The sequence below is a fragment of the Mus caroli genome, unplaced genomic scaffold (genome assembly GCF_978045245.1).
Source record: "Mus caroli unplaced genomic scaffold, Mus_caroli_1 scaffold_3, whole genome shotgun sequence".
NCBI lineage: Eukaryota > Metazoa > Chordata > Mammalia > Rodentia > Muridae > Mus > Mus caroli.
This window is the reverse complement of record NW_028227258.1, coordinates 42462432-42750789: the sequence shown is the minus strand read 5'-3', so window position 1 is coordinate 42750789 and position 288358 is coordinate 42462432. Positions and strand designations below refer to the sequence as shown.

At 38.7% G+C, this 288358-nt stretch overlaps 1 protein-coding gene and 1 pseudogene across 2 annotated transcripts; one reads left to right on the top strand and one right to left on the bottom strand.

Moving 5' to 3' along the window:
- Nucleotides 1-108366: 108366 nt before the first annotated feature.
- On the bottom strand, nucleotides 108367-109476 carry LOC110290914 (glyceraldehyde-3-phosphate dehydrogenase pseudogene; annotated as a pseudogene).
- Nucleotides 109477-142711: 33235 nt separating this feature from the next.
- Nucleotides 142712-253887, top strand: Plppr5 (phospholipid phosphatase related 5). Of its 2 annotated transcripts, none has more exons than XM_021158396.3 (6): nucleotides 142712-144044; nucleotides 186689-186821; nucleotides 190183-190433; nucleotides 226631-226807; nucleotides 235892-236011; nucleotides 250981-253887. In XM_021158396.3, the coding sequence occupies exons 1-6, from the start codon at nucleotides 143808-143810 to the stop codon at nucleotides 251011-251013; spliced, it is 951 nt and encodes a 316-aa protein (XP_021014055.1). In that variant the 5' UTR covers nucleotides 142712-143807; the 3' UTR covers nucleotides 251014-253887. The 2 variants fall into 2 exon arrangements, with proteins under 2 accessions (XP_021014055.1, XP_021014054.1); XM_021158395.3 differs by having other exon boundaries at nucleotides 235892-236026.
- The last annotated feature ends 34471 nt before the right edge of the window (nucleotides 253888-288358 follow it).

The window sequence follows — 288358 nt, the reverse complement described above, 5'->3', positions numbered from 1 at the left end:
TGAGCTTTCATGTGGTCTCTGAATTTTATCTTGGGTATTCTGAGCTTTTGGGCTAATATCTGTTAATCAGTGAGTGCATACCATATGTGGGTTTTTTTTTTTTGATTAGGTTACCTCACTCAGGATAATATTTTCTAGTTCCATCCATTGGCCTAAGAATTTCATGAATTAATTGTTCTTAATAGCTGAGTAGTACTCCATTGTGTAAATATACCGCATTTTCTGTATCCATTCCTCTGTTGAAAGACATCTGGGTTCATCTTATGGCTATTAAAATAAGGCTGCTATGAACATAGTGGAGCATGTGTCCTTGTTATATGTTGTAGCATCTTTTGGGTATATGCCTAAGAGTGGTATAGCTGGGTCCTCACGTAGTACTATGTCCAACTTTCTGATGAACTGCCAGACTGATTTTCAGAGTAGTTGTACCAGCTTATAATCCCACCAATAGTGGAGGAGTGTTCCTCTTTCTCCACACCCTCACCAGCGTTTGCTATCTCCTGAGGTTTTGATCTTAGCCATTCTGACTGGTGTGAGGTGGAATCTCAGGGTTGTTTTGATTTACATTTCAGTGATGACTGAGGATGTTGAACATTTCTTTAGGTGCTTCTCAGCCATTAGATATTCCTCAGTTGAGAATGCTTTGTTTAGCTCTGTACCACTTTTTTAATAGGGTTATTTGGTTCTCTGGAGTCTAACTTCTTGAGTTCTTTGCATATATAGGACATTAGCCCTCTATCATATGTAGGGTTTGTAAAGATCTTTTTCCAATCTGTTGGTTGCCATTTTGTCCTATTAATAGTGTCCTTTGCCTCACAGAAGCTTTGCAATGTTATGAGGTCCCATTTCTCGATTGTTGATCTTAGAGTATAAGCTATTGGTGTTCTACCCTGGAAATTTTCCCCTGCACCCATGTGCTTGAGGCTCTTCCCCAGTTTCTCTTCTATTAATTGCAGTGTATCTGGTTTCATTTTTGACTTCAAGATGCATCATAGAACAGTAGTGATAAAAACTGCATGGTATTGGTACAGAGACACACAGGTAGATTAATGGAACAGAATTGAATATCCAGAAATGAACCCACACAGCTATGGTCCCTTGATCTTTGACAAAGGAGCTAAAACCATCCAGTGGGAAAAAGACAGCATTTTCAACAAGAGTTGCTGGTTCAACTAGTGGTCAGCATGTAGAAGAATGCAAATCAATCCATTCTTATTGCCTTGTACAAAGCTCAAGTCCAAGTGGATCAAGGATCTGAGTCTTATCCTAGGCCCTTTTACTTCTTTAGGTCTGATAGAACTAAAATGAAGTTAGAGTCATGTTCCAGAGAAGAAGAAGAAAAATAAAACCTGAATATTCAACCACTCAATACAAAGAAAATGGAGGTCCAGTAAAGATTAAATAACTTGCTCAGAGTTCTGTATGGGACCACTTGTGTTGCTGAGAAAATCCCCATGATTCCCCACATCCTTCTCCAGTACTCTAGTTCACAAAATATGACTTCCTGGCAGGGCTTGCTCATGCACGTAGCCCCATAGAGACATAATTCAGTATCATCTTAAATGCAATAACTCTGAGATTTGCTTCTAAATTTTATTTCATTTCTCTGTATTGGCAGGAACTTTTGCTCCAGCCTGTCATTTTCTTCTAAGAATTTCATTTCTCGTACTGCTTTAAGTAGGATTTCGTTTAAAGAAGCCTTGTACGTGATAGTGTTATTGCTTGGGAGTGCCATTTGTTCCAGGGATATAGCTCTGGGTAAAATAAATGCCATGTTTTCTGAAGAACATCACAGCTATAGTTTTTCTTTCTGTTGATATCAAAGGGCATGAAACCAAAGAAGTAAGCCAGAAGATGACCTAGTTAGGAGAGTTTGGGAAACAACATTTAGTGCCACTGACTGCTAGCAAGAGAACCAGAAAGGGCTCCAAAATGATGGTAAGGTGAATGAAGAGAACTGAAAAGGGAGAGGATAGGAACAGGGAGAATAAGGAATGAATGGAAGAGGAAAGGGAAGAAGCATTCATTCAGTTTTATCTCTGTATATAGATATATAGAAAGGGAAAGCTGTCTGCTCAAGATTCCTATATCCATGGGATAATGAAAGAAAACTAATTTCATTACAAGTCTCATTTTTTAGTCTATTATTCTGGTCGACACAACAACCTTGTGTGTTAGCATAGTTTCCAATTCGGAGAGCAGTTCTGAGCCTTGAATGGAGCAACTAGTATTCTCCAGAGGTGCAGTAATGACCAGTGTGCACAGGAGATGAGAATCATTTCTCTTAGTCATTTCATTCTGGAGCACACAGTGGTTGTTTGTCTATTTGGTTGGTTGGGTTTGTTTTGTTTGCTTATTTGTTTTTAACTCTACAGCCTCAAGAACCTGGCACGTATGTGATTATAGCTTCTAAAATTGGTGAACTGTATGTCCTTCTATTCTGGGTGATGTTTTTCAGGTGATTTTTGTTCTTTCTTCTGTAGTCTCTCTCTTCATCTTTTGGGAATATCCATTATTAGTGCTAACCCTGGCAAGTAGAACATGGAGGCTCCAGTTTAAGTGTCCTTTTAAATTCCTTGTCAGGAAAATACTTTCTTAGGTGTCCTTACCAAGAAGTGCAACAAACTCCCAAATTGCCCAAGAATTCAGGTAACCTGGTAGGAGGTGGTGGGATGGACACCAGCTGCCAACTTTCCTATCCAAGGGTTCCCTTGGTTAAGAAAGAGACATTCTCCCCCCCCCCCCCCCACACACACACACTAAGCCATTCGTTTGCTGTCTGGACAACATCCATTGAAACATACATATATTGGAAATGTTCCCTTGGCAAAATATTTCTGCCTTGTTGCCATGGTCATAATTTCATTTTGAACCCTTTTTATTGCTCGTGTGTATTTTCTTGACCAATTCTGGAGCATATTTTGGAAATGGAAAAAAAATCAGGTTGATGTGATAACAGCCCTGAGTTTTACAGTAAATAGATTATCTCTTAGCTCTGGACTTTCCTCTTTCCCTCTTTAATTACTTCTACCAGGACCTTTTCAGTGTGCGCTTGGACTTGGGAAATTAGGTTAATATATTTTAAATCACATTTCTACAACCAAATTACTAACCACAAACCCAGTTATATACTAGGTTTGCTAAGGGTACATCTATTCCTGATATGGAAAGAAAAATTATGTAATATGTTTAAATATTTTAATTAGTCTCATTTTTTCCAGCAGTGCTTCATATTGAATGCAATCTATGAAAAGATTTAGTGCAAAGTATTTGTGAATCCTGCCTTTAGTTGTTTTAGAGTTTGTATCAAAAAAGTTTTAAAGCATTGAGTTTATTATTTTTGCAGATAATAATAGTATGTGAAAATGTGATTGAGATATATTCTTTAGAATTTGCTTGAATCTATCTCATAATTGATTAACCTATGAGAAAAATACAGTCTTTCTTGAAGGATGAGATAAAAGGCAATTGTAACTCTTCATGTTTTAAGGAGTCCTCTGTAAATGATATGAGAAAAATGAATCTTGGTATGAGCACACATACATACATACACATGTATATTTATGCAATATGCATATTTTCCTATATATACATATTTCTAATTATTAAAATTAAGAAGGTAACCTCAACTGCCTTTTAAATATGGTCTTAAAAACTAAAATTTTCAGTAATTAAGAGTAATAAGAGGCCAGCAGAGATAGCTTAGTCAGCCCATGCCTTCCTGAAAAGCACAAGGACTTAAATTAGGATGCCTGAAACCCATGTGAGAAAGCCAGGGTTGTCAGCATGCTGCTGTAACCCCATTCCTGGGTAGGGGTTAGGCATAAATAGGTAGATCTCTGAAGCTCATTGTCCAGTGAGCCTAGCCTCATTGCTGAGTCTCAGGCTCAGTGGTGGATCCTATTTCAAAAAATAAAAGGTGGAGACTTCTCTGATTTACACCTTGGGCCTCCAGACCCGTGTGCTCAGATTTACACTACCAACTACACATACCCCCTCCACACACCTGGGAAACGATAGGAAAACAACCAAAGATATTAAATGATTAAAAAATATAGTATATTCATTACAATATCTGGTTTGAGAGAGAGAGAGAGTGAGAGAGAGAGAGAGAGAGAGAGAGAGAGAGAGAGAGAGAGAGAGAGAGAGAGAGAGAATGCACTTAGGTATAAACTTTGTAACATAAAGAATGCCAAGGTTTCATGGCATCCAGAGAAAGATTTTAATACAGCCCATGTGTGTATTAGGTGCCATACCTTTAAGAAAGCATAAATCTTCAAGTGAGCCATAAAATAATGAGACTTGAATCAGTTCTTTAAATGACTTCATTTGATAAGTTTCATTGACATTAGTAAGAATTTATCAGCAGAAAAATTTAGCAATGCTTTTTTTTGGTCACAGGTTATGAGTAAGCAGTTATAAACTCAGTTACAATTCTTGTTATACTTTTATTGGGATGAGGTAAAACTCTAGGATCTTAAAATTTTGTCTTGTTTAATAATACTCTGAGAAATCCCCAAAGGTTATCATTTCTATTTCAGAAATAAGGCTAAGACTGCTCTCAATTCTGTATCTTTGCCTCTGAATTCTTTTCCCTGTGAGCAAACTGCTTATTTCGAACCAGTGCTGACTATTTGAGTGTTGATTTTAAATCACATTACTGAGTTTGTTATCTTGCCTCTCCTTAGATTGGACCAGATACACCTGGACTTATGTTTTTGTTTGCTTGTTTTTTGTTTTATGGGTTTTTTTGTTTTTTGTTTTTTTGGTTTTTTTTTGAGACATGGTTTCTCTGTGTTGCCCTGGCTGTCCCGGAACTCACTCTGTAGACCAGGTTGGCCTCGAACTCAGAAATCTGCCTGCCTTTGCCTCCTAAAATCTGGTATTAAAGGCGTGTGCCACCATTGCCCAGTGGGATTTTGTTAAAAACCTAACTTTGGGGCTGAGCATGGTGGTACTCATCTCTTTTTTTTTTAATTTTTAATATTTTATTACATATTTTCCTCAGTTACATTTCCAATGCTATCCCAAAAGTCCCCCATAGTGCCCCCCACTTCCCTACCCACCCATTCCCATTCTTTTGGCCCTGGCATTCCCCTATATTGGGGCATATAAAGTTTGCAAGTCCAATGGGCCTCTCTTTCCATTGATGGTCGACTAGGCCATCTTTCGATACATATGCAGCTAGAGACAAGAGCTCCGGGGTTCTGGTTAGTACATCATGTTGTTCCAACAATAGGGTTGCAGATCCCTTTAGCTCCTTGGGTACTTTCTCTAGCTTCTCCATTGGGAGCCCTGTGATACATCCAATAGCTGACTGTGAACATCCACTCCTGTGTTTGCTAGGCCCCGGCATCGTCTCACAAGAGACAGCTATATTTGGGTCCTTTCAGCAAAATCTTGCTAGTGTATGCAATGGTGTCAGCGTTTAGAAGCTGATTATGCAATGGATCCCTGGATCCGGCAGTCTCTAAATGGTCCATCCTTTCATCACAGCTACGAACTTTGTCTCTGTAACTCCTTCCCTGGGTGTTTTGTTCCCAATTCTAAGAAGGGGCACAGTGTCCACACTTTGGTCTTCATTCTTCTTGAGTTTCATGCGTTTATCAAATTGTATCTTATATCTTGGGTATCCTAAGTTTTGGGCTAATATCCACTTATCAGTGAATACATATTGTGTGAGTTCTTTTGTGATTGTGTTACTTCACTCAAGATGATGCCCTCCAGGTCCATCCATTTGGCTAGGAATTTCATAAATTCATTCTTTTTAATAGCTGAGTAGTACTCCATTGTGTAAATGTACCATAATTTCTGTATCCATTCCTCTGTTGAGGGACATCTGGGTTCTTTCCAGCTTCTGGCTATTATAAATAGGGCTGCTATGATCATAGTGGAGCATGTGTCCTTTTTACCGGTTGGGACATCTTCTGGATATATGCCCAGGAGAGGTATTGCTGGATCCTCCGGTAGTACTATGTCCAATTTTCTGAGGAACCGCCAGACTGATTTCCAGAGTGGTTGTACAAGCTTGCAATCCCACCAACAATGGAGGAGTGTTCCTCTTTCTCCACATCCTCGCCAGCATCTGCTGTCACCTGAATTTTTGATCTTAGCCATTCTGACTGGTGTGAGGTGGAATCTCAGGGTTGTTTTGATTTGCATTTCCCTGATGATTAAGGATGTTGAACATTTTTTCAGGTGTTTCTCTGCCATTCGGTATTCCTCAGGTGAGAATTCTTTGTTCAGTTCTGAGCCCCATTTTTTAATGGGGTTATTTGACTTTCTGGAGTCCACCTTCTTGAGTTCTTTATATATATTGGATATTAGTCCCTTATCTGATTTAGGATAGGTGAAGATCCTTTCCCAATCTGTTGGTGGTTTTTTTGTCTTATTGATGGTGTCTTTAGCCTTGCAGATGCTTTGTAGTTTCATGAGGTCCCACTTGTCAATTCTCGATCTTACAGCACAAGCCATTACTGTTCTATTCAGGAATTTTTCCCCTGTGCCCATATCTTCAAGGCTTTTCCCCACTTTCTCCTCTATAAGTTTCAGTGTCTCTGGTTTTATGTGAAGTTCCTTGATCCACTTAGACTTGACCTTAGTACAAGGAGATAGGAATGGATCAATTTGCATTCTTCTACATGTTAACAACCAGTTGTGCCAGCACCATTTGTTGAAAATGCTGTCTTTCTTCCACTGGATGATTTTAGCTCCCTTGTCGAAGATCAAGTGACCATAGGTGTGTGGGTTCATTTCTGGGTCTTCAATTCTATTCCATTGGTCTATTTGTCTGTCACTATACCAGTACCATACAGTTTTTATCACAATTGCTCTGTAGTAGAGCTTTAGGTCCGGCATGGTGATTCCACCAGAGGTTCTTTTATCCTTGAGAAGAGTTTTTGCTATCCTAGGTTTTTTGTTATTCCAGATGAATTTGCAGATTGCACTTTCTAATTCGTTGAAGAATTGAGTTGGAATTTTGATGGGGATTGCATTGAATCTGTAGATTGCTTTTGGCAAGATAGCCATTTTTACAATGTTGATCCTGCCAATCCATGATCATGGGAGATCTTTCCATCTTCTGAGATCTTCTAGAATTTCTTTCTTCAGAGACTTGAAGTTTTTATTATACAGATCTTTCACTTCCTTAGTTAGAGTCACGCCAAGATATTTTATATTATTTGTGACTATTGAGAAGGGTGTTGTTTCCCTAATTTCTTTCTCAGCCTGTTTATTCTTTGTGTAGAGAAAGGCCATTGATTTGTTTGAGTTAATTTTATATCCAGCTACTTCACCGAAGCTGTTTATCAGGCGTAGGAGTTCTCTGGTGGAATTTTTAGGGTCACTTATATATACTATCATATCATCTGCAAAGAGTGATATTTTGACTTCATCTTTTCCAATTTGTATCCCTTTGATCTCCTTTTGTTGTCGAATTGCTCTGGCTAGGACTTCAAGTACAATGTTGAATAGGTATGGAGAATGTGGACAGCCTTTTCTAGTCCCTGATTTTAGAGGGATTGCTTCAAGCTTCTCACCATTTACTTTGATGTTGGCTACTGGTTTGCTGTAGATTGCTTTTATCATGTTTAGGTATGGGCCTTGAATTCCTGATCTTTCCAAGACTTTTATCATGAATGGGTGTTGGATTTGTCAAATGCTTTTTCCGCATCTAACAAGATGACCATGTGGTTTTTGTCTTTGAGTTTGTTTATATACTGGATTACGTTGATGGATTTCCGTATATTGAACCATCCCTGCATCCCTGGGATGAAACCTACTTGGTCAGGATGGATGATTGTTTTGATGTGTTCTTGGATTCGGTTAGCAAGAACTTTATTGAGGATTTTTGCATCAATATTCATAAGGGATATTGGTCTGAAGTTTTCTATCTTTGTTGGGTCTTTTTGTGGTTTAGGTATCAGAGTAATTGTGGCTTCATAGAATGAGTTGGGTAGAGTACCTTCTGTTTCTATTTTGTGGAATAGTTTGTGAAGAACTGGGATTAGATCTTCTTTGTTGGTCTGATAGAACTCTGCACTAAACCCATCTGGTCCTGGGCTTTTTTTGGTTGGGAAACTATTAATGACTGCTTCTATTTCTTTGGGGGATATAGGGCTGTTTAGATCATTAACCTGATCTTGATTCAACTTTGGTAACTGGTATCTGTCTAGGAACTTCTCCATTTCATCCAGGTTCTCCAGGTTTGTTGAGTATAACCTTTGGTAGAAGAATCTGATGGTGTTTTGGATGTCTTCAGGATCTGTTGTTATGTCTCCTTTTTCATTTCTGATTTTGTTAATTAGGATGCTTTCCCTGTGCCCTCTAGTGAGTCTGGCTAAGGGTTTATCTATCTTGTTGATTTTCTCAAAGAACCAGCTCCTTGATTGGTTGATTCTTTGAATAGTTTTTCTTGTTTCCACTTGGTTGATTTCACCCCTGAGTTTGATTATTTCCTGCCATCTACTCCTCTTGGGTGAATTTGATTCCTTTTGTTCTAGTGCTTTTAGGTATGTTGTCAAGCTGCTAATGTGTGCTCTCTCTAGTTTCCTTTTGGAGGCACTCAGAGCTATGAGTTTTCCTCTTAGAAATGCTTTCATTGCGTCCCATAAGTTTGGGTATGTTGTGGCTTCATTTTCATTGAACTCTAAAAAGTCCTTAATTTCTTTCTTTATTCCTTCCTTGACCAAGGTATCATTGAGAAGAGTGTTGTTCAGTTTCCACGTGAAGGTTGGCTTTCTATTATTTATTTTGTTATTGAAGATTAGCTTTAGTCCATGGTGATCTGATAGGATGCATGGGACAATTTCAATATTTTTGTATCTGTTGAGGCCTGTTTTGTGACCAATTATGTGGTCAATTTTGGAGAAGGTACCATGAGGTGCTGAGAAGAAGGTATATCCTTTTGTTTTAGGATAGAATGTTCTGTAGATATCTGCCAGATCCATTTGATTCATAATTTCTCTTAGTTTCTCTGTGTCCCTGTTTAGTTTCTGTTTCCATGATCTGTCCATTGGTGAAAGTGGTGTGTTGAAGTCTCCCACTATTATTGTATGAGGTGCAATGTGTGCTTTGAGCTTTACTAAAGTTTCTTTAATGAATGTGGCTGCCTTTGTATTTGGAGCATAGATATTCAGGATTGATAGTTCCTCTTGGAGGATTTTACCTTTGATGAGTATGAAGTGTCCCTCCCTGTCTTTTTTAATGACTTTGGGTTGGAAGTCAATCTTATCAGATATTAGAATGGCTACTCCAGCTTGTTTCTTCATACCATTTGCTTGGAAAATTGTTTTCCAGCCTTTCATTCTGAGGTAGTGTCTATCTTTTTCTCTGAGATGAGTTTCCTGTAAGCAGCAAAATGTTGGGTCTTGTTTGTGTAGCCAGTTTGTTAGTCTATGCCTTTTTATCGGGGAGTTGAGTCCATTGATATTAAGAGATATTAAGGAAAAGTAATTGTTGTTTCCTGTTATTTTTGTTGTTAAAGTTGGCATTCTGTTCTTGTGGCTGTCTTCTTTTAGGTTTGTTGAGGGATTACCTTCTTGTTGTTTCTAGGGCGTTGTTCCTGTCCTTGTATTGTTTTTTTTTTCTGTTATTCTCCTTTGAAGGGCTGGATTCATGGAGAGATAATGTGTGAATTTGGTTTTGTCGTGGAATACTTTGGTTTCTCCATCTATGTTAATTGAGAGTTTGGCTGGGTATAGTAGCCTGGGCTGGAATTTGTGTTCTTTTAGTGTCTGTATAACATCCGTCCAGGATCTTCTGGTTTTCATAGTCTCTGGTGAAAAATCTGGTGTAATTCTGATAGGCTTGCGTTCATATGTTACTTGGCCTTTTTCTCTTACTGCTTTTAGTATTCTATCTTTATTTAGAGCTTTTGTTGTTCTGATTATTATGTGTCGGGAGGTATTTCTTTTCTGGTCCAGTCTATTTGGAGTTCTGTAGGCTTCTTGTATGTTCATGGGCATCTCTTTCTTTAGGTTTGGGAAGTTTTCTTCTATAATTTTGTTGAAGATGTTTGCTGGTCCTTTGAGTTGAAAATCTTCATTCTCATCCACTCCTATTATCCGTAGGTTTGGTCTTCTCATTGTGTCCTGTATTTCTTGGATGTTTTGAGTTAGGATCTGTTTGCATTTTACATTTTCCTTGATTGTTGTGCCAATGTTCTCTATGGAATCTTCTGCAACTGAGATTCTCTCTTCCATCTCTTGTATTCTGTTGCTGATGCTGGTATCTATGGTTCCAGATTTCTTTCCTAGGGTTTCTATCTCCAGTGTTGCCTCATTTTGGGTTTTCTTTATTGTGTCTACTTCCCTTTTTAGGTCTAGTATGGTTTTGTTCATTTCCATCATCTGTTTGGATGTGTTTTCCTGTTTTTCATTAAGGACTTCTACCTGTTTGATTAGGTTATCCTGTTTTTCTTTAAGGATTTGTAACTCTTTAGCAGTGTTCTCCTGCAATTCTTTAAGGGATTTTTGTGCTTCCTCTTTAATGCCTTCTACCTGTTTACCAGTGTTCCTTTGTATTTCTTTAAGTGTGTTTTTAAAGTCCTTCTTGAAGTCCTCTACCATCATCAGGAGATATGCTTTTAGATCCGTGTCTAGCTTTTCCGGTGTGCTGGGGTGCCCTGGAGTGGGCGAAGTGGGAGTGCTGGGTTCTGATGATGGTGAGTGGTCTTGGTTTTTGTTAGTAAGATTATTACGTTTACCTTTCGCCATCTGGTAATCTCTGGGGTTAGTTGTTGTCGTTGTCACTGTTTAAAGATTGGAGCAGAAGCTGTGTTCCACTCACCAGCCTTCTCAAAATCCTGTGGCGGGGGTCGTGGGTAGCTGGCGGTACCCCGGTGCTGGTCCAGCCGGAAGAGGCTTGTGGTCCTACTCAGGCTGGTTTTCTGCTTCCCTAACTAATGCAGTCTCCGGTCCCGCGCGCAATTGGATTGGAGCAGAAGCTGTGTTCCACTCTCCAGAAGTCTTAAGATCCTGTGGCGGGTGTTGTGGGTAGCTGGCGAGTGTCCGCCGACCCTGCGCCCTATATACCCCGGTGCTTTTCTGACCGGAAGAGGCTTGTGGCCCTATGTAGGCCGGATTTCTGCCTCCCCAACCAAAGCAGTCTCAGGTCCTGCGTGATTGGACTGGAGCAGAAACTGTGTTCCACTCACCAGCAGTCTAAAAATCCTGTGGCGGGGGTCGTGGGTAGCTGGCGGGTGTCAGGCGACCCTGCGCTCTAGCTACCCCTGTGCTGATCTGGCCGGATGAGGCCTGTGGCCCTACTCAGGCCGGTTTCTGCTTCCCTTACTAATGCAGTCTCAGGTCCCGCGCAATTGGATTGGAGCAGAAGCTGTGTTCCACTCACCAGAAGTCTTAAGATTCTGTGGCGGGTGTTGTGGGTAGCTGGCGAGTGTCAGCAGACCCTGCGCCCTAGCTACCCCGGTGCTTTTCTGACTGGAAGAGGCTTGTGGCCCTATGTAGGCCGGATTTCTCCCTCCCCAACCAAAGCAGTCTCAGTTCCCGCATGATTGGACTGGAGCAGAAGCTGTGTTCCACTCACCAGCAGTCTCAAAATCCTGTGCGGGGGTCGTGGGTAGCTGGCGGGTGTCAGGCGACCCTGCGCTCTAGCTACCCTGGTGCTGATCTGGCCGGATGAGGCCTGTGGCCCTACTCAGGCTGGTTTCTGCTTCCCTAACTAATGCAGTCTCAGGTCTCGCGCGCAATTGGATTGGAGCAGAAGCTGTGTTCCACTCACCAGAAGTCTTAAGATCCTGTGGCGGGTGTTGTGGGTAGCTGGCGAGTGTCAGCCGACCCTGCGCCCTAGCTACCCTGGTGCTTTTCTGACTGGAAGAGGCTTGTGGCCCTATGTAGGCCGGATTTCTCCCTCCCCAACCAAAGCAGTCTCAGTTCCCGCGTGATTGGACTGGAGCAGAAGCTGTGTTCCACTCACCAGCAGTCTCAAAATCCTGTGGCGGGGGTCGTGGGTAGCTGGCGGGTGTCAGGCGACCCTGTGCTCTAGCTACCCTGGTGCTTTTCTGACTGGAAGAGGCTTGTGGCCCTATGTAGGGCCGATTTCTCCCTCCCCAACCAAAGCAGTCTCAGTTCCCGCGTGATTGGACTGGAGCAGAAGCTGTGTTCCACTCACCAGCAGTCTCAAAATCCTGTGGCGGGGGTCGTGGGTAGCTGGCGGGTGTCAGCTGACCCTGCGCTCTAGCTACCCTGGTGCTGGTCCGGCCGGAAGAGGCCTGTGGTCCTACTCGGGCCGGTTTTCTGCTTCCCTAACTAATGCAGTCTCGGGTCCCGCACGCAATTGGATTGGAGCAGCATGTCTCCTTTTTCATTTCTGATTTTGTTAATTAGGATGCTTTCCCTGTGCCCTCTAGTGAGTCTGGCTAAGGGTTTATCTATCTTGTTGATTTTCTCAAAGAACCAGCTCCTTGATTGGTTGATTCTTTGAATAGTTCTTCTTGTTTCCACTTGGTTGATTTTGCCCCTGAGTTTGATTATTTCCTGCCGTCTACTCCTCTTGGGTGAATTTGATTCCTTTTGTTCTAGTGCTTTTAGGTATGTTGTCAAGCTGCTAATGTGTGCTCTCTCTAGTTTCCTTTTGGAGGCACTCAGAGCTATGAGTTTTCCTCTTAGAAATGCTTTCATTGCGTCCCATAAGTTTGGGTATGTTGTGGCTTCATTTTCATTGAACTCTAAAAAGTCCTTAATTTCTTTCTTTATTCCTTCCTTGACCAAGGTATCATTGAGAAGAGTGTTGTTCAGTTTCCACGTGAAGGTTGGCTTTCTATTATTTATTTTGTTATTGAAGATCAGCCTTAGTCCATGGTGATCTGATAGGATGCATGGGACAATTTCAATATTTTTGTATCTGTTGAGGCCTGTTTTGTGACCAATTTATGTGGTCAATTTTGGAGAAAGTAATGACGTGCTGAAAAGAAGGTATACCCTTTTATTTTAGGATAGAATGTTCTGTAGATATCTGCCAGATCCATTTGATTCATAATTTCTGTTAGTTTCACTGTGTCCCTGTTTAGTTTCTGTTTCCATGATCTGTCCATTGGTGAAAGTGGTGTGTTGAAGTCTCCCACTATTATTGTATGAGGTGCAATGTGTGCTTTGAGATTTACTAAAGTTTCTTTAATGAATGTGGCTGCCTTTGTATTTGGAGCATAGATATTCAGGATTGATAGTTCCTCTTGGAGGATTTTACCTTTGATGAGTATGAAGTGTCCCTCCCTGTCTTTTTTAATGACTTTGGGTTGGAAGTCAATCTTATCAGATATTAGAATGGCTACTCCAGCTTGTTTCTTCATACCATTTGCTTGGAAAATTGTTTTCCAGCCTTTCATTCTGAGGTAGTGTCTATCTTTTTCTCTGAGATGAGTTTCCTGTAAGCAGCAAAACGTTGGGTCTTGTTTGTGTAGCCAGTTTGTTAGTCTATGCCTTTTTATCGGGGAGTTGAGTCCATTGATATTAAGAGATATTAAGGAAAAGTAATTGTTGTTTCCTGTTATTTTTGTTGTTAAAGTTGGCATTCTGTTCTTGTGGCTGTCTTCTTTTAGGTTTGTTGAGGGATTACCTTCTTGTTGTTTCTAGGGCGTTGTTCCTGTCCTTGTATTGGTTTTTTTCTGTTATTATCCTTTGAAGGGCTGGATTCGTGGAGAGATAATGTGTGAATTTGGTTTTGTTGTGGAATACTTTGGTTTCTCCATCTATGTTAATTGAGAGTTTGGCTGGGTATAGTAGCCTGGGCTGGAGTTTGTGTTCTTTTAGTGTCTATATAACATCCGTCCAGGATCTTCTGGCTTTCATAGTCTCTGGTGAGAAATCTGGTGTAATTCTGATAGGCTTGCCTTTATATGTTACTTGGCCTTTTTCTCTTACTGCTTTTAGTATTCTGTCTTTATTTAGAGCATTTGTTGTTCTGATTATTATGTGTCGGGAGGTATTTCTTTTCTGGTCCAGTCTATTTGGAGTTCTGTAGGCTTCTTGTATGTTCATGGGCATCTCTTTCTTTAGATTTGGGAAGTTTTCTTCTATAATTTTGTTGAAGATGTTTGCTGGTCCTTTGAGTTGAAAATCTTCATTCTCATCCACTCCTATTATCCGTAGGTTTGGTCTTCTCATTGTGTCCTGTATTTCTTGGATGTTTTGAGTTAGGATCTTTTTGCATTTTACATTTTCCTTGATTGTTGTGCCGATGTTCTCTATGGAATCTTCTGCACCTGAGATTCTCTCTTCCATCTTTTGTATTCTGTTGCTGATGCTGGTATCTATGGTTCCAGATTTCTTTCCTAGGGTTTCTATCTCCAGTGTTGCCTCATTTTGGGTTTTCTTTATTGTGTCTACTTCCCTTTTTAGGTCTAGTATGGTTTTGTTCATTTCCATCATCTGTTTGGATGTGTTTTCCTGTTTTTCATTAAGGACTTCTACCTGTTTGATTAGGTTATCCTGTTTTTCTTTAAGGATCTGTAACTCTTTAGCAGTGTTCTCCTGCAATTCTTTAAGGGATTTTTGTGCTTCCTCTTTAATGCCTTCTACCTGTTTACCAGTGTTCCTTTGTATTTCTTTAAGTGTGTTATTAAAGTCCTTTTTGAAGTCCTCTACCATCATCAGGAGATATGCTTTTAGATCCGTGTCTAGCTTTTCCGGTGTGTTTGGGTGCCCTGGAGTGGGCGAAGTGGGATTGCTGGGTTCTGATGATGGTGAGTGGTCTTGGTTTCTGTTAGTAAGATTATTACGTTTACCTTTCGCCATCTGGTAATCTCTGGGGTTAGTTGTTGTAGTTGTCACTGTTTAAAGATTGGAGCAGAAGCTGTGTTCCACTCACCAGCAGTCTCAAAATCCTGTGGCGGGGGTCGTGGGTAGCTGGCGGGTGTCAGCTGACCCTGCGCTCTAGCTACCCCGGTGCTGGTCCGGCCGGAAGAGGCCTGTGGTCCTACTCGGGCTGGTTTTCTGCTTCCCTAACTAATGCAGTCTCAGGTCCTGCGCGCAATTGGATTGGAGCAGAAGCTGTGTTCCACTCACCAGAAGTCTTAAGATCCTGTGGTGGGTGTTGTGGGTAGCTGGCGAGTGTCAGCCGACCCTGCGCCCTAGCTACCCCGGCGCTTTTCTGACCGGAGAGGCTTGTGGCACTACTGAGGCCGGATTTCTGCCTCCCCAACCAAAGCAGTCTCAGGTCCCGCGTGATTGGACTGGAGCAGAAGCTGTGTTCCACTCACCAGCAGTCTCAAAATCCTGTGGCGGGGGTCCTGGGTAGCTGGCGGGTGTCAGCTGACCCTGCGCTCTAGCTACTCCGGTGCTGGTCCGGCCGGAAGAGGCCTGTGGTCCGACTCAGGCCGGTTTTCTGCTTCCCTAACTAATGCAGTCTCAGGTCCCGTGCTGGTACTCATCTTTGATTAGGCATACTGGAGGCAGAGGCAGGGAGATCTCTGCTAGTTCAAGGTTAGCTTGGTCTAAAGAGTGAATAACCTTGCAGACCAGCTAGGGGTACACAGTGAGACCTTGCCTCAAACAAAACAAAACAAAACAAAACAAAACAAAACAAAACAAAACAAAACAAAAGCAAAACAAAAACAAAACCAAAACCAAAAACAAAATAACCCTATAAACTGTCCTGATGTTCGTAGATACTCAGGGCATTGGCTCTGAAGGTATTAGGGTGACTGGGCCTCTGCATTCCAGGACACTGCAGGAGCTGTGTGTGTGCATGTCAGTCATGTCTATTTACATTTTATTTGTCCTAGAAGCCCATAGCCCTAAACTATCTTAGAGACATACACGTGTCCCTATACAAAGCATATAGAAAATTTGCCGCTTGCTGAACACTAGCAGTATCTCACAGAGTCCTCATGTCACATGTTAATTTGAGTCAGCCTGGAGAAATCTTTTATGAATTCATTTATATGATTCTAAAATCACATTCTGTCTAAATTATTTAAGAAAAAGCACAGGGCTATAGCAAAACCCACAGACTATCAAAGGAACAAAGCAAACACAGTCACAGGTTCAAGACACTGAATGGACCAGGGGAAAAAAAACACACACAACTAAACACATGCTGCTTAGAAAATAATGTGAAACTAACATCAAATGGAAAAAAATATGATTCCAGCTCCATTAAAAATCAAAACCCAACCACAATGCCTGTTGTGGGGATGAGTCATCTACACCTAGTTAACCCATGTGTGATTTTGTGGGAGTCAAATGCAGACTGAAAAGTCTGAAGAAGAGCAAGCCAGAGATGCACATTGAGAAGTCTGGGTTGCCCTAAATAGCTTCACTGAAATCTATGAAAGAATTATAACCAGCTAATCAAATATCCAAGTCAAGTAACAAGGGAAGATCCCAAAAGATGCACGGGCAGGCGACAGGGATGATTTAATAAAGGTATTAATGGGTTCTGTGGTTAGAGGGGAAGAAGTGAGGCTAATCAGGAGTACTCCAGGTGCAATTCTTGGAAAGCAGCAACCATGACAGCTGCTGGAGCAACAACAAGAGCAGCAATGAAGTTAATGACCAGAGGGGGGACAAAGCTTATTCCTCACATTAATAGCAGAAAATCCAGTGACGAAAGATATCAGAGAAGAAGCAGCGAGAACCCCTTCTTCCCTCGACAACAAATATCGTGTGAAATCCGAGATGCAGTGGCATTGTGGATGAAGCATAAATTATGCAACTTGACTTAAGCAAAGGATCATATCTAGGGTCCAACAATTGGAAATATCAAGGAAATTAGAGGTCTTCATGGGAAACTGAAAATCTGGGTCATCTTAAGCACTAAATATTAATGCAGTTTCAATAATACCTAATTTTTAAAACCAAAATAAAAAATTCTTGGGATTGTGTATAGTCAGAATTATACACACATTAGAATATGTAATGATTGCATAAAAGTAATTAAATGGACATTAGAAAAAATAGTATGCCTCCAAAATTGTTAATGTAATATAATACTGTAACTTAAATGTTTATACTATACTGCAGTGGTTTGAAAGAAAATGGTCCCCATAGGGTCATAAAGAATGGTACAATTAGGGCTTATTTTCTTGTTGGACTTGGTCTAGCCTTATTGGAGAAAGTAAGCCAGTGGGGGGCAAGGGGAGCTTTGAGAACTTAGAAGCTTAAGCCAGGCCTAGTGACTCTCAGTTCTCTTCCTGCTACCCTGTAGATCCAGATGTCAAACTCTCAGCTACCCCTCCAGCACTATGTCTGCCTACATGCTGCCATGCTTCCTGCCATAAAGACAGTGGACTTAACCTTTGAACTGTAAACCAGTTAAATGTTTTCATTTAAAAGAGTTGCTGTGGTCATGAGTTCTCTTCACAGCAATGCAAAGATTAACTAAGGTACTCCACTCATCTAAATATTCAAAAAATGTCATTCAAAACCATACCAGGTTGTCTGGGACTCTAATAGCCAATTCATATTCTCCTGGAAGATCAAACTTAGGGATTTAGTAATAAAATGATTCGTGGTGATAAAACATCAGTAGTACTGGCAAACCAATAAAAAGGATAAGATGGCAAAGTCAAATATAGATGGGATAATCTTATATAATGTGTATAATAAAGCTAGGATTTTACATGTGTGGCTAACAGACTGATTATTCACTAAGCTGTACTGCAAAGACAGCCTGTAAGAAAGCCAATAGCCTGTTATAGTATCTGCATAGAGCCTATTGATTCCGCTTCTAATGTTCCTAGCAGCTGTGTATCTCCTTCCTGACTTCCACACCCAGGAGAAGCCACCATGACTGTCTAGCTACTGTTCTCATGCTGTAAAGACTTTTCTCAACCCCAGCCTCTTGGAAATTTATATGTCAATGGAAATTAAAATGATTGAGAGGGTTTTTTAATTGAAAATATTTTTTTCTTCCAATATATTCTTATCATGGTTTCCTTCCCCCATCACTTCTCAGATTTTTCCACCCACCCAACTCCACACCTTCTTTCTGTTTCTTTAGAAAACAAACAGGCGAACAATAAATAAATAAATATGTACATACATACATTAATTAAAAGGTGGAAATGAAGAGCAAGCAATTTATATTAGTAATAATGCCGCATCAATATCAAAATTACAACTATACATTGAAAGCTGGGTGTGTCTTAGTTACTGTTCTGTTTCTTTAAAGTGACACCATGAGCAAGGTAACTGCAATCTTACACAAGAAAATCTTACATAAGAAAATTCAACTTGGAGGCTTACTTATAATTATAAATTATTCCATTACCATCATGGTGGGAGCATGGTGGCCAGCAATAGCTAAGATAGGGTGACCTTTGGGAGGTTTCTATGTTCAAATGCAATTGTTTCCGGATTCTTCACCTATTTCCCAATCAGCAGTGCATCTTGTGAAGTAGATCCAGCAGTAGATAATAGAGAAGCATTAGTCTTGGCGTGAGAAAACCTAGAACTTATTTTTGGAAGTCTTTTTTCCTCTGTAATTGTCGTAATTGTTTAGGTAGGTTCATGATGAAATTTACTGCATTTCCAATGATGAAACTCACATAGAACAATGTTTCTTCTAGAAGCCTCACCTTGTCCTTGAGTACAAAATGAAGATTCTCCACAATTTCCCCAGATCTGGTGACTACACTCAGGCTCTCACATATTTTCATATTCTAATATTTTAGAAGTAGTTAGCTGTTGTCTTCTGGAGTAAGTAACCCCATATCTATCGGTGCTCTGATCTTTTTGTCTTATGCTCATGAAATGGCAGAAGGTGACTGAGTCCATCTTACATTTACTACCCATTCACTTCTTTTTTTCTCTCTACTTCATTACCAAATGTAAAAATTAATAATCATAAGGAATGAGACTAGATTTGGAAGCTTTGTCTATTTTCCAGCATTTCCAGGCAACTTTAATAATCAGTTATCACAAAATTTAAGTGTTAATATCACAATGATTAGTATATTTTATCTTTCATGTATCTTGCTTTCAATCAATTCAATTTACATTATATTGTTAACTTTGGCCTATTTTCTTGTATTGCCAGTGACAATTTAAAAAAAGAGTCAACATCTCTAAACTATTGGCTATGATAGAGTCTGGAAGAAAAGAAGTCTCTGTCTTTGTTTGCGTACTTTCTTCTGAGTCCACCACGCTCGAGTGGGTAACTCAAGCCCATATCACACAGATGGCCCTGATTGATCTTGGTGGGTCATAAAACAAAATGAATGGACACAAAATGTAAGAAGAGATTTGTGGAGAGAGAGGAGGGTGGATGGGGTGGTAGAGAAGTAGGAGGTAAGCGTGGTCAGTATGAATGGTGAACATATGTGAAATTGTAAAAAAAAAATAAATCTTACAACTTGAAGTAATGTTTAAAGATGACACATCATGGCAACTTATTTCAATCAATATAAGAATGTTACATTCTGTAATATTCTGACTCTGTAATCTCTGCTAGAAACCATAGTTTCACAGTCATGAATAACCTTGAAAGAAAATAATTAACACATATTTCAATTGTGTGCTAAGTTCTAAGAAAATGCCTCTAAATCTGTCTATTTTGTATATTTCCTCCCTCCAGGAGGAGAGAGAATTTTTCTCTCTCCTGTCATGTTACTCTTTCAGTCAAAGGAAACTTGAGTAGTAATTACAGGTGTGCTTTTGGGGGATAAGCATTTTATAATCTTTCTTTTTTTGCCACAGCAGGGAATTGCTTATTGGTATTGTGTATTTCATTTATAAGCACATGACATGCTCAATAAGATAAATCTTGGCCATAGGTTGCAGCCTGAAAAAAACTCATAAGCAGAGATTATGTTAAAGAAAATAATGTTCTTGTCTTAGCTAGGGTTTTATTGCTGTGAAGAAACACCACGACCAAGGCATCTCTTATTTAACATTTAATTGGGGATTACAATTTAAGAGGTTCAGGCCATTATCCATGGAGGGAAGTATGGCAATGTGCAGGCAGAGATGGTGCTGGAGGAGCTGAGAGTTCTACATCTTAATCCAAAGGCAACCAGTAGGAGACTTTTCTGCAGACAGACAAAGTAGGTGACTTTCTTCTGCACTGAGTTCAGCCTGAGCACAGAAGATCGTAAAGCCCACCCCCACAGTAGCACATTTTCACCAACAAGGACACACCTGAGAGTGCCACTCCTTATGGGCCAGTCATTCAAACATATGTCACCATAGTTCCAATTAAAACAATCCTTTGTTTACTTCCACCTCACCAGTCTATCCTCATCCTGAACCACAGATTGTACATTGACATCTCTAAATTGGGTTTTCCATGAAGGACCGCTCCATATATTTGACTCTATAGCTAAAATTCAAGCGACAAAGATAGACTCAGGCATATACAAAGTAGAGGAATGTTTCCCAGGGAAACGAGAATTGATGCAAAATTACTAGAGTGGAAAGTGGAGTGACAACTTTGGCTTGGAATGATATCTATAAAATTAGAAAAAGGAGAAACAAGATGTTAGATGATGTCAGAATGGCAAATGAGGGTTAGATCATGTAAGAACTCTTGGTTTAAAGTGATTATGGGTGGGGGAATGGACTGGGGTCAGCAAATGACTTTACCCTTTAGAACAGAGAAGAAAGAACACAAACTGACCGTGCTGCAAGCGGCAGGAGGCTGGGCAGTAAGTGGAGAACGGCACGTAGCATGGGGCCATAAGCCCTGGGAATCTCCACAATCCAAATGGGTTGAGATCTAGGTATGTGTTATCCTTCATCTGGCAGGAAGATATTTGAGGATTTTAATCTGAGTACTATTTAAGCAGATACAGTCTCTAATGGCCCATGCTAATTCAAAATGCCAAAATCATGGGAGGGCCTCTTCTGTTATTGTTTGACATATGTAGACATCACATAGGCGGTGCTATGGGAAAATGTCACAGTTACAGTGTTGTCTTAGCATTATGACAAAATGAGAGCTATCAATTGACTAAGATGTATTAGTCAGTAAAAGTTATGTTGTTCTCTGTGCACAAAATCAGAGGCATAGGGAGGCTATATTAGACATAGTTTCTCTCTAGGGAGCTTCAAAACTAAATAAAGATATTAGTTTCTGAGGTATTTTTGCTGCTGCTGTGTTAAAATAACTTAGAAAAGTCAATTTAAGGTTTTTTTTTAAATAATTTTTATTAGGTATTTTCCTCATTTACATTTCCAATGCTATCCCAAAAGTCCCCCATACCCTCCCCCCCCACTCCCCTACCCACCCACTCCCACTTTTTGGCCCTGGCGTTCCCCTGTACTGAGGCATATAAAGTTTGCAAGTCCAATGGGCCTCTCTTTCCAGTGATGGCCGACTAGGCCATCTTTTGATACATATGCAGCTATAGTCAAGAGCTCCGGGGTACTGTTTAGTTCACACTGTTGTTCCACCTATAGGGTTGCAGATCCCTTTAGCTCCTTGGGTAATTTCTCTAGCTCCTCCATTGGGGGCCCTGTGATCCATCCAATAGCTGACTGTGAGAGGGAAAGGATTTTATTTTGTTTTTATTTGATGGGTATGAGTGTTTTGTCTCAATACCACCTATGTGCAGTGCCTATGGAGGGCAGAAGAAGTGAATAGATTTTTTTTTTCTCCCTAGACTTTATTTACAGTCACCCAACAAATGCCATCTTGTATTTGTGTACTGTATATGCACAGTGGTTCATGACTTTTGCCTCTACCAAGCTCCAAAATATTTATCTCCCAAAAGAACACTCAATACACGTGAAGTAACTATTTTCCTGCTCTCAAATCCTAAATATTCAATAATTTGCTTTTTATTTAAAGCAGGGTTTTATTCTTAAAATTAACATTTTTAAACTGGAAGTTGCAATACACTTAACAATATGAAAAATCATTTGCTGTATAAAATTTGAAAATTTCACCAGTTTGAAATGGATTTCATATCAAATTAATGTATTCTAGTTATCCACAATAATAAATTTCTAATCTTCAAATGTAAATACTGAAATTACTCAAAAATATGAATTGCATATTTTCTATGTGTTAGGGGATTCAAGAATAGAAGGAAAGGAAACTGTGATAGATAGCTCTTATGCTCGTATATTTTGATAAAATTGTTTTGAGTAGTCAATTTAAATCCAGTCAGAGAACTTTAAACTCAGAGTCCATCATATTTCAGAATAATTAGTTCATGGGTATTGGGCGACTTGTTGGAGGAAATAAAAAATATTTTGGAACTGATAAAAGCAAAAGTTGTGGAAAATTATGCATATACAAATGGGTATCTGTCGGGTGACAGTAATTAAGACTTGAGGAGAAAAATAAAATGATGAAACCGAGATTTCCGTGGTTGGGAAATGTTCCCACAGCGATGCTGGCTCCCTAAAGGAAGTTACTTCTTCACTGGGTTGACTGACACTCCAGTCTATACCATGGAAGTGCTTCAGTGAGGCGACTGGCTTGGAATTGTGAACATGACTTGTTTCCCTTTATATAGAAAGAAGAAGAGAAAGGTGGTTGTGAGAAGTCAGAGTTTGGGTGGAAAATGTGTATTTTATGTAATCATTGAGTACTGATATTAAGAAGAGTGTATTTCAAAATATCCATTGCACTGATGGGTACATCTAGCTCTAGACATTTCTCTGAGTTGAAAGCAACCACTCTGCTACTGTCACGCAAAAAAAAAAAAAAAAAAAAATTAAAAGTAATTTTTGATAGAGTACTTCCAGCAACTTAGCAAAAGTTTAACAATCATGTCACTTGTATTTAGGTTGTATATTTCTTTTTAAAAGACTTTAAGACTTTACATTTCTGAAGAACTTTTGATGTTCCTGGCTTAGACAGGAATTGATCATCTGTGGCAAGAGTTTGAAAGACAAAGGAAGGTGTGACGATGCACGTGGTTGCTTCACTGGTGTAGAAGTCTCTCTCAGCATAAGTGGGTTAAGTGGCTCTAGAGCCTATATTTTCTGAGGACATTAGAGTTTGTTTCATATAGAGGTAGAAAATGCTGCCATTGCCTCTGTGGGTTCGCATGCTCATTGGCTGAGACCTGGTTTCCTTGGTGACCTTCATCCTCTCTGGCTTTACACTCTTTCCACCTCCTCTTCAGCAAGAGTTCCCTGAGTGATGGAGGCATTTCACTTTCGACTGAGTGTTTCAAGGTCTCTTACTCTCTGTACATGTCCAGGGTGTCTTTCCCTTAATTTTTATGCAAACATAAATTTACATTCTATTTGTTTGTCTGTCTGTTTATGCTTCCCTTTCCTTCCTTCTTTCCTTCCTTCCTTCCTTCCTTCCTTCCTTCCTTCCTTCCTTCCTTCCTTCCTTCCTTCCTTCATCTATCTATCTATCTATCTATCTATCTATCTATCTATCTATCTATCTATCTATCTATCGATCTACCTTTCTACCTACCTAACAATCATGCAGGACCAATCTCCAGTTAATAACTTCTCAGGGAACCCTATCAAAGAGGGGGAGGAAAGATAGTAAGAGTCAGTGGGGAAGGAAAACACCAAAGAAAACAGTGGCTTCTAGACACAACTGGATGGACACACATATAAACTCACAGAGATTATGGTAGTATGCATAAAGCCTAAGGCAGATGGGTTTCTAGTACTAAGAAAGGAAGTGGACACAAGCTCCCATCCCTAACCCAGATGCTATCTCCAAATGATAACTGGTTACAAAGAAAAGTTAATTTTCTTCTACAAAGTCTCACTTAGTGTGTACATGAATAAAGAGATGCTTTAAATAGATAGATAAATAGAAATTACGACAGGATTAATCTATGCCAGACAGAGCTAAGGCCAGTGCACTGCCACTTTGGAAGGGAAGACATCTCCCTGGATGGGACTAATTATGATGTTATAGAATTCTCATCTCTTAGCTTCTGTTTTGCTTTCCAGCACTGAGGTTCCAGGACTCTCATGATGAATCTGAGGCAAGAGCATCCTCACAGTTTTCTGAGCAGGCTTCAGATGTCCTTTACTCTCTTGCTTGTTGCTACTGCCTTTTGGAGAGATTTTTTTCTTTTCTATGGCATCCTCCTTTGAAGGTTTTCTTCCTATCCCTTAATTGTTCTCCTATGGAAGAAACTACTTTTCTCAGCCTAAAATCGCACCTCCAGTGGATGGTTCTGAAGCTGTATCCCCAGGGCCTATGAAAGGCCAGTGCCCCTCCCGCATGCTTATTGCACAATAATCACATTGGAATCAGGAAGCTATAGCCAAGGTCAGATCTGGTGTAATTAACTGAGTCAGATCAATTAGAGGCCACTTGGCAGGGCATTCCTCTGGAGTCCTTGGACCAGGCACACAAATCCAAGATTTATCCCATTATGGGATTATCAATGCAAAATGAAAATTTACATCCAGGGTGCTGCACAACATTAAACAAGTATAATGTCACTGGACTCTATCTTTAGAGCCAACACTGACTACTTACACCCACAAAATTACTAGTTCATACAGATGCCGGCTGCCTTACAATGAAATGTACTAACTATTTTGCTGTCAACCAAGGCTGAAAGAGACAAATTGAGTCTCATGTTGCACTCCTATGCCAGGCTAGGTTAAGCTGTCCCAGGGTGGACAAGGCGACACACGGCAGAAGCCATTTGTTCGTGGCTAGAAACCAACTCTGTATAAAAGCATTCACTTGCCTCTGGTAAACACTAGAATTCTGGAATTCACTATGATTCACTGAATTCAAAATTCTGCCTAGTTGGCCTGCTTGATCCATAAGGTTTAAAGCTGTGAGTTTAGGCTGTTAGCATTAAAAGCTGTGAATGGAAATTATAAAACCAAATCATGATCTGCAACCACCTGTACCATCTATGGCAGTAAAATACTCCTGTGCTCTGTACTCCATCAAACACTAGCAAAATCCGAGGATGCTTGGACTGAATTAAAAGTTCTCACTTCTTTTTAAAGCTATTAGGCAGAATTTGTTTACCTTCTAAAGATTTTGATCAGAGCTAGAGCATTTGATTTCTGAGGCCATAGTTAACATCTGAAAAGAAAGTTGACATACAATGTCAATGCCTTGGTATTTTCCAGACACTTGGTGGTTCCCTGTGTGTCTCAGTATACAGACCCCAATAGCTAAGTTAATATCAAGTAGACAGGAGAGTGAAATAGTCTTTCTTATAAAGTTGTCTACCAATTGACAGGGAGCAGGCAGAGGTGCCCAGGAAATTTCTAAAGAATAGGAAGAAGTTAAATTGATTAATCACAGATAGGGTTGGGATCTAAACATCTTCTGTGTAAAAAGCCTCAACTGAAAACAAACCAACAAATCTCTTCTGCCCACTGACTTGAAATGACACTTCTGTTACTGCTTCTAAGCTTGCCCATTCACCCACTAATGTCAAGCGGCTTACATCCCAGCAGCTCTGAAGATTACATTTGAAAATATTCAGCTAGGTCCTTTGCCTTTCTGCTTCTTTGCCTCACTTACATTTGACAATAGTTCATGAGCTAACTTCTCTAATTAAAAAAAAAAAAAACTTTAGCTGGTGTTGTGAAATGACACCATAGATTTGGTATAGAATTCAAATATAGTCATGGAGCATAGTGTCTACTTCTCGGCAATTTGTTCCTTAACTCCAAGGTTTTGGCTCCTGTAGGGTCAGGAAATGCTTATGTTCGGATTTCATATACAATAGCTATTAGCTATGTTAAATGATAAGAGATAAACAAATATATGTTTATCTCAGTGTCTTAAAAATTATATCCTTTGTTTAGATTCTATTTTCCCTCCTTTCTGCCATATTATGTCTATTCTTTTACACTCACATAAAATGTAAAGTTCTCTGAGAAGTCTTAACTGGGAGTTCTCAGGATGTCTTAGTATCTGGACATTTTTGCCTATGTGCCATCTCTTTTCATAGATGTCTCCAGGTCAGGCTCATGACAGAGGAACTGTCCTGACAGTTGCCATTGGATATCTGATATGTGAACACATGCATTAGACACCATTGTTTTTGTTTCACCATATTTATTGCAACTGAAAATAAATCTCTTTATGGAATTATTCTATTCTTATCAGCATAAAATAATGATCATTTCAAAAGCAGATACAAAATGGTAAGTTATTCTGAGGCAAGCAATCTAGAACTGCAAGCATAGATTAAAACTATGCTGAAAATATGTTCTTAAGAAAAAGGTGTAACAACTTTTCGAGACAACAAAGGCAAACACCAGTGGTGTATCTGGTGACTACACTGCTGAGGACATTACGTCATCCCAAGCCAGATAGAGTCAGACAAATCTAATTGTACACTGAGACAGTTCCTACTGCATTCTTAGAGAGAATATGAATCAGATGAGTGGTCCATTCTTTGTCATTCCCCAGATAGATAACCATGTAAACATCCATTCCCGGAAGTTTACCTAGCGATCATGAGATCATTAGATCAGATTCACAAGCTCAGAAGCAATAGCTGCTTTTACTTCGTCAGTTATTTTTAGAATATCTTTTACTTATTCTTTGGCAATTTCATACAGGTATGAAATGTACCTTGATCAAATCCACTCCATCCAGATCCCTTGTCTTATTCCCTTAATACACTCTCTAACACTCCCCCTCACAACTTCATGTCCTCCTTTTCCTTTCTGTTCAGTTCCTTTCCATTCATTTTCCTTCTCTCCCCTCTTCTGCATTCCTTCCTCCCATCTCTCTCTCTCTCTCTCTCTCTCTCTCTCTCTCTCTACATACATATATATATATATATATATATATATATATATATATATATGTGTGTGTGTGTGTGTGTGTGTGTGTGTGTGTTTTCCTGGTCTTGTGGTCTTGATTTTGTGCAGTTAGCCTATGTGTTTGTGACTCCACATGTGCAATGTCCATGTCACGACCAGAAATTATTGCATAGCACTCCTTCCTCTGGCTCTTTCATTCTTTCTGACTCCTCCTTGTGGCAATCCCTGGGCCTTGAGGATGGATGTGATAGTAGGATATAGATGTTCCATACAGAGCTGAGCTTTCAACAGTCACGTATTCTCAGCACTTGGACCAACTATGAATATAGAAATCTAAAGTAGCCCTTATCTGATAAGTCTCCCAGTACTTATCTCTCACTTGTTTTCTGGTTTTGAATTATTAACAGGGTCTCTGCTGTAATATAACTTCTTTGGAAATGCCAATTTCACAGAATGTTGTTTATAAACACCAACCAAGAAGATAAGCATCAATCAAGATTTAACTATTTTAAATGTTTTCATAAGTTAAATATATATAGATGCAATAAAACATCCACCCTGTATATATCTGTGTACTGGCTGGTTTTGTGTGTCAACTTGACACAAGCTGGAGTTATCACAGGGAAAGGAACTTCAGGTGAGGAAGTACCTACATGAGATCCAGCTGTAAGGCATTTTCTCAATTAGTGATCAAGGGGGGAGAGCCCATTGTGGGTGGGACCATCTCTGGGCTGGTAGTCTTGGGTTCTATAAGAGAGCAGGCTGAGCAAGCCAAGGAAAGCAAGCCAGTAAATAACATCCCTCCATGGCCTCTGCATCAGCTCCTGCTTCCTGACCTGCTTGAGTTCCAGTCCTGGCTTCCTATGGTGATCAAAAGCAATGTGGAAGTGTAAGCTGAATAAACCCTTTCCTTTCCTTCCCAACTTGCTTCTTAGCCATGAGGTTTGTGCAGGAATAGAAACCCTAAGACAATCTATATATGGGAATTTCATTAAAAAAACAAAACAAAACAAAACAAAACTCTCCTTATTGCTCTTCCCAGTGGAACACAAAACTACTTGAAGTCTGGAGCTGCCCAACTCATGAATTACTGGATGCTCAAATTAAACTATTAGATTTTTTTTTTCGAGACAGGGTTTTTCTGTATAGTCCTGGCTGTCCTGGAACTCACTTTGTAGACCAGGTTGGCCTCGGACTCAGAAATCTGCCTGCCTCTGCCTCCTGAGTGCTGGGATTAAAAGCATGTGCCACCATGCCTGGCAAACTCTTAGATTTTTAAAGTGCCCAGCCAGGGGTGTAGCTCAATGGTAGGGCATGTGCTCATAATGTCTGGACCATGCTCAATATTCAGCATTTAGATAGTAAGTCAGCAAGAGAGCGAGAGCAAGAGCGAGAGAGAGAGAGAGAGAGAGAGAGAGAGAGAGAGAGAGAGAGAGAGAGAGAGAGAGAGAGAGAGAGAGAGAGAAATGGAGGCTTCATTTTCAACAATGTCTTCCTCATTATTTATCAACTCTCTTGAAGAACTATGGCAATATTGTTTGCCACAGCCTTCTTAGGATCTGAAATGGAATCATTTTCCAAAAATATTTGTTGAATAACTTATTACTGTTCCTCATATCCATGAGTCAATAGGAAACTACAATATACTGGTGACCTTGTCACCAGGCCTTCAACATGTTCATCTTAAAGGCTTTCAAGAAAAATAAAGCATTTTGTTTAAGTAATAAATAGATACTTCACGAAAAGAAGGAACACTGTTTTCTGATGCCTTGTGGATTTAAATTAATTATTTGAATTCATCAAAAGACTATGATTACATACAGACATGTCCTTCAACAAAGTATTTTTTTTACTATTACTCTAAATCAAAATATGATAGAAAATTTATCCATAAAATATTTATATGGTACATATAAATAGGCTTGTGGAAATAGAAACAGCAGCCAGTATGTTTACTCTGCCAGTGGCAATTTATTAACATGACAAATGGATAAATAACGGAATAAGTCATAAGCCTATTTCATATTCCTCTCATTGGTCATTTCCAGAAGAAATCTTGTCATTATCACCTTTAAATGTTTCTAATATAATATTTATAGTTGTTTTGAGAAAGAGGATTCTGAAAAATGATCACGAAATTTGAAACTGGTACTCTATGGAGAATTCAGAAAAGTATAGTTTTTTTAGAAAAGTAATTCTGAAAGTACTGAAATTTCCATCTCTTGTGAATAAGAAGTGACATTATTGGATAATGGACTGGTCATGCATTTCCAGCAGATTTAACAGTCCATCTCAGGCAGGGCCTGGGGTGCTGACACAGTGAGTAAGGAGCTTGCTGTGCTAGCATGAGGAGCTGAGTTTGAATCCCCAGATCTCACTCAAAAACCAGACACTGCCATCCGGTCTGAAACTCGAGTGCTGTGGGAGGGAGCAGAGACAGGTGGGCGCCCAGAGCTCCCTGGCTAGATAGTTACTCAACAGGTGAGCTCAAGGCTCTGCATGCAACCTTCTCTTTAAAATGAGATGGAGAGGGCCAAGGAGATGGCTCAGAGGTTACTAGCACTGGCTGCCCCTGCAGAGGACTTGAGGTCAGTCGCCAGCACATACACAACAGTGTGAGGCTACCTGAAATGACAGTTCTACAGGGCCCGACACCTTCTTTTGGTCTCCATGGGCACCAGGCAAACGCATGATGTTCATACATATATCCATGTAAAACACTCAGAGACATAAAAAATGAGTAAATAGTTTAAAAGTAAGATGAAGGACAGTGTAGCAAAAATCTGATGTCAATCTTTGGTCTTTTCATATACACTTGCTCACCCTCCAACACACACACACACACACACACACACACGTGCTTTATATATGAGTCTAAATTAGGAAAATAACCATATATGTGTGTATATATATTTTTTCAAATATATATTACATATATCATATATTAGAAATATTATATATTATACATATATCATTATATAATATAGCCATTCAGAGGTCTTACAATGCAGTTTTTAAATGTATTATGTATTATATATCATATATATCATAATATATTATTTATTATATATCAAATGTATCTAATATATACATAAATGTCTAAGTTGGTAGCTGGCTTATCTTATAAAAATCATATATACATGCACATATAATTGATATATATACATATTTACATATATATTGTACACATATATATCAGTTATATGTGCACAATATATATGTAAATCCCAAAGATGTAGTTGAGAATTGGGCTTTAATACCACTGTTTTCTCTGGGAGCAGGAAGAGTGGTCCCTAGAAGTCTCGTTCTGGGACGTAACGAGGAAAGGTCCTATGAAAGCAGATAGAGGTAAATGTTGATTCTGTTTCCTCTGGTGTATTTCCTGTGACCTGCTTTTTCCACTGAGGCCAGACAGGACAGCCAAGTTAGGGGAACAGATTTCCCAGATAGGTAACAGCTTTAGAAATAGCCTCGGCTCCAGTTGTTCTGGACTCTCATGAAGATCAAGTTGCACACCAGCTACATATGTGAGGAGGGAACTACGTCCAGCCATTGTATGCTATTTGGTTGGTGGTTCAGTCTCTGAGTCCTCAATGGTCCACATTAGTTGACTCTGTTAGCCTTCCTGTGGAGTTCATATCTCTTTTAAGGTACTCACTTTTAAGTGGATATTAGCTGTAAATTTATTTTATACAGGATACCCACATTTCACGCCACAGTCCCAAAGAAGCTAAACAGGAAGGAAGGCCCAAGTGATGATGCTTGAATCTCATTTAGAAGTGAGGAATAAAATAGACAGAGGGAGGGCTGAAAAGGGATGGGAGAGAGGATGGTCAGGAGAATGGGGGATCAGGTGTGGGGAGAGAAAGGGGAGATGGCCAAATGGTGATGAGAATGAATGGAAATCTGCAGCTGGTGGGGTGGGAATGGGAACATCTTGAGGATATGCCAGAGACCTGTGGATAGGAGAGGATCCCAAGAATCAATGGGGGTGACCTTAACCGAGACTCACAGCAGTAGTGATATGGAACCTAAAGAGGCCACCTTCTGTACTCAAGCAGGAACCCAAGTGGAATAATACGGACATCAACATGAAATTTATCCTGCCTATGGGAAGTGGAGCAAAGACTGAAGTAATAGCCAAACAATCAGCAGCCTAATTAAAGACCCATCCTGTGGGCAAGCATCAGTCTCTGCCACTATTAATGAAACACTGATGTGCTTGCAGACAGGAGCCTAGCATAGCTGTCCTCTGAGAGCGTCCACCCAGGATCTTACTCAGAGCCGAACACTGGATGGAGCTTGGAGACGCTTATGGAAGAGTTGGGGGGAAGGATTGGAGGCTTTTTCTAAACCTATGAGTATAATCAGTTAAAAGTGATTCTTATAGTTCATTAATAACTGACAATAAGTAATGTTTATTTTTTTAATTTTTAATATTTTTTATTACATATTTTCCTCAATTACATTTCCAATGCTATCCCAAAAGTCCCCCATAGCGCCCCCCACTTCCCTACCCACCCATTCCCATTCTTTTGGCCCTGGCATTCCCCTATATTGGGGCATATAAAGTTTGCAAGTCCAATGGGCCTCTCTTTCCAGTGATGGCCAAATAGGCCATCTTTCGATACATATGCAGCTAGAGACAAGAGCTCCGGGGTTCTGGTTAGTTCATAATGTTGTTCTAACTATAGGGTTGCAGATCCCTTTAGCTCCTTGGGTACTTTCTCTAGCTTCTCGATTGGGAGCCCTGTGATACATCCAATAGCTGACTGTGAGCATCCACTCCTGTGTTTGCTAGGCCCCTGCATAGTCTCACAAGAGACAGCTATCTTTGAGTCCTTTCAGCAAAATCTTGCTAGTGTATGCAATGGTGTCAGCGTTTAGAAGCTGATTATGGGATGGATCCCTGGATACGGCAGTCTCTAGATGGTCCATCCTTTCATCACAGCTCCAAGCTTTGTCTCTGTAACTCCTTCCATGGGTGTTTTGTTCCCAATTCTAAGAAGTGGCACAGTGTCCACACTTTGGTCTTCATTCTTCTTGAGTTTCATGCGTTTAGCAAATTGTATCTTATATCTTGGATATCCTAAGTTTTGGGCTAATATCCACTTATCAGTGAATACATATTGTGTGAGTTCCTTTGTGATTGTGTTACCTCACTCAAGATGATGCCCTCCAGGTACATCCATTTGGCTAGGAATTTCATAAATTCATTCTTTTTAATAGCTGAGTAGTACTCCATTGTGTAGATGTACCATAATTTCTGTATCCATTCCTCTGTTGAGGGACATCTGGGTTCTTTCCAGCTTCTGGCTATTATAAATAGGGCTGCTATGAACATAGTGGAGCATGTGTCCTTCTTACCGGTTGGGACATCTTCTGGATATATGCCCAGGAGAGGTATTGCTGGATCCTCCGGTAGTACTATGTCCAATTTTCTGAGGAACCGCCAGACTGATTTCCAGAGTGGTTGTACAAGCTTGCAATCCCACCAACAATGGAGGAGTGTTCCTCTTTCTCCACATCCTCGCCAGCATCTGCTGTCACCTGAATTTTTGATCTTAGCCATTCTGACTGGTGTGAGGTGGAATCTTAGGGTTGTTTTGATTTGCATTTCCCTGCTGATTAAGGATGTTGAACATTTTTTCAGGTGCTTCTCTGCCATTTGGTATTCTTCAGGTGAGAATTCTTTGTTCAGTTCTGAGCCCCATTTTTTAATGGGGTTATTTGACTTTCTGGAGTCCACCTTCTTGAGTTCTTTATATATAATGGATATTAGTCCCTTATCTGATTTAGGATAGGTAAAGATCCTTTCCCAATCTGTTGGTGGTTTTTTTGTCTTATTGATGGTGTCTTTAGCCTTGCAGAAGCTTTGCAGTTTCATGAGGTCCCACTTGTCAATTCTCGATCTTACAGCACAAGCCATTGCTGTTCTATTCAAGAATTTTTCCCCTGTGCCCATATCTTCAAGGCTTTTCCCCACTTTCTCCTCTATAAGTTTCAGTGTCTTTGGTTTTATGTGAAGTTCCTTGATCCACTTAGACTTGACCTTAGTACAAGGAGATAGGAATGGATCGATTCGCATTCTTCTACATGAAAACAACCAGTTGTGCCAGCACCATTTGTTGAAAATGCTGTCTTTCTTCCACTGGATGGTTTTAGCTCCCTTGTCGAAGATCAAGTGACCGTAGGTGTGTGGGTTCATATCTGGGTCTTCAATTCTATTCCATTGGTCTATTTGTCTGTCACTATACCAGTACCATGCCGTTTTTATCACAATTGCTCTGTAGTAAAGCTTTAGGTCCGGCATGGTGATTCCACCAGAGGTTCATTTATCCTTGAGAAGAGTTTTTGCTATCCTAGGTTTTTTGTTATTCCAGATGAATTTGCAGATTGCACTTTCTAATTCGTTGAAGAATTGAGTTGGAATTTTGATGGGGATTGCATTGAATCTGTAGATTGCTTTTGGCAAGATAGCCATTTTTACAATGTTGATCCTGCCAATCCATGAGCATGGGAGATCTTTCCATCTTCTGAGGTCTTCTAGAATTTCTTTCTTCAGAGACTTGAAGTTTTTATTATACAGATCTTTCACTTCCTTAGTTAGAGTCACGCCAAGATATTTTATATTATTTGTGACTATTGAGAAGGGTGTTGTTTCCCTAATTTCTTTCTCAGCCTGTTTATTCTTTGTGTAGAGAAAGGCCATTGATTTGTTTGAGTTAATTTTATATCCAGCTACTTCACCGAAGCTGTTTATCAGGCTTAGGAGTTCTCTGGTGGAATTTTTAGGGTCACTTATATATACTCTAAGTAATTTTTATTTATAATTCACTGTTTATTAGAAAGTTATCAAAGTAATCTCTACTCAACCCTTAATTATTTAAGCCTAGGCAGGAGGTCCTGGTGCTATTGCTCTTTGATTTAAATGGCTATAAGACTGCGGTTCATGAGTTCTGCCACCAAAGACTGCATTTGCTTTACATTTCTTTTGTTCTGTAGAACTAACTGGCCAGTCATTTTGAGCATGTTCTGTGTTCTTCCCCCAGGCTGTTGTACCTCACTGATCATGTTCTTGAACCTGGCATTCTAAAGTGTGGCACCACCTAAGATTTTAACAGTTAAATATCTTTTGGAATTTTCAGAATACAGAATATCCAGAAACTTCTATACTTCCCCTTTTTAACCTTCTCTTGTTGTGGTGGTTTGAATAGAAATGGCCCCCATAGATCTGTGTGTTGGAACGCTTGTCCATAGGGAATGGGACTGTTAGGAGATGTAGCCTTGCTGGAACAGGTGTGGCCTTGTTGGAGGAAGCCTGTCTCTGCAGAGGTGGGCTTTGAGGTCTTACATGCTTAAACTGAACACAGTGTGGCATTCTCAGCTCCTCCAGTAATTGATCTGTCTGTACACTGTCATGCTTCTGGCCATGATAATAATGGACTAAATTTCTGTAACTGTAAGCCAGCCTCAATGAAATGTTTTCTTTTATGAGAGGTGCCATAGTCACGGTGTCTCTTAACAGCCATCGAAACCCTAAGTTACTTGAACAGACAAAGTAACCCCAGCATTAAGTCAGCATTAATGTGTAGAAAATGATGGCATCTGGCCATTAAATTACCCTTCTTCCTTCCCTTCAACTGTTGTCTCCTGAGTATTGACCATTGAGTGGCAGACAGCCCAGGCTTATCTAGAAACAGCATAAAGAGCACATTTTGCTGAAATATTGGACAGATGATTGTCAAAAATACACTTGAATTTGATCATATTTTGGCATGTCTTCACTACAGATTTCTACATATTCCATTTTTTTACCCTATTTTATTATGTTCTGATTCAGGCCATGTTCTTTGATATAGTTAATTTCTAGCCACAGAACACACTTGATTTGTAATATTTCTATTACACCAAAGGAAACTGGAAAGTAGTAAACATTGAGTCTGTGAGAGAAAAATGAAAAAAAAATCTAAGATAGATAAGACTAAAATTCAGCCATGTATATTCTTCAGACTCCCAACAACACATATGGTCTCTGTCTCTGAATCTGTACACATTTAAGGATGAGTTGACTTTTAGAATAATTTTCACTTAATTTTGACATCAGATTTTTAGTGATTTTTTTCCATGCGTGTACCTCCAGTGAGGGGTCAAACAAAAAGAAATGACTTAGAGAACAATATCCTTGCCCACTAGCATTTATGATCTAGATTAGGAACCTTCTAGTAGGAAGTAACTGAGTGGAAGCTTTCTGGTGAAAATGAGGAGAAACAAAACACTAAACCTCTCCACCTCTCCTCAGTTCCTCTCTTGAAATTCTCCCATCTCAAGTCAATAGTCTATTTTTTGATTATTATTGTTTTATACACATGCACAGTGACACACACTTATATATCACAAATATGTAAGACTTCCAACCTGTTTAGTTCATTTTGTTGTTTGTATATGTATGGTTTCAAAGCTGACCACTCTACACTGGATGAACAACAAGGATTCTCATCTGGGAGAGGCTAACTCTTCTCTTAGCAGCCATTAGTTGCCGGTAGTTCACTGTCTAATTGTAGGATTCAATGAGATTTCAGCCTGTCTTGCTTATGCAGTCAGTTTTTGGAAAGACTAATTTACACCAGGCTTCCTGGTATTCTGATTCTTGTATTCTTTCTCCATCTTCTACAATGTTTTGTGAACCATAGATGCAGATTCTGGGGTATAGATGTGCCTGTGGGGCCTAGACTCCTCAGGGACTATTGATCTTACCATTGTGTCCACTTGTGTTTGTATGTGATAGTCTCTATGTAAAGAAAAAAACCCAGTCTTCTCTCTGGGTGTAAGAATAAGGTTTAGAATGTAGGAAGGAACTATACTTAAAGTGGTGGTCGTAGTTCATGACCTCACTAGCCCTGGGAAGACACCACCAGCTTATAAATGTCACTTATTGAACCTTTATATATATCTTGCCATGCTGGTAATTTTCTGATCTGTGTTTATTTCTATTCAGCAATGATAAATTTGGGAAAATTCTTTACCATTTTGTATTACATTTTGCCCATATAAAGATAGGAATCCTTACATTCTAGAAAGAATGTATGAGCCCTTATGAATTTTAATTCAGTTCACTTAGTTTTTTAATATTTATTTTGGGGAAAGTTTTTTTTTTTTTAACTCTGGGTTCTATGGTTCACTTGTGGTTTTTCTTGAATTACTGTTTCTGTTGGAAAAGATGTGGAAATTTTTAAATAATTCAGTATTATACTTTTCATTCTAAATTGTTATTTTTATTTTTATTGTCATTCTCACTAAAATCAATTTATGATTGCTGTTCACATTTACTAGTAATGTAATTATTTTTGCCTGTTTACATGTCTTATCATCTGCACTCTAAACATTGGTATAAAGATTAGTAGAAAATGAAACAAATGATATTTAATCCCATTCAGGGGCATGTTTCATCCTGCCATAAATAATTAAACCAGGTCTCGGAAGGGTTATAGCTTAAACACATTTCAGGACTTGCTGTTTCCAGATAATATGAAAGTTTGATTAGGACTTTTCTTCAAGCAAAATTTGATTGATGTAGGCACCAGAAAAATTGCAAAACATCTTAATTCGTGTCCTGGTTTTGTTTTGGGTTGCTGTGACCAAAGCAGCTTAGAAAAAGAGTTTATTTTAGTTTACAATTCCAGGTGACCTTCCATCACTCTGATGATCGTGTCAATAGGAACTTGAAACATTTAGTATCATTATTTCAACAGTTGAGGGCAGAAACCAGTGAAGTAATGCATGCATACTTGTGCTCCTTGGCTTGCTTTTGCTACTTTTATGCAGTCTAGGATCCCCTTTCAGGGAACGACACTACCCATTATAGACAGTCCTTCCCACCTCAATTAATTTTCAAGGTAATATCCTACAAAACATTCCAACAGTTCCAATTATTTGAACTTGACAATCCTTCATTGAGATGCTATTCCTAAATGATTCCTAAATGATTGTGTCTCCTCTATAGCAGGGAGAGACCGATGAAAACCAATGTAAAGTCTTGAATTCCTCTGGAGCCCTATCTTTTGGATGATCTATAGAATGAAGACTAACTTAGCATGCACCAACCATTTCATAGTTCATTTTTTTCTACAGAAAAAAAAAGCATAACACACTCTGATAATGTAAACGACATTGCACACGTCTGTAATCATCAGATCAAATTATAGATGTTTTGATTTGAGAAAGTTAGTCTAAGACATACCTCCTACACTGGTAAAATGACTCTAACACTAATAACAACCTCATCTAATTAATTGGCCCTTAGAGGAATGTGTCCATGTCAAACAGAAGCAGATGGTAACAATACATCATTTTCCTTCTTTCACAGAGTTCAGCTTCTTTCCCTTACCAATTTCTATGCTGTAACTTTGTGACAAAGTGTTGCAGATGTATAGGGATCTCAAGATTTGTATGATTTATTCTTGGTCTATTGTCTGTCACTCATCCTCCTTATGTTCTCAAATTGAACATCTGAGAAATTTCGGCTCTGTGAAATCTAATAAAGCAGAAGAGGCAAACTTGTCCCACGCAGGAGTAAGATGAAGGCTACTGAGAAGACCCACTACTGTGTTCTCCTACTGAAGGTCTTGGGAAGATTTCAAATAACTCTAGATGCTGGGTGTGCATGGGAGATATCTAAGGTGAGGAAATAGCAGAACTAATCAATATCCCAATGGATAGCTAGAGAAGAATTACTGCAGAAAGTGTGGGATTTCTTCCTTGAAAAATACAGGTGAGATGAATAAAAATATATGTTCCTTCAACTTTTCATGACAATAAATAAAGTTCAGGCTTCTGTGATGAAGAGGACTTGCTGGTTTTGCAGAAGATCTGGATTTAATCCCATTACATACACTGAACAGCTCCCAACTGCATGTAATTCCTGCTTCAGGTGACCCAGTGCTTTCTTCTGGCCTTTGTACCACACACACACACACACACACACACACACACACACACACACACACCTCTGTCATAGACATAGACACACAAACAAGAGCAAAATATAACTTAGGAAAGAATTCAGGCTTCCATTTTAGTGAGAGATAGCTGTAGTGCTTTGAATAGGATCAACCCTTATAGCCTCATAGGGAGTGCTGCAAAGAAGATGGGGCCTTGTTGAAGTAGATCAAGCCTTGGAGGAAGTATGTCACTGTTGGGGTGGGCTTTGAAGGCTCAGGAGTTCAAACTACACCAAGTGTGGCTGACAGTCTCCGGCTGCCTGTTAATCAAGATGTAGAACTCAGCTTCTTCTCCAGCTCCAGGTCTGCCTGCATGCTGCCATGGTTCCCACCATGACAATAATGGACTGAAGCTCTGAAACTGAAAGCCAGCCCAATGAAATGCTTTCCTTTATAAGAGCTGCTGTGGTCATAGTGTCTTCTCATAGCAATAGAAATTCTAAGACAATAACTGAAAACTCTCCTCGTCTCCAGCACATTTACAAGTCTGTCTAGTGAAATTTCCAAGCCTGTCTACTGATCAAATGTAACACCACTTTAGTTTGCTCTATTAACTATGTGTTTAGGTAGCCTTAATAGGAAAACTATGGCTCTTCTCTCTCTGTTCTCCTAGACCCAATCTCTCAGTCTCTTCCCTAGTACTAAAACAGATCACCAGTTGCAGCCTCCCTTACCACTGTGCAGCACATCTCCTATGGATCCCATAGACCATGCCCTCCTAGCAAAAGTTAAATCAGTCATTAAAATTCTCCCAACCAAATAGAGCCCAGGGCCAGATGGTTTTACCATTTTTCTACCAGAATTTCAAAAATGATTAGTCAAATTATTCAACTTCTATATGAACGTTTTTGCTTCATCTTATACTTACCTCATTTTGCCATGTTGTGTTGTTATGTCTGAGAAACCTGTTCTTTTCTATTGAGGGACAGAAACTGAACAGATCCCGAGCAGAGGGTAGATAAGGAGAAACTGGAAGCATGGGACGGGGGGGGGGGGGGGGAGGGTATAATGAGAATAAAGCATGTGAGAAAAGAACCTATTTTAAATACAAAATGTTTGCACATTTTACAGCATTACGTTTCACACATGCAAAACAAACCTTCATTCTCTTACAGTGCCAAGATACAAACTTGACTTCAGATTAATGATTTAGTTTAGACTTTCATTAATCATTAATCTAGTATCATGTTAAATATTTTTGTAAGTAGTAATCAAGGGTATTATACATAGTTATATTTACCACAGAACTTCCAATGTTATCTCAATCACTCACAGCCACAAGTTTATTAGAAAAATCCCAGTTTCATTGATTAAAACACTGAATTTGTGAATTCCGTTAATTTGATTCTCATTATTAAAGTTTAAGGTCAAAGTTTCTCAACCTTAGGAGGGGTATACATGGTAACTAAAGCCTATATACATGAGCTAATAAATGCTTCTACAAAGATATATTCTATCTACTATTTTCTGTATAAATGTACTCTTTATAAAAGTAATAGTTTTACTCCAAAAATATACATACATATAGTACATTATAGTCATTATAATTTATTAAAGTAATGATTGGAAAGAAAATGCTAGATTTGATATATATTTTTAATGACAGAGCTAAGTAAAAAGCCATATTTTTATGGGTATGTGTGTAATTAACAAATTACAACAGGCATAATATAAAGCAATTTGAAAAAAATATTTAGTAGACTCATCTCTTAGAATTGAGGTAATTGGTATTCTTGATGGTTTATACTAATGTCTTTTTTTAAGTTTTAAAATGTTTTCTCATTGGGATAACAAGATGGCTCAGCAGCTAGAAGTACTTGCCACTAACTAACAACCTAAATTCAATCCTTTGGGACTTATAGAAGAGTGGAGAACTGACTCTTGCAAGTTGTCCTCTGAGTTCAACACCCATGCAGTAGCATGTGTGTGCACATACAGGAGCACACACATATAAATGATAACACAAACGCCAATAAATATAAACTACTATTATATTCTCTTAACATTTGGAATCTGTAGTTTTAAATAAGCAAGGAACATCACCTAGAAAAAAATAAATCTTTCTGCCTCTAAAAGTACAACCCCCTGGCAAGTCATAGCTTGGATTGCTCTCCTATCCCTTCCATCTTACTACTCAAGTAGCAAGAAGGATAGATGTAGTGTACACACATCAGTGTAAAAAGAGAGCGTCATCCTCATTGTCTTGGGGACCCCCTGTGAATGACTCTCCCAGGCCTGCCAATGCAATTATCCAATGGCCTCCCTTATCTCAGATCCACATTTGGAAAAAATAACAGAACTCTAAAAAAGACAATGGAAGTGAAATCAGTAATGGCCGTGTTTCACTCCAGGGAGCAATAGTGCTGGTTTTATTTCTGTGTCAGCTTTTAGGAAAAATTACATCTAAAATGGGAGATATGGGTCTTAAGGTTTAATACATTTCCCCTTTGGGGAGAAAAATAAACCTTCAATAAATGTTCCACTGCTCAGATTTCAGCTGCATGTATCTATTTTATCTCCAATCTTTTGTTATTTCTGTTAGCTTAGAAGAGCCTGTCAATTCCCCCCATCCCCCAGCATGGGAGTTTTCTTTCTTTCTTTCTTTCTTTCTTTCTTTCTTTCTTTCTTTCTTTCTTTCTTTCTTTCTTTCTTTCTTTCTTTCTTTCTTTCTTTCTTCCTTCCTTCCTTCCTTCCTTCCTTCCTTCCTTCCTTCCTTCCTTCCTTCCTTCCTTCCTTTCTTTCTTTCTTTCTTTCTTTCTTTCTTTCTTTCTTTCTTTCTTTTTTGTAGCTTCAGTTCTGCTATTTATGACCTTAAATGTGATTTTTAAACTGTTGATATTTCACCTTAAGTATTCTGGCATTTTCAAGTTATTTCAGCCTGCTAATAGTCACTTGGTAATAATTTATTAAATTCAATGTATCTCACTGCAGTGAAGGTTGTGTCTTAGTCCTCACTGTGATAGTTCCCTTGGGTGTGATACATAATCACTAAAGATTTGGTGGGGACAAATTAGTATTTCTCTGGAAAGCTAGCTATCTATATAGATAAGAAGGGGCATTGTAACTTATATGCTATGCTTTTCAATGTGATGTGTCTACAATACAAAAATTCTGAATGGAATAAAAACACAGATTAAAGAATATACAGCCTAAAGACAAAGCACAAATAACAAAGAGTTGTGAGGCATGAGAAATCAATATGGGTCAACCACATAATTAAAAAAGAAGCTTCAATAGAAGACAAGCGATGACACAGGAGAGATATTGGACACAGAAATAATATCAAAGCAGTTATTAAAGATAAGGAAAAGTACAAGTCTCCCCGTATTTTTATCCCTAACCAATCTATTTTTTAAAAAATCCACAGGCCCCTTCTCATTCTTTGAGACTAAAATACAGAGCATATCTTAAAATCTTATGAACACACTTTGGAATAGAATAAAATTGACTACAAAAACCCGAGCTTCAGAATGACAATATGTCTCTTTCAATAATAATGATGATCAAAAACAATGAGACACGCCTACTTAGAGAAAGGCTTCTGATATTAGAAAAAATATTATTTATATATGCATGGTTTTCTGGTTGTATTTTTTTTTTTTTTTTTTACAAATTATAGTTATCTGGGTAGAGGATCCTGAATTGAAGAAATGCTTCCATAAGATTGGCCTGTATGTGGGGTATTTTCTTAATCTGTGATTCATGTGGAAAGATTGAGCCCATGTGAGTGGTGCCAACCCTGTGCAGGTGGTACTGGGATGTATAAGGAAACAGTCTAAGCAGGCCATTAAGAGTAAGCCACCAATCCATGTTCCTATGTGACTTTTGCTTCAGTTCCTGCCTCTAGGTTCTTGCCTTGAGTTTCTGCTCCAACTTCTGTGATGGACAAAGAATGCTGTAGAACTATATGCTAAAATAAACCTCTCCCCCACAGGTTGCATTTGTTTTCTCATAGCAAGGAAAGCCAGTTAAAGAAAGCAGGCACCACAGTTGTTTCTCTTTTTTTTCCCCAAATGTTCTTTAAAATTTATTTTTTTAATTAGGTATTTTCTTCGTTTACATTTCAAATGCTATTCCAAGAGTCCCGCAGACCCTCCCCCTCCACTCCCCGACCCACCCACTCCCACTTCTGCCCTGGCGTTCCTCCATACTGAGGCATATAAAGTTTGCAAGACCAAGGGGCCTCTCTTCACAATGATGGCCGACTAGGCCATCTTCTGATACATATGCAGCTAGAGACACGAGCTCTGGGGGTACTGATTAGTTCATAATGTTGTTCCACCTATAGGGTTGCAGACCCCTTCAGCTCCTTGGGTACTTTCTCTAGCTCCTCCATTGAGGGCCCTGTTGTTTCTAGCATCTTTCCCAGCGAAGTTCACTTCGGCCACATGGTGATGTTTGCAGTGAGGTCCCTAGTAAATAAGCAGCTTCCATGTTGAAAGGTAGGGAGTCATAGTCTTTGCTCTTCTTGAGTCTGGTGCTGTAGAGATAAAATACAGATTACATCTTAGTCAACAGGTGAGCAGGTCAGCAGAAAGTCCTCAGAATCTCAGGGAGAAAGAAACGTCTCATCACAGAGTCCTCTATCAGTCAGTACAAGAAAAAAATGCTGAGAGAGAGAAAAGCATGGCATGGAGTTAAACTTATCTAGTGCACCTATCAGCAATACATAAGCAAGATTATAACATCCCAAACCAAGGTGGCAGGTAACCACAAAGTAGGGAGAGTCTATGATAGGAGAGACAACCAAGGAAGCCTATGTCCCCATGATTAGAAGAACCTATGTCATTGGACACAGAATTTCTGTTAGACCTCTAAGAGTCCTAAAAACGTGAGCTAAAGATACTGCATGATTAGCATTTTGGATAAGTTAGGCAGTATTTTTTTTAAACTTTCTTCTTTATACTTACTTATAAACATACTTGAGTAATTTCAGATTTAGAAAACAGAAGCCACTTATTTGAATGATAGAAATTAGAACTAGATTTGTTACCCTACATTTGGCAAGATATAAGGAAACATTGTTATAAAAATTGGGGCTAGTTCAGCTTACACCACAGAAAGCCAAAGTGATCAGTGACACCATAGTGCCTTCTTCTCAGTCAATCGATGTAACTGAAACTTACATTACAATTTATGTTGCTATTGATAAAAAACATGCTGTGAGCCTTTGTGTGGTCACTGGTCTGAAAGTGCAAATGTTAGGATTCACTGAGAAGTACCCTACTTGTGTGCACCTCTGATCAACGCTGGACCACTGTTAGAGTGGACTGCTGAAATCACAGGGAGCCAGAGATGACACATGATCACTGTCTGTGATCTGAGTTAAAGTTTGTGGAAGAAAAACCAATCCGTCTATTCCTTCCAGTAGCAGAGATGACTCATCCTATCTATAAACAGGAGCTCCAGTGTGGTGCATTTCCCAGCTTCCCACATACTAGCTCTGGCCTCTTGATTATGTTCTAGCAAATCTTGGATGATGCGTACATTTCCTAAACGGGGAGGATATATTCTTTTACCAACTGTTTTTCTCTTGCCTTACCAGTTTTACTTCGTAATTATGTTTTCCTGAAACTAATAGTAACATTAATTAGCATTCCATTTGCATTCATAATAAAAATGACTCTAGATTTTAAATTTGTCACAGTAAAGCCATAGGCAAATTAAGTAGTTTTTCTATGTATGCAAAAAAATTAAATTTCCCCTGAGTAGAGGGAGGAAAAATCCAATTATAACATGGGAAAATGTCACCAAAATTATGTAGCCATTAATGGTTTGCAAGACCTCCCTTCAATAATCTTTTCTTGTGAATAGTTTTACCAATTTCCAGCTGTTTCGAAACCTTCAAAATAAAATAATGAACAAATGCAATATATCATTTGATGTTATCATACTTGGATGGGTATTATCTAGTGGGTTTGTTTGTGAAGGCTGCTGTAACCGTGTACCAAAGACTGGATGTCTTAGAGAACAGAAGATTCCCCCTCACCTCCACTCTACTCACATTCTAGAGCTAGATGTCAGAAAAAAATGTGTACACATAATTATTTCTTTCAAAAACTATGTTGTTGGTATGGATGGTCAGCTTCTATGGTCTTCTTTTTTTTATTGGATTATTTTCTTTATTTACATTTCAAATGTTTTCCCCTTTCCAGGTCTCCCTTTTGGAAACCCCCTATCCCATCCCCCCTCACCCTGCCTCTATGAGAGTGCCCTTCGACCCACCTCCTCCTTTCTTCCTGCCCTGGCATTCCCCTACACTGAGGCATCGAGTCTTCACAGTACACCCTCAGACCCAAGGGTCTCTCCCCACACTGATGTCCAACAAGGCCATCCTCTGCCAAATATGTGGCCAGCTCCATGGATCACTCCATGTGTATCCTTTGTTGGTGGTCCAGTCCCCAGGAGCTCCGGGGGTTTTGGCCTCTTGACACTGTTGCTCTCTCCATGGGGCTGCAAATGCCCTCAGCTTCTTCAGTCCCTTCTCCAACTCCTCCATCAGGGGTCCCTGTGCTCAGTCCAATGGTTGGATACAAGCATCTGCCTCTATTTGTCAAGCTCTGACAGAGCCTCTCTTCTTAATGTATGGGATCTAATTTCTTCACACAGGACACTAGGTGGATCAGATTGGAGCCTACAAGACTGGCTTTATTTTACCTTAACTGCAGTTGTAAGGCTTTCTTTTCAAGTACTGGAAATCAAATGCATTGGGGATTAAAATTTCCACATATGAAGTTTGGGGGATGCACTAACTATAGCATAACATCTAGGAACTATAATGTCCATTTTCTAACATGAGAAGATCTCAAGCATAGCTTCAGTTGACAAAAGGGTACAATGCATCTGTTTCACTGGGGTTTGAATTCTGGATGATGAAACAGAACACTCACAGGCTGCTTGTAGTCAGTACTTTTAAAGCTCAGACATAATAGTTGATTTGAACCCCCAAATTTGCTTATTTGGTAGATAATTATTAGTCATTTTTTCTCATTGCTGTGACCAAATACTTGCCAAAAAGAACTTTTTAAAAGAGGATTTATTTTGGTTCACTGTTTGAGAGTACAATTTACCATGGCAATGATGTTCTAGCAATAGAAGTCATAGTCCTTGGTTATACTGCATAGCAATGAAGGCGTGCATCAGGAGTATGAGGTGGCTGTGCGCACTGCATCTCAAGTCAAAAAGCAGAGTGATAAGTGCTGGTATCCAGCTTGCCTTCTCATTGTGGTTTCAATCCAGGATGCCAGCCGATGCAAAGGCTCTGCTGTATTCAGAGTGAGTCTTCTACTCTGGAAGTCAAAACTGTGAAAATGCACTCAGAGATTCGCCTCCTAGGTGATTCTACATCTCATTGGACTGATAATCAAGAGTAACCATTGAAGTATTGCTACTATATAGATTAAAATAGAAAAAATGTTAACTATGAAGCTAAGTCACTAACATAAAGTCCCAGAATGATTGTCAAAGCCAAGATTCAAGCAGTCATAAGAAACCTCACTACTATGGGCAAAGAACTTAACTAAATTCCTGACTTCTTATAAAGTTTATGAGTTACATGATTGCTCATTTATTGTAGCTAGCATCACATTAATTGTGACATTTTAAAGTTTCAATTATCACAGCAGCATCGTGAATTAGCAGTAATTACATCATAAACCTAATCACTAACAAAATTTAAAACAAAATATGCGGTGGGAAAAATGATGTTTGGTAAGATACTATCTCATGTAAACATGTTTGTAAGTTGTGAAGCAATCTTTGCACTAGTTAAGCTTTTCTATTCATGATAACTTTCTTTCAAATCACGGGAACCTTAATGTTATTTCTTGCACATTTTCTTATTCTTAGAACTAAACTGCATGTTATACAGCCCACTTACTATGGAGGGTGTAAGTGAGTCAGACACTAGGGAGCAGAGCAGGATGCAGGGAGTCTGCTATGTGGAGAACAGTCTGCAGCATTTCAGAACCTACACCACCATCTTCAAATGCCAACAACAGGTCCAAGTCACCAGGGCAAGAGAATTGTCTGATATAATTTCCAGATAGACCTAAAAGAGGGAGGCATTCTGCTTTGCCTCCTCTTGAGGGAGAGTGACCACCAGTGCATACAGAAACAGGACTTAGAACATGGGAGTTTAGATTTTCATCCTGTTTTGATGAATTACAGGTGTGCATTTATTCTTACACACTGTAGTAGTTACTACCTTGTTTCCACAGCAAAATGTCTGGCAAAAAGCAACCAATGGGAGACTTTGTTTTGGCTCACAGTCTTGAGATACTGTCCGTCTGTCACAGCGGAAAAGATAAGGTCACAGGAGTGGAGTACTAGGTCATGTCACATAGGCAGTTAAGAAACACAGCAGCATAGCTGGTGCTCAGTTCACCATTTCCTTTTTATTCAGCTCAGGACAGATGCAGGCTGGCTCCTCCCACCTCAGTTCATTCTCTGGAAATATCCACCCAGGTATGCTTAGGACATTTATCCTAGGGTCATTCTAAGTCTTGTCAAGCTGACAATATAAATTTACCTTTACTTCAATCACTTTCATAATTCCACACAACATCTAATATAGACATTTCAAAAAGATGCTATGAATTTTTACCCATTTTTTTTTATCGTGTTGAGTTGTGTTGTCCATCATGAAGAATGTAAACATTTTGAATAAATAGTTCACGGTCTTGACCCATGTATGCCCCATTAGGTGGTTTTCATATCAAGCTCATTTTACTTTGAAATTTCCAAACAGTATAACAGCAATGATGGAGGAGGTCCTTAGACCATAAGCTGGTGTTGAGCATTGAAACAGGGGCACATGTGGTGAGTGTTGACAGGTTTCCTCTTGAGACACCTTCTAAGAGCACACTTGATTCTGTGAACATTTGTTTGGACAGCACAGGGATAGGTAGAGGTGCTCAGTAGACTCCTGTCCATGTCACTTGCAGATGCTGTCCAATGTCATTTACCTGGCTGTACATAGATAGATGTGAAAATAGTGGATGATCTCACAGGCCAGTGGCCCTGTTTAGAAAGGAAGCATCCTTTTGGAGGCTGAGAACAAAGCAAGTGGACAATAAGACAAAGTTAGCCTTACAACAGTGATTTATTAATCTTCCACCGAGCATGTTGCTGTATATAAACTGGATTTCACAGTGTTTTTGTTCTTTCTTCTATGCTAACAGGAAAATATGTTTCCCAACCACCAAGACCCAGAGTTTAGAAGCAACACAATTTTGCCCTGCTTCATCTTTGTAGAGGTAAGTACACTAAACATTCATTTCTAGAGTGTGCATTTTTCAAGTGAGGGATATGCCATTCGAAGCAACAGGCAACAACCATTCCTCCCATACTGGCTCCAAGTACCTTCCTCCTGATATGCCGATGACGTCACTGTGGAGCCCTGAAGTAGCTCAGGTCATTTGCAGTTGAACTCTAAGGCTGGGGAAGTTGTGAGCTCTGATTCCATACTCAGACTTCACACAAATGTCTTCTTAGCTCTATAGTTAACATTTTTATCTTTATTGGCACATCTCTTCCTTTCTGTCTCTTTCTATTCACTATTTCTACTTGTATTGGCTGTCTGTAACCCAATACTTCCCAGTCTCCTTCTATTCCTAGAATGTTACAATGTGACCTGTCTTGATTGGTTAGTATAACTGCACTTGAAACCAGATTAGTCAGTAGCCCAGAGGTTGAGGTTGCAGCCACCATTGCTCACAGCTCAGCGTTCATTCGCTCAGCTTCATTTCCCTTCTCTTACTTTCATCCCCTGCACCATGACATTTTATACAAGCATCAGCTTGCTCTTCGGTTAGCTTTGCTATGTTCATCATAAATTGAAGTTGGGGTGAACCATTACTAACATTGGTCTTTCTAGATCATGCCCATACAGCCCACATGGTAGTAACAGGTTATCGATGACAAGGGTACCTATAGCCAGCTCAAACTGCTACTCTATGTGCACTTTTTCTTATGAATCTACATGTGTGTATATGTATAAAGTTAAAGTTGAACACATTATAATATATCTTACAGTGACGTGCGTGTAATTCCCATGTTGTAATGAATTATATTAAATTTTTGATTAAGCCAGAAGTGCTAGACTGATAATAGCATCTTCCCATGATGTCTTTAACAGGATTACAGCTTAGGCTCAGACATCACAATTACTTCCTTGGAGTCTTCCCTCTCTTTGATTACTGTGTCATTAAAAAGATGACCTAAGGCAATCTAATGAAATGAGATGAAGGAATAACTGGGGGTTAGATGGGAGTATGAGCTCACCTGGGTTTTAAAGTTTTAGATGTTTTAAAATACACAAGACTGCTTGAAGATGACAATGTTCAAGATTCTTATGAGAGACTGTTTTAAAACTCAAAAAAATTTGGAATTTTTAGTCAAACTAACAAAGGACTATAGCTTTAACATAGGCAACATATTCTAAAGATAGCAGCAAAGAACAGAATTGAGGACAGTTCTTTGTAAACACATCTCTGATGCTAAATCCACCAATATTTATTTTATGCTGTAAAAAAACCAGAGAGAGCAGGAGTAAGACTCTGAAAACACAATCAGACCATCAGTAAAGCATGTGGGTGGGTGCTCCTAGATAGAGGAGTAAGTAGGGCTGACAGCAAGCACAATAGATGCTCTGTAGAAGAACTCCAACTATGGAAGAAAGCCTAGGGTGAGCTGGGGACACTTGGCTCAGCATCTGCAGAAGAAATCCAGGTGCCTAAATGAGTAAGTGAATGAACAAAAGAGGTTGGGCCTGAGAGGCAGCAGACAGGAAGGCAATGAAGTTGGGGAAAGTGATGGTGTTGCCATGTGAAGTTGGGAGGAAAAGTTTTGGGGAGAGTAGCACGGGATTTGAACAAGAAGTGGGGGACAAGTTTGATCAAAACACATTAATATGTGTATGACATTCTTAAAAGATGAGAAGAGGAAGGATTAGCTTAGATGGTGTTTTAACAGATGTTGATGTATGAACAGAGGTTGTTAGACAATCAACTTCCTTGAGTGGTAGTAACTGATGCGTGAGAGTTCAGTAAGCCGAGAATACATTAAAAACCATTTCCATAGCAGCCATAAGTCCACAAAGCTATCTATACTCAGCTAAAGAAGGATAAAAATAAACATGTGAGATTGTATTTAAGAATATCTATGTATGTACATGTAACAACCATCTATGGAAAAGAGGCCACGAATTTGAAATAGACCAAGGTGCGGTATGTATGGGAGGATTTGCAGGGAGGAAAGAGGAAAGGGGAAATGATGTAATTGTATTATAACCTCAAAATAAAGGAAGTAATAAAAATTTAAAAATATACAGGCATTTGCTTTTTCTATCATTTCACCTACCATATCCACTGTATATGTTAGATACTGAGCAACGTGTACAGTAGCCAGTTCTATGGCACTGCTTTCTGTGTAAAAACTAAAAGCTGTGTTTCATGCTGTATCAGCCCGGAGGCCAGGGGTTACAAGCTCAGCTCTTCTTCCCTGATGGGTCTCTGGCAAGAAGACTTATTGCAAGGGATGCTGGGATCTATGTACTCACTGGATATGGAGGAGGGTTGTTGTAGTGTGCAGGATCACATGCCTTTTCCCAGGTCACGATTTCGTTCATAGAGGAAATTCCTGCTGCACAGGGGAGTTTGAGATTGCAATGATCAAAGGACAAGAGGATCTGACTGCTCCTGGAGTTGTCTATTATTGCAACAAGGTCTCCAAGCCTGCCGTGAGTGCACTCTTGGAAGGGTTTCCTGCAAAACACCTTAAATGCCTTGCTGGCTGAAGGATTTATGCACGTGTACGTCCAAGCCTAAATCGATTTCATTTAATTAGCTAGGCAAAGGAGAAGGCAATGGTTTGGCTCTTGCCTGCACCTTTTCCTTCTTGCTTGCCTGGTAGACTCCACAGGCCTCAGGGCGATTTTCTTAGCATGCGCACTTTGCCTTGGATGCCCTAACGGCTCAAGGCACAGCACAACCAGTTCTCCAAGGCAGACTGTTATTGATTTCCTCTGCTCTCTTCTTAGGAAGCATCTTTGCCTTCTCTTCATGATGAAAATAACTGTACGTGGGTTCCGTGTTCAGAATTTAAAGCAATCATGATTACTAAGTTTAAGAAAAACATTAAGGAAGATTTCCATGTTTTCATGTATTTATTTCAATTCACCGAAAGCCGTCTATGTAGGAGATATTATATTAGTTTATAGGGACATGGTGGTAAAAGTACATTATAATTCTGTCTTCATAGATGAGACATTTTCATAAGCAAGGGAAACAAAGGATAGACATGTGAACAGAACATTTGGAGCCTCAGCTGTGATAGAAGAGGAAGACAAAGTGTGGACGGTGAATGGGAGGCATGCTAACAGAAGTGCCATCCCATAATTTTTCCTGATAATGCTGCTACTGCTGTTAATTCTGTGAATATTTTAGCATATAAATCACCATAATTTTATCTCTCAAACTTCATTTTGGTTTTTTGACTTAATGAGACGTGGACAGAGTTTGAAAGGTCAAAAAGTGTCCAAAATAAGGAGCAGCTGCAGGAAACCAACTGTTTGTTTCCTTCCTGTAAAGAACCATTTTATCTTCCTCTCTGAAGTCAGTGTGTGCGTGTGTGTGTGTGTTTTGTTGTGTGTGTGTGTGATGCTGTGTATTGATTAACAACCTGTTTGATTTCTTCCTGTAAAGAACCGTTTTATCTACCTCTCTGAAGTCAGTGTGTGTGTGTGTTTTGTGTGTGTGTGTGTGTGTGTGTGTGTGTGTGTGATGCTATGTATTGATTAATAAACTTAGCTATTATTTATGGCTGTTTCAAAAGTGATGAGGACATTTGCTTCTATAGTCCCTACTCACACATCTCCTAAGTGTTATGGAAAATTCCATAATAGACCACAACTTTTAGCAAAATTGATATACTGTTTGATCGTTATTATAGTCTTGTAGACTCTACTCAACTATAGTACTGTGTGTGGGGATACATTTAATTTTTATATTCAAATCTTCTTACTTTTCTTGCAGTTAATAGTAGTATTAATTTTATTAGCTTTTTATAGTGAATCTAATTCTTGGCATGATTTGGTGGACTGTTCATTGGTTTTTTTTTTTTTTTTTTCTTCTGAATCCTTTGAGACTGCTCATTCTTCTGACTTTAGGTGTGGTCCACAGCAGCTATCTGGGGTTGCCTTTGTGGTCGCCTTGAGAGCACCTTGCCCCCTTAGCTCTTTCTTCTGTTGTGATACACCTCCTTCTATTCTAAGTCGGTTTCTGGGTATATTGTCTACTCACTAGAAAGGCTCTCAAAAAGGATTGATTCCTTTTTTAGTATAACAAATTACTGTAAGTTTATCACCTTGTAGTTTTCAAGGCTAGAATTCTGGTTTAGGTATCATTGGTCTAAAATAAATGTGGGCAGGGCTGTCTTCATTTCTAGAAGTCAGAGAGATAAACTCTTTCTTAGCTTCACTTTCAAAAGCCTGTGACCATACCTTGGTCATACCTGGTTGGTTGCACAGCCTCAGATCTGCGAAAGCTAAGAAAGTCAGCAGTTATGGGTGAAGAACTCATGATATATCACTGTGGCATCCTATCTTGTCTCCTTATTATACCTAAACAGTGTTTATTCATTTATTTTTGTGTGTCTATGTATGTATCTGTGTCCACAAATGCCACAGTATATGTATGTGGGTCAGAAGGTAGTTTGGGAGGTGGTAATGGGAGTTAGTTTTCTCTTTCTTTCATGTAGGTCCCAGGAATCAAACTCTGGTCTTTTAATTTTTTTTATTTTTATCATTCAATCTTTCTTTCTTTCTTCCTTCCTTCCTTCCTTCCTTCCTTCCTTCCTTCCTTCCTTCCTTCCTTCTCTTTCTTTCTTTCTTTCTTTCTTTCTTTCTTTCTTTCTTTCTTTCTTTCTTTTTTTTTAATATTTTTTATTACATATTTTCCTCAATTACATTTCCAATGCTATCCCAAAAGTCCCCCATGCCCCCCCACTTCCCTCCCCACCCATTCCCATTCTTTTGGCCCTGGCATTCCCCTGTATTGGGGCATATAAAGTTTGCAAGTCCAATGGGCCTCTCTTTCCAGTGATGGCCAGTCGGCCATCTTTCGATACATATGCAGCTAGAGACAAGAGCTCCAGGGTACTGGTTAGTTCATCATGTTGTTCCCCCTATAGGGTTGCAGATCCCTTTAACTCCTTGGGTACTTTCTCTATATCTTGGTCCTTTCAGCAAATCTTGCTAGTGTATGCAATGGTGTGAGTGTTTGGAAGCTGATTATGGGATGGATCCCTGGATATGGCAGTGTCTAGATGGTCCATCCTTTCATCACAGCTCCAAACTTTGTCTCTGTAACTCCTTCCATGGGTGTTTTGTTCCCAATTCTAAGAAGGGGCATAGTGTCCACACTTTGGTCTTCATTCTTCTTGAGTTTCATGCGTTTAGCAAATTGTATCTTATATCTTGGGTATCCGAAGTTTTGGGCTAATATCCACTTATCAGTGAATACATATTGTGTGAGTTCCTTTGTGATTGTGTTACCTCACTCAAGATGATGCACTCCAGGTCCATCCATTTGGCTAGGAATTTCATAAATTCATTCTTTTTAATAGCTGAGTAGTACTCCATTGTGTAAATGTACCATAATTTCTGTATCCATTCCTCTGTTGAGGGGCATCTGGGTTCTTTCCAGCTTCTGGCTATTATAAATAAGGCTGCTATGAACATAGTGGAGCATGTGTCCTTCTTACCGGTTGGGACATCTTCTGGATATATGCCCAGGAGAGGTATTGCTGGATCCTCTGGTAGTACTATGTCCAATTTTCTGAGGAAGGCCAGACTGATTTCCAGAGTGGTTGTACAAGCTTGCAATCCCACCAACAATGGAGGAGTGTTCCTCTTTCTCCACATCCCCGCCAGCATCTGCTGTCACCTGAATTTTTGATCTTAGCCATTCTGACTGGTGTGAGGTGGAATCTCAGGGTTGTTTTGATTTGCATTTCCCTGATGATTAAGGATGTTGAACATTTTTTCAGGTGCTTCTCTGCCATTCGGTATTCCTCAGGTGAGAATTCTTTGTTCAGTTCTGAGCCCCATTTTTTAATGGGGTTATTTGATTTTCTGGAGTCCACTTTCTTGAGTTCTTTATATATATATAGGATATTAGTCCCTTATCTGATTTAGGATAGGTAAAGATCCTTTCCCACTCTGTTGGTGTTTTTTTTTTTTTTTTTTTTTTTTTTTTGTCTTATTGATGGTGTCTTTTGCCTTGCAGAAGCTTTGCAGTTTCATGAGGTCCCACTTGTCAATTCTTGATCTTACAGCACAAGCCATTGCTGTTCTATTCAAGAATTTTTCCCCTGTGCCCATATCTTCAAGGTTTTCCCCACTTTCTCCTCTATAAGTTTCAGTGTCTCCAGTTTTATGTGAAGTTCCTTGATCCACTTAGACTTGACCTTAGTACAAGGAGATAGGAATGGATCGATTCGCATTCTTCTACATGTTAACAACCAGTTGTGCCAGCACCATTTGTTGAAAATGCTGTCTTTCTTCCACTGGATGGTTTTAGCTCCCTTGTCGAAGATCAAGTGACCATAGGTGTGTGGGTTCATTTCTGGGTCTTCAATTCTATTCCATTGGTCTACTTGTCTGTCACTATACCAGTACCATGCAGTTTTTATCACAATTGCTCTGTAGTAAAGCTTTAGGTTCAGCATGGTGATTCCACCAGAGGTTCTTTTATCCTTGAGAAGAGTTTTTGCTATCCTAGGTTTTTTGTTATTCCAGATGAATTTGCAGATTGCACTTTCTAATTCGTTGAAGAATTGAGTTGGAATTTTGATGGGGATTGCATTGAATCTGTAGATTGCTTTTGGCAAGATATCCTGATCTTTCTTTCTATCTCTCTTTTTCTTTCTATCTTTCTTTCTCTCTCTTTCTCTCTCTCTCTCTCTCTCTCTCTCTCTCTCTCTCTCTCTCTCTCTCTCTCTCTTTCCATTTTAGATTTTATTTCCCTCCTGGTCCACCCTCTGACTGTCCCACATTCCATACTTTCTCCCCATCCCCTGTTTCCATGAGAATGTCCTCAGCTCCCACTCCCACCACACCAGACCTCTAAACTCCCTGGGGCCTCCAGTCTCTTGAGGGTTAGGTGCATCTTCTCTGACTGAACCCATAACCTGCAGTCCTCTGTTGTATATGTGTTGTGGGTCTCATATCAGCTGGTGTAGACTACCAGGTTGGTGGTCCAGTGTTTAAGAGATCTCTGGGGTCCAGGTTAATTGAGATTGCTGGTCCTTCTACAGGATTGACCTCCTCCTCAACTTCTTCTAGCCTTTTCCCTAATTCAACCACAAGGGTCAGCAGCTTCTGTTAATTGGTTGGGTGCAAATATCTGCATCTGACTCTTTCATCTGCTTGTTGGGTCTTTCAGAGGGTTACCTTTTTGTGAGCGCTCCATAATCCCCTTGAGCTGGATTCCATTTTGGGCTAATCTGTGGACTTTCTTTTCCTCTGGTTCCTCTCCATATCCATCCCTGAAGTTCTTTCAGACAGGAACAATTATGGTCAGAGTTTTTACTGTGGGATGGCAACCCTATCCTTCACTTGATGACCTGTCTTTCTGCTGGAGGTGGGTTCCCACTCCCTACTCTAGGGCATTTCATCTAGAGTCCCTCCCTTTGAGTCCTTAGAGTCTCTCAACTCCCAGGTCTCTGGTACATTCTAGAGGGTCTCCCCAACCTCCTACCTCCTGAGGTTGCCCATTTCCATTCTTTGCTGGCTTTTAGGGATTCAGTCCTTTCCCCCCACTCAATACCAGATCAGGTTCCCCTCTATCCCATTTCATCCATTTTGCCTCCCAGGTGCCTCCCTCTCTCCCCACTTGAGATTGTTTTCTTCTCCCTCCCAAGTGGGACTAGGGCATCCTCACTTGGGCCCTTCAGCTTGTTGACCTTTTTGAGTTCTATGGCTTGTATCTTGGATATTCTGTTCTCTCTCTCTCAATCTCTCTCTCTCTCTCTCTCTCTCTCTCTCTCTCTCTCTCTCTCTCTCTCTCTCTCTCTCTCTCTCTCGGCTAATATCCACTTATAAGTGAGTACATACCATGCATGTCCTTTTGGGTCTGAGTCACCTCACTCAGGATGACATTTTCTAGTTCATTCCATTTGTCTGCAAAACTCAGAATGTCCTCATTCTTAATAGCTGAGTAGTCTTCCATTATGTAAATGAACCACATTTTCTATATCCTTCTTCTGTCATGGGACATCTGGGTTGTTTCTAGCTTCTCACTATCACAAACAAGGCCACTTGAACATAGTAAAACATGTGCCCCTGTGGCATGGTGGGGCATCTTTTGGGTATATTTCCAAGAGTGGTATTGCTGGGTCTTCAGGTAGATCTATTTTCAATTTTCTGAGGAAACTCAAGGTTGATTTTCAGAGTGGTTGTAACAGTTTGTAATCCCACCAGCAATGGAGGAGTGTTCCTCTTTCTTCACATCCTCTCCAACATGTGTTGTCACCTGAGGTTTTGATCTTAGCCATTCTGATTGGTAGAAGGTGGAATCACTAAGGACTTTCAACATTTCTTTAGGTGCTTCTCAGCCATTCGAGATTCCTCTGTTGTGAATTCTCTGTTTAGTTCTATACCTCATTATTTGATTGGATTGTTTCAGTTTCTGGTAGTTAGCTGCTTGAGTTCTTTATATATTTTGGATATTAGCCCTCTATCAGATGTGGGGTTAGTGAAGATTTTTTCCCAATCTGCAGGTTGCCGATTTGTATTATTGACTATATCCTCTGTCTTACAGAAGCTTTCCAGTTTAATGAGATCCCATTTATTAATTCTTGATCTTATAGCATGAGCCATTAGAGTTCTATTTAAGAAATTTTCCTCTGTGCCAATGAGTTCAAGGTTCTTTCCCACTTTCTCTTCTATTAATTTAGTGTATCTGGTTTTATGTTGAGGTCCTTGATCCACTTGGACTTACTCTTCGTGCAAGGTGACAAATATGGTCTATTTTCATTTTTTTCCCACATACTGACAGCTGGTTAGACCAGCACCATTTATTGAAGACACTTTCTTTTATCCCATTGTATATTTTTGGCTTCTTTGTCAAAGGTTAAGTGTCCATAAGTGTGTGGTTGTATTTCTGGGTCTTCAATTCTATTCCATTGATCAATGTATCTGTCTCTGGACCAATACCATGCAGTTTTTTTTTTGTTTGTTTTTTTTTTTTTTTACCACTATTGCTCTGTAGTAAAGCTTGAGGTCAGGGATGGTGATCCCTCCCCCCAGCTGTTCTTTTATTAAGAATTGTCTTCACTATTCTGGTGTTTTTTTCCTTTTCAGATGAATTTGAGAATTGCTCTTTTCATGTCTTTGAAGAATTGTGTTGGGATTTTGATGGGAATTGCATTGAATCTGGAGATTGCCTTTGATAGGATGTCCATTTTTACTATGTTAATTCTGCCAATCCATGAGCATGGGAGATCTCTCCATTTTCTGAGATTTTCTTTGATTTCTTTCTGCAGAGACTTGAAGTTATTGTCATACAGATCTTTCACTTGTTTGGTTAGAGTTACCCCAAGGTATTTTATATTATTTGTGGCTATTGTGGCTATTGTTTCCATAATTTCTTTCTCAGCCTGTTTATCATTTGTATAACGGGAGGCTACTGATTTATTTGAGTTAGTTTTATATCTGGCCACTTTGCTGAAGTTGTTTATCAGTCAGAGAAGTTCTCTGGTAGAATTTTGGGGGTTGCTTATGTATACTATCATATCATCTGTAAATAGTGATACCATTATTTCTTCTTTGCCAATCTGTATCCCCTTGATCTCTTTTTGTTGTCTTATTGTTCTAGCTAGCACTTCGAGTACTATAATGAATAGATATGGGGAGAGTGGGCACCCTTGTCTTGTCCCCTACTTTAGTAGGATTGCTTCAAGCAATCCACTTACTTTTTTCCATTTAATTTGACATTGGCTGTTGGTTTGCAGTAAATTGCTTTTTATTAGGTTTAGGTGTAGGCCTGGAATTCCTGATCTCTCCAATACTTTTTACATGAAGGAGTGTTGTATTTTGTCAAATGCTTTAGGCTTGGGTGCAGCTACCTTACCCTGCAGTTGGAACTGCCTTAACCTGTCTCATTTTACACTTTTAAGGAAACTTACGATCACATTGGTCTCATCTCAGCCATTTAGGGCAATCTGTCTGCTGTAAGGTCAGTTTGATGGTAAACTTTACTTCTTCTCCAGTCTTCGTGTTTCTTGCCACTTAAAGCACCACATTCACAGATTCAAGGCCTTAGGACACGAGCAGTATGTGTGAAAAGTTCATTGTTTTGCTCACCATGGAATGCCTAGAGTATATGTCTTGAATCTCTTATTGCACAGGAGTATCTAATTGATGGGTTTGCTGAATATGGAATTCTAGGTTGATAATTCCACTCACAACCTGTAATATATAACTTTATTCTCTTATAGCCAGCACACTATTCTTTAATTCAGATTATATTCTGAGTCTCAAGAAAATTTAAAGAATTTCTTAGAAATGATGACATAAAATTTTACAACCATATACCTCTCTATTTAGATATATTTTATTCACTGTCTGGGGCTCTGAAACAGGGCATTCAGTTCTGGAGCCTATTCAATTCTGGAGCTATTCAAATTATTTTAAAGATTTTTTCTGTTTTCTCTATCTGGAATTTAAAGTTTGATGGTTAGAGACCTTCCACATGACAACATAGATGTGGAGAAATGCTCTCCCTTTTTATTTATAAGCACACAGAAAAATGTATTCAACATTATACATATATTAATGTATTTATACTTTGTTTATTATGATTGACATATTCTGGAAGAGCCCCTCTGTTGTGCTAACTCCCTGACTGAATTTTTAAAAATAGCTATAGCTAGGCATGGTGGTGAATGCTTTTAAGTAGATCACTTGGGAAACAAGGTTAGGATGATTTATGTGGTTCAAGGCCACCCTGGTCTACATATTGAGCTGCAGGCCAGCCAGGGTGATATAGTGAGACACTGTGTACAGGAAAAAAATATGTATAACTAAATATATTACTATATCCATATAATATGTATTATTATATCAGACTGAGCTCTTATACTTTGGTCATCACTTTTTGTCCATTTTTTTCTCAATTTAGAGATATAGTACTTTTTTATTTTAGAAAAAGGTTTACACAAATGTTTTGCCTACTACTGTATTCTTGTCGCCTTGTAAGATTTATTTTTATATCTTGGTATTCTCTCATTCTCTTTCAATTTCTCTCCAGTATTTATCAACATTCAAATATGCATCACATTAAAAACAGGAGACAGGAGCTGGGGAGAAGACTCAGCAGTGAAGAGTTCTAGTTGTTTTTCTAGAGGGCAAGAACTCAATTCCCAGGACCATGGGGCTGCAGTCTTCTGTAACTCCAGATCTAGGGCACCCCCTTTTGGCCACTTCTGGTTACTGCACATGGGTGGCGACTAGACATACATTAAGGAAAAATACAGATAATTTTTGTAAGAACTAAAAAAATATTTTAAAAAATTGAATGGAGGTTTTAAGGGTGGGGTTAGAACTATAGCTGATTGATTGCATTACTGTTAGGAAAGTAATATTTGGGTATTGCTTACAATTAACTCTGGCTGAACTTCAGGAATCATTACCAGTGGCTTATTCTATTTTAGTTCTGTACTGTAGAACTTCCTGCTATTATTCTAAGTACCTACTACATGCGATTAAAATATTTTTTGTATCTTTGAGTCCAGAAAGAAAATAATGTTTGAAAAGATACTAGTGGTATGAATCCCCTTGGTTTCTACTCCAGTCTCTTTCATTACACTGCATGACTTAACAGCTCTCTGCCTTCACAAGTTTAGAAGGGGGGATTATCTTAAGGAAAAATGTGCCAATAGGTACAAGATAAAAATATAATTTTTATTTCTTTATTCTGAGATTAAAATCAAAACATTTTGCTGTTTGTTCTCGCATGAAAATCTTACTACATTTCAAAAATTATTCTGATTTTGATTTTATATTTTATCTTATATTTGGCTATTTTACTCAAATATTTTCTCTCAGGTACTATTATGGTCATTAGAATTAATTATTGTAAAATATATTTATATTTAACTCTAAATTTTATTAAGAACAAAGCAGAAAAATAAATCATTTCTCTGATTCTTCATGGTCTCTATAAAAATATTATTGACATATTACCCAGCACAGTTACATAATAAACTCTGCGGTCCTCAAACAAGTAGGAGTCCTGTCCTAACACCGAGAATTATGCCACAAACCAGTTGTTTATAGCTCTTTTATCATGCTTTCTGTGTATTTATGTAAAGAGGAATTGTGAGCTCCTGCAGCTTTATGAAGAGTCTCCTTAAGGCTTTGTAGAATGCTTTGGAAGAGAGGCCATTCTAGCCTGTTTCAGCAACTCAGAGAACAGGGAGAGGAATGCTTAATAGTTAAGGAAAGAAAATAAAAAAGCATTCTATGTCATTTATTGGCCATTCCTTCTGCAGAGGGGTGAGTCTTAATATTGGCAAAGTATGCATCTCAAGAATGAATGCACTTAATTTATAATCTAAAAGATGACAGGAACCATTATAGATACTCTTTTTAATGAAATAATTGCATCAGTGAAGTAGTGGTTAGTGATGGAAGTTTTCAAGGCGTATATATTTTATTTCGCACATTATAACAATATGTTACATATATTGTGCTCAGTGGATGGCCTTACACTCAAGTACATGGATCCAGTGGGTTATTAGAAAGAAAAATCACAGATGTGAAGGTGGGAGGGGAAATGTGGGAGGGTATTGGAGGAGATGTAGAGAAGTAGAAATAGATAAAACCAAAATACATTGTATATGCAGACACACATATCATAGACACACTACACATACCCACACATACACACACATATACACACATACCCACACATACACACATACACTCACACACACATACACCCAAACACACATACACATACTTGTACACACATATGTACATGCACACACACAACACACACACACACACAGATTAAACTCTCAAAGACTAAACAATATAATTTAAAAATATCACACCATAAAAACCACATGCCCACAATATCAGGGATGTCTTAATTCTCCAATATTTTAGAATAGAGGAACATAGGAAGAAGTAAATAAGTTACTGTGCTGGAAGGAGGGAAGGCCTGCTTCAGCTACTTTGAAATTGTCTCATATTTTCTTCATTTCTTTGTGACTGGAGCATACATTGTCTCCATGTCTGTCACAGATTTTCTGTTTTTCTGCAAACCAGTAGCATACCACCTCATTCATATCCCATCCAGTACATTGTAGACTTAGTTAGATCTTAAACACTACTTGTGATCGCTGATAATCCCGGACTTCTCTCTCTCATGTTTCTTTTTCCTATTACTGGATAAACACATTTTGGTGAATTACTCCCAAAAGAACAGTCAGCCTGTTACCACCTGCACACTTTTTTCCACCTGCCAGTTTCAGTGCTTTGGAAACCTGGCAATTACACTCTCTCCTTTAAGGTAGCATCCAGACAACACAAAGGCCACTTCCAGGGCAGGCCTGTCACTTTCTCATCCATACAGTCTTGTGCTGAGATGACTTTAGAGAAAACACAAGACAGGCCTTACATCCAGTTGTAACTCTTGGACGCTGGAACACCCTGCTGAGATTTTTTTTTTTTTAATCTACGAAAAAAGGACTTGGTTGTTGTACTGCTAACTTTCTACAGTAATATGAACAGAAACATTGAGAAGACTCAGTGATTAAGACTCTACCAGAATGTACTAACAATTGTAAAAAAAAGTCCAGCAAAACCCACCATATTTTAAAAAAAAAATCTACTGAGGTAGAAAATAGCAATCAGTTAAATTTTTTTCAGTAGCTGTATGTATTCTAATGAATGTTTACCCTTTTCCTACTTGGTTCACTTTTTTTTTTTTTTTTTCGAGACAGGGTTTTTCTGTATAGCCCTGGCTGTCCTGGAACTCACTTTGTAGACCAGGCTGGCCTCGAACTCAGAAATCCGCCTGCCTCTGCCTCCCGAGTGCTGGGATTAAAGGCGTGCGCCACCACGCCCGGCCTTGGTTCACTTTTAAGAAAAACAATAAAACAAAGACGCACGCCTTTAATCCCAGCACTCGGGAGGCAGAGGCAGGCGGATTTCTGAGTTCGAGGCCAGCCTGGTCTACAAAGTGAGTTCCAGGACAGCCAGGGCTATACGGAGAAACCCTGTCTTGAAAAACCAAAAAAAAAAAAAAAAAAAAAAAAAAAAAAAAAAAAAAAAAAAACAAAGACGAAGAACCAATTGCTGTATGTTCAAGGCTTCTTGATTCAAATGCCATAGATCAGTCACTCAAGTCATTAAAGTTAGCAGAGCGGGCTCTGCTTCCTGGATGTCATGACTTGTGCAGCCTTTTTCCATGCTTCTCTCCCTGCTGTGATGTTCTGTTTCAGCACGGGCCCACGAATGGTAACCGTTCCCACTATGTTCCACTCCTTAGTGTTTCTATAGTCTCCCAACAGTGCTACCAAGTGAGGACCAAATCTGTAGCACATGAGGTCTTGGGAGATGCTGACCCAGACCACAGCAGCGGCTTTGATTTTGAGAATGTTTCTAATTATGAGACCACTTCTAACATTTAATTTTTAAACTGTACTTTATGTCTGTGGGTCATATGCAAATCCCCCACATCTCATCAGTCAGTTATTTTTTCTTTTGTTAAGTTCCCAGGTTTTCTTTCTCTATAAGTCAAAGAGCTAAGCCAGAAATAGTGTCTCATGCCACACTTGGAAGGCTGGGGCAGAAGGTTTGCTGTGAACTCCAAGCCTGCCAGGCTATAGTAATACATACTATATAACATAATAATAATAGTTACATTTCATTTTTATAATAAAAATGCCGCACATTGACTAAGAGAGGTGATTTGATAGGAAGAAGCTTTCAGACATGGAAACAAGGTCAGATATTACAGGAAATTTATTGTTAGTCATAGAAACGAGGAGTTCAGTTAGGGAACGAACGGTGAATGTTTTGTCGAATCAGCGTGGGAGCAGTAGTTCCTACCAAGGGTCTGCTCAGACAGCGAGGCACGTGCAGAATACCACCCTCCTTCTGGAAACAGGAACTCAGGTGACCTTTGGGCGATATGGGGCTTCTCAGAGTACTTATTATCAAAGCTCATCAACACTGTAATTTGGAAATAAGATTTATTAGCAAAATGAAACAAGCCCCGCCCCCCCACCAATCCTTTGTCCTCACAATGCCTTGAGTAGTCCTTTCTGTCCTCTTTGCATGAGATATAGAATTAAATACGCATTAATTACTTAAATTTTATACTTACAAAATTAATGCACACTAGCTTTCCAAAAAAAAAAAAAATGTTTGAGGTGGTACTTCACACTAATTATTTGTACTAATTAACTATATAAAATATGCAAATTATCTTTGGGTAAGTCTGTGATTATTAATGTTTGGTGTTCTAATTTTAGTTAATTATAAAATTAGAACTCTAAAACCATCTGTCGATCATTTTAAGTGTTAGGGAGGAGCTTTGGTAAAAAGTAAAACCAATTCTATCTAAATGCAGGCTTCTGTGTGTTACTGAGTTCCCAAAGTGTGCAGTTTTCATGTGGATTTAATTTCGGAAAAACATAAACATTGGCAGCAAAGGAAAAATGAGCAAATGCCTTCCCACTGGGGATGAGCCCATGGAAGACAGTGGGAGGAGCTCACTGAGAGCACAGCGCCCCCTGTAGCAGAGGTCGGAAGTGCTTTACCCCAGTAGGCTCTTTTCCAGGAGAAAAAAAGAAAATCTCCTTTCAGAGATATTTGACAATCTGTTCACTCCTGTAGAAAGTGCTATTATTTCGTTTAAAAGGGTTATATAAGTTGTTGTGTATTGCATTGCCCTGGTGCTGTTTGTATTTCGATGCTAATTCTGCTTCCTCCAAAGGAGTGGATCATGTATTTGGGTGGTTTCATGTGAACCTTCTCCCCATTTGAATTGCTCAAAGAAAGGCTAGAGTCTGCGGTTGGGCAGTGGAAGGGAAAGGTGGGGCTAGAAATTTTAGAGAGGGAGAAGAGAGGAAGGAAGAGAGAGATGAGGAGACTGGGGAGAAAGAGGAAGATGGAACAGGACGTGGAAGGAAGAAGAGCCAAGCCACATGGCCACAAGCCACAAGTAGCAAGGGATCTCATAGTTGGAGAATAAAGTAGTGTAGTGGTAAATCTGCCCAATCTAGGCGTGCAGATTATAAATATTGTAACTGAATTGGATGTTTTTTGCACAGGCTTATTGGGATTGGAGATGTACCACAACATGAAGTTCCATGGCAGACATGAATAGAGGAACAAAAACTGTGTTTATTCTCCCACCTGAAAAATTAAAAAAAATCATATGTAACGAGTTTTCAGGCCTTAGATCTCAGCCAGGATGTCATGAAAAAGGAGACACACCAAGGTTAGAAAGTGATTGGCCCTGCCATCTCAGAAAGTTTACTCCATGGGAACTGAGGGTCCATGGAGAGCACAGGGCTCTTCCCTGAGCTGAGATACTAAATGGTTCTGTATGGTGGGGCAGATCCAGAGAGCCAGAGAGGGTCTTCCCTCAGCATTCACCTGAGCTCTGTTCAGCGCAAGTATGTGAAGGAACTAGTCAGAGCAGGGATAATTGTAGGAACAGCTAGTGGGAAGGAACGGGATAAACAGTTCCTGGAAATTATGTAAGGCCGAGAATAATGCACGCTCACTGAAAAACTCAATTAAAGATAATATGCAGAATGCTCAACAGCAAATTGCCTTACAGTTGGTAAGACTAACCTTACCTTTCATGCTGTGTGGTTGTGACTCACAAGCTTGTAGCAAGCCTTCCAAACATCAGTCTATTACCCAGGGGCTTTGCCATAAAACAATGATTAAGAATTTTTGGGAAGCTATGTTACTGACTGTTAGTTACTGGCTAGAATTGCTACTTCTACCTGTCAATTATACTAAGTTTTTTGTTCTCACATTCACATGATCAGCTCCTGGCTTTAGCATGGCAGAGAGAGAGAGAGAGAGAGAGAGAGAGAGAGAGAGAGAGAGAGAGAGAGAGAGAGAGAGAGAGAGAGAGAGACAGAGAGAGACAGAGACAGAGACAGAGACAGAGAGACAGAGAGAGACAAAGACAGTGAGAGAGACAGAGAGAGAGACAGAGACAGACAGAGAGATAGAAGGAGGGAGAAGAGGAGGGAAGGGGAGAGAGAGACAGATATAGAGGGAAGGAGAGAGGAAGGGAAGGGGAGAGAGGAGAGCTGAGAGAGAGAGAGAGAGAGAGAGAGAGAGAGAGAGAGAGAGAGAGAGAGAGAGAACTATTATAGACATTAGGAAACAGCTGTAATCCTGGGTTACCTCGTACTTAGCTTCTTGTATGTGGGTGGTCTCTTAGGTGAATGCTTCTTGTTAGAGGCTATTTTACAGTCTGGTCTGTTGTAATTATCCGCATTAAAAGTGAGGAAATGAGAAAGGATAATACAGGAGGGACTTAGGTATACCACTCCATGGCTATAAGAGGCTAATACCTTTAAATCACCACACTGACCAAGGGAACTCTTCCCAAAGATCTGAATCAATTCATACAATCAACCTGAAAGAAAAATCAAATGTCAATCAAGAAATAGAAGGTAAGTGGTTCTATATCAACATAGTGAAATGTATTTTAGCAGTAAAGAGAGAAATCAATTTATGAATTTATCAATACAGATGAATTTCAAAATAAGTATAAGAATGGGAAACTGAATGTCTCCATTTTATATATTTTTTCATATGTTAGAAGATGAAAATAATGGGTAGTGAAATTGGCGGAAGAGTCTGTTGGAGTGGGAGGAGAGAGAGGATTGCTGTATTAGCTACTTTGTTATTGTTTCTGATATTCTGTTGTTACTGTGATGAAATACCAAGACCAAGGCAACTTATTATTTTTTTATTACGTATTTTCCTCAATTACATTTCCAATGCTATCCCAAAAGTCCCCCATACCCCCTCCCCACTTCCCTACCCACCCATTCCCATTCTTTTGGCCCAGGCATTCCCCTGTATTGGGGCATATAAAGTTTGCAAGTCCAATGGGCCTCTCTTTCCAGTGATGGCCAACTAGGCCATCTTTCGATACATATGCTGCTAGAGACAAGAGCTCCGGGGTACTGGTTAGTTCATCATGTTGTTCCAACTATAGGGTTGCAGATCCCTTTAGCTCCATGAGTACTTTCTCTAGCTTCTCCATTGGGAGCCCTGTAATCCATCCAATAGCTGACTGTGAGCATCCACTTCTGTGTTTGCTAGGCCCGAGCATAGTCTCACAAGAGACAGCTATATCAGGGTCCTTTCAGCAAAATCTTGCTAGTGTATGCAATGGTGTCAGCGTTTGGAAGCTGATTATGGGATGGATCCCTGGATATGGCAGTCTCTAGATGGTCTATCCTTTCATCACAGCTCCAAACTTTGTCTCTGTAACTCCTTCCATGGGTGTTTTGTTCCCAATTCTAAGAAGGGGCACAGTGTCCACACATTGGTCTTCATTCTTCTTGAGTTTCATGCGTTTAGCAAATTGTATCTTATATCTTGGGTATCCTAAGTTTTGGGCTAATATCCACTTATCAGTGAGTACATATTGTGTGAGTTCCTTTGTGATTGGGTTACCTCACTCAAGATGATGCCCTCCAGGTCCATCCATTTGGCTAGGAATTTCATAAATTCATTCTTTTTAATAACTGAGTAGTACTCCATTGTGTAAATGTACCATAATTTCTGTATCCGTTCCTCTGTTGAGGGACATCTGGGTTCTTTCCAGCTTCTGGCTATTATAAATAGGGCTGCTATGAACATAGTGGAGCATGTGTCCTTCTTACCGGTTGGGACATCTTCTGGATATATGCCCAGGAGAGGTATTGCTGGATCCTCTGGTAGTACTATGTCCAATTTTCTGAGGAACCGCCAGACTGATTTCCAGAGTGGTTGTACAAGCTTGCAATCCCACCAACAATGGAGGAGTGTTCCTCTTTCTTTGGGGGATATAGGGCTGTTTAGATCATTAACCTGATCTTGATTCAACTTTGGTACCTGGTATCTTCTGCACCTGAGATTCTCTCTTCCATCTCTTGTATTCTGTTGCTGATGCTCGTATCTATGGTTCCAGATTTCTTTCCTAGGGTTTCTATCTCCAGTGTTGCCTCATTTTGGGTTTTCTTTATTGTGTCTACTTCCCTTTTTAGGTCTAGTATGGTTTTGTTCATTTCCATCACCTGTTTGGATGTGTTTTCCTGTTTTTCTTTAAGGACTTCTACCTGTTTGGTTGTGTTATCCTATTTTTCTTTAAGGAATTGTAACTCTTTAGCAATGTTCTCCTGTAATTCTTTAAGTGAGTTATTAAAGTCCTTCTTGATGTCCTCTACCATCATCATGAGATATGCTTTTAAATCCAGGTCTAGCTTTTCGGGTGTGTTGGGGTGCCCTGGACTGGGCGAAGTGGGAGTGCTGGATTCTGATGATGGTGAGTGGTCTTGGTTTCTGTTAGTAAGATTCTTACGTTTACCTTTCGCCATCTGATAATCTCTGGAGTTAGTTGTTATAGTTGTCTCTGTTTAGAGATTGTTCTTCTGGTGATTCTGATTACTGTCTATCAGCAGACCTGGGAGACAGGCTCTCTCCTCTGAGTTTCAGTGGTTAGAGCACTCTCTGCTGGCAAGCTCTCCTCTTACAGGGAAGGTGCACAGATATCTGGTGTTTGAACCTCCTCCTGGCCGAAGAAGAAGGCCCAAAACATGACCTTTCCCAGATGCTGTGTTGCTTTGGCAGGTCACAGAAGCTGTCAGCTTCTGTGGTGCACACTCTCACCTGTGCAGACTAAGTTCCTAAGTTCGGCAGAGTCCCGGAACCAAGATGGTGCTCCCTGCTCCTGAGGCAGAGGGCTCATGTGCCGGGTGGACTACTGTCCTCTGGCTGGGAGGGTGGCTGGATGTCTGCGGCCCGAAAAGGGTGCTGTGTCAGAGGCTCTGTGGCTCCCGCCTGTCCCAGAAGCTGTCTCCCAAGGCAACTTATACAGGGCATAGTTGATTTAAGCTCATAGTTCCAGAGGGATAAAAGTCTGTCATGAAGGGAAATCCTGGCAGCAGGTGGCAGACAAGAAGGCCGACAGGAAGTTGAGAGCTCACATCTTCAAAATGAAGCACAAGTAAGAAGCAGGAAGAAGAAATTGGAAGTGCTTTTTATTTCAAAGGCTATCCTTGTAGGGTACCTCCCCAGCAAGGCTCTAGGATCTAATCCTTTCCAAAAATTACAACCAGCAGGGTCCACATAGTCAAATAACTGACCCTGTGGCTGGCACTTTTTATTCCAACCCCTCAACTGGCTATAAACAGTGTAAACAGTATGGAGAAATTTGGGAGTTGATAGATTTGTTCATTGTTTTGATCATGGGGACTTTTATAGATGAACATATCTGTACTGTGCTAAAATTGTCCAAAAACTTAAGAAACAAGGAAAAAAAGTTGTTTTTTTATATTTAAGTTACTTAGATATTTTGAAATTTTCAAGTAGACCCACACATATCAATTTACACTGGAGTACTATTGGACAATTTTGTGTGTGTTTGGCAAAATAGAATTAAGAATAATGTCATTGACAATGTACTAATTATTGGGGGGTGGGTGGGTAATGACTGCCCATCTTCAGGTTTGTTACTTAAAATTATCGCTACTTAAATCTATGTTTCTTGTTTATCTAGAAAGCATGTCTTCATTAAATTAAAATTGATTCAAATAGTAAGTTGAATGAATAAAGGAGGAATTTAATCATTTTTCACTCATTAATAAAATTTTATGCTTAGATGTAGTAGCTCCCTTTGTCCTTTGTCAGCTCGACAGTTTTAAATGACGGATCTTTGAATATTCCTGAATAAAGATAGAGCACCAGCTCCTCCTTCTTGTCTGTCATTAAGAAATGGTTGGAATGCAAAGCCCTTGTCTTGGTGCAGTGAACCAGATCATGGCCACTGAGGAGAGCTTTATCTTAGATCCTTGGCTGATAATCTGTCACTAGAAGGAATGCTACTCAGCCATAAAAACAACTGATCCATGTAACAACATGATGAGGTGTGGGTGAACAATCTCCACAGGTTAAACACGGAGTGACTACGTTTGTATTTCATTCTGAAAAATTGAAATGCTGGGGTAGGAAACACAAGTTTGCCAGAGGTTGGAGTAAGGGCAATGGACTCTGGCTACACAAGGCCAACAGGAAGAAAATCTTCGGGCTGCTGGAAGTGTTCTATGTTCTGTGTGTTGTGACATAAAATTCCTTTAAAGTCTCCATATTCTCCATATATCAAAGCTTTAGATTTGACAAAAAGCATTCAACAAAAATGTTGAATTCTTTGTATTACTCAAGTAGTGATTCCAGAGACCTGTGCTTTTTCATGTTAATAAAAGTATATTTAGTTTAAGGATAATTCTTGTCTTTATATAGGATACATGAGCACTTCAGTGATTGATCAAAGAAATAATTTCTTTTATGACTTGTCAGTGTGATCATTAAATCTCTAGTGACAGTTTGCCAACATGTCTAGACCCTGCTATTTGCAACCATAGCATTTCATCAACCTGCTACTTTATTTACATTCTAGAACAATGGCTACTCAGAGATCATTCCCTTTTATCTGCTGCTCCTAGCAGCTTGAAAAAGATAACTCTGGGGAAGATCATTTTCCCTTAAGCCCTAGGATCTTGCTACAGTGGCTATCAAAAGAACGGAGTGAAATAAAAGCTGGTAGTTCATAAACTAGAACATGAAAGACAGGGTTTTCAGATGCTAAACACCCATGCAAATGTAATGTTTAAAACCTACTTAATGGATAGCATGTTGGTAGAAATACAGACGAGTCAAGAAGACTATAGTATTTGTGTTAACATCTTATAGTTAGTGAGAAATTTAAGCTATTCTAATTTTTTTAGGGTTGGAAATCAAACCCAGGGCTTTTCCACATTCCATTCAAGTGCTCTATGACTTGGCTACAAACTCATCCCAGATGTTTCGATATTTTATTTTTATTTAGGATTTACTTAACTTTTTAATGTGTCATGTGGGTACCAGCAGAACAGGGGAGCATCAAATCCTCTGGGACTAGAATTACAATATGGGTACAGGGAACTCAGTTTTGGTTGTCTATATGAGCAATGTATGTTCTCAACTGATGAGTCATCTCTTCAGCCCCAAGATGTTCCAATCTTGTTGTTGGAAAAAAAAACAAAACAAAACCAAAAAACACTATGATTTGGAATACCTAGTAAAAATAACAAAATGTCTGCTAATGTGAAATAAATGTAATCTTTCTTAACAGAGAGAATTTTTAAATAAAATTGTTTAAAGACTACTACTTAGCTGTTGTGGCCCTCTTTGGAAAGCAGTTTGATTCTTGATTGCAATAATCAGCTGGGGTCACTACAGAATCCATGTCTGACATAAGGAAGTGCCTCAGTCTAAGATCTAATCACTGTAACAGAAGACTTGGAAATAATTAAACTGCTTTTGGGATCGTGTCAGGGTAGATTTCTTTATCAAATAGCACCCTGATATATAGAAACAGGTGAATTTTTAACCAACAATGCATTAACTAGAGCTGCATTGTTTATGTGGTGAGAAAAATCTGAAGTCGAGATATGGTTCCACATGAAGAATACCATGTTTAATTATCACGGTGTCCATTTGCTCATACTGTGAAGCAAAGTTTCACACATGGCGTGTTTGCATCAGAGGAGTCCTAATTTCTATTCTTATTGCTTCGTGGAATAAAATATCTGATAAAAAATGACTTAATGGATAAAGGGTTTAATTTTGGCTCATGGATCAAGGGCATAGTCCACCACAGTGAAGTTGAGGCAGCAATGTCTTAAAACATATTGTGCCTGGGAAGCAGAGATGGATTAATGTTGCTGTTCAATTCCTTTTCTGTACTTATATCATCCAGGATCTAAGCCAGGGAAACGTGCCAACCATAGTGGGTGAGTCTTCCTACCTCAAGACAATTAAGATAGTTTCCTAAAGATATCTCCCAGGTTATTCTAGAGTCAGTTAAATGATAACTAACACTATCCATAACATAAGGCAAACTTCTGATTCTTCCTTTTATTAATTTGCTAGGGCTACTATAACAAAGTAGAGGTACTCGTTCTCCCAGACAATCTTGAATCTTGGGTACAGGCCATGGGCTAGGTGTCCTAATTATAGTCATGTGAAGTTTGTAAGAGGTTGCCTTGACTGATGATTTATATGGCATGGCCCACTGTGGGCAGCACTATCCCTATGCAAGTTATCCTGGGCTGTGTAGCTATCTGAACATGAGCCAGTGAAAAGTCAAGAGCTAGCAAGAAAGCATTATTCCTTCATGATTTCTGCTTCAGCTTTACTTTTCAGTTCCTGTCCTGACTTCTCTCAAGAGTAGATTGTGACCTCAAAATGTAGCCAAATAAACACTTCCTTCATCAGCATCAGCTGCATCTCTAAGAGCCTCATCTGGGTAGTGATTGCCTAGGCTTCTTGTTGATGACCAACTTCTTTTCTTTTCTTTTTTTTTTTTTAATTCTTTTTTTTAAATTTTTAATATTTTTATTACATATTTTCCTCAGTTACATTTCCAATGCTATCCCAAAAGTCCCCCATAGCGCCCCCCACTTCCCTACCCACCCATTCCCATTCTTTTGGCCCTGGCATTCCCCTATATTAGGGCATATAAAGTTTGCAAGTCCAATGGGCCTCTCTTTCCAGTGATGGCCGACTAGGCCATCTTTTGATACATATGCAGCTAGAGACAAGAGCTCCGGGGTTCTGGTTAGTACATCATGTTGTTCCGACAATAGGGTTGCAGATCCCTTTAGCTCCTTGGGTACTTTCTCTAGCTTCTCCATTGGGAGCCCTGTGATACATCCAATAGCTGACTGTGAACATCCACTCCTGTGTTTGCTAGGCCCCGGCATCGTCTCACAAGAGACAGCTATATTTGGGTCCTTTCAGCAAAATCTTGCTAGTGTATGCAATGGTGTCAGCGTTTAGAAGCTGCTTATGGGATGGATCCCTGGATACGGCAGTCTCTAAATGGTCCATCCTTTCATCACAGCTATGAACTTTGTCTCTGTAACTTCTTCCCTGGGTGTTTTGTTCCCAATTCTAAGAAGGGGCACAGTGTCCACACTTTGGTCTTCATTCTTCTTGAGTTTCATGCGTTTAGTAAATTGTATCTTATATCTTGGGTATCCTAAGTTTTGGGCTAATATCCACTTATCAGTGAATATATATTGTGTGAGTTCTTTTGTGATTGTGTTACTTCACTCAAGATGATGCCCTCCAGGTCCATCCATTTGGCTAGGAATTTCATAAATTCATTCTTTTTAATAGCTGAGTAGTACTCCATTGTGTAAATGTACCATAATTTCTGTATCCATTCCTCTGTTGAGGGACATCTGGGTTCTTTCCAGCTTCTGGCTATTATAAATAGGGCTGCTATGAACATAGTGGAGCATGTGTCCTTTTTACCGGTTGGGACATCTTCTGGATATATGCCCAGGAGAGGTATTGCTGGATCCTCCAGTAGTACTATGTCCAATTTTCTGAGGAACTGCCAGACTGATTTCCAGAGTGGTTGTACAAGCTTGCAATCCCACCAACAATGGAGGAGTGTTCCTCTTTCTCCACATCCTCGCCAGCATCTGCTGTCACCTGAATTTTTGATCTTAGCCATTCTGACTGGTGTGAGGAGGAATCTCAGGGTTGTTTTGATTTGCATTTCCCTGATGATTAAGGATGTTGAACATTTTTTCAGGTTCTTCTCTGCCATTCGGTATTTCTCAGGTGAGAATTCTTTGTTCAGTTCTGAGCCCCATTTTTTAATGGGGTTATTTGACTTTCTGGAGTCCACCTTCTTGAGTTCTTTATATATAATGGATATTAGTCCCTTATCTGATTTAGGATAGGTGAAGATCCTTTCCCAATCTGTTGGTGGTGTTTTTGTCTTATTGATGGTGTCTTTAGCCTTGCAGAAGCTTTGCAGTTTCATGAGGTCCCACTTGTCAATTCTCGATCTTACAGCACAAGCCATTACTGTTCTATTCAAGAATTTTTCCCCTGTACCCATATCTTCAAGGCTTTTCCCCACTTTCTCCACTATAAGTTTCAGTGTCTCTGGTTTTATGTGAAGTTCCTTGATCCACTTAGACTTGACCTTAGTACAAGGAGATAGGAATGGATCGATTCGCATTCTTCTACATGTTAACAACCAGTTGTGCCAGCACCATTTGTTGAAAATGCTGTCTTTCTTCCACTGGATGGTTTTAGCTCCCTTGTCGAAGATCAAGTGACCGTAGGTGTGTGGGTTCATTTCTGGGTCTTCAATTCTATTCCATTGGTCTATTTGTCTGTCACTATACCAGTACCATGCAGTTTTTATCACAATTGCTCTGTAGTAAAGCTTTAGGTCCGGCAAGGTGATTCCACCAGAGGTTCTTTTATCCTTGAGAAGAGTTTTTGCTATCCTAGGTTTTTTGTTATTCCAGATGAATTTGCAGATTGCACTTTCTAATCCGTTGAAGAATTGAGTTGGAATTTTGATAGGGATTGCATTGAATCTGTAGATTGCTTTTGGCAAGATAGCCATTTTTACAATGTTGATCCTGCCAATCCATGAGCATGGGAGATCTTTCCATCTTCTGAGATCTTCTATAATTTCTTTCTTCAGAGACTTGAAGTTTTTATTATACAGATCTTTCACTTCCTTAGTTAGAGTCACGCCAAGATATTTTATATTATTTGTGACTATTGAGAAGGGTGTTGTTTCCCTAATTTCTTTCTCAGCCTGTTTATTCTTTGTGTAGAGAAAGGCCATTGATTTGTTTGAGTTAATTTTATATCCAGCTACTTCACCGAAGCTGTTTATCAGGCTTAGGAGTTCTCTGGTGGAATTTTTAGGGTCACTTATATATACTATCATATCATCTGCAAAACGTGATATTTTGACTTCATCTTTTCCAATTTGTATCCCTTTGATCTCCTTTTGTTGTCGAATTGCTCTGGCTAGGACTTCAAGTACAATGTTGAATAGGTATGGAGAATGTGGTCAGCCTTGTCTAGTCCCTGATTTTAGAGGGATTGCTTCAAGCTTCTCACCATTTACTTTGATGCTGGCTACTGGTTTGCTGTAGATTGCTTTTATCATGTTTAGGTATGGGCCTTGAATTCCTGATCTTTCCAAGACTTTTATCATGAATGGGTGTTGGATCTTGTCAAATGCTTTTTCTGCATCTAACGAGATGACCATGTGGTTTATGTCTTTGAGTTTGTTTATATACTGGATTACGTTGATGGATTTCCGTATATTGAACCATCCCTGCATCCCTGGGATGAAACCTACTTGGTCAGGATGGATGATTGTTTTGATGTGTTCTTGGATTCGGTTAGCAAGAACTTTATTGAGGATTTTTGCATCAATATTCATAAGGGATATTGGTCTGAAGTTTTCTATCTTTGTTGGGTCTTTTTGTGGTTTAGGTATCAGAGTAATTGTGGCTTCATAGAATGAGTTGGGTAGAGTACCTTCTGTTTCTATTTTGTGGAATAGTTTGTGAAGAACTGGGATTAGATCTTCTTTGAAGGTCTGATAGAACTCTGCACTAAACCCATCTGGTCCTGGGCTTTTTTTAGTTGGGAGACTATTAATGACTGCTTCTATTTCTTTGGGGGATATAGTGCTGTTTAGATCATTAACCTGATCTTGATTCAACTTTGGTACCTGGTATCTGTCTAGGAACTTCTCCATTTCATTCAGGTTCTCCAGTTTTGTTGAGTATAGCCTTTGGTAGAAGGATCTGATGGTGTTTTGGATGTCTTCAGGATCTGTTGTTATGTCTTCTTTTTCATTTCTGATTTTGTTAATTAGGATGCTTTCCCTGTGCCCTCTAGTGAGTCTGGCTAAGGGTTTATCTATCTTGTTGATTTTCTCAAAGAACCAGCTCCTTGATTGGTTGATTCTTTGAATAGTTCTTCTTGTTTCCACTTGGTTGATCCAACTTCTTTTCTTACATACTTTTTATGAATCTAGGTTTCAAGTCATATAGAGGGTTCTATAGCAAATAGATTGTGTTAAATAAGTACCCATTTTACTGAATGATTCTATATCAGTTTCTTTCATTGCTAGCTAAGTTATTTTGTTAACAAATGTATGTTGTTAGTGACAGAGAGTTAATGATTCTTTCCACTTGTCCTGCAGAGGATGCCTAGATTTGCTACTTGATTATATTAGAAAGAATTTCTGATTTCCCTTTTGAAATATGTGCATCTATATGTTATCAGTCAATATATATTAATCAATGTGGATCTCCTGTAGCTGAAATAATGGAGGAGATACATTTTATGCCTTTTGACAGTGTGGCTTATTTAGAAGTATGAGCTAAAAGTAGAAAACTCATCTTCAGAAGCATAAGTAGCGTGAATCATTTTTGTCATAATTGGAATTGGTAAGCCCAGCCACTTATCACATCTATATTTGAGACTCATTCCCATTTCCTATCACTTCCATCCTCACTCTGATGTCATCACCATCACTCCCATCCTCACTCTGATGTCATCACTATCATCCCAATCTTCCCTCTGACATCATCACCATTATTTTTCATCTTCATTCCAACATCAACACCATAATGTTCCTGATAGTTCTTCAACAGCTGAATAACTGTTCCTGCTTCCCCAGTGTGCATAACACATGCAGCACCTTTTCCTCTGAATAAAACCTTCAAACGTGTCTCTTTAGGACTAGTGATTTTTGCAGTCTGTATTATTTTGCCCTTGACCACCACAGAATCAACACCTACAAACTTCCCCTGTTGCCTACCTGGCCTTTCTGCTCTTCAGTATCACGACTTAGAAGACCCTGCCTAATGGCTTTTGTCCTTGCTCTGTGCTCTGGCTTCTAGTGATATTTCCAGATTTTTATAGAACTCATCTAGCCACTCAGTTGAAATCAGCTGGGATGGGATTGTCCTTTTCATCTTTTCCAATTCACTTTTAAATCTACCTAATGCCTTTCGTATTCTGTTTTTAATTTGCATCTTCATTTTCAACATCTGAAGCCACTTAGTTGTTTTGGTTTATCCATTTTACTCTTCTCCCCCATGAGAACATGAGCCTCACGGGAGGTAGAAACTCAAACATTTTGCAATGTTGAAATTACAGCAGTGTTTTCAGTGCCCAGGAATATTTCTTGGTCATAGTAAGAAAGAAATGAAGCAGAGAACTTCAAAGATGCTGGGGTGATGAAGAAAAAATACAGAGCATCATAATTTCTTGCTGTTGTAGTTTGGTACTCAAATTTGAACTCAAATCTCAAGTCTCTTTGAGGTATTCACTTGGCCTCACTTTGTGCCTAACAACCTGAAATGTCTATTCACTAAGTGACTGCATAAAATTAATCATGGCTAAACCCAATTTAGCCAACAATAAAACAATGCCATGAGAACTGTACATGAAGTTAGAGCTCTCACAAACATCAGGAATACCTTTGGAGGCTTGACTCTGTAAGTTTGCTAGACCTATAGGTAGCATTTTGTGAAACTGACTTGACAAATTTTCTCTGTATTAAATCAGAACAGCATGAACACTTTAAACTGCTTTAAGCCATAGTTATTGTTTTCCCGGTATTTATGACTCTCGGCGAGATCCAGTTCAGCAACCCATTTATCACCATTTATCATGAATGTCCAGGTCAGTATTATTTGCTCCCTTCCCAGAATGTGTGTTATCTGTCGGTTGCTTCAAGTCAATTAAATTGGGAGCACTGTGCTATAAAACATGAAGATTTAAAGAAAGAAATGATATAGTTCCTGCAGTCAAAGAGTCTGTCAGTTCCAACATTAGTGGAAGTTGGGTCTTTTGCTGAATGTGACACTTGGTCTTTTTCCTGCTGAGTCAGTCTTCATCTTAAATTCCTCAGCCAATAAAATAAAGCTAATAATATCACTGCTGGAGAAAAAAGTGAAGAACAGTATGGCAATGTTTAGAGATAGAACTTGCTAGTGTGCTAAATGGTAGATCAGTACATTTTGGAATACTTGGTTGTATGAAACAAAAAACAATTAAATCAAAATCTATTGTCTTTTCTGTTGGAGCTGAAATATAATATATGGTAGTACTTATTCAAGTTTCTTAAAATGGGAATTATGTAAAATTATATATTTAAGTTAAGGAAAATAATCAAATCAGTGGGGTAAGTAGAATAATTCACAAGTATACATTTGAATAAAGTTTGGCATCTCTTCACTCTGCCACTTGGGGATCCCTCACATAGATGTAAAGTCTTTTCAAGCAGCACCTGACAGTGTCATGGTCACTTAAACTAATTTAGATACTATTCTGTCTTTGATAGCATGGGCCAACATGATTAATTTTTAAGACCACAGTCTAAGTTGCTCCTAGAAATACTAATAACCATAGTGCTTAGTGTGCTGGGTATAAAAGAACCCTGCTCTTCATCTTAGCAACCTGAGTACTCTGAACTGTAGCTGTCCCTTCTTAGTTCATGCTATCCCATCCTGGTATGTGATGTTTCCTGAAAGTTTAGGAACCGCTCTGAGCCCCACACTGGCCTATAAAGTTACTACAAATACACATACTCATTTACATATGAGTACATAAACAATCTGATTCTTGAAAGCTGTTGGTCCCAGAAAAAGAATGGACCTGTTCATATCTGCACTTAGAAGAGACTTTATAGATTTTGTTTTCAGTTGAATTCCAAGATACAATCACACTGCCTTGTGTTTATGTGCACACACAGTATGGATACATGTTTTTATTTAGTCATCACTCAATCAGACATATTCATGATTTCTCTGGATCTAAGTAATAATGATGGGAAATAAATTGGCTCTTGCCTTCATGGAATTTACGGACCTAAGAATGAATACTGTTTCAATATTTGGGGGGAAATTTTAGTTTTAGAGGAGGTGTAATTTACATCAAACTATTAACAGAAAGTGGAAAACATACCATGTAGTCCCTGGTAGCAAAATTGTATCTCTTCTTCACCAGAGCATCTTCATATGCTGGAATATTGCTATAATTGATGGACCTACATTGATGTTCTATTACCATGGCTTCTATTATGCTTTCTCTTGGTGTTATACATTCTTTGAGTTTTGAACAGTTCAAAATGATGTATATTGTCCATTAATATATTTTGCATGGGTATAGAGATGGCTCAACCAATAAAGTTCCTGTCACACAAGCATAAAGACCTGATTTCCGGTTGTCCAGAATCCACATGATTGTGTATATCTCCGATTCCAGTACTAACTATGAAAGGTAGAGGCTGTCAGATTATTGGCTCTTGCTGACCAGGCAGTCTAGACAATGTTAGGTTCAGTGAGGACCTTGTATCAAAAGATATTATGGAGCTTTATGGGGAAAACAAATAGTTCACATCACTCTCCGGTCACACACACACACACACACACACACACACACACACACACACACACACAATCTCGCTTCATTTAACACTTGGATCTCTTAAGGTTTATAGAAACTATATAAAGTATCATTTCCTTTCATATTTTCTATACAAACATTTCTAGTTTGCATCATATTTGGATTTCTGAACTAGACCACCCTGTGTGTAATGCACTTTCAGAGCAGATGACCTCACACTTGTGTAAAGAATCTGGTTCCTCATTACCTTACAGGAGAGTGGTTTGGGGGAAAGACTGTGAGCTGAAGCTACTTTTGGGTGGGAAAGTAATTCTCTCCCTTTAGTATCACTGTACACTTGCATCATTTGACAGTCACTTTGATGCTTCTGGACCAATTCTGGTGGCTGATTTCAGTTTCAAACACCCACCGAGTTTCAAGTGATTTGTTTGTAATTTAGACATGATTCAGTCTCAACATCCCATGAGGTGTTTGATTCTACCAGACTTCCTTTGTACAGTCTGAACACCATGCCAGTGCACACAGAACCGCTTTCTTGATTCAGTGACTCCTGAGGCAACAGATATTTGTGGAGGCTAAAGCCTTGTTTCAGGACAAAATAGCTAAGTGACAGAGTAGATTCCTCTAGGAACTCAGGAGCTGGAAGATTTTTGACACTATTTGGTATTTATAATCTGAAATATGATGTGCTGAATTCCATGTGTTGAAGCCAAAAATAATAAACAAGAAGTATAATGGATTTTGCACAGGAATAGCACTCTTGTTTAGCAAATATCAGGCAAAGAGGAAGAAACATGTCACTCTGAGAGATAGTACTGTGGAAATTAAAGCCCAGCCCTTGTTATCTACCATCCTTTCTGTGTCTGAGGAACACACCAGGAGTCTGTAGATAACACTTCCCTTTCTGTTATCAATTCCACATTCAGGGAACCAAAAAGCCTTTTCCAGAGCCCAGAATTCTTTCAAGTTCTATTTTGTTTGATGTAAGAGTGTGACTAGAAGAAAGATTATTCAGTTTTGTATACATTTTGGTAAGTATATATACTTTTTGTTTGTTTGTTTACATACACATCTGAACACTATTTCCTCCATTCAAATTTAAGCACAAATGTGACCAATATAGCTTGGATTGAAGACCAGAATTAAAGAATAATTTAATCCTTTTTTTTGTCTCTGAAATTTACAGGGAGCTTAGGCAAACCAACTAAAATTATTCCTTTGGAACTTAGCCCTGGCACGAGCCAAGACACCATCACCCCAGGGAGAATGGCATGGGCGTTTTTCTAAGAAGATGTAGTAAAACATTGGTTTCTCCCTTTGGAAAAAATTATCACATTTGAATTATTTGAGAATAGTGCAAGAGTTCATAGCTATTATATCTGGTCTTAAAATTTGAGAATTTCAGAAATAGACAGAAACTGACAACTTCATTGAGTCAAAGGGTATAGCATCCCTCAGGGTTTTCCTCCAGCACGCATGGCAGATGGATGTCTAGACTGTTGCAGAACACCTCAGAGACACAGTTCCACAGAGTTTTGATTATGGTGAGCATTTCTAGAACATGTCACCATGCTTATACATGTTTTCCCTGCTTCTTATGGAAATAGTGAGGATAAGATAGCACAAGCAGGATGCTGAGCGTGAAGATTAATTCATCTTATTTCTACTTTCTTTGCTCATGAAATTAAGAGAAAAAAATTCCAGGAAGAGCTAATTGCATGTGTATTATTATTTTCTTTCTTTTTTCCCCCACATTTTTTATTAAATATTTTTCTTAATTTACATTTCAAATGCTATCCCCAAAGTCCTCTATACCCTCCCCCTGCCCTGCTCCCCTACCCACTAACTCCCACTTCTTGGCCCTGGCGTTCCCTGGTACTGGGGCATATAAAGTTTGCTAGACCAAGGGGCCTCTGTTTCCAATGATGGCCAACAAGGCCATCTTCTGCTACAAATGCAGCTAGGGACATGAGATCTGGGGGTACTGGTTAGTTCATATTGATTTCCACTTATAGGGTTGCAGACCCCTTCAGCTCTTGGGAACTTTCTCTAGCTCCTATATTGGGGGCCCTGTGTTCCATCCTATAGATGACTGTGAACATCCACTTCTGTATTTTCCAGGCACTGGCAAAGCCTCACTGGACACAGCTATATCAGGGTCCCTTCAGCAAAATCTTGCTGGCCTATGCAATAGTGTCTGCAATGGTGGCTGATTATGGGATGGATCCCCAGGTGGGGCAGTCTCTGGATGGTCTATCCTTTAGTGTTAGCTCCAAACTTTGTCTCTGCAACTCCTTCCATGGATATTTTATTCCCTATTCTAGGGAGGAATGAAGTATCCACGTGTTGATCTTCCTACTTGACTTTCTTGTGTTTTGGAAGTTGTATCTTGGGTATTCTAGGTTTCTAGACTAATATCCACTTATCAGTGAGTGTATATCAAGTGACTTCTTTTGTGATTGGGTTACCTCACTAAGGATGATATCCTCCAGATACATCCATTTGCCCAAGAATTTCATAAATCCATTGTTTTTAAGAGCTGAGTAGTACTCCATTGTGTAAATGTACCACATTTTCTGTATACATTCGTCTGTTTCTGCATCCAGGGACATCTGAGTTATTTCCAGCTTCTGGCTATTATAAATAGGGCTGCTATGAACATAGTAGAGCATGTGTCCTTATTACCAGTTGGAACATCTTCTGGGTATATGCCCAGCAGAGGTATTGCTGGATCTAGAGGTAGTACTATGTGCAGTTTTCTGAGGAACCACCAGACTGATTTCCAGAGTGGTTGTACCAGCTTGCAATCCCACCAGCAATGGAGGAGTGTTCCTATTTCTCCACATCCTCACCAGCATCTGCTGTCTCCTGAATTTTTGATTCTAGCCATTCTGACTGGTATGAGGTAGAATCTCAGGGTTGTTTCGATTTGCATTTCCCTGATGATTAAGGATGTTGAACATTTTTTCAAGTGCTTCTTAACCATTTGGTATTCCACAGTTGATAATTCTTTGTTTAGCTCTGTACACCATTTGTTAAAGGGGTTATTTGAATTTCTTGAGTCCAGCTTCTTGAGCTCTTTGTATATATTGGATATTATTCCCCTATCAGATTTAGGATTGGTAAAAATTCTTTCCCAATCTGTTGGTGGCCTTTTTGTCTTATTGACAGTATCTTTTACCCTACAAAAGCTTTGCAATTTTATGAGGTCCCATGTGTTGACTCTTGATCTTTCAGCACAGGCCATTGCTCTTCTGTTTAGGAATTTTTCCCCTGTGCCTATGTCTTTGAGGGTTTTCCTCACTTTCTCCTCTATAAATTTCAGTGTCTCTGGTTTTATGTGGAGATCTTTGATCCACTTAGACTTGAGCTTTGTACAAGGAGATAAAATGGATCAATTCTCATTCTTCTACATGATAACAGCCAGTTGTGCCAGCACCATTTGTTGAAAATGCTGTCTTTTTTCCACTGGATGGTTTTAGCTCCCTTGTCAAAGATCAAGTGACCATAGGTGTGTGGGTTCATTTCTGGGTCTTTAATTCTATTCCATTGATCTACCTGTCTGTCACTGTACCAGTACCGTGTATTTTTTGTTACAATTGCTTTGTAGTACAGCTTTAGGTCAGGCATGGTGATTCCCCCAGAGGTTCTTCTATTGTTGATAATAGTTTTTGCTATCCTAGGGTTTTTGTTATTCCAAATGAATTTGCAAATTGCCTTTTCTAACTCAGTAAAGAATTGAGTTGGAATTTTGATGGGGATTGCATTGAATCTGTAGATTGCTTTTGGCAGGATAGCCATTTTTACTATATTAATCCTGCTAATCCATGAGCATGGGAGATCTTTCCATCTTCTGAGATCTTCTTCAATTTCCTTCTTCAGAGACTTGAAGTTCTTGTCATACAGATCTTTCATTTCCTTGGTTAGAGTCATGCCAAGGTATTTTATATTATTTGTGACTATTGTGAAGGGTGTTGTTTCCCTAATTTCTTTCTCATCCAGTTTATGCTTTGTGTAGAGAAAGGCCACTGATTTGTTTGAGTTAATTTTGTATCCAGCTACTTCATTGAAGCTGTTTATCAGTTTTAGGAGTTCTCTGGTGGAATTTTTAGGGTCACTTATATATACTATCATATCATCTGCCAACAGTGATATTTTGAGTTCTTCCTTTCCAATTTGTATCCCCTTGATCTCCTTTTGTTGTCAAATTGCTCTGGGTAGGATTTCAAGTACTATATTTAATAGGTAGGGAGAAAGTGGACAGCCTTGTCTAGTCCCTGATTTTAGTGGGATTGCTTCCAACTTCTCTCCATTTACTTTGATGATGGCTACTGGTTTTCTGTATATTGCTTTTATTATGTTTAGGTATGGGCCTTGAATTCCTGATCTTTCCATGGCTTTTATCATGAATAGGTGTTGGATTTTTGTCAAATGCTTTCTAAGCATCTAATGAGATGATCATGTGATTTTTGTCTGTGAGTTTGTTTATATAGTGGATTACATTGATGGTGTCCATATATTAAACCATCTCTGCATCCCTGGGATGAAGCTTACTTGGTCATGATGGATGATCATTTTGATGTGTTCTTCGATTCGGTTTGCAAGGATTTTATTGAGTAGTTTTGCATCGATATTCAAAAGGGAAATTGGTCTGAAGTTCTCTATCTTTGTTGGGTCTTTGCATGGTTTAGGTATCAGAGTAATTGTGGCTTCATAGAATGAATTGGGTAGAGTACGTTCTGTTTCTATTTTGTGGAATAGTTTGAGTGGAGTGGGAATTAGGTCTTCTTTGAAGGTTTGATAGAACTCTGCACTAAACCCATCTGGTTCTGGGCTGGTTTTGGTTGGGAGACTATTAATGACTGCTTCTATTTCTTTAGGGGAGTTGGGACTGTCTATATCATTAATCTGATACTGATTTAACTTTGGTACCTGGTATCTGTCTAGGAAGTTGTCCATTTCATCCAGGTTTTCCAGGGTATTTTTCTATAGCCTTTTGTAGTAGGATCTGATGATGTTTTGGATTTTCTCAGAATCTGTTGTTATGTCTCCTTTTTCATTTCTGATTTTGTTAATTAAGATACTGTCCCTGTGCCCTCTAGTTAGTCTGGCTAAGGGTTTATCTATCTTGTTGATTTTCTCAAAGAAAAAGTTCCTGGTTTGGTTAATTCTTTGAGTAGTTCTATTTGATTTTGCCCTGAGTTTGATTATTTCCTGCCATTTACTCCTCTTGGGTGAATTTGCTTCCTTTAGTTCTAGAGCTTCTAGGTGTGCTTTCAGACTGCTAGTGTATGCTCTCTCTAGTTTCTTTTTAGAGGCACTCAGGGCTATGAGTTTTCCTCTTAGTACTACTTTCATTGTGTCCCATAAGTTTGGGTATGTTGTGTCTTTATTTTCATTAAACTCTAAAAAGTCTTTTTCTCTATTTCTTCCTTGACCAAGGTATCATTGAGTAGAGTGTTGTTCAATTTCCACATGAATGTTGGCTTTCTATTATTTATGCTGTTATTGAAGATCAGCCTTATTCCATGGTGATCTGATAGGATGAATGGGATAATTTCAATATTTTTGTGTCTGTTGAGGCCTGGTTTGTAACTAATTTATATGGTCAATTTTGGAGGAGGTACCATGAGTTGCTGAGAAGAAGGTATATCCTTTTGTTTTAGGATAAAATGTTCTGTAGATATCTGTTAAATCCATTTGTTTCAGGTTATATCCATTTGTGAAAGTGGTGTGTTGAAATCTCCCACTATTATTGTGTGAGGTGCAATGTGTGCTTTGAGCTTTACTAAAGTTTCTTTAATGAATGTGGCTGCCCTTGATTTGGAGCATAGATATTTAGAATTGAGAGTTCATCTTGGTAGATTTTACCTTTCATGAGTATGAAGTGCCCCTTCTTGTCTTTTTTGATAACTTTGAGTTGGAAGTCAATTTTATTCGATATTAGAATGGCTACTCCAGCTTGTTCCTTCAGACCATTTGCTTGGAAAATTGTTTTCCAGCTTTTTACTCTGAGGTAGTGTCTGTCTTTATCCCTGAGGTGGGTTTCCTGTAAGCAGCAAAATGTTGGATCCTGATTTTGTAGCCAGTTTGTTAGTCTATGTCTTTTTATTGGGGAATTGAATCATTGATGTTAAGAGAAATCAAAGAAAAGTAATTTGTGTTTCCTGTCATTTTTGTTGTCAAAGTTGGGAATCTGCTCTTGTGACTGTCTTCTTTTAGTTTTGTTAAAGGATTACATTATTACTTTTTCTAGTGTGTAATTTCCATCTTTGTGTTGGTGTTTTCCCTTTATTATCGTTTGAAGGACTGGATTTGTGGAAAGATATTGTGTGAATTTGGTTTTATCATGGAATACTTTGGTTTCCCCATTTATGGTAATTGAGAGTTTTTCTGGGTATAGTAACCTGGGCTGGCATTTGTGTTCTCTTAGTGTCTGTATAACATCTGTCCAGGATCTTCTGGCTTTCATAGTCTCTGGTGAGAAGTCTGGAGTAATTCTAATAGGCCTGCCTTAATATGTTACTTGACCTTTTTCCCTTAATGCTTTTAATATTCTGTCTTTATTTAGTGCATTTGTTGTTCTGATAATTATGTTTAGGGAGGAATTTCTTTTCTGGTCCAGTCTATTTGGAGTTCTGTAGGCTTCTTGTATGTTCACGGGCATGTCATTCTTTAGGTATGGGAAGTTTTCTTCTATAATTTTGTTGAAGATATTTACTGGCCCTTTAAGTTGAAAATCTTCATTCTCATCTTCTCCTATTATCTGTAGGTTTGGTCTTCTCATTGTGTCGTAGATTTTCTCAATGTTTTAATTTAGGATGTTTTTGCATTTTGCATTTTCTTTGATTGCTGTGTTCATGTTTCCTATGGAATCGTCTGCACCTGAGATTCTCTCTTCCATCTCTTGTATTCCGTTGCTGATGCTCACATCTATGGTTCCTGATTTCTTTCTTAGGGTTTCTATCTTAAGTGTTGTCTCTTGGGTTTTCTTCATTGTTTCTACTTCCATTTTTAGTTCTTGGGTGGTTTTGTTCAATTCCATTGCCTGTTTGGTTGTGTTTTCCTGTAATTCTTTAAGGGATTTTTGTGTTTCTTCTACCTGTTTAGCAGTGTTTGCCTGTAGTTCTTTAAGGACTTCTACCTTTTTAGCAGTGCTCTCCTATAATTCCTTGAGGAATTTTTCTGCTTCCTCTTTAAGGGCTTCTACCTGTTTAGCAGTGTTCTCCTTTATTTCTTTAAGTGAATTATTAATGCCCTTCTTAAGATCTACCACCATCATGAGATATGATTTTTAAATCTGCGTCTTGCTTTTAGGTGTGTTGGGGTATCCAGGACTCATTGTGGTGAGCATACTGGGTTCTGGTGATGCCCAGTGTTCTTGGTTTCTGTTAGTAAGATTCTTACGTTTGCCTTTCGCCATCTGGAAATCTCTGGTGTTAATGTTCAAACTGTCTCTGGCTGGAGCTTGATCCTCCTGTGATTCTGTTAGCCTCTGTCAGCACTCCTGGAGTCTAACTCTCACCTGAAGTTCAGTGGTCAGAGCACTCTCTGTAGGCAAGCTCTCCTCTTTCAGGGCAGGTTTCCAGCGGTCTGGAGCTCTGATCCACCTCCTGAGTTTTAGGGTCAGAACTCTCCCTGTAGGCTGACTCTCCTCTGGCAAGGAATGAGCCCAGGGGTCTGGGTCTCAGCTCTGCCTCCTGGCCAAGGATGAAGGCCCAAAGGGACCCTGACCAAGAAGCTCTGCTGCTTCTATAGCTCATATGCTGTGAGGTGATCTGGAGGTCCTGGGTGTGCCAGGGATCCTGCGGTGTAGAGACCCCTCCAGTGTCCCAGATGCCCTCGGCCGGGCTCATGCAGAAGATGGTGGGGCTGGCCCCAACCTGAATGGATCCCAGCCTCTGGTCAGGCGGGGTTCCTTTGTCCTTTTTCCTGAGGGCACAAGACCCTCTGCAATTCTTTGGAGCTGATGCTGCATTCCACTCACCCGAGGTGATCCCGAGGTGATCTCGAGGTCCTGAGGTGTGGAGAGCACCCTGGAGCCCTCAGCGGCCTCTGCTGGTCTCAGAAGGAAAATGGTGGGGGTTGTGTATTATTTTCTAATGGACTCTAAGGAAGTGGAGGAGATGAGATTTCATTTCTTTCAGCACTCTTGAAACCATGCCAGGGTATGGGTGAATAATCAGTCTTACATAGCAGCATACCAAAAGTTGAAATATTTCATGTAACAGAGAATCTATTAAGGCTCAGAAGATTAAGTAAGGAAAACTCCCAAGTCTCAGGAAGTTCTTCAAAACAATGTTCTTACAAAAACTTCCATGTCATTTTCCCTGGGGTGATGGTGCCTCTGTTCGTGCCAGGGCTAAGTTCCAAAAGAATCATTTTAGTTGGTTGGCCTAAGTTCCCTGCAGATTTCAGAGAGTTAATGTATTCTTTAATCTGCTCTTCAGTTCACAGCTGTATTGTTCACATTTATGCTTAAATTTGAATGGAGGAAAAACTAGTAAGAATCATACGGCCCATCCCCAAGGCTTTACAAACATTAAACAGTAGGAGGAAAAGAAGACTATGATGTAGAGCCACTTGTAATCGACACGGGGCAGTTCTAGAGATGCAATTGTCAGGCTTTTCAATGGTGCATTTGAATTACCATGCATGCTCCTATATGCAACTCCTCGCTCACACTGCTATAAGTGACACCAATAAGCTCGTAGGTTCCCTGAGCTAGACTTGGTAGGAATTGTGTCTTGGATTTGTTACTGGTATTCTGTCTGGAGTAAGAAGACATTTTGTTCATGTCTTTGCAGAAAAAGTCACACAACTGAGAAAAAGTATGAAATAAATAGATAAAATAGAGGGATGGTGGGAAAAAAGAGGAAGAAGGAAAGGAGGAAATAGAGGAGAAAAGGAGGGAGAGGAGGATGAGGACAAGGATGAGAAGGACGAGGATGAGTTTGAAAGGAGAAAGGAATGCCAGACAGGACATCAATGACACACCAAAAAATAAGTTCCATCTGAGTTGTTTCTTAGTAATGTGATTTTCCTGGCATTTGACACAATAGATGTATGTGCTTTTAGTTATTATAGGCTCTATCTGTTTTTGAAGAAGGAAGCTCTACCATTTAGTAAACTAAAGAGTACAAACAGGACTCCCTGTCTTTCTGTGGTCTCTCTGTGTCTGTTCATGACACTTTCTCTCTCTCTCTCTCTCTCTCTCTCTCTTTGTGTGTGTGTATGTGTGTATGATGTGTGTGTGTGTATGATGTATGTGTGTTTGATGTGTGTGTGTTCAATTTCCCCAGGTGTTCATTGTTGATACTAGTTAATTTTATAAGAAAGAGAATATCAGTTATCTCTTCCCTAATAGGAAGTCTATTCTCCTTTGTGTTATGTGTGTGGTGGGACTCAGCTCTGCTGACTAAGTGCTCACAATTGGCAGAATGAGGTGGCAAGAAAGTCAGCAGCAAGGTGCAAGCTGTTCTATTTCCCCAGCAGGGAACTGAAGCACTGTCTAAAGGTGGTGGGACTTTAGTTTTCCACTTGATGTCCCATCATTGATTGCCCTGGAGGGAGGGAACAGAAACTTGCTGCCTGCTTCTCTCTCTCTCTCTCTCTCTCTCTCTCTCTCTCTCTCTCTCTCTCTCTCTCTCTCTCTGTGTGTGTGTGTGTGTATGTGTTGGGGGGTTGTTTCTCTTGTTGGGGCACATTTTCTACATCTAATATCTGGTTCAGGGCAGCTTTCTTCAGAGCTGCATTTGGTTTATATCTAAGGGTGGCTCCTTAGTCTCCCATGGAGGCTCCTCTAACTTTTTGGATAGATAAAAGGCAGCAACGAAAGCCTGTGAGTCTGTCTTTTTATTTTTAAGATGGCTCCTCCACCAGGAGCAGACATTCTATAAACTGCCCCATCCTGTGAAATTCCTCTCGACAGGTCTGATTGCCCAGTCCCTAGATGACAGATATATCTGACTCTTGGGTCGATCATACCTTCTTTTGTGGCTATTAGAACTTAGTTGATCTTGTCAGAATTTGAGCTTGTGCTCCTACCAATAAGATGATAAGCAGCCACCATCTATGTTAGCATTAAAGCTAACTTCCCAGACAGTGTGTTTGGTAACCTTCATGTGATCTCTTCATGTGACACTGTGAACATTCTTTCCCAACAGTATCCAAAGTTCTACTGAGAAAGGGATCTGGGAGAAAGAATGCTACTCCGTCTTGATGTAATTCAAAGTTCTCAAATGCTCTTTAATATATTATATTTACATAATGACATATAACAGTTTTACATATGAGAACATGTATTGTGCATTGTAAAATGTATGAATTATGATGAAATGAAACATATGCCATGTATTAAAAACCTGCATAGTTCACCCTTTTAGGACTTTACATAAATCTTGTAATTAATAACTATACATTTACTATGCTAATTAACAGGGATTCAGGAAATAACTTTCTCAAGACCACACACATGGTTAAACTGCAGATATATTCCATAATACAGTCTAATGTCAAAGTCCACATTGGTAGCCTCCAAAGAACACTAAACATTTTGGTTCGTTACTAATTACAAATACAGAAAGCTCATCAAATTAGAGAGTAGTAAAAATTTTATGTAAAACTTTACATATAAGCACATGGTTTTTTATCTATATTAACTATTTGTGTAAATAAACATTGATGGTGTACGTGTTCAATTTTGGCTTTAGAGGATTAGAAATTAACATATAAACCAGAGTTGAAGTATGCAGGAACCAACCATATTAAAATTCAGGAAGAAAGAACATTCCATAAAGAAGAATTAACTATCAAAAATGAGAAGGGGTCACAGATCAGTCAGTGGAGAAAGACCCTTGCTACTCATCTAATAACCCTTTGGCCAACACCCAGACCTCACATATAAGTAGGAAAGGACTGAGTCCACAACATTGGCTATGGGATGTTAAACCAGGAGGTTTGGTGAGGGAGAGCAGGTTGAGACCCAGGGTCTCAGTGGGCTCACACCCTGTAAGATTCCTGACTTGGAACAAGTGCTGTGTTCCTCACATAAAAGAGATGTGTCCTAAGGTCAGGTAGGCCCAAAACAGAGTTTCTATGCTAATGATCTACCTAGAGGCACAGAAGGCTTAGCCAATAAGCTTCCCTTCCCAGACAAAAAGTATTTAATCTCAAGCATACCCTGAGTACCCTATGGTACTGGTATGTCATGCTTCCATTTTTCACCATGAACAACCAATAAACTGCTTAGAACCATGGATTGTTTCTTTCATTGAGTTCTGCGATTGGGAGCCATGGAGAAGGCATTCGGATACAGAGGCACTGCTTAATTCTCCCATAGAAGGCTTTTCTGTTCTCCCAGCTACAACCACCACCAAGCCTAATCACTTCTGGGACAAGCTGGAGCTTCCCACTCCCTGGATAGAAGCTGTCCATGCCCCCTTCCACCAGCTCTCCCACCACCACAACCCCACCACCACCACCACCACCACCACCACCACCACCACCATGTTCTCTGCTCTTCTGCGACTCCCAATGGTGCCTGAATGTCCAAGAGTTTGAGAACCCACAGCCCAGGCCCCATTGCAGTCCTAGAGACCCTGAACCAGCTTTCCCACATCTCAGGCTGCACTTTCTCACTGAGAGTCTTAGTGCTTCCCTATAGCTGGGCACTTGCCCCAGTGACTGTGTGATTGATAAGCGCAGTCAACCTCCCCAAGAGGCTGTGCTGGGTGGTGGAACAGACTTGGACCCACAATTGTCCTCTGTCTTTCACATACATGTTTGACATGTACACATTTTTGCATTTCTTGCGTATGTGTGCATGTGATTATACACACACACACACACACACACACACACACACACACACTACTACTACTACTACTACTACTACTTATACAAGTATTGCTACTCCTACTAAATTTTTTTTTAATTTGGAGAAAACAATGTGAAGCAATAAGAACCCCTCAAGAGAGCTCCTGTCCAAGATGAAAAGAGATAAATTCTTTCTTTTCTAGGTTCATAGTCACACTGGTTTTCTCAGATTTCTCTTTACCCTCCAATGACCCTTTTCCCTCAAACAGTGGAAGATGATAACCAAATCTTTTGTTTTTAGTATATTTTATTACATATTTTCCTCAATTACATTTCCAATGCTATCCCAAAAGTCCCCCATACCCTCCCTCCTCTCCCCCATTTCCCTACCCACCCATTCCCATTTTTTTTTTTTTTTGGCTGTGGCGTTCCCCTGTACTGGGGAATATAAAGTTTGTGTGTCCAATGGGCCTCTCTTTCCAGTGATGGCCGACTAGGCCATCTTTTGATACATATGCAGCTAGAGTCAAGAGCTCCGGGTTACTGGTTAGTTCATAATGTTGTATCACCTATAGGGTTGCAGGTCCCTTTAGCTCCTTGGGTACTTTTTCCAGCTCCTCCATTGGGAGCCCTGTGATCTATCCACTAGCTGACTATGAGCATCCACTTCTGTGTTTGCTAGGCCCCGGCATAGTCTCACAAGAGACAGCTATATCAGGGTCCTTTCAGCAAAATCTTGCTAGTGTATGCAATGGTTTCAGCATTTGGAAGCTGATTATGGGATGGATCCCTGGGTATGGCCGTCTCTAGATGGTCCATCCTTTCATCACAGCTCCAATCTTTGTTTCTGTAACTTCTTCCATGGATGTTTTGTTCCCAATTCTAAGAAGGGGTACAGTGACCCCACTTTGGTCTTCATTCTTCTTGAGTTTCATGTGCTTAGCAGATTGTATTATATATCTTGGGTATCCTAAGTTTTGGGTTAATATCCACTTATCAGTAAGTACATATTGTGTGAGTTCCTTTGTGATTGTGTTGCCTCACTCAGGATGATGCCCTCCAGGTCCATCCATTTGGCTAGGAATTTCATAAATTCATTCTTTTTAATAGCTGAGTAGTACTCCATTGTGTAAATGTACCACATTTTCTGTATCCATTCCTCTGTTGAGGGGCAACTGGGTTCTTTCCAGCTTCTGGCTATTATAAATAAGGCTGCTATGAACATAGTGGAGCATGTGTCCTTCTTACCGGTTGGGACATCTTCTGGATATATGCCCAGGAGAGGTATTGCTGGATCCTCCAGTAGTACTATGTCCAATTTTCTGAGGAACTGCCAGACTGATTTCCAGAGTGGTTGTACAAGCTTGCAATCCCACCAACAATGGAGGAGTGTTCCTCTTTCTCCACATCCTCGCCAGCATCTGCTGTCACCTGAATTTTTGATCTTAGCCATTCTGACTGGTGTGAGGTGGAATCTCAGGGTTGTTTTGATTTGCATTTCCCTGATGATTAAGGATGTTGAACATTTTTTCAGGTGCTTCTCAGCCATTTGGTATTCCTCAGGTGAGAATTCTTTGTTCAGTTCTGAGCCCCATTTTTTAATGGGTTTTTTTGATTTTCTGGAGTCCACCTTCTTGAGTTCTTTATATATATTGGATATTAGTCCCCTATCTGATTTAGGATAGGTAAAGATCCTTTACCAGTCTGTTGGTGGTCTTTTTGTCTTATTGACGGTGTCTTTTGCCTTGCAGAAGCTTTGCAGTTTCATGAGGTCCCATTTGTCAATTCTTGATCTTACCTTGCAAGCCATTGCTTTTCTGTTCAGGAATTTTTCCCCTGTGCCCATATCTTCGAGAATTTTCCCCACTTTCTCCTCTATAAGTTTCAGTGTCTCTGGTTTTATGTGAAGTTCCTTGGTCCACTTAGATTTGACCTTAGTACAAGGAGATAGGAATGGATCGATTCGCATTCTTCTACATGATAACAACCAGTTGTGCCAGCACCATTTGTTGAAAATGCTGTCTTTCTTCCACTGGATGGTTTTGATGCTAACCAAATCTTACTCAAAAAGTTTCCCCACATTAAACTTTTCATCCATTTAATGCAAATTGCATTTCTCATTCATTTGAACAATTTTTGAAGTATTTTTCTTGTATTTGTGCGTGTGTGCACACATATGCATGCAGGTATGCACATGTGTGTACATGTAAATTCAGATTCCATGGATGTGGTAAGAAGGCATTGGGTCCCCTGGTAATGGAGGTATAGGTTATTTTAAGTCACTCAGACATGGGTGCTGGGAATTAAAAAGATCCTTTGGAAGAGCAGGTGGCAGTCAGACTCTAAGGATGTGAAAACTGAAATCAACCTTTTACTTCAGTATTCCACCATATTCCTGAAGATGATCCATACATACCCTCACCAGTGCAGCTGGGAACATAGTCATCAAGCCTGCTTCCTGTCTCCATGAACTCTGTCTCCACATCCCACTCATTCTTGATTTTTAAGTATGTTCCCTCCACAAGGGTTTCTAAATCCATCTATTTTCTCCACATGCACTGCCAGCCTCTAACCCAAGCTGTCACGATGTTTGGTTAATGCCCACCTTTCAAGTGGGCTCCACAAGCTTCCTGTCAGGCAGCTGTCACTTAACCTTTCAAATGAAATAAGTACATGCCACTGTTGTCCTATGAGGTCCTTAGTGGTCTCACTTAAGATAAAGAAGGAACTTTTAGAGTTTGTTTAAAAATATTCTGAACAGCCTAGTCTCTGTCTTGAAGGTGCAAACTCTTTCTACTGTTTAAGCTTCAACCTCACTTCTGCTCTGCATTCCTTCCTTACTTATGCACTTTTTTCCAAGACTGTCCTGTCATTTCCAGACCCTTATCCAAGGAGGTTCCTTTTCAGAAATTGGAGATCTTCTTGAACCCAATATATGAAATGCTGCTTTTATTTCTTTAAAATTTGCATTTATTTATATTTCATATATGAATATTTTGCCTATACACCATGTGTATACAATGCTTACAGAGGCCAGCAAAAGGCATTGGGCCTCTGGATCTGAAGTTACAGATGGTTGTTAGCTGCTGTGTGGATGCTGGATTCTATTAGAGAAACACAAACTAGATTTGACACAGATGCACAAGGGAACAGAGCAGGCATATCAGACCTTTACCACTGCTGATTTTCTGGGTCAGTGTTGGTCCCTCAAGCATAGCTAGCTGCAAGTCCAATCTTAAGCTATTGTAATCATAGCTCTCAGTTGAACTAATTGGCCTTTTGATACAGTGCCATGATTAGCAAAGTCCCAGAAACATCCATCATGTTGATTATGCAAAGTATCTGAAGGCTCTAGTGGTTTTAATGAGAAATGTCCCCCATAGGCTTAGGTATTTGAATACTTGGTTTCAGTAGATTTCTAAAGTCTTCCACATTCTCCCCAAAATCAATATATTCAGGTTCTTTGCAGCACCCCACTGTCCGGTACCTACTTTTGTGTTAGTGATTTTTCTGTTGCAGTGATAAAATACCCAGATGAAAGGCAACTTAAGAAATAACAAGTTTATTTTAGCTCATTGTTCCAGAGGGAGAGTTTGTGGGGGTGGAGGAGGCAGGAGAGCAGGCAGCAGGAGCAAGAAACTGAGCTATCACATCTTCAACTAGAACCAGGAATTAGAGAATTGATGATAAGTGGGACTGGGCTACAAACCCTGAGAGCACAGTCCTTATGATCTTTTCCTCCAGCAAGGCTCTACTTTCTCAAGGTTCCACAACATCCCAACCTCCCCAAAGAGTGCCAACAATTAGGGACCAAGTGTTGAAATGTATGACTTCCTGAGGAACATTTCTAATTTGAATCATCACAAGGGCCATTGATTTAGGAGCAGATCAGTATTCATTCTATGATGTCTGTGAGGATATGCTGGATTCCTCTGATGACTAATGACATTTCTGTGTACTATTTATTTATATGTGTGGATATGTGTGAGTGCATGTTCAGGTATGTGTGAGTGCATATGTGTGTGTGGTTTGTGGTACGTGTGTGGGTGAGGTGCATAAGCACAAAGGGTCAAGAAAACAACCACAGGTGTCACTCCTCAGGCACTGTTCTGTCTACAGTTTTCCTTGTTGTTCTTTTGTTTGTTTAAGGCAGGTCCTTTCACTGGCTCAGAACTTAAAGGAGTAGGTTAGGCTAGCTGGCAGGAAGAACTAGAAACCCACTTGTCTTTGCATTTGCAACAATGGAATTACTCATGCATACAGCTACAATCTTTTTTTTTTTTTTCAAACATAGGACCTGAATATCAAACTTACGTCCTTGCAAATATATGGCATGAGCATTGCAAACTGAGATATCATATCCCTCAAAATTCAAATGGCCTTTCTGTGTGTCTGGTGGTGCAAAATGAAACCAAGACCTCATGCATGGAAGACAAGTACTTATCCATTAAGCTATATCTCCAGCTCTGTATTTCAAAGACACTGAAAACCACATAATTGCCTCATGCCTTCATCAATGTTTAAAATAATGATTTTAATTCTTGAAAAATTGAGTTTATTAATATAACTTCTTACCAATGTGGGATGGTGACTTCCTAGTTGCTCAGAGGTTTTAGACTGTATGGGAATGGATGGTAAATACGGAGCATAAGGCAAGCAAGGAGAGCCTGATCCTATGAGAAACGAGGACCCACAGAGAAGGGAGAATGTGAGTATGATGTCAGGAACTCTGGAGAACTGGATCTCACAGAAGAACCAAGACAAACAGCCTTCACCCCCCCCCCCCACTACACACACACACACACACACACACACACACAAAACTTTCATCATTGGAAAAGGAAGTTCTGATGGCTACATGATTCTATTCTAGGCTCATCTTCATAGCTCTAAACATAAAATGGGAATTTTTTCATTTACTAAACACTGTAATACCATGTGCCAAAGTAACCAGGGTAACAAACATCTATTTAAGCAACACCGAAAGAGGAATCAGAGTGTGACTTAGTGGTATTTGCTTAACATGCACGAGGCTCTAGACTTAATTTGTAGCACAATGTAAATGATTTTATAACAATAATAATTATTATCATAAATAATATTTGAAAATTCATAAGGAAAAAGACTACTCTCAAGTAGACACAACGGACAACTTTGTCCTGAGACTGTGTTCTCAGTACTTGGACAGAGCAAGTGTTCAGATAAGCTGCAAAGCAGACACTCACAACTGATGCAGCTTGGTGGTGGTCTATGGCCTCTGGCTGCCCAGCAATAGTGGTTACTAGTCCAGAAGCTGCTGTCTTCAGGAGCTTGTGCAAAGCACACAAGTCTACAGGGCAGTGCTGCACTGTGGATACCCAGTGCAGGCTTCTGACTGGCAACTGGGAGGAGCTCCCTGAGGAATCTCAGAATCAACTGTGGCCAGGTGTGTGGAGCTAATGAGACATGTGTATAGGAGAGGCGGATAGAGCCATTTGAGATGGGATGTTTCAATGGTTGTTTTTCTCATCTTGAACAATTCCCATTATGACAGAATACAATGTTTCAAATTATGCTTAAATTGTGCCTCCTCTGGATATGTAGAGGCACCTAGCTGTACCTATGAACAATTACATATTTCATGTACTTAGTGATAACCATCAAATTTCCTTCTAAAAGTAGAAGCAAAATAATTTCCCATGATATATTATTGAGCATATATCATTCAAGCCATTCTCATGTTTCCATCTGGTTTCAATAGTCTGTGTTTGTTTATTGTCTTTAAGCCTCAATGTGTCTTTGATTTTATTGAGGAAATTGTTCCTTGAGCATCAAAACAGACACATATCTGTCACAATGACCATATCCTTTGTAAAAATTGTTACTTACTAACCACTGACCAGTGTCTCTTCTGGTTCTAACCAACTGGGAAATAGGATCATGGGACTAAATCCTGAACACATTTTAGCACTAGTTTTATCATGCTCGACTCTGAGATTAGACTGTACACCACCCTTTCTGAATAGAGGCTTCCCCAATGCTAAAGAGAAGTACTCTACAATCATAGTCAACAATGGCAATCAAAGCAAGCAGAGAAAACTGGGATTTGCCATGGCTTTCTTGAGTTTGATGCCTGACATTGTGGTGGGATTAGAAGTCAGGTCCTCTAAGTTTGATAACATTTACCAATAATAATTTATGAATTTATTATATCTAATACAAAATGAGGTGTGCCTCCTTTTCTGAAAAGCTTGGAATCTGTAAATAAATGATCTGATGAAATAGATGCCATTTAGGGAAGGTGTCAAAGAGTCAATGTTCTGCTGTCCTCCTCTTAATGAGATGCAAAATTGCTCTTTGAAGTTCTTTTCAATGTGTTACATTGTATCCTTTCTCCTTTGAGCATCTTCCCTTTACATGTTTTTGCTCAGGCAACCATGGGCATAGAGTATTGAAAAACATGCAGTGCTTTTGTATAGGCCATCTGTACATAAAAGTATAATTATTTATTTAATTTTCTCGTTTGTACCATATTAAAGCTTTGTACAGTGTTTTAAGTTCTGTTTTAAAATTATTTTGTATTTTATTTTTATAATCTAGTAATAAAATATTCAGTCCGTATGCAAAAAAAAAAAAAAAAAAGCAAGTGGATTCAAGGCATGCATGAGATAATGCAGGGTTATTTGGCAATAGAGCATTTCAATACCTTGGCCCTGTCTCTCTTAGACACAGTATATAGACACTAAATTCTCCAAGACTTTCCCAGGCATGCACACTTTATTTACACTACAATCATATGTGTGTTGAAGCTGCTTACTCTGCCAGAACTAAGGGAAAAGGAAATTGGAGAATGAGTTTTCTTCCTCAGAACCACCGGACTTTGCATTCACATGTCTTCACTGCTAAACCTAGGGCAGCCATGGCTAAAGCCTGGGCTCTCCAGAGGAAGGGGGAAAGAGCATAAGGAGTCTCCCTATCTGTTATCTCCACCTCTTCTGGACATCTGGAAAGTTCTGATAGAGCTTAAGACAAGCCATCATGGCATAACCCAACATCCACAAAGCCAAAGTTCATTCCTTATTCAGTTCTCAACTTTTTGTTTTTGTTTTTTTGTTTTTTTGTTTTTTTGTTTTTTTGTTTTTTTTTTTTTTTGGTTTTTCCAGACAGGGTTTCTCTGTGTAGCCCTGGCTGTCCTGGAACTCATTTTGTAGACCAGGCTGGCCTCGAACTCAGAAATCCGCCTGTCTCTGACTCCCAAGTGCTGGGATTAAAGGCGTGTGCCACCACCGCCCGGCCAGTTCCCAACTTTAAACTCTGTCCATCTACTCTGCCAAACACTTATTTGAGAGTCCACCGAAATCCAGCACGAAGTGAGAGTATGCCAATAACACAGTAAAACTCCCCAATATGCCTCACCATGATGAACTTGGGTCCTCTTATCATTACATTCACAGCCAGAGACCAGAAGCAAATCCTTGTCCCCACTCATTACATTATAATGAAATTAAAATAAAAAATCTTTCTTCTCTGTTCTTAATTTTGGCAACAATTTCACTCATGTGGGATCTGCATTCTTCTAGGAGCACCCCTGTCTAACAAACTTAATAGTCAACTTCTGGTTTTAATTACTCCAATTTGAATTTAGTCCATTTCCAGCCTCTTCCCTGGTGAAATGTCATCAAAGAATCCAAAGGGCCAATGCAATTTCCAAGATGTGCTCTGCTGCTCTCTATCTAGAACAGACTCTGTATAGAACAGACAAAATAATTTCAGTTTCCCAGAGCAAGGATTCCTGTCCGTCTTTACCAGTGCTGAAACAGAGCAGAACAGGAAAACGTGTGAATGTCTGATAATCTGTGTCAGGTCAAACCCAGTTTTTTAACCTGGAACATCAATTCATTGTGAGAAAGTCTCTGGTCAGCGGTCACTTGTGACATTGCTTCGAAACATTTTTCTGTTTTGCAAAAAAACTAGAAACTTGTTTTGATGGTTTTTCTCAGCCTCCAAGACTTCTCTGAAACCGTCTCCATTCATTTCGTGGCGTTTCATCTCCACATCTCTTTGGAGCTGATGATTTCTGATGATTCTGGCACGTGGATGGGCACCAGTGAGCACGCTGCCTGGGGATACATTCCTGCCTCCCCTTCAGAGCCAGGCGCTCTCATTTTCAAAGAGCTCACACTCCAGAGTGATTGCTTTGCCCTCCCTACTCTGTTGCTCTCCTGCTCTTTTCCTGGATTTCTTTTAGTTCAAAACACCCAAATGCATCTCAGGACACGTGCCACTTGCGGGCTATTCTTACATCTTCCTCCAGAATTACCAAGGTATGTGAAGCTTGTGTCCTATAAAAAATCTGCCTTTTCTCCAGATGTGCCACAGCTGGATGTTTAATTAACTCAGCGCTACTGATTTTCCCAAGGTTTCTATTTTTGCCGGATCAAAGGGGGAGAACTCTTTTCTTCCCATGAGCATTTTATCCAATGTTGCCTTTCTTAGAGATAGCAGAACTGAAATCTGGTTTCCTTCCATGACATTTTAAACACTGCTTTTTGCTTCTTTCCCTGAATTTCTCCATTTGTTCCTGGTGTAGCCCTCGCGTTACTCTTCTTTCCTGCTACCAAGGCCCAACTCAACTTACATGTTTTCAAAATTTCAAAAAAGATCTTTTCTACTTTCCTCTAAACTCTTGTTGGACACTGGATCTTTAGCTAGGGGACTTGAATGATTAGTTCTTGCTTTTTGTTTTTCGGGACAGGCTTTCTCTGTATAGCCCTGGCTGTCCTGGAACTCACTCTGTAGACCAGGCTGACCTTGAACTCAGAAATCCGCTTGCCTCTGCCTCCTGAGTGCTGGGATTAAAGGTGTGTGCCACCACGCCCGACTAGTTCTTATTTATAGATGAGGATATGAGGATTAACCAAGCTAAAGAGCTAACAGACTTTAAGAGAAATATAAAAAGAAAAGATAGAGGAAAATGGTGCGGACCTTCTGCCCAATTTAAGAGTGTCTTTATCTTGGATAAGTACTTGCCAAGTTCCTGTTTCAGCCAGCACTCCCCTGAAATTGAGGAGAACAAAGAGTGATGTAGATATTTTCATAAGACATTCATTGTACTGGAGAAGGGTCATATGTCCTTGTGGTCAGCATTATAAATTCTGAGTTTCCAAAATGGTATAGTATGCTAGTTCTCATTACTAAAACCAACCATTTCTGCTTGAAAATGTTGCAAAACTTATTCTACTTCTACAGATATGACAGGGAAAAGGGGATAACTGTGTTGTACAATAACATCCACTCTCATGACATTAAGCCTAGGATGTGAGAAACCATAGTGTTAGGAGAATCTGTTGATCAATTCATTTCATGTACTCAATCCAACTACATGAAGACCTTGATACACTGATCCTATTCAACTTGGGAATATTTCTTTGCTCTGCCCTATGATACTGGTACTTTATTCTAATGTTGTTTATAAATATTAAGGATTTTTTTTATTCCACTTAAACTTCTAAAAGAGGGACGGAATAAAGTTAATATTCAGAGAGGCATGGAGGTTGCCATGAAATTTTGTCTTTTAGTAATGTAGTAGCTACACCTAGAAAGTCTCACCAACATGGCTGCCTACACATGGACTGAACAAGGACGACATCAATAGACATGCCAAATTGAACTGGGGAAAGACTTCAAGGTCGTGACCCTACACCGGCAGCTAAGGAATGCTGAGAATGGGAGAGCTCCTTCTCCAGAGAAGAACACATCAATTGGTTATCCAACAAATGGTCACCCCTGAAAATATACATATGAATACAGGCTGAGTATATTTAGAAATATACATGTCATATATGTACATGTACATCATATACATATAAATATACGTGTGTGTGTTTTGTGTGTGTGTGTGTGTGTGTGTGTGTGTGATAACAATTACTGAGAAAAAGAAGCCATGAAATTAAACAAGAGGCAGATATTTGGGAGGGTTTGGAGGAAGAACAGAGGAAGGAGAAATGTAGTTGTAGTATAACCTTAAACATCATTTCTAAATATAAATCAGCTCATAACAAAAAGATTCAGATAATATTTAAAAAGGAAAAAGAAAGTGAAAATGTTTACTGGTGGTTCGTTTCTTTGAAAGAAAAAAACATGGTTAATAGTTTGGAGATAACATTATTTTCTATTCCTATGAAAAATAAAATACCTGACAAAACATAAAATGTTGTGTCCATTCTAGAAAGTCTTCTAATTAGTGAGGGTGTCTTTTACTGTCATGTAAATACATCTGCATTTTTAATTCTTTGAAAGAGTCCAGTGAATATTGGTATCCTAGCTTTTTAAATCCAGTTCCCCACAAACAGGTTACTCAACTTAGTTCTGATGTTTAATTATTAAAATCTGTGCTAAGGTAAGTGTCATAGGTGTATGCATTTTGCATTTTTCCCATTATAGCTGAAAAGATCAACAAGTGTATCATATCCTTAATATTTTGCAAATTTATTAAAAACTTCAGATATTATCATAGACCTACAAACTAAAATGTATGAGTGGAAGGGACACCTACTAGTCAATTTTTTTTTTTGTTAACACAAAGCAAGTCTAGCTCATAAACTACCCCTTATTTCAGTTTTATTACCTTGCGATTGGTCAAACTCCCAAAAGGAGGATCTGCAGAGATGGCTCAGAAACAAAACCACCTACATCTGTTTCAGAAGGTGCAGGTTGGCTTCCCAGTATCCACATGACAGCCCTTACAATCCATGACTTCAGTTCTAGAGGATCCCTTGTCCCCTACTGTCTTTCATGGGACTGCCTGTATGTGGTATGCGTACATGCTGGCAAAACACCTAGACAAATTAAAAAAGAAAAAAGAAAAATTCTGAAAACAGTTTAGAATAAGTTTGACTATGATATTTCCCAGTGTGACCTGTTACTCAGTGTCACTGTGATTTTTTTTCTGTCATTCAATGCTACATTGAAAACTCTAGTAACACTGCTAATAATTTTTTCCTCAATTTATTTATTCACTTTACATCCCAATTGCAGCTCCTTCTCCATCCTCTCCTCAACGTGCCACCCTTACAAATATCTCCCCCTGTTATCCTCTTCCCTTCTTCTCAAAGAAGGAGAAGCCCTCCTTGGGTATCACCCCACTCTAGGACATCCTGTTCTTGGAAGACTAAGCCAATTCTCTTCCACTGAGGCCCAACCGGATGTTTTGTTGTTGTTGTTGGTTTTTTGTTTGTTTGTTTGTTTTGTTTTGTTTGTTTGTGTTTTGTTTTTGGTTTTTGAAGACAGGGTTTCTCTGTATAGCCCTGGCTGTCCTGGAACTCACTTTGTAGACCAGGCTGGTCTCGAACTCAGAAATCTGCCTGCCTCTGCCTCCCGAGTGCTGGGATTAAAGGCGTGTGCCACCACTGCCCAGCTCCAACCAGATGGTCTAGTCAGGGGAAGGACATTCAATGGCAGGCAACAGAGTCAGAGACCCCCCTTCAATTCTTAGGGGACATATGAAGATTAAGCTGCACATTTACTCCAAATGTGAAGGGGTTCCAGGTCCATCCTCTGCATGCTCTTTGGTTGGTAGTTCAGTCTCTGTGAGCCTCCATAGGCCCAGGTAAGGTGACTCTACAGGTTTTCTAGCGGTGTCCCTGACCCCTGCAGCTTACTCAGTGCTATCCCCCACTCTTTCATAAGATTCCTCAAGGTCTGCCTAGTGTTCGGCTGTGGGTCCCTGCATCTGTTTCCATCTGTTGCTGAATGAAGTGTCTCAGGAAACAGTTATACTAGCTTCCTGTCTACAAGCACAGTAGAGTATCTATAGTGCCAGGGGTTGGCTCTCTCACATGGCATGGGTCTCAGGTCGAGGCACTCATTGGTTGGCCATTATCTCAGTCTCTATTCTATCTTTTATCTTTGGGCATCTTGCAGGCAGGACAACTTTTGAGTAGAAGGTTTTGTGGGTGGGTTGATGTACCCCTCCCTCCTGTGGAAGTCCCACCTGGCAACAAAAGGTGACCACTTCAGCCTCTATATTCCGGGTTGGTAGGAATCTCAGCTAGGGAGAAAAGTATGTATTCAGTAATATAAAGAATTGAAAGTGAGATAGCACTAGAATAACTTTTGAAGCACTGTCTACTTTCACGATAACATAATTTGGGTTTATTGTTTGATTTTATCTTTGGTTTGGCTCACAACGTTGTCTCTCTATTATTATACAGTTCCTTGCTAAAACACCAGCAGTCAAAGAAAGAAATTATATCATAAATGGCATCACAAACAAGAAAATTTATATGCTTTTAAGGAGATAATTTATTTTAGGCTTACTTGAAAGACAAGACAGGTGTATTTTTGGAGCCTTAACTCAACTCTTGTTCAATATTGCTCGCATTTTTGTCCTTAAAACTTTTAAAGCCCCAAACTCGGAGCCAAAAGAAAAACAATAAACAAAACACAGGAGTTGGTCACCCAAGAATAAAAAGTATTTATAAATAAGTAGACTTATGATGATCTACTGATGATCAATCTAGTAGCATGTATCAAGGCTAGCATATGAATCTGACTTGCAGTGTTCATTTATTTTTTAATTTGACCTCTTAGTTTCCTGACTGTAACATGCATGTTTCATTCTCAATTCATCCATATATCAATTCATTCAATCAGTGATCATTTATTGAGATTTTATTATATTCTAGGTTGTGTTGTAAGATCTAGAGATACATTAGTGAACAACAGCAAAAAAATCACTGGTGCCTTCATAACTAATGGAAAAATAGCTTACTGAAGTACCTCAGTTATCCATTGATATTTAATATAAAATTCAGAGCTTTTAAAGTTTTATAGAGCTTTCTTGAAACCATCTCAGACCACGTGAAAGCTATTTTATAATGATTAAGATATAAATTAACCAGGGCAGGGTCATATAATTCCTAAAGGTTCATGTGCCTAAGTCCATGTCTCCCATAAATATGAAGCAACAATGGCTACTACTATACAAAAGAATAGATATATAAGACATGATCTCTCCTAGTCCAGGAAAGCCTCTAACATGACGTGCTGAGAAGCTGACTTTGAACTACTGATCTCCCTTCCTCAGTCTCCCAAACACTAGGATTACAGAGGTACACTACCTGCCTTGCTGATAGTTTGATTTTTATTCATGACTATTATGACACCAGCAAACTCTACCTTGGCAACTAAAGCCAAAAATCCAACTTCTCAGTTTTGTGCCAAATCAGTGTTTGTGTGTGCAAATGAGTTCCAAGGTCAACACATGGAAGGTATGTCTTACTTTTTGTTTCTGAAAGGAGATTTTTATTTCTGTATTCGTTTCTAGTTCTGTAGAAAATTCTAATATAGGGACCAACAAATGATGACTTATGGTACAGAGTGTATCAAACTTTAAAACCTTTCCTGCAGAAGCATTCTGAAAAACTGCAAAGATGAAATTCAGCCAATTCTCATCTACCCCAGGAAATATCCAAACCAGCCTTTTAGGAGAAAATACATTAAATTTAAAATTTTAATAACAGATGCAACATTCTTTTCTATTCCTTCTGACTTTCTCTTACCAATGATGCTGGAGGAAGGGAAAGAACAATTGATATTGATCCAGAAATTTAAAGTTTTCTTCAGATAACAGTCATAGATAAAATTTCCATCCTTCAGATGATCTCTCCTTTTCTATGTCCAAAGGAGTTTCATACAAGTAAAATGGAGAACTATGTCATACCAACAGATGGAGGAAGAATCAGCTCAATGAATGTGTTATTGAGTCTGATGAAATGTGTAGCTGGGAATTCATTCCATCTTTGGTCTTGTCATAGTCTAGATATCTTCTCTTCTTGACTCAATTTACCCATCACCTATTTTTTCCAAGAAGTCTTGGGAGTATTCTGATTGTCTACGTTTGACTATAAGTCATCCAGTCCCTGTCACACCTCAGTGGAATCTTCATCATTTATAAGAGTTGGGATCTTAAGCCATCTGCATTTTTATATACATCACACCCTAAAGGCATATCATATCTTCCAAGATACTTCTATGACATCTAAGAGTTATAAACACCTTGAAAGTTTCCTCTAAGGAAACATTTAAAACCATACTGTACTACATATTAATAAATGTCTTTTGCATTAACTCTTGAATGAGTTCCTTCTGGCTTGTTCTGAATGACATCAGGAAGAACAGTTTGTGAGTTGTGAAATTCTTCAAGGTAGCATATTTTATATAGCATCTGATAGATCTGTCTACCTCACTATTAGTGAGTGCTGTAGAGGATATTTGCATATCTGCTTTAGTGTGAAACAAACTCTGTTTTCCAGGTGGTGCTAGAGAATATCTGACTTTTCTTGGGACTTTGCAATTTATCAAGTGCCCTGGCTTAGTTGGGCACTTGGGATCAGACTAGTGAAGTTGAAATCCATAAAGTATCAATGCCATCAGGTAGATCTTGGATGCTGATTTAGCTGTTGACATGAACAAGTGTAAGAGAGAGGGCCATCTTTTCTCTGGGGAAAAGGTACCGGAATGGGTATTATAATATAAAAGTTGTTGCTAGCAATTTATTTTTCCAAGTCATTTGCAATTTTAGAGACATCTAGTTTGCACTAAGGCATAATGAACCCCAGGAGATTTAAACATTGTTGGCCCAGTTTTAAAAGTGTTTAACTGGCCTGTTAATGTCCTGTGAGTTCCTAGCATCGCCATTAGGTCTATCAGTCTAATTAGGTTGCATGCTCACTGGGCACAGCCTGTGAGGGCTTTACTAAGGTTTCCTGGAAGATACTGTGCACTATATCTTAATAAATGTCTCTTGCACTAACCCTCATAGAACAGCATTGAAAATACTGTTTAAATACTGTAAAACATAACACATGATTTATGAAGCTAATATCCATTCATTTTACAAATTGGTACTGATTTTTATAAAACCTACTTGGAAGTTTTTATTCTTTCTTCCTTCTTTTTTTTTAAACAGTGAAGAAAAAACTCAATGATGCTTGCACGTGGTAGGTAGATGTTAGGCTGTTATAGAGTCTTTAGGATTTTATGATCCTGTGTCTACATAAATTCATCTTTAAAGCATAGTATACTGTTTACCCCTAAAATAACGGGGAAGTAATTTATTGATTAACTATTTAAATCCTTAGCTCAAAATGGCCTGAGGACACCCCACTTCTTTATTAAGCTGAACTGATTAGTACTAGTTTATGAAAGTCTACTTTTGTGCTCTCCAGATGGTTAAATTTTTAAAAAGTCATCATAAAGACCCAGAGAGATGGCTCAGTGAGTAAGAAAACTTGGTCTGTAAGCATGAGGATCTGAATTCAAATCCCCAGCACCTATGTCAAAAAGCCAGCCCCAACTGTGAAGCAGGAACTAGATGGTTCCCAAGAGCTCACAGGCCATCCTAACAAGCTGAAAAGGCAAATATCCAGTTCACTGAAAGATCTTTTCTCAAAACAGTAAGGCAGAGAGTTAGAGAAGAAAATATTCCACCTTCTGCTCTAGCTGCTACACATATATGGACAGGTATTTACACTTTCACACTCATTTACATGAATCATACACACCCATCATTCATACTCATGCACATGTGCACATATGCATGGCCCCTCCTCATATATAAATTATGCCCAGGAGTGATATATATGGGTCTTCAAGTAGAACTATTTCCAGTTTTCTGAGGAACTATCAGATTGATTTTCAGTGTGGTTGTTCCAGCTTGCAATCCCACCAGCAATGGAGGAGTGTTCTTTTTTCTCCACATCTTCATCAGCATCTGCTGTTCCTTGAGTTTTGATCTTAGCATTCTAATTGGTGTAAGGTGGATTCTCAGGGTCATTTTGATTGGCATTTTCCTGATGACTAAGGGTGTTGAACATTTCTTTAGGTGCTTCTCGGCCATTGGAGATTCCTCAGTGGAGTATTCTCTGTTTAGCGCTGTACATCATTTTAAAATTGAGTTATTGGGTCCTATGTAGTCTAACTTCTTGAATTCTTTGTATATTTTGGATATTAGCCCACTATCAGATGTAGAGTTAGTAAAGATCTTTTCCCAATCTGAAGGTTGCCATTTTATCCTTTTGACAGTGTCCTTTGCCTTACAGAAAGTTTTCAGTTCCATGAGGTCCAATTTGTCAATTGTTGATTTTAGAGCATAAGCCACTGGTGATCTGCTTAGGAAATTTTCCCTTGTACCAATGTGGTCAAGGCTATTTTCCACTTTCTCTTCTATTGTATTTAGTGTATCTTGTTTTATGTGAAGGTCCTTGATTCACTTGGACTTGAGCATTGTACAAGGAGATAAAAATGGATCAATTTGCTTTCTTCTACATGCAGATTAGCAGTTAGATCAGCACCATTTGTTGAAGATGCTTCCTTTTTTCCACTGGGTGGTTTTGGCTTCTTTGTCAAAGATCAGGTGATCATAGGTGGGTGGGTTTATTTCTGGGTCTTCAATTCTATTCCATTGATTCACCTGTCTATCTCTGTACCATAACCATGCAGTTGTTGTTTTGTTTTTGTTTTGTTTTGTTTTGATCACTTCTACTCTGTAGTACAGCTTGAGGTCAGGGATGGTGATTCCCCCAGAAGTTCTCTTATTGTTGAAAATAGTTTATGCTACCCTGAGTTTTATGTTATTCCAGAAGAATTTGAGAATTGCTCTTTCTATCTCTGTGAAGAATAGTGTTGGTATTTTGAAGGGGATTGCATTGAATCTGTATATTACTTTTGGTAAGAAGGCCATTTTTATTATGCTAATCCTGGTTAATACTTGCTTGGTTAGAGTTACACCAACTCTATAATATAAATATAATATTTTATATTATTTGTGACACATATTTTCTATCAGAATGAACCTTGAATGAGTGGGTATTCACTGGGCAAGAAAGGAAAATTTGAGCACTTACAAAAATGTGTGTGTGTATGTGTGTTTGTGTGTGTGTGTGTTTAAGATAAAAAAAAAAAAAACTCAAGAAATAGTGGAACAAGGGGAACACATTTCCATTGCTGGTTGGAGTGCAAACTTGTACAACCAGTTTGGAAATCATTTTGACAGTCTCTCAGAAAACTTGGAATAGTTCTACCTCAAGATCCAGCTATACCACTCCTGAGCATATACCCAAATGATGCTTTATCATTCTTCAAAAAACACTTGCTCAACTATGTAAATAGTAGCTCTATTTGTAATAGCCAGAAACTGCAAACAACCTAGATGCCCGTCAACTGAAGAATGGATGAAGAAAATGTGGTATATATAAACAATTGAATACCATTCAGCTATTAAAAACCAGACATCATGAATTTTGCAGGCAAATGGATGGAACTTGAGAATATCATCCTGAGTGAGGTAACCTAGATCTGAAAGGACATCCATGATATGTATTCATTTGTAAGTGGATATTAGTCATAAAGTACAGGATACTCATGCTACACTCCACAGATCTAAAGAAGTAGTATTCCCTTTTATTATTTGTATCTATATGATTATGATGCAAACAGGTCCAGATCTTAGGAAAATGGATGGGAGGGAAGAAACAAACTGCATGGGTGGGACAGAAGATATTAGTCTAGATAAAATAGAATGGAAAATGATCAATTAGAATAAGTCATATAGCTAAGAGAGTCAAGGATCATGAGAAGATAAAGAGCAGGCATACTTTTTGGGCTTAACTCAAGCCTATTAACCATTAATAGCTTGGAATGTGTTTTTGGTAAAAGCAAGCAAGCAAATAAACAAACAAAACAACACCATGCAAAACTTAATAATTCAAAAACCTCATTTGACTACTTGTAAAGATTTAAAAATAAATCTCTTGGGCCAAACAAGTAATTAAAATGATAATCACATACTACTTAGAATATAATAAGAGCTAGGTTTCTATTAGAACTTGTGAGATACAAGCCCAGTATTTCAACCATGTTCTTTTGATGTTATGTCGCATGTCTATATAACCAAGTCTAGAGAAGAAAGCTGATTTCAAGTCTATTTTTATTAGGAAATGCCTGTGAAGTAGGGACATCTGTCATGGAGAAAACAGGGAAGCACTAACAGAACACAGGTTTCTTATCAGAATGACCCTCTAATGAATGGGTTTTCACTGGACAAGAAAGGGAATTTTGAGCTCTTATAAAAATGTGTGTGTGTGTGTGTGTATGTTATATAAGAATGCTTATCTTTCTCTAGCTCCTCCATTGGAGGCCCTGTGTTCCATCCAATAGATGACTGTAAGCATCCACTTCTGTATTTTCCAGGCACTGGCATAGCCTCATAAGAGACAGCTATATCAGGGTCCTGTCAGCAAAATCTTGCTGGCATATGCAATAGGGCTTGGTGGTTGTTTATGGGATGGATCCCTGGGTGGGGCAGTCTCTGGATGGTCCTACCTTCTGTTTCAGCTTCAAACTTTGTCTCTGTAACTCCTTCCATGGGTATAGAGAAAGTACTCAAGGAGCTGAAGGGGTCTGCAACCCTATAGGAGGAACAACAATATGAACTAACCAGTACTCCCAGAGCTCATGTCTCTAGCTGCATATGTAGCAGAAGATGGCCTAGTCGGCCATCACTGGGAGGAGAGGCCCTTGGTCTTGAGAAGATTATATGCCCCAGTACAGGAGAATGCCAGGGCCAAAAGGCAGGAGTGTGTGGGTTGGGGAGGGGGGAAGCAAATAGGGGACTTTTGGGGTAACATTTGAAATGTAAATGAAGAGAATATCTAATAAAAAATCATGTAATAAAACAAAGTACAAAGACATCAGAAAAAAAAAGGGATGCTTATCTTTTAAGTGTATGAGAAAATGCAGTGCCTGAGATTGACCTTTAAATTACTCAATGGTAAGAAAAATATCCACAGAGTGATTGATGGCTTTTATTTATTTTTTGATACAGGTGCAGCTGTTTTATTTTCTGTATGTATCAAAATTTCTAAAATGGAAAAGTTGTTTAAGGATCATGGAATAATCACATAACATTCCTTAGAGAAAATATCTTAGTCAGATAATTTCATTATTAAACATACTGTAAGGAAATTATTCAGGTCAAGAGCTTGGACTTAGTGTGTTGTTTTAAAAGAAAATGATGAAATTGGTGACAAACATGTTAGGGAAGATATGGGAGTAGTTGGAGTGAAAAATTAGGGTGAATATGATCATATTTTATTTATTTATTTATTTATTTATTTATTTATTTATTTATTTATTTATTTATTTATTTATTTTGGTGCAGCGAACTTTATTGATGGTATTCAAGAGAGTAGGGAGGGCTCCCTAGGCCCCTCCTGTTATTATGGGGGTCTGGGCTGGAAATTGTGAGGGAGATGCTCAGTATTGGGGGCCGTGTTGGGATAGGGACTCCTCAGCAACCGAGAGCCTCTCTCTTGCTCTCAGTGTCCTTGCTGGGGTGGGTGGTCCAGGGTTTCTTACTCCTTGGAGGCCATGTAAGCCATGAGGTCCACCAACCTGTTGCTGTAGCCGTATTCATTGTCATACCAGGAAATGAGCTTGACAAAGTTGTCATTGAGAGCAATGCCAGCCCCGGCATCAAAGGTGGAAGAGTGGGAGTTGCTGTTGAAGTCGCAGGAGACAACCTGGTCCTCAGTGTAGCCCAGGATGCCCTTCAGTGGGCCCTCGGATGCCTGCTTCACCACCTTCTTGATGTCATCATACTTGGCAGGTTTCTCCAGGCGGCACGTCAGGTCCACAACAGACACATTGGGGGTAGAAACACGGAAGGCCATGCCAGTGAGCTTCCCATTCAGCTCTGGGATGACCTTGCCCACAGCCTTGGCAGCACCAGTGGATGCAGGGATGATGTTCTGGGCAGCCCCACGGCCATCACGCCACAGCTTTCCAGAGGGGCTATCCACAGTCTTCTGGGTGGCAGTGATGGCATGGACCGTGGTCATGAGCCCTTCCACAATGCCAAAGTTGTCATGGATGACCTTGGCCAGGGGGGCTAAGCAGTTTGTGGTGCAGGATGCATTGCTGACAATCTTGAGTGAGTTATCATATTTCTCGTGGTTCACACCCATCACAAACATGGGGGCATCAGCAGAAGGGGCAGAGATGATGACCCTTTTGGCTCCACCCTTCAATTGGGCCCCGGCCTTCTCCATGGTGGTGAAGACACCAGTAGACTCCACGACATACTCAGCATCGGCCTGACCCCATTTGATGTTAGCGGGGTCTCGCTTCTGGAAGACGGTGATGGGCTTCCCGTTGATGACAAGCTTCCCATTCTTGGCCTTGACTGTGCCGTTGAATTTGCCATGGGTGGAGTCATACTGGAACATGTAGACCATGTAGTTGAGATCAATGAAGGGGTCGTTGATGGCAACAATCTCCATTTTGCCATGTGGAGAGGAGATGGCAGCCCTGGTGGCCAGGCACCCAATATGGCCAAATCCGTTCACACCGACCTTCACCATTTTGTCTACAGGACGAGGCTGGCACTGCACAAGAAGATGCGGCTGTCTCTGGAACAGGGAGGAGCAGAGAGCCCATATTTTATTATATAAATGTATAAAAGTCTCAAAGAATAAATTAAAAATTCACAAAATTAAGTAGAAAATTAAATTATACATTATTTAAAAATATGCTGACCTCTGTGTTATAAGTAATTTTCAATATAATAACTGATTCCTAATTTCTTCAGTGACCTGGGCAAGGCAACGAAATTATAACCAATCCTAAAATCTAGCTTTGTTGCAGAAAAAGTCCTTAGCCTGGAATTCCACTAGAATACCTTCCTCTGTCTTCATTTACACTCCATGATTTTAATATGTAGTACTCTCTATGAATTCTGGGACCAAAGAGTCAATGGAGCTCATGAGAATTCCCTTTACGACAGTTCAAGGCCATCTTGGTACCCTGATTTGTCCTGGCATTTCATATTTCATATTTCAATACTGTTCTCATGTGAATACTTTGCCATGCTCTGAATGCCAACTCTCTGCAGGGCGACCTCCAATCACTGTCAAGGTCTGAGTTCTTCATTGAATTTCCCAGTCATCCCATTCTAGCTGCCTTCTACCTTCCCTGTTAGATTCCTACTTGTGCTCCCTCTGTTTGTCCCCAGTCTTCTTCCCTGGTTCTTCCTTTTCTAACTTCTGTGCTTGTGATGAATACCAGGGTACAGGGATTTTCACAATATGCTGTATTCTACTCAATCAAAGTGAAATTCCAAAGTCAAAATTGTTACATAAGCAGTGGCAGATGGGCAACTCCCCTGCTTATAAAGGATGCTGATGTTCAGCTAGCTAGATTTTTATGCATGAAGTCAGTTTGTAGCATATCTGTTAGTAAGAAGTAAAGGTTGAGCTGTAGTTTACAAAACATTTCATCATATAGAATCATTCACTTTTATTAAAAGTATTTTCCCTAAGTTTTGAATTGACAGTGATTCAAGTAGGCTTTGTTGTTGGCATTTATATAGATAGTCATCTAATTATTTTCTGTATTCCCTGAACATTTGGAGGTGTTTTGTGTCATTTAAGCTGAATTTTTTTTATAGATAGTGTAGAGATAATAGCAATGTCTTATGTATTAAAGACCAAAATAAAATGTCAACTTATCCCTGACTTAGTGTAACAGTTATTATTGTGAACTGAGAAGAAGTTAGAATCATTTCAGAAATGGATCTCTGTGTCTGAGGAGTTATCTTGATTGTGGTAGTTGAGATGTGAAGGCCTGCCTATTATAGGTGGAGTCATTCCTTAGGCATTGGATCCTGGGCTGCCTAAAGTGGAAAGTGTGAACTTAGCACAGTCATGCACACATTTGTGGTGTTCTTCTGACTGTCTGTGGATGTCATGTGACAAGATGCTTCAAACTCTTGCTGCCTTGACTTTTTAGCCAGGATGGGCTCTGCCTTGAACTGTGATCTAAAATAAATGTTTCCCTCCTAAAATTTCATTTATAAGAGTATTTTATTGCAGCAGAAGGAAAAATAAACTAAGACATACATGATATACACCCTGTATAAATTAGGTTTCTTTTAACATTTGGACAATATTTAATATTATTCACATAATCTTCCTCTATTATTATGGTAGTAATACTGACATATTTGGGTAAGAATTTTGTGTGCTTATTCAGAATATTATATCTCCTAATTATTTAAAAAAATTTTAGGAAAAAATAATTTCTAAAGAAATACAGTTTATATTATTTCATCTTAATGAGAATATAATTAATATTTTGTTTATTATAGAGATAAGCTAATATTTTATGTTTTGGATAGTATCAGATATAGTTCAAACAGCACTTATTTTCAAAACACTAGAAACAGCTTACTACAAAGTATTTACTTGTAGGCCAACCAATCTTATTTTCTACAGAATCACATTGCTATCTTTTAGTAGTATAAAAATTAAAATTTTGCCTAAATTAATATTGTTTTGTATTTTTTCTTTTCAATCTTGATTAAAGTCCTTAATTTCAATGCAGATTTTCAAGTCCAAACACAATCTTTGAGCTGTCCACAAGAGATGCAACTAGGCCCAGCACACTAACCACTGACAGCAGCTTGGAACCATAGGTAGGGCATGGTTGCAGCAGGGGATTTTATTCAATTGAAAATTCATGATTATTTTATGTGTTATATAAGACAGCAGTCAAAAGTTATCCAAATAGAATTCAGTAGGGCTCAGATCTATGTTATTAAAATTCAGATCTTTTATGAGGTAATCTTTCTTCCCTTTTCTTTTATTTCATCATAACTCATTTATTCCCACCTGGTTAAAATATCCCTATGTAACATATTGACTAATAACACCGTTGTATTTATGACTGTCAAATTCCTTAATCCATTACAACTTTTATTTTATTTTGATTATTCAAAGTCTTTCCAAATGTGAGATCCACCACAAATATGCTTCTGATCAAGAAATTTCCTTTTATTCTTCCTATTAGACTTGCAGTCTTTCCATTAACACCAATGTCAAAACCTCAGTCTTAGGTTAATTAAATGCTTCATTTTATTTTCTTCACTAGCAAGCAGCTACACAAGCCTAAGGGAGACAAGAGAACCACGGTCATTCCAAATTGACCAATACCCATCCAAACCTACCACATTCCTTTCATTAATTCACTTTCTTACTCACTTGAATAACAGTCCATATTTTCTCTAAACTCACAAAACTCTAATATCTGTTTCTGTTTTCTCTGATCTCCTTTATTCCTTTTCTCTCATGGAGAAAAAAAAAAAACACAAGAGCACACTTCTTCATGCATGCACTGCCAAATTTTTGAATTCATGTGAACTGGTATTGCTTGGCCTTAGTGTACCTAGCTGTCTCTCCTATTGTGATGAAAAATTGATAGCGTGGAGCTCTGTGGAACAGCAAACCATACTTTCCTGAACAAAGCTTTGTTGATTTTTTTCCTGGTACCACCTTTGCAGTTGTTCACATTTGTTGTTCACATCACTAATTGTCTTTCTTGCTTATTGGATATTTTTATCAGTATGCAAATACACTATGCTATTTCCCCCTATGAATTCTCTGCTTTCACATCCTGTCTGGTGATAAGCACCATTTCATTGCTTCCTGGCCATCTTCATAGCAAAGTCTTAAGCTGGGCTTCCATATTTATAATCACCACCCAACTCCTTCTATTGTCTTTAATCCAAGAGATTCAACAGAAAGTTGGTTGTTTTAGCTTTGTCCATGATCTAATTGTTACACTCTGTTCATTGTGTATGAGGACAAAGGAGAGAGAATACCACCGTGGATTAATGTAATAGCAAAATCTTTTATCATCCCCCCACCCCCCACATAAGCACAGTTGCTGATCAGTCAAGGCCACCAGATAAGAACTCAGAAGCCAGTTTCTTCTGGCAGTCCCAAGGAGGTGATGAAGCCAGACTTATTGGCATTAAAATTAAAAAGAATGAATTTATGAAATTCCTAACCAAATGGATGGACCTGGAGGGCATCATCCTGAGTGAGGTAACCCAATCACAAAAGAACTCTCATGATATGTACTCACTGACAAGTGGATATTAGCCCAGAAACTTAGAATACCCAAGATACAAGATACAATTTGCAAAACACATGAAACTCAAGAAGAACGAAGACCAAAGTGTGGACACTTTGCCCCTTCTTAGAATTGGGAACAAAACACCCATGGAAGGAGTTACAGAGATAAAGTTTAAAGCTGAGGTGAAAGGATGGACCATTTAGAGACTGCCATAGCCAGGTGTCCATCCCATAATCAGCCTCCAAACACTGACACCATTGCATACACTAGCAAGATTTTGCTGAAAGGACCCTGATATAGCTGTCCCTTGTGAGGCTATGCCGGGGCCTAGCAAACACAGAAGTGGATGCTCACAGTCAGCTATTGGATGGATCACAGGGCCCCCAATGGAGGAGCTAGAGAAAGTACCCAAGGAGCTAAAGGGATCTGCAACCCTATAGGTGGAACAACAATATGAACTAACCAGTACCCCCAGAGCTCATGCCTCTAGCTGCATATGGATCAGAAGATGGCCTAGTCAGCCATCAGTGGAAAGAGAGGCCCATCGGTCTTGCAAACTTTATATGCCTCAGTACAGGGGAAAGCCAGGGTCAAGAAGTGTGAGTGGGTGGGTAGCGGAGTTGGGGAGGGTATGGGGAACTTTGGGATAGCATTGGAAATGTAAATGAAGAAAATACCTAAAAAAAAAAAACCAAAAAACAAAAAAACAAAAACCAAGAACAAAAAAAAGCAAAAACACAAACGCTAGTATCTTGGCTAAGTTAAAGCTACAACTTTCACCAAGCAGAATGTGGGTATTAGTGGCCTTCCCAAGTGTTTCGCAGTTGTCTGCTGACATCAAATTTAAGTGTTTTTGTCCAAAAATTGGAATTCATTGGTTCATTTTGTTTTCAGGAACAGGAATTAAGCTTTGGGTGCTATTGATGCTTATTGGTCAGCTTCTGGAAAGTCCCCAGTTCTTCCAGGGCCTAAGACCTTGAAATAGTTTCATCTTGTTATAGGTAATATGAAGTCTGAAGTCAAAATGGCCGTACTTAAGGCACGTTCTTTTCTTTAGTCCCAGTACTAAAAACTCCTTGTCACTCGTTTGCCATTGTTCTGTTCTGAACAAGTGTCATATTTTATTGGAGCTAGTTAGTACCTGAACTTTACGGCTGCCCTCCCCGTTTCCTTCAGGAGCCTCACCCATAAAAATCTCAGTGAAATTTCTATAACATAAATTAGCTTATGCTATTCATTTGTCCTCAAATATATCAATTCCATGCTGTACAAAATAGCATCAGCATCTATAAAACAGTCTATGAACATACCATTGGACAGCCCTGGGCTGTCTCTGTGGTTTTTATCTACTATCTACTTCTTATTTTGATTTTATCTTACTTACACTCTCCTGGGCTACCTATAGTTCCCTGTTGAACATCATGGAACACAGAGAGCGAATTGCTGCCTCGTGGCTAACATGTCCTCCAGTAGCTTCTCCCACTTGCCTGTATTTTGCTTTATTTTTACTTTTTTATTAGATATTTTCTTTATTTACATTTCAAATGTTATACCCTTTCCTAGTTTCCCCTCTGAAAATCCTCTATCCCCTCCCCACTTCCCCTGCTCCGCATCCCATCGACTCCTGCTTACTGGCCATGGCATTCCCCACCTGGGGCATAGAACCTTCACAGGACCAAGGACCTCTCCTCCCATTGATGACTGACTAGGCCATCCTCTGCTACATATGCAGCTACAATCATAAGTCCTACCATGTGTTTTCTTTGGTTGGTGGTTTAGTCCCTGGGAGCTCTTGGGGTACTGGTTATTTCATATTGTTGTTCTTCCTATGGGGCTTCAAACCCCTTCAGCTCCTTGGGTACTTTCTCTATCTCTGCCCTATTCTCTGCTCAAGTGTTACCTTCCAATCAAAGGCCTTCCTCAAGGGAGTCTCACTGGGCTTACACATAATACTTAAGGCCAGACTCCATACCCAGCCATAAATGGCCAACACAAAATGAACTCAAAGGCATTTTTGAAGAACTTTTCCTTATTTTGCTATACTTGAGCATTTTTCTTCTTTTTTTAAATCTTCTTGGTCTTTTGATTGTTTACCATGCTTTCAGATTTTGATTTTTTTTAATGTTATATGTATGTACTTGTGTCTCTGTGTATTCATTTCCGCATGCTATTTCTTAACTTTTTATTTTTATTGCTTATTAGTTTGTTTTATCTTTTTATGCTTGCATTTTTATTCTTTGTTTGTTTGTTTGTTTTCTTAAAAGAGAGAAAAAGAAGGCATGGAGTTGGAAGGGTGGGGAGGATCTTAGAGGAGATGAGGGAGAAGAAATCACAATGGCACAGGAAAATAATGAAAAATCTCAATAATTATTTTCAATAATTAAATAAAAACCCTTCCCCAACTCCTATGTCTCTACTTTTCTCTATATCAGTTCTCAGCATTTAAGTTTTACATGTCTTTTTAAATCTTCTGCTAGATAATATAAAAATAAATGAGAATTGACATTATGTATTTTTCTATTTCTAGCATCTAGAGTTTTACTTTCAATGTAACTTATCTCAAAAATATTTTGGATAAATAATAATATCATATGAACAATAGTCTACCATATAATTTCCTGTAACTTATTTACAGCTTATATAAAGTAAATATCCTTGATTTTATTTTATTTATTCACATGATGTATTTTTTCTGGTGCCCAATCCTAAATCTGTATATATTAGTTGTTTGTCTCTTGTGACAACTCTGAGATGATAGTTATAGATTTATAGATTTATAGATTATAGATTCTGTAATAAGACAATAAAAGTGACAGGCGCAGCTCTCCAATCCCACTCGACTCAGTTCCGTCTCCTTTTATTTTATATAACTTAATTCAGCCTGTGCTGTTTGTTGTAAATTTCATTAAATTAAGTACCAGATCAATGAAATGTAAGTATCAGATATGTCCTTTGGAAACTTGGGTCTATAATAGAGATTGCTGTTGAGTTAACTACTTGGCAAGAACTATTTTCACATTTGCCTTTGTTTTCTTCAACATTCACTAATGAAAGCACACATTCATTAACAAAAGCACACTTAAAGTTTCACAGGATATTAGATTTGCCTAAACTACTGGGTGAGAGAGACTAGAAAACTACACAGCTGAAATAGTTAAGGGAGACACTGAAGTTTCCAATTTTAGAAGTATTTTTGGAAAAAGTAAGATTGCCTGTGGTACACAAAAATTTAAATTTTTGTTCTTTAATCTATGTTTTTTCAGTAACTCAATCTTTAATCATTTTTACACTAGTTATTTTTCTATTACATTCCATAACACAGTGCCATAGGCTCTCGATAAGGCCTTATTTTTCAATTTTTACAGATATGATACAGGCTGGAAAATCACAATAATGTATATAAATTTGCATTAGCAAGTTTCTATGACTTTTTTTTTATGTCCTTACTTCATTCAGAGGGAAACAATCATGCAGGAAGTATTGCCTCAAAAGCCAGAGTAAACAAAGTCTCCACATTGGAAGGGCAGTCTCTCTCTCTCTCTCTCTCTCTCTCTCTCTCTCTCTCTCTCTCTCTCTCTCTCTCTCTCTCTCATATTAATTCAACCTTTTTTGGTGCCAGGGGCTGAAGATCACTCTGAACTCCATCCTGAGTCCTTACCTGTTCTTATCTTGGTGATTGTGGGTCATGGTTACACCACCCACCATAGACAAAGAACCTGTTTCTATCATTCTTAGAAATCATCTTGACTTTTCCTATTCTTTCTGAACCCTGTAAAAAAGTTCATTACTGAATCCTATTACCTTGTGAATATACTTCCAAGATCTAGGAATTTTCCCCTCTGTCTATTGTAACAACTTTGGTCCAACTTCCCCATTCCTGCATCAGGTTTTAGTGCTGATTATGAAACTTTTATGAGACTGTTTATGAAACTTTTCAGATAAACAGCTAGTGTAAGTTACTATGAACACCAGCCAGATCAGATGTAGGGAAAACCAGTAACTGTCTGTTATATTTAGAACAATATCAAATTCCTTATTGTCTGGTTTAGGCTGGCCCGTCCCTCTCTCACTGCTGACCACAGCACTCCTTGTCACTTCATTTGAACTTTGCCTAGAATGTTCTTTCTCTGACCCTGAAGCACTGGATTTCAAATATGCTTAAATGGCTCTTCCTTAGAGGGCTTTCTCTTACCACCCATATTAAAGTCATGATTCTCTTTGCATCTTCTGCTAAGCAATTGTGTTCACTTTCTTTTAGTACTTTTTGTATTCACAATTGTAAATTTACTTATCTTATGTGTCTCTCATGAGACTCTAAGCTTCCCATGGATAGAGACAGTTTCTATGTGCTTTAATTGACAATGAGCCTTTCTCCCAACGAGTTAATAGTGAAGGACTGGGAAGATGGTTTGTAGGTTAAGTGTTGGGATCCATAGAACAAAACGTAGGTACAAAACCTAAAGTAGCTTCATATATATGCATGTGACTATAGTGGTAGAGCAGGAAACAGATGTATCACAAGGGCTTGCTGTCTAGCTGAATAACACACTAGGGATTCATTGAGAGATCATGTTTCTGAAGGAAAAAAAAAGGTAGAGACGTGATTGAGTAAGACAGCATCCTGATATTAGCCTCTATGTTCCTCATGTGCTTACATTGGCAAGTATACTCACACATAACACACACATGCACACATGTGTATGCATACATATACACACATACACACATGCACGCACCTATGTGCTCAAGTGCAATTGAAAAATAAATGAGCAATTCAATAAAATGTTTTATAAAACTGATAAAAGTTGTACATTCCATTTAGTTAAAACACTGTATAATTTTCTAAATTATTTGCTTGAAACTGTTATCAGATATTTAAGTTCAATTTAATTATAATTAAATTATGTGTATGGTGTATTACAATAAGATTTTACACTAAATGAATACGATGTTCCCTATCAACATCAATTCTACCAACAAACCATCATTTTATAGATAAGAATATTGATTCTCCTCAATTAAAAGTGAAGACACATCAGACTCGGTATTGAGGTGCACTCATTTTTACAAAAACAACTCCTTTGCTTCAGGTGTCTTGTCCCCATCTTCAGGCCTGAAGCTTGTTCATGTTGGAACTGCTCTAGGGAAAGAATTGAAGCTTTCCCACTTCTGTGGTCCTCTGTCTCTGTTCCAGCCAAAGCCACTCAGGCAAAGAGTCATCTAAGAGCAAGAAGAGAGTGCGACAATGTCTGAAAGCACTGTTGTGAATGTGTGCTGACTAACCATGAAAACAGCGGGCCAGGCCAACTGCTTTATACTGTTTACCTAGTGCACACACAAGGGAACTGTCCGTTAGTTGTCATTATGTCATTATGACAGTTATCCTAACCAAATGTGCAAAATTTTATAAAGAAAGTATTTTTAGTTGGAGAGTTATGAAGAATCATTATGGAAAAATTCTACTGAAATGGTACCAAGGGGCAGACATGATTTATGTGTGAAAAGATGAAGCAAAGGATTCCTGTGTGTATGCAGAAAAGGGCAGAGAACATTCAAAGAGGAAATAGTATAGTTTGGCTAGAACAGGAAAATTGATTTACTGGGTAAATTGAAAATTTGAAAATTGATTTACCTTTCCTTTGGCGTGGTGAAACATCACCACTAGTGCAATTTTTAGAAGAAAGGGATTAGGTTTATTTTGGGCTCATAGTTCTATAGGGCCTTTGATGAAGGAGATGAAGTGTGGTGTTAGAAACAGCTGAGAACTCACACCTGGAACAAAAAACAGGAAGCACACAGAGCACACTCAGTATCATCTGAAAAAAAAAAAGTCTTCTGAAACCTCAAAGTCCTCCTCAGACAGCCATCTAGTTCCGATTGCGTATTCAAATGCCCAAGAGTTACAGGGGATATCTCATTGTATAAGTTCATCCTTTCTTAGTAAAAAAAAAAAATAATAATAACTTTAATCTGATGAAAAAATCTGATACTCTAATGCTGTTTCCACTGTTTTAGGATTTCATGAGTTTTCTCCCACTTAGTGAAAAGTAGCTTTAGCAGATCTAATTCACATTCCACACAATTGCACATTGGCCTTCCCATGCCTCTCTTACTGTGAACTTAATGTCCTCTTCTCTAGCTGTATCCTGGATGTCTCATATGGCACAACATAGTTCTTCTGAAATTATGCTTTTAATAACAGGCTTTAACTTCGGTTCTGGATGGCCCTTCTCCCCTGTATTCAATACAAACTTTACTCAAAGGATTCTATAGAAATGCCTCAAAATACTGTCCTTACTTTGCACAGTTACTGGTGATTAACTATGACTATATACCTGAAATAATAGCCACAAGTGCCTTCATTATAGAAACATTAAATAAAAATCAAGTTAGCAATCATTAACTTATTCATTCATTCATCTGATATTTACTTCTCAGGGGCTTGTTGTTCCTGGTAAGATGCTAGATGATTATTTATGATTCTGTTGAGGTCAGCCTCATTTTTTCTTATAACTTCATGGAAAGCTGGTTCACTTAAGGTCAGACTAACTGCCATAAGCAGGACTGGTAGCTGGAGGGCCCCTTTGTCTTCACATGCTCTGGTCTGTTGAGTCCAGAAAGCAGAGAGGGTGGAAGTTGGGTTGACATTATCTTTCTTGACAACCAAAAACCAACTGGCAAAACTCTTAACTGCACAGCTTTGTAAGAAATAAGAGCCATGGGTAAGAAACTGTCATTGCAAGCTTATTTTATGAATATTATATAGATTAAATATATATATATATATATATATATATATATATATATATATATATATATTAAATAATATAGATTAAAGGCGCACGCCTTTAATCCCAGCACTCGGGAGGCAGAGTCAGGCGGATTTCTGAGTTCGAGGCCAGCCTGGTCTACAAAGTGAGTTCCAGGACAGCCAGGGCTACACAGAGAAACCCTGTCTCGAAAAACCAAAGAAAAAAAAAAAAAAAAAGAATATATTGAACAGATTCAAGATTTGGCTATGAATAACAATGTATTTTAATAACCTAGATACAACTCTATAGTATAGCATGCTCTCTCAGGTTTAAAGGAAATTTGAATAGTCAATGAAAGACAATAATTGAGATATATTATCTGAGGTACAACTTTGTGCTATTCCATGTAAAGTCCTGATGTAGACCTGAAAAAGTATTTAGCGATAAACAATTGGTATTCCAGAGACCAAATGGCTTCTTTTGAATAGGAAGAGTAACAATCCAGAGCCTGGGAAAGAAAGTACTTCCCATGTATCTGCTTTAAAAGGAATTTATGTAAAAGACAAACATGCAAACAAAATCATCTACAATCAATAGTATTTCTTTCAAAGAGCCTCTATTGTGGAATATGAGGGCTGCTTAAGAGACCATTCCATAACTTTGTGCCTACGTTTAGGATACAGTTACAACCCCGTGAATATCCCTGCATGCCACTGAAGGAGGTTTGTACACTACCATGCAATAATTAGAGAGATGCACTGTGTTAGGCTAACACAGTGAACTAAATTGCTGGTTTTTGGAGTTCACATAGAAGTTTGGAGAAAAAGACTGCAGATACTATGTTAGAAACAAAGTGTCCAGGAGAAAAGTGAGCCTTGACTTGATGTAACTACAGGATTTCAGATAGATGAGGACGAGAGGTCAGGGAGACTTTGTCACTTAAGGAGCTAAGGATGGACTGAGTCCCGAGCTAACCCCACACAGTGCTGCTCTTCATCTGTTCGGCACTTTCCACCTTGCCTCATTCTTTACTGACTGTTTACATCTGTGGTATATAAACTCTTTTGGTCTCTGCATGTTTGGAATTGTTGAATTGCGAGTCTAGATCAATAACAGGTTCATGACATCTTTTATACTAGTTACTTTCTTGTTCCAGTGACAAAATATATGGCAAAAACACATATGCACAATAGAAGATTATTCAACCACAAAGAACACTCCTATATACAACACACATAAGAAAATATTATCCAAATTTAATGAGGTCATTCACAGCAAAATCATGGAACCAGAACTATTACTTTAAGTAAAACAGTAAAGTAAGTGAAGTGGAAATTTCTGGTTTCTTTGGAGACTCAGTTGTCACATGTAATGTTTTTCTGGAAACTGTCTTACAAGAGGATGTTTTTGCTAAAGGAGACACATGGGAGGATGTTTTGTTGAGAACAAACACGTGTTGTTATTTGGGAAGCAGCCTGGGAAAAATGGCATATGATGTTTTACTAGAGTGGACACTTGAGACAACATGTGGTATTTGGAAAGTGTTTATAAGCCAACAAACAGTGGATGAGGCTGTGTGGTATTGGTCCACCTTGCCACTCTCAGCTGGTCATTGTCATGACTTTATAGAGAGAAAGACACCAAAGAACTTCTGGTTGGTGTTCCAGTGGCTACTTGCCACTTCCACAGACTTGGGCCAATGGGTAGAGCCTCTCTGCTTCTTCTGGATCAAGCTGCCATTGCTGATTCAAGAGTGGAGTCTGTGAGTGGATTGAGCTACTGTAGCTGATTCATGTGAACTGAACTGCTGATATCCTGACAACACAGACTGGATTTGCTCCAAAGAACCATTTCTAAACAGGTCCACATCCTCCTTTGCCCTATTAACCTTTCATTTCCACTCCCTCTGGTGGGTGGTGGGCTACCAGGGAGGTTAAAGCATTTAAGTGCCCTTTTAAATGTAGGTTTTGAAAAATAAAAGCCTACAAAAGGTCAAGAGCCAAAGGTTCCTCTCATGTGTGGAAGCCTGCAAAGTTGAGATGCATGTAGAATAGCAAATTCTGAAGAGTAAGGGGGCAAAGCAAAAGACTGGGTAAAGGGAGGCTGCATTATATGCACATGTTAAAGATCACATGCACACATTAGCATATAGAATGCATGCTAGTCAATAAAAATTTAAATTTTCATTCATTTTCATTTTCTCTTTGCTGTTAGACACTATCATCCAGACAGAAAAAGCAGGATAGAGTTGGGGTGAACTGATAACAGCAGAAGTGCTTTCAGGAGCTAGAGAGATACACAGGGTTTCCTAGATTCACACGATTATTTTTGTGTAAAAACAAACAAACAAACAAGCTATTTTCAATTGTCCAGAAATTCTTTTAGAAAATTTATTAACATTTTGAGAAGTATGCAACCAAGAGGCAGAGTCTGAAAGTGCCATTCATTGTAATTAATTTGATGGATATAAGCTTCTTAATCATTAGGTAAACTTCTAAACAGTTATATTTAAATAAAATACAAGAAAATCTAATTACATTGACTTACATTAGAAGAGTTATTTTTTTCTGTGCTTCTGTTTGATTTAGACAACCCTCACAATACTGTCACTAATTCTCTGCCTTTCAACATTCTCTAGCAATAAGTTGAACTGTCAGCATTTAAATGCATTAGGAGCTTGCTATGTAATGCATATCTAATATACATGGTCCTAGTCAAATGAGAGAATGCCATTTGTATAGACTGAATTCTCTAAGGAGCCAGAACCTCTTAGCATTAACTCTTGTAAGAGTTTAGTATCATGTTTAGAAACAAAACATAGAATGTGAGACAATTTAAAACAGAGTAAATACTGGAGTATTGTTTTACTGTGCATAAAAAAAGTAGATAAGGTTTTTTAACCAATGTGAGAATTTATGTAGCCACTAAGATTTCTAAATTCAGATAATTTGAGAGCAAGTTTTGAATTCCAAGCTGGATGTTGTAAATAGTTTCTGAAGTAGGCATCGGAGTTGTCTTTTAATATGTGTCTCTATTTTTCATTTTAAGTGAAAATCAAATGGAAGTCAATAAAGTAGGTAGCAATATCTACTTCAAGCCACCCATTCAATTTTTATCGTTATTGTTTATTTATCAAATTATGAGGCAAACTAACTTTAATCATGTGATTCAGGAAAACCAACTAATGACATAACTCTGTATTTATTTCACATGTAAATGAACTGTCTGTTTATTAGCTATGATCAGTGTAAACAAAGATGTTCTTGATGAATTTGGGGGAAGTAAACCGAATTCAAAATGGTGTGAGAAGGCAGGTGTGCTCTGAAGGCTCTATAGAATATTTTAGGAAGGAAGAACACTGATTGCAGAGTTAAGACATCATTTTGTTTATTTCTTGATACAGTATAACAGACAAAAGTTCTTGAGTATGTTTACTCTACCATACAGACTGTGCACTGAGTCAGGTAGTGTGAGCGCTGCCCTTTCCTACTTCTGTGATCCCAGGATGGTGTCTTGACCTCATTAAAGCACAGCGTTAGTGCACAATCCATATGATATTCAGTATTGAATAAGGAAGTCTAGAATTACTTATTGTGAGAATAGAATAATCTTGAGAGTCCCAGATTTGGGACTGTTCATCAAAGGACAGATTTGAGTCAGGCAGAAGAATCAGCTCAGGAGAGCAACTGTAGAACATGGTGATTATAGTAAATAGCATTATGTTCTTTAAAAATTGTTAACAGTAGCTCTGAAAATTTTCACCAGCGAAAATGATAAATGTAAATATGAAAGGTCTGAAAATTGTGTTGATTTAGTCATTCTAACATGCATACATAAGTAAAAAAGCAGTACACATCATAAATGCATAAAATTGCATCAGATAAAGATTGACATTGAGGAGTGGAGAGACTAAGTGATTAAGCAAACTTGCTGATCTCACAGAATACCCGAGTTCAGATCCTAGTTTGTCTATCAGTCGACATGTGAGCAGAGTCAGGTTTTCTTGGGTCATCCAGTGGAGACGCCTATACTTCATTCAACCTCTCCAACAGATGTAATCCTTGGCTTTCCTTTGCTAATGCTATAATCACTACAGCCACATGCCTGCCTTCTCCTTGTTTGCCTTTACATCTTGTTCATGTGTGCACCTCTATCCCTCTGTCCAAAATTACCTGGTTTATGAGAACAGCCATTATATCAGATTTCAATCCACCATGATGTCCTCATCTTAAGTTGGAGTGAGATCCTATATCTAGATAGTCTCATTCCGAGTCAGGAAAGAACTTCGGACTTTCAGACTTTAATGCCACACTTCACACTTACCCAAGTGACCTCTTCCGTGTCACATACACCAAGGTGTATATTTACACATTGATACATTTCTGAGAACTGCCCTTTTGTGAGCCTTCCTTTCCTATATCTAGCCTCACTGCCTGCACTGACAACCTCAACTGAGAACTCTCTCCTGGGACTAGTGGACGCACAGCTCTTGGTCTAAGTTGGGAAGCCACTTGGAGAACTATTTATTCTGCCGCCAATTAGGCTTGTCTTTTATCAGCATCTCGATTGACAAGTCTGTTTTGCCTGGAGTCTGACCATGTCCTCATTTGACCCTCATTAACTCTCTGTGGGTATAAATGCCAGCAGTAACAGCTGTGTTTCTTAAAGTCTGGTTTGTATTAGGAGATCTGAGAAATACTGTAGGCATTGGCTCATTGGATTTTCACAAGTTGTTTTGGTAAATTGGTCATTTAACAGGTGAGGAACACTGAGGTCCAGAGAGATTAAGTCATGTTAAATTGTGTTATTGCACAGCAAGGGATAGACAGAGCCAAAATGTAAACCTCTTCAAATACTTGACTGGATATCTTTGCTTGCCAGCTTCAAAAAGTGAATTGAGTTCTTAGACTCCTTCAAAGATGAGTGATGAGATAACATATGACTCAGTTGACTTATGTATTACTATATTAATTATACTAGTAACTATGTTACATTCTCAGAAGCTAGCTTATTCCTGTTGTGTCTTCATATCTTTAGCTTTGGAATACAAAAGAAAATAAGTGGACAATTAATACATTATCTTTATTTATTTTCTTGATTTTATTATTTTTATTAAATAAATTAATAAATATTCATTAAATATTTATTTTGCATTTTATACTAAAATTATTAGTTTTTAAAATAAAATATTAAATAAAAATAAAGTAATTAAAATTTATATAATTTTTATTTATATGTAAATATACTGTACTATATTATGCATAAGTATGTAATATGTATATTATATGCATAGTGTGTAATATATATAAATAAATATATATAATAAAAATAAAATATATTAAAATAAATTTAAATAAATTTAAATTTTGTATGAAAAACAAATATTAACTAATTAAGTAAATATATTTAATTTGTTTATTTATTCAGTTAATTTACCTAATTAATAGTTTTTCTCTTTCTCAAGTTCCATACAGAAAATCATTATTGAAAAGTGTGATTTAAGATTGTAAGAGCCAGGGGAACTGAGTGATGACAATAGAACTGTTTTCCAGACACAGTAGGAAAGTTGTACACTCAAATTCACAACAGCTGTGACAGCTTGTTGAGACCTACATAAATTAAAATCAGATAAATTAAAGCATGAAATCAGGGGGTACTGATGACTGCTAGACCAGGGAGAGTCAGATTTCCTAAGAGATGGAGATGTGAGAGGATGCCCATGCCCCAAGTGGACAGTCTTAAAGCCACATACAGATAGGGCTAAATTCAAAGGGTTTAAGAAACTACAGCACAAGAAATTGGGGGAGAGGGGTGGAAAAGGAGAGGGGAGAAATTATAGAAAAGGGAGTGGAGGGATAGATTTGATTAAAACACATTATATTATGTATGAAATTATCAAATAATATAAAATAATTTTATTAAATGAATTGTGATTTGGGATTATTTTTCCCATAACCATTCCAATAATTTATTAAATAGCCCCAGATGTACTTCTGCTATTTTATGCTACATATTTATGTGTAGCAGCATTCTCAGATTTAATTATTATGCAATACAATATTGATCTACTCTGAAGAATATTTAAGGTGCTCTGTGTCCATCCTACAGTATGAAATATTCAACCAAGATTAAATTCTTTATGTAAAAACAGACAAGGATTTTCACCTAATTAGTATGTAGATTTGCTATTGTTGGTAATAAATGTTAAAATTCTATATATATACTAAGGAACCATTTAAAATAAATTTCATGATTTATTATCAGTAAAACCAATATTTTTCCCATAACCATTCTTGTAAATACGTCTCTCTTGCCTTCTGTTTAAACACGGAGCTTTTTTGCCTACATTTGCAGAGTTTTCATCTCTTTCATCAAAAGAAATGGGCAGAGGCACCATACAGTACTTATTTTCAAGGCAAGTTCTATCTCTGGAGTTTCACATGGGAACCCCTGTGAGAATCTCTTCTTGCTCTGTTGTTTCAAAACATGGCACTGGATCAATCGTCGGATTTGGCAGAACTTGAGTTATTCTGATATAGGATTCTCCACAAAGAAGGCATATTCAAGAGGAAAGAAAGGACGGGGGAGTGTGTAAAAAGATGTTATCAGGAGAGTGGGGGACAAATTATCTGAATCTCTGGGCCTGCCTTTGAACTTCTGGATGGAGGTTTGTTCTTATGGATACTTTTTTAGGGTTTAAGCCTGAACACTTCGGTCCCCTCCCACCCCCACAAATACTTGAAAAACTCTGCTTTTGAATTGGGTTAGTTTGTTTTATTTTAGGCAACTTCTCACTCTAAAATCTGGAAGAGAGGCTTTAATGTCAGAGCTAAATTAAAGAGGAAGCAGTTCTTGTTTTCAGATAAACCAAGAGTTATCTGCCTGCTCGAGAACACTCTGTTGGGAATGTTTCACTTTCTCCCTAGCCCTTATAAGCATAAGCATCTCTTGGTAGTGTCCTGCCTACACTCACGTTCCTATCTATCACCATGAGTTGCCAGATCTCTCCTTTCCTAATCTCAGTGAGGGAAACTGATATCACAGCTCATCTTCTTATTCTTGCTGATCACTTTTAAAATTGATAGCCCGCCCCATAAGAGGTGACTTTTAACCATTTTCTAATTGGCTTTAAGCCATACTCCACAAGGTAAAAGCTATACCTGGCACCATTATCAAACCAAGAACCTGTGGCTAAACAGATCATAGGAACTTGAGAGAACCTACACTACTATTCTGCTAAATAGACACAGTACTAAACTAACTCCTAATGATGTATTGTTAAACCTGGAGGCGAACACATCTTTTAACCCTCACCAGAGAAGCCACTATTTTCAGGAGATGACAATTTTCAGGTAATAGAGACCCACAACTAGTTAGGGTACAGAGAATAATAGGAAGCAGAATTCTCAGCCCTAAACAAAACCTCGGCATCATACCCCTCCTCCCAAGGCTCATGGATCACTGCAGAAGAGGAAGCAGGCAGACAGATTGTAAGAGCAAATGGATAATTACAAGGAAGCAGTGTTTTTCTGGACTCAGCAGGGTAGACGACATACATATGAGCTCACAAAGAGTTGTTTGTGCTAGCATGCACAGGATCTGTGCAAACTCAAGTCAGACAAAATCCCAGCATGGAAGGGGTCCATGAAATTGCACCCTTATCTGAGGAAGTATTGGTTAATAATAGGTGCTGGAAAAAAAAGAGGAAGAATGTGTTTTAAGAGTTTAACCTCTAGTAGATCGACTATTCTCTAATGGAAGGCCATATACCTCAAAAATCAAAAGCCACCACAGATAGATTTGATTGTGGAATAACTTGATTGGGGGAAAAACACCAAATAGTAGACCTGGGATGAGTCGATGGAAGGGCTAAATATAAAAATACTATTAAAGTACATTGTATATTGTATAAAATTCTCAAAAAATAATTTTAAGAAATGAGAAATAAGGAAACTGTCTCCACCCCCAGGAATGACTTGTTTTCCTTCAGTATCTTCATTTGTGTTATGAGTACTTCTCTTGATTTTTTTAATGGTCAAGAATATACACAGTTCTTCCCTTGAAAAACATAAAAGGGGCACAAAAGGTCTTCACTCCATTATATCTTCCAGCCACTGTTCTACTCCTTAGACTATTGATCCCCAAAGTCATGTATCAAACACGTCGACACAGTGATTCTGTTTTCTCACAGTTTTCTAAAATGCCACGTTCTTTTTGACTCGTCCATGAAGGTTTTCTAATTGTCTACATGCATGATTGCATGATTGCCATGTCTAGGAACTCAGTCTCTGTCGTACTGTTCTTGCTTGATTGATTACAGCCCTGTCTCCAGGCTGTACCTCTGGATGTCATTGTGAACATCCCTCTTAGTGTTATTGATCAGGAAAGACCTGGTATCTGTAAGCGAACGAAACAACTCTTCTGTCACTGTCTGTTTTGTCCTCCTTCATCTTATACTTTTCTCTGAAAAACTTTGTAAAACAACATGCAGTAAGAAAAAAACATCTATATTATCATTTAATGCCACTGTATCATTTGGAAGTAAGTGGAAAAAAATATGAGTGGAACAGCGACGAGTAGAAATATTAATTGCAAAGATCCATGACCAAAGAGGGAAGCTGTAGTTTTCTGTTTCTTTGATAACCACAGACTTGGGCTGAAAGAACCTATTCCAGGAAACAGAATGCCTGTCCCACTCCCTATGTCATAAGAGGAATAAGATCTGCAGATCCTTCAGTGGTTAGAAGAATAAAACTTTCCTCATGAAAACTGTGAGCCAATGAATGTCACTGTTAAACCATTGGGTGAATCACTCCCTCCACTGGAGCAGAAAGGAGAAACACAATAGGCACTCACTATTACCCTACACTCTTGTTTCTATGGTTACTCAGGTGACCTATAACATCATTGTTTACTCAATCATTTTTTTTTTCTTCCTTCCTATCAGGTACTTATTTACTGATTGATTAAATACATGCCAGATGCCATGGAGTTTTAGTCAATGGAAATATAAAAGCAAAACACCTACTTATCTTTTAGCGGGCAGGGTAGGGTGGTACAAAAATAAAAGAGTTATACACAAATATATAATCTCAATAGAGGCAACTATAGTAACTGTACTTCACTTTGTTTTATGTGAGCCTGAGTAGAGGGTTAGGGAAGTTGGAGATGAGTTTCTCAGCAAGTGATGCTGGAATTGAAATGTAAGGGGTGAAGAATTATGAGTTAGGTGGGAATCAGGGATATCCCAGGTAGTACAGGACAAGTACAGATGTTTTATGATTGGAGGTAGCATGGCTATAAACTACACAAAGCTAGGTGTAGAGTTAGGGGAGGGACTATGGATGTCAGAGAGGTTGGCAGGTGAGTAGTGGGACTTTTTGTTATTATTGTTATTGTTTCTACTATCTGGACCCAATGTACTTTCTAAACTAGGTTCCCTCATCTCACCAAAGCTAACCCCACTCTTTGACTAAAATACTCTTCTACCAGCTTTCCAGTCATGCCTGTCACTCTCATTTTTTTGTTTCTAAACAGAGACTTTTGGAATCCATGGTGTGCCATTTTATTTTACTAAAGTTTAAACATATTTGAGGTCCCACTCAAATCCTATTAGTTCCATAGACTGTGCACTAATCACTATAGACCACTAAGTAGTCTCATATTTATTATGTTCTACCAGCACAAATGTAATTATGGTTAAAGCAAGTCTTGAAGGTGTAGATTATTTGCAGGTATATGATTCACCTCCCACTTTTAGGCACCATCATTCTGCCTTACTATAACTACTTAGATTATTAACCTCCTTAAGCAATGACAATTTTGTTTGCTTTTGTCATGGTGACTTATTTTAGTGAAAATTTAGAATATAAAGCCAAGGAAAGAAAGCACAGCATTACAAAAGAACTTTAATCCATCAACATAGCTACTCTGGCAAGGTATCACAACCAAAACCATTCCAGGTCTGTGTGGTCCGACTAGAATGACACATCTTTAGTGCCCCTTGGCTGGAATACAGATACACCCTTAGTATACACTTTAATCCCAAACAATGCAGGTAAAGTTACTTTATTGTGAAGGAAGCAGTCACATATGAAAGTGACATCTAATTGAAGGGCAGACAAACTGATGAACCAAAGAAAGTTTTGACAGAATGAGTCAGAGATAGGATACTCCCACCTCTCAAAAGAAGAACACAAGAAGGAGAGGCAACTTAAGAGAGCACTGGGGGGGGGGAGCAGTTTTACATCAACAGTTTTACAGAGGTAGGTTATAGGCAAAGACAGAATGATCCAGAGAAGATGAAGGAGCCAGAAGATTAGCACAGATGCCAGAGTTAGTTTGACGTCAAGCAGAGCAATTCAGCCAGAAGCTGAGAGAAACCAATTTGAATCAGTCAGCTTGGAGAGGACATTGGACCAGAAAAACTTAGTTGATACAGTCAGCCAGTGTTCAGAAATGACTAGAAGGGGTGAGTTTATTCAGCAGTAAGTCTCTGAGATGACAACTAAATATGGCAAATGAAAGTTACTTTTATACACCAGGATTTGAATGTAAATACAATCATGAGGTTTTAAAATTTTTCTTTAGAAATACTTTTACTTGCTACTTGGTAGACTGCTGTGAAGTAATCCCATAATGTCTTTCATTGTACATTGTTGCTGGGCATTTTTTTGTTAAGCCTCAATTATTTCCTTAGGAGAGACTGAGAAATATACATCTACTGGTTCATGTGTCCAATTATTGTTACTTATCACCTAATAATGTTCCCACAAACTTTAAGTTCAGATATGATAGAAAAATATTCATTTCAGCACAATCTCATTAGCACCAAATTTTATTGTGGCATGTATTTTCTGGTTTTTTTTTTTAATGTATGCTGGCTCTGTTTTGCTTTGAATGTGAATAAGTAATATTATCACTTCTTCTTTTGTGGGGTAGGGGTCAAGACAGGGTTTTTCTGTATAGCCCTGGCTGTCCTGGGACCAGGCTGGCCTCGAACTCAAAAATCCACCTGCCTCTGCCTCCTGAGTGCTGGGATTAAAGGCGTGAGCCACCACGCCGCTCACATTATCATTTCTTGAGTATTGGGAAAATGCTTCAGAAGATTGGATTTTCTTTCTTTTTTCTTTCCTTCCTTTCTTCCTTTTCATTACTTGCCTGCCTTCCTTCCTTCCTTCCTTCCTTCCTTCCTTCCTTCCTTCCTTCCTTCCTTCCTATTCCCTTCCTTTGTTCCTTCTTTTTTTCTCTATTTGTGTCAAGGTCTCATTATTCAGTTCAACCTTGCTAGAAACTGCCTGTGTAGCCCACGCTGGTCTCAGACTTAACATGATCTTCCTGCCTCAGCTTTCTAATTAGTGGGAACATAGGCATACATGGTTGACCTCAGATCACATTCTTTCATGTGCATTATAAACACATGGTGTCCTAAGTATGTGTTAGAGTAAAAGGAAATGGAGTTGCAGAAAACAATGAGGAACACTAGCTTCGTAAATAGTCTAAAAAGGTCACAACACAGCATTCAAGTCTGATAGAAATTTCTTCTATAATTACTCTTTACACTGACTTTGGACACTGTTTTGGTTTGGATGATTTTACAAGCAGAAGACCAAGAATCTATCAGAATGAGACACTGGTGATAAACCAACAGATATTGCTACCACAGTCTAAATCTGAGTTTTCATTTAAGAAGCCTGGAAGCCACAGATGCAGGGATGTAATGTTCTGGAAATCATAGGTGTATAAGGTAGAAGAGTAATCATTTTGCCTAAAAAAAACTATTGTTAAGACCCAACTCAAGCCTTACCCAGCAGGCCTAGGAAAGATGTTACTATAATGTTGTCAAAGTATTTAATATTTGATCTGTATGAATTATGCCATATACTTTCTTATTTCCTCTGTGAATTGCTTATTACAGAGCTATCTTTCTAGCAACATGCAAATATGTGTGCAAAGAATTTTATCCATCTCATTTTGGTTTAGTTATCAGAGCACATAGCACCTGCTGAAGCTGTAGCCGATAGCCTCAAAAAGGCTTCTTTCATTCCATTCCCAGTTTGCACATCATCAGCACAATTCAGATGGAAATTCCACAGAGATGCGCTATTGCTAGTGGATTGGATGTCTCTAAAAAATTTGACCTCCCAAATTTGATTTATTTAGCATATTTGCATTTTAATAGTTTTCTCCCTGAAAGGATAATCGTCTCATCAAGATGGACTGCTACGGTTTTACTGAGTCATTCATATTCCTCAGCTCATTTATCTGTGTTTATTACTGTTCTGTATGACTATACTGCACAATATGCAAGCACATGTGGATGGGTCCTATGCACCTGAAATGAATACTTCAGCATTTTAAAAGATGGAGGGTTTGGAATTTTGGTGACCTGAGAGATGTTCATTCTGTAGTTTTGACAGTCTGCTGAGTCAGGTTCTCAGTTTCAAAGTTAATAACAGCAAACATTTCTGTAGAGTCTTCTCATGACTCTTTTCATGTATATGCACTCATTTCATGACATGGCTGAATCCTTGAAATGGTACAATAACCTTTTAAAAGCTACAAGTAAACCATTTAAAGAGACAATTCCTCCCCTCCTGGTATCTGCCATCAGGTTACTAAGCTGTAAATACCAGATTGAGGTTTGGTGAGTGGGCATGGCTGGTATCTATAGTTTGGTAGTAAATGACTGTAGACTATTACCAGATTAAACTCTGTCATGCCATTTTTACTATCCTCTACTCCATACCAAACTCCATTTACACTATTTTATTTATTTTCCTAAGTTGTAACAAATAAGTTTATTCCTTCCATGTCATATCTTCTAGAACACACTATATCTCCACAGGAATTGCTACACCTCCTTTACCACTAAAATAGTGTATGAACCCCTGTTGCCAGTTAACATGGAGAGGGGTAGAGAGAATAAAACCTCAACACCCTGCCTAATTCTTGAATAGGGTTACTATATTCAATATAGTTCTTCTTAATATGCTGTTGTGTAGCCTGAGAATCCGGCAGTATTCCTTATAATAAAACAGTGTCAAATAAAATAGAGAAGACTGTTATATATCAGTCCCCATTATTCTTTAGCACCATCTTCTAAGCATCTATACATCAGAATGTGGATGGACCTGTAGACAAAAAGATACCCGATCTACAGAATGCGTTACCCTCTGTGTAAGATTAAAACCATAAAACATCATAACTCTAATTAGGATGCTGATATAATCTATAATATTTTTATGATGAAAGTTTTCATGGGGTTTCTTTTTGAAACACTTTTACAGTTTTTTGAGCATTTTTTACAATGTATATTGAAATGCATTGACTCCCCGGGCCCTCCCCTTACCCACCCTCATACTTCTTCCCATTCATATTTTAGATTGATGCACGTTTTCATCTTCTTTCTACCCATTGAATCCAGTGTATGCTGACCAACTAGTCTTGGGAGCATAATTGCCCTGTTATGTGTTCAGCCTATCAGACATCATATTAGTAAGGAAAACTGACTCTCCCTTTCCCAAAAGCTAATAGATGCCAGTAATTATTCGGCTAATAGGGAGATTTTCTGCCCACCTTCATCCTCCTACCCTAGGATTTTGTCTGGCTGGATTTGCAGAGGTTCTGTGCATACTTTTACAATTACTGCAAATTCACATGTGTCTCAGCCATGTTGTAGCTGTAAAACCCTATTTATTGATGTCATTAACTATTTTAGACTGTTAAATTTTTATGTGCCATCTTCTACAAAGATCCCTAAGCCTTGGGGGTGGAGATATCTTCCATAGTGTTTTCTATGTCTTGCTTCCTCTCCATGTGTATATGTGTGGATGGTAAAACAAGCATGGCTCAGATTATTATTACAATATTCAGGTCACAAATTTTTATCCTCTCAATCAGCATTCCTTGTGATAATTCTTTATATTCATACCACATGCCTATGCAAGCCTTAACAAGCCCTGATCTATTTGTCAATGCCATGGCTCTGTCTTTTCAATAATGGCACAATTAAGTCCTACTATTAAAATGGGTTTCCTTTACCAAACAAAAAAGCCTTTGAAAGATGATGTATTGGGTTTACTTGTTTTCAATATTGTATATATGTTTTCTAATATGTCAATGCAACAGTTTGTGTAGTCAAAAAATTCACTTAATCCACATATCATTTGTAGAACTGGTATATTATATCACAATGTGTAGTGACTGTATTAGAAATAGCTAGTTCAGGGGTCAAACATCTATTCTGTTTGTCATTAATTGTGGGCAAGTTGGCAAGGTTCTGAAAAAAATGGAAGATGGTGATCTTTATTTCATAGAAACTTATGAAGAATCACATAGCATTAAAACATTAAGTGTCTGAATATGGAAAATAGTCAAATGTGACTCTGACTTTCCTTATGTCAGTAAATAAATAGCATAGTACACAGTTTTAGAAAGAAATTATCCTACTGAATATTCTTCTTTGAGTGTGAAAATGCATAGTACTTATTTTTGTTAGCAGATGGAAGATAATCTGTTGTACTGTACCTGATATGGATATTTGCATAATATTTTAAATTCTTGAAGGATATGATTTTTTTTTAAAAAAAATGCAAACCACTAGTTTGTGCATTTCCTAACACAAGATTATGTTAGTCAGTGGGTCAGTAGGGCAAAGAGTGTAATAAGAATTTTAAACACTGTCTGAGCAAAGCTGGGGTCTCCATGCCGTATGATGATGGTGTGAGGGGCTCATGATTTCTCTGGTGGTCCTCATCATGCAGTCATCTCCAGCTGGAGAGAAGGAGGCATAACTTAAATTCAAAGGAGGCTTTGGCTGGTTCAGACAGCATTAGGAAAGCCCTGAGATACTACCTACTTCTAAGCACCCTTATCTCCTCTCACACTAGACTCCATTACCTGCCAGTAACGATTTGTTGCAATTTCTGAGTGTAGCCAGTGATTTCCTTATCAGGATTAATAAGAATAGGCAATTACATTTCTGACTCCAAGATAAAAAAAATACATAGGTTTGCTTATTCCCAATACTCCATATTTTATTCATGTTGTATTCCTAGCTACATGAGGAGAGAGACTGTACTTCAGATGCCAGTGTTTATGGTATGAAAATCTTTTTGAGGTGGCTGTAGTGAGGTGATGCTGTCGAGGAGATGTTAAAATATGCACCAGTGATTCAGCTTTAACTTAGACTTTCTGACATTTACAATGAGGTCATAAAAATTAACTTGTGCCCTAACTTAACTTTAAAGAGCTCAGCCATATATTCATTGGATTGGGATGCTTAGACATCATTTAAAATGAGTATTTGTAATTTATCATTCCCAAGTGTTATAACTGATGTGATCATCAAGTAGATCTCTCAGCAAAAACGGAAACTCAGTGGTGATCTTGAAGAGGTTGAGCCATTTTTAAGTTTCCAGCAAGCAGTTGCTTTCACCACTAAACATGGAGCTTCTCTATGGCTCACATCGATAATTTCTATCTATCTATATCATCTATAACTATCTATATATATTTACATATATAAATATTTATAAATATCTATATCTCTATAGAGATAGATAGATAGATAGATAGATAGATAGATAGATAGATAGATAGATAGATAGATAGATAGATAGATTTGGAAGGTCAATAGGAGCTGTGATGGACTGAACTGTATCCCCTTGCCCCTTAAATCCATGTCAAAATACTGACCCTACACAGTTATATTTAGAGACTGGACCATTTGGGGACCACTGAGGATGAGTGAAGAAGTAGATGTGAGGCTCTAATCAGATAAAGATAGTGTTCAGTAAGAAACAGGAGTTTCTTTATGTATATAGGCTCAGAAGAAAGGTCATCTGAGGACACACAGAGACTTGTACATGACTTGTCATATATGTACATATATTTACAGGCCACTGTGAGGGGCTTCCACTGACGCCACTTCCTATGGCACCTTGGTCTTGAACTTCCCATGTTGTTTACTGTGAGGAAATAGATTTCAATCCTTAAGCTACACAGTCTGTGGTTTTTTGCTTTGTTTTGTGTTTGGAAGTCTGAACAGGCTCTCTTGGCTTTATACCTATGGTCTTATCCCCAGGGCCACCAAACACCAAGTAAAAGTTCAGTGTTGTTCAGAGAGTCTGGCCTTGTTACTTTTACTGCATCAGGCTGCAGGTAGATAGTGTTTAAAAGTCTGAAGATTCAAGCTATAAAATAAGGTCTTGGCGAGTGACAGCCTAATGGGTGCTCCTCATTCTGTCCCAGATGTACTGCAGCAGTGCTCAAAATCGGATATTTGCTTCTTTGAGGTTAACAAGCCAAAGGTGAATCTCCTACAACGCGTCCGAGGATGGTTTGACCAGGCTACTCACCTGTCTCTTTGGACCAAAACCATATGATCAACAGGCTCATTCTGCAAACAAAACCTTGCCACAAGGGTCATTGTTTTTAACATTTATATTGATATGAATTTGATGAACATCAGAGCACTGCAGAACAACATATGGTCCGAGAGTCACATAGCCTAGATTTGCAACCTGCCTGGAATCTGGTTTCATCCAGTCATTTAGAGAGATTTCAGGATAAGAAATATACACACTCTGCTAAAATAAGAATTACACACATGCTGTTAAAATAATTAAGCTGATTGATTGTGACAAACCATAATGTCTTAGTGGGAAAAAAAAAGTAACTGAGGTAAAATGGATTGGGGGACCAGGAAGAGTGAGTTTCTCTTCTTTGCCTCATAAACAGGTGACCGCAACAGGGAAACACTTGGGACTGGGCTTCTTTGTGTAAGTTTAATTGGATTCAAATAGAAGATCAGTCTCAAGTAGATGGATTCAGCTAGGAGATCTCTGTTGTTTACTGTCTTCGAGAATGATTCTGGACTTAGGGAAAATAGGCTCCCTTCATGGTCTCTCTACTTTGCTCAGCATCAACATCACGGGAGGAATGCAAAGATAAGAAAGTTATCATTAGTTTTGAAGAGCCTTTCCATGGAAGGTAAGCAGTTTTCTAGAGTTACATTTCAGTGAGTTTATCTCTCTGCTTGTTTGAGATACCCATTAAACTTGAGCGGGTTATTAAATTACTCAGAAAACTGAGGAATGGTTCGGGGGTGGGAGTGGGGCAGAGGAGATTGTCTAGTGAGTAAGAATGCTTGGTACACAGCCTGAGGACTTGAGTTCAAATCCCCAGATTCAAAATTATAAAAAGTCAGTCTTGGCTACACATGCCTATAAGCCCTGTATTAGGAGACAGGGACCAGTAGATTCCAGGAGCTCACTGGTCAGCAAATCTGCAGGCTCAGTGAGAGAGAGACTCTACCTCAAGGGAATAAAGTGGAGGCACATAGAACAAAGTACTTAACCTCTTCCCTCACATGCATACATACGCATACCACACACACACACACACACACAAATAATGAAGTATTTCATCTTCCTCTTACTTTCTCCAAGAATTTGCAATGATGCACAAAATAAATTTTAGTTAAGGAAATCAAATATAAATACTTTAATTGGTAAATCAGAAGATATAAAACAGTTGAAAAGTTTATCCTTTAGGATGCACATATTTATATTACTGCATCACTGTAAACAAAGTAGTTTTAAGAGAAAGTTGGATGAAGAACTTGTGAGAGAAATATACCACTGCAAATTCTTCTGTTTACTTTTCTGGTTTCCATTTTATGATTAAATCAGTCGTGCCAATTATATTTCACTGCCCTGCCCCACCAGTACTACAGTCAGTGTTTTAGTGTGTAATGGCATCTTTAGTATAATGCAGTGGATGAGAATAAAATATTTTAGTTTGTTCTCATTGATAATTTCTTTACTGGTATCCAATAAAAATAGAACACTGAATCATAAAACCTTAATTAACTTCATAAACTAAGGCATCCTGAGGGAACTTTGGCTTTGATTGGTAGAAAACTTGCACAGATTTTGTTAGAACTCTAAATACTCACCAGACCCTGTGTTTTTGCTTTGATGATATGGAAAAGCAAGACAGATTGAACCTTAGGTCTCACCGTTGGCTACTATAGTAATTTGAGGAATAACAGTCTTTTTTTTTAAAATGTGTGTGCATGTATGGTGTGTGGGTTGTGTATGTGCAAGAGAGTGTGCATGGTATGTGTGTATGTGTGGTATGTGGTATGTATGTGTTTTGAGTCTTTATGCATGTATGTATGTGGAGTGTGTGTATTGTGTGTTTTTGGGAGAGTGGGAGACTCTATGCATGTGACAGTAAGCATATTTCAAGCTTAGTTTTCTCTTTTCTTTTTTTTTAAATATTTTTATTAGGTATTTTCCTCATTTAAATTTCCAATGCTATCAAAGATTTATTTATTTATTTATTTATTTATTTATTTATTTATTATGTAAAGTACACTGTAGCTGTAGTTTTCTCTTTTCATTGCTTTTTTTTTTGTGGCAGGGTCTCTTGCTTCTGCCACACTGCATTCCAGGCTGGCTGACTAGGCTGGCTTCCTGGGGGTTCTCCAGACTGCCTCCTGCCTATATGCAGAATTTCGTGGCACTGAAGTTAGCACTTTTTAAAAGATAGGTTCCAGGAATTGAACTCATATTGCCATATTTGTGAGCAAGTGATTTCATCCACTGAGTCATCGTGCCAGCTCAGGACACAGATTTTGTTAGAGCTTATACTAAAAAATAAAAATCAATCAATCAATCAATCAATGAATAAATGAATTTTTTAAAATGCTGGATAATTTGTTTAAAAACTAACAAACAAACAAAAACCAACAACAACTGGAGGGGGGTTTCTTCAAATACCTTGGGTCTTCTTTTTCTCTTTTTCTTTTTCTTTTTCTTTTTCTTTTTCTTTTTCTTTTTCTTTTTCTTTTTCTTTTTCTTTTTCTTTTTCTTTTTCTCTTTCTCTCTCTCTCTCTCTCTCTCTCTCTCTCTCTCTCTCTCTCTCTTCCTTTTCCTTTTCCTTTTCCTTTTCCTTTTCCTTTTCCTTTTCCTTTTCCTTTTCCTTTTCCTTTTCCTTTTCCTTTTCCTCTGTGATAATACCTACTGATGACTACTTGCTAGAGAGCCAAAAAATAGTTCTGCTCAAGGACCATTAATTCTGACAACTCCCTCCAGTTTCCTGAAGTGATAAGATAGAGCCACTCTTAGTTGGCCTGTCTTCTGAAATATGCTGTGCAAAATATTAGCATTCAAACTACTCTCCTTATGTGAGGCTAGGGAGAGTGCAGAGTCTAGTTATAAACAAGTCAGAGCTTTAACTCGTCAGGATTATAAACCTTGATAATGCCAAATTTCAAAATTGCTAGTAGTTGCTATGGTCCAGATATGGAAGAAGGAATCATTCTGAATGTCTACCATCTGCTATGTTCCCATGTCAATCATTTTCCCAGCACATACAATGACAAGCAGAGGAGTGCCAATTAGCATTCACATCTTTATTTTTGAGCATAGACATGCAAATATCACCAGCTCAATCTGACCCACATCCTTGGCTTCACTGCTAAAGAAACCTCTGTTTCTCCAAGTATTTGAAGGATTTGTGATTTAGCTTGGGATGGTCCTCATTAATCACAGTACACATAATGACTTTCAGGTATTCTCTAGGAGCATGAAGCAAAGACAGCTCAACAGGGCTTTAGGCTGGCATTTACCCAAATGGATCAATGAAGATTTTGCTGGTGTTACCACGGCTGGATTATATTGGTGTGATAAAGAATAAAAGTTGTAGTGCTAGCCTCTCATTGTCATGAATGGCCTTAGCGCTGTATTATATTTAGGTGAAGAATGCAAGATTATCAACAATTTTGGAAGCTATAGAAACTGTGACACTGAAATGACATGGCCAGGATCCTGTTCTCATGGATTCATAGAGAAAAGATACTAACGCAGAATGGCAGCATCCCTGATCCTTGGGCTAAAGTGTTGACACTTCAAGTTGTCACATCCTTATGTCCATTTTCTTCAAGCTGTTTTAAGCTATTCTCAGGGAATCTGAATACCTTGACATGTTCCCTGGGATCTTAGATCTATGGATTTATGCCTAACATAACAATGTGTATCTTAATGCTTAAAACATACAGCAAATAATCTCACACTTAAGGCCTGGGAAATGGAGCACCCAGAATAAAAGTTGCAATCAGAGATGGAAAAACACCTAGAACTGACTTAGATGAGGCCGTCTGAACAACTGATTGTGTGTATTTTCTAATTCAGACTTTCCCAAGGCATTAATATTTATGAAGCATTTTGTAAATATAAGCCTTTCAACATCTGTGCAGTTACGATTTGTAAGCTGAATTTTACAGAAGAGCAAATGGACCCAGAGAAGCTCAGTCATTTTCAGGGATACACAGTGAATATGACCAGCATGTCTCAGTTAACGCTTGCCAACTTAATAATTTGAGTTTCCTTAACACAGAAGGATTCAGTTTAGGGCATATTAACTATTTCTACTCTTTCCCAGCAGTCACATTTTCTAAACTATTTTACCTCTTTTGGACAAGTCTATTAATTTCATACATGCACTGTCAGGGGAAAAGGTAGTTTCAGCAAAGGAGCATATGGTTTGTTTATGGTAACCATGTTGAAAGTAAAGATTTGAGATACGGGGAATGCAGAGAAATCGAACAATTATAATACAGTCACAGTATAAGGTAGCTTAAAGACATCTTGGCAGCCTCAGTTGGAAACAACCAACTATTGGTCAAGTCAGAAGCATCTGCCCTTTGAGTAAAGATTGTGTTGCAGTTAGAACATCAAAGAAGACACATACATCACCATTCTAGCATCTTCTCTTGAGAAAGCAGCTATCTCCCTGACAAGTACTGGACCTCCTTCTCTGAGGATGCAGTCTTCTGTGATGTTGGTCATGAGAAGTCAAGGATATAATTGTGAATACTCAGACTTTTTTGATGTGTCTTTCATGATGTCATGATTTGGGTTTATAGTGCACTTTTTAAAAAAATAATATTTATTTATTTATTTGTTCATTTGTTTATTTACATCCCAAATGCTGTCCCCTTCCAGTTCCCCTCCACAAGGGACCCCTAGATATTCCCCTACCCTGGTGCATCAAGTGTCTGCAGGATTAGGCACATCTGCTCCCACTGAGGCAGCTCTGTTGGAAAGTGGGTTCCACAGTCAGGCTACAGTTTGAGGGGCAACTCTTGCTCCAGTTGTTGGGGGAGGGGTGCTCGTGGAGCTGCATATCTACATGTGTGCCATGGGTATTGGTCCAGCCTGTGAATTCTATAGAGCATTTTTGAGGACCAAATTTCATGAACAGTTCCTTATTCCATTCCTCCTCCCCTGGCTCCAAGAGGATGTTGTCACCCCGTACCCCCAACACCACCAGGCCACCCCACTCCCAGGGACCTCAAGTCTCTGGAGGGTTAGGTGCATGTTCTCTCACTGAGGCCAGACCAGGCAGTCCTCTGCTGTATATGTGTCAGGAGCCTCATATCAGCTGCTGTATGCTGCCAGGTTGGTGGCTCAATGTCTGAGAGATCTCGGGGGTCCAGGTTAGTTGGGACTGCTGGTCTTCCCATGGGGTCGCCCTCTTCCTCAGCTTCTTCCAGCCTTTCCCTAATTTAACCACAGGGGTCCCAGTCTTCTGTCCATTGGTTATGTGTAAGTATCTGAGTCTGACTAATCTTTGGTCCGGGCACTTGGAGAGCAGCCATGCTAGACTCCTTTTCTTATTCTATTTTTGCTCTAGTCTCAGGAGTGTTTCCATCAATATATATGCTAATATTTAAGATTCTTCTTAGAGTGAAGTCATCTCACTTTTCAGTCCTGAATCTCCTCAAACATCACTCCCTCAAGTCTGGCAATATAAACCTGGGCTTTGTTGTTTAAAGGAGAAACACTTTATTTTCAAGAGTGGTCCCTACTTAGCCTCATGTGAAACCTCTGTGTTCTTCACAGTTCACAAACCCTGCTATGTATGGAAGGTAAAGTTCTTTCTGGGGTTTTCTGTTTATTTGTGGTTTTCTTTCTACATACGATTCTAAAATCTCAGGAAAATATCTGGATTTTGTATGTTAGTTGCTGAAAAAACATGGAAATAAGGATTTACTATTTTATATTTTCATATCATCTTTGGAAGACAGGCAATCCTCAATCTCACCTTCTCCCCCCATCGTGGCCCCGCTACTTCAGTAAATTGAATTATAACTACACAGGATCCTCAAAATAAAATCTCACGATCAATTCAGCTCTAGCCCTTGTCCCTTAGAAGGCTGTTTCAGTAACAGAGAAGCTAGTTGCTAACAATCTTAAAGGAGCCAGTATTGGATATTCTGTATCTTTCCAGAAAGTACCTTGGGTTCTCAAAGTTGAACTGGGAGAATCCATTCACTCACTTTTCATTTGCCACTTAACTCACAAATACCCAGTCTTTGCCTGCCCATGGCTATGCTTTTTGTTCCTGTACTTAGTTCCTGAAGTCTTACATCCTGAACCTTTCGAGTGGCCACATTTTCATACAATGGTAGCCCACTCACATACATTCCACCGGCCAAAGTTGCCTGCCACACACATCACTAAGAGCGCTCTGAAATAATTAGTTGTTAAATGATATTTGTGATTACATGGTGGTCCATCTCACACCTATTTAATATTCAAGAAATTCAGTGCTGTTACCATCCCATCCTCAAAATCAGTGATTTGCCTAATTAAAACTGTCATTTTGGGCTTATGTTGTATTTTCTTGTTGATAAAGGCCCACCTCCAAAAGCCACCATGTTACAGCCTATTAGATGTGTGAACATCCCAGAAATCTGGTAAGTAATTCCAGATTCTAAGGAAAAGAGCAGAACTCTGAAGGTTATTTTTCTCTCCTTATCTTCTGCATATGCTTTTTTCTCTGCCGGTGTGAGCGGGGTCAGGGTAACTTGAAGATACTGCTTGGTTGCAGAGCTTACGAGTCATTGCAGGATGGGCTCTGCATACATATAGCTCCTAAGCTACTTAAATATCCACGCACACGCGTAGATACCTACGTAAGACTGCATTGTGTATGCTTGTGCTATGACTCTGTGTGGGTCTTCTGACCTCAGAGGAATCCCTGCAATTCCCTGAACTCTGGAAATAGCAAGATGAGGCACATAGTTCTTTCCCTGTCCTTGGTGACTGGTACCCCTGGGTCCCAAGAATCTGCAATGCCTCATCTCCCAAGCAGCTAATCAGAGGAGACTGAGAAGATGAGAAAGGCTATACGTGGAACCAACCAGGAAAGAGCCGGTTTGCCCAAGATGATGCCTCTGAAGCTAGGAACCTTGAGTCTGTTGATTTACTTACAAAGCCTTGGGAAACTGGAAGGGAGGCAAAGCCACCCAGAGTCTAAAATCCTCTGAGATAATTTCTGTCATCGCCTTGGAAGCCACACTGCTCTGGCTGCTCTCCAGCGCTGGGGGGGGTCACAGAGTCCAGGCAGTGCTGTGAGCAGAGACAGAGGCTGCAATTCGGCGGCGCCACCCGGACACTTTGCGCTCCAGTGGGCTTTGCGCTCTGAAGATGTGTCCCCGCACCATCTTCCCAGGCGCTGTGCGGGAGGTCTGAAACAGCCCAGCTGGTGACTCGAAAGGGAGTTTCTAGAAGCTCCATCTCTGCTGCCTCCCCTCCCCTTCAGATTTGGAATTTTACCCTCTCCAGGCAGCTGCTCCAGCTATACAGCATCTGCCCGCCCTCCGAGGGGACGAGGTGCCACCGACGACGCTTGCCTCTGGTCGGTCCGAGGGCTTGACCACAGTGCCGCGGTATCGCGGATGCTCTCGAGCCGGGGCTGGGGACTCCCCGCCCTTGCGCGCGACCCCGCGGCCGGGCAGGCGGCGCTTGCGGCGGGCAGGGGGCGGGCAGGGCAGATGGGACTCGTCCGGGGGTAGCCTCCTCCTCTGCATCCTGCCCGCGCATCCCGGAGCCCAGTCGCATCCTCCGCCTCTGCCTCGGCGGCTGCCAGCCTCCGCCTCGCGCCACCTCGGCCTGCCGCCGCCCCCGCCGCCGCGCCCCCGGTGGCTGTGCCTCGGCGGAGCCCGGAGGGGGCCTGTGGCGCGTTGGCCGCCCGCTCGGCTCGGCTTGGCCAGGAGGCGTGCATGCCCCTGCTGCCCGCGGCGCTCATCAGCAGCATGCTCTATTTCCAGATGGTGATCATGGCAGGGACGGTGATGCTGGCTTACTACTTCGAATACACAGACACGTTCACTGTGAACGTGCAGGGATTCTTCTGCCACGACAGCGCCTACCGTAAGCCCTACCCGGGCCCAGAGGACAGCAGCGCGGTGCCCCCGGTGCTCCTCTACTCGCTGGCCGCTGGCGTCCCGGTGCTTGTGGTAAGCTCCGGGCTGCTAGCCCTCTCTTGCCTTCTGCAGGTTGAGACTCAGCCGGGAGGACCAGGGAACACCAGCCTTCACCATCTAAGTTCCTCTAACTTGGTGGCAGCCCTCTTACCCCAGAGGACATTCTTCTGGGGAGCATGGGAGTGGGTGAGAAGAAAGCACCCCTGTCTCTCCAAACCACCCCTGCACCCTCTGCTTGAGCCTGCAGGCTGGGTGGCTCAAAGACGGGGAATAGACCTGCAGAAGGTGTTGGGTGGGTGGCAGAGATAGGAAGGGGGTGAGCCTCTGAAACAAATAGACTCGGTCCCTTCTGTGGTCCTGTCTAACGGGTCTTGGTCCTGAATTTTGGTAGGAAGGGAAGCAGCAGCTTAGGGTGGGGTAAAGGAATCAGATGCTGGGATGGGGAAGTGACCTCAGTTAGCTGAGGCTGGGGTACACGCTCCTGTTTTATCTGCCTCCTTTCCTTCCTGATGAAAAGAGTCTGATGCATTAGGCCGAAGATAGGCTCACAAGTAGCTAAAAATGTCTTTGGGCATCTGTAAAAGAAGAGGCCTCAGCAACAGGACTTTGCTGAAAAGCAGGAACAGAGGAACCTGCAGCACAAGAGCACTTTAGATTTATTTAAAGGCTATCCTCTCCTTGGACTACACTAGTACTAACACGTCCTCTCTTCCTGGCTGGATTTAAAGTTTCTCTCCTCCCTCTTCTCTGTCTATAGGTCTTTCTGCCTCTCTCTCTCACTCTCTCCTTTCCTAGTGTATGTATGTATGTGTGTGTGTGTGTGTGTGTGTGTGTGTGTGTGTGGTGAGAGAGACAGGGAGAGACAGAGACAAAGAGAGAGACAGAGAGACAGAGAGAGGCAGAGGCAGAGAAAGAGACAGAGACATGACAAGACTATGTAAGACTATATAGAATGCTCTCACACACAGGGGATGTAACCCTTGAGTTAATAATTACATCACAATATACATATATGAACACAATCCAAAGATTTATTTATTTATTTTTTTGGTGGCAGATGAGTGATGTTTCTTTGGAGACCAACCTCATTATGGTTCCTTTACATTGACAAAATATCTGAGGTTCCCTTCCCATGATGCTCCATCTTCTTTCTTTCTTCCTTCTCTCCCACTCACCACAGAAGGAATAGGAAGTGAAGTTAGAGAATGAAAGGGAAGGCAAGGGAACTTGGGCTTTTATTTTCCATAGCTGAACTGGGGAATCCTGATAAGTGTATCCCCTTCATTCATTCTTAAAAGTCTTTTCTCCCCTCTTCAGGGAAGTAATTTAAGAAATTTCAAAATGAAAAGTTCTTACCACAAAACTGGAATAATATAAACAAAGCAAGCAAGTTCTTGCTAGCTTCTAAGTAACTCTGTTTATCATACACAGAATGATTTCAACCTCAGCTTGAGGGCCATGGTTGGGGAGGGGGGTGTTAAGGCTTCCTTGTTCTCAAAAGCCTTTACTTTGTTATTGTTTTTGACACTGGATTTGCTAAAATGTGTCAGAAATCCTCAATGCAGTTTCAAGCTCCAGTTCTCTCCCTCCCAGTTTGAAAAGTTGCCAGAGCAAAAGCTGGCCTAGTTTCTGAGGACTTTCGCCTCTGCAGCTTCTGTGTTTTCAGGCACATGCTTTCTAGGAGACTAAATAGCTCAGAATTTTTTTTTCATTTTTTTAAAGGGAACTGCCTACTGCTTTGGGGTCATTGATTTATTTGCAACCACAATCAGTAATGTCTGTGACTTTTATCTCGGTAATGGCCATTCAGTGTCTTCAATGAGATAGTGCTATGAGTCTCGAACCAAATATCCTTGATGGCAGGTGACAGTTTAGAGTTGAGGGCACATTGGTCCAAGATTTTGGTGACTCCTTGCTTAGAGGAGACCTAGGGAGAACCTAAGAAGGAGAAGGGAGCTAACCACTGAGTGGAACTGAGCTATTTCAGTCACGTGCATTGAAGGAACAGCCTTCCAGGAGATCTTACCTCACCTTACAGTAGAGGAAACTTGTCATGACTGGAAACATCATGAAATGACAGCAAAAGGTAGATCTGTCTGGTGTTCATATATCCGGAGGACTAGTGCCAAGTGCCAAGCTCCTGCTACTACTAAAGAACATCCCTGAAAGATGGGAGCTGCCTGCTGGGCCTGAAGTGCAGTGACAGAAAACGCAGAAATTTGTGAAAGGGAGGCTCCAACTTGGCTTTCTTCTTTTGACTATTAGTTCTCAGATATGAATGAATAGATTTAAGACTCACTGTGAAGAGAAGGAAGTGTTGAGTTTTGGTTGACTGGACTCTGTTTCATTTTCTGCTCACAGGAACAGTGCATTCTGTTAGTACGTGATAAGCCAAAACAGCAGTGGCAGCTCCTTTTTCTCCATTCTTGTCAAGAACGTGGCCTTAAGCATAGCATACCCTTTTCTCTGGAGAATAGCGACAACAGCAGCAATACCCAAACAAAGGGGAATTAGTACTTTATTTTTGGATACTTGAATATATCCTCCACACACCAATGTGGGAACCCACTAATGTTTGTATCATCTTTGAGATCTACTCATATTATTTTCATAAAATATTTTGTTATTTCTTTTCTATGAGTATTCAGCTTGCATGTATGCCTGTGTACCACATACATGCCTGGTGTCCAAAGAGGCAAGAAAAATGTATTGGACCCCTGGGTCTGGAGTTACAAACAATTATGAGATGCCACAAGGGTGCTGAGAATTGAATCTAGGTCCTCTTGAAGAGCAGACAGTGCTCTTAACCACAGAGTCATCTCTACAGCCCTTTTATGAAAACATTTTGGGAAGCAGGTGCTGAGCTCAATGACCAAAGTTAAAAGGTATCCCTAATGCCCTAATGATTTTAACCCTAGTCTATCAAACTTATAAGTCTCTACTCTTTCTGTTATAATACATACATTCAATCTGCTCATAATTACTTTCATTAAGTGTTTCAAACCTTTCCCTTTATTTATATATAAATAAATATATATTCATATACATAAAGATATATTTAATATATTTTGACTGGTAAGGTTCATCTTTATTTACTCGTTGACTTAATTTTTTTATGTATGTTCCTAACCTGAAAAGTAATCTTGAGAAGTTGGTCTCCTCAATATTTCAACCTGTGGATTACTTTTTATTTGTCCAAAATTTAAAGGTTTGTGTCTTTTTGGATTGCATTGCATTTATTTATTTGCCCATTTATTTACAAGCAGTAAGGTATACTCTTTCTGTATACAGCAAGTGGCCCGAGACTTGTGATACTTATTCTTGAGGTTCCAGGCACATGACTTTACCTGGATGGACTTTAGGATTGAAAATTCCATTTGCTGTGAAACCATGAACAACTTGTTTACATTTATTCATTCTCAATTTTTCCAGTCACAGAATTTTGCATATTAAATCATTTATAACATACAAATATCCTTCATGGCTCGTGGTCCACACTTTCTCACACCTCAGTGACATGTTTGTTGTATTTCTCACACCTCAGTGACATGTATGTTGTATTTCTCACACCTCATGACCTGTATGTTGTATTTTTATGGTACTGGGGATTGAACTCAGGGACTGATGTTCTTAGCCCATCATTACTATAGTAAAATACTGATCAGGAAATGTATCCTGAATTCCCTGTATCCTAAATATTTGTCTCTTAGAGTAGCTGCTGCAAAGGCAGAGTAGCTACTCCAAGGGTAATTTCAGACATAAACTACAGTTGCTCATTTAAGTAGTTTACAGTTTAGTTTGAGAAATTTAAAACAAACTAATAATCACCGTAACTGTGAAAAGGTAAATGCTTGGCTGGGTGTGGTGGTACATACCCATAGTAGCAGCACTCAGCGACTGAGGCAGAAGGATTATCAATGTCAGGTTAATCTGAACCACATAGTGAGTTGAGAATTAGTCCGAGGCACACCATATGACCCTGTATCCACAAAACAAACACTAACAAAACACAGTTAAGTTCCTGTCAATGAAAAAAAAAGGAAAGGAAATAGATTAATATATAGACAATAAACAGATGTTCCACCTGACCTCTGGTGAAGCAGAGAGGGACAGGATCACTTTCTTTTGGAGGGCTGAAGGAAGACTTCATGAAGACTGCCCTTGAGACATGCTTTATTTATTTAATTAATTGTTGACAGTGCAGACACCAGGAGCTTCCTGTGAATACTAGGAAAGTGTTGTGTTATTGAGCTACATCCCCAGCCCTTAGGAGGTGTCCTGAAGGAGGGGTTGAAATTAATAGAGGAGTTAAAAATTCTCAGGAGCAGTTGTGTGGGCAAACGCATGCAGAAGATCCTTTTCAAACAACTACTGACCTGCCTGATTTGTGGGAGTGGCGTTTGTTGGGGCAAATGGGGTACAGGGTTGGAGACAAAGACGGAAGTCATATGAGTTTCACCTAATAAATAGAACAGTGGTGGATTAGGGACATAGTCTGATAGGTTGTATTTCAGAACATGTCAGGGCAGAGAGGATTTTTCTATTACCAAAATAGGAACCAAAGATCATTTTAGCCTCCATGGCTGAATCATGTGATATTATTTCAATAGTCCTTCCTTCCTTCCTTCCTTCCTTCCTTCCTTCCTTCCTTCCTTCCTTCCTTCCTTCCTTCCTTCCTTCCTTCCCTCCCTCCCTCCCTCCCTCCCTCCCTCCCTCCATTCTCTCTCTCTCTTTCTTTCTTTCTCTTCCTTCCTTCCTTCCTTCCTTCCTTCCTTCCTTCCTTCCTTCCTTCCTTCCTTTCTTTCTTTCTCCTCTCTCTCTCTCTCTCTCTCTCTCTCTCTCTCTCTCTCTCTCTCTCTTTCCTTTTTCTTTTTAGTTAACGCTTTAAAAATTAGATATTTTCTTTATATACATTTCAAATGTTATCTCCTTTCCTGGTTTCCCCCTGAAAACCCCGTATCTCATCCCCCCTCCCCCTGCTCACCAATCCACCCCGACTGAATTCGGAATCACTCCCGATTCCCTGTCCTGGCATTCCCATACAATGGGGCATCGAGTCTTCACAAGACCAAGGGCCTCTCCTCCCATTGATATCCAACAAGGCCATCCTCTGCTACATATGTGGCTGGAGCCATGGGTCCCCTCCGTGTGTACTCTTTGGTTCATGGTTTAGTCCCTGGGAGCTCTGTGGTTACTGGTTCGTTCATATTGTTGTTCCTCCTATGGGACTTCAAACCCCTTCAGCTCCTTGGGTCCTTTCTCTAGCTCCTTCATTGGGGACCCCATGATCAGTACAGTGGTTTTCTTTGAGCATCCACCTCTGTATTTGTCAGGCACTGGCAGAGACTCAATAGTACCTTGAAGAAAAACAACACAACTTTGTTTTTTTTTTCCACAAAAATGATATGGCTTATAGATGCTTTGAAAATGGTGCTGAATAGATTGACCCATATAGCATTTATTAAATCAGATTTTCACCTAATATGAATATAAGCTTAATAAGTGACCTTGGTTTTCACTAATTAAAAGAACTAGTGGTTATAATGGCCCTTGCTCTCCAAATTTGGACTTACTGACTACCAAGATGTATCCTTGATTTTTATGAAACATATTTGCCATATCCGGTGTGGCCACAGGGGCAGGGCTGGTTTGAAGGTTGGGATATGCACAGATAATGTTTTAGAATTCTATTTCTAGGAAGGTACCGCTAGCATCTGAGACTTGGATTTGAGGAATGTGCCCACAGCTTCATTCCAAGTGCAGTGGAGGCAGATGATGACAGACAATAATTTTCTACTCAGGGTTCTTTCTTTTAGAAAGCCTTGCCTTGGAAATCCACACCTGTGCTGTGCCACAGAAAGCCGTTAGATGAGTCTGTACTCTTAGTCTGGCTTCTCTTACTAATTAGCCAGCTGCTTAGACCAAATTTTCTTATTTCATAAACCATATATTTTAAAAAATAACCTCATAATTTCCAGTGGGACAGGGTGACTTATGCTGTTATTCATCCCCCAAAGCAGGCAGATCTCTGTGAGTTCTAGGGCAGCCTGTTCTACATAGGAAGTGGGAGGCCAGTCCAGAATACCTATCAGATCTTATCTGAACTAAAATGGAAAACAACAACAACAACAACAAAGAAAGAAACAAAACCCAAATAACCCAAATAGCCCCAAATCACATTTAACTCCTGGAGAGCTAATACATGCAGAAGTTCAGATTCTGAATTCTCTTGATTGGGTTGAAGTCTAGTTGGCCATTTTGCAGTGGTAGGAACTTAGGTCTGTGTGTCCCTATGTCTGTGTTTCTTCCATGATAAAATGGAGGTGATGGGAGAATTGGCCTTGTGGGGTTATTGTGGATGTAAAATCAAACATGCATAAGTATCAGAGGAGGGTCCCTCTATACTTCATGTGTTGCTTTATTCAGTGCCCTCGCCAGTCACCTGTCTTGTTCTTACAGTCATTTTGTCAATAGCTACAAGAGATTCAGTGGGGAATCATTGTCAGAATTGGTTTATTTAAATTCATTAATACAATTCATTCCCACAGTATAGTTATGAAAGTGACGGATGTGTAGGGAGCATAAATGGACTCTTCCAGGGTCTTACATAGACAGTGCCATCCTCAAGCCTGTGGATTTACCTCTCCTGGTAAAATACTTTACCCCTGACATGCTAACTAGCCTGTTAAGACTTTTTAGTCATAGTGATTCAATCCAAGAAAGTCAACATTTTCTCAAACCTTTTGTCCTGGATTTCAGTTTTCTTGTTTTGATGGTAAACTGCACGCCCCACTGCAGAGATTGGTATCCATGTGTTATGTAGGAAATTGCTTTGTTTCCTCTTCAGCTTGGAAGTGTTGCAGATAGGTGGGTGGCAGCAGAGGGGAGTTAGAGTTCTGTTGTTCCGCTTTGAAGCCTAGCTGTTATCTCAGTGTCACACACCGAGCAGGGGCTGCGGGCACTCACATTTGTGGAGATCCACAGTCTTCCTCTAGATTTGCAATCTGTGGTGAGACTCTTTCTCTAGGGCCTGTTTCTTAAAATAAGGAAGACTCAGTGCTAGAGTTTCGCAACGCCATAAATGCATGGAAATTGGATGTATGTGTATACACACAGAAGCAAAGTTTAAGGTATATTGTTAAGATTCCCTAACTGAACTACTCTTGGGGGGAGGGGGTCTGTGGACCTGTTTGAAGCCCTGCTAATACCTTTTGTTGTTCCTTAGAAATAAGCACTCATATCCATCTATTCATCCAGATGCCCCTTTCTCCTTTTGTCTTCCATTTTCTTTCCCTTTCCATTTTTAAAAATTTCTCTTTGTCCTTCTTTATTTCATCCACCACTTTTTTTCACACTGATAAGGCGATGGTGGCAGGAAGCATAGCTTCATTTCTCCTGCTTCCTTCTCTTTTCTACCTTCCCTTCCCTCTCTTGCTTGCTTCCCTCCCATCCTGCTACCTGTCACCCCCAAGTCAGCCTTGTCGTTTCTTTGAGACAGTTGCCTTAACTGAAATACGTGGGCTTCCTCCTCTCTGTCTTTCAAAGCTTTGATGAATAGCAGACAATAGAGAAAGTCAACAATGTCACTTCATAAATGCAGTAAGAGACAATGAGAACATTCCATGCCAGTTGTGTAGCCACCCAGGCCTTGGCTGGAGGTCTGTGTCTATAACTGTATTTTGACAGCAAGTGTTCTTCGTCCAGAAAAAACACGTATGAGTTTTACCTTCTTTTCACTGACTTTCCTACACACACACTGGCACAGGTAAAGAGATAGCAGTCTAAATGGGTCTAACTAATAGTTTGAACTATTACTCTAGTGTGTCATGCTGCATTCTAAAGTACTTCTGTAACTTTAAATATTGTTAAGACTCTTATTAAGAATCATCTTGGTCATGTCTGTAATTTAAAGTAGATATAGTTTGGGGGGGAAGTACAGGAATGCCCTTGTTAAGTATGTACCAGAACACAGGAAGTCTTGTTTTTTTTTACCCCATCAAGCAGAAATCTGTAGACTTTTTCAATGATAACAAGGCATCTACCATGCAGTAGGCACAGTGCTTTTAACCAGACTTCTAAAAGGAATAAGGAATAACTCCTACTCTTTAACAATTCAGACCCTATTAGTAAAAATTACCTCTCAGCTTCAGTTCTCTTGTGTATAAAACAGACCTAAGAATACTTAATCTGATCACTTACACCAATTAAAAGCCATATCTGTGCTATGTGTTCAGGTGGTGGCAGCTGCTCTTCCACTACAAACAGCAGCTAGTCTTATTGATAGCCCTGAGTAAAAATGACATCACACACGCTTAATCATTTTTGAATGAATGAGGTAAGCAATTTACTGTTCACATTAATTCTTTCGGATAGTGTGCACACCTCCAGAGAGCTTTTGCAATTTGCTTCAATTGGTACATGACACGTTGAAAATTGGAACCTATTACTTCAAGTCCAGGACTCTGGTCTCTCCATAGAGTGGGCCACTCATTTGTAGTATGAACCATTGCCTTCCTAGCAGCAGAAGAGTTAACACATATTGAGTTAATATCAATGTGCTCTTTGCCATATGCCCGTTAATCTAGAGTCTCAGTGAATAAAAGTTGAAAAAAAACCCAACCCTTGGAAAGGGAAGTTTAAAATCTATGTTCAAAGATATAACCTTTCTTTATTTCTAAAATTATCACAATGGCCAGTCGGACTTGATTTTCTGAGATCTACATTCTCACTCATATGATGCCACACCAAGGATCATTGCCTGTAGTTAGGAGGACCCTGCTAACAGTCATGGAAACTCATAGAACATTACTTGGATGAATGATATTTTAAAATATGTAAAATGGAATTATATCAGCACTCTTTGAACTATTTCTGAGAATGTCAGTTTTCACTCAGCAGGCTGCTTACTTTTTTAGTCTTATTATGACAGATGTAGTTTGAGAATCACTGTCAGCAAAATTACCATTTTTTGAAGGGATAAAAACAGAATTTTAGATATTTTTCAAAACAGGTACATTAAAAACTAATGACAAATTTTGTATACATATTCTACGCAGAGAGTACATGTGGGCATCAGTGTGTGTGAAAATGTGTTTGACATTTAATACATTTATAAATTCAGTTTTATCTCCATGTGTCTCACTTGTCTGATGGTTTTTTTTCTGCTCCAAATCAGCTTCTTAGAACACTCTTTGCAGTCCAAGCAGTTATCCCCTGGCTTAGATCTCTTGGATTCTACAAGTTGGATATGAATTATGATATTAAAATAATTTTGTGCTGTGGATTTTAATGCATTATTATTCATATTCCCATTACTAGATTTGAGATTATTCTGAGTCAATCTTATAAATTTACTTCACTCAGTTTGTTTTGCTGGATATCTAGATTGTTGTTTTTGATAAATAAGCTATCAGGGCACTCATTGAGGTTGTGTGATGAAGTTATAATGAATATTAATTCAAATATTGGGCCAGATTCTGCTGAGACTTCAGTTATTTAATAGCTTTCCATTACTGCAGGCAGAAGTGTCCAAATAACTCTTAAGTTCCCTGAAGCCTCAGCTCTTTGTCTACACAGATGTTTTAGATTAATGAAATGCTGTTTGAAGGGTCAGCACAGTCAAGGTAGAATTTGTGTCATTGAATTGACATAGGGAAAACCAACAATACTTGGGTTCTTCTGTCTTCATCAAGATTCAACCATTATGAAATAGGGTATAGACCACACCAGCATCATAATCCTTTCTCATTCAGGTATGGGAATATAATCCCATTCACATCGCTTGAAATTTTTCCTTTCATGTATAGACATTTTAGTAACTCATCATGATAATTACAAGTCGCTCTTTTTATCAATATAGAAAATCCTTTTATTTCTGTTCTCATTGCTAATTAAGTCCGTTGTTAATTAACATACAGATAACAAAGAGGCTTTGGCAGATTCTTTGAAATAATAAGACCTGTTTTAGTTTTCTGTCACTGTGACAACCTACCTGGGATGATTAGCATAAAAGAAAGAAGGGTTCAGTGTGATTCATGGTTTCAGTCCAGAATCACTTCACTTCTGGGCCTTGGATGAGGGAGACAGTTTGTCAAAGTCAAAGTACATGAAGGGACAAAGCAATTTACCTCACATTGGCCAGGCAGCAAAGAAACAGTGTTTGCGTTTATAACAAAGCCCTTCTCCAAGAAGCCATTTAGTTATTACTTTGTCAATGGATTAATCTTCCAGTGAACTCGGAGCACTTGTGATCCAATCCTTCCCTAAAGTCCCAACTCTGCACACTGCAGCACCATGGACCAAGGTCTTCAACACACCATCTTCATCCCTGGAAGTAGAGCATCAGTAAGCTTGTATGTACTCATGCATATCACACACATCATCCTAAGGTCATTTGCAGACATAATGACTAAGGGACTGAATTTTCTTTGACCCACCATTTCTTGAAAATATATACTCCAGATATCTCATCTAAATGGTGTAATGCATAACTATTTTTACCATATAGCCACTTTCCCATTTTGCTAGCCTATGAAATGCTCATTTATTTCCTGAGATTTTACATTGTGTTTGGCACAGTAAGGAAAGTTCTAAAACAAGTGCAAATGGAGTCATAGAAAGCAGGGCTAGGAAAAGTTCCTTTGCTTCAACCAATCTCGGCTTCCCCTCTCTCCTGTCAGATTTTCTTGCTCTGAATAAATATGTGGTGAACAGCTTTCATGGGCAGCTTACTCTGAGGTGAAGACTTGAAGGGGTTAAATTGGTTGTTGCAACTATCAAAAATAGGGACGAAAGTCTCCCCTATATTCCAAAGCAATTTTGGCTATAGTTGAAACATCATAGAGTACTGAAGTCAATGCATTGCAGACATATCTGCATATTATTGAACTAATAGAAGTCAGACTTGTGTAGCTACAACCCAAACCTCTGTGTGTTTCTCAGGCATTCAATAGTGACAGCAGAAATTGTCCTTTGTTGAAATCTCCATTTTGGACTCAGCACCCTCTCAGCTGGGGTACATAGAAGCATCTTGTATTTCCAGAGACCTCATCAAAGCCGAATGCCAGGGTCTCACAGACAGTGAACCCGAGCAGCCTCTGAGAGACGCTGCACCTGGGGATTCATCTTGGAATTTCAAATGAACCCTTGACATTTTCCATTGAAAGGACAAAACAGGATCTTTGGGTTGGTGACAATGACCTCTTCCTTCCCATGTGCCTGGGCAGTATTTGCTCAGTTACTTAAATGAAGCGTCTTAGTCATAACTACGTGACGCTCCTCTTAGTCTTCCACAAAGGGACGTCTGTTTCCTCCTTTTTCTAGTTTCTCATCACATGGTTACTTGGGATCCCCTTGTTTTTCTGGGTGAAGTCTGGAATACAGATATCAGCCTCTAGAAGATGCTTTTATTCAAACCACACAATCAGTCCCTTTCTGGCATTCCATTTTTTTGAGAAGGTTTGTAAATTCAGTGTGAAATAGAACATGCATCCTCAGAGCTAGACCTCTTCAGTTATGAAAGGGGAACTTAGGGATCCTCGGTTTTTTTGGTTTTTTGTTTTTTGTCCCTTAATTTTCTAATGAGTTGCCAGAGAGATAAAGTGACATGCTCAAGAGCATTCAGCTAATGAGCAGATTACACAGGCAGCTAATGTGTTTAGAATGCTCTATGCCTGTCAAGCATTTTTGCACGGGCTACATATATAGTAAGTTAGCCTTCTTCTTAATATTGGGGTTATAAGTGAGAGCATCGAGGCTCAGAAAGAGTCAGCACCTAACCTGTGACACACAGCACAGACGTGATATGCCTTGGCTGGATCCTGGTTCTAACTTCTCTTGAAAGGGTGAAGCTTACCTGTAGCAGATCTCTCTGTTGGGCAGTGTTATTTAGGAAAGGAAAAAGGACAGTGTGTGTTTACTATGATATTTTTTTCTTATGAAATATATTGTTGACCCAAAAATTCTACTTAACAGTGTGTTTATAGTTGACATTTACTTAGGATCTTGAAGATGCAACAAAAGCTGAGGGAAAAAAAAAAACAAAAACAAAAAACCTTTTAACGGGCTAGAGAGATTGTTCTGTGAACATAGTGCTGCCTAAAGAACACACAAGGACCCAAGCTCAGATCCCAGGCAGCCATGTAAAAATATTGGGCATGGTGGTATGTGTGTGCCTACAACCGTAGTACTTTGGGACTGGATATAGGTAAATCCCAGGGGTTCCTAACTTAGTTTAGGTAGCATAGTTAATATAGTAAGCTCCAGTTTTCTGAGAAGTCCTGGCTCAAACACCAAGGTAGACAGGAATAGAATAGTAGCAATCACAGATAAACCTCTGACCTCCATATATGGTTGAGTACCTCAAACACAACACACACACACACACTAATACATACTGAATGAATAACATTTGAACCCCAAATCAGTGTTGGCTCTATGACATTTTTTCTCTTCTTTTTTTTTTTTTTACCTATTTTCAGCCAAAATGGAAAGCCACATTTGGAGTTTGACAGGTAGCTGAGAAAGAATCTATCCATCCAGTTTTGAAGCACACATTTTAAACTCTTACACTGTGATTTTAACACAAATAACTGCATCACTATCACATAGGATATCAGATACAACCAGGGCATTGACTTTACCATCACATTTGGAACAAGAGGATTGGCAATATTATTCAATTGTATAAATATAGTTAGTGAAAGGCATAGACATCATACATGTGCATTTTAAACTATTTTTTAAAGTACACAGTGTTCTTAATGCTAGTCTGAGAATAATAGACACAACTCTTTGCTAGTCTTTTGCCCTTCCCTGGGTTCCATCTGAGGCTTGAAGGCATTTCTCTGTGATGCTGAGCTCATGACATGCTTCCCTTTCTTCATTTCCATATATTTGCATATCCCATCCTTAATTTGAACAGCTTAAATTCGAGCCATTTCTTTGGTACCTCTTTCCTTGATACTTGAAGTCAACTACTGTCTGTTGTCCCTATTGTTTCCTTTTTACGTATGACCATTCTTTTCTTCTTGTCGTTACACTCTTTTATTAAAGATAAAGTGCCTTGTGAGTATAGAATGGGTTGCTTGGGAGAAAACAAGATGTAATAAAAAGAGCAATTCATTGGCCTGCCATGCAGGAGACTTGCTCTCCTCCTTCCTCTGCTTGACCGTCTTCTGTACCTTGAAATCAGGCCACGCTTTTCTAGCCTATGCATCACCAGCTATCATGTTTGGAAAGGCTTGAGCTCCAACTGGTCACAAGACTGATTTCTTGCCACCTTGGGCAGCCCTTTCTGTGTATAAAACAAGTCTGACAATGAGGATATTTCATTTTAAGATGAAGTCGTGTGTCCCTCCGAAGCCTCTGCTCCCTGACCTCCATCAGCCCTTTGAAGAAAAATAGACTTGCTTCCATGGCTTCCCAATAGATGAAGTCATTTCTCAGTTTGCCTGCCTTCCAGGAATCTGAGAATAGTCCTCACGTGGCCATGGATTTAAATATGCTGTACGGTTCCCGTGGCTGCCCACAATTGACTGTGCTTGAGAAGTAGTAGGTTCTTATATTTACCGCTGACAGTGTACCTCAGGAGTACTTTCTCCCCAAGACAGGAGTGGGAATCTTCCTTCTTAATGGACTACCTTGTTCATAAATCTATTAGCCTTTGGCTCATATGTATCGGCATAGCAGCTTCTTGTGGTCAGCTACTTCATTTATAAATGGAATAGAAACATAAGCTCCCCAAAACACTGACTTCTTGGCTTCCCACACTTTAAGCTTGAGCCTCAGGCAAATCATTCTAATTGAATTTACCATCTTGGAATCAGATGGCTAATAAAACACTTAATTGAGTATACAACATACAATATATTACATGACTTCATTCTTGGTTACACATTGTGTTAATCGCATAAATGCTTGTTGGCTGTCAAAAGATCATAAATTCCTATAGAGTAACAAATACGTGTTATAGATATGTTTGATTCTTGCTCATCACCTAACCACCTTTCAAATGATAGCCATAAATAATTTGTGTATTTTGAAATAATAGAATTAATAGAAATTAGAAATATTTTTCTCCCGTTTTTGCATTAAAATATTTAAGAATTTCAGACAAATACAATATATTTTAATTATCCCCACATGCTCATTTCCTCCCAGACCCTCTCAATAAGTCCCTCTCCCAACTCTGCCAACTTCATGCCTTCCCCTTTTGTGTCCAGTTGAGTCCAGTTATTGCTGCTTGGATACACATAGATGTTGGGGTATGCTGCTGGAGCATGTATAGCATCCTAGGGGCCATATCTCTGAAGAAAACTAACTAGTAGCTCTCAACTGCCAATTGCTCATCATTTCTAGATGGGATCTTGGGTGTCCCTCCATATTCATTTTGGAATGTTAACTGTTTGATCTTTTTCGGATCTTGTGAACATAACAACCGCTGCTGTGGCTCTGTCATGTCCAGGTGACAGTGATTCCCAGAAGTCCTTCTCAGCTTTAGGGATGTGGTCATGGAGATATCCCACCTAGGGCTGAGTATGCCACAAGTACTTACTCTCTGCATCTTGATCGACTGTAAGTTCCTTTATTAATCATAAGACATTCTTGTTTAATTTCATTAATATACTCGAGTGCATGCCATATGATGATAAAATGTACTTCAGGGTATTATCCACTCATAGAAACTTAGCTAGTCAAGCCCAAATTATTTTTCTAAGCTCTAGATAGTTAATGATTTACTGTATTTTACAGACATTAATTTTAAATATTTTCCTATGTGTATTCATTTATCTTTTCATTTAATCAAAGTTCTGCAAAATGTACTTCAAAAGTCAACCTCATTTACTTTAACTGAAGAATATTTCTAATACCTCTAACCTTTCATTTACACACCCCTGACATCCTTATTATTTTGCTCTATAGTCACTATTTATGTTCTAAACTATATCTAGCACAAACTTTTAGAAGTTCAAATTGTTACTACAAGAGATTTTTTGTTGTAGGTGCCTCTTTAAAAAAATAAAGCATGATATTTTATGCATTTTAACATACCTAAGTTTTTTCTTAACTAAACCAGAGGTGCTGGAAATATTGCTCACTAGTATGGTTATTGTTTGGTTAACATACATGTGTTAGAGTCCTAGATTTGGGCACACACACGCGCACGCGCGCACACACACACACACACACACACACACACACACACAAACACACACACACATACAGGGTTACCTATGATCACATTATTAGCATTCTTCCAGTTCATCATTTTACATCTGAAGCTTTTATGTGTGAACAAATTAGAAAATCTTGTGTGTCTGTGCACACATGTATGGGATTCCTATGAATGTGGAGGGTAGAGATGGATAGCAGGTGTCTTTCTCAATCAGTTTCCACCTTAACTTTTGAGAAACGGTCTCTCACTGAACCGAGGGCTCATCCTCTCAGCTGTCCTAACTGGCCAGCCCGCCCAAAGAGTCTTTGTTTCTTTTCCTCTCTATCTGATATTGCAGGCGTGCTTCACTGCAACCACGGTTTTTATGTGGGTGCTACATATTTGGACTCAGATCTTTATCCTTGTGCTGCAAGTACTTTACTCACTGAGTCACCTCTGCAGCCCCTAGAAAACTTTTTGATGGTGTTCTGATGTTGCCTTCGGATGGCTGGCAGAGTTTCTACATGAGATGAGTCAGTAGCTTAGAGTCACCCAGGGTCTCTGAAACATGCTTTGTACATTTTTATTAGCGATCATATATTAAGATGAAACACTAGACTCAGTACGTAGAACTATTTTTGAGGAGTGTTTCTTTCCTTAGAGAGTGATAAAAAAAAAATTAGTGGCACTTTAGAGAATGACATTAACGAGGAGAGGACGACTCAGTGTTGCATGGGCAAGCAAATCACTCACAATGTCAATTAACTCAGCCAAAGCCTGGAACATGAAATTACCATTTTATTGTTTATGGATTCTCTCACAGAAACTCAGGACTTTTCAATTAGACTGAAATACTAAATGTGAGGAAATTGCTCTCCACCTTCTCAAATCGGTGCCCATGAAACGGTGGGCTGACATCCTGTTGTAGACCATGATGTGATACTCAGATATATCCCCTCCCCCTTGTAAAACAACTGAAAGAACAACTATTGGGTCCTTCTTGGGATTAAGTGTTTTCTGTGTGGTAAATGGGTTTTAGATGTTCAAACACAGAAGGCAGGATCCTCAGGCTAGAATATGTTAACTGATCATGACAGAGGAATACTCAATAGTGTAGGAGGGTGAAGGAGTGAGGGAGTGGAAAGGGGGACCATTGAAGCAGAGGCTATAATAGCTGGTCAAGGGAATGAAAGAAAGAAGATTCAAAGAAGACAGTGTGTGTGGCCATTCAGTCCAGGGAGTTATACAAGACTGGAGTGGGAAATTATCTACAACACTAAACGACTGAGAATAGAACAGGCTTAAAAGATGCTACATCCCAATAATATGTGAAGTCCACATTCCATTACTAGCTTGAATAGATAAGTCTATATTGCATATTCTTACTTCCCAACCTAATTTAATCTTCTTGGCCTACATGCCATCCAAAAGTAATTCTATGTCTGTGAATCATTTAATTTAGTAAACTGTCAAGAAAAATAAAAATAGTGGTTTAGAGTCTTAAGAGATCTTGGACAATATTTAGCACATGGGTCTTAGCTGACAAAGTTGTTTCAGAAATAATAAGTTTTTATCATTATCAGTTATAATTGCAGCTGCAAATTAAAATTAGCTAGTAAGAAGTTAATATATATATATATATATATTTTAAATTTTCAATTAATTCTTTTCAACATGTCAATGCTAAAGCTACAAAGTAAATATTGTACAATCTTAAAGGTTATGCTGAGAATCAACAATTAAAGTTTAAATTGTTGCAGTTATGTTATTGCTGCTTTGCTTCTGTAAATTATTAATTCATCTTAACTCAAAATTTCCCAAATTGCACAAGTGTGCTCATCAGTATTAACTGCCTTCAATCATCTCATTATGAATTGAAAATTAAGGTAAACTGTACACATTTCCACACTGGGGTAGCAATTTGAAGTATAATGCTAAAATCCTTTCTTGAAGACATTGGCATTTCTATGAAATACAACTGCAGTATCCTGGCTAGGTGAAATGCAGATTTTCCAGTTTAGAGTATCAAGGATTAAGCATGTTTGGCTTTCTTGCAAGATTCACTAAATTTGGTCACCTAATTAAGATTTCTATTCATGGGAAATGGCTTCAAAGAGCTCATCAAAACCAGCTTTTCATGAACATACTTTGATTGGATTCATTAGATTTGCATAGCCTTTATGGCGGAAATGTACTGATGTCTTGGCTCCTTCCACTTAGAAGGGAGAGCTGAAAGGAGTCGGAAAGGGGAGATGCGTAAAGGGTTGCAAAGGATGCTTGTAAAAGCAGTTAGGTCCATAGCATGCTGATGAGAACAGACCATAAGGAGCTGAAGCAGCAAAATGGTTTGGCAGTATCAGCAGTCCAAGTCCAAAAACCCAAACATGGGCGAGGAAAGACAGAAGATTCAGGCAGAGTACATTATTTAGGTGTGTTTTGTAACAAAAGAGGCACTATAAGGTAAGTTTGATCAAAGAAGCAGAGGGAACCTCTGGTGAGCTGGAAAATAGGTGGACCAAGACAAGTTTGACTTCTCAGAAGTAACTCTAACATGGAGTCACCTGGATATCAGATACCAGTGCTGACCCAGGGCTAAAGAAGGGATGGAAGCTGAAAATGGAACTCTGAGATGGAGAGCAGAGCAAGTTCATGTGGAGGCTGGAAAGAGCCAGGGAATGAATGGAAGGAGCACCTGGAATAAGAAAAGGTTGATCATCTGCTGACACCTGAGTTTTTGATCTTAGCTATTCTGACTGGTGTGAGATGGAATCTCAGGGTTGTTTTGATTTGCATTTCCCTGATGATTAAGGATGCTGAACATTTTTTTTCAGGGGCTTCTCAGCCACTCGGTAATCCTCAGGCGAGAATTCTTTGTTTAGCTCTGAGCCCCATTTTTAATGGGGTTATTTGATTTTCTGGAGTCCACCTTCTTGAGTTCTTTTTATATATTGGATATTAGTCCCCTATCTGCGTTAGGATACGTAAAGATCCTTTCCCAAACTGTTTGTGGCCTTTTTGTCTTATTGACAGTGTCTTTTGCCTTACAGAAGCTTTGCAATTTTATGAGATCCCATTTGTCGATTCTTGATCTTACAGCACAAGCCATTGTTGTTCTATTCAGGAATTTTTCCCTTGTGCCCATATTTTCGAGGCTTCTCTCCACTTTCTCCTTTATAAGTTTCACTGTCTCTGGTTTTATGTGGAGTTCCTTGATCCACTTAGATTTGACCTTAGTACAAGGAGATAGGAATGGATCAATTTGCATTCTTCTACATGATAACTGCCAGTTGTGCCAGCACCATTTGTTGAAAATGCTGTCTCTTTTCCACTGGATGGTTTTAGCTCCCTTGTCAAAGAACAAGTGACCATAGGTGTGTGGGTTCATTTCTGGGTCTTCAATTCTATTCCATTGGTCTACTTGTCTGTCACTATACCAGTACCATGCAGCTTTTATCACAATTGCTCTGTAGTACAGCTTTAGGTCAGGCATGGTGATTCCACCAGAGGTTCTTTTATCCTTGAGAAGAGTTTTTGCTATCCTAGGTTTTTTGTTATTCCAGATGAATTTGCAGATTGCCCTTTTTAATTCATTGAAGAATTGAGTTGGAATTTTGATGGGGATTGCATTGAATCTGTACATTGCTTTTGGCAAGATAGACATTTTTACTATATTGATCCTGCCAATCCATGAGCATGGGAGATCTTTCCATCTCTGAGATCTTCTATAATTTCTTTCTTCAGAGACTTGAAGTTCTTATCATACAGATCTTTCATTTCCTTAGTTAGAGTCACTCCAAGGTATTTTTATATTATTTGTGACTATTGTGAAGGGTGTTGTTTCCCTAATTTCTTTCTCAGCCTGTTTATCCTTTGTGTAGAAAAAGGCCATTGACTTGTTTGAGTTAATTTTATATCCAGCTACTTCATTGAAGCTGTTTATCAGGTTTAGGAGTTCTTTGGTGGAATTTTTCGGGTCACTTATATATACTATCATATCATCTGAGGCCTAGTTGGCCATAATTGGAAAGAGAGGCCCATCGGTCTTGCAAACGTTATATGCCTCAGTACACTGGAACGCCAGGGCCAAGAAGTGGGAGTGGGTGGGTAGGAGAGTAGGGAGGGAGGGTATGGGGGGACATTTGGGATAGCATTGGAAATGTAAATGAAGAAAATACCTAATTAAAAAAAGACAGAGAAATATCTCTAGCCAAGTAAATCATGTCTAGCTATGAGGAAAAAATAAGGACTGGAAACTTAGCTCCACTGGCAAAATGCTTGCTTAAAATGTGTAAAGTCCTGGGTTCAATCCTAAATAAATATAGCTACCAAAAAAAAAAAAAAAAGGTTGATCAGAATGGGAGTCAAAGTGACTGATTGTAAGATGAGGTTCTAGGCACACCCTCTGGGATATAGGATCTGATAGCCCATATCAGGATTATCAGCCATCATAGACCACACACTATCCTGGGAGGCAGTATTCTGCAACCACTGAGTTGAGGTGGGATCCAGGTAGAGTTTAAATAGCAGAGAGGATATAATTTAATTAAGGAGGCCTTTGTGCAGACATAACCTTCTAGACTTGCAGGTCTTAGTCCAGAAGCTTGATGCCATTCATCCTGGCATTCATGTAGACTATGGCAATGCGATAAAGAGAATAGCGATAATAAAGCCTCTCCCGTTTTCAAAAATGGCACTTTAAAAATGTGTGTGTGTGTGTGTGTGTGTGTGTGTGTGTGTGTGTCTACATGTATCTGGGTATCTATGGAGACCAGAAGAATACATTGGATCTCCTAGAACTGGTAGTTGGTTGTGAGCCTGTGAGCTGCCTGATGGGGATTTGGGACCTGAACTCTGGTCCTCTGCAAGAGCACTCTTAACAAACGAGCTGTGGTGGCAGCCCCAGGTTACCATCCACTTTTATGACATTCCAGTACTCAGAGAATAGCTCAGTGATTCTGTGACACAGATATCAAAGTAATTTACAGATGATAAAATCACAGCTGAGAAAATTTTGAGTTGACCAGTCACACAGACAGTTAAGTTTAGATGAGAACTTTTTCCTGGCATTTTAAACCTTTGTTAGGTATTTATCAGTAAATAAAGGGGAAGAAATTTTTTACACCCCAAGAAGGCTCACAGTTCATGAAGTGTCCAGATGGATTTACAAATAACCTCACAAAGAGATTGCATTTCCATACCTTATTTCAGTACCAAGGAGAACACTCAAGGTGCACCCCCCCCCCACAATAAACAGAAATTAAAGGATGTACTGTGGAATCCCAGGAAGATGTTAAGAAGATCCTTAAGAAGAGGATATTTGGGTTACCTTGTTGGGTATATTTTGGTTCAGTTGAAAGAAAATGAGAAGTGATATGTGTCAAGGCAGAATTAGAAATCAGACATGGCTGGGTTTGATATTATATTTTCTGTTAATTAGTGCAACGGTGGATGGCAGTGACCAGTCACTGAACTCTTTGTTTCCAAGTTTCCTAATTGTGGGTGCTCATTTTATACGGGATTATATTTTGGAGGATGCTAATGGAGGAGGAGACTAGATTTCTACCATAGCTATGTCATTTTTTGTTTCTGGTTTTTCCTCTTACCCAACCCCTAAGTAATTTGTGCAGTGTTAAGTAATTTGAACTGGAAAGTATTGGTTCTTTAACTCACCATTTCCCATGACTCTCTAGCACACATTCTGGGCTCCACGGGGGATTTGAAAGGAAAGAGTGTCTGTGTCCCACTTAGTCCATTTGACTTTAATATGTTGTGAAATTTGTATGAGAATAGAGTTTCAAATACGTGAAGAGAGCAGTGATTAACGTGTATTTGAGGTTTCCATTGAAACCTCAAACCAACCACAGTGGAGATTGTAGAGTTAGGAGTCAAAATTCAACATGAAAATCAAATAGTTAAGATACCGATGAATGGCATGGCACTTATAAAGCAAGTGGTACTGGTTCTGCAGATAGAAACATATTCAACTAACAAGCCTTTGTAACATTGAGCTGAAATAAACAACCATATTAGTTTATGTACTATGAGAACTCAGAATTAGAAAATTAAGTATGCTAGAAAAATTCAATCTTAACCCCTCTTAAGAGTGTTGCCTTAAATGTGTCCATAATTAGATACTATTTTGAATGTGGTTTTTGTTAATTTTGATTATCTAAATTACACTTAATTTATGATGGGTACCAAATGAGTAGAAATAATAAATATGATAAATTTTAGGACTGTGGATGCTTACAATGTTATGAAAGAAGAGGCTCCCCTGTGCCTGGATATCTGGGAGAAAAATTCATCTCAAAGCACTGCTTAGGGTGTGCTTTGATAAATTTTCCTCCGAGATGTACAGTCGTGATATGATTGTATGGAACAGAGAAAAGAGTCTGCTACTGGTGTTGTACCATATATTGCATAGCAATGATATCAATATACATCTTCCTCGTTGGATCTTCCTTGCAGAAAATCAAATGACACAATTTGTGAAGTGTTTTTAATTTGTCACACATCCCTCCCGATCCTCCTTACCTTTTTATTTCTTTTTTACCTTCTTTTCCCCCTACCCATCCTTCTCTCTCTCCTTCCTACAATTCCATCTTTCTCTTCTATTTCTCCCTTCCTCTTTTCTTCTGTCTTTACTTTTTTATTTTTCTTCGGGAATTAAGTTGATGAATGCCATCCCCATGACAGGAAATGGCTCAGATTAAAAGATGTGATGCAATGATTAAAAATCAAGCGTCAGAAAGGTCATCACTGTGATATAGTAAGTGTGGACGTTGCTATAGGAATCAAAACTATTGACAGGCTAAAGTTGGAGAAATCTACAGATTTGATAAGGCTTATGTAAAGTCACATTAATGATCTATTTTATAGCTATACCATCAGTGGTCAGTAATTTTGAAAAGGTGTTCTTGATTCTACATGCCTTCATGGTTTCTTTTCTTTGGTAGCTGATTTACATGACTGCTTTATAAAACCTTCCTTAAATCTCTACACTCGTGTGTGTGTGTGTATGTATATTTGTCTGTGCATCTGTGCAAGTCAGTGCATGTGTATGTGTGTATGTATGTATGTATATATGTTTGTGTATAACAATGTCAATATTTTGTAAGAACCTTCATTAACAGGTCCACTATAAATAAAAGGACAAATCTTCCTCTCGAGCAAATATCAGAGATCAATAAAAACCTTAAAGTGAAAATAAACGCTTTAAAAATATACAAAAAGAAAGTCTATTTAAATAATGCAAGGATAAAGAGGTATACAAATGGAAATAACTCATAAATTAGAAATTATTGAACTTTCTGTATTCTAATAGTTTGTGAGCATAACACTGGCTTTAGGTAGGAAGGTAATAATATCCAGTTCAATATACAATTTGTTTGAGCTAATTTCAAACTACGTGAGAGTAATGGATGATAAACTGATTGTTACAGATTAGACATCAGATCTGATTGACACGCGAAAGTAGGATCTAATTCAGGAACATGAGTGATGTCAAGACAGTTCATTAGAAACCCCACTTGGTACATCTATCTTATTGGGCTTATATTTAATCCATCTATAGATATATACCCAGTAGCTTCATGAACTCTCTACCATGGGGGCATTTTACCTTTTAAAGATCAAGACATTATAATGAGGACTGCTAATGGATACTTTTATCAAAGCTTTCTCTATATTTAATTTTGTATTTGTACATTCTTAGGAAATCGATCAGATATGCATGCTAAATATAGCTTCAAAAGGTCTATCCATGACATTAATGCAGCACTCTCCTGAGATCTGGATTGTTCTAAAATCTTAGATGCTTTTAATAATCATGGTTTCTATGCCATTATTCAAAGCTTCAGACAGGCCAGAAGGTATGATCATCCAGACTCCGAGACCCAATTGGAGTTCAGTGAAAATTGTTTTTAAATTTCTCTACAATCAAAAATAAAAAGTAATAGAAGAAATGTTCATAAATATTTATTACTAGCCCTATATGTCCCAAACATAAATCAAACATGTAACCAATATAAAATATATTGATTGGGTCCTCTCCATTCTTTTTGATTGGGTCCTCTCCATTATTTTGTATGTGTATGGGACAGGAGCTTTGAGACTTCAAAATCCACTCAGTTTTATTATCATTTGGAACTTTTCAGTTTGTTCCAGCCTTTGTTGTAACACAATGCTTGGTAACTGGGTATTCAAGGCTATTGGCAGTTGCATTGCTAGGATAGTCTACATTCCTCTCTTCATTATTTTAAAGAATCTTGTTAGTTCACTGATTTAGTTTTAATGTAAGTTCAGGGGAGATGATTTTATAATACTATGTATCTACAACATATGATTTTCATCTGTATTTCAGAAGACACCAGAATAGATTTTTTAATGGTACAATACTATTATCCATTTTAAGCACACACACACACACACACACACACACACACACACACACACACACACACACACTATACTAGATCATCTTGTAATTTAAACTTGTATAAAGGGACGTTGCATACTTCCCTTCCATGTGTCGTTCTATGAGAGGAAAAGATTCACCTATGTGTTCAGATTCTTCCACCCTCTTGTTTTTGCCTGTTCCGTGCATTACAGAAGTAAATAAATGCTCCTCATTCTTGCTCTTAAAGGGGCTCATCTTGTCTCTAGCATACATCATGCCATGCTCTTAAAGGGGCTTATCTCATCTCTAGCATGCATCATGCCAGTGAGTACCTTGAAGACTGTAGGTGTCTAAATTTTATGGACTCACATTGCTCTAGCTATGCAAAAGTCATTTAATATATAGCTCCATCTGCACATGGCATGCTTGACAATTCACAAACTATTAGAGAATGAGAATCTTCACAGTGTGGTGGGAGAACTGATTAAGAAAGTTACAAATCTTCATGTTTTGTTGTTCATCACTGCTTTTAGTTGTCCAAACTATTTGTTATGTGTTGGTATGGTAGAGCATGGATCCAGGTTGTGTTATATGCTTGAAACAGCACCTGCCTCTCTCTTCCTCAATTTTACTAGAGGTTCCTGATCATGGTAACATCTAGAGGTTCTGCTTTCTCCATTTCCTACACAATTAACTCTTTCAGGAGTTTGTGTCTTTATTTGTGTCTAAATAACTGAAAGACAGGCTCCCATTAGAGGGATTGTAAGGGAACTCAGTGTTTTACCCTCTCCATGTTCATGCAGATATCTTCTTGTTGTAATTAAGGTACTATCACCAATGTGTCTTTGTGGAAACCTTTATTCAGAATGCAGACATTGGTAACAAATGCACTGCTGCAACCTTAAATGGCTTCAGCTCATTTATATGCATGAGTTCACACTTCTCACGGCTTCCTGTTCTATCCAAGTGCATGAATCACATGCTGCAATTTTTGTCAATGGAAGGGACAATGTAAAAATCTGTCTTCCTTTAGAACCAATTTGCAAGTATTTTTCACTTGCCTGGGTGCTTTTCTGCAGAGATCGAATTGGATCAAAATTCATGATGCATCTGAACTAGATAAGATGGAGACCTACTCATTAACTTGGTGTAACGGATTAAGTAATAAGAAGCCTAGGTATGACATGTTTGGAGAGTAGACACAGTGAAAACATAGTATGTACTTCCCTGATGGACTCTTTAGATATCTGGTCTTTGAACAAAATATGCACTTTGGAAAGAACTGTGGCAGAAGAAAAGTATTCTAGGGGGGAAATCTGCTACATAGAAGCTTTCTAGACAATAATGAAACAAGCTGAAAGACAATGAAATGTAGCTCACAGAAATCCAAGACTGGGAATATTAAGAAAAATCTTTTGCTAAATTAAAGACAATTGACATAGCCATCATACAGCCATCAGCAGCCAGACATTGGAAATGGGGTACCAGATAGGAAAAGACAATGGTGGCCTTAAAAGATGAGGACCAAAGGGGGTGATCACAGTAGAAACCCATAAATGAGGACCAAGTAACAGAAGTCAAGTACAGAACAGACACTGTAATTTCAGAAACAACACATACATTTGGTTATCAAATATTAGCCAGAGTATTCACCCTGAACTCAGAGACTGGAAACTGAATGTCACAACTGGTAGAGAATATGCAAATCTCCCTTTCCTGAGGAAAGAGTCATGGGAGATTCAGGAAAGAGCACAGTTTGACAATGGAGAAATGAATGCATTTTTTTTTTCTTCATCTTTGTAAAGAGCCTATGAGGCAGGGGGCAAAGCTAAGACTGACGTAGGAAGAAACCCCTGCAATCCATTTCAGGTTCTTTTCCTCCTACTCCTTACCTAATTGCTTCCATCAGTCAAGTGAAATCCATTACCAGGTCCTTTAAGGTCATTCTGTTTGGTTCAGAGAATTACTTCATTGGTTCACAGAACAAGGGTTCCTTGAGTTGCAGAGGCAGTGTGAAAAGCTTTCTGCTCTTACCACATCAGTCAGGTTAACATATAACAACCTGGAATGCTTGAGTGCTTGAATGCTTGGATGCTTACTTCTGCCATTTTCTTGAAATACTGAATGGGGCTGGCCATGGCCCCTCCTCTTGAAAGTCTGCCCACTGCTTCCATTGTTTCCCACTGCACTGATATTCCTGCCTCGGGTCTTTGTTCCTATATTATTTAGCACTCCTCAAATATAAGTTACATCTCAAAACTCACTCATACCCCTCTTGTCTTTTCCCATAATCATCTGTCACATTCCCTTGTTTTTCTGCAGCTGGCTTATTACAGGGAGAGAATTACTGCAGGAGCAGAACTGAGATTTTTGCATTTCACTCCCCTCCTTTCCTCCATGTGCATGTGTCTGAAGTAGGAATCTGAGTCCTGTATGCCCCTTCACAGGCACTCATGGCCTTTCACTGTGATGAGAATTAAGTTCCAGTGTCTCAGGAGAATTCTAATTTGCTCATTTCATACTAGGCCCCATAGCTAGTCTATATGGCAATCAAAATGAACTAGCTATCTTTTTAAGGACACTTTTCATGTCTTCTTCACAGAGACTATATTCTACTTTTGCCTTGTGGTAGCCACAGTCCTAAGATCTTGGTTTCAGTATTACTAAGCTTTATATCTCACATTCAACAATATAGTAATTTGCATGGTAGATTATATTTCCACCCTACCTAGTAGGCTGTTCCTTCTCATTTCTTGTTTCTCCTCTTAATCATTTTCCTGGTGTTATGAGAACTCCTTCCCAAGTGGATATAAACAATGTTTATTCCCTTCTTACAAAGTCCAAGCAACATAACAATGTTTGTTCCACTCTAGTTCACCACAATAACCAATATGTTTATTGGACTTACAGAGCATGCGTGATGCTAAAATGGTTACATTTGCATGATTCATAGCCAACATGGATGATGGACTATACACATAATATTCCTCATTCTGGCTTCCTTTAATAAAACAGTTCCTCATATTGTGGTGACCAACATTTATGAAGTTATTTTCGTTGATTCTTTATAACTGTAATTTTGCTACAGTTATGAATTGTAATATAAAAATTCTGTTTTCCAATGGTCTTAGGCAACTCCTGTGACCCCAAGGGGTTGCAACCCACTGGTTGAGAATCACTGATATGAATATTTCCCCATCTATGTCCTCTAATCTTCTCCCAGACCCCAAGGCCCTATGTAGTTTGGTCAAAGTAACAGAAATGGCAGTTAAGTGTCCAGAATATCAGGTGCAACATAAATAACTCTCCTCATGTGATTCTTTTTTTGAGTGGCTGTCAACAGCCCACAGGTCTTCTCCTGACTAACTCTTGTGAGCAGGCACAGTTCATCTGGTGAAGATGGCAGCAGGATTGCTCAGAGGACACTGCTGTACAGGACCCAGTCTCCACTGCACTTCAGCTACTCTTGTAAACATAGCTTGATTCTTTCAAGTCAGGCCATGAGAAAATATTGACCTTCATAATAATTCCCCCCCTTTCCTCACACTCCTATCACTAATTTAATGCAGTCTTTTCTTGCTTTTAATCTCCACATCTACCAAAACAGTAATGGAGTTATCTGTATTTATGAACAAATATTTATATATAAATCTATATTAAAACTTATCTTTATGGTATTTTATGAATTTAGATCTATATTCTGTGTATCAATTAAATTGGCTTATTTCAACATTAGAAAATGCTATGTTCACCAAGTACAGAGCAAAGAAGCTGTATCAAGTCACATAGAGTTGAGTCAGTGTGTCTCCATGATGACATTAAATGTGGTTGACTATTAGAGCAGTGGCCCAGGTGCCCTATCCCTTAATCCTGTCCTATAATATGTGTCTTCTCAATGGTGAATGGTTTTCTTCATGATCAAACAATTGATTACTCTAGAAACCAAACCTAAATATGATAATATCCAGTGAAATTAACAGTTCCTAGACTCAGGGCTTTTTAAAAGCAAGAAGACTTGATTTAGAAGCATCCACCTCTAGTAGACACCTTTTGCCTCATTGACCCAGATTTTTTTCATAGATCAAGTCTTAGACACTGTTAGTTGAGTACACAAGGCCATTGGGATTGACAATTTATTTATACTTTGGGGCTGAAAGTAGTCCTAATTTCTTCCTGAGAGGGATAGAAGAAGAGGGAGAAACAACATTCCTTATGAAAATAATAATATCAGCTAGAAGTAACTTTGCATTGTATGCATGATTATTAAGCAGAGCTTTAGTTTCACTAACCAAGATTTTTTTTAAAAAATTAATTTACCTCAGTATGCTAATGGTATCATGAATTATTAAAATGTATGCTAAATAAACTTTTCTAATGAATGTTCAATATTGCAAATAGGTTCATTGTAGCAGCACTTTAAGATAATTTTAAGCTAATAAAGAGAAATTAAAATTAAGATTTTTGAAAGAAAACTTGCTTGAGATTTTAATATCCATCTAAAATTGCTGGCCAACAATCTACACTCACAATTGCTCATTACATGGAATCTTTCCCAGTGATTTTTGAGAGACAACTTTGCCAAGTATTTTAGTCCTAGGACTCAAGTGTTTGCATGATTTCAAGTTTCTGTAATAACTATCTTTTGGTATTGAACCACAGATTTTCCATGTCTGTCAACTGTAAAATGGGATAAGCATGGGGTCAGAAAACTGTAATTTTTGAAATGTTCTGTAGCTCTCAGGAAATCTTACCAAGTGGGAGTGTTCTCAAGTGTAGGAGGAACACTCTAATATGTAGGTTCAGGCTCAACACTATGCAAGACCCCTCAAGTTCAGCTCAAAGGTGAAAGCAGAGAAATGAGGACAGTTGTTGGCTCTGGCACAAGAGTGAGTGTCATGGTCTGCAGATAGGGGCCAGGGGAGCCTTCTGTTGTACTGTCACAGGAAGCAGGATTGAGTGTTAGAGACTTAGCACTCTGTGTCATCATGAGAAGAGACTAGAATTAGTCACACTCGGAATAAAATATTCTAAAGTAAGCAGAAAGTAGAGTCAAAGGAATTTGCTTCTACAGCCATCTTTGGGCATTGATGAACAGTTATGGACAATGGAGCCAGAGGGCCTGGATATGCAATTTTATGTTCTCAGCAACATTCTGGCTAAGAGTTAAGATATCAGGACTATAAATATTTTGACAGCTGGCAATAGGACTTGCCAGCCAAGCAGACTCTAACATTATTTATGTTCAAGTGTTCTGAAGACTTGGAAGGATTGAGCTGGATAGATTGATTTCTTACCGAAAAAGCAGTAATTCTGATTCCTTAGTATCTTTTTCCCATGAATGTTCAAATACTGGATATGTGAATCAGAACCCTGAAGAATGAAGAAGTGGAGAAATAGTTTACAAATTTCATAAAAAATTTTAAGAGGCAGTTTACTTCAAATTCATGCATTTTTCATCAAGAGTTAAATAAAAGCTCTTCATATCTGTTCTATAGGCTGCTCCTATGCTGTAGAACATGTATAAGAAAACATTTAATCAGTATAATTTTGAGAAATAGTGTTAATTTACACACTCTCTCTCTCTCCTTTTCCATTTAGTTTTTGAGGTTTTTATATACATCTATTATATTTACACCATCTTCTTCCTGCTCAACTACTCATGTTTCCTACTGATATCTTCTCAGTTTAATAATCTCTTCTTAATTATTATTGTCACATATGTAAACACACACACACACATACACACACATATATATAATATCACCTACTAAGTCAATTTAATGTTGATCCTATTATGTATATGCATTTCAAGCTAACCATTTAGGGTTGGATAAACTATTTGTGGACTCATACATGGAGAAGATTGATTCTTTCTCATCACTCATTGATTTCCTATAGCTCTTCATCTAAGGGTGGGGCCTTATTAGATTTCCCCCTCTCTCCTAAAATGTTACTTCATTCCCCTTCCTCAAACTGCTTTCTGAAGGAAAGCAAAGGACATGAACGTTCCAGATATTGTGAAAGAGAAAGTTTATTGTAGAGATGTGGGAGAGCATAGACAGACACATTTATGGGAGTCTAGAGTGACAATGATCAGCCTAAGCTGGGCCATGTGAGGAGGGAAATAAAGTGTTACCAAAATGTCTAGATTATATAGAGAATACCTCTAGGTAGGGTAGCTCAGTCTCTGGGCTGGAAAGTTCATGTTCAGGGTAGGGGTTGGGGTATGACAAACAAATCCTGCAGCAGGTAGGCACTGAGGGATGCTCAGAGAATCTGGAAGACAGGTCCACCTTGATATGTTTAGTAGTTTGTCCCAGGTTTGAAACTTAACACATTTCAAAAGGTGTTTCAGAATAGCAGGTTGATTCTCAAAGGATGATGCAGTAGTCTAAAAATAGATTGTAGAAACTGCTATTACTAGCTCTTATGCATTTTGCCAGGCAATAGAAGTTCTGTCTTCTTTTTGTTTGAATAAATGTAATTATCAGAACATATTTGACTGCATTTATTCAGATTTTTAAAATGAGCATGTCCCCATGCTTGTGATTTATGCAAAAATACAAAACTGGAGGAAAATGTATCTACAAGTTCAGATGTTTAAATATTTAACTTTTCTAGATAAAACAAAACATTGAAATATCATAATGACAAGTTTGGCAGTGAGCAATAAATAAGGTCAACTTGTATATTAACAAATGCTTTGAAGCCATTTCTATCATAATCCACATGAAAAGTATAGTTAAAACCAGAGCCAAACTACATGCATTTGATTCTCAGGCCTGCCATTTTTCCTTCCTCTGAGGCCTTGGAACTCTTCATACTTCAGTTCCTGTAAAATGAAGTAAGGTCTCATAGGATTTTGGGGATGACCAACTCATGTTGACAGTTAGATGTTAGAATAGCATATATATGTTTGTTCAGAGTAATTGCTATATTACTTTTGAAAATGATAATGAAAAATTATATATGTGTGTGTGTATTACCATGAATTTATGGAATAAATGTGTATATATAATTTATATAATTGTATATATAATTTATATAATTATATAATATATATGCAATCTTATAGATGAATGTATATATCATAAGCTGAAATGAAAAGTATTTTGACCAAAATTTTTTAATATATTTACCATTATATAATGAAAGCCTTTAAACTGGCTTGCCTGAGCATTTGATTGTTTGAGGGCTGTTAGGGTTTCACATTTGAATTGTAATTATACCACTTCCTAATACACCATGAGCACTATTCGGGAATGTTTTCCTTATACCAATTGCAAATGAGACCAGGCTGCAAAATGAGTTCATGTTCCAAGATTTGTCTCATTCATTTATTTTTGGGTTTCAATCATGCCTTTCTCTGTGCATCCTCACTTAAGATCAATAGCTCAATGCAGTATAAAGATTTCCTATGCAATCATCATTTAGTACCCCATAAGAGCATGTTACAAATAAAAATGTTTCAAATGTCTAGTCTTTATTTTATTTTTCAGCAAAAGTTGGTGGCCTCAAGGACATTTTTCTGGCAGTCAGTTTAAAGATGGAAAGAGATGAAAGCCAAAAAAAGAAAGAAAATGGCCATGAGGGAGCCAATTGCAAGGAATATCACTTCTAGTTTCTCAGTCAAACCTACAAGCTCAAAAGCTACTGTACTTTAAAAGGGCAGTTCTTCTGTTCAGAGGATTATAGTTGAGGCTATGGAATACATAGTTTTTTAATTTAGCTGTGGACACAAGAAGACAAACTTCCAATCCCAGCATACAATAGAAATTGATGCTTTATTACAGAAAAAGAGAAAAGAAAGGAAACTAAATTGCACAGTAACAGCACATAAAGGAAGGACTGCTTGGCTGCTACCAGAGAGTGAGGAAGGACCTCCATGTTAGGTCTGCGGCAATTCTTCTCCAACACAGCTGTCAGCAGACAGCTCATACTCCAATGGGGGAGAAGTGTATCTTTTTTGTAATATATATATATATATATATATATATATATATATATATATATATATATATATTTATATATATATATATATAATCAGTGGCTCTTTGTAAGTTGTTGATCTGAAAACAAAGGAAAATTCAAGTGTTCCCCACTGGTTACTTTCTATTGCATTCAAATTTTAAAGTTTGTTGGCTTTTATACCATATCTCAACTTTAAGAGAAATATTTATTTGCTTCTCTGTTAACCCTTCATCCTTTTCTAAAACATTGTTTCCCAGTATGCTGATGGTAGATGTGTTGAGAACTCTTTTTAAGAGATTGTTTCCAGGCTTAGAAATGTAGCCTGGGTGTAGAGTGCTTGACTCTTACACAAGAAGACTTGGAGGTGATCCCTAGCACAGCATAAACAAGACTTGGTGGCACATGATTGTAATTCTCGCACTTAGGATCAGATTCAGGAGGATCCAAATTTCAAGCTGATCCTTGAGTACATAGCAAGTTTGAAGTCATAGCTTTATAAGACACTGGCTGGTCTACCAGCTTCAAGGATCCACCTGTCTCCATTCATCTGTGCTGGGGTTACAGATGCTCAGAGACACTCTAGCCTTTTATGTGGATTGGGGGGATCTGGTCAGGGCTTCTTGTGTGAGTAGAAAATACTTGACTCTTGTAGCTATCTCCCTAGCCCCTGAATGTGCTGAACTTCATTACCCATGGTGTATTGTTATGCATATATATATATTATATATATTATGAACTTTGTCCCTCATAGAGACTGAAAGAAGATTAGTGCAAACATTTCTATATTATCCCACATAATCAGAGTACGCAATTATCCTGTCAAGTGTTTCAGGATCTCTTACTCCATTACTCCCTTACTTTAAGCACTGTTATCACAGATGTGAGTTGGACAGACCTTTCCCACTAACCTTTAATGACAACTGGGGCACTTCTGTTATCCCAGCACCAGAAGGCTCCCTGAGCTTACCATCTACCCAGCCTAGACAAGAACCAAACCAGTGAGAGTAACTAAAGAATGGCACATAGGGCTAGTTTCTGGCTTACACACACACACACACACACACACACACACACACACACACAAACACACACACACACATGCACAAATCCAAGAAGTGTGAGTGTTGAATTTCTTTTCATTTTAGCACTCACTTAAATTCTTTGTATAAATCCATCTTCAATTACAATATTTGGAAATATTTGGTGCAACACAAAGACATAATCATTATTTGTTTAATCTAAATACCTAAAATTCCCTTTAAAATATCTGTCACAAGTTTTAAAAACTATGACTGGAGTTTCAAAGAACTTGAACTCTCTAGGGTGCCTGTGAGAATACTGATGGCTAGACGCAAACCCCATAGTTTCCCTGTCAGAAAAGTACCCGGGCACTATGCCTGCTGCTGCTGCTAACCCAGGCATCCTCTTGAATACTACTGCCCACTGAGCTGTCAAAATGAGCCGGAGCCTTTCCTTTTACAAGTAAGGAATGAGCTGACAAACTTATGGTACCCAGTGGATTGGTGACAGCTTCCAGTGTTTTTAGACCTTGCTAAAACTTGGGTCACCTAAAGGCTGCAAAGCATGACCCAAGGGAATGAGTACAATTCTTGGCCTCATATCTTCTCCACTGGCTTTTGTTCCAACAGTTACTAAAATGTGCCCTTTCCCCAGGCTCTAGGGAGCTTGTTACTTTATGTCCATCCACAATCCTGACTACTGTTGGTATTACAGAAATTGCTTTATCTGTGTGGCCTTTCTCTACATCGTCTGTATTGAGTGCAAATAACAGCATCCACTTGGCAGTGGAGGGGGGCAGTGCTGCTTTGTGGATTAACTATTTATAGAGCAGTTAGGCCCAGATAAATGGCACAGAGATGAGCTTTCAGTGTGTACTCAGCTGCTCTCAGAACACCCATCAAGACAGCAAGTCACCCAGTGGTACTTATGGTTGTTACTGTGAGGAGACACTGTGACCACCACAGCTCTTATAAAGGAAAGTGTCTAGGAAGGACTGGTGTACAGTTCTGAGGTTTAGACCATTGTAATCTCTCATCATGGTGGCAAGTATTAGAGCATGCAGGCCAACATAGTGCTGGAGAGCAGTTGAGAGTTCTTCATAAGGATTGGCAGGCAGCAGGAAGAAAGCATGGCACTGGGCCTGACTTGAGCTTTTGAAACCCTCAAAGATCAAACTCTGGACCTTATACATGCTAAGATACAACGCAGCCCCACAAACAAATTTTATAAAAGGACATTTTATATCATTGTTGTAATCTTTTTTTAAAAAATTACAGAAATAGAAGGAAGCCATGCATACATGGGAAACCAATATTATTTTTTTAATTTTAAAATTTTAGACAGTTACTGTTAGCTGCTAGAGACTCTGTGCCTGCAACTTGCTCAGACCCTAGTATAGTCCTGTGACTGAAGGATTTTTGATTCCATAACCACTGGTCCCCAAGATCTGTTTCAGCACCTCAGAAAAGAGAACATGTTGAATCACTCCTAGATTTTTATATTTTTTGATCCATATGGATACATATTCCAACTTTGATCCTGTGAAAATCTACTTAATGCAAGTGTGCAGGGAATATTGCTCAGATTAGTAGACACTCCCGCAACAACTTCATAGGATGAATGAAGATATGTAGCATGTGAGGGAGTATGTGGGTTATTCAGTGTTATCCAACAAAGTGCATGTATTTTGAAGTATCATCTTGTATATAACAAATGAATATAATTTTTGCCAATTAAAATAATTGAATGAACTAATGTACAAAGAAAGTGTAAACATAAGTTTTTAGAGCTCAACTTGTGAAGATATTACAGTATTTTGTCAATGCTGGGAGAGGTTGTATTCCTATTGTAGCACCAATTATATTTCATTTCCTCAGTTCAGTGCGTTCACCTACATATCAGTCTTGTAGCTTATCCTAGGAAATTATGTTCAGAGATGGCAGCCACTACATCGTCATCAGTAATGGAGAAATGCAAAATGTGGTTGGTCTACATCAGGACACATAGCTCATGAAACACTATCTCTGGCAACACATTGCCTCAGTTGAGCTTATAACTTCCTTGACTAGACTGAGTATGATGATCTAAAGAGAAACATTTAAATTTTTTAAGTGTTTGCCATGACTATACTTCCCCAGATTACTGATGCTTTTCAGATATTTTTTTATTCATGTCTGAAATAAGTCAGACTTGACAAATACTATCACACAGACTCCATCACTTCTACTACTGTAATACACCAGGAATGGTTTCTAGTGTCAAATCAGCAATGAATGATTATCTATGAGGATACTTTATGATTGGATGCTTTACGAATGAAAACATGAAGTTATTTGAACTCTGACACTGGGGAAAATCTATCATAATTGCATCTATTTTGAAAGGATTACTTCATTATTTTGCCATGAAGGAGTAATGATAACCAAGAGTAGGCTTATTGGTGTTAAGGCATAAGAGCTAAGCATTGTGCTCACATTGAAGACATTTCTATAACATTGTATGGAGATGTACGATTCATAAATGTATTGCTAAAGTTACCATTTGCCAGCCAGGCATGGCTTTTTACTCACTGACAAATGAGTAATTGATAAGAAAGGATAAGATAGCATATTGGTTCTCAGAGAATGCATGGAGATGTAGATGCATCATTAGAAAGGTACAATATATATTGTAGATCCAGCTTGATAGACATGGGGTCATTTGAGTTCTCCATAATGCTCAATAATGCAAAAGATGGTGAGCTGGTAGGAAGCTGTGTGCAATGTGGAGTAATTGTAGTTTGGGAAGATCTGTACATAAAATGCAGGGCTGCTGTCCACCAGGCAGGGCTAAGGAGAATACTCTTGACCCTTAGAGCACCATCAGTTTCAATGGAGAGAGGACCCTCTCTCAAAGAACAATATGTTTGCCTGGAACTATCTATGGGTAGATAAATACAATACTTAGCCCTTCATAATATACCTCCTAAGCCATCGATGAGCCTCCCACCACATCCCCCACTGGAGTAACAAGGACAGTGAAGTGTCATATGTCTTCCAAAGAGGTTGTGTGAGAATATCCTCCAGAGGAGTGTACCGGGGAGGAGTTGTCTCTGTTGATAGAAGAGAGATGAGAAACAGCCCAGAGGAAGAGAATTGAAAAACAAGATGTGGGATGGGCCTGTGCTTGCTGTGCCAGCAAACTTGAGTCCTCAGCTAGACCTTACTTTTCTCTCCTTCCTTTCTAGACCCAGTGAATGGATAGCTTGTGCTGAGGTTCATTGAAAGTGCCCATGAGAGGCTGACCTGTGGCAAACTGGCTGATGCTTTGCATAAGAGTCATAACTGTCCCTCTAGCACTTTTGTTCCTTTTTCACTCTTGTGAATAGCTGCTGCCTATGGCAAGCAGGAGGGGACATGCTCTTGAGTTGATCTTTGAGATCCTTCTTCACTATCTCAACTGGCTTTGGAACCAGCTTTTATTTGTTAATTCATAACAGAAAACACAGGTTACAAGGAAGGGTCTGGTAATGATGTTTCTACCATGCATACATCTGGCTCTTGTACCTATATATTGTTGTGTTTCCATCTCTCCAAATGCCTGGAAAATCAATCCAGTTATGCCCTTTGCCCAAGGGTTTTTGTTTTGTACATCTAATGAGAAATGCAGCCAATAATACCAGAATCAAGGACCCCTTAATAAAGGTAAGATGATGCTCAAAACCATAGGTTCTCATGTTCTCATAAGAGCCATATGGAAGAAATGAAGTGATTTCCTTGAAAAGAGAATCTACAGAAGCAATAATGGAGTTGGGAAGGGTGGTTGAATGCTCCTTGAGTTTGTATTAGAGAACTGGAATATATCTGAATGAGATCAGGAAAGTCTTTCTGTATTCATAACTTGAAGCTATCTACAGAGTTATGAGTCCTAAGGAGATGCTATGTGCCCAACATCTCTTTAAGACTGTATGTGTGCTAAAAATGTGGTGAAACTCCAAGAAACAACCTATTTTCCAAGGCAAGGGTTCACCCTGAAATGTTCAGAGCTTGAAGGTTTGTTCCTAGTCAGAAGCTGAAATAAAATGCCTTTGAACTTGGACTCAGATCTGGGTTAGACCAGTAACCCTGTGACTCAGGCCTATTTGATTCCTCTATTTCTCTCTGAATAGTTTCCTTGTCTATTAGTGAGTAGAATGAGCTGGATTTCATTCATCCATATGGTATGCACATTTGCTGTCAGTCACTGAGCTGTAAAACTGGAAGCATAAACACTGTACAATCCCTGCCTCTGAGAAGCTGTCAACTGAGTGCAGGAGACAGATGTCACTGACAGTTATAAAAGCCATACAGAATCACCATAATAAATGCACAAAGTACCACTAAAACACAGAAAGGATAGACTACAGTAGGCAGAGAATTAATTTGCAACATAGCAAGTGATATTTAAATCATGTCTCTAAGCCCCGCACAGCAGGCCATATAAAGCTGTGCATAAAAGCATAGAAGCATGGAAATAGCTGGTTTCTTGTGGAATAAAATTGTTTGGTCATGACTATAGCATAGCATGTCCCAAGGCTTTGTAAGAACTACAGAAGCTGAGATTGTTTGGTTTGAGTTCAGCAGTAAAAGACTTCCTATAACCTGCTATAACCTGCTGTTACTCTATAGGCTGTGAGTTCACACTGAAATTGTAAGCAGGGCATTTGGATTGCATGAAATTTGCCTTTAATAGAGCAATCTGGTAGTAGACAGTTTGAAAAGCAGAAGTGAGGCTCAAATATACTATAATGCAGGAAAGAAATGATAGGGTAATAGATTTTAAAGTAGGAATAGAGAATAGATAGATTTGAAATAGAATTAAGGTATAATTTAATCAGGATTTGAAACTGATAGCTGTTTGGTTAGGAAGAAGAATATCTTCCTTAAAAAATATTATCTCTTAGACAATATGATAACTTTAGTAAATAAAGATGATGATGATAATAATATTATAAATATACCTCCAAATTTGCTAAGGAAGTAGATCTTAATGTTCTTACCACAAAGAAGTACAAAGATGTACTAATACATCAATTTTCTGTCAGTCCACAATGTGTGTATATTTGACATCATTAATATGCATATTTTTGTTAATTAAAATAATATAATGAAAAGCCACTGGTGGAGAGAAACAGAGAAGCTGCTGTGATAGGGAAGACCTTTAGCTTGAGTTTACCAGTGGATGTTAGTGGGCCCACAGAGATCACATGGAAGATCAGAAGGCTCAGAGGGAGACCCATGGATCCACTGTGAATGTGAGAGTACAGCAAGCAGACCTCAGCTTTGTAAGCTATTACACTTTGATGGAAGTCCTGCATCCAGAGTTCAGAGGAGACATAAGTGCTTAGGATTTCTTAAGGGAACAGAGGTTATGAACCCCTTAGGGTAAAGAAATTTAAATGAAGAAGGCTCCTGAGAGGAAAGGCAGGAGAACCAAACTAAAATACTGGGATATATAGACTTTGGGTCTGTAATTTACTAACCAGAGCTTTGAATTCAAGCTCAAGATAAAAACAAAATGGGAGCATTAGAATCAATATATCCTGACCTTAAATCAGTCAGAGAAGAGAACAAAATTGGAGGAAAGTCTCAATTGAAATGGTCCTACTTTCACCAAGTTGTAATTTGAACTAGTTTCAACAGTCTTATCTGTTGTAGATAAGACTATAGGTTATTATTAACATCATCTGACTGAAGCCAATGCTATCGACATGAAGACCTTTATTTTTGTTTGTTTGTTTGTTTGTTTTTTGAGACATGGTTTCTCTGTATAGCCCTGGCTGTCCTGGAACTCACTTTGTAGACAAGGCTGGCCTTGAACTCAGAAATCAGCCTGCCTCTGCCTCCTGAGTGCTGGGATTAAAGGCATGCGCCACCACACCCGGCATCTTTATTATTATTATTACTACTGACTATTATTGGTACTACTGACTATGATAGTAGCTATCATTTACCACTGATGTCTGTGTCTCTGCCTCCATGACCAGCTCTCTTCCATAGCCTTTGATGAAGTCAAGTTGAAAGCTCCCATGAGAAAGACATCCTCCTCATTCCTAACACTTTCTTTTCTGCTCAAACAACTGCTCAAAAGTAAACTGCATTGAATTGAATTGCATTGAATTCTTTCTCCCTTATTGCTTTGGAAGTAGCCTCTCTTTCTTGTCTGCCTCACGAGAATTGGGACTATCCTATCCCTGACTTATTTTCTCAAATCTTTCTCTGATTTATCACTTTGTCTGCCACTCAATTAGACAGCATTGTTTGGGATTAAAGGTATATACTAAAGGCAAGACTGTATTCCAGCCAGAGAGATTAAAGGTATGTATTCCAACCAGAAGAATTAAAGGTGTGTGGCATGGCTACATTCAAGCTGGATCATATCTACAGATGTAATCCCTTGCCGAAGCAGTCATGTTCCTGGATTAGAATTCCTCTATAATTGGCTATGAGGTATACAGAAAGAGTGGAATCAGTAGAGAGGTGAGCCCAGAACAGCTGGGTCATTTATCCACAAGTCATCACAGATGAAGTCAGAGACTCATGACACCATTCCCAGAATGTCCTACTAGCACATATTTTCTAAATCATGCAAAAAAAAAAAAAAAAAAAAAAGCTCAGTATATGACGTCCTTTACAACTCTCAATTATTTTGCTTGAGACCATCAAATGATATCCTAATCTCTTTTTTGATCATCAATGTATCACTATAACAGAGAAGATTGCTTATCTAACTACAGCCTAAATGTAGTCATATCTGATTACAGTTCTGGGTAGGTATGCTTGAGAACATGAGTGCAGAGGACACAGAAGTCAGAAAAGGATGTCAGAGCCTTCAGATCGAGATTGTTGTGAGCTACCTAACATGAATGATGGGAACTGAATTTGAATCTACTGAAAGAGCAATGTATGTCCTTAACTATTCAGTCATTTCTCTGGTCCCTTAATTTGTTATTTGGGCTGCTTCTTGTAACTTATCTCTCAAGTTCAAGATAAGGTTCTTATAAATTGTAAGAGCAACCAAGGAATCCAGGTCTGGGTTTCAGAAAGATGATAACAAGGTAGGTATTCATAGAGCAGCCAGGATATAAGATGATGTACCTCCATGGAAAGAAGAAAAATGACATTGCGTGCTTTTACCTAATCTCTACCCATTCCCCAATTAGGTTTTGAGATATCCCTCCATACTGAGAACTATTTCTGGATGCTTAATCTGCTTTGACTTTGAATTTCTTATCTCAGCAGACAAATGACATTGAGCAATTTCTCCAATGCACGAATAGGGAACTCAATGTGAAACAGGCTGAAGTGCCAACAAGCCAGAGGACCATGTTAGGAAGTGACTTGAAAAAGTAACCCTAGGGCTAGAGAGATGGCTTAGTAGTTAAGAGCCCTGACTGCTCTTCCAGAGGTCCCAAATTCTAATCCCAGCAACCACATGGTGGCTCACAACCATCTGTAATAAGTTCTGATGCCCTCTTCTGGTGTGTCTGAAGACAGCTATATATAGAATAAGAATATGTATATGTATATGTATATGTATATATTCTTAAAAAAGAAAGAAAGAAAAAGTACCCTAGAACCAGTGGCACAAAGAAAGCAGCTCTTAGTCTGGAAGAATGTTAGTAACTAAGATTTACCTAAATCTGGTTATAGGAAGCAGAATATTAGAGCTTCCCCACAGCAACAAGGAAGAAGTTGGTATTTGTAAGTGAAAGGCAAAACATAGGCCATGACATTCTGATTTACTGAAGTACTGGTTTAAATCTGAATTTGCGATGTACTGGTCATGAGGTTCAGTCACGTATTCAGTAAGCATTGTAGGCTATCCACAGTATTAGAAGGAGTCTGTGTGTTCACAGCCTAAGAGAGCGGTACAAGGTCAAATGAGGCAAGATCAGCCTGGAAGTGTGGGCTCAGTGGCAACTGCTCTGGCAAAGAGAAAGGATACAGCAATCGTGGGGATGACCTGAGACATGACAAGGTGAAGTAGATGGTACGTTATTAGGGTATAGGATATGTTTGTGGCAAAACAGTGCAAATTAATATTGTTCCCAGAAAGTGTCACAGTAGTTCTTTCTTTTGAGAGGCATCCAATAAGACAGACTATGAGAGACTGATTCAGAGAGAGAGACTAGGAAATATCAAGCACACAGTTTGTATGTTTAACTTCTCCTAAGGCCCTTTTGACAGCAGATATACCTGTGAAAATAGTTCCGTGTCTCCTTTGGCCAGATGAACTATTGTATCACACAGCGATTCTACTTCACCAAAGCAAAGTTAAAATACAGAAAGAAGTTGGAAGTTGTAATCCTTTGAAATTCAACCCAGCCTCACCAGACAGAGAAGACTAGACTTAAAACACATCTCATCTCAGTTTGTTCTGGATTAACCTTGAACTTTTACTGTCTTGTATAAGAAAAAGAATACAACAAAAGGAAACTGGAATATAAAAAAGGTACACAAGGTGTTTTTGATACTGATGTGAGGTAGATCAAACATCTAACCTTCTGTCATCCCCCTTTCCTGCCTTTCATTTTCTATTTTAAATATCTTATTATCATAGACATTAATTTTTATAGGGTCTTCAAAACATCTTTTGGTGTTTTAGCTTTCCATTACTGTAGTAGAATTCCTGAGACAAAGGTATTCCTGGAGTTTTTAGGATCAAAGCCCTAACCTGGACTTGGCCACCCATTCTCAATAGACCAATTATACAGAGAAATAGTTGTCCAAAACAGAAAAAGACTTACTCAATGTGGCCATATTTGGAAGAGACAGGAAGAAAGAGATCCACTGACATTCATTATCCATCTTTGGGAACCCAAAGTCATGAACTCAAGATTTCTTATTTTTTTTTAATTTTTTAAGATTTATTTGTGTGTGTGTTGGAGAGAGAGAGAGAGAGAGAGAGAGAGAGAGAGAGAGAGAGAGAGAGAGAGAGAGAGAGAGAGAGAGAGAGAGAGAGAGAGAGAACTTCATGTATGTACTACCCATGGGGACCAATAGATTCCCTAAGCTGGTGTTACATTACAGGCAGTTGTTATCCACCCAATGTGGGTGCTAAGAACCAAAATCAGGTTCTCTGGAAGAGTAGTAAATGTTCTTATCTACTGAGCCATCCCTCTAGCCCAGAAGTTTGTGTTTAAATAGAGAACAGCAGATACATACAACTCAGCAGTCATCTATCATCATGGTGTGGTCTTACACATCATCAATTTCTGAGCCCCAGTCTTTACTGCCTAGTGGTCTGACAAGTTGTCAGAACTGTGTGCAATCTTTTCCTTAGAGCCAAGTGTCCTCACAGACTAGAGAAAGTCATTTGGAAATGTTTATTTGGAAACTTTTGTGGGTTTTATTGTTGTTGCTGCTGTTGTTAGGATTCTTTTTTTTGCTTTGGCTTTGTTTTCATTTTTTATTAAATATTTTCTTCATTTACATTTCAAATGCTATTCTGAAAGTTGCCTATACCCTTCTCCCACTCTGCTCCCCAATCCACTCACTCCCACTTACTGGCCCTGGCATTCCCCTGTACTGGGGGATATAATCTTCCCAAGACCAAGGGCCTCTCCTCTCAATGATGGCCGACTAGGTCATCTTCTGATACATATGCAGCTAGAGACATGAGCTCTGGGGGGTACTGGTTAGTTCATATTGTTGTTCCACCTATAGGGTTGCAGACCCCTTTAGCTCCTTGGATACTTTATCTAGCTCCTCCATTGGGAGCCCTGTGTTCCATCCAATAGATGACTGTGAGAATTCAGTTCTGTATTTGCCAGGCATTGGCATAGCCTCACAAGAGACAGCTATATCAGGGTCCTTTCAGCAAAATCTTGTTGGCATATGCAGTAGTGTCTGGGTTTGGTGGATGTTTATGGAATGGTTCCCCGGGTGGGGCAGTCTCTGGATAGTCCTTCCTTTCGTCTCAGCTCTAGATTTTTTTTAATACTTCCTAAATTTGAGAGAAATATAATTTATGTATGCTGAAAAATTAAGCTTGAAGGGTCTTTTTAGCAAACATGCATCGTGTTTATATAGAGATAGTTACCACCTTTTAAATAAAATTAATGTTCATACTAGTGAAACTCTAACATTCTTTAATCTCTTATTTCTTTGCAAGATAATAGTTGGAGAAACTGCAGTGTTTTGCCTGCAATTAGCCACAAGAGATTTTGAAAACCAGGAAAAAACTATTTTAACCGGAGATTGTTGCTATATAAACCCACTGGTACGCCGAACCGTCCGATTTCTTGGTATGTATCCATTGACTTCATTTTGTTCTTCACCATAACAATAATCATATATGAGACAACTTTCAAGATGAGCCTAGATGTAATTTCCACATTCAGAAATTAAAAATTAAGAAAGAATAAAACTCACGAATATTATTTTTTAAGAAACTGAAGTATATGTAATGAAAACTAAAAACACATACATTAATGGAGTTTCAGAATGAATGCATGAGGAGGAAGAGTTACCTGAGCAGCTCATTCAAGATTAACAATTTGGAAAAAGCATGAATATGATGCTCAATACACCATACTCCTTTGACTGGTTCTGAGTTGGTTTCCACAAAAAATGAGGTTCATTGAGAGTTTTGTTATAGAACAAGAGACACCTATACTTTCTTTCATGCTTTAAAAGTTTAGCACCTAACAGAATGACAAATTACTAAGCATCTTTGCAATTCAACAGAAATCTAGATAATCCAATTTTATGGGACAACAAAGTTTATCATGAATTAGATGAACTTTGATAAACATTGGGAGATGCCTTCAGGAGACTGCAGCTTTTCAGTCTGTGTCTCCTGTTCTGTGGCTCAAGAGAGAAACTTTGGAGACAACAAACAGTGGATACTATTCTACAGCTACTACAACTAGATACTAGCTTCTATTACATTAGAAGATTTGGGACTGTAGGTCTCTCTGAAGACTGACGGTCTTTACATGGATGGAAGGCTGAACTTTTCAAGTGAAGTATCTCCAAAGCCTCCAGGTATCTTTTGAAGGACACACACACATATATGTATATATATATATATATATATATATATATATATATATATATATATGCCTTAAAATTATTTACTTTTGTATATTAATGTAATACTGACTCTCTTTGCATGTGAACCATTTAATAACAAAAGAAGTAGCAAGCAGTAACATTTGCAAAACTAAAACTACTTGAAATGAGTATGTTCCTAAGTATTATTAAGTAAATTTGGTTGGGTTGTTGAAGTAAAACAGCCTCTGCATTTGCATGCCTATTTGTAAAGGACATAAGAACATGTGTGCTAATGGGAAGTGTGCCTCTCACTTGCCATGTTTCTTCTTAATAATATAAATTTCTTTTCGTCTTTGCTCCTTCATGGTGACCTGAGAGTTCTCATCTGCTATTAATACAATGAAAGTTGTAATTGAAGCAACACTGCATCAAACATTGCACTTTGCATAGGGACTTTGTTTTTTGGGTCAAAAGAGTGGCCATGCTGACAGGATCCCATTCTGAAAAGTATCTGAGCCAGCAACAGTAATACTGGCTTGGACCTGAGACACCGACATTTCAGTTCTAAGACACATTTGGAAACTTTTCAAGTATCAAGAGACATTTCTATATTCTTCTCAAGTATTTCTATTTTAAACAAGGAGACCTATTACACTAGATAAAAAGAACAGTTTACTTAAGAAAATGAGTACATCTTAGCCTACATTTCAAGGAGTATCGGTGTTTCAGATCCAGTGCTTTCTTCAATATTCCCAAAGGACAAAAATATGTGCACTTATGTGCATTAACATCTCACTGGCATCAGGTTACTCCCAATTCTCTGCCTCTCCTAATTTTCTGCTTCTATGAACTATCTTTGGTATGATTTTTAGCCGCTGCTAAGAAGTTAAAAAAGAGATGCTTGCTGTTTTCTTCCAAAACATAAAGGAGAAAAAAAAAATCAATGTTTCTATCACCTTGACATTTGGATAGTCAGAGTTTTGTTATGTGTAGGTTTCTGTGAACAAAGGAAGCTTACATAATAGTTTGAAAATTAAAAAAAATATTTAATACTGGATCACTAGGTGATCCTTTGCAACTTTCTTGATGATTTCCCAGTACAACAGCCAGTCACGGAAGGCTTAGAAAAATAAACAGTTCTGAAATACATAACTAGAAAGAAGAACATCTCACTTTTATAATAAAATTAATATGACTTTTCAATAGGCAAACTCTTTGGGAAAATTTATATTGCCCTATGCTTAAAAGTCCTTGGAGATGGAGAAATGGCTCAGCAGTAAAAAGTGCATTCTCCTTTTGCAGTGGCCTTGGGTTTTAATCCTAAAACCCACATCAAGTGGCTCTTAACCACCAGTTACTCCACCTCCAGGGCACCTGAAATGCTGTCTTCTGACCTTTGTGGGATCCTGCACAGATGTATTACACAAATATACACCCAGGGGCACACACATACCTGTAATATAAAATAAATAAACAAATCTTGAAAAAATAAAGATAAAATAAAAATCCACTTGGATTTTTCTACCTCAAATTAGAAACCAGTAGTTAGCTACACATCCAAAACATACCTTTAAATGCTGTATTTGATGCACATCATTGATATTAATGACAAGAATTATTTTACTGAGGTAGAAAAATAATTTTTGATCATAAAAATTCTTCCATAATATTTTAAAAATGAAAAGGATGTCCACCCATCTAATACTAGAAATTCATTTGCCCTTTGCAGCTTTCATGGGGTGAATGGCCAGTGACCTTCAAGCTAAAAAATGCTTTTGGTATCCAAGCAAATCTAAGTTTATTTAAAAAGGAGAATAAAGTCTGCATATTGAAATTTGTACTTTGAGGTAACCACAGTAAAGAAATATGAATGCTATTAAGACCGTTGAGAATTAGAGCCTTGATTACCTGCTTGGTCCCTAACTCATTCCAAAGCAGATAACTAGAAAGCAAATCTATACAAGATAAAGTGGGGCCCTTGGTAGCTGTTCTGTGCCTTTGACAAATGTGTTTCTGAAGGCAATGTAGAGATTAATTCCAAGAACATTCCGCTTAAGATTTCTCCATGATATTTAGATGGAAACTGATGGTATTAGATTTTCCTGCTAGCTGGCACCTCCAGCAGAGGTGTTACCCACGTGAATGGGCTTAGGATGCATCATCAAAGAGACACAACTGTTCTTACTTTATGTTGGTGTGATTTAAAATAAATGTCAGAAATGGGGAAAGAAAAAGAGATTGCTAACATTAGTAAAACATGTTCAAATACCTTCTCTCAGGGGATCTGTCTCTTCGTTTAACAACCATCATCACCCAAACATAGTCTCAGAATATATTTTCTTCCTTTATTTTATGTCTTACAAACCTGCCATGCATGAAAATGTAGCCAGTGGTAGACAGCTCAATATGTTAAATAATTTAACACCCTTAATGATGCCAGAAAGCCAAGGAAGAGACTGAGGAGAGGTAAAATGTGAACAACTGAGAATATGCATGTATGGAATGCGGTACAGTTTCTAAAATATTTTCCTATTGGCAAATTATAGAATAAAGTTATTTTTTAAGAAAAAAGAAAGCTAATACTGTTTGTTGTCTTTCTTTCGTTCTCAGGAATTTATGCATTTGGACTGTTTGCTACAGATATCTTTGTAAATGCTGGGCAAGTGGTTACAGGAAACCTAGCTCCACACTTTCTGGCTTTGTGTAAGCCAAACTACACAGCGCTTGGATGTCAGCAGTACACACAGTTTATCAGTGGGGAGGAAGCATGCACAGGCAACCCAGACCTCATCATGCGAGCAAGGAAAACATTCCCATCCAAAGAAGCTGCCCTGAGTGTCTATGCTGCCATGTATCTCACGGTAAGCAGTGACCAACAGCGCATACTCTTAGGGATGTGTTTGCCTTCTTTAAGTGTGAATTTTTTTTGGTTTTCTGTTGGCCATTCAATCTCTTTCTTTTCTTTTTTTTCTTCCTTCCTTCCTTCCTTCCTTCCTTCCTTCCTTCCTTCCTTCCTTCCTTCCTTCCTTCCTTCCTTCCTTCCTTCCTTCCTTCCTTTTTTTCGGAGACAGGGTTTCTCCATATAACCCTGGCTGTCCTGGAACTCACTTTGTAGACCAGGCTGGCTTTGAACTCAGAAATCTGCTTGCTCTGCCTCCCAAGTGCTGGGATTAAAGGCGTGTGCCACCACTGCCTGGCTCAATCTATTTCTAATCATTGCTGGTTGTTCTGTGATAATATTAACTCAGCTGGCTCTCTTAAGGTCATGTGTGGGTAGCTGATTTCATAAAATAAAATATTGCCATAGGAATTTCTGTTAGTAAATATGCTTATCTTTTTATTAAATAAAACTCAATGGAAACAAATTTGTTCCTTAGCAATCCCTACGATGTTGTAATAGTGTAATTTAGAGAACTGCCTGGGTTCCTGGCTGTCTACTCAAGCTCTTAGATTCTCTGGTGCTAGTGGAGAAGGGATTCTTATTTCAGAGGCTCTTTTGTTACTAGTAATTACATCATTATAATATCTGCATTGGTATTTTAATATTTCCTCATAAAACTAACAAAAATAACTTTGGATATTATGTTTTCCTTTTATTGGTGAGTATTTGCCATCATTTTGGTGGTTGGATCCAGGCTCTGAATGTTGGCATCCTAAGACCTTGAAGGAGGGATGCTTGATCACAGTTGCTTGTTACTGACAGCAGGGATGGGGGAAGGGCAGCCTTGGCAGAGAGTTCTTGACCCCAGCATGTGTCCTCAGCTTTTCCACCATCAACAGCGGTTGGTTGTGCAGCTGTAGGGCTGAACTACAAACTTACAAACTTGTTCTCCATGGCTTTCTCCATAAACTGTGGTGGGAAGTTCAGAGAGCTCAGAAGTCTGTGGGGCTCCTTCTCCTCAGTTATTCCAAGATCTACTCCTTTCGGATTTCAACAGAACAAGAAAAAAATTGTTAAAAGAAATAAAAATAAAAACTCTGGCCCAGCTTGAAAGCAAATTTGATTATTTCTAATGGCTTGGAAAAGCTCAGAATTATTTTTATACTCCAGGAGCTCATCGACGATGGGAGTGTTTCTAATATAATCATGTCAGACGGCCATTAAAAGCATAGAGAGTCTAGCACTACCCAGTGATATTTCTCTCGAAGGCTGGAAATAAAGATTGTTAGGTAGAAAAAAACCTTAAAAGGGAAAAATGTACCAATGTGCATAACATTTCCAGTGCAAGATAAATTTTGAGGTCACAGCGTACACATTTTAGATTGCTGTGGTTCATTTTTTTTTCAACATAGCATTTTGTCCAGATTGGTTTAGAATCCACCATGCAGTTTAGGGTAGCCTCAGGTTTGTGGCAATCGGTCCATTTTAGCGTCTCAAGTCTTGGACTGAGACCTAATTTTAAGCCTATGAACCATGATAATGGTGCCCCTCACTGCCTGCTCTTTAAAAGTGATGCTATCAAGGGAATTTGTATAGCACTTGGGATTCATTCTTACCCCATCATTTTGTATGCTACTTCCTGCTGACTGATGTAAAATATTTGTTACAGTTCCTTTCGTGCCTGTTCACTCTGCTCCCCAAATATGTTTTTGAATTCCCTAGTTTCTTCAACCTATCAGCTTTGCATTCTCCTGTACATTGTGAGGTGCCTTTCTTCCTTGAATGAAATGTGCTTACAGGCACATTCTTTCCTATTCACCAAGTTTCTTGACTGCAGGCTTCTCCTCTGCTGGAATATGCAGCACCCAGTTTTACAAGGAAGATTTTAAAGGAGTGAATCACGAGGCATGAGGCAGTTTTTCATCTATTGCCTCCATCTAAATCTGATGTTGACTTTTTGTATCCATATAGGGACTCTAAATATATCTGCACATGAATATGTGATCAAACAATGATGGAAGGGAAATTGCAGAGTGCTTTCAGAATCCAGAGACTGCACCCTCTTTGAGTACTAATAGATGATAGATTTCTCTATGAATCCAGGCTTTGTCAGTGGTGATGAATATGCAACTAGAATAAAATTCTTAGATGTTTTAATATCCTAAATTGTCCTTGAATGACATTCCTACAGGACAATGCATTGGCTCTTATGTAGCAGAATCTTTATATTTTAGACCTCGATTCTGCTGACCACCTGCAGGTATTTCTTTTAGAAAATCATGCTTTGTAAACCTTAGCACATTAGCACAATGAAAACTTACATACTTCATAAATAATAATTAATTATAATGACTTTAGCAGACATTTACTGAGCACTTATTCTGCTTCAGGCCTTGCTTTTACTCACTCATGACAACTTTTTTTTTTTTACATGTTACTAAATGTTAGCATCTATTCATGATTATTTGTGTTTAATAATTCATCATGTATAATGGATTTTTGAAAGTGTGCAACTCTTGCTACTCATTTCACCCATTTATAGCTGGAAATACTGAAAGAGTAAAGTACTCTGTTCGTATCTATTGAACCATAGCTTTTCCTGGTGGTGAAGATCTTCAAGGTGTCTCAAATAGGGGAACACTAAATGTTGCCAGCTCTTGTTTGGTCATGGTTATCCAACATACCCCTTCCCCATCCACTACAGTTTAAAGCAGAGGGTACAGGATAAGGAGATTAGAGAGCAGTCCTGTGCTAAGACATCTTCTATCATTAAATACTGTTCAGACAGAGTTAGGATCCCTGCTTGTAATTACGATGATAGGCACCTCTGTCTTTGCAACAATAGATTCTGTTCTCTGCTAACTGCTTTCTCCTCTTTCCTCACCGCCCCTTTGTGTGTGTGAGAGAGAATGTGGGTGGCTGCTATGGCAACTCTGAATATAACTCCTGCTGCAAACACAGGATTTCCAGTCAGGGTTTGCCATTATATTTGAACTTATATACGAATGTATTTTGCCCCAGATTCACTAGTGACACCTTGGGAAAATTTCATAATAAAAAAGCTGGGTGTTTCAAAATAATTTGGATCCATAGAACGATTGCCAGAAGTTTAACAAGTAGGTATTTAGGAAAGAATGGCCTTCTGAGCAGTATTCTTTATGAAAATTATCTCATAATCAGGAGTAGAGTTTTGTTTTCTTAATGTTAGGCCATATGTGAACTCATATAAATAAAGTGATGCCAGTATTTGAAAATGAACTAAGGAATATTTGTTTGATGCTTCACTGTGTGGCTTAGCATAAACCCAAGGGATTTGAATTCTCTCTTAGGATCTGACTTAAATTAAGGCTTTCGGGGATAATTTGACTGTAGATATTTCTTTTGCTTTACTAAGAAGTTATAGAGGGAAAAATCCCTAATCCTATTTTTTACAAATGCTATTAGTTTCCCTGGTTGAGGGAATAATCCAAAAGTTATTTAACCCTCAGTTCTTAAATTTCTAATTGAGTGCTAAATTCTACTAAAATAATATTTAAATTTAGCTTTCTGGTCATGAGTTTTCAAATTAAAAGCAAGCAAGAAAAAAAAAAAAGAAGCTTCAAAGTTAAGATTGAAAGACCATGTTTGATGAATTTCTGGTACACCCATACAATTTGAAACAGAAAAGCATGCTCTAAGATCTTTTGGTAACCTTCAAATATGACCTTAATTTTTTTCTTGTCATAAAAATAATTATAATAAGGGGGTTGGATTGGAAAGATGGCTCAGTGGTTAGGAGCACTGGCTGCTCTCACAGAATGTAAGAATCTGAATGTAATTCTCAATACCCACATGGTGATTCATAACCATTCCATAGCTCCAGCTCCAGGGAATTCTGATGCCCTCTTCTGGCCTCTTCAGGCACGAGGCATGCACAGGGTACATAGACATTTATGCAGGTAAAACACCCGAACACCTAAAATAAAAATTCAAGAACTTTAAAAGGAAGTAATAAACCAGAGTGGCTAAATCATTGGCCCTTAATTTCCATTGTGTGGCTCACTCTAAAGCTAGGAGGCAGTAACAGCTTCTTTCCTGTCTGAGCCAGCTCAGCAGTCAGCTAGAGTTTGCCTCAGTTGGTTCAACTGGAAGAAGTGGGCCTCTCATTCCTGTGAGGTCTTTCTTGGTTAACTTGCCAGATTGTGTCTCAGCACAACCTTCCAAAACGTTGGAGCCCCAAACTTTAATGTACCTGGAGACTTATATTCCTGGTTCCCTCGGCATTTCATCACGATGCTCTATCTATCCAGGCAAATCACAGAGCACCTGCAGATGGAGGAGTTGTCCAAATAGATTGTTAAATGTGGATATATTGCCATAGGAGGAATTTGTGGCCGTTACATGATTTACCAAGTTTTCTCTGAATAGTGGACAGCTTGCCTCTGTCCTTGGTGCTAGTGGCCAATTATTGGCAGTTCCCTTTCCTCCCTTGGTACAATCTTCTGTTGTAGTGATCTCACAGCACCTCCTGTATACTAACCACAAATCACATGATGCTGAGACAAGCCTTAGAAGAACACACCCTATTAGCTTCATAAGAGAGATCTGAAATCAAGTTTAAGCGGAAAAATAGGGTAGAACACACACACACTCTGGGCTCCCATTCTTTATTCATCTTCATTGTCTGGTGAGAACCAGGTGCCATCACTAAGCTGTCCTCTAAACTTACATGTATAAGAGTAATTTAATCTTAGAGTGTATCAGGTCTGTGTGTGCTTCATATTTCACTGGAGCAAATTTGATCAAGTGTCTGCTCAGGCATATCAAAATTATTTCTTGACATATGGTCAGTTCGATGCTGTATGACTTTCATGACTGGTGTCACAACTGTCATTATTAGTCGACTGACATTTTTCTTGTCAGCTTTCAGCTCAGTATTACTGTGTAAGGTGAGAGAAAAGACAAAAGCCATGTAGGAAATGCCCTCTGTGTTCCAATGTATTTGCTGTTATGGGACCTTTTAGTCATTTTATATCCCTTTCTCCATTCTCTTTCTTGAACTTGGCATTTTAAAATTTTCTATGTAATGCACAATCTCTTACACTATCTTGGGGAGAGACATTAAACAGGTATTCTTAACAATAAAGCAATAACGATGCTGTTCTGAAATTGCACACATAAAATTACATAAATGGGTGCTATGATGATAAACAGCTAAGTAAATGATTAAAAATACACTAACTGAAGCATATTTTTCTGCACATTTTTGTTTTTCATGGCTTCTAGAAATAAGACATATATTTGTATGTTCTATGATTGACAGGTGGACTTCTTTTATAGTATCTGGCTCTTCAGTCGTATCCCAGGAGTCTCTGCATTAACAGTGTGTCACAACCTCTGAGCAGTCTGGGTTCCCCAGTGCTGCCAGCTGACGTGTTTCTGGCTAAAAGCAAAGAGCACTGACATTTTAGTTAGATCATGTGGGCTTATTATCAGTGAATACCGTATTCACTGTGCTTTTTTTTTAATCAAATATTGAAAAGAATGTCACAGACATTCCTATGTTGGGCTTTCTTAGGAGTTAACAGAGCAGTTTGGGGACTGCAGTAAGCTGGATACTCTCATTAGGAAAGGAGGGCTCAGCAGCCTGGGACAGGGTACAGCAGGGAGAGTTGCATTGTAACTACTGTGGGCACTGGGCACTGTGCCTCCTTGGGACTCCTTCACCATATAAATCTTCAAAATTGTATTTCATGACAGCATTACTATGAAAAGGACGTTTGTTTTGCTTCTTGTTTGTTTGTTTTTGAGACAGAGTTTCTCTGTATAGCCCTGGCTGACCTGGAACCTACTCTGGATGGCCTTGAACTCACAGAGATATGCATGCCTCTACCTTCTGAGTACTGGCATTTAGAAGCATGCACCACCATCACCAAGCTGAAAAACACATTTTTAGGTATTGGAAGTTTTATTGAACGTAAACCTTTGAGCTTTTGTTGGTTTTTTTTTTCTAGTTTTAAGAGAATTTAGTACATTTCCCTGGGTCTTTAGAAACTGCTTAGGTGTGCTTAGGATTCATTAAAACCTAGATAAATCTGCCCTGAGCATGGTATGGAGTGAAGGAGTTACAACTGTCAGTCTGTCTGGGAGTGATGGTGAGTGCCACACATTGTCCGCTTTTGACAGGCAGCAGGATGGGTCCCTCAGAAGTGAATGACACTTGGATTGCTCTTGAGGTTGGATGTGGTTTAGAGAGTGGAAAAGAAACATCAGGAATAGAAGCAGAAGTAAGGGCAAGGACCAACAAACAAACAAACAACCACAACAATACCTAGGGCAAGAACTCAGGGCTCAGGTACTTGGGTATATGGGGAAAATGTGAGATTTAAACAGCAGAAAGAGTAATAGAGAGGAAAGGATTTGTAATGAAACTCCATGGTTCCAGTTATGAACGATATGTAGGTAGAAAACGACTTGGCCTAGAAGCAGCACCTCACACAATTACTTTTGACCCAATTTCACATATGTGTACTGCATCCTTGAAGGCACCTTGGCATCACTCTCTACACTGAGTTAAACCTGTGACACAGTTTCAAAATGGTCTGACAGAGAAGATGGTCACAGGATTTCAGACAGTGAAGATTTGGATTTGTCCAGCTTCCTGAGCACTGAAATCCCAAGTGCTCATGAGACCGAGTTCAAAGAGTGTATAAGTGACGTTTCCAAAACCTGAAATATGCTAGGAATCTAAGCTACCATGACCTGGAGTCATCACAGGCTGAGACCAAGGTTGGAGATGCTAGAGACCCTTGAATGTTCTCTCCAGAGCACCAGCTGCAGCTGGAGCAGTACCCAGAGTGTGCCTTGGGATTCTTACACCATCACTGACAGACACCATTGTTCATGTGGCCAAGTCCATCAGCCACACTATAGAATTTAGCTTTCTTGATTAAGTTCCAGCCTCTGTCCCCAGCTACATTTACTGGAAAGCTACCACTTGTATAGCTTTCTTTTGGATACCTTTATAAGGCACTGCCCAACAAGAGGTTTCCAGCATGAAGCTCAATCTAACAAGGTTCTCCTCACATCAAATGTATTTGCATGTAAGTGGTTCAATATCCAGGCACAGCTTATAGCACTTTAATTTCAGTCATCAAACTGAACCCAAAACTATAGCTCAAATAGAGGCAATTTCTCAGAACCTCTGCTGTTTCATTACTTTTGAGGTTGTGTTCTTGCGAACACAGTCTACCATGAGCTATTTGTTTATGCCATTTTAGGAAAATCTTGGAAGTGGAATGAAGGGCTTCAAATCACAAACAGAAGTTCCTCTATAATCATATAGCAATCTCAGGCATGCAATTATTATTATTAGCAAGGGCTTGCAGCGCAGAGCACTTTTCACACAGTGTGTATGCTGTTTTCTTCCTCTACATAGGTACTTAGCATTGCTAGATTATGGACAATGCAGAGAAATATATCCTTAAAATCACCTTTATCAAAACAAACAACTAACAGTGGCACAATTAGCTGTCCATTAATCTCAGTAGCTATCCATATATAAAGAAAGTTCTAGAAAGACAAACTTACACTTCTTCACCACATGATCAAGTTAGATCACAGGTTTTGCTCCCATGTCCCCCCATCCCCCCACACACAATCTCTTCCTTCCCTCCCTCCTTTTTTCTCTCTTTTTTTTGTTCTTTCCATGGTATGTATTCTCTCTCTCTCTCTCTCTCTCTCTCTCTCTCTCTCTCTCTCTCTCTCTCTCTCTCTCTCTCTCTCTCTCTCTCTCTTTCTCCCTCCTTAAACTATTGCTCATGATGAAGCATATCTCCATGTTTTCAAAGAAAACCCCTTTTTGCCTTTAGGCACCTGTTTCTCTTAGGATGTTCTATCCCTCCTAACCGCATTCCTATCTCAAGGCCAGATCACAGAGCCCTACATGGCTATGAGGCTCTCCCCTAATAAAGTTCATACTGAAGGATGATTGGTCTTAGCTTTCTTCTCCATGAACCAGGGACTCTTTGCTTACCAGGGTGCTTTTCATCTTTCTTCTGTATTGGCTTCTCTCACTGTAAGGCATTAAAAATCTTATCCTCTCCAGAAGTGTTTTTTTTTTTTCTCCCATACAAATGCCTTACTGAAGTGTAGGAAACCATCTACCTGCCCCCAAAGAACAGGTTATTGACTGTATCCAAGGGCGAGCTTTCCCACTTCAATGTCTTTGCTAATGAAGTGCAAACTCTCTCAATGGGCCTTATCTCTTTCCTATCTCTTTTAGCTCTACTCCTAAAAATATCTCTGTCTATAGTGTCCCACCAGCTCCTTCAACCTAAGATTTCCCAGACCAGAATCAACCCAGCCACTGCTCTAACTTAGCTGTGTGTGTGTCTTCTGACTTGATGATTGGCATTCGTCTCCTCCCAGATACCCAGTAATAAAATGAGTCATTCTGAGCCCCTCCTTCTCCAGCACCCCCACGTCCAGATGTCTGACTAATTCTGTTGCTTCCACCTTTGAACTATCTCTGGATTCAAGACTTTTCCTTTTCCCTCTCTGTGTTCCTACTGTTTTAATTCAGTGCCTTTGTATTGCTGGCCTTGACAGTTCGAAGTGCTTGTTAAAAAAGATTCTTAATATAGCTTCCCCCACCCATCTACCCCACACTAGGTGCTGGAATAGCATGAGTTTTAAGTACTTCCCTGTTTGTATAGCACCTTTTTGGAGCTGGCTCTTATCCCTCCCAATCTTATATGATGTATCCAAAGCCCTTTAGATTTTAGTTGAAGGTTTTTTAAAATAACCCTCCTGCAATATAGACTGAATTGTGTCCTCTCTCTTATCCTTATTATCTTAACCCCCCCCCCATGATCCATCTGGATATACCATCCCATTGTGGGGTAGAAGAGCAATGTAGGAATCAGAGAAAGAACAGTTTAACCTGTATTGCAGGGGTGTTTTTACAAAGTCTTCAACTAGATTCAATATGGCCTTGGATGCAGCATAGATGACTGTACAGAGGTGATAAGCAACAGAAAGTTTCTCTGTAAACAGGGGTTGTTTGTAATTCATGCTACTCCAGGTATGTAGTATGGTCATAAAAGTAGACCTTCAAGATGGAATTACTGCTTTTGTAGGAACGGGAACCAGAGTGGGTTCTTCCCCTCTCCCTGTACCCTGAGAGGATGCAGCAGCACTCTGACCATCTTCCAGCCTACAGGAATATTATCTTCAGAACCTGACCATGGTTGTTAGACTTCCCAATTCCTGAATTGTACAAAGGATTTCTGTAGTTTAAGTCACCCAATCTTTGGCATTTTTATTCCGACTGCTGGGACTAGCTATGATACTGCCTTCATGTCATGACTGCCCTTTTAGGGGTTCACGTCTTAATTCGTGTGAATTCTTCTCTGGGCAGAAATTTCTGCCATTTGCTTAGCATAGTAATGGTTTCAGTTGTGTTCTTTTGCTTTCACATCTACTCAGCCTGCCATGGTTCCATTGCCTTCACAATCTTCCAGAATTTCATGCCACTCTGTGCTCTGGTCGGGGATGTGCACTGCAATTTATTGAGAGTGATTTTGCCAGGCCGAGCCAGGCAAAAAGAATGTAAAAGGACAGGATGAAAAACTAATCTCAGCAAATGAGAGGGAGCCACTGAGACCAGATAGAGGCCAGCAAGAATCAACCTATAGGAAAGGTGAGATGAACAGTACTAGAACTGTACAGCCCAGGTACCACTGCTACCAATAAGGCAATGCTTCTACCTAGCCTGGGTACCACTGCTACACACAAGTCAGCGCTTCTACTTAGCCTGGGTATCATTGCTATCCATAAGTCAGTGCTTCTACCTCTCCTAGTGCCTTTAGGCTGGCCAAAGAAGTAGATGCTTCTCTGTATCTGCCCCATGTCAGCCACAGGAACAACTGAGTTTGAATGATGTGCTGGGAGACTATCTGTCAGGGCCCTCAGGAAGACCATACCCAATGATTTTTGTTCTGGTGGTAGATCATTGCTTCCCATCCAATAGGCTATATGCATGAAAGAAATTTTCTAATCTCCTCAAGGTACTTTGTTAGGAAGAAAATCTTAATATCTACAAAAATTAAGCTCTTCTTAAAAGATTTATCTAATCTGATTGAAACCAATCTGTCTGTTCTTGGTGGCACACCAATTACATTTGACATTAAAAGGAAATCATTTTTAACATCCCTCCTATATCAAAAACTATTTTTAAATAATAGTCATGTGATGGTAATAATTATGGATCCTTTATATGTTTTTTATTTTAAAAATCAACAATATATAAAAATAGAAATGGGTTGGGAAATTGCTCAGTGGGTAAACTAGCATGAGGACCCAAGTTCAGTCCTCGGTATCCAGGTCAGGCTGCAACAGCATCGAGCTGTAACCTGCGATATCAAAGACAAGAGGATCCCTGGACCCCGTTGGATGTCCAGTGTAGCCAAACTGGCAAGCTGGAAGTTTGTTGAGGTCCTCCTTTTCAAAATCTAAGGAGAGTTGAGAGAGGAAGACATGAAATGAGGATCTCTGGCACACAAACTTTCACACCCATGCAGAAACACACCCATGCAGAAACACATATGTAAACTCACAAGCACACCTACCCTCACCCCCACACACAATGTCTATTCTAAACATGTTAACAACAAAGTATTAAATACGAATTTGAATAAATATTATGATTATGTGAAAATATAAACACTTTTAGGTGTGAAAGGATATCCATCCTTTATTTCACACATGAACTAAGGTTCGCAATTATCCAACAGAATAGTCACATTTTTTTCACTGATGTAAATTTTCACTATAATGAAGTACTGTAAGTAGTCACATAGATTGGAAGAACTGAAATGCACAAATTGTCCCTTTTCATCTTTAATAGCGATGCTAGCACACTGGTGCTTCGTTTCCCATCAAACCTGCCATCAATGGCACACCTGGGACCTGGGGACATTAAATGTTGCTGTAAAGCACTTGGAAGATTCCCAACCTTTTTACTGGCCTGCTTTCCAAACAGATCTGAATAGCTGAGTCCACATGCCAGGGATAAATGGGTGGCTGGGTGTTCTTTGAATTAACTTCCAGGTACAATAGAATTTGCATTCACATTTATGGAATAACATGTGCTTGAAACCTGTATATACCAACACTCAGGAAGAAGTACAATAATTATTTGACCCTAAAGCAACATTACACTTAATATCTCTCTATATAACTAATCACCCAAAGCTGGCAAAGCTGGCAAGAACAACCATTTTTCATACTCACAGACTATAGGCCAGATCATTGAGAAAGGCAAATTGTGGTTTGGTCTTGTTTAAACTGTTTCTCATTTCTGCTGGGAAGACTGAGAGGCAGAGTCAAGAGTGACAGAGTTTAGAATCAACTGCAGATTTTTCATCTGTCTCTTGTCACTCTGCATTTTTTATGCAGGTGCTTGGAATCTGAACTTAGGTCCTCATGCTTGTGTGGCAAGCACTTTGCCAACTGAGCCATTGCTCCAAACCCTTAGGAGTTTATAGTGTTGCACTGACTTCATTCTACAGTAAGAAACACAAGGCTGTGTGTATTCCCTGAAGAAGTAGCATTTGATTCCAGTTTTGAGTAGGAAGGTAGTTAGGCATGCGAGTTGGAGACTACTGTAACCTTTTAAAAACACTAGTTGTAGCCAGGTGTGGTGACATACACCTTTAATTCCAGCATTTAGGAGCCAGAGGCAAGCTGGTTTCTGTGGGTTTGGGGCTAGTTTCATCTACATAGCAAGTTCCAGGCCATTCAGGCCTACACAATAAGACCCTGTTTCAAAAGACAAACACTGCTGTTTGTTACAAGACTTTAGGGGGCAGAACTCTGGTTTCACTGGTAACATTTAGAATGGCCAGCGCATGGCAATAATAAAGACCAGCAGACATTCAGGAGGTTTTATTTTTGTAAGCTTTTATTACACTTGGGATAGACCCTTCTCACAACACGCCCCTGTGTATATCCTAATCCCAAAGGCCTGAGTAATGTAGCACTTAACAGGGTTTAAGATTAGCCTTGGTTTATAGCTTTTTGTATATATTTACCTCAAATCATAAGTTTCCCCAAGACTAAAGAACATCATTGTAAAGCTACTTTGATGCTAATCGTGGCATCAATGTAGTCTAGACATGGAAAGTATGGTGATTGGCTCAAACAACTGCAACCATCTATTAAGTGCTTATTATTTGGAACTTGGAGTTTTAAATCGAAGCAGTGTCCTTGTCCTCTAATATATCTAACATCTCTAAGTATACTAATTCAGAGGAGAAAATACTCATGATTTAGGAGGCCATGCCTTTCTGAAGCTCTGGATCGATGGCTCTGAATAAATAGCTCCTGGTATTTAAATAAATCAAAGGCTTGCATTTTCCTGCCAATTCTATCAGCGCCATGAGCAGTAAAAGCAACACACTTAAACACTGATACATAACCCCCAACATCTGCCTTCTGAGCAGCTTCAGCTCTTTAACTTTGTCTCCAGCATTTTTAATAAGTCTCATGGTTGGTGGCAGATCCTGCCTGAGGGGTATTTACACCCATTTCGAGGACAGCCCTAGGTGTCCCTATAGTGCCTGAAAATATGGATGGATGAACTGAGTTGGATTTAGAAATGCTGGCTAGTGGGTGATTCCTGCCCCTGGCTGAATTCTTGAGTTCCTTGGTCATGTCCCCAGCATTCTGCAAAGTCCAGCTTGAACCTCTCAGTAGCCAAGTTTAGAATGATCTTTTTATATTCATAAATAGACCTAACAATTGCCTCTATTTGATTCTTATTAAAAAAAAAAACAAGCAAACAAACAAACGAACAAAAACCCACTCTATTTGTAAGATCAACCGAATAATACGTAGCTACCTTGTATAACATGTGCCAGTGCTACACATGTGGATTTTCTTTTTTAATTCTTGTAGCCCCATGCCATAGATACTCCTTGGCACTGTTAGTTTTTGTCAACCTCTGAAAGACTAAGTCAAGCCAGAGAAGACCAAGTTTTAACTGATAAATTGCCTCCATCAGATTTGCATGTGGGCATGCCCTGAAAGCATATACTCTAATACTAAATTGCTCTACAAGGGTCCATTCCACTGTGAATAATGTTATCCGTAGGCAAATGGACCTAGGCTGTTTAAGGTAACAGAGGAATCCATGGTAGCTAATCAGCAAGTGCCATCTATCCATTGCCATTTAAGTTCCTGAAACCAGGTCCCTGCCCAGAGCTACCTTCCTTGACATTACTCAGTGATGGATTATGACCTAGGATTTGTAAGATGTGATAAACCTTTTCCTCCCTGACTTCCTTTTGGTAAGTGTTTCATCGAGATAGCAGTAAACCAAACTTCTAAATTAAAGACGAGAAAACCTAGGCTCTGGGGATCTTAATACTTGACCCCAAGTCACACAGGCAGTACATACTGGCGTCAGGATCTAAATCAGCATGCTCTCTGTGCACACTCTCTCAGTGGTCCCATCCTGCTGCCTGCCCCCATGCTGTCAGTAAACTAAAGGATACACCCAGGTGCACACAGTGGAGAATTTCAGGTTCCTTGACTTGGACCCTTTGTTTGGATGATAAATGTTTCTCTAGTTACTGAAGTGGAATTTTGATTCTTCCCAAGAGTCCTTGGCCACTCACATAGCCATGGCATAATAAGGAGTTCTATAAAAACCATCTTATTGGAAAGGAATGGAAAAAGACATCACAGTAAGCCCATTAGACAAAGGCTGTGAAAGAAAGCACACACTCACAAGCGCACACACACATACACATACACACACACCACAGATGGGGGAGAGAGAAAGAGAAATGTATATGTAAGTGTTCTTTTTTTGTTGTTTGTTTGTTTGTTTGTTTGTGACAGGGTTTCTCTGTGTAGCCCTGGCTGTCTTGGAACTCACTTTGTAGACCAGGCTGGCCTCAAACTCAAAAATCTGCCTGCTTCTGCCTCCCAAGTGCTGGGGTTAAAGGCGTGCGCCACCACCGCCTGGCAATATGTAAGTGTTCTTATTGGCCTTGCTGTTAGGTTTGATTTGCAGTCACACCCACTCATTCAGTTGCTTTATTTTTAGCAGAACTGCAAGGGCTTTCCCTTTGCCTTGTAATTGGTTTGCCTTATCCCACACCATTTTCTTACTGGACACTTTTAACTTCACAAACCTCTGTGTTATTCAGGCTAGAACTTTGGGATTATTACAAACAGAGTGAAAACAGACAGAATTAAATAGCAAAACTGAACTTATCTTTCCTAGGTGATCAGATGCTATTTCCATTCGTGCAGCCTTAGGTGAGGCCCCATCATTGCTAGAATGTGTTACTAATAAAAATTTCTACATAGCATTTATTTGTGTCAAGTATGTTCATTCTTTATGCCATTGTGGAAGTACCTTGCAGAAGTGGAACACATCACACACAGAGACAGCTGGAATTCTATGTAAACTGGACTCACTTACAGTCTATCCATGCTCAGAAGTACCCAGGCTGGATTACAATGTTGTTTCCCATGTCTTTCAGTCTCTAATAAGTTTCAACATGGTATCTCCCATCACTGTGTGCTTAGCCCTCCCAGTGATAGACCTAGTCCTATAGAGACCTACAGTCATGGACATTTCACTCTAACTGCCTGCACACTCAGAGCTCTGAGGCCTCTCTACAAACTTCAGAACAGTTTTGGAACATGTTTTAGTAGCAGATGAATTCTCTGTAAAAATTCTTTTATTTTGTTTCCTAAATGCTATAATTTACAAACATAAGTATCAAAGCAAGGGAAGGCTCTATCGTTTACACAGACACCCCTAAACTAAGCCAAATGTAGTTTTATTTTTTGTTTGTTTGCTTCTTGACTGGGAGATGGTTACTTGGTTGCTTGAGGAGACATGTCACACCAGGTTGCTCTCTTACTAAGTGGGAGCGCTCTCACTCTTCGATGGAGTATCTCTTAATCACTTTTTTTATCCTTCTCGTTAAAGTCACAGATCATGGTTTCTGTTTTTTTAATCATTTTCTCAGTCATTACTAGACATTTCTAAAAGACCTCATAACATATAGCTTTGATTTCCCTCTGATTTATACCAATTTACAGCAATCACACCTCATTAGAATATAAGTCATAAAATTAGGGCTGGTGAGATGCTCAACAGGTAAAAGTTCTTGCCACCATGATTAGTGAACTCAATTCAATCCCTAGAACCCACCTTTCACAGGACCTGAGCAACTCCTGAAATCTGGCCATAGTACATGAACACACATGCATGTGCACATGCAAACACACACACACACACACACACACACACACACACACACACACACACACTAATAAAATTAAAAATAAAACCACATGAATAAATGGGTAACTTGGAAACATTGGAAACAACTATCAAATCTCTTATGCATTAATTAGTTTAACAAACAACTATTGAGCACTTAGGAGGTCAGAGGTGGTATATATAGGCAAGAAACTCAGTCTTTGATCTGAGGGAGACCAGCACCAGGTACAGATGGGACTTGGGGGTGAACTCCCAATGTAACCAACAGAATAACTAGCAAATACTTTCACAGCCTTTTACCAAAGGGCACATTCATGGGAACGTTTCCTGTGTATTCTTTCTTTCTGTCTATATCTTCTTTTCTTTCAAACACTAGGGTGTAGGACCTAGCCAAAATCCAGGTTGCTACCATCCTGAAATTCCTAATTGAATTATATGTGCAAAGATGCTTTTTTTTTTTTTTTCAAGTGAGGAGATATTTACAGGTCCTTGGACTTAAGATTTGAACACATCTTTTTAGGGAGATACTTTGAACCAGTCCCAGGAGTGACAGAGATGAGACAAAATGACAGAGCACAGTGGTGCATGGGTGTCTTAGAGTGAACTTTGAGCAGTTCGGCATGGTAAGAGCATAGATCCTGGGGAATAAGTGTGGAGATAAGGCTAGAGATATGATGAAAGGTACCTGTCCATCTTCCTTAGAAACTGGACCTCATTGCAGAATGTATTAAATGATGTGGAATTACTTATCATAAGCCCTCCAGGGAGCTTCCCCTGATCTCTTGCTCACCATTTTAAGATATGAATTAATGGTGCCCAAGCCCAAGCAGCACAGTTGTTTAGCAGATAACACCCTTCTAAATCACACTTATTAAGCCAGCTTTAAAATCAACACATTTCATATCAAAACTCTCAGGTCACTTATTCTTGAGATGTGAGTGACATGCAAACCCTAGATGAATATTCCTCAATAGTGTCGATTGGGAGAGATGACATCTTTGTTCACTAGGAGGGCCTAGTTCTCCTTGGCCTCAGATGGTTATTTCCTCAGTGGATTGTGGAGTCCCTTAAGCTGTGATGTTGCTCTTGGCTATTTCTGATTTTCGACTCATTTATATTACCTGACTTGCCCTTAAGGTAAATTAATTTGTAACTGTCTTTTTAAGATTCTACAAAGTTATTTCCTCTGCCTGAAATCCCACTCTCTCCTCTTGTGGCCTCATCTTTCAACTTCTTGTTACAAGAAGCCGCTTAGTTCTCCTTCCTCTAAATTGGTAGTTTTTTCTGCAAGCCTCTCCCTTTCAATCTCCCTCCTACTGTCTCTTCTTCTCCTTGTACCTCTCCCTACCTCCTCCTCTCCCCACTCCCCCTTCACCTCAGTAAGGTTAGGTATTGGTTTTATGGTTAGGGCATAGAAAAGACTATTGATTTCTCTGAATTCTATTTTCTGCAGTTCCTCTCTATCGTTTGTACTGTAAGACATATAAGTCAATTATTGTTAGCAACTAATTATATACATAGAATTAACTAACATCTATCTATCTATCATCTATCTATCTATCTATCTATCTATCTATCTATCTATATCATCTATATATTTAAATTTTTACTTTGTTTTATTTTGAGTCAGAGTCTTGATATATAGCAGCTCAGGCTGCCTGCTGGTCACTGTGCCAACCTGGTGATGAATCTCTTTATCATTTCTCTTAGACTAATAGCTTCTTTGGGTTAGCAAGACAGAACTTGTTGGTTCAGTGTCCCTAGCTCCAAGATAGAAGAATGTCCCCATATGGTGGACAAGGAAAGGAAAGGAAAGGAAAGGAAAGGAAAGGAAAGGAAAGGAAAGGAAAGGAAAGGAAAAAGAGAAGGAGGAGGGAGGGCAATAATAAAAGAGAAACAATGAGAGAGAAAGGTGAAAGAAGGAAGAGGGACAAATAGAATGGAAGAGGGATGGAGGGGATGAAGAAAGGCAAGAAGGATGGAATTCATTAATTTTGTCTATGTTCCCTTTCTTCTCATGAAATTCCATCCCAGATCCGAATTTTTGACAACAGCTTTTCCAAGTACTTATTGGATTTCAGTGATTTTTCCATGCGTCCTATATTCCTAACCTTGTGCAAATATCTGATGCCAGAGTAGGGGGCAAAATAAGTATCTCCATGTCCTTGAGGAACAGTCAGTTGTTTTAACTGAGCTATTTGAAATTGTTAGCATTAAACACTTCTTTGCTTCACTGAGCTTAGTCTTCAAATGCTTATTTCACTTATCCATTATGTATTGTTTTTACTATTAGTAGCTATGTTAGTATTAACGTGAAGTGCATGGATAGGGACACCAAATGGTTTGATTTTTGGATGTAATTATCCATCTGAATAGGAATAGAGACTTCTGGACTAGTATGTCTGTTGGTTTCACGCAATGGACCTTGTGTTAGAATAGAGGTGGGATTGGTGATGCTTACCCCTGCCTCACTGCTTACCAGTGATCTTCTCCTGGGTCATGCTTACGGGCACAAGCACACATCCTATTTAAATATAAAACATCTCATTTAGCCAAGCTCCTAAACATTTGTTCTGTTCTTAACCATATTCAGAGTATGACAATCTAACATTTGAAATCTCTTCAGTCAAAGTAGAAATTTGAAATCTCAAGTATTCTGCAGGCCTTGCCCTGTAACCCTAACTGTTCAGCAGTGGGGGTGGGGGAACTTCTAGGAAGACAGCAATATTGTATTTTGAATGAGCTACAGAGTGAGTTCAAAGGCAGAATAATGAATTTATGAGACCCTGTATTAAAATGAAAAACAGAAAAAAGGCTGGGTATGTAGCTCAGTGGCAGAGCACTTTGTTCTTTGTAAACCACAGCCATGCACATACACATACTTACACTCACACAGAAAGATAAAGTGATGAAATGATTGATATGATAATTATTAACCTTGAATTTTACTATAATGTATACATATTTATATGTTTATATGTTATACATTTTATAAAATATACATATGTATACATTTTATAATGTACTTATTTTCAGTGGTGTATACAATTGTATACATTTTCTATAACGTGTACATTGTATAATTTTCTTTACTATATACATAAGTATACATTTTGTATAAAGTATACATATGTACACATTTTCTCTAATATATACAAACATAATTTTATTTATATATACATAAATAAAAATATCATGTCCTACCCCATAATGCAGACACATTTTTTCTCAATTAACTACAATCATTTATAAAATTGAATTCACCCTTGTTATCCTCTCACATCCCTTTAATAGTTTCTCATTTTCTTTTTAATGAAAATCCAAACTCCTTCACTTGACACATAGAACCTCTTGTAGCCTGACCCCATTAGCGTTCTGGATTCCTTCCCTGCCTTTCCCTTCCACACTCACCTACCCACCAAGCCTTCAGTCTGTCATACTGAGTTATTTTCAGGCTCTCCAGTTCAATCATTGGGCCACTCTTCTCTCCACTTGAAGACTCCCCAAGCCTTATATCATTTTTAAGACTGAGGGAGGGCTGTGGCCCCTGACTTATGTGCTGAACCCATCATTTCCTTTAGAGCAGGACTTTGTCACTCAACAGCTTGAGTTTGAAGACATGCTTCATCAATCACTATTCTTAAGCCCTTGGATGACTCACTTAACCTTTCTGTGTTCTATCTGCATCGTTGTTAGTTACCAACTGCAAGGGATTGTTTTCACTACTTGAGAGCAACACATGAAGCAGATAGTGCATACTCCACCTCCAGTACATTGTAAATGTTTTCTATGAGTAACTAGTTGCTAAGCCAAACACCATGCTAAGAACACTGGGAAAAGGGAAAGGGTATTTCTATCCCCTTTAAGCTGGCAGAAAGCACGGATACAGCATTACAGTATAACAAGAATAGCATGTTCATAATCATCAGGAACAAAATTCTGGATAATAAAAGGAGGAGCACAGGATGATCCTCTGTCCTCAGTAGCTACAACTTGTCTGGGGTTGTGAACCGAGGTGCAAGGGTACAGAAGTTTCTTTTGACCTTTTTGGATGATGTTCTAAATTAATCTAAAGGTTTTCAATGCCTGAGGTGGAAGCTGGTGAACAGAAAGAATCAGTTACAGGAGACCACACTCCCCACTTTCCTTCCTGAGATACAAGTGAGTTAGAAACCAGATCAGGACATCACTGGGCATGGGGGCAGGGGTGATTGTGTGGAAGGAAACATGGTATCATGAGAAAGGGCAAGAAGGCTCCCCCTTGTGACTAAATTTAAAAAGAAAATAACTTTGTCTTTGTTTTCTTATTGTTGGGAACAAAGATCTGAAAGAAGGAAGTTGGGGTTTGTTTTGGCTCGGAGTTTGAGGGTTCAGACTTTATGGCAGGAAAGGCGTGGTCCCTAGGATCACAAGGTAGCTGCTCCTCCTGCATCCAGTTAGGCAGTGGAGAGGTCTGAATGCTGGTCTTCACCTGGCTTTCCTTCCTTTCTCAGTTCGGAACCTCAGCACATGGAGCAGGGCTGTCCATGATGCTGTCCTGTCAAGCACACAATCGACATTCACCATCATCACATCTCCTTCTGGCTTGCTCCCCTGTGAGGTTATGAATTAGGTTACAAAGAAGCAGGCTCTCGATTTGAAGACATCCTTTGAAATGGCACCCTGGAACATTTACCATGCCATTTAAAATGAGAGTGGGATTGGCACTTGGTGGCTGATGGCAAACCTAGAAATTATTTGTTCACCAACATTTATACTGACAGAGACTTATATTTGGGCTTCATGACATGCACTTTTTCCTATTGCAATAAATATACTTGTCCTTCCCAGATATTATTTATCTTTTTCCCTATAATTATAAAATTTAAACCATTTCAAAATTTAAATTCTCCGTATAAGTATTCTTTTCTTATATGATACTTAGGCTGTTTAATACGTATTGTAGTTCATTCGAAGATCACATAAATTGGAAGCTACAGAGTGATTCAGTGGGTAAAATGCATACCACACAAGCATAGGCCGAGCACTGCGCAGAAACAAACAGATCCCCAGAATTCATTGGCCAGACAACCCATGCAGTAAGTGAGCTACAGATTCAGTAAGAGACCATGTCTCAAAGATAGAGTGCAGAGTGACCAAGGAAAACACCTGATGTTGACCATGGGCCTACACATACACACACACACACACACACACCAAAATATATTGCAAATAATTATAAATTCTTTCCTGAACACAACAAGCTCCTAAAGATATAACTACAGGTGAAACTTTAAGGACAGTGCAGAGATGCTTGAAATAGACATTTACTAGGTTTGTCTTTAACATTCAATATCATTTTTTATAGACATATTTAACAGCTTTTTTAGGGTTTTACTTTCTTCATTTGCCTGACGGCAAAAGCCAAAACAAATCCCTCAGATTTTCCTAATTCTCTAGTGTACCATTTCTCTGTAGGATTTAAGTTTTTCAAATTGGCCATTTGCATGCCAGTTTTAATTCCTTTCTTTTTACTGAGATACTTTCACATCTTGGAGATGATGAAGCCATTGAAGCCACAGCAATCAAATACATTTTGTTGACTGGTAACTCCTCAAAAGTCACAACTGGTTTTCTCTTCTATAAGGAACATAAAGAAGATAGCAAGTTGTATTTATGCAAATTAAACTTTGCTTTCCATTTGGTTTGTGGAACACAGATTATGTAAGGGGAGCATAAATGATACTGGTTTGAGAGATGACAAGAGCATTTCAAACGTGTTTCTTTTACTCTGTCTGTCTGATGGATGAGTGACCGACCATGTGTGCAATATGAATGGCTATGTGAGAGAGAGAAAGGTTCTCCATGTGAAATCAGCCATTGCTGCACTTCAGGGTAAGGTGACTGAGGCGATGATGAGATGATGAAGGAGCTGTTGTTCCCAGCGAGGCCATCAATCACCTATTGTGCCAGGGGCAGCTGAGTTACTGAGCGTCTTCCAATCATCACTGCGTGTACCAGCTGGTCCTGAACACTGAGTTGCTTGTTGCTTACTTCACATTTGAGACTCACTAATGTTACCCATTCAAGGATGTCGATGACAGGATAGATCCTGTAGTTGGGATGATGTAATCTTTGTTAGATGTCCATTGACACAATTAAAGAAATAAAGGATGCTAAAGCTTGATTTCTCAGCTATTATAAAAAACCCTCTGCTCCAAGCCTGTAAGCTACATAATTAAAAATTCACATGTATTCATTTATTTTATGTGTATATACAAACTCATGTGCCATGGACTACAAGTGAAGGTTCTCTCTGTATATCATGTGAGTTTCAGGGATCAAATTCGGTTCATCAGATGTGATGGTAAATGCCTTTAGGACTGAGCTATCTTGCTTGAAATTAGACAACGAAAGTTGTCTAATTAGACTACGAAGTTAGACGATGAAATTTAGTATTTCTCCTCTACAGCTTTAATATAGCTATATCATTTTAATCCTTTATTCTAGTCTTAAAGTAAATAAATGTGCTCATGATAATAATAAAACCCCTCCTTATGTGGTAACTGTGAAATCTTACAGACAGCATTACCAGATTTTATTTATCAATGGTACAGAAGAACTCAGAGGAGGCTAAGAATTCATCTAAGGTCAACAAGCTAATCAGTGGTAGATTGGCTTTACCTAGATTATTAAACTCATAAAATATAAAACAGTTCATTAACTTTAATGAAGTAAAAACTTTAGTAGCTGTTATGAAGACTGGAATATGAAATGTAGGCTGTGAAAATTTAATTTAGGGCATTCAAATAATTTCACAATATCATTTTAGTAGTGTGTGTACTATTTGAAATGTCCATGTATTAATGTTATACAAAACATGTAGGATAGCTCTCTGACAAAGCAAAGGTGGTTGTATAAAGAGCACCTTTAAAGTTAGTAGTTAGCACCAACCAACACCCCATCCAAAGGACACATAGTAACAGTAGATGATGGGGCAGATGCAATTAATCTTCTAGGACAATTTAAAGGTAATTTTTCTTTCTCCTTAAATTATGGTTTGATAAGTTAGCACTATCCAATAGAAAAATAAAATGAAGTGTTAAGGAGCTATCTCAGTTGATACTTGGGTGGTTGTTGCACAGTATAAGGACCAGAGTTCAAGCCATAGTATCTAGACAACACAGCCCATACAACTATAAGCCAAGTGCTGGGAGTTGGAGGTGGGAGGATCCCTTAGGCTGGCTGTCCACAAACCTAGACTGAATACTGAGTTTCTTGTTCATCTATGTCTTAAAAACTATGGTGGAGAAAGACTGAGGAAGACATTTGAAGTACACACACATGCATGCACACACTACATACACATATACACTCAAAACACCAAATATAAAGTGAACTGTGACTTTAAATTTTCTAATAGTCACATTTAAAGAAACAATATTCATGATATTTTGAAAACATTTGTCAGTATATCTAAAATGTTATCATTCAACTTGTATCAATATAAATGTAAGTATAGGTAGCAGAATTTTCCCTTAATTAATTCAAATATTAATACATCAAGAAGCCCATGATTGGACAGGGAAAAGGGAGGCAGAGCTGAGAGAGAGAGAGAGAGAGAGAGAGAGAGAGAGAGAGAGAGAGAGAGAGAGAGAGAGAGAGAGAGAGAGAGAGAGAGAGAGAGAGAAAGGAAGATAGAGGATGAGTAAGACAATCCAGATTCTGTGTGACTTTAACCAGCCACAGGTAGCTATGAATATCGTAAAAGGAAAGAATAATTGGAATAATTTGTCTAATCCAGGTGGGCAGCTTGTATCACTATCAATTGGCTTTGAAATGATTATGTGGGCATCTTGTTAATTTGAGAATTTATTGATATATAAATCTAACTAATTAATTACAAGCTTCTAGAGTTTTGATTTACTGGGTTAAGGGGATTTGTGACATCTAGTTGCAGATGGCTGAGAAAGTAGAAGCAGTTCTGAGGCAGGTGAACCAGAGCTGGGAAGACCTCCAACTGGGGACTGGGGCTAGCCTAGAGGCAGCAAGACCATGGGCAAAGAGTAGATGGGAATAGTCCGGGATAGTGCATATTTTTTAATATTTCTCACAAGAAGTAGATGTGTCTTTTATTCCATTTTTTGTGTTTTTTTTTAAATCTAGCACACATTTAACATCTTAATTCAGATACTGAGTATTCACTGAAATATTAGATTCCGTTTTAGATTTCATAGAAGTCGGAGTGTAAAATGGAAGTTTGCATACCCAATTAGTTCCAAAGGTACTTAAAAATTGGCTGGTAACCTAATCAAGTAATAGTTTTGAGATGAGTTTAATTCAATTAAACTAATTTAATTAAAATCAAATAGAAGAAGAGATTTGATCCCATAGTCACAGCAGCTACAGTTGAAGAAGTCATTAGCTATGATATCTCCAGCTCTCCTATCGGATACAGTGCCTCAGAGAACAGCAGGCCTTAAAAGGAGATTCAGCACCAATCAGAAGAAGCAGCAGCTAGTGCTTAGTTCATAGTTGAGCTAGGAGTCTGCCAAAAGAATAAGAATGTTTCAATCTCAAATCTAATTTAGGCATATCTGAAACAAAACTGGAAGAGCTAAGAATTTTACTTAAGGCAATAATAGAGCAAATGCAGAACAGAATTGATACATGGAAGAGATAGTTCTACCCATTTAGGGTAAGTTGGGGGGTGCTGGAGGAGCAGAGTAGGAAGAAGGACCAAAGGACTGTGTTGTGCATTTGGCTATGTATGTGAGTAACTTTAAATTAGACCCTATCTCAGAAGAGAGTAATCCTTGGATAAGATAATATATAGGGTCTTGTACTTCATTTTTGGATTGAACTGAGGGAACACCTATCTTAGAATGTCCCAGATACAGGTAGGTGGGCAGCAGATAGAAGAGCTTTCGTGGGAGCCTGTGGGAGCACAGCTATAGATGGGTGATGAGGGATATTACTTACTTTTACCAGCATGGTTTGGGTTGTATATATTCCTTCTCCCATTCAGAGACAAGGTTATGGCTTCACAGAGTCTTTCTCTCCGTCCACCGTCAGAGAACATAGTTTATGTACAAGGATTTGTGTGAGTAGGTAACATGTTTACCAGAAATAGCATAGCAATAAACTATAGTTTATTAAGATTAGGAAGCTGGGACCAGAAGAAGACATACTGAGGATGGAAAGATGTTCCTTGTTTGTGAGTTTAGATGGACCAAGTGAATCTCAGTGCATGGGATATGACTCTGTTTTCTAGTTCTGTGTTCCAGCTTGGGAAATAGGAATTCTGGTGTCTGTGATTTCCTTTGAGTTTGAAAAAAGGGGATGAAAAGCTCAGGAGGGCTGAATGAAAAGGGACTTTGTTTCTGAGGCCTTCTAATAGCTTTACTTTCAACCAATATGCCAAAAATGTCTGACTTGGTATGACAGTTTGATAGAATATGGCCTCCATAAGCTCATAGGTACTATTAGGTGTGGCCTTGTTGGAGTAGGCGTGGCCTTGTTGAAGTGTGTAACTAGGGTTGGGCTTTGAGGTCTCATATTCTCCAGCCAGACCCAGTGTCTCACTGTTTCTTCCTGCTGCCTGTGGATCCAGAAGTAGACCTCTCAGCTCCTTCTTCAGTACCATGTCTGCCTGTGTGCCATCACACTTCCCACCAGGACAATAATGGATTAAACTTCTGAACCATAGATAACCCCGATGTTTTCCTTTATAAATGTTGCCACAGTCATGGTTCCTCCTTACAACATTAAAAACTAACCAAGACACTTGGGAATCATCTTCTGAGTTCAGTCACTTCAGCATATCACTGTTTCTTGTATTTCACCCCACCCCAGGCTCATTACAGTCCTTAGGGGCTGGGTTACTGGAATACAAATCTGTCTTATAAAACTCTTGGTTTTCCCCCATTTGCAATATTCCCATTATAGTCATTCTGCACATATTCTTAGATGCCTTTACATTACTCTTTGGGTAAATTTATAAATACAGATAATAATATAAAGTAAAATTATAACAATAAGGCTTCCAGTTCTCAAACATGAGCTTAAATGAACACTTTGGGCTTATTTGCATTAAAATTGCTGGGTGCCTATAGCTTTGCTACCTCACCTAAACTCAGGGAGTTGGCTGCTCTACCAACTGCCCCCACAACTTCCCTTGAATCCATGGATAAAAGACACAGACAAACATAGTTGTTCAATTTTAACTTTTCTTTTGGCACAATTGCTGGGTGCTACTATCTCCCATCTAGAAAAGTGTGTCCTTGTCATTATTCTTATCTACATACATACCTGTTCACCTGCCTTGAACTTTAGATGCTCAGATACATCTAGTCCCTTCTAAACACCATGGAATACTGAGGCAGCTCCAAGTTTAATTCCATAGGCTTTTTATAGTTTACAGTGTCATGGGAAACAAAGTCACAAGCTAGCAGAAATTGGCTAATGTACATAGAAAATCTATTTCCATCCAGAGGCTTACTGTCTCCCACCAAGATTAATAGAATGTTCAGCCTTGAGCTCCAAGTGTATCTCCTCTTCTTGTTCCATGTGTCAGTAGGCCAGGAAATCTGCCAGAAGATTCTGACCTGCCTTGACACTGCCTGACAAGCAGGCTTTCACAGAAGCAGGCAAAAATGGCTCCCAACAACAGACTCCCTTTAACTAACTAGAAACTAGGGAAGAACAAAAAGAAAAGAAACTAGGGAAGAGCTAGTATGGTAAGTGCGCGGATAAAAGTTTAAGGTGATTTTGACATGGTTGGGTGCTACTTTGAAAAATTCTAAATTTATAAAAAAAAAAGAACACTTGAACAGGCTTCAATCTCCATTAAGAAGTTACGGAAGACACAATCGGTCACAGACAGAATAATATGATCAACAATGTTATGTAAATATGAAATAAATCCCCATATTTTATTAGACTGTATTAATCAATGTTGTCAAAAACCTAAGACATTTAAAGATATTCCAACCTTGACCTGATTGCTATCCTGTTTCTGCTTACCACGGAAGAGGCCTATTGTACAACAAACTGGACTAGAGGTTGGGAAGATTAGCTGGCTTATGAGCACACTTCAGAACAACTTGGGAGAAATCTTTAAATTTATTGGAGGAAAGGGGGCCTTTATGCCCCCAGGGAGGGGTCCAGGGTCTCTGGGACCAGGTTTGTATGGCCCTGCACCATTGGCCAGGGCAGAGGTGGTATAACATGCTTTGTCTGCCTGCTCAGGGGCTATAAAGTGTGGAAGGGAGGACTTTATAAGGTCAAACAAAGAGTAAAACCTGAGAACTCTCAGAGAAATAAATTCTCACTAGAGTTAATAGTGGAGGAGCAAGCTTTATGGAGCTAGGTTGGGAATGAGGTGCTAGCCAACTCCTGTAACCCTCATGTTTGAGGTATTTGTAGTTGAAGCTCCCTCAACCGTTTCTTGGTAACCCTTGGTCACTACAGTCCCACATTAATTACCAAATACAGACCAATATGTTGGGTTGGTAGTTTGCCATCTAGAAGAGCCACACTGGGCTTCAGGTTGGCTAATGTGTGGAGGTACATTAACAGAGCACTTACATTTTTAAACTTGCTGCATAGATTTTTCTGTATCTTAAAAGAATAAGAACTAGACATTGTAAAATAAAAAATTTTTTGAGTTTGTCTAACCCAAGAAGGAAAAGTTTTCTTTTTTTTTTTAATTTTTTATTAGATATTTTCCTTGTTTACATTTCCAATGCTATCCCAAAAGTCCCCCATACCCACACACCCACTCCCCTGCCCACCCACTCCCCCTTTTTGGTCCTGGCGTTCCACTGTACTGGGGCATATAAAGTTTTCAAGTCCAATGGGCCTCTCTTTCCAGTGATGGCCGATTAGGCCATCTTTTGATACATATGCAGCTCGAGACACGAGCTCCGGGGTATTGGTTAGTTCATATTGTTGTTCAACCTATAGGGTTGCAGTTCACTTTAGCTCCTTGGGTACTTTCTCTAGCTCCTCCATCGAGGGCCCTGTGATCCACCCAATAGCTGACTGTGAGCATCCACTTCTGTGTTTGCTAGGCCCCGGCATAGTCTCATAAGAGACATCTATATCTGGGTCCTTTCAGCAAAATCTTGCTACTGTATGTAATGGTGTCAGCATTTGGAAGCTGATTATGGGATGGATCCCTGGATATGGCAATCACTAGATGGTCCATCCTTTCGTCACAGCTCCAAATTTTGTCTCTGTAACTCCTTCCATGGGTGTTTTGTTCCCATTTCTAAGAAGGGGCTAAGTGTCCACACTTTGGTCTTCGTTCTTCTTGAGTTTCATGCGTTTAGCAAATTGTATCTTATATCTTGGGTATTCTAAGTTTCTGGGCTAATATCCACTTATCAGTGAGTACATATTGTGTGAGTTCCTTTGTGATTGGGTTACCTCACTCAGGATGATGCCCTCCAGGTCCATCCATTTGGCTAGGAATTTCATAAATTCATTCTTTTAAATAGCTGAGTAGTACTCCATTGTGTAAATGTAGTACATTTTCTGTATCCATTCCTCTGTTGAGGGGCATCTGGGTTCTTTCCAGATTCTGGCTATTACAAATAAGGCTGCTATGAACATAGTGGAGCATGTGTCCTTCTTACTGGTTGGGACATCTTCTGGATATATGCCCAGGAGAGGTATTGCTGGATCCTCCAGTAGTACTATGTCCAATTTTCTGAGGAACTGCCAGACTGATTTCCAAGTGGTTGTACAAGCTTGCAATCCCAACAACAATGGAGGAGTGTTCCTCTTTCTCCACATCCTCACCAGCATCTGCTGTCACCTGAATTTTTTATTTTAGCCATTCTGACTGGTGTGAGGTGAAATCTCAGGGTTGTTTTGATTTGCATTTCCCTGATGATTAAGGATGTTGAACATTTTTTCAGGTGCTTCTCAGCCATTTGGTATTCCTCAGGTGAGAATTCTTTGTTCAGTTCTGAGCCCCATTTTTTAATGGGGTTATTTGATTTTCTGGAGTCCACCTTCTTGAGTTCTTTATATATATTGGATATTAGTCCCCTATCCTATTTGGGATATGTAAAGATCCTTTCCCAATCTGTTGGTGGTTTTTTTGTCTTATTGATGGTGTCTTTTGCCTTGCAGAAGCTTTGCAATTTTATGAGGTCCCATTTATCGATTCTCGATCTTACAGCACAAGCCATTGCTGTTCTATTCAGGAATTTTCCTCCTGTACCCATATCTTCGAGGCTTTTCCATACTTTCTCCTCTATAAGTTTCAGTGTCGGAAAAGTTTTCTTATTTCTCTCTTTTTCTGTGTATAACTTTATCAAGAAGGAGGAAAGAAAAGCAAACAAACATTCGTACGGTATGATGCTTGAAATGGTAAGATGTTCTCCATAGTCTTAGGAATTTGAACACCTGCTTTCCAGCTGACGGTCCTGTTTGGGATGTCTGGGAGGCATAGCCATGTTGTAGAATGTGTCCCTGGAGGAAGGCTTTGAGAAGACTCTTGTCCTTTCTAGTGTGTTCTCTCTTTGTGAGCTGTTGTCATCCAGTTCCTGACTTCATGGTTGCCATGCTTCCCTACCATGACAAACTCATATTTGTGCTAAACTATAAGCCAAATAAACCAGTCCATCTATAAAGTTCCTTGGTCATTGTGTTTTCTTACAGCAGTAGGAAAGTAGCACTCATAAGATAATTTGACAAAAGCAAACACAGAATTTTGCAAAATCTCTTTCTGAGAGGCAAGTTCCTCCTCTGGCTAGAACTGTGCCTCAAGCTTTTTGTTTTGTGTAGTATGAAATTTCCAATGATGTTTAAGAATTCTTTGGAATCTAGTCTTTCAGTATTTTGATAGCCAAAAAGAGGGATACAGGAGAATCTCTTTACATTGTCTACTCTGCATGAGGCTGCTAGTCCATAGTTACATATTCATTGGCATTCCAGGTTTCTCAGGAGTTTGCTCACTGAGTTATTTTAGCCTTAGGAAAGAATGTTGAGCTCTTCAGTAAATTGCAAAGAGTAAATCAAAGGGAATGAATACATGACCATAATTTATAAGTAAACAAGTGGAATGACCCTTCAGAGTTTAAATAGAAGGGAGGAAATGATGAAACAGCATGATGAAAATCATGCAGACTGGAGAAGGAATCCTCCAAGTACCTGGCCATAATGCTATCTTCAATCTAATGAGCACCATCCATCAGGCATTACTTCAGGATCTTTATCCTAATAGTATGATATTTCCCATTCCTGCTTCAGCTTAACAACTGCAAGTATTTAGGCTTCACTGCAGAAGTACCATGCTAAGCACTTTAACTATGCTAGTGTATTAATTCTTAACACACTGTGGGATAATATCTTACTTTTCCTTTGTGTTTGTAATCTACTACAAATCTATAAATCTTCAGTTCCTTGCTATTTCTTGTTCTATGTTACCTAATCACATGAGTCTTTGAAAACAATGCCTCTTGGTTGTAGCTAGAGACAAATACTTGGTGAAGCCATGGTGGAAGGAACACAGATATACTGTGATAAATCTAGTAAAAGTGAGGGATTAATTTGCCACTAGAATGTCCTCAGGGTTGACCAGATGACAAGTTTATTTTAGCATAATGGGCTCATAGTCTTCTTGTCAGAAGTGACTACTCCATAGTAGATGTTTCTCCTGAAAATACAAGACTTAATAAAAGCAGGAAGACAATTTAATAAATAAATATATATTTAAGACAATTTTAAGTAGTAATGTAAACAGACATGCTTTCACTTGTGTCTTATGTATTTTTCTATTGCTGTGACAAGACAGTATGACCAATCAACTTATAGAAGAGTGTGTTTGTCACTTAGAATTTGAAATGGTTAGAGTCCATGACCATCGTGGGGCCTTGGGTGTAGGGGAAAGAGAAATGGGAGAGAACCAACATCCTGTCAAAGTTCTGGTGCTCTGGGCCTGTGGACAAGGGAGGACTGCCTGACACTTTTCACATGCCCCCAGGTGGGCATCTGGCTGTGTTAGGCCACTGACCCCACATGACAGGTGGTAGACAAGGGGCAGCCCCAGGTACCAGTTTCTCAGCCTTGGCATAGCATCCCACACTGAATATGGGGGAGGAGCTGAGAACAGAATAGGGGCCCCAGGACAGCAGGAGAGGGCAGGAGGAGATGGGGGCGCTTGTTGGTTCCCACGCAGGGGAGAGTCCTTAGTCCAGTCTGTGGCTGCAGTGTAGGAAGGCCTTCTGGCAGGAGGTTAGATGTGGCTCCTTAGGAAAAAGCCTATCCCATTTTTCAAGCACAGCAGGCCTTCAAGATCAGAGACTATGGTTTTAGAGATTTATTGTAGAAAGGCAGGGGGAAAGAGAGAAGGTAGAAAGAGGGAGAGGCCAGCCATGGCCACGTGGAGAGAAGGGAGAAGAGAGAAAGAGAGAGAGAGAGAGAGAGAGAGAGAGAGAGAGAGAGAGAGAGAGAGAGAGAGAGAGAGAGAGAGAGAAGGAAGGCTAGAGAGTAAGAGAGGTAAAAGCTTAGAGAGAGAGAGGTGGGGCCAAGCAGCCCCTCTTAGAGTGGGCTGGGCTATCTTGCTGTTGCTAGGTGACTGTGGGGAGGAGTCTAGCCAGAATGCCAGAAGTTTGGGACATTGTCTATATGACTGATAGCCACATGCATCTCCTGTCGGGGCTATGGGGGCAGTAACTTCGACAGGAGCCAGGGGTCCAGGAGACATGATCGAATACCTTCTATCCCATTTAGGTAGAAATTACCACCTACCAGGTCCCACCGGGGTCTAAGACCTAAGCTCAACTGGAGACCAGGATGTCTGTGCATAGCCCATTACCCCACAGACCATCACGTCAAAGAGCATGACAACATACAGGCAGGATGGTTCTGGAATAGTAGCTAAGGGTTTACATTTTTATATATAAGTATGAGGCAGATATAGCTAACTGGAAATGGCATGGATTTTGAAACCTCAATGCCTGCACTCATGACAGACCTCTGACAAGGCCACGCCTCCTAATGGTTCCCCTATAATTCCACCAATTGGATACCAAGCATTCAAATATATGAGCCTATGGGAACCATTCTTATTCAAATCACCATGATTTGCCTTATGCAAGTGTTAGATTTGGAACACACCTGCTATTTTTTCTAGTTCCAAGATATATGTTTTAATCACTATGGCATACTTATTTTACCCCATAAAACATTTTTACAAATTCTAGTATTAATTAATCCATACTTAAACAAGTACTGTCCGAGTATTGTTGTTTTTTATTTACCATGGAAAATACCACAAACACAGCAACTTTTAATAATTAAGTATATTATCTTAGAGTTTCAAATATGGATCTCCTTGGACTAAAGTGAACTTGTTATCTGGTGGCCAACTATGAGGACATTCTAGTGTCAAATTAATACCTTGCCTTTCATAGCTTAATTAGAATATATCTGTGTTCCTTTCATTTGTGGCTTCACCAAGTCTTTATCTCTGGCTACAAGTAGGGGATGTTGTTTTCAAAGACTCATATGGGTACCATACCCTTAAGAAATAGCAAGGAACTGAAGATTCATAAATTTCACTGGGGGCTCATATTCTTCTTGTCACAAGTGATGATTCCATGGCAGACATTGCTCCTGGAAATACCAGACACAACAAAAGGAGGAAAACAAGTTAATAAACTAATATATATATATATTTAAGAGATGTAATTTCAGGGAGTGAGTTCACCTTTCCCTGCCTATGCTTTTCATGCTTCCTTCATGCAATAAGTTTTGAATGTCTACTGTGTAAAAAGCATATGCATTTCAGATATAGCAGTGAATGGACAAAGATCATTCTGATGGAGTAGTTTAATGAAAAGAAACATAATGTTATATGCATTTTTCTACAGGGAGACAGTTATTACAAAATATTCTGCTCTCTCTCTCTCTCTCTCTCTCTCTCTTAGCTCAGCATTTGCACCCCCACTCAATCTGCTCATTATTAAGTCTAGATTTATTGAGGACCTCCTGGAAGTTGGACCAAGAACCAAGCACAGAGTTTATACAGTAAAGGACTGGGCTCTATTTCTGTCTTCCTTGGGTGAGGGAAACAAGTGAGACAAATGCCACCCAGACCTGGTGACATGAGCTCTGAGAAGATGAGCAAGGTTCCTTGAGAGCACATGACTGGGTTTCCTGGCTTGTGTCCTATATCTAGGTTAGCTCCCCTCAAGATTTTCATTTCCCCTGAGACTGTATCAACAATGCTCATCCTTCAGGATCAAGCCTTAGATGTTTCCTCTTTTGAGAAATTTAACATAGCCGTTGACACATAGTTGGAGCTCAATGTATGTGTACATTTTCTTAAATATGTTGATATACTTTACTAAAAGAAAACTAGTTGGCAAAATCCATGTGTGCATATATATATATATATATATATATATATATATATATATATATATGTCATTGTATAAATTTTAATAAGCAAAGATACATATGAAGAAATATATACTAGAATTTTAATAGGAAACAAATGATGAGCTTTGGCTTTCTTCATTTTCTTGCTATTGGGCATGCGTGGAGAGGGTGAATAAGGACTGATAATACAGCTAAATGCACAGGCTGTAAGCGTCCATAGACCCTTGAGGATGGAGGAAACACTGTCCTGCTCAAATCCCACTCTCCTTCTGTTTGTGTTCATTTTAGCTCCATTTTCACATCTGGTTAATCTAGATGGTTTCATAAGTGAATTAGAAACCAACAAAGCATAAATAATCAATTTCTGTCCTATAACCAGCTTCCTTGGTAGGTCATTATGCTATGATTTCTCCTTCTGCAGGTTAGAATAATAGACTTTCTGCAAGGATAATACAAATAAACTGTTTATAGGGCATTTGTTTCATAAAGTATTAGAGAGTTGCCAAGTTCAAATGAAAATTTCTCTAATTTGTCTTCGGTTATATTAATGGTGGTTATGCTTCAACAATATGTGTATTTTCCAAAGCATTGCTATAACCAGTCTTAATCTTATACTAATGGTGTGTAAAATTCTTGTCACCTACGTAATTCCTATAGCTCTGGAAATTCTGTGACCTCCCACACTCCATTCTGGGTTGGGACATTAGCCTCAAATTTAATAGAAGAAAAGCCAAATTTGAATTCTTTCTAATAAAGGCATTTTTGCATTAGTTTCCATAGTGGTGAGGTTTTTTGGGAACCTCTCTGTAAGCCTTCCTGAGTCAGTAGGGTAATTTAGGAAATGAGTCATCTTTGAATTGGAAGCAGCTAAAGCAGAAGCCAACAGCTTGTGTGGAGTAGCGGAGTTAACCAGTTAAAGAGTTAGGTTGTATCTGAGTTGGCCTTTGGGGCCAACAAAAAGGCGGCAAGCATTTACCAAAGCCATAGAGATTCTTTAGGGATTTTGTCCTTCATAGTTTTCCCTAATGATGGGACAGGGTATCCTGTTACTCTTAGAATGCCATGCTGGCATCTTTTTTGTGTGTCAAGTTCCAGCTCTCTTGAATCATCATGTGCTCTGTTTGAGTCTCTTAGCCGTTTTCTCCTCTATCCCCCCACCAAAAAAAAAAGCAATTCAATTAAGACACAGGAAACAAGTCTTATGATCAGGAAGTGACTAAGTCCTTTGTTCATAATCCCTTTTCATTTTTTTTCTTTGCCAATAGTGGCAGCTCAAAAATAAAGTTGTGAGGTCACAATAAGCTTTATCTTGATGCATTTCTTTCATTTATAAAATGAAGGTAGTAATGATATATAATTTATAGGATTATATTAAATATTTAGTGAGATGAAGTCTTAAAAACATTTCCTTGGACAGAAACTACTACTCACTAAGTGGCAGATAGATATTAGCATGATTCATTTCATTCAGTTAACTCACATTTATTTTAATAAGGATAGGGTATCTTTTGAGTTTTGTAGATGTGAAGAAATCAACCAACCTTCTGTCTGGTTAAAGAAGATCCCATGAGACATCCAAATTCTATGTCCCTTTCAGATGAGGGATTGCCCTCTTAACAAGATCACTGCAAAAGCTCCACAGCTTGAAGTTCTTGCTATTCTTGCAGGCAGATTTCTTTAACACTGTCTCTCAAGGGCAGGAGCATCCTTTGCTCTTTTTCATCTTCCCCTGGGTATTACTGTTTCTATAACTGACATGATAAAGGACCCAGAACACAGGCTTAAAATCTACAGCTCATACACCAGATGCCATTGGCCAACTGACACAATCCCTCTTCCTTCCTTTTATAATTCACCCAGAATATTGCGCCCTGATACAAATGACAATGGGCTAGAATTTGGCCATGGGGAGTTAGGATCATCTGAGCTGCTTATGAATGCACACTGCTCCTTCTGTATGATAACAGGCTACAAATATTACCCTGGAAAAAGGAAAGCAAAGAAGATAATTATTGGATTTCATAATATTCTAAAATGGTCATTATGAAATGAAAAGCTTAGACACTACTCTTTTGATCTACCCTCATAAGCAAATGTATTTGCTATCTGACTAGAGAAAATAGTCAAGATTGTAGAATATAATACATTATATTCATCCATAAGTGTTTTTCTAAGTGCGTTATCAGTACCAGATGTTCCTGTTATCAACACCATACAATCTAGTCATACTTTCAGACCTACCTCTTTCACAATTTTGTTATGGCTGACTTGAACACTAACTGGCACTATCCACTTGAAGTCAACAGGTTCACTAATAGAGTGATATGTGATCCAATTCTGAGCAATGAAGCTATATAATAAGTGAGATTGGGAGAAGAACCGAATTTTTCCTGAGCATGATGGCTCACAACTTATATTTATTTTCTTCTGTGTAACCAGTTGACACTGTGTGCTCTGTATTGGCATTTAATCTCATGTTTTCAGACAGCAACATACAAAGCCAGCTTTGGCTCTGCTCTGACTAGACTACCTTCTTTACAGGCACATCGGTTTCATAGAAATTGTCACTTAACTTTTTGTTTGTTTGTTTGTTTGTTTTCGAGACAAGGTTTCTCTGCGTAGCCTTGGTTGTCCTGGCACTCACTTTGTAGACCAGGCTGGCCTCGAACTCAGAAATCTGCCTGCCTCTGCCTCCCAAGTGCTTGGATTAAAGGCGTGCGCCACCATGCCCGGCTGCCACTTAACTTCTTTATAGCTAATTTTACAATTCTTATTTGATCAAGTATACATCTTTTTGGTACAGTGCATGCAGATGGAAACACTAGTACAGCATTAATGTTCCCCTCCTAAGGATAGTGTTGAGAGTGACCTAACATGTAAACTCAGGTGAAAAATAAGTGCAAGGAAAGTGTGTGAAAGGTGGAGGGTAGGAGGGTGCTTGGGATAACTCTGTTCACATTCCTAGATGTCTGATGTTGTTGCATAAGAATTGGTTGTTATAGAGCTGAAGAGATATCTCAGCAGATAAAAACATACACAGCTGTTGCTTGATTCCCGCACCCACATTCACGGCTCACAACTGCCTAGAGCTTCAGCTCCAGGGATCCGATACGTGTGATCACCATCTGCATGTATGTGCACACATGGTCCTCAGTAAGAAATGGCCATGCCAGAGAAGTAAAATCAAATAATTGGCACACTTAAATTCCACGTTTATGAAATCATCATCAAAAATTCGTTCCGAGTGTGGTGAGACACACCTTTAATCCCAACACTCAAGTTCAGCTTTGACTATGTAGGGAGTCGGAAGGCAGGCTGGGCTACACAGCTGACATTGCACACAACCAATATTGTTTTAAACTACAAAAATCATACAATGTAGTTGATTACTAAAGCCATAAAGACATGCATAATTGATAAATATGTTTTTGTAATCTATACATAATGATTTTCACGTTTATCTTAAGAAAATGCTTTTGTGTAAAGTCTTGTTCTGCTTGCTGTTTCAGATGTACATTACCAGCACTATCAAAGCCAAAGGAACCAGACTTGCTAAGCCTGTCCTGTGCTTGGGATTAATGTGTTTGGCCTTTCTTACTGGACTCAACAGAGTAGCAGAATATCGAAATCATTGGTCAGATGTGATAGCAGGCTTCCTAGTCGGAATATCTATAGCAGTATTTCTGGTAAGTTCAACTTTAAAGAATATGCTTGATTTTAGTAAACTTTTAATAAACCACCTCTAAGAAGATGGGAGGATGAATGACTGTGATATGTAACATGATGATATATATGGTTCTGACTACTCATTTCTTCTTCCTTGCTTATTTATTCTTAAGATCAGGTTTGGGGGAGAATAATAAATCAATTCCGCACTTAAAACACTTTTATATAAAATGGGGAAAGGCTGTAGAGTCCTCCTCAAGAACTAATTTTTACATTTATTTGTGTGTGTGTGTGTGTGTGTGTGTGTGTGTGTGTGTGTGCATGCACATGAGTGTGCATACATGCACAAGTGCACATGTGCCGTGGCATACATGTGCAGGTTTAAGAGACAGCTTGTAAGAGTGGGTTCTCTCATTCCACAAAGTGGAGGTTGAAGGTTAAACTTGATGATCAAGTACCTTTTAGCCACTAACTCAATGGTTCTTAACCTGTGGGTCGCTCATCACTATCCCTTTAGGGGTTTAACAAACTTTTCATATGCATTGCACATCAAGTACTTACATTATGATTCATAACAGTAGCAAATTACAGTTATGAAGTATCAGGAAAAATACTCTTATTTTGGGGGTCTTCACAACCCGAGGAACTCTATTGAATAGTTGTAGAGCTCGGAAGTTTGAGAGCCATTACCCTTAGCAATCTCACCTGTCCCTCCTCAATTAGTTTTATAGACTGAGTTGGTTGTATAATTATAAAACTTCTCAGGATATTTTACCTCTATTGTATTAAAATAAATATCCTCGAGGACCCAAGTGCCTCATGCATTTAATCTGTTGCTCTATGAGATCTGTGCCACAAATGCTCCCACAGCCAGAGATTGTAAAATGTATCACTTCAGACCCTTTCAATACTTGTTTGCTACACATATGAAAATTAGTAATTTATTAATTAAAATAAGAACACAATGGAGTAGTACTCAGCTATTAAAAAGAATGAATTTATGAAATTCCTAGGCAAATGGATGGACCTGGAGGGCATCATCCTGAGTGAGGTAACCCAATCACAAAAGAACTCAAATAATATGTACTCACTGATAAGTGGATATTAGCCCAGAAACTTAGAATACCCAAGATATAAGTTACAATTTGCAAAACACATGAAACTCAAGAAGAACAAAGACCAAAGTGTGGACACTTTGCCCCTTCTTAGAATTGGGAACAAAACACCCATGGAAGGATTTACAGAGACAAAGTTTGGAGCTGAGACAAAAGGATGGACCATCTAGAGACTGCCATATCCAGGGATCCATCCCATAATCAGCCTCCAAACGCTGACACCATTGCATGCACTAGCAAGATTTTGCTGATAGGACCCTGATATAGCTGTCTCTAGTGAGGCTACGCTGGGGCCTAGCAAACACATATGGATGGATGCTCACAGTAAGCTATTGGATGGATCACAGGGCCCCCAATGGAGGAGCTAGAGAAAATACCCAAGGAGCTAAAGGGATCTGCAACCCTATAGGTGGAACAACATTATGAACTAACCAGTACCCCGGAGCTCTTGACTCTAGCTGCATATGTATCAAAAGATGGCCTAGTCGGCCATCACTGGAAAGAGAGGCTCATTGGACTTGCAAACTTTATATGCCTCAATACAGGGGAACGCCAGGGCCAAAAAGGGGGAATGGGTGGGTAGGGGAGTGGGGGGGGAGGGTATGGGGGACTTTTGGGATAGCATTGGAAATGTAATTGAGGAAAATACCTAATTAAAAAAAAAGGAAAAAAGGGAAACCTAAGAAGAAGAAGAAGAAGAAGAAGAAGAAGAAGAAGAAGAAGAAGAAGAAGAAGAAGAAGAAGAAGAAGAAGAAGAAGAGGAAGAAAAATCAGTTCAGAATGTCACTCCCTGTCTCAGACTGAATTTGCATTTAGTCAGAGAACAGGAAGAGATCCAAAGCAACCTGATCCAGTGCAGGAGTCTGGCTGCTCACAGCCTCTGATTGGCTAGAGATTGAGCTGCAATGAATGGCTGAGATTCAGTTGCTTGGTTACAGGTGTACTCCTAGATAGGATACAGTTTGTTTACAGTTGAGTCTTGCAGGCACTTTTGGCTAAATTTCATCATCCAACTACAGCAACAGACTTGGGCTAAAATTATCACTTAACACCTCTGCCTCTTTGAATTCTCTTTCTGCCTCTTGAAACTCTGGAGGAAGAATGGATCAAAAACTTTCCCTGCTTTCACTTGCCAACTGGTTAACATTTAAAAGAATCAAAACAAAACAAAACTTTGATGCAAATTATGATGTCACCGCATTCAGCTCCCTGGGTGTAGATTATCTACTCTGGCATTTCATCAACCTCCTGCTGTTCTTTCCTAGGCCTTTGCTATATCTTCCTCTACTTCCAGAAAGCATCATAGTGCCTTAAGGAGATCCTTTAAAACCAGAAACCTAGTGACTTTTCAGACACATGCCTGAGAACTTGATAAATGAAGAGCTATGCTGCAGAATTCCCCTGAGCTCAGGCCCCTCTAGTGTGCATATTCACTCAAAGAGTGGATGTTATTTAGATTCTAAGGTTTCCCTCTAAGTATTATGACACATGAGAAAGATGACACCATGGACAATTCATACCAAAACAGTGCTTCAACCATGTAACTAAATACGAATTATGTGCTCATCAATGATAGTCGATTATTGTGAATGGCTGTAGGTAACAATTGGTGAAACTCAGGTAAGTGTGGCCTTTTCCAGTGAGAGTTAGAGCTTTGTTTTGTGGATTAGATATGCCCTCAAATTCTCCTTCCTTCTCTTACATCATAAAATAAAATGCTGCCAAGTCCCTACCCAAATACAAGTACTGTGCTTAGTGATGTGAATAAATATCTGAGAAAAGGAACTCATATGTTTAAATATGTTACTGTAAAGGAAAACAGACATGGAGCTTCATAGAGGAATAAATATAATTTACCAACATCACTGGAGACATTAACTCCATTGGGAAAACATACCAGTCAGGAAGGATGGATCAACTTGGGAAGCTTATAAAATAAATAGATCTGGACTCTGTGTAAGGAAGGAGAACAAAATGTGGGACACAGAATAAGTATGAAAATCTACATAAGGACATCAAAGATGCAGCCCTTTCTATGCTGCAGGGTCATGACACAGCCTATGCAAGAGAGAAAGTAGAATCCTAGAACAGTACACGTCTCCCTTCATGAATGACAGTGGGGGCTGGAAAGAGTGTGTGAATCAGGAGAGTAATGTAGACTTTTGTTTAAAATGTAGATGAATTAGGATCCATTGCCTTCAAATGAATAGAACTAGAACAAGCTAGTCCCAGCTTCTTCACAGACTCCCCTTTTCCCCACCAACTACTTTACTGAGTCTTCCCATGCTCCTGGATCGCCCCTTAAATGAGAGAAGTCACAACTCCCCTAAGAACTCATTCTTGAACTCACAGAAGGGTAAACAAAATAGTACAAGCTTAGTGAACAGCCACAGGAATGACTGAAGTGCAATTCCATGAGTGATAGTTTGCTTCCAGCCATTACCTTTTACCCTATGAGATTTGTGCTTTAAATACATATTTCTAGAAGTAACCTGGAGATGAAGATAAAGAAGACATGCTATGAAGAACAAGGGAAATAAGTCAGTGTAAATTTGACCATAGAGACATGGAGAGGAGGTAGAATCTTTGGAAGGGAAAGGGAGGAGAGAGAGCCTGAGGGAACAGAAGATGATGTGCATGAAGTACAGGCAACAACTTGTGATGACTCCCAGGTTCCTCATTTGGACAGCCCAGTAGAGCATTTATCTTGTGCAGCAACTCCAACTCTGGCTGGCAAATGTTCTGCAATTATCTTGCAGTGTTTTGGGGATTCTAAAATGATTCCAAAATAAAAGGAATATGACTCTACTCCAAGCCGATGTCTTGGTTGAAGGACACCTCCTCCAATCACCATTATCTATACATGGCATTTGTCTCTGACTCATTCTACTGGTTCATCCCCCACAACCAGTGAATCATCTACTTCAAGTTCATTTATGATACCCAAGTTACTCCTTATGTCTAATACCAGTACTTCTGACCAGAACTTCTTACTTCCTATCTCATGTATAGATACAGTTCCTTCCTGACTCTTTGTTTCGGACATCCTTCATCTAACTACCTTGCTGTTCTTCTTAACATTATAATAGTTCATTGCCAGTAAAAAGAAAAAGCACAACCCTCCCTGATACATTAACTCCAGACACTTCTAGGGACCGCAATGATTTATTTATTTTCTAGTGAGAAGTTTCCTACCCCTTTCACCATGTATATAAATCCAGCTCTTGAAAGTAAAATCAGCTCCCTTCCCTTATCACAAACAAGTCCTATCCTTCCTACATCTTGGTTCTGTGGGAATTCTGGTGTGTGTGTGTGTGTGTGTTTTACCATGGTAAGGGGGTGATATCTGAGACCTGTGTATGATACCACATGTCTCTTACATTTCACTAGTCCTCCAGTAGTGAGACTGTCCCCAAGCTATACTCAGAAAGACTCCTGTGGTTTCTCCCTTTTGTGTTTCTCCATAACACAAGTCCTAGATACCATGTCTGATGGTTTTGTTTCATTGTCCTTCTTTGCAACAGAGAAAAACTCTGTTTACTTTGTTCACTGCTTATCTTTGCAAGTATCTGGAATAGGGTCAGGTATATGGGTTGAATGAATGAATGAATGAATGAATGAATGAATGAATTTAATTGACAACCTTGACTTTTTTGAAAAGCTCAATGAAATTCCATGCATAGTAAGCATTGCTTTGTTGCATTCCTTACAGTGCCTCAACCCAAGTCCTCTACATAGCTGAGATTTGGCTTGGACAAGCCCATACTTCCTACGCAGTAACTCTGACCACCTTAGCTCTCTCATTTTCCCGTTGATTTCTGCCACATATCTGTCTGTGCTGTTAGCATCCTACAAGGAGTTATATTGTGTTCTAAATCTGTCACTCATCCACGTACATTGTGCAAGGGCAAAGAGTAGAGCCATCATGCTTAGCAAAATACTAGACAAACAGTTCTTGAGTACTAGTTGTTGATATTATTGTTGTCGTAAAAATGGATGACATGAAACCTATGCCAAACATGATACGTAGCATTGTTGGCAGAAGTGGTCAGCTTTATTGATTCCAATAATAGCTTGTCATGTTATTTTGCATAAAAGTAAAAATCATTGCAGCATTTCATTGAGATATATTGTCCTCACTTTACAGATTAAAATTTGACACCTAGATACAGCAGATAGCTTGTCCATGGTCTTGTCTTATTAAAGTTATTAGCATATAACAAAAAACCAAAATTAAGAGTCAATACTGGCCAGGCGTGGTGGCTCATGCCTTTATATCCAGCACTTGGAAGGCAGAGGCAGGCGAATTTCTGAGTTCGAGACCAGCCTGGTCTACAGAGTGAGTTCCAGGACAGCCAGGGCTACACAGAAAAACCCTGACTCAAAAAAACCAAAAAACCAAAACCCAAAACAAAAAAAGTCAATACTGTTCTACTTCCCAATGTCAATAATGCAGTAATTATGGGAAAAAATAAAAGTGAATATATAAATAAATTTATTATAAGTGCTACATAAAGAAACCAAAGTGTATATAGTGATGGCTTATTGCTATAATCTTTATAGTAGAATAGAGATATACATGTGTAGAAACCATTGATCTAAAACTGCAGTGTTTGAAAGGAAATTAAGTTTAAGTCATTATGGCATAGACATATACCATAAAATTTTTCACTTGAATGTATGTTCATTCATTAGTGTGCTCCTTCATGAATGAGTTCACTCACTTTGACAGGGAGGTACAGAGGTAGAAAACTGAAGATTTGGCTCCTGACTTGCACAGTGTAGAGTCTGAGAAGAGACACAAATCAAAGTATTCCCTTATCTAGTATGAAATGTCATGAGGAGCCTAGTACCCTAACAGACAGTCTTTGAGTTCTTTCTATTTCATCACAGGGAAAACAAACACATCAAACACAGTAAGCTTTCCTGGCTGAGGGCTCAGGAAAGACTTCTGTAAGACAGCGAGGCGAGAAAGTACTTGTTGTACAAATGCAAGCATTTCATATCTAGAACCTGTAAAAATGCTGGGTGAGCAATATAGCCTGTCTGTAATTTCAGCACATGGGACACTGAGAAAGAACACGTTGGGGTCAATCTGGCTAGCCAGATTTGTTGAGCTCTTAGGTGAAGTAAGAGATCATTTCTAAATATGTAAAGTTTACTGGAATTTGTCTGTCGTCAACCTCTAGCCTAGGCACATGCATATACATGCCTATGCAGGCAAACACCACACACACAGACACACAGACACACACACACACACACACATGCATCTTCTTACTTTTTCATATTTGCTAGGGGAACATCAATTCTAGACTTTTGAAATTAGCACACAAAATTTTTAATTATTTAAATAAGAAACTAAAGAACTAGTTATTTCCTTGTAGTTGAAATGAAAATTGTTAAAAGGAATAATTAGGCTAGTAAATACCATTCTGTATGTAATTATTAATTCCAATGAAAATGTCTAAATGTATGTGTGTATGCACGCGTGTGCGCTGTGATATGGCATGAAACTTTGTTTCATTGTAATTGTTACTTAAAGTTATCAAATCTATCCTTTGTATGTTAGAACAATGTTCATTCATCAACTGCAGCTTGCACACTGAATTTAACCTGCTGCCTACGTTAATAAGAGAACCGTATCAGCATGTTTACATACCTCTTCTCTTATGAACAAATGAAATTGTTGCTTTCCTGGCCAAAGGGAAGAGTTGCATAGTTTCCATTGGCTCTGTCCCCACACCACTGAAAATATTAACTAAATTATTTAATAGCTTCCCTTTACAGACAAAACATTATAACCCTATTTCTTGAACAATCAATCTCTTTTAGTCCTTAGTGGGATCATGAGGGTGTCAACTTATAAAATGGAAAGAAAGACTGAAAGAATACTGAATAACTACCTCCAAGCCCTTACCATCCTTTCTCTAGAGATCAATGTGCAGAGAAAGTGTGTGTGAGTGTATGTGTGTGTGTGTATGTGTGTGTATATGTGTTGTGTGAGTAGGTATGTGTGTATGTAGTGTTAGTGTACATATTGTTAATGTATATATGTGTGAATGTAGTGTATGTATAAGTGTGTGTGTGTGCGTACATTTATGTGTATATATGTGTATGTGTGTGTGTATGATGTGAGTGTGTATATGTGTGTATTGTGTCTGTGCAGGTGTGTGTGTGTGTGTGTGCAGGCACATGTGTGTGTCTGTGCAGGCACATGTGTGAGTGTGTGTGTGCATGTGTGTGTATATGTGTTGTGTGAGTGTATATGTGTGTATGTAGTGTTAGTGTATATATGTGTGAATGCAGAGTATGAATATGTGTGTGTGCATACATTTATGTGTATACATGTGTATGTATGTGTGTATGATGTGAGTGTGTATAAATGTGTGTGGTATGTGTGTCTGTGCAGGCACATGTATGAATGTGTGTTCGTGTGTGCATGTGTGTGTGTGATTGTGTGTTTGTTTAGAAAACTCTCTGAAACTATCTTGGTTATCTCCTTGCTTTAATGAAAATTCGTGGAAAACTGTAATATTTTACTATCAGGTTTTGATCTATTTTTTAAACCTATAGTTTTGCTAGGACAAAGAAAGAAAGGTTAAAAAATATAAATCACAGCTTGCAAGAAAATAATTTTGTAATATAAAGTATCATTTTTTGTGCTATTACCTAGTATCCTTGTAAATTTTAATCAGGAATGGTAAGCAACCAAGACTAAATTGGTATGTAGAATTATCGAGTAGTAATGGAGCTGGGGAGGTGGCTCAGTGGTTTAGAGCACTCTCTGCTCTTGCAGAGGTCCTGCGTTTTGTTCCCGGCACACACATGTTGGCTCACAACCATTTGGGACTCTAGTTTCAGGGCATCCATTTTTCTCTCCTGACTTCCTTGGACAATAGGCATTCACATGATGTACATGCAGACCAAGCACTCATACACATAATATAAAATAAATCTTTTTAAAAATACTTAGTAGTAAGTTTAACAAAAAATTTAGTCTTCCAATGATGAATTTGTGAAAATATACAATTTAAATATATCACTATTGATCAAGAATTTACTTACTTAAAAATAAGAGTTAGGCTGAAACTAAAAGTAAGTACTATTTATTCTAGAATATGAAGTCCAGGAAAGGAGAACAACACATTATCCTATGGTTAGTATAAACTCACCATAGGAAATAATTTTTCTGTGTTGCTTAAATCATTATTTCTTAAATGTGATTAATCTGCATCAGAAAATTTGCAGTAAATTTAAAGATTCCTTCTCCTATACCCTATTCTTCACCTATTAAATCGGAAACCTTAGAAGATGAATGAAAACTGTGAAATTTTAACATTACAGGATCTTAATTTTCATGCATGATTCAATTCATTCTTTCACCTCTGCGATATAATCAGCTGAAATGAGGGTTAATTCTCTTTATGTAAAGGGTCTTCTATTTCAAGAGTAGCTCTAGTAAGCTATTATTGTTCAAATTATGTATATATATATATGTATATATATATGACACAATAGACAATAAACTAGTATAATTGAAAGAATGTTACTAAATTAGAGAGTGCCAACTGTCAAGGATTAGAGTGAATGTAATAATTTTGAATCACTGGGAAATAATGAGCATGAAAATCAAGTTGTAGATTAGCTACATTAAGAAAAGGTTAGCTTGCTACGGATTTTTATAAGGTTATGTTGTTATTTTTGGATAGGTTTGAACATTGTCTATACTTTAATGAACATTTTGGAATGAGAGAATTGTCATTATTCATTCTTTTACATATTCATTGGTGAATTTTCTTGAACTTATCTGCATTAGAATAGCTATTCTAATTTATTCATGGTAAGTCTGCGTATAAAGTTTTATTCATGTAACATTTTGGTAATTTTAAAACGTGGTTGCTATAGGAGATTTATGAAGCTCCTCAAAAGGGTGTTAGTTGTAGAATATATAATTTACCTAACGGAAACTCTTTCCTGAAATTTTAGGTTGTATGCGTGGTAAATAATTTTAAAGGAAGACAACCAGAAAATGGGCATATACACAGGGACAATGTGGCCCGGATGCCGATGACCAACATTCCTCGAGTAGAAAGCCCTTTGGAAAAGGTAACATCTCTGCAGGTGATTCACAACTTCAAAATTTCATCATCTAGGCTAAATTCAACGGCTATCTCTGTTTGTGTATTCCGAGAGTGACCAGTTATTTACTTATTTATGCTTACTTAATCTCAGAATTTAAGGTGTCAGTTAGCAAGTATTTACTACTGGAAAGAGCATCTTATAAAATGCCTATCTCATTTAAAGCACCCACAGATATCACCCATGCTGGAAGCTTGGTAACTGTGCATAGAACTCATCCAGCACTTGGCTAGAGTGTCTAAGGAATAGTGTTCCCTGGCCTTGTGCACAGGTGAAATGAAAAGATACATTTATTTGCAAATGCATGAATTTTTTCACTAAGTCTACTCAATTCCTCCCATGCTCTCCATCAATGAGAAAGTGCCTCATACATTGTCACCACACAGTTAGGACACATGCGCCATGCAGGGAGTCTTATTGCTCCAAGATCAGGCAGCCTGTGGCAGCTGTACTTTCTTATTAGAAGGGAGGCTGTGGGTCAGGCTGGACTGAGTTTGTCCACAGACAATGTTTTAGAAGACAGGTCCAGGCCTCAGTGGGTGTCACAGCAGGCAAGAAGTCAAGTACTTTACAAAAATTGTTCTTGCAACTTCTGTGTTTTCATAGGCTATTACTGCATTTTCTGTATTCAAAATTTCTATGTTCATGTTACGCTACTTCCTTTTAAAATAACTTTCACGATATTAGGCTATGTGAGCTAGAATTTTCCACTAGAACCCATAAAAAGACAGAGACAAGTGTTTGTGAACTTCTATAAATTTTGTTTTTTTATATCAAGTCCAAGTGATTTGTGTCTCCTTAGTTTGGGAAATAAGGGTGAGATAAAGCAGATGCAGGGCTTCCGTGCTTGCTGGGATATACAGAGATGGAGACAGCATTCTCTCAGTTCTTTTCATTTCCATTCCCAATCAAAATGCTTTCTGCACTGGACATGGCCTGTGTCCCTGACCACATCATGGAAGGATCACAGCAGGAATGCTAAGAATATACTAGGGGCTGATTTCATCCTTCCCTTAGACTCCGCACTGGCAAAGGCCGTGTTTCCATGCTTCTCAGCTAGAACTAGAGGGCAGTCACATAAAGGAAACTTCAAGAGCTTTCTACTCGTGTGTGTGTGTGGGGGGGGGGGGGAGGGGCAGGGGGAAGGCAGGGGTTGACTGTGTGGAATAAATACATTGCTTTTGTTATGGTTCACATTGCAAAAATAAAGGAGGGGAGCATGCAAAGTTCCACTACTCCTTTGATTGTGATAACCATTAATTTAAAAATGGCATTTGTTCCTTCACAGTGGTGTTCTGATGAGTAAAGAATAACGTTTTGTCAACATTGATAGGCAGACAGGGCTGAGAGCTTTAGTATCATGCCATGCTGTTTTTCCATGTCTGTGAGTTTCTTCTGCAAGTTATGTAAACTGGTAAACCTCTTATGTTCAAAGCACACATTTGATGAACTATGACCTTCAGTATAATGATAATACACAGGTACACTCCCTGTCTATGCAAGTGACTTTTCCTTTATGATGGGGAGTTCATCACTGACAAATATCATAATTTATGAGGATAAGTCATGGGTTCTTTCAAATCTGAGTAAGAATATCTGAATATCCATTCCCTTTTATGAAATGAATGGCTCATCTGTGGTAAGCATCTCATTGGAATCCAATGACCACTAAATAGTGAAGAGCTAAAAATTTTATTCATCTGTTTATCACATTAGTCAGAATGAGTCTAAGTCCCTAGCCACAGAGGATTATTAAAACTGTTGTGAATGTTCTCATGACAGAATCCATACCACAGTATGCCCCTGCTCATGGATCTATGAGCAGTCTGGCTGGAAATTTTGGAAATTTTCGACCTTAGTCAATTCACTCAATCTCAGTGACTACTGTATTAAATCATTTCATCTTGCTGTAACAAATATTTGACAGAAAAGAACTTAAAGGGGTAAGAGATTATTTTGGCCACAGTTCAAAGATGAAAGCCACGATGGCATGGAAGAAATAGTTTGTAGGAGTGTGAGGTGTCTTTTCACACTGCTTCTACAATCAAGAAGTAGAGAGAGAGGAAAGCAGATCTTCAACTAACTTTCACCCCCTTTCCTTTATAATTAGTCCAGCACCAGTTTGTGGGATGATGGCATCCACTGTCTGGGTGGGTTATTCCTTCTCAGTCAACTCTAGGGAAGTACCATCCTATGATAGTACTCTCCCAGAGAAGTATCTGCTAGTTTATTCCTAACCGCCTCAATTTGACATTGATGATTAAACATAGCATTTGACTTTTTGCTTGTTAGGTTTTGTTTGTTTTTGTTTTGTTTTTATATACTGGTCATTTGTGAGAGTTACTTAAGTTAGCTCTAAAGCACTAAGAATAATATCTAGAACCTATGAAATTAAACAACAGTGAATTATTATTTCACAGCAGTAAACTGCAACAGGTACATCGATATAAAAGAATAAATTTTAATTTTACAGTACTTTTAAAAAATAAAAGATTTGAGGGTCATAGGTTGTTTGAAACAGGTTCTCATGTTACCCAGGTTGGCCTCAAATTTGCCATGTATCCTAGAATAGCCTTGAACTCTTGATTTTCCTGCCTTCATTTGAGTTCTGATATTGTAGGTGTCTACCACCACACTTGAGTCCAAAGAAATGTTACATTTGTACATTCTCGTGTATGTGCAGAGTCAAGGCAGTTACTCAAAATACTATACAAGATATTCACCTCTAGTATCTAGAGAGGAGTGTGTGGGTGGCAGAGTGCGTGAGTATGAGAGAGACAGAGACAGAGACAGACAGAAACAGAGACAGACACAGACACAGACAGAGACAGACAGAGACACAGAGAGAGAAACCAAGACAGAGAAATTGACAGAGACAGATAGAACTAACAGCAGTGCTCGAACCTTAAGATAAACTGAGCCAGTGAAACAAGACTTTATGTCCACTCCCCAGGCTTGCTTCATTATCTTCCTTTTCTGCCTCCACTTTTCCCCCACCCTGTTCTTTCTGTCTCTACTCCCTCTCTGTCTTTCTCTCTTCATTTTTCCTCTCTTCCTCTCTATTATCAAATACTATGCTGTTCATGAGTACATGCACAACTCAATATAATTCCAATTTTAAAGTATTTCATTGTCTTAAGCTAACTTTGAGAAGGTCTGGTCTCATTACACTGTCTATATGATATGTTCAGACTAACTAAAATTCCTTAGGGGGGATGCATCCAGTTTAATTTACATCCCTGTGCTATTTCCTTGTGATCTCCACAATCCATTTGAAAGACCTCTATTTTCTTCTGCCAGATTAAACACTGAAATCTTGTTTGTAGCTCTCATGTGTTCAGGTCCACCTGCAGCCACCTGAAGTCCCCTCAGTACAGTGGCTCTGGCTCTTGCATATGCAGGTGTCTTTCCTTTCTTAGAATTCCTACCATCTCATTCCCAGAGAGTCAGCTCCCTTCAGGTGTCATGTCCTGTCCCCCAAACTCATTCTCTTTGCTTCCTCCTTTGAGGTTCATTTCCAGAAGAATTGGCAGTGTTGCTGGCTCTGGGATGTTTCCAGAAACTTAAAAGACACTATTAATTTCCCTTAGGAATCCAAGAATCAAGGATCTGTGTTTTCTTCTAGGAAATACTGATGCAACCAATTATAGTTCTACCACCCTTTATCTTCTATGTTAGAAATAATAGGGAAGGTCTTGACTCCATAATAGTTGATTATCAGAGTGAAAATTACAGCAAAATGTCAAAATGTTAGGAATTCTACTAGATGCAGCATAAACAAATCCACAGTGATGGATTCCCCACCCCAAATTTGGTTAATGATGTCATGACAGGTGAAGGGGCCCTGAATAAAACTGAATAAGTATCCCCAAACTGAGTGGGTAACTATTTTATGTCAAAACAATAAATACAAATAAACAAACAGTTGGCAGGATGGCTCTCCCAGAGAACCCAGGTGTGGTTCTCAGCTCCTGCTCAGCAGTGTACAGCTTCCCGAATGTCCAGTTTCACAAGACCTGATACATACAGTCTTTTGGATTCTTTGCGTATCCAGTATGCCCATGATATGCATACATGAAAACAAAACACTCCAATGCATACCTAAAACCAATTATATCTTTTAAAATGGCCAACCATATCAAAAGCAACAGGAACAGTTGCCTTCAAGGACTGCCCCAGCTTTATGGAGTAGAAGTTAACTTGCACAGTACCATGATCTGTGGTGGGTCAGCAAACATGAGACAAAACTATATAGAAACAAAATTATCTTGCTGAAGATGCTCACATGAGTTTCCACACACATTCCATTCAAATGAGGACAGAGAATGGGCTCTTCCCTCTCCTTCACGTAGACAGTGAAGATCCAATAGTTACTAAGGGAAATGTTTAGACCATTCACGAAGCCTTTTCACACAGTTTAGGGAATTTAATTGAGCGAAATCTAGATTGCTTCAAGCGGGAATAATCAGGAGAACTTAGATCTCTAAAACTGACTTTGTGACAAATATGAGACAATGTAAACCTTTTATTGGGTGAGGGAAGACAGGGAGGGGGCCGAGATGATACCGTTGGTAAAGTGCTTGCTTCAGAAGTACGAGGGCTAGTTTGGGTCCCTGGCATGCACATAAAAGGCAGGTAATATCATCTGTGTCTATAGCGCCAAAGCCGTAGAGGCAGAAACAGGCAGCCATTTTCACCTCTTGGGGAACCTCTCCTCTCAAGGAGCAACCCTGTCTAAAAATAAGGTGGAATGAAATTGAAGAAGTCGCCCAGGGTCACTTTTGGCCTGTGCACATTCAATCAAATGCTCATGTACCCCCACATACAAATGCCTTAACAAACATATCTCTCTCTCTCTCTCTCTCTCTCTCTCTCTCTCTCTCTCTCTCTCTCTCTCTCTCTCTCTCTCTCTCACACACACACACACACACACACACACACATTTATTGTCTGTGGCATCTCCTTTCCATAATACCAGAAATTAAAGAGAACTCATGGGATGGAAGCTAAACTATAATCTGTGTGATTAGAACCAGTGAGAGAACACAGGTGATGGCATGGTAGGACTTCAACCAACATTGGAGGTCAGAAAGGAAGAAGTTCATGCAGAGGAAAGCAAAAACAAGTAGACTGAGATAGACTAAAGAGAGCACTGGAGAGATAACTCAGGAGACAAGTGGGGATACTGCTCCTAGGTCAGGCCCAAGTTCTAGTTCCAATACTGGTGTTAGACTTATGATAGCTTAACCCAGCTCTAGGGGAATCTTACACTTCTGTCTTTGGCAGGTACCTGCATTCAAGTGCATAAACTCACACATGGATACACACACATGCACACAATTAAAATTAAAATTATTTTGCTTTTTTAAAAAGAGTAGATTAAAAATAAAAGAGCAATACAAAGAAACTGACAAGAGAAAAGTTACGAGGTAGAGAAGACAATCGCCAAAGCCTATCTTCTAGGACAGGGCAGCCATCAGAGCAGTGATGGTATTATCTGATTTTCTTTATACCTTAGGATATACTGTAAAAAATAAATGTTCTCTTCCAAATAAATATTTGAATATTTAATATGGGAGAATTAAACAGATACAAGGTCAAATTGAAATATTCACTAGAACTTCTTAGAGATTCATGAAAATTAACAGTACTGACAAAACGTAAACAATTACAGTTTGTAACAACTTTAACAACAAGGAAAGTGACAGTTAACAGATGTTGTGGTAGGTGACAGTGTCAATCTCAACCACTAAGTACTTCTTCAGGCAGACTATCCTTTCTGCTTCATTTAATTTGCACTCTCTACTGGCCTGTGAATAGAACTGACAGAGACTTCATTGGTCAGAAATTCCCTGGGCCTTGAGAATTTCTGTCCACTTTGTTGGCCTATGCCTTTTCCTGGTAGGAGTCTACTGCAGCCTACAATCCAGGACAGGAAAACATGGGAAGTGGATCAGCTCCACAGAACCCGGCCATCAGTGTATAGAATGAGAAATAGGCATTGGGAACCACAGCGTTTTGGAGATTGTCAGAGTATGCCTTGTGAAGTCACATGCACTCCCATACAGAAAAGATAGGAGCCTGCTATATTAGGCATGGTTCTCTAGAGACATACATACATACATACATGCATGCATATATACATATACACATACAACACACTCTCTTTTAGTAGTGTGTGTGTATTTGCCAGTGTGTGTGTGTTTGCCTGTGAAGAGAGCTAGTTTTTAACAGTTCCTTTGTACTTCAAACTCAGGATCTCTTATGTGTGTGGTGGGACTTTCTCTTTCTTTCTTTCTTTCTTTCTTTCTTTCTTTCTTTCTTTCTTTCTTTCTTTCTTTCTTTCTTCCTTCTTTCCTCTCTCTCTCTCTCTCTCTCTCTCTCTCTCTCTCTCTCTCTCTCTCTCTCTCTCTCTCTCTCTCTCTTTTCCCAAGGCAAACATGATCATACACTGCCATGCTCTCTAGTAAAAATTCTTTTGAAGTTTCAGGATGTTGTAACCCTCCATCTACTTAAGATTCTGTTGCTTTTCTATAAAGCAAATCTTTATTCCATGGAACTGCTGGATGGTATATAATGTTCTATAGAACCACACAAGACAACCTGTGTGATTAGACATTGCAGTAGATAATGGGCATACATTGATACATACGTTAAGCACTTAAGGCTAGTTTTGAGTATATATAGAAAGTAATTAAAATAAATAAAAATGTACATGTTATGTTATTCTCATGTGTTTTATTTTACTTTAAAACCAAATTTAAAATGGAAACAATTAAAATGTGACATGTATGTACTTCTAAGCTATTTTTGTTTATTTCCTTTGATTTTCATTTTTTAAAAACTTTTAAACATGTTTTAAATTTTTTCTGTTTTTTATTTGAGATAGAGATAGTTACATATATACGTAGATGGTAGATAGTAACACAGATACATAGATGATAGATAAACACATACATAGATACATAGATGATAGATAGATACCTAGATGATAGATCGATAGATAGATGATAGGTAGATAGATAGTTACATAGACACATAGATGATAGATACCTATATGCATAGATGATTTTATATATATATATATGTGTGTGTGTGTGTGTGTGTGTGTATACAGATAGATACCTAGATGCATAATTATATATATATACACACATACATATATATACATATATATATGATAGACACATACATACATAGATGACAGATAGATACCTAAATACCTAGATACCTAGATGATAGATAGATAGATAGATAGATAGATAGATAGATAGATAGATAGATAGATGAAATTAGGTAGATGGGGAGTTAGGAAGGATCTAGAAGGAGTTTGGGGAGGCATAAACATAATCAAAATGTTCTTATGAAGAAAGCTTTAAACAAACAAAAAATATTTGCAGCAGTCATTAATGTCTTTTAGATTGACTATGCACTAGACATACCAGCATCTGTTGTCACGGTTTCACATTATTGTTTTTGCTATTTAGGTCTGCACATTCAGGGTGATTTTTCCACACTATTTCTATGGACTTTATTAAATAAAGAATGACAAGCAGACTTTTTTTTTTTCAATTTCCCAGGAGCCTTTAGTAAGAGCTTCTTTCTGAGAATTACTTTTGAATGGCATTGTGGGTGATGAATATAGCTTAAGCGGATATGATTCACTCAGCCGTTAGTTCAGGGAGAATACACAGTGGTGGGCGAACAATCTCTCCTCACCAGCACACGCTTTCATACACAGGCAAGGTGTTCAAAGCTGTCAACCGCTCCCTTCGGTGTGGCATGTCTAAGAATGATGAAAACTTTCTGTGGAGAAAGTACTCCACAAAAATACTCTAGAGTAGAGAAAAATAGCTACAACTAGGGGAATAGACAGTAAGCCAAGCACATCATCTTGGAACTGACTCCGCCACCCCCTCCCGCACACACTTTTAAAATTTATTGTTTTAGTTAAAGATGGAGTCAAAAAGCAAAAGTCAGCAGTTGGGATATCTTGTCTCTTGTTTAAAAAAATAAAATGCAGGGCTGAGGTTACAGCTTAGTAGTTGAATGCCTACTGTGCTTGAGACCCTGAGATGGATACCTGATCTGAAAAATAAATACATAAATAAATAAAATGAAAATATGGGAGGAGAGAAGAGGGAAAGTGGGAGAAGAGATAGAAGATAGAAAAAAGGAGGAAGGAAGTATTCAGATAAACAAAACAAAATAGACAGGAAATACACATATCCAATTGTAGTGATAACTTGAAATTCTCTCTCTGTCTCTGTCTGTGTGTATGCGTGTGTTATGGATGTGGGGTGTATATAAGCACCTGTGTGTTTATGTACACATACGTATGGCAATGAACATGTATGAATTTGAGTAGTAAAGCCAAAGGTTTATACCTGGTGTCTCCCTCTATTGTTCTCTAAGTTGTTTTTTGACATGTTTTATCACTGAACCTGAATGACATCTGGCAATAGACATACCTACTATGCCCAGATTTTTTTTAAAATATAGAATAGAGTTTATTCAGGGCATGGGTAGGGGAGTTAAGAGGGTAGTAGAGGCAGAGAAAGACAGAAAGTGGGAGAGAGGGAGAAAGAAGAGAAGTAGAGGCTGGCCATGAATATGTGGAGAGAGGGGAAGGGAATGGGGAAGGGAGGGGGGAAGGAAAGAGACCAAGAGAGCAAGAGGCAAGAGAGGTATGCCCAGATTTTTACCTGGTTACTTAGAATTCGACCTCAGGTCCTCATACGTGTATGACACGTAATTTTCTTGCTGATCTATTGCCACAAGCACCTTGAAACATTTTCTTAAAGCAGATTTCCAGGCCCTGTGAGAAAGTTATGTGTGGTGCCACATTCTTGTAACATTAGCGCTTTGAAGGCTGAGGTTAGAAAACCACAGTGCCTAGATAGAGACTATGAGGCTAGCAGAGGCTCCATAATAAGAGCCTGTCTCACAAAATAAAACTAAAACCTTTGGAATTGTATACATGTGTTTCTCTATAAGTAGGCTTATACCAAATGATTTGGTTTGCTCACATCTGTTACCATAGATACAGTTATAAATCAATAAAACAAACATATCATCAAACTCAACAGTAAAAGCTAAGCTTCCATGAAAGATAAACAGATGCCTCAAGCTAGGTGGGAACTTCACACTTAAAATGGCATTTTAGTTTCTATAAGAAAACATTGGAATACAGCCTATTGCCATTATATAATGAAGGAGTAACATGACCAGGATCAGAAAACTGGTCATAGTAAAAATGGTATTTTTCATTTTGAGGGTAATATATTCTACATGTGTCACTTCAGAGATCAAATTCAAGATCACTTTCTTAGACAATAATATAAAAGTATGTGGAGAAATTATCATCTGTATAAATCATGTGAGCCTCTTCTACAGTATAAAAGACTCTTTTTCTCACAGTTATTAACAACACTAAAGCAAACATAGATATGTGTCCTTGTATGGCGAAGTACTAATTTAAGTTCATAGGAATGGAAATGCTGAATGGGGAATGAATGCCTTAGGTTTAATTCATGCATCCATGTCCTCTTTGACAGTGGAAAATATTGTTCTTCAGGCTCTTCATCAGCTCATTAGACACAAACAAATAAGGTAGCTTATTTTAAATGTGTTATTAGAATATTTTCCAGTACATTTAGTTTATACTTTTCTTGTGGAGTCAAAACAATTGGGTATTGAAATAATGACTCCATATCTGAAAACCCAAATTCTAAACATTAGTACCTTGCTTTGGACAGCTCATGGTTGTTAGTCCTATTTTATTAAAAAATTAAATTCAGGTGTAATAAATAATTTATATCCAGTAAAATTGACGTTATGTGTGTGCATGTGTGTGTGTGCAGGTATATATCCACATGTGTATGTGGGAGCCAGAAACCAACCTTGGGTCTCTTTCTTAGATATCATCTACCTTGTTTTTAAGACCTGATCTCTGAACACCATGGAATTGACAGTGAGTTAGGCTGACCTGCCTGTGAGCCCCAGGTTCTCTGCTGTCTCTGATTGTCCAGCACTAGGGTTACACCTGTGCACCACCATACCTGGTAGTTTTGAATTGGGTTCTGCAGGTGGAACGTGGGTCCTCAATTTTGTAGAGCAAGCACTCTACATATGGAGGTATCTGCCTAGTCCCTAAAATTTCCTAATCTTATGGGTTCTAACAAAAGTAGGATTTCATGTAACAATCAACAATAGTAAGCTATGGAATTTTCAATCTACCCAGAACAGCTGCCATTTTACAATCAGCCCACCTCTAACATTCACCCCTGCTAACCACGAATCTGCCATCTGTGCCTGTATTTCTTTCTGCCTTTCCCACGGTGTCATAAATGGACTGACATTGTACGTAAGTGTTTTAGTCTGCCTCCTTTTTAGGTGTCAATGGGTTTTCCACCCTTTTTTATTGGTGAGAGGTGTTCTGTTGGGTAACTGTACCTCAGCTTCTTTTCCCATTGGCTGGCTGGAGGGTATTTGGGTTGAATGTCATTGAAGGAAATCATGAAGGCAGCTGATATAAATATTAATGTACAGGATTTTGTATGAATAAACATTTTTATTCATTCATAAATTACAGACACACACACACCTGGAAAAGGAAAGTGGGCCATCTGGATTTTTACTGACTTGTGCAGTTTTATGGAAACTGGCAAGCTTCTTGGTGTTCATCAGCAACTGGTTATAAAAGAATTTATTATACACCTGTTCCTTTACCTATGTCCTCTAACTCTTTTTCGTTGGGGATTGCTCTGTGCTTCTATAGCCAATCCAACATTTTTAAGGTTAAAATGGAATCAAACAAACAACTTACTTATGGGTAAGTTAGTTAGGTTAACTTAATGTGAAAGAAACTTAAGAAGAACTTATGGGTAAGTTTCGTTACTAGGAATATCAACATGATTTCTATTAGGGTTGTAATAAATGAAACTTGAATAAATACCAAGTCAAAGCCTGTAGTAGACTTCCCAATCATGTGAGATTACAATATGGTGATGAGGGAGATTGTTTTGAAAGCAAACATAGGGGGCAGGGCCAAGAGCTGTGGTGAATGAGGACATTCAGGGGACACACATGTTTACTTTGTAGCATCTCTGAAGAAAAGGTAGAAAGAATCATTTGCCAATAGGTAAAGTTAAGTGGGTGGGGATAAGAGGCTTGGGGAGGGTAAGCATCAACTGAGGAGGCCAGATGAGTGGGGAAATAGAACCTAAAACTGGGGTGGGTGTCAGAATTTGCAGTCAAGAAATGTCCACATGGTCAAATTTTGCAGTCAGACAGACAAGGGAAACGAGGAGCCTTTTAATTGCTCAAAAAGGAATGGAAAGAAGACTCTGAATTAATACAAAACTGTGCACTACAACAAAGCTAGTGTAGATAAACTGCACTACAACAAAGCTAGTATAGATAAACGGTCCTCTTGCCCAATGAAGCTCATTTCTCAGTTTTATTCTCCTGCATTCCCACTTTCTATAAACCAAATAATTGCTTACTTTGAATTTTACAGCAAATTTCATGGGCCCAAGTCTGAATTTCTCTAATAATGATTTTCTTCATCATTAAAACATGATCTCTTATTGCTAAATGATCATACTCCTTTCACAAACCATTAGGAGGAAGATTTCACATGACATATTAGTGGGACTCACAGAACACATTCTCCTTTTAGGGTGATACTTTTATTGCTTGTCTTTTTTGGATGTTTTGTTTCCTCTGGAAGAGTCTCTGTAACACCAGGCTGATCTTCTATAACAACATCTGCCCTTGAACTCTGAATCCTATCCTTTGGTTGGGCTTATAGGCCTGGGCCATTATATCAGCCATTTTCTGTTCTCTCTCCTGTCCATGCTCCCTGCCTCAAAGCAGACAATGAATAAAATAAGGATGCAAATAGGAGAATGAAGTATGACAATGTTCATGATTGTGACATCTGATCTTAACTTCCCCTGGCAAAATGGAGGCAGCATTCTTGTAACTATGGACTGGCTGGTGGATTTGACACTAGCTCTACAACTTTTTATTCAAAATCCTTAGTGCTAGATGTTTTTCAGGATCTAATATATTTTGTATCTTTGAAATCAATGTATCCTGTGGCACAGGCACCAATACAAGAAGGAGACTTTGTAATAAAAAAGCGTTGCTTATGGAGCAGAACACAGCATAAATTGCCTTGGGTCATTAAATGAATCTGTATCCTTCTTGCAAGAAACTCTGGGGTTTTGAAGTTGGTTTGCCTATTATAGTTGTATGTTTTCTGAACTTTTGATGAAAGAACAAATGATGAATTTTATTTATAAACTATAGACTATTTTAAATTATTTTTTCTGTCCTTTTCATCGTTGATTCTCTAAAATGTTTAATTTTAGCTTGTTCCTTTTAATTTTATCAACCAAAACCAAATAGTAGATAAACCCAAATAGATTGTTGAAACGGGGCCAAGAAATATTATGCATGTATAATTTAACATTAGTAAAACTCCATTCATAAGTATATCTGCACTTTGTAGGTGAGAAAGCTAGGGGTTTTGATGGTCTAATTGCTTGGCAATCTTCTATTGTGATGGAGCCCACATTTAATCACTTTACATTCAACCCACTTACCTGCAGAGTCTACTGTGCCAGTTTCCTCACCTAGTCAATAGATCAGAGCACAGGCATTCCATTTTATGTTTAAAAACTTAAGCTGATTTTAAATCTTCCTATTAAGTTATAGGATCATTTTTGCCATCTTGAACAAAAGGAATTTTACTCACTTCTGTCTAATAAATGACCTCACTCATTTACAAATTAGTTCGAAGAAAATCTTCACATGACAATTTATTGAGGGTCATGGAACATACAGGAACATTTAGGATGCTTTTAAAACCTTATTTAAACATGGTGTGTGATCTAACAATGTAACAACCTAAAACTCTGAAGCAACAGATACATTCACTGAAGCAAAGAAGTTAAATTTAAATCTTATGTAAAACACATTTTGTAGGTGTTCCAAAACCAATATATTGAAGATGATCAAGAAGAAAATTCCCAGGGGAGATCCTTTAAAGACTGCCTTGCCAGGCTCTTCGGCTGGATAATGGGGATTAGCCACTGTGAACACCTCCAATTAAGGCAATAAACGTATGTGCGCATTAGCGCACTGGTGTTGGAGCTGTACTGCAAAACTGGAGTAAATGCAGAGCACTGTGTCCTTCTGTGCAGGTCCCCAGCACAACTGCAGGAGGACTGCACCTCACGTGGTAGCTTGTCAGCTGCTGTTATTCTTAGTTCAATTTTCCCCCTCATTGGGAATGCAGTATTCCTTAATGAAATAGCCCTTTAGTAAGTACTAAAAAGTAAGTTTTAAAAGACTTAGCAAGTCTTTTGATTCTGAATACTTTTCTGGATTCCTTTTGCATCTTCCTGTTTTTGTTTTTTAAAAAAGGAACTTGCTGAATGGCAGATCTTGTCAAACAGCAAGCTATCGCCAAATTCTGGTGTCATAAAAATGAGGTTTGGCTTACATGACATTCTGATCATGTTACATGGCTCTATTTATATGGTATAATCTGTATATAGAGAAAAATAAAGAGTAAAATGGAGATTTTTCACGTAGAATTTGGAGCATTAAATTTGGACTTAATTGGACTGGAGAAATGACTCAGTGGTTATGAGCAGTTGCTTCTCAAAAGAGCATCTAAGCTCAGTTTTTAACACCTATATCTTGCCGCTCAGACATGTAGAATATCGAAACTGGTCTTAAATTTTCTAAATTTCAGCATCTGAAGTGACTTTTAAGACACAAAGTGACTGTTTTACCAGGAGACACCTGCACTCAAGGACAAGCCTCAGTATTTTGCCTGCTGCTGTGATGTGGACTAGAAAGAATACTTGCTAATGGACACTTGGCAAGTTGTATTCTTCAACTACTTGGGCTTAATCTCTATTCTATACTCATGTCTAAATCTCAGTTTGTGTAACTCTGAACAGGCAGTGTGATGACCATTTTGTGATGTTGCTGTGATACAATGGTGTTGACCTTCATGCTCTATCTTAACGCAAACCCATGTGTGTCAGAGTTAATCATACAGCCTCAAAATTTTACTGCTGCCTTAGTGTCTGTGACATAGTGTAATACAGGTCTGAGTCTATTTCAATATTAGCCATTCTGAAGGTTTACTTCTCTATAATTTCTGGCTTTTTAAAAGACAAGAAGGAGCCTGGCGTGGTGGTGCACGCCTTTAATCCCAGCACTCGAGAGGCAGAGGCAGGTGGATTTCTGAGTTCGAGGCCAGCCTGGTCTACAAAGTGAATGCCAGGACAGCCAGGGCTATACAGAGAAACCCTGTCTCTAAAAGCAAAAAAGAAAAAAAAAGAAATAGAAAAAAAAGAAAAGAAGAAGCAAAAGGGATGAGGCTGTAAAGAATTCTGAGGTTGGAGCAGATCAAAACAACAACAAAACCCAGCTTGTAGCGTGGAGTCTGAATTCATACCTCAAAAATGAAGTATTGAAGTAGATCTCTGTCAACTACCAAATGCTATTTCAGTCAGTGCATGGGCCCACCTCACTCCACACCATCTGCTTCTCAGGGAGCAATTAGTCTGAATCTACAGCATGCACACTGAAATTCTGTTAACAGCGAACGGAATATTAATGTGTCTGCCATGGCCATTTTTATCTCCCAAAATTTTAGAGTTAATTCTGAGTAAAACAGGTATTTCATTTTAATCTATTCCGTTCATTAAAAATACTGAATAAAAGATATAATTAGCTAAAATTATGTAACAGAACAGAGAAGTGAGTTTAACAACACTGTGTTTTAGCAACAAACATGTGGGCAACGGTTCTACATTAAGTTAACAGTTACTTGTCAAAAATGCTAAATACTTTGTTAAATCAGTTGACCTAGGACTCTGACTTTGGAATCCCCTTTTGTTTTACAGAACCACATCACTGCCTTTGCGGAAGTCACATGATATTGAAGCAGATGGTTTTTCCCTGCACTGGACATCATCCCTATTCACCATACATTCATAACAAAGTTTATTTGATTATACAGGAAATTTATAAAGATGTAGGAGACTTTTTATAATTTTAAAACTTGACAGCACCCTCTCTGCCCCTCCCTCCCACTAGACTGTGAGCTCCTCAAGAGCAGGACCATGGCTATCTCTTCTGCATCCCCGCCACCCACCCACGACAAAGCCCAGCACAAAGTGTGGGTGTTCAGTGAAAACACGAGGATAAAACGAACAAGTCAATTCTTCAATAAAATGGTTGCTTTAGTTTCTCAAAAGAATCTCTGTGACTATGTGGAAAGAAACCCCCCACATGGGTTATATTTGTATAAAAGAAACCCTCTATTTTGGGCTAGTTAAGTCTTTTTAATTTTTCATATATCTATTCAGCAGTATAGCATATTTAATTTGAAGTGAATTTTGAAAGTTCTGGGGGTTTTTTATTATGCAGCATGACATTATTTCCATTTTAACAGATTTCAGTGTGTGGAATCACTTTACTTTTAGAAAGTATGTCCTATACTAAATTGTTTGCTCTTTATATTATGCTATATTTCACTTAAAACACCATTCATACTACATATTCTAAGACTGGTGCTTCTGCTTTTAAAGGGGAAAATGCCAATTTTTACTGTCACTGAGTAATGTATCATAATTAAAATTATTTATTTGGACTTTTTCTTTGACAGTTGTGGTTTAATGGTTGTGCTGCAATTTTTTTTTAATGCAGGCAATATTTAGAATACACTAAGGTAAATCCAGCCATGATACCTTGTTATTGAGTAACTTTCCATCATTAACAGTGTCTCAAAAATGGCTATGGTCCATTATTAAATTTTCTAATTGGTCCAGAACTCAAATAATTTAAATGAGAAAGAACCACACCTTAAAATACTATCATGAAGATACTAGAAATATGATTAATGTATTTTTGTAATTGTCTAATACTTTAATTAAAATGTATTATAGTTATCATTTAATCCTCATGGCAATCCTGTATAAATATTGAAAGATGACTTTATTTACATATGATAAAAATAAAGCCAAGACGGATAACATGCCCAGTCCATACCACTAGTCAAGGGAAGAGTTAAATCTAAATTCAGATTTACCCTGAAACTCTTATTTTTCTCAAATATGCCACAGTTGCCTCAACATTCATGACACTGAGGCCATTAAGAGGCCATTAGGGTTCTGAGAAACTACCTATGTTTAAGAAAAAAATGAAGAAATGCTAAAGTTAGGAACAGAAGGTCTGCAGTATTTTAAAAGCTTACTTACATGGAGGAACATAAAACATCTCTTTCAAACGCAGAGCTATTTAGGATTCTATTTATAATCCTATTTTAAAATAATGACATTCTAGTGTCTGAATGTGAGGCTTTTGGTAGAAGAGAGGTCCAAATGAAGATTCTCATCTCTGCACCCCAGTTACCACTCAGGAAAGGGGCTGAGGGACAGGCTATACAGTGACCATGCAAGTTAAGGATGAAAACAGTCTCCACAGAAGAAGGAGGATGAAGTCATGAGTCACTCTGCAATCTCTAAAGCTAACCCAAGATACTTTGACTTAAATGTGCAGAAAATGATTTTTTTAATCTTTCTTGTCTAAACATTTAATTTGCTCTCTTAATTTCCACAGAAATCAGCAAATAATTAAAAACCAAAGGCTTCTCTGTTACTTCCAAATGGATTTCAGTTGCCCAATTTCAATCCTGCAGAGGTCAAAATATATCAACTAAAAGCCAAATTTAAAAAAAAAACTCATTTCTATGAATTGCAAATCTCTATAGCAGTCTTATTCTTTTGGAAGTGTAGAGCAAGCAAACTTTGCATGTCTTGACAATCTTTAAAGGACATTGTTTAGAAAGCATTAGCAATGGCAAATTTGCTTCCTAGGATTGAAATAAAGGATATGACCATAATGCCAAGCAAAGGCAAGGTAGCTGACTAGGTCTATACAGTTGCTGAAGGCTACTGGTCCTATATCCATTCAGAAGGACCCAGACAGGAATGAATTTCCCCTTGGAGGCCTTAACATTACATAAGTCAGTGATGAAGTTTTTCACCTTCTTAAACCTGGTCAGATTAAAAGAGTTATAAATTAAAGAACTAATCAGGGTCAAAGTTAAATCACTTTTGCTATTATATTTAAGCATCATGAACCCAAGGTTGTACAATGATAAAGTCCAGGAAAAATTAAAGGTGCATGTGAATTAACCAAACTCAGCCAAGAGTGCTTAACCATGATGCAACTACTTAGAACTATTTTAAAATTTATACCTTTAAGAAAACGTCAGAACAATGGCTGGAGCTGGAATTCAGTGGTACGGCACTTGCCTAGCATGCACAGGCCCTGGGTTCAATCCCTAGGACCTGTTAAGAAAGCACTAATATCAATATATAAATATGTACATACATAGTTTAGTAAAAGCAGGCAATCACATGCCTTTCTGATAGAGACTCTCATTTTTATTCTGCTTCTTTGGGGCCCAGGTCAATGTAAATTGTTCAAGATGAAAACTTCAGTAGTATCTGTTTGCATGGCAGAAATTCTGCACAAGTCTTATCCGATGATGCCTAAGGTAACTTAAAAGGCTCTTTTATGTTAAAAGAGAGGTGAACCTTCTTTGATAGAGTTTGTCTATTCGACTTCTAACTGGGCCTCTCTTTTTCTCAGGATCTATCCTAGCCAAATATCTCGTTACATTTCCATAGTTTTCTTTGTGAAAGAACAGTGGGGGAGGAAAGAATTCTCTGCTGTGTATTGTATTTTTCAAATAAAAATTTAAAAACTAAATTAAAAAAATAAATTTCTTTTTCCCTCATGGATTGGTCTTTATTGGGGTTGAGGAATAAAGAATGCTTGCTAATGTGCATGGAGTTAAGAGTTCTCATATTGGCCAGAAGAGTATTTAAAAATGTCCCAAACTGGCCATTGCAGCATCTAGATAAGGCAAATGGTGTACCCTATATCCCATGAATATCCAGGAATCTGGTCAGGATACATAGTTACAAATTATAAACTTCTGAAAACTACTTTAGACAGCACACAGGTGTGTAATTTATAGCCACTCTTCTTCCTGTTAATGACAAGGAACTAAGATGCAAATGCAACCCTCCATCCTGTTCCTATGGATATCATCGATTAAACTTTGAGTGTGTGCTCTGAAAGGTCACCCTTAACATGTGGCAACTGAATGTACTTGTACATTGAAAACATGAATCTCAAAAATTGCTTTGGGTTTCAATTTTTTTTTTAATGCTATGAATTATAATCCTTAAAAAAATACAAATTGAGGTATTTCATTCCAGATTACAAGTGAGCATATCTCAAGTTAAGACAGAAAAAAAAAAGGATATTTACAGTTTTCTTCTTTTGTCACCTTCAACTTAGATCATAGTTTGTTTATTAGCGTAATGGATGCATAGGATATAATTGATTAATTATAATTACCTGTTTCCCCAAACCATCATTCTGTGAGTTGACTCACAGGATCTTAATTTTAAATTCATGCTATCATCCCTCATATTTGTTACACAAAGAGACTCAAACAAGGAAGCACACAGGAGTGAACACAAAGGCTCCTACACTCTCAGATGAGCATCCAAAGCTGAGCCATTCTTTAGAAAGGTGTTATGGACCGCAGCTTTGCATAATGCAAACACATTGGCATTTCATTCTAATTTATAGATTACCATTAGTTAACACCAAGTAGTCTTTTTTTTCTCTTGAGAAGAAAATAAAATATATTTGAATTAAATTATTTTTTTAAAGAAAGAAAGAGTACGCCAAACCACACAGTAACTTTTCATTTTAATCATGTTTCCTTGAAGATACTGCTCCTCATGAAAAATTCAAGCCTTATCTTCCAGAATGTTACTGAATGGTCTGTGTATCAAATGATTAACATATACTGAATAAATGATAGTTTAAAACGCCTGCATAGTCTTTCTCAGGAACATGGACGTTATCATCAGACTATATGCTGGTCTTGGATGGCTTGAGAAACTGATGAGGTAGATGCTAAGACAGATGAGAAACTAGGGTTGTGTTTATACATTGAATTTGCCATGAACTTCTATTGCTGCTAAATGTTCAAGTATGATCTTCCTGATTGAATTCCTCACCATGTTGAGGACTCTGTCTGTTAAGAAAGGATACTCCAAAAATAATAATGAAAGAAAAAAAGGCTGTGATAACTGAACAAGGATAACCATGCAGCAGTTACATCCACAAATAGTCAGACTCCTTAGGGAACTTTCTTTTTAGTACTTAAATTTTCAGAAAAGTTGATGAGGTGACATTTTACATCATTCTTCATATGTAATAATAAAGAAAAAAGACATGTTATATGCTTGCTGACAGGAGCAAAACACTGACTTCTTACACTGAATCCACATTTAAAAAAGAGAGCACAAGCCAAGGGGGTGGGGGTGGCGAACACACCTTCAATCCCAGTACTTGGGAGGCAGAGGCAGGTAGATATCTGAGTTTGAGGCCAGCCTGATCTACAAAGTGAGTTCCAGGACAGCCAAGGCTATACAGAGAAACCCTGTCTCGAAAAAGAAAAAAGAAAAAAAAAAAAAAAAAAAGGATGGACCATCTAGAGACTGCCACACCCTGGGATCCATCCCATAGTCAGCCTCCAAACGCTGACACCATTGCATACACCAGCAAGATTTTGCTGAAAGGACCCTGATATAGCTGTCACTTGTGAGGCTATGCCGGTGCCTGGCAAACACAGAAGTGGATACTCACAGTCAGCTATTGGATGGAACACAGGGCCTCCAATGGAGGAGCTAGAGAAAGTACCCAAGGAGCTAAAGGGGTCTGCAACCCTATAGGTAGAACAACAATATGAACTAACCAGTACCCCGGAGCTCGTGTCTCTAGCTGCATATGTAGCAGAAGATGGCCTAGTTGGCCATCATTGAGAAGAGAGACCCCTTGGTCTTGCAAACTTTATATGACTTAGTACAGGGGAATGCCAGGGCCAAGAATTAGGAGTGGGGGGGGGGGAGGGGAGTGGGGGAGGAGGGTATGGGGGACTTTTGGGATAGCATTTGAAATATAAATGAAGAAAATACATAATAAAAAACTGAAAGAACAAAAAAAAAAGAAAAAAAAGGAAAAAACAAAAGCAAAACAAAAAAAGAGCACAATAAATGATTGTTAATGATCAAATGACTTTATGTATTTTATAGTCTTATGTTTGGAGTATATTATATATATTATATCATATGTGTTATATATATTAAAGGTATAAACACATATACACACATATATTTTATATATATATATATATATATATATTCATGAAATGTTACCCCACAAATTAAGATGACTCCCCCACATTAGTAAATATAATCAGGACTGCTCTCCACAGGCATGACTTTCAGTTATGGTAACTGGTAACCACTCTTATGAAGATATCCAATAAAAAAGAGCAAATGGGGGCCAAAAGGATTACAAAGTATATAGATTAAAGAGAATATATTAATTGGATACATAAATATAATCTAATACACAGATTAAAGAGAAAAACACCAAGAAATTTAATCTTGGAGTCAAAGCTTTCATTGAACAAGGTGAGATTAAGGAGAGACCTGATCCAAAATGGACTAAATGGAAGGGCACCGTTAGACCCATTTTCCAGGTGATCATATATTCTATCAAGTTGAAGATTAACCCTAACCATCACAGCTTGTGATCAATAATGTCACTTCTTTCAGATTTATCACTAAGTATTTGATATTCTGCACACACACATACACACACACACACACACACAGTGTGTAATTAAAAGCATATTTGACCAATGAGAATGAAGCTGAGCAAAGAAAAATAAGGAATTGGAATATGGAGTTGGAATTAGGACATGGTTAGAAACTCAAGAGATGTAAGTGACATCTAGAATGCTAGAGCATTTAAGAGATTTAAAAAAACCACAGTCACAGACTCTTGAGGTGAGCTTATTGGTACAGATAAGGACGGCAGTCAGGATAGAAAGGATTAATTAGTCCCTGAGGCTGAGTAATGGTGCTCTGTTATCAGCCCTTGCTTACCGATTCACGAGGACTGTGTTCAGCTTTAACACCAAATAAAACTAAAGGTAGAGGCACAAGCACATCATCAGCGTGCCCTCGAGTGGGATGACCAGAAATAGAAAGTCATCTTCAGATACACAGTGACCTTGAGGTCAGTGTCTGACATATGAGACTCTGCCTTTAAAAACAAACAAACAGGGCTGGAGAGAAGGCTCAGCAGTTAAGAGCTCTGACTGCTCTACTGGAGCTCCTGAGTTCAATTCCCAGCATCCACATGGTGGCCCACAACCATCTGTAGCGGGGATCTGATGCCCTCTTCTGTTGTGTCTGAAGACAGCAACAGTGTCCTCATATACATGAAATAAATAAATAAATAAATAAATAAATAAGCCCATAGGTAGTGTTTCCAACAAAAATCTTCCCATTATTGAAATTCTCTGAAATACTCTGCAACACTGAAAGAAAGATATAATATTGATAACCAATTCAAAACTTGAAACAAGAGAAACAAGTTGAAAACTATCGGAAAGGTACTCCATAAACAAAGTTAAATAATACAAAGAGGGAAGTCTGTAAACACTGTTCTAATGCATCTTAGCTTGGGCTGGTGTGATTAAAGGCCATAGTCTACATTGTGGGCTGGGGGTGCAGAGAATAGTGCAAGAACACTTGCTGTTCATACATTTACACCTGAGTTTAAATCCTCAGCCTCTATGTAGAAGTCTGGTTGTGCCATTACAACTCTGCACCCTCAGCACGTTGGAAACAGAGACAGGAAGACGACAGGGACTCCCTGCCACCAGATTCAGTGAGAGACCCTCTCACCCTCCCAACATGCCAATAAACCCCTCCTCATGCACACATCAGAGAGAGGGGGTGTTGTAAAAAAAATAAATAAAATATATACATTCATTTATCATCACTATGGGTGCTGTGTTATGAAATCAGTTGCCTCGTTGATGTGGTCAGAGTCTTCTACAGTTTTTTTCTCAGTGAAATAATCTAAAGAGAGAGGCAGGAAGTAAAGGGGAAGTGACAAAGAGGGAGGGAGGGAGGGAGGGAGGGAGGGAGGGAGGGAGGGAGGGAGGGAGGGAGGGAGAGGACTTCCACAGGAGAAAAAAGGTTTTGCTCCGTTCTCTAGCTTCTTGGGTCGATACTAATGCATCCCAGGAGAAGGGTCCCACTACTCATGTTCTCCCAAAGGTCCCACCTCATTTGATATCACACTGGGGACAGAAGCATTGACACTCAAATTGGTGGAAGGGAACTAAATATTCAGTCCTTAGCAGAAACTACTCAATGACATGTTTATAAAACAAAACGCCAAACAAGACAAACACACAAAAAATTCTTTCTTAATGTTTCTGTTTTAAAATACTGAGTAAATTGTCTTGACTACTCTTAATTCTTCCTTTCTTTCATTCTTTTTTTTTCTTTTTTCTTTCTATATATTTGAGACAGGGTCTCATTATATAACTCTGGCTGCTTCCTGTCTGTGGTATGCTGGGATTAAAGGCATGTGCCACTAGGCCCAGTAGCTTAAAATTCTCTCATACATTCAAAAGTATGAGAGAAAATTTTTATGCATTGACTAAGATTTTTTCTAAGAGTAACCATATGCTTTTAGCTTGTATGTCCACTCTTTTGGTCCATACTACTGTATGAAGTTAGAGATACCCGCATTAGGTAGATGTAGATAGATAGATGGATAGATAGATAGATAGATAGATAGATAGATAGATAGATAGATAGACAGACAGACAGATAGACAGATACAGAGAAATATAGATGTGTGTATATGGATATACACATGTACAAAATCTCATATACAAATGTTAAGTGCATAGCACTTATTTATAAAGGCTCCATATAAAGTTCTCTTAAAAATATTATATTTATTTTACATTAACAGATAGCAATAGAAACTATATCATGTGAATTTTAATTTGAATCTGTGCCCGTTTATTTTTTAAATCCAAATCAAGGAATAATGGTCTTACCAATGGTCAAGGAGTATTTGCATGAGGAGTGCCCCAGCCACCCAGACGATTCATTGCCAGGGGAGGAGGAGGAGGAATCAGACGAAGTAGATTTCCCTGAATAATTTGGGCTTGCTATTTTCAGCAGTCTTTTATAATTATACTGCTCAGTTTAGCCTTTGACCATGAATCATTCCTCTCTCTGCTCGAATACAAAACTCTTGGAAATTATAAAGAGGCAGAGAGCTCGTTTTCCTTTGGTAAAGAATCTCAGAAGCTGTGATTGCTTATTTGACCATTTTTTTTTTCCTATTCACTTTCTTCTGACACTCTCTGCCCTCTGCTGTTAATTCACATTATTTCTTGTCTTTAAAACCATCTCCTGGGAACTCTCCCCTTTGATTCTAGTTTTCTGCTGAATTACCACAGGATGCCATAAGAGAGTGTGAAAAAGTGATTCAAGAAATACATATTTATTTTCTAATATTTTGCAAATAAGTTTGATTTCAAAGGTTTCATGTTTCCAACTGGCTGAGGGGTGCCTCTGGGTTGGGATGAAAAATCAGAAAAAGGCAAACTATATCTCCCTCTGTGACAGCAGCTCTATGGTCTGGGTATCTGGACCCTTGGTCTTAGTACTACAACCTTCAGTATCGGTCAACCCAGAATGAGTGATGGATATTGCAGATCTGCACCTAGGGGTTACAATGCTGTTATTGCTCTGGACTGTTGTATGGCAGCTGAAGCTTGTAGCTCTGGGTAGCTTTCTGGAACCCTTCTGGCTCCAATGTTTGCAGGTTTCCAGTCTGGCGCTCTCTTTCTTGTCTCTTCCCTTGCTCTGCTCCAAGCAACCACTGCCCTTGGCCTCCTAGCAGTCCCTGCTCCCAGTGGCTCTCCTGCACTCTTCTTGGTTATCTTAGCTAGGGATTTCATCATGGATAAAAGACCAAAACTAAACACAAACCCACAAGATATGCTCACATTGGAGCCAGTTTTGCTGCAGGACACACTGCACAAAAGGAAGCCCCTGACCACTACTGTCCCAGGGTAACTGGGGTGCTGTCTAACGAGTTATGTGTGTGCATTACTGTCATGGGTGCTGAGGCACTCCTCCAAACTAGGCTGAAATCTGCTATAGTGACACCTAGAGTGGCTGAGGGTGGTGTTCTCTGGAACTATCTGGGAATGACCTATATGGAGGATTATCTGAGCATCAAAGTTGCCATGGCTCTGGATGGCACTTTGCAAATTCCCTAACCCGAGCAAATTTGAGACTTCCATGGCCACTCTGGCTTCGTTTATATGTTGGCCACTGGAATAAAATTCCCCCTTTGGCAGTCAGGAGGATTTCAATAAATCAGATGGGGAAACTTGTTGCATGAAATATTAAAAAAAAAATGAACTGGAACATTCCTGCGCTTGTGCTTCTGCCCCAGCAACCTGGCTGGCCAGGCACTGGTGGGCAATGGCTGACATGTTTTTATATTGTGGAGACTCACTCAAAACTGCACAGTCTCTCCACCCAGCTCGCTAGGTTCCCACTGGTGGATCATTACCACGTCAGCCCCATGCTTGTGCTTCAAGTCTCCCGTGGCCTTTGTGGTGCACATCTGGAAAAAACACTCTTTGCTGCCGTTCCTTTCTCTCTTGAATCCAGCCAAGCCACCGCATGAAAACAGAAACTTAGTTCAGAAACAATAGAAACTCAATCGTTGGGCACAGCAACTAAAACCTAATCTTGAAAGCCTTATTAAAATCTGATTCCTCCGGTGGTAAATCCTTGCACATCTACCACAATATCGAGGAAACTGTAGCAGCTACATCTTCCCCATATGCTATTCCTATTCCAAAAAGACCTAATTCTCTCCTGCTTCCTCTCTTCATCCTTCCAACCTAAAGGTCCTGTCTACTCAACCAGTGATTGACTCCTTTATTCATTAGGGGATTGGTTCACAAGAAGTCACCTAAGTATGATTCACTCCTTGTCCAGAACCCCTCGCAGGAGAGTAGAATTAACATACAAACAGCACCAGGCCCATCCACAACAGAAACTATGGAAGAATGAGTGCCTGTTTGATTGACAGCTTTCTGGGCCTCTGAGAAAAATGGTGCATGGAAGTTGCAATCACCATTTTATTCAACACAGATCTTCCAAAGAGTCAGAGCATCAATTACAATCTCGACAGAGTCAGGAAGGAAGGCGACAGCAGCAGTTTCTGAACGGACCTTTCATCTCTGCCCATCTTAAGGTAATTGCTTTGTTTCAGTCAGAGAAAACTATTCTTTCAGCCCCTTCATGGCAGAAGAGACCAGTAGTTTTCAACCAAGCAAATGTACTGCTGAAGCTTAGCAGTTTCTGTCATTTCAAAGGGTTGATAGAAGTTGCACACAATGAAGATTTAACATGGCATTAACAATTTCAGTAATTTGTTTTATCAGATAATGTCTAACCTCTACTCCTTCCAGGTAACTTTGAAGAGAGCCAGGTCCTTTTGTTCAGTCTCTTAGGCATGACAGCTGCCTGCTCTAGGGAAACAGCAAAAGAAAACACTAGTCTCTTTCTCTACAAACACTGATCTAGGTGAGAGAAAGTCCTCACCTTTGTGACACCACTTGATTCCCTGTTTCTAAACACAGTCACATTTGCTATCAAGGTTCCTGAACATGAATTTGGGTAGGTTTTGGGACAACTTTCCACTGTTATAAAATTTCATTTTCTGTGATTATGGCCTATGGGACAACTGAAGAAGGCTGCTATAGTTTCATTTCCCATGCTGAGATAAAATATTGTGACCAAAGCAACAGAAAGTAGAAAGTATTTTAGCTCACAATTCTTGTTTAAAGTCCATCACTGCAGTGAATCAAAGAGGCAGGTACTTGAAGCAGCTAGTCATGTCTTCAGGTCAAGATCAGTGAAATGATGAATATATGCATGCCAGTGCTCAGCTAGTTAGTCGTCTCCATTTCATACAGTATATGATCCTCTGTCCCAGCAATGGTGCTCACCGCAGTGCATGAATCTTCCCACCTCAATGAATTCACCCAAGGCAATCTCCCTACAGACACGTCTCCAGGACAATCTAATCTGGATAATTTCTTATGGATTTTTCTCTACCCAACTGATTCCACACAGGGTCCCTCAACAATCAAAACTCACATTACAGATTTCATATATCCACACAGGCTTAAGCCAGTTAGGATCACATAGACTCTACTTGTCTCATAAAATAAAGTGGCTGAGGTTTGTAATAAGTTTTTTTCATCTGGTGTTAATTTAGCATATTCGTGGTACTTCAGGTGGCCCTTTAAGATTTAAATTAAACCATTTAATTATAAAAATGTAGGGCAATTATTATATATTTACTATAGATAGGTATAGCTTGCAGTACATTATGTCTTTCTAATACTAGTAAAAGTAAAACTAAAACCTGAAAGTTATAGATGCCATGTTGTAGAATAGTTTGTAAGAAACTCAATAGATATCAAATAATTAGTCCAGTATTACAATTGTTATTGTTCCAAGTTTGAACCTTTGGGATGTGAAATATCAGTGCTATAAAAACTTAAAAACATTGCTCTGATAAAAATCCCTTCTGGTGCAGTGATAAAATCCTCTGCCAAAGGCAACTTCAAGAAGTGAGAGTTTATTTTGGCTCACAGTTCAAATGTAAAGTCCATCACTGTAGATGAGTCAAGATGGCCGACCTTGAAACAGCTGCCTATATCCCATCCTTAGAAAGACAAACTGAGTGAATACTCGGTGCTGAGCAAGCTTCATCCTTTTTGTGTACCCCAGATTCAAGCCCAGGAAATGCCACTGTTCTCTTTAGGTTATGTCTTCTCACCTCAACCTACCTAGCAAGACAATCTCTCACAGACCTTCTCAGAGGCTTGCCTAATATAAATGTTCTCCTACAGATGAACAATCTGGCCTGGAGGCTTGTTGCCTAGGTGAGTCAGGATTCTGTCAAGTGGACAATCGATACCAGCCATCACATGTAGCTAAATCTATTATTGGTTCATGCCTTGTGTTATAAGAGAATAACTTGTGTATTATAAATCAAATGAGACGAGTCTTCATTTTCAAATGGGAAATTCATAACATATGGTGAAGGCTGCTGGGATCATAGCCATACCATTTCAGATGTATTTGTATTTATTCTGAATACTTGGCCCTAATCATAAAATACTGAAGACATATGGACATGACAGCTGGGCTATGATCAATTGAAATTTTAATACTGTTCATTTAAACAATATATATTTTTAAATAATATTACTATATTTCAACTCAAATTTTTTTCATTATTTCTACATCTTTTAAATTCAAAAAACTTCCAGAAAAAAATTCGCTGATAACAGGAAAAACACAGAGCTAATTATCTTCTATTCAGTTTAATCTATATTTTATGACATAATTTTCGTACAGTCTATATCTGTCTTAGTTAAGGCTACTGTTGCTGTGATGAAATACCATGATCAAATGCTAGCTTGGGGAAAAAGGGTTTGTTTAAGCCTATACATCTATATCACTGCTCATAATTAAAGCCAGAACAGGAAGATAGAAACTCAAATAGAGCAGGAACCTGGAGGCTGGAGTGGTAGATGGGTCACAAATGAATGCTGCTTACTGGATTGCTTCTCATGCTTTGATCAGTCTGCTTTTTATGGAACCAAGGACCACCAGCCCAGACATGGCACCACCAACCAATGCCCTATAGACAGATTTTAAGGGTGTTATTTTTCAACTGAAGTTTCTTCTCACAGATAACTTTAACTTGTGTCAAATGTATATGTATAGTATATGTAGATTATATATATATATATGTATATATATATATGTATATATGTGTGTGTGTGTTTGTCTTGTTACATGGTGAACATTGTACTTCTGACATTCATTTCAAGTTCTAATCTTTATTTCAGAATGTGATGTGATCTATTTGGAAATAAGTTAGTTTGTATATAAAATAATTAAATTATGAAATTGAGATTAAAATAACACCATACTGTAATAGAAAATGTTTAGTTCAGTATGGTTGACATCTTTATAAAAATGAGAAATTTAGATACACATACAGAGGAAGAGAAGGATGGAGATATAAAGATGAATCCAGAGCTCATGATAATATATATAATTTTTAAGAAAGCCAGTACAGTGACTCATCAGAAGGTAGGTGAGAGAAATATGCTCTGATCATAGCCTCAGAAGCAAAAAACATAATGCTAACTTTATTAAATTTGCCTTAAGAAATATCATTTTGTTCTCCAAATTGGTCTCAAATTCCTGGGCTCAGGTTATCCTGTGACTTCTGCCTGCCCAGTGCTAGGACTGATGAGATGGGGCAGATGCCATGCTCAATCCACATGCTGTTTGGAACATACTCTAGAGCTGTGAGACAGTAGGTGTCTACTGTTGTGCAAGCTGGCTTGTGGTATCCAGCCCTAGAATTCTAATGCAACTCTTTATGCCCAAGGTAACCTGGAATAGTGTGGAAATAAATAAGCACCAAGTGTGTGTCTTGGCTTTCCTACTGCTAGCTCTGTGATTGAAGTCATGTGAACTTGCCACATTCAGGTTATAGTAGACTCTAGCCTACTACAAATTGCAGCCTCCGGGAATGAATATTGTATTGGGTTCTTATTACATGTCCTTAACGTGTCATTTGGAAGTACTGGCCTATTTAATAGCTCCCTTACAGTGAGATCTAGTCTAGCAGAAGAGATATTGTTTGAAACATAGGTACTAGCTGTAGAGGGAAAAGAGGCTAGGTTGATGCTGGGATTATATACTCTGCCTCAAATCATATTACTTTAACCTTTCTTTGGACAAAACAAATCCCTGTAGCCATACTCAGCAACAATAGCATTGGGGAAGGAATTGGGAGACCGGGCATCTTTAAATAGTCCCAGCAACCATCTGCCAGATGGATACATTAATAAACAGAAATTCATAAATCAAATCCACATTCAACAATGTTTATTAAATCCCTACCATGGGCCAGGCACTCTCACTGATCTAAGTGGCAAATAGTATTATATAAACCAAAGCTTCTGTCACCAGAAAATTTTTAGTGTATTGGAGGATTCAGAAAAATTAAGAGGTACATAAATATGCAATATGATTGGAGATATTCATAAATATTGTAAAGTAAAAGTAAAGCAAAACCACAGGCCCCAGAAGGCAGAGGCAGGGTGGACATTCTAGGCAAAAATACCTCTCAAATGCTTTCATTTCCTCCTCTCCTCTAGACCACATCAATATTAGCATGAATTAAAAGAGCCTCACAGGGATGATTTCAATAATTTGACTATGAAACCCAGGGAACAAAAAGATTAGAGTGTCTAATTGTGAAAAAGATGTAGTGTTAACTAGTACAGATCTATATTTCTGCTAACAGTATCAGTGTCCCCCACCCCAGAATGTAATTTGGCGCTACATTTCATGAGCCACTAAAATACTCATAACTTTCACTCAGTAATTTCATTCCTGTGAATTGGTCTCCAAAAGTAATATAATTTAATAATCACAGAGATGATAGTTGCAGTGTTATTTATGATAGCAGAAACAATCTAAATATATGGCAATGGGGGAGTGGTTAAATCGATTATGGCTTACCAATTATACAGAATACTATGTAGACATTAAGTTATAATTATGCACATTATGTAGCAATGTGAAAAAATGTTTATGATATAATTTAAATTTTAAAATATGCAAATTATACCCTGTGATTACTATTATGTAAAAATCATGTATGTAAATGCATAAGATTTAAAAGTGTATAAAAGTGAAATGTAGAGTGTGCAAATTTGTAGTGATTAAAACATACATTTTAATGATTTCTTTACCTCTAGCAAATGTTTAAGATGTACTTCTATAGTATTACTTCTGAATATACTAAGAGGGTCATGGAAAATAAGAGTCTTCATCCAACATATTTCATCTTAATTGAAATCCTAATTTGTGCATGACCCAGTCTAACTGACTTTATTCTATAGTAATTTATGTCCTCTCCCAATCCACCTATTTAATATTTAATATCCACATTAAAATTATTAAACAAGGATTTCCATCTTTAGCAAATATATAAATGAATTATGTATTGATATATTCAGCCTTAACAATATTTTTGAAAATATCACTTGAAGATGATTATGAAAGAAAGTATAGAAATGAAGAGACAATTCCTAATAGCTTATAGCCATAATTTCTTTTCTCTATGCAAATATTTTATGCCTCTCCAAAGAGTATTAATAAAAGCTATAGTAAAATAAAATTATATAATTTTTTTCATCATAATATTTTTATTGTTGTTTTGGGGGAATTTCACATTGTGTACCTCATTACCCTCATTTCACGGTCCTTCAACGTCTGCCCCAAGTTTTGTGACCATTTCCATGTACACGTGTGTGTGTAATTAAATATATTTATATATATTAAAAATCAAGACCAGTTTCTATTATCTACATACACACTGTCAGTGGCCTGTTCCTTATTTATAACTGAGTCTGTGTCCCTCCTGAATCCCTGCCAGAAGCTGTCATTGTGAAGAGCTAACTTTAGCAAACTTATACTTTTAAGGAGTTATCTTCAATGGCTTCCTGTTTAGGCGGCTACATTTTGGGAAAGATAGAGGTTGGGGTGATGGTAGTGGGTGTTCCAGAAGCCTTCCATGTCCTTATTTCTCCACTATGCATCTACAATCATTAATGTCACTGTGAAGGTGGCTTTCTTGCTTTTTACAGCCAGCGGGAGCATGGCTCGGAGGCTTCCATATGATTTCTTACAATACCAGAGACCATGTACCCCTCAGAAAATCCCACCACAGACATCACCACAGCTTCAGGTGTTGGCACAGGTCACTCACATCCATATGGCCTCTGGTGGCAGCATGGCCAACAGTCATCAACATTGCTTCAGGCTCTAGCACAGACCACTGGCATCTACATGACCTACAGTGGAACGGAGGCCATGGACATCGACACAGATTGATCTCTGGATTCAGTAGGACTTCAGACCCAGATATGGTCCCCAACAGCATGAAGCAGGATATTAACCTGGCCTCAGGAGGCATCATAGGCCACTCATATCATTCTGATACTCCATGTTATCTTGTTTCCCATTCTGCCTCTCTCCTCATAGCATGCACTACTGTGTTTTTTTTTCTACATTACCCATCTCTCCATCACATATTTGTTCATCATAGTGGCTTCCACTGATGGGAGACCTCTCATCCTATTGGTTTTTAAAAAACTTTTTATTGAGTCTCTGTGAATTTCTCATTATGTACCCCAATTCACACATCTCCCAACCCTTTATATTCGCCCTCTGCAACCCCCCCCCCCCGCAAAAAAATAAAAGACAAAATAAAAAAGAATTGAAAAAAACTCATCATGGAAGCTGGTGTATGTCACAGTGTATGTCACAGTGTGTCACGGAGTATATGCTTTTGTCCATACACCTTTACCTGCAAATGTTCATTGCAATGAGTCATCGGTCTGGTTCAAAGTTTCTGGATTCTGCTATATCATCAATATTGGATTATTCTCATTGGGACTCCTCTAGGATATACTTTTGTTACTCTGTGTCATGGGGATCCTGCATCTTTGGATCAGCAGGACCAGCCCCTTAATGTGCTCTAGCAGTTCATAGATAGGGTAGATATTGGGGTAGGCCAATTCAAAGTCCTGGATCAGGGCCAGAGTTGTAGCTGAAAGTATACTGTTCTACTTTCTTTGGTCAGTTGCCTGGCTCTATGTCTTTCATTTCCTCATTGTCTCAGCCACTGACTTTAGCTACAAACATGGCCAGGATCCTTTGGTGACTCTGTGGTTTACTTTAGTTTATTACCCATTACTTTTATTTAATACCTCCTTCTTTACTCATGCCAAGTAGCATACAACCCAGTCATTTCTTCACACCAGATGCTCAGGTTAATATACTCAGAGCTAACTAGTGGCTAAGGAAAATGGCATATAGTCAGTACACCCCAATTATAAGAAAGTAAACCAAAGCCTACATGTTGCTTTTTATAGTATTCAGTAATAGCATCTACTTTTTAGCTATGAACTCTTAGAGAAGCAGTTGAGTCTAATACTGAGGCAGAAAATACCCAAATAGTAGGAAGTGACAAACACACTTAGATAAAGGAAATGCTATTTTTTTCTTCCCTATTGATGGTCTTATTTTCTGGAGGTTCCTAAAACACTGGAAAATTAACAAAAAGAAGCATACAAGTGGATCATTGTGTGACATGGTAGCTATTAAAAAGAGAAAAGTCAGTGATTTTATGGTTATGAGTAAGGGAAATTGTTGAGTTCTAGAGCAACACATTTGATCGGGAATATGATCTCATTGTAGGAAACCAATGTGAACCTACCAAGGACTATTTGCTGAGTTTCCTCTTAGAGTCTTCATGGATTTGAAGATGATGGTGGTCCTTTGATTAAGAAAACCATCTCTGAATGAGAAGTTAATAGCTGTTTCAGGAGGAAAGTGAAAGGGTAGAGAAGTAGTCTTTGTACTTTTGCTGTTTGCTTAAATTACAAGGCCGTGTTCAAGGTTGTATAGAATTATAACAGAGTGACAAAGAACCAGGCTAAAATATCTCCCAGGTGCCAAAGTTAGGATATTTTGAAGATGAAAGTAAACAATGTGGTATTGTAATGCAATTCCAACTTAAAGTAAATGCTAAGGATATCACACTGACAGAAATAAAAGATAAATAAATAAAAATACAGGGTGAAATAGACAAACTGTACAGCTTAATTGTGAATAATTTAGGCAGTGTGAAGATCAGGCTGCCCCCTACTCTAAGTAACTCCATATTATGTAAAACAGTGGCTTCAGGCTGTGCTATGTCTTTCAGAAATTCCACGTAACAAGCTCCATTTGTCTCAATTTTTAATACAAACACAAAGGCAGGTGTACTATTTCTCATTGTGCATGCAAACATCATGATCTATGAAACACAGGCCAATAGTTAACTTATTCCTAAAAGTACAAAGGGCACTATGTGCCTCTATAATAAACAAAGTAAATTAGGACAGTTTAAGTATAAAATTGTATTGGAACCATGTCTGAAAAATCACAAATGAAAATATATCAAACACACCAGACTGATAAAGGCCATAAAATCTTATCTTAGAGTTCATAAGGAGATGACCAACTATAGTATTCGGATGGGGAAAACAACCTACCAGTCATGTCATGAAGATTCAGTGTGTCCACCAAGAGCTAGAAAGGCAAAGTTGCTGACTATCACAGGGCCTTAAGTTCAGTTCAGGCCCCACTGCTAACACTGCCTGCTATAAATCTGGACCAGTCCCTTCACTTTGTCTCTAGAGTGTCCATGATCCTGCACTTCATGCGTAGAACTCAATTTAATCCCAAGTCTTGACTCAATTTTTTGACTCTGGAACTTGAATCACGATATTATCTCTAGGAACTCTTCAACAAGGTGTGCTATTTCCTTGTACACATAAACTCTTGTTGTACCTCTCACTCTTGAGTACACTCCATAGTTCATTAATAGCTCAGAATACTATATCATAGAGTTCTCTCTACATATGCCTCATACATATATATCATATATTATATATCATAGAGTTTTATATATGCTCTTTAATATATATTATATATAGAGAGAGCTCTCTATGTGCATTGATGTATAGATACATATATGTATATCTATGTATATATATATACATATAGATAGATAGACAGATTGATAGATAGATAGATAGATAGATAGATAGATAGATAGATAGATAGATAGATAGATAGGTAGATAGATAGATAGAGATACAGTGAGAAATGTCCTGTATGATGTATACTGGATGTTATGAGAGTGAATAATAACTACTAAGATTGGAATAAAAGAGTCTGTATTTGCCAGTAACCAAATATCAATAAAAATTGGAACCATTTGTCAATAATTTCAATCTATGTAACCAATGTTGCTTGTGAATACTGTGATGGCTCTGAACAAAAAGGGTGATAATTGGCAGATACTCTAACTAGAGATCTTGGGGCATCACTTGTCACTCTCAAGTGTGACCTTCACATATCATCTAGTGAATCCCATTCAGAGTGTGGCATGGAAAACCATAACTACACAGAGAAGATAAATACAAACACTTCCTTGACTTGGTGATCAAAAGAAATACTACTATTCATAAGTTGTGTTTATAGGATGTCACTGTATATGTATTGAAAAAGGGACTTTAGAAATGTTGTGTTCTGTAGTCCATTACCTTATATCCAGGCTACTCATGAGAAAAATATCAAGCAGAAATCTACTGAGAGGTAATTTACAAAATTTCATCTAACTGCAGTTGGTCCTCAAAGCTGTGGAGAATATCCAAAACAAGGACAGTTTCGAAAACAATTATAGCCCAGAAGTGTCTAAAGAAATGAAATGGTAACTGGAAGAGTATCCTGGGTAGCATCCTGGGACAGAATGAGGACATGAGGCATAAAGAAGGGCATCAAAGTTAAGTATGGACTTTAGTCAATAACACAGTATCATCCAGCTTTTGAGCTGTTGAACATGAAGTATGCTAATGAAAAATTTTCATAGTAGAGAATCTGAGTCTGTAATTTAAAGAGATTCTCTTGGATTGTGTCTAAAACACATGTGTGTATACATGTATACATATATACACATGTATGTATATACATACATATTTGTGACCGAGCCTCACTGTAGTTCATGCTGGCTTTTAGTAATCCTCCTGCCTTATATTTTCCAGTTCTGAGATTACAAGCATAGGTCACTGCATCTAGAATATATTTACAAGATTTTTAAAAAATATATAAAATGGTGCTAAGATGAAGTTGGCTTTAAAGTACATATTAAAAAATGTAACAATCTTTTTGGAGACTGGTCAACATACCTTTTTTACTGAAAACTTAAATATCACAATCAGAGGATAGCCCTAAATTCTGTATTACTATTCCTGAGACTATTACTTCTTATCTTGTCTGTTATCCATTATTCCTTTTTAAAATAATATTTATTTATTCCATGATATTTCATGCATGTATACAGCATATTTTAGTCATATTTATCTACACTTTCCACTCCTTATTTTTAATAGCCCATTTAGTCCAGTTAATGCTACCTAAATATGCCTGAGTTGTACGGTATCCATTGGAACATTGTCAACATATGAGAGACCACACTCCTAAGCTCGACATTTCCCGACTTAAGCTAAGGGTGAAGACTCATGTGGCCCTCTCTTATCCATACTAGAATTTAGACTGGCTTGATCTTATTCAGGTCTTGTGCAGACAACCACAGAAAGCTTTGAGTTCCTGAGCACAAAGATCCAAGTCACGATTATAAGGTATCATTTTGTTCCAGTCCTTCCAAATCTCTGAATCTTATAAACTTTCTGCCTCTTCAGAAATGTTTACTGCATTTTTGGAGGGACAGAATGTATTATCAGATATTTGTAAAAGTGCTTGACTGACCTAGTTTTATGGCCTTTATGAGATATAAACCCTATACCTCTTTAAAGGAGGAATGCTGACTGGGTTGGTTACAAATGAGACAGATTTGCCTATGAGGTGAGAATAGGGGCTTCAACCACTTCTCTAGATAAAAATCAGATCTAGTACCTGTAATAATACTCAACAACTTGGAAATGGACACCAAAGTTAATCTAGCTTGCTCATGTACCTCAGAAGGGTCCACAATAGAGAAACATGGATTTATGAGGCACAGAAGAAGGCACAGGGTTTTGACAGATTAAACTATGTAGCCAACATTGAATTAATTTGCCAACAGAGATTTCTAAGGGAGAGAGTAAGAATTAGTCTTCCCCAGAGACAAGGCTCCTGATACATTATCCAATCCTAAATGGTAGCATTTAAGATTAAATGCTAAATGCATCCAGCAGGCTATATTTACATAAGCATATATGTAATATTAATAATTAAATAAGAAATCGTGAATTTGAAAGGGTGGCGGCATGCAGGAGGAGTTAGAGAGGGAGTAGATGACGTGAATGAAAATGCTATAAATGCAATAACTTAGGATGGCTAATCTTGGTTGTCAGTTTTACTACTTCTGGAGTCAACCAAACCCGGAGTATTGTCAAAAGTCTGCAGGGATTTTCGTAATCAAATTATTTGAAGAGGGAAGACCCTCACTAAGTCTGAGCTACACCTTATAGTTACAACCCACATAAAAGGCCATGAAAGAAGGAAGCTTTTGTACTTCACCTGCTTAGTTCTAGTCTCATAGACAAGTTCATATGCCTTGTTGATGTGGCCAGTATTACTCCAACTTCTTCAGGGTTCTAATGTAGAAGGAAAACCAGCAGCTCTCCAGGGATCTTCTTGGCCTCCAGCACCAGCTTGGGACGGTACCGATAACCAGTCCTGTCAAATGCTGGATTCTCAGCCTTTCTCTTCCTAGACAATAATTGTGTGGCTACCTAGACTATATATTCTATAAGTCACTGTAGTAAATATCCTTTTAATATCAGTTCCTTTACTTTAGAGAAACATGACTCATACAGTGCTCATGTATAAGATTCTCAAAAAATAAAATTAAAAGGAAAATGTATAGAACCCTTTGTGATGGTTTCTCTATATTAGGCCCAGGGAGTGGCATGAGAAGGTATGGCCCTGTTAGAGTAGGTGTGGCCTAGTTGGTGTGGGTGTGTCCCTGTGGGCATCTAAGAATATGTGGGCTGCATATTCTTGTGGATCTGATTCATTTTTTTTTTCAAACTAGAAGAGGAGATAGTTCCTGTATACAACCTAGAAACCTAATAAATGCTGCCTATTGCTTTAGTAGAAGAAAACCACAGGAGAAAAAATGAAGAAGAAAAAAGGACCATTCAACATGCATGGTTTTACAAGAAGCTAGTGAAATATGCTGAATGCTGAAAAGTTTTGAACAGCAACACAAGATTTGGACTGCTAAGTGACCTTTACTTTCTGTGGGCATGAAGTAGTTAAGTAGCAATGTCCCAGCTAGGTGGCACTGTGTTTTAAGCAAATATTTTTTAAGCCTTACTATAGTAAGCCTTTTTGGAAGTTTGATGCACAGAACCTGTCCTCTGAAGAATAAGGGCCAACTACTGATGCTAGAATACACACGAAGCCTGATAGGCATGGTAGCTAAATTTCACAAATTGAAATACAAGTACCTATTTAGCTTTGAATTCAGGATAAATAATGAGTAACATTTTTAAAGTGTACCAAATAGTTCATGGTTTGATTCTAACAAAAAGATTCACTATGTTTCTGAAATTTAAAGGTAAGTGGCCATCCCACTTTTGTCTGCCACTCTTCTATAGACATCCAGCACTTATCTGACAGGATATCAAGCACAGAAAATGTATCTCCCAGTCCCTCTTTCTATTCAAACCCTATGCTCCTCCTCCTTGCCCTCCAATTCCCAAGTTTCTGTGGTAATTGCTGCTACATACAGCAGAATTCCCTGGGGCACAAACACTGCTTTATGGATCAATCTGGCATCCTTCAGACATCTCTGTTTCACCTTAGCTCCAGGTGAGCACCATCACTCTGGGTTCCAGGCACTATAGAAAATGGTGGGAAAATTGACACCTCCACCATGGCCTATCTCCTCTACTCAGGTTTGAATTCCTACCTCTGAATACTGTTGACTCATTCCATCCTGTTGTCATTAAGGCCACAGTGCTAGATGCTGTCTTTTTTAATACTACAGAGCAAGATTCTTAAGGAAAGTTGCATGTATACCCTCTCATACACACTCCAGAGAATATTTGCTTGTGTTCTAGTACCCCAACTGGGTTTTAAGTACAAGACTATAAGTGAAAACAAGACTAATTGTAAAATCCAAGTGACTGATTGTATTTGGTAAGATTTTTATAAACACAGCCTTAGGTACAACTTTGTTAAAGGCTGGAGAATCGGGGGTAAATACAATAGCAACTTTAACTGTTCATTTCTACCTCACCTGTGTTACAGCCCAGAGTCAACAAAATCTACCTTATAGTATTCAAGTGTGAACTGGATTTCAACTGCATTTTGAGGTGGACCTTCATGGCATTTCCCCACTTTCCTAGAAAGAACAAACACGTTCCTAGGTGAAATGGAGTTATTGGTCTTCCCAAGAAGAATTCTCTTCCAGGAGGGTCGACAGTTCCCCAGTAGTGACTCTTCTAGCCAATATTTGTCACATAATAATAACTAATGCTTATGTATTCTAATGGAAAAGATGCTATTTTCTTTTCTCTCATTTTAAGAAACATGATATGGGAAGTAAGCCATATATGTGAGAACTGTGTCTCCAGTCCCTGCTACTCTGTGCTTTACTGCCTTTGTCTATGGGTAGACAAAGTGTAACACCTATCGATAATTCCCATGTACAATTTCTGATCTTCAGCTGTTGGATCATCTTATATGACCAAATAATTCAGATTTCTGTATTTTGATGAAAAGATTTCAAATTTATCCTTGACCTGGATTTTATACATGGTTTCAGGTTACATAAGATACGCTTGTATACCAAATGCCATGTGTTAGCATTGGCTTCCAAAACTAAGATGATTCTCTTCTCAAGACACATGTAGCCTTTGGCGGTTTAAGACCTTCGACTCTCTAGGTTAGAATACATAGTTTACCAGCCTGTGTGGCCCAAGCAGCTTGTCATGAGGTACTCTGATTAATAGTGATTATAGCCTGTTCTTATGGCATATACAGTACCTAAGGCAGTCATGACAATTGACAATGTTGCATAACATTAGAATAACCTTGCTTTTCTGTGGGTCATATACAGTGTTTAATGTTGGAGTTTTCTATGCTTTTCATTATTAAAGATCATGTTTCCTTTTCAGCTTATGGCTTTTGAGTCACTTGCTCACCTGAGGCATATTGTCAGATAATGAGTCTCAGATACACAATGGGTGGAGTATTTTTTTTTCCTCTGCAGTTCTGCAGCTAATAAGCTCATAGATACTTCACTTTGGCTCACACACTGTACTTGGTTAGCATGTTACGTGTTCTGTATTTGAGCTATTGATTATTCTTTTAAAATTATCTCATAAATCCAGGCCTTTCATTCTACCTAATTAGTTTCTGTCAGTTTAATCCCTGTTGTCCAGTTATAGTAGGTTGTCCTACATCATACTCATTTTCCATAACTCTCACAGTTGCCTAAATAAATATTTTAAAAACATAGTTTTATTGTGCTGAGATAAATATTCCAGGAGACTTGGAGGATAAAGTCTATGTAAAGAATCACACAACTAGATCTCAGAACATATTAAAAATGGAAATTCTGCTACTTTCCCAGGAATATAACCTTTACTTCCGATTGTACAGAATTAGGGTTAGTTAAGGTTAGGGTATTAGTTAGGGTTTCTATTGCTAGAATGAAACACCATAACCAAAATTCTTTCCTCTCCTCCTTGAAGGAAAGTGTATGTGGCTTAAATATGAATTTCAGTCCATTGAGGGAAGCCAAAACAGGACCTCAAACCAAGCAGAAACATAGGCAGGAGCTGTAGTAGAGCCTAGGGAGGAATGCTGCTTACTGGTTTGCTGCACATGACTTCCTCCATCAGCTTTCTTAAAGCATCATGAACCACCATCCAATGGGAAGTACCACCCACCAGGGGCTGAGTCCTCCCACATCAATCACTAATTAAGAAAATATCCTACAGGCTTGCTTACAGCCTGATCAAAGGCAGGCAATTCCTTAACTGTTTTCTCCTCTGATATGATTTCACGTTTTGTTAGGCTGACCTAGAGCAACCCAGCACAACAATGATTCCCACAGCTTTTTGAATGTCAGGTTCATGCTGAAGAGGGTTATCCTTTTATTGGTCATCTTCTCAGCAGCACCACATAATAAGTCTTAGTCTGTTCTATGCTCTTCAGCTTCAGTGTAGTGCACTACTATGATGTCATCATCATTCTGTAGCCTTCTTTTCTTCCCGTATTTGTCTTTGATTGAAGGTGCGCAGAAGCCATGTTTTGTTCATTAGACTAATTCTCAAGAAACAAATGTGCAAAGCTGTTAACATTATGTGTTGATATAGATTAATTATTTTATTTTTAGGAAGATGGCATAATAAGTAAGACCTCTGGTGTGAAAAATAAATAGACTTAAACTTAAATTACAGACCTGACACATGTGAGCTGGGTAACTTCAGGCAAGGCATGCATAGGTCTTAGTTTCTGCTACTCCATTTACTTTTTGAAAGGTGTCCTTAAGGAAATGAAGAGTCAATACAGAGCTGGGAGAAAATCTTTAGGATACTTATCTAAGAAAAAGCCTTCCATGCAAAATGTAATACAGATTCAATACAACTGAATGATACAAGCTACCCAATTAAAATCTACAAATGGTCTGTAATCAAAGATGATCTGAGAATGGCAAATCAGCACAGAAAGAAATGTTACAGCTCCTTAGGAATTAAGTAAATGCAAATTAAAACCACAGTGAGACATTATAAACACTCATTAGAATACTTTACACTTAAGTGACAAAAGCTTAACAAAAAACCAGTATTTCACGCAGTAGTGAGATAAGTAGAGCTGTTCATCATTGCCAAGAAAAAAATACTGCCTGACTTGGTCCAACCATTCAGCAGTGTCATAAAAACATATGCATTCACCTTGTACCTAGCTATCTAGTCCCTTCCCCCCATCTTCTCCAGAGACACTAAGAGAGGTGTCCTCTCCAAGATAATGAGAGTGATTGGGGAGCTTTATTTGCCATAGTCTAAAACCAGATACCCAGATATGTTCCAAGTGGCTATCAACATTTAGACCTGAAACTAAACCAAGTCAGATAAAAAGCACTTGTTGTAGATCTATTCAATGGATGATAACTCAAAGTAGAGAAGTATTATCAGAACACACAGCCTAGATTAACATGAAAATTATTATGCTAAGAGAAAGAAATCAAGTAAAAATAAATCACCCTCTATATTTTATTTAAGTCAGATTATAGAAAATGCAAAGTATTTTTTTTGTCATAGAAAGTATATCAATAGTTTCATGGAGGTTAGAGTGAAGAGAGTTGAACACAGAGGCACAGGAAAATATTCTGGATATGTGATGTGTATTTATAACCATCTGTGTTGATTCCTGAAGTTTATAAGTCAGTCATGTTAGCCCTGGTTCGCGTTCAATGAGAGTCCCCTCTTCAAACCATAAGGCTATGAAGTAATGAGGAAGACATTCTGATGTTACTCATAGTCTCAAATACACCCACATAGGTTTGTGAACTCCAAATTCCCCCCCCCCACACACACACCACGCTCAATAAATCACTTTATTTGAAGAGTAGTGATCGTCAAACTAAAAAAGAGGGAAGACTCTGTTGAATGCTATTTATAAGGATATGGTTATGCTAAAATGAAAAGAAAGGAAATAGATGACATACCCTAAAGTATAAACCAAATTCTTATGTAGCTGTTCTGATATCCATCAAACATACCACTGAGTTTTGAAGTGGGTTTTTGTTTTTGTTCACTTGAAAATTTCTAAATGTGTATTATGTACAGTGATCAAACAGTTTTCCATTCAATTCCTTCCAATTCATTTCCATCTCTCAACACTTCACATGCTCATTTCTATGTTTACATGTAGTGTATGAAAATTCCATATAATTTTATAATATTCTTTCTACTCCTCTAACTCTTCCCAGATCTCCTTTCTTCTCTACTCACCCAACTTCATGGCTTTTTGTCTCTCAAAAACAAAACCAAAAATAAATACTAGACAACAATAAACCATGGAGTACAATTTGTGTTGACCAATGTGTCAGATCATTCGGTGGATTACAAAAAGTCTTAAATGTATGTAACTGAGTAAGACAACTTTTAGGTGCTTAAAATAATAATAATAAAAAATACTAAAAAGATGTAAAAGCCCACAATTTCACTTTAATGTTCTAGTACTGTAACTTTAATTTTTCCAAATCCTATTTTTAATGATGGTTCTTAAACATTATAACCTTCCTTATAGCTCACCACCAACCAAAAGTAGTGGAAAAGAAAGGATATGGGGAATTGGACCTGTTTATAAAGGTTCTTTGGAGCAACCCCATCTGTGTAGTCTGGAAATTGGCAGTTTAGTTCACAGGTTAGCAGGAAGAGGCAGCTCCATCCACTCGCAAACATTTCATGGATAGAGGATATACCAATAGTCCAGTTTGGTAGAGTTGGGTTAGTAACAGTGGTGACATGGACAGTCAGGCATCAGCCTTGGCTTGAGTTAGCAGGAGGGACCAGGAAGAACACCAGAAGAAGTTCTCCACTGTGCCTCCCTCAGCAAAGCTCTCTCTATCACTCAGTTGAGTCCTATCTATACCCTCAAAATATCTCTTGTCCTCAGCCTCATCGCATGTGTCTTGCCTCAGCACACACATCCAATCAGCCCAAGTCCTCCAAGGTGTGACAAATGGAGTTCAACTACGCAATGTAAGGCAGACCAATACATGCCTGATGTTAGCAAAGAATCCTTCATCAGGTGTCCTTTCACATGTTTGCTTTAGTAGAACATCCTCTTTCCTGTGTCTGCTTCATTGAAAATTTCCTTCAGAAGTCTGCAGTACCCATTCACACCAGTGTCCTCTGCAGGAAAACACTCCTTCAAGTGTTTGCCCTAGTAAAACACCATCTGACACAACTGACTCTCCAAAGAACCATTAATTTTCTACTTCATAGTACCTTCTTGTACTATTATTATTATTATTATTATTATTATTATTATTTTGCTGGTTCGTGAGTTAGTAGGGTAAAGAATGTGGCATTCAAGGTGTCAAATGGCACTTCCCAGAGCAGAAAGACCAGCTTTCTTAAGTCTGTTTGTTGGTTCCATAGGAAAAAAAAAAAAAAACCTTAGAAATGACCATTGATTTAGGAAATGCCAACTGTTGAACTGAAAAAGCCCAGTTGTGGTGAAATGAGAGGTTGCAAATGTGACTGTAATAAGTTATAGAGAAGAAAAATCTAGAAAACAGTGTGCAGGCAACTATTTTGATTTACCAAAAGAATTTGTAAAGAAGAGAAAGGGGCTGGTATCTGATAAGGGAAGTCTGGTTAAGGGTGATATTTTTAAGGTGGGAGACGTAATAGCATTTGGATACAGTGAAGAAAACTTAACAAAAAACAGCTACCAATTCTTGTATAAAAACTGATAATTGGTTGAAATGGTGTCCTTAAGTAGCAGAGGATGGGAGAATTTAACACAAAAGAATAGGTAGTCCTGTTGTAACAGATGGAACACATGGTGTTTACAAATGAGAAGAACTTGAGAAGTCCTTTTGATTGGTTAATCAGTCCAAGAATGAAGATGGTGAAACAGAAGTTTGTGAAGGGAAAAAGAGGGGGTGGGAAGGAGTCATCTGAGACAACAAGGAATTAGAGAAGTGAGTGTTTGGATTGAATGGTATTAACAACCAAGGTAAAGTGATTAACTATGAGTGTGTGAGTCAACTCAACTAATTTGTTTTCTCAAATAATGTTCACCTGGGCAGGTGCCAAGTAGAAGTAGGCAAAGAGTTAGATATAGCCAATAGTAGAACTTTGACATATATGCAATAAAAGGGAAACTTAAGATGGACAGTGGAATTGTAGGGAAGAAGGGAAGAAACAAGATAAATAATTATAATTAAGGGGTTTAAATTCATAAACGAGTTGAAAGATCTCATCAAAAGCTTAGTAAGAGGGCACAGAGAAGATGAAGGATGCTCGGAGAAGCCACTGTGCTTAGATTTAGGCTTATGGAGGAATTTTGTTTACAAGCTGTTTTTGATTGAAATGGAATGAATGTCAGAAATAGTTTAGGGGAGAAAAAAGGATGCCAGAGAAGAGCACATAAAGAAACAAATGTTAGGATTTGAAAAAGTAACTTCCATGAGTGTTGGCAACATGCACAGTTACAAGAGAAAGATTGTTAAAGTGACAGTAAGCCAGGCATGACATCCTCAGGCCTAAGGCTGTTATGACTGAGGATGTGATAACATGGAGTTAACATATAGTGGAGAGAACTTGGGAAAGGAAGAGAAAACTCTAGAAAGGACAACAATATCAGGATGATTTCACATTCTTTTTAGGTTCTGATATAGAAATCTATAAAGTATAAGTTCTGGAAGAAAGACAGTCACCCCAGGGAGAGTTAAAGGACAGGAACAAGCCTCAGAAAAGAGCTTAGTTTCAAATGTGTTCCCAATGACAGAACAATCTGTCTATAAATAGCCCAGAAATGATTCTGCTTTTCTGGCTGCTGAGGATTCTGTCTACTCCGTCTTAACACTTCATGTGGAGCTGTGAAGACTCACTGTGAGAAGACTCACTGCTGCATCTCTGGCACCCTCAGCCAACCCTACACCCACACCACCTGCACCACTAAGAGCTTAGACTTCAAACCTACTGATTACAAAAGTTTTTGTGTCATGAACCTCTCTGCTTCTCCTCTCCCCTCCCCTCCCCTCCCCTCCCCTCCCCTCCCCTCCCCTCCCCTCTTTCTTCTTCTCCCTCTCTATCTCCCTTTGGAGCTACTTTTTAGCCATACAACAAAGTCAACTTCTTCTTTTTTGGAAGGAAAAGGTATAAAAATGGATAAAGAGATAGTTCAAAATATTTTAGGACACACTTAAGTGAGAAGGCAAGAAAACTATACTATCAAGGCTCACAATATGAAGCTGAGTGTGTGATTTGTCAATAGTCCCAGAAATGCCAAGTGGGATGTGAAGAAACCACGGAGGACTGCCAACTCAGTTGGACCCAGAATCAAATAAGAGGCATCCCTCTGAATGGCTCTTTCATAGAATTATCAGGGAAGCTTAACTGGGCCAGTATCTTCTACTTGCAGCAGCCCAGATATATGAACAGGTCCCAGGGAAAAGAGAGCTATCTGCTTGCTTATTTCTCTTTCCTGCTGGTGGGTTCATTTAACCCATTGCTGCTGCTGCTGCTGCTCCAGCTATTACTGCAATCAGAACCCAGCAAGCAACTTACTCTCCAGGAATCCTATGGGGTCTCAGAGCCAGACTGGGACCATTGAGGCATCTAGTTTTGGGTGGAGCAGACAAAGAATTCCCAACATCCCTGGCATGGATATTGCTACCTAGCTTGTATCCTGTAAGCTAGTCTAATAGAGTCTCCTTGCAATATGTATTTATCTTGTCCATTCTGTCACTCTTTTAAAAGTTGATGAATGGAAGCAGCAGGTAAACATATACCATAAGAGAAGAAAAATCTTCAAGAAAGAGCAAACTAAGAAAACAAAAACCCAAAACAGGAAAAAAACAAAACCCAACTTGTTAACTTTGTGGCTTTGTCTTAAAAGCCTCCCTACACCTACTGTAAAATTCAAGAATGTGCTTTGAACAAGTGCCTTCCAAAGACTGCAATCTGTGAAAAAAGAAAATATTCATAAAGGACTCTTCTTTAATCAAATCTATTTAACAATGCCAGGCCTCCTGCACTTTCTCCCAAAATTCTAATGTTTTTAATTCAAGGAATTGAGTTGTGATTCCAGCATTTGCTGAGTAGCCATGTATTGATGATGTGCAGTAAAACTGATCACCAAACTCATGTTCAACATTCAATGAAATTGAAGTATCATTTTGTATTTGTTTCTTCTGGAGATGAATTTCAGTACAATTTGTTTTATGCCATTGATGCCCCCCTCCAGTGATAATAACATGCCTGGTACACAGATTTTTTACAACACACTTCACAGAATTGTCTCAAGTGATCCATACAATGCTCCTGTGAGTTGGGAAAGACAATTCTTAATTTCAGTTTGTGTTTGAAGAACCATCCAACTATGCATGACAGAGGAGTGACAGAAAATCCCTAGTTAATTTTCTTACCCGTGCTTCATTTTCTAGTCTGAGTTACATATTAGAGAGCAAAGAGTTACGAGAAAAATAAGCGACATGTTTATTCCTTTAAATTATCCCTTTTAACAAAGTGCCTTCCTAGTCCTTCACTGTGCCTACATGGTGAAATAGATGTAAATCCCATCTTGAAAAGGTTTATTGCACAGCAGAACAGAGAGAGAAGTTGCAGTTCTCCAGAATGATGGTGAAGGATGGTATTGAATGGTATTGAAGTGACCACCGTGTTAGAGAACCAGAGAGCAGTGGACTCTCATCTGTGACTGCAGGCATTAAGGACTTCTCAAAGGTGGTGACTCAGGCTTAACAATTGCAGCTGAGAAAGTAAAGCAAATTCAAGCTAGGGATAGGCAAAATGTTCCAGGGAGAAGAAATGAAGGGGCTTGGGAATCTACCTTTATTAACGTCTGGGCACAATAGAGCATCACTAATGATGCATGAGGATCCCACCTTCCACACCTTTCTCCTAGTGCCCAAGCACTCAGTGCTGTACATCATTGGCCCAGAAAGATACTTGAAGACTCTGACATTGATTTATCAAGAGATTAGCAGACTTTCTTGGTAATCAAATGTTTGCTCACCCTTTACTTCTAAGACCTGTTCTTTGATCCTATCAAGAAAACCCCCTGTGTGTGTGAAATTGTTCTTTGTTCTAGTACCTGATGACCACCTTCCTCTGGACTGGACCAACATGACTTCACAAGAACCTTTTCCTTTAGCTGGTACATACATCAACTAAAAAGAATAACAGTTTATCGTATGTCATGTTAGACGTTTTGGTCTATGGTCACTTGGTCCTGATGCTTTGAGCCTAACATCATAGCAATAAGCACATAGATGAACAGAGCTACTATTTCATGATGACCAGAAAGTGAAAGAGAATTAGGGACCAGGGTTCTATTATTCTTTAATAGGACTTCCTCTAGGAAACTCATTTTCTTCTGCTAGGCCCTACCTCCTAAATGTGGCATCATTCTTGCTATCTCCATGTTTGGTGAAGAAGCTGTTAGCTTAGGGAAATTGGAGGACAGATCAGATCCAAATCATAATGCCACCCATCTACCTGAGGTTTACCACAATTTTCTATGTTCTAGGACCATGCACTGGGGCAAAGTGTGGATGTGGTTAAAAAATATTTTAAAATACCACTAATATTTCACTTTCAAAAATACTTAATTCCTAAAGGTTATGATGCACTGTAACAGCCTAGGTATGGCAAACTAATGCAAATGCATGTCTGCTGACTAATAACACACTACACTGTCGTATGCTATGTCTCTTGAACAGCCAGAAACATTCCAATAAGGAGCGTGTGGGAGACCTAAAATCAAGTCAATAGCTTTCCTAGCATGCAAACTTTACATCTAGATGAAGTGCATTCATTTATTAAATATGACTGAATTCTTATTCTTGTATGTTTTAGACATAGAAAATGTGAATCTGTTTAAGTAATCTCAAATATAAGAGTTCCTTGTCTGTCTGTGTCTGATCTAGCAGTTATAATTCTATAACTGTCAACATCCTTTTGAGCACATCTACTTAGTAGGCTTTTCTAACGTTCCACAGAGAGGCTAAGAGTGTCATTAGAGAGCATCTGTGGGTCGTAGCACAGGATTCCTGCTTTATTTTGACCCACCTACAGAATTCTTCTATCGATGTATTTGGAGAGTGTCTTGGTTTATAAAACATGACACCACTTCAGCTTTAGAATTTCTGATAAATTAAAGCTTTAACTTCTTGAGTTCTTTGTAAATTTTGGATATCACTCCCTGTCAGATATTGGGCTCCTTTTAATTTTTATAAAAGTTATAAAAGGTGTGGCAGAAAGAAATTAGTTACTGAATTTAGACACACACACTGTGGATGATTTTGGGGGGAAACATTTACGCTATAATTCTCCATTGCTAGAGATAGGAACAAGATTTAGTTTGAATAATTCTTCTATCTTATGTCTAGATCTATGACTCTGAGAGGTTTATGGGTCTTTTCCTTCAGGCTAGAGGTTAACCAGCAGTCTGAAACTCCTCAGAGATCCCAACCTCACCCTTCCCCCAGTTAAGGTACAAAAATGAGACTGTAACCAAGAGCAAATTGTTATTCAACTGCCAAAACAACACTTTTTGATATGGTAACAAAATTCAGTTTCAAAACCAGTATATAGTACTTTGAATGCTTGAAAATAACATATAGCATCCTACAGTTGGGTTGTAAGAGAGACACTTTCAATCATAGCAGGAAAAATTAACCAAACATTGAAAGTAAAGCACTTATTACTGAGAAGAGGTAATCCTTCACAAATAACTGGTTGCTGCATGTGTCATCTCATTAACTTTTACAGCCAATCATAAAGTAATGGTTTCCTTGCACATTGCCAGGGCAAAAGCCATTACTTTCCAACCAAACCAAGAGACATTCTTGAAGAATGAGCCTGAGAAGAGCTATTTAGAGTTTTATTGATCTTTTCTACATCAAAGTAGTATGAATTCATATTTACTAAATGGATTATCATATAAAGGCAGGAGAATTAGAGGAATAAATTGTTATTCTACTCTAAAATTCATCTTTTATGAAAGAAGCCAGGTGATTACAAATAAGCATGTTCTAAGTGGCATTCCAAGATCAATAGCTATAGAGACTAGGCTTATAGGTTCTTCTATCCTGTGAGCCCAGCTGTCATTCATCCTGACTCAAAAGGCAAAAGTGCCACGGCACTCTGGTCGAGTCAGCCTGTCAGGCAGAGATGCCTAAAAGCTGCTCATGAGGCAAAAAGAGTTTCAAGGAAGCTCTCCTCCTGGAGTCTGGCGTTCTCTTAATTCTCCATTCCCGTGTTAGTCTAGTGTATGGATCCACATGCTCTCTTTCAATATCATCCTGTTATAAGTGTCTTTTAAGATTGAGTTATGACATAGCTAAAGCTGTCTGCCAGTGTTCCAACAGTCCTAGTTCGTCCTTAGCAAGACCTTGGGCTTGGAATTCAGTACTGCCCCTGGTATTACACTATCTCTTTGAGTAAATGTTAGGTCACTGCCCTTCACAGGAATCTACCATCACCTAGGAAGAAAGAAGTTTCTGACCATAGGGGAAACCAGAATAGATGCTTAGAATTATAGCTGAGTTACACCTATTTACAGGAATTTACAATGGTTTAGGAAGCAGATCGGGCTGTGGTTTTAGAGTATTGCATTATTCATGAGATGGTTAGCTAGAATGAACTCCCTAGTTAGAACCATGACTTGGGTGTGAAAGCCCTTGCCCTAGGAGTGAAAAGTTCTCACACTTGGCTTCTAAGACTATAGCTGACCTTAGATAGGGCTGACTTTGTCTCAGTTATTTTTATTGCCCAGTTCCTGCCAGTCTATGCGTTTTCATTCCTCTATTCTGTGTAAGAGTCATTAAGCATCCGGTTACCTCATTTTGTACCTTGCGGGCATGTCACCCAACTTCCTTATTGTCTTCTGTATAAAAAGTCTGATGCTCGAGTTGTAAAATTACATTCAGATTCTACACACAACCTCTCCTGTGTACTTCTGTTTGTCATTCATCCACGCTTTGCCCACCCGCGTCTAGAGACCCGTTCCACACAGACACAGGGACCCAGAGGGTCTGCGGCACAAAAGTAAATAGATCAAATGATAAATACACATCTGAAACATTTCTTTTCTACCACCGTCAGTCCATGTTCTCTTCTGAGGGTAGAATTTGCAAAGTCAAAGAAATTATGCCAAAATGCCTGGGGTTTTAGGATTTTTTCCCCCACTAAGCAATAAATTACCAGACTTTTTGTTCATTCTCAAGCATCCATGGTAGTAATGACCCAGCTCTCAGGACTCCAAAACTATTTTACGTCCTTCAGAGAGGCTTAAGTTTCAGCTGGTGGTATAAGCTAGAGCAAAACTAAGCTGGTTTAGGCAATTCCCCCTTGCTCACCGGGAAAGGGAATGAGAACTGAAGGAGAAGTAAGTGGATTCAGCAGAGATGGAGAAAAGAAGTCAGATATTTGAGATTAAGAAGCACACAAATAGTTCTTTCCTAGGGAATTCAGAGTTCCATCACTGAGAATTCATCGAACCAAAAGGAACAGGTTTTGCACTTCATTCTTCTCAAATCCTGACCACCCATTCCAGTTACTAAGTTACTGGGTGAAACTACCGAGGGATTAAGCAATGATGTGAATTAAAGCAATGCAAACTTCCAGATAAAATTTGTCTAACTACATATTTTCCACTCAGTTTAAAATGTACTGGAGTTTGACTCAAGTCTAAGCAAACAAAAATCATTTATGCTCAGTCGCAGATGAATTAGGCAGATTGCTCGTGAGGAACCGATCATAAAGGATGTGATGATCTCAGACTGACAGTGATGCTTAGCTTTAATTGTCAGTGAGACACAACCTGGAGCAAGCAGGGAAGAGTCACGAGAAGGATTGCCCTGATCTGTCTGTCGTGTGGGGATGTATTGAGGAGGTTGTCATAATTAAGTTAATTGAAATGGGAAGGGCCAACTCACTGGGAATGTGATGTGACTGGTTGGTTTTGAGTTCTTCTCAATGATGGGCTACAAGGTGGAATTGTACATTGAAATAAAAAACAACTTTCTCTTTTAAGTTGTTTCTGAGATTATTTTAAAAGTACAATAAATCTGTGTTAGTTGGCAACTGGATGATAATGGACCTTCCATTCTATGAGCACAATATCTTTAGATCCTTATTTTAAAATTTTTAATCAGAGAAGTTTCATTGCATTAAGTGTATAAAGCTTTCATTTTTGTCAAAACTGCCTATGTGTTTTATCTTGTTAGATACTTTCACAAATGATGTTCTAATAATATTTTTCAATGAAGGATTTATTTTATGTTTCTTTTTAATTGATTGTTAGTAAATTAATAAAATATTTTAGTTAATTGACTTAACTTATAGCCTTTAGTTATTACATGTATATGTATGTATTTTTGTGAAGGAAAAAGTATCGAAAGAGATTATCTATATATTACACAGAACACATTACAATATAATGTTGAATACAAGTGTATTTTTTCTAGTAGCAAGGAAAATGTAATTCTCCATTCAATATATTAATTATACAATTTTCATGTGTGCACTTTCCTACATTAAGAACATACTCTTCTACTTCAGTTATAGGGGATTTCTGGGGGGATAGCTTGAAAGAGGATAACATTTGAAATATAAATAAATAAATAAAATATCCAATAAAAAAGTGACTTCTTGTGACTGTCAGTGAAATTTTGTATACATAAACTCAGCTGATATTTTATCTTCTGCCCTTGCACTTATAGTAAATCAATAGTTCCCTTTTTATGACCTTTGGTTAATGGTTATACAACCTTTGGGAATGTACTCTGCATAGTAGATGCCTGTTCACTATCTCAGAAGCAATTAATGCATGACACTTGAAGACTGGCAGAGTTCTCATTGCATGTTTGACTATAAGAAAATAGCTTAATAATAACTATAATTTTAGGAATTCTTATAGGATCATCATTGAGAATTAAGAAATCACCTATTTGTCTATATCAGTATCACTACAAGACAATAAATCATCTTCATTGTTATGCAGAGGTCTGTTCAAAAGGGTGGACTTATACTTAGTGAATATATATATATATATATATATATATATATATATATATATTAGGAGGAAACGCATATTAATAGCAGGAACTTTTCCTAAAATGAAAACTTTTCCTAAATGAAATTCTCCTGGTCCTTGCCTTCACTTGGAAATCCATCATAGATTTTAATCCAAGGCAGACCCATCACAAGATCACCAGCCAGATTTTAGCTAGTCAAATTGAGGACACTTCTAGATGCCTTTTCATGGTTTGTCTTAATTTAATTCCATTGAGGATGAATAAAATATCTTGAAAGATTTAAGTAGTTTGAGAATTATTTTTATGGTGCAACAGATGGTCTATCCAGGGGAACATCCCATATGTAATTATAGAAAAAAAGGGCATTCTACAGTTGTTTTCTATAGGTTCTATTAATACTAATTTTGCTTAGTTGGTTAGGAACACTGCTCATTATGTGCTTGTTAATTTTATAGTACATTAATTCTCTCAGTTATTATTAGAAGAGTGTAGATTCCTGTCTGTAATGTGGTCCAGTCTATTTCTCCTTTCAGTTTTATCTATTTATGCTACATGTATTTTGAAATGATATTATGCGATACTCTGTACTAAGGAAGTCAAAACATTGAAATCACCTTGGGTAAATATCTTTACCGTTTGTCACAAATTTAAATAGATGTCTGCTCTTGTTTCGAAATCAATGCAGAACTGAATTATTTCTCACTACCTTCAGTTTAACCACTGTGAACTAAGTTTCTAATATCTCATACTTAAATTACTGCATAGTCTCCTATTGGGCTCTTGGATTCTGTCCTAGAG

Excerpts from the sequence above, each read along its gene's own strand:
- Plppr5 (XM_021158395.3), top strand. The coding sequence starts at position 143,808 with ATGCCCCTGCTGCCCGCGGCGCTCATCAGCAGCATGCTCTATTTCCAG. Across the intron at positions 144,045-186,688 it reads CTGGCGTCCCGGTGCTTGTG|ATAATAGTTGGAGAAACTGC; the intron begins GTAAGCTCCGGG and ends TTTCTTTGCAAG. Across the intron at positions 236,027-250,980 it reads AAAAGGTAACATCTCTGCAG|AACCACATCACTGCCTTTGC; the intron begins GTGATTCACAAC and ends TTTGTTTTACAG.